The sequence below is a fragment of the Dryobates pubescens genome, chromosome 18 (assembly GCF_014839835.1).
Source record: "Dryobates pubescens isolate bDryPub1 chromosome 18, bDryPub1.pri, whole genome shotgun sequence".
NCBI classification, from domain to species: Eukaryota; Metazoa; Chordata; class Aves; order Piciformes; family Picidae; genus Dryobates; species Dryobates pubescens.
In genome coordinates, this window is record NC_071629.1 from 19,552,524 (window position 1) to 19,834,215 (window position 281,692).

A 281,692-nucleotide genomic window follows, 5' to 3' on the forward strand; every position below is an offset into this window, starting at 1 on the left:
TGTGTAGACATCTTGGGCCATGGTTTAGTGGGCATGGTGGTGGTGGGTTGATGGTTGGACTTAAGGAGGTCTTCTCCAACCTTAATGATTCTATGATTCTGCTGCTGCATCCCTGGTGTCAAGTTCTCGCTCTCTCTTGCCTCCTGGACACCGATGGGGGTCCGTGCCACATGCCAGACATCTCTATTTGCCTGCAGCCCTCAGCCTTTGGGATAAGCATTTCTGAGGTGCTGACATCACCCAGGGAGCTCTGGCAGAGCCCAGGAGCGTCAGCTCTTCAATCCACCCCTCTGAGCTGTGCTACCAGGATTTCCTTTATTGCCTTCCTCCTCGAGAAGGGAAGGCCTTGCTGAGAGCTGGAGGGCAGATGTCTCTGTGAGTGGTAGCTTGAGAGGGAGCTACACATCCTCTGGAGGTACAAATATAATCCTCATCCTGGAGAGTCCAAAGGGCTTCTGCCAGAGCTTCGGTGCCTTTTCATCCTCTGCAGAGCACGTCAAGGAGCAGCACAGGAGGGAAACAAACCCAGGAAATATGGGAGGCACATGTGCACATCTGATTCACCCAGCTCCTTCTGATAAACAAAGCAGGGGCCTGTTCTCTCTGCCCCAGTAATAAATCTCCCTGGTTTACTGTTTTCGTGATGTCAAACTTCTAAGAGTTTTCCCCTGACTTGCAAATGGAACTTAAATCACCTTGGGTAAGCTCTGCAGGCCCTAATCTTATCTATCAAAATCCTGGTGCTAATAACTTGACAGAAAGTCTTAAAGGGCTTCCCAGTTTGCATGAACAAAGCTAATCAGTGCTGTGAACTCTCTACCTGTAGGTACTTTGCATGCCAAAATAGATGGTGATCCTCAAGTGCTGTCTATGGGCTTGCAGCACCTCGGCAGAGCAAATGATGCATCCTGCTCTTATCATCATCATCATAAAGTGATAGAATGGAAGGGATCTTATAGATTATCCAGTTCCAACCCTCCTGCCATGGGCAGGGACACCTCCCATGAGACCAGGTTGCTCAGGGCTGTGTCCACTCTGGCCTTCAACACCTCCAGGGAGGGGGCAGCCACAACCTCCCTGAGCAACCTGTGCCAGTGTCTCACCACCCTCGCTCTCAAGAATTTCTTCCTAATCTCCAGTCCCAATATCCCCACTTCCAGCTCAAAGCCATTGCCTTCATCCCATCCCTCCCCAGGTCTCCTGTAGCCCCCTTCTGGGCTTCTGTAACCCCTTCTGGGGTGCTTGGTGCCATGGTTTAGTTGTTTGGGTGGGTTGGATTGGTTGATGGGTTGGACGCAATGATCTTGAAGGTCTCTTCCAACCTGGTCTGGTCTGGTCTGGTCTGGTCTATTCTATTCTATTCTGGTACTGGAAGGCTGCTCTAAGGTCTCCCTGGAACCTTCCCTTCTCCAGACTGAACAGCCCCAACTCTCCCAGTCTGTCCGCACAGGGGAACTGCTCCAGCCCTCTGATCATCTTCATGGCCTTCTCCGGGCACTCTCTAGCAGTTCAATGTCCTTCTGGTGCTGGGGGCACCAGAACTGCATCAGCAGTGCTCCAGGGGTGGTCTCATGGGAGAAGAGCAGAGGGGGAGAAGCACCTCCCCCATCCTGGTGGTCACACTGAGTTTGAAGGCTGCAGAGCAGATTGAATTCTCTGACCCATTATCAGGGTGAACTTGGGAGTGTGTTGCCCAATACAAAAACACAACGGGTGTAAGGAGCATGAACAAGGCACTGGAGACAAGCTGATGGCTGGGCATCACACATCACATGAACATGCCACATACTCCAAGCTCCACATATATTCCTTCCTCTACAAAGGGTCCTTCAGAAGGTTTGCATAGATATATGAGCAACAAGACCATGTACACACTGTATCAATGCCTACAGCTATCTGAGAGGTGGGTGTCAGGATGAAGGTGCCAGGCTTTTTTGTGGTGCCCAGTGATAAGACAAGGAAGTTCCACCTCAACATTAGGAGGCACTTCTTTGCTGTAAGGGTGCTGGAGCCCTGGAGTAGGCTGTGCAGAGAGGTTGTGGAGTCTCTGTGGAGACTTTCAGACCCACCTGGATGCATTCCTGTATGATGTCCCCTTGGTGACCCTGCTCTGTCAGGGGGGATGGACTGGATGATCTCTCAAAGTCCCTTCCAACCTCTAACACTGTGTGATTCTGTCTCTCCCAACTCAAACCATTCAATGATGTGTCCCTCAATTCAGGATCACCTACAAAGAGAGGCAAGACTCCTAGCAAAGGTTCCATTTCGGGTAGGACATGAACCATCAGTGACCATGACATGGTGTTTGTATGACTGTGAAAAGACAGGGAGCCATTCTGACTCCTGTTAAACTGCAGGCTTAGACAGGGAAAAGCAGCTTCCCATGAGGAATGTTTCCATATGCCAGTTAATAAGCTTTGAGTATTTCACCCATTAAGCTGAGTGAACATCCCCTTACTCATCTGCAAGGGGGTCAGTAACACAGCCAATTGAAAAACAGGTCTGCTCCCTCTGCTCCAACTTCCTGAAAGGAGGTTGGAGGGAGGTAGGGGTTGGTCTCTTCTCCCTAGCATCAGTGATAGATTAAGAATGGCCTCAAGCTGTGGCAGGGGAAGGTTTAGGTTGCATCTCAGGGAAAAAAAGTGTGTCCTGCAAGAGTGGTCAGGCATTGGAACAGGCTGCCCAGGGAGGTGGTGGAATCACCATCCCTGGAGGACATGGCACTGTGGGGCATGGTATAATGACCCTGATGTCACCAGGCTGATGGTTGGACTTGATTTTAAAGGTCTTTTCCAACCAAAACAATTCTATGATAAGACCTTCAAGATCATCAAGTCAAACCACAATAATTTTATAACGTGATTTGGAATGGAAGAGACATCAAAGATCACCTAGATCCAACCTCCCTGCCATGGGCAGGAACACCTTCCACTAGAGCAGGTTGCTCAAGGTCTCATCCAACCTAGCTTTGAACTCCTCCAGGGAGGAGGTAAGGAGAAAGTTCCTCCCAGAGAGAGTTGTTAGCCATTAGGATGTGCTGCCCAGGGAGGTGGTGGAGTCACCGTCTCTGGAGGCGTTCAAGAGGGGATTGGATGTGGCTCTTGATGCCATGGTCCAGTAGTCATGAGGTGTTGGGTGACAGGTTGGATTTGATGATCTCTGAGGTCTTTTCCAACCTTATTGATTCTATGATTCTAACATGACCAAGGCCTTCAGCTTGTATAGAGGACTTGCAAGCAAAGTCACAGCCAAACTTCCCATAAACCATTATGAAGACTGAAAGCTCTCAGCTGGGTCAAACTGAGGTGTCTCTGTGTGCAAGCAGTGAAGGTGCAATGAACAAGGCAAAGGAAAGGAGGCAGGCAGAGTTGTGCAGTTTTATTGGAACAAACCCCAGTGTTGATACTTGTAATAAAGTCTACAAGCCACTAAATGCATGTACACTTGTAAGAAGACAGAGCTAGCTGTAAAGAAGGTGCAGGAGACTATGTACAATCAGAGTTAAGTTAAAAAAAAAAACCCCAAACCACACCAACCCAAAAATAATTTCACATTTTACATAGATTTACTTGACAGTCCTATGCTTTCCTGGTATATAAATGGTAACTAAGAGAGGTAACCAAAAAAAAATATATATCATGAAACAGGTCACAAGGGAATTCAGCTGGAGGTCTGTGTAATGCACTCAGTGTGCACATGGGACTAGTTGACAGAATCTTCCTTTGGCCCAAGGCAAATTCTAGATGGTAATTTGACATTGGACTCAAGACACTTGATGAGGAGTCTGATGTAAGCATTTTGCCTGTGGGGCCATTTCCCTCCATGAAGAGCTGTGGTTTTCACCCTGCCGTCTGCTCCTCGGCGGCGTTTCCTCCTGTACAAGTCACACAGGGTGGTTTCCAAGAGATGGCCAAAGTCAGCAAACAGCAAGGGAGATATGTTCAAAAGACACTTTGAAGCTTTTCAGTCCACTTTCACAACACTGTAAATCTTACTTACAAACCAGAAGCAGGCAAAAAATCCAATAGTCCCTAAAAGGAGGAAGGGAAAAAAAAATTGGTTAGTTTATCCCCTAGCTTGCTCTGAGAGGAAAAAAAACCTAACAAGTACCTCCCAGCAGGACAGAATCTAACACTGTAATCCAGCTAACTATCCTAGAAGAACAGCAGCACTTGTTCAATTTAACAACATACATTCATCCCTAGGCTAAGTTATTGATTTAGATCAAAAGATGACTTTTAGGACCAGGCTGCTTGATGTACATTTGAAGCACTGAAGGTGATGCTGCTATCACCACTTGCAGGCACACAGCACCATCTCAGAAATGGCCTTGTGGAGGCACACAAAGTCAACACCTACCTGAGGTTTTTAGCTCTACAATAGTTCACAGCCACCTATGAATTATGACACCAAACAAGGCCTTTAAGAAAAAAAAAAAACATCACCTGGCCTGGTTTTCTGTTCACCATGCTCTATTTATACTCCAGAATAGGGAACTTCTTACTCTGTATGGTCCTCTGTTACTTCCTTTTGTTTAAAGCAGTGCTCTGAGTGCTGTAGCAGTTGGGAGCAAGCATCAGATGGAATTAGCAGTGAGAAACCAAACCACATGATACAGCTTCCTGAAAGGAGGCTGGAGTGGCATCAGAACAAGAGGAAATGGCCTGAAACTGTGGCAGGAGAGGGTTAGATTGGGTATCAGGAAATCTGTCTTTGCTGCAAGAGTGGTCATGGACTGGAACAGGCTGCCCAGGGAGGTGGTGGAGTCCCCCATCCCTGGAGGTGCTCAAGAAACCTGTGGCCGTGGCACTTTGGGCCATGGCGGTGTTAGGTTGATGATCTTACAGGTCTTTTCCAAACAAAACAATTCTTTGAGTCTCTGATTCTATAATCTGGTGTAATAGGCCACTCCAGACCACAAGAACATACACTAGTTTGTGCAACTAAGTTCATGAACAAAAGAAATCCAAAGGCTATTAATGACAGAGACAACATTGCAAGTGCTAACAAGCCCTTAAGCCACAGCTGATGGGAGGCTGGGAAAAATTATCAGCACATGCTTGCCCCATTAGAAGAACTTTCTTGACCAAAGGGGTTCTCAAAGACTGGCACAGGCTGCCCAGGGAGAAGGTTGAATCCCCATCCCTGAAGGTGTTTCAAAGAGGCAGAGATGTGGTGCTGAGGGACATGGTTTAGCACCAGGCTTGATAGGAGTTAGATAAAGGTTGGACCCAATCTTAAAGGTCTTTTACAACCAAATGATTGTGATTCAATGATCAGCTTCAACTTTTCACTGTGACTAATTTACTGAGAGGTTCTTCATTAAGCACTTGTCTTATCTTTATTCGATGCATTTCTATCTTTCAGACCACATCTACATATTTGATCAGTGAGGACCTGTCTTTACTTATCATCATGTTCTGTTACCATGCATATTTGCACCTAAAGGCTTTTTGACAGCCTGCTATCATATTCCAAAGACTACCCTTGCCCTCCAAGTCTGCAGTTACCATCCCCCAAAACAGTAGGAGATGGCAGATTTACTGCTGTTGATAGGAGATCAGCCACCAACCACAGAAGGAATTTCATTCCCCTGTAGGTTGGACATGGCTGAGCCTTTGCAGTTTATGGTCAATTCTCACTCCTTCCTCCTGTGTCCAACACTCCAGTATCAGCATTGTTACTCTAAACCTTATTCTCATGGCTTCCCCCCCCCCACCCCAATAATGGTTCTCAGCATCTGCTTTCTGGTTGTTTTTATAACACAGCCCACTCTGAGCCTTTCATGGCTTTGAAAGCCACATTTCTTCCAAATGTTTAAACAGATGAAGTATCTTACAAACCCATCTGCTGTTCTACAACAAAATTGCAAGATCATAACAAAAATGTGTAACTTTAACACAAGGAGGAGATTTTTCCCAGTCTCGTGAGCATGCCCTAGCTTCGCATGGGAAGGCACCCTAAATGCACAGTGTTTCCCTCCAACCCTTGTCTCTGACTCTTTCTGATACACCAGCTTCCTAGAAAATGTGGCCTCATTCACAGAAGAGCCTGAAGGCTTCACACTGTGAACAAGCAGTTCATCTCTGAACAGATTTTTCACAGGTCTCAGTGACATTGATTTTCAACTTCTCTCCTTAAAAAAAAACCCCACCAACCCAGAAGTCTGTTTGGCAACTCAAAGACCAAGCACCCCCTGCTCCTTTTTCAGACTACAGCACACATTTTCCCAGTGTAATGGAACTGGGGCAAGACTGTTCCCTAACACATGCAGTAATGTTTCTCAGACACCAGATTTGAACCATGAACTCAGAAGCACAGGAGAAAAAGGCTTGACTTATCACCAAGGCCCAGCCTTCCACATTCAGAACTTTCTCAGCTGTTACTTCCACATTGTATTGTACTCTCTTCTCCCCTCCCAGGAACAAGCATATCCTACAAATTCCAGTTGTGGAGAGCTCTATAGGTAGGAAACTTCCCAAAGGGCAAACTAAGGACCCTAGAAGCACTTGTATGCACTATACTTGACACTCAAAGATCTGAAGAGCTGGCAGAATCACAACCAGGTTGAAAAGCTACCTCAAGGATCCATCCACCTACAGATTTAGAAGTCAGATGAATCATCAAAGCCTTTTTAGTACTCTCATCTGTGGCTGTACTTATTATGGTTTAAGTAACACAGGCCAAACACTCAGACTAGGGACTTCCAAAAGCTCAGTTGCATTACAAAAATCACAGAATGGTTTGGGTTGGAAAGGACCTTAAAGCTCATCTAGTTCCAACCCCCTGACCGGGGAAGGGACACCTTCCACTAGACCAGGCTGCCCAAGGCCCCATCCAATCTGGCTTTGAACACCTCCTGGGAGGGAGCATCCACAATCTCCCTGGGCAACCTGTTCCAGTGTCTAAAGAATTTCTTTCCAGTATCAGTATCAACAGACAAATGTTAGTTAAGGGAACTTTATTTACAAGCTGCTTTACCTACAGGATAGCTTATGCTGCTGCAGCAAAAAGCTCAATTCCTTTGGAAGAACAGAAGCAGTACAATGCCTGATGCCACTGAAATCTATAGTGGTTTTTTTTTTCCCCACTTTGGACCCAAGCATGTTTGTGATTCCATGAACCACAGAGGTGTCCACAAAAGGCAAATCATTCTAAAAGCTTCCAAATTACTACACAGGAGTAAATATCCCAACTCAGAAAAGGATCTGCCCATGAAGAGTAACTCTGAACAAGTTTGGTTTGTCTGAAATTTCCAGCTGGAATATGCTTTCTACACTTCAGCCCCTTTCACAAGCTTGCCACTTGTTGCAAATTGTAGCACTTCACAGAGGAAAAACCAGCAGCATGCTTTAAGCCAGTGCTGACCAGTGTAGCAGGTTCTCATCTGGAAATGTTGTATCTTAAATCCTTTGAGTATCCCTATCTTAAATTACAGCTAAATGCATCATCAGTTTCCTACAGCTGTAGCTGTGCCCAGTCAAACTGTCATTGCTCCTTGTACTAGTTACAACACAACCCTCACCATCTCAGGTAGCATGGCTTGAAATGCATACTCAGCTCCTCATTCTTCAGCTAGCTCTGAGCAGATCTTGCAGCAAAATTAGAATCATCCTTTAATTCAAATGCATCCCTCATTAGAACAGGAGGATTGGTTAGGTAAGCTGTGGGTAAGACCACCCAAGGATACTGGTTATATTTGTTTCTTTCACAACACATTCAAACTGAAACCAGACCTTCAGCTCCCTTGAAACTGAGATATCAATGAACACAACCTGGCAGAAGACAGGTAATCAAAAGGTGGAGATGGTTTTTAATCTGTTGAAGATTTCCAACAGGTTTAAGCTACCACAACCCCCCCCAAATCTCCAAACAAGTAAGTGAAAAACCTCCACTAGTTGAAGGAGTTGCAATCTCTGAAGTTATTTTCTGATTGGTCTAAACTGCCTTCCACTGTAAGGATTTTACAGCTTTCACATGCAGATCTCTACCAAATCACACAACAAACAGATATCAAGCCAGACACCAATTCCTCCAGCCAACCTCTAAAACCTGGGCTTTTTGCATCCACTAACACAAATAAGTTTTGTGGCTGATTTTTACATTAGCCAATCCTAACCACTCCTCAGCTTAAATTAAATGAAAAAGCATCTAAGTGACATAAACTTACTTTTGCAGACCTTTCTTTTTTCCCCAAGTGAGTGATCTTCCCATTTGAAGATTCTGCCCTCCTAAAGAGCCCCTATTAGTCTAGAGAACCAATGTCACCACAGTGTACTGCAGCCCAAATGATCACCCTAGGGAGGAGGTGCATTTTTGTGGCAGCTATTTAAAATGAAAGACCCCAGTTGTGAAGATGTCTCAAAGTCATTTCTCTAGCCAGAAAGCAAAATATGTCCAGCATGCTCATTGGTACTTACTAGGGAGACAGGAACACCTCAGCTGGTTTTTAATCCTAGAACGGTCTGGGTTGGAAGGGAACTCCAAAGGTCATTGGGTCCAACCCTCTCCGCACTCAGCAGGGACATCCTCTACTGCATCAGGCTGCACAGAGCCCTGCCAACCCTCACCTTGAATATCTCCAGGGATGGGACCCTACCATCCATCAGTACCCCTAGGTCACTCTCTGCCTGGAGAGTGGCCAGGCAGAGAGGGACCTGGGGGTACTGGTTGATGGCTGGCTGAACATGAGCCTGCAGTGTGCCCAGGTGGCCAAGGAGGCCAATGGCATCCTGGCCTGCATCAGGAACAGTGTGGCAAGCAGGAGCAGGGAGGCCATTCTGCCCCTGTACACTGCACTGGTTAGGCCGCATTTCAAGCACTGTGTCCAGTTCTGGGCCCCTCAGTTTAGGAAGGATGTTGAGATGCTGGAAGGTGTCCAGAGAAGGGCAACAAAGCTGGGGAGGGGTTTGGAACACAAGCCCTACGAGGAGAGACTGAGGGAGCTGGGGTTGCTTAGCCTGGAGGAAAGGAGACTCAGGGGTGACCTTCTTGCTCTCTACAGCTCCCTGAAGGGAGGTTGTAGACAGGCAGAGGTTGATCTCTTCTCCCAGGCAAGCAGCACCAGAACAAGAGGACACAGTCTCAAGCTGCACCAAGGGAGGTTTAGGCTGGAGGTTAGGAAGAAGTTCTACACAGAGAGAGAGTGATTGCCCATCGTAATGGGCTGCCTGAGGAGGTGGTGGAGTCACCATCCCTGGAGGTGTTTAGGAAGAGACTTGATAGGGTGCTTGGATGCATGATTTAGTTGATTGGGTGGGTTGAATTAGTGGATAGGTTGGACACGATGATCTTGAAGGTCTCTTCCAACCTGGTTTATTCTATTCTAACCACCTCTCTAGGCAACCTGTCCCAGTGTTCCACCACCCTCATGGTTACAAAAAAAACAACCCCTAACACCAAATCTAAATCTGCTCTTCTCTAATTTGAGGCCATTGCCCCTCATCCTATCAGTACAGGCCTTTGTCCTCCAGTTTCCAGCCTGTTGGATACTCTGGTCTGCTATCTGCTACCACTCAGCAACAGTTCTCTCAGACACAGAAAGATCTTGGGTACAGAAAGCTAGCATCTAACTGGCTAAGGGAAAGTTACCAGTAAACTAGCTGGAATTCAAAATGAAACCCAAGGATTACCGCCCAGAAGAATGGCAAAACACATTAAGCAGACTGTCCTGCTCTGTTCATTCCTTCTAGCTTTTATTGTTTAATGAAGAAAAGAGAATTCCAAGCACGAAGTGATTGTAAGAAAGCAAACAGAAAAGCACTCTGCACTTGGCTGATACTTCTTCTGTACCTTAAAAGCTCTCTGTATCATACTGGTTTCAATCACCGCACAGTGGTGGGCGCTTCAGAATCTCGGATTCTAAACACAATCTACCCAGAAGATCAAAACTCAATTTTGAACGTGGCATTAACTCACAAGTGAAAATGATGTTCAAAAATAGAGGTCACTGGCAAGCAACATGCTTTGCCTATGCTCAGCATTCCCTCATCTCCTAGCATAAAATGCATGTAATCACGTCGCTATCCCCCCCCAATCCCGGTCGACCACACTTATTATTTCCTCCCAAGATTAGTCGCACTTTGTCCATTAAAATAGAATTCCCTCCTTTGGCTGTGCACATTAATTGTTAGATTTCACCACTCAGATTATGTCCTGCCCCTTCTTGCCCTACAAGCACTGCAGTTCCTATTTCCTTATTCATTATGATCTCTTTTGCACCGCGCACAGGAACACAACACGCTGCCGCACAGGAGGCGTTCAGGCTGCCCTTTCTATTTCTGACACAGGTGCTGAGACCCAATAGGCAAGAGGAGAAGAAAAACAACCCAAAATACCTAGAGCTAACTAAAGTGGAACAGACCAAGGGCCCATTCTGGGAGGGAGGTGGGGGGTTGGTCTCGTTTTCCTAATGCAAGGTGATAGAACAAGAGGAAATGGCCTGAAATTGTGCCAGGGGAGGGTAAGGTTGGAGGTTAGGAAAAATGCCTTTGCTGCAAAAGTGGTCAGGGATTGGCACAGGCTGCCCAGGGAAGTGGTGGAGTCACCACCCCTGGAGGTGTTAAAGCAATGTATGGATGTGGCACTTTGGGACATGGTTTAGTGGCCATGGTGGGTTGATGGTTGGACTCTGTGATCTTAGAGGTCTTTTCCAGCCAAAGCAACACTATAATCCTATGATTCCATATGAAAACCTTGAGTCCTGTGTCCAGTTCTGGCCCCCCCAGTTTAGGAATGATGTTGAGTTGCTGGAAGGTGTCCAGAAAAGGGCAATAAAGCTGGGGAGGGGTTTGGAGCACAGCCCTGTGAGGAGGGGCTGAGGGAGCTGGGGTTGCTTAGCCTGGAGAGGAGGCGGCTCAGGGGAGACCTTCTTGCTGTCTACAACTACCTGAAGGGAGGTTGTAGCCAGGTGGGGGTTGGTCTCTTCTCCCAGGCAACCAGCACCAGAACAAGAAGACACAGTCTCAACTTGTGCCAGGGGAGGTTTAGGCTGGATGTTAGGAAGAAGTTCTTCATAGAAACAGATTGGCCATTGGAATGGGCTGCCCAGATTGGTGGTGGAGTCACCATCAGTGGAGGTGTTTAGGAAGAGACTGGATGGGGTGCTTGCTGCCATGGTTTAGTTGATTAGATGGTGTTGGGTGATAGGTTGGACTCAATCTCAAAGATCTTTTCCAGCCTGGTTAATTCTACTCTATATGAAAACTGTGAGTAGAGTTATGGTAGCAAACTCCCTCACCTCCATAAACTTCTCACCTTTATTTCCCAAAGCAAGTGCTATTAAGGAGCATTTCACTTAGCAAAGCTTCAACTTCAGTCAGCTTACATTTCAGGCAAAGATAAAATGAATAAAACAATAAAAATCTAAACTCAATATGGGAAGGAAATTGATCCCAGAATTTGACATGAGGAAGGATTTTTTTTAGACACACTGCCTCTACTTGTTATACCCATCCCCTTTCAGTGACTAATTGTCCTATTAAATGCCATTAAACCCAAACCTAAAGGAGCAGAAGCATCATGACTGCAGCTCCATGTGAGAAAACCAAAAGGGACTCTGCAACTGCAACAGCAGCCCAGTGTTTTTAATTGTATTTTTGGGGCCTCACCGGTCTCCACATCAAGAACTTCAGCATCAGCACATCTGAAGCTTTTAAGGCCATTTCAGCAGCTGCCATGACCATTTCAATTATCATTTTATATATGAAAGGGCTATTTTTAATTCAACCAATTTGCATCTCCTAAGTGAAATTGGCAGGAGGGAAACTAACCTATGCTAAAAACCCCAGACACATTATCATATTGCTTTAGTTTAAAAGCAATTAAAACACTTTAGACTACAGTTTGGCCTCTTTTTTGGGTAATATAGAGAGATATTATAGAGGACATCTGCAGCTTGTCTGTTTCACCAGGATTTAAGCAGGGGTTTAATTGGCAATATGCCTATGTTTGCCTTCTAATAATTAAAGATTAGAAGCAAATCCTCCTTTTTCCCCCCCCCCTGCTTCTTTTCAAAACTTCCCCCCCCTCCCCTTTCTTTTGAAGAGATACAGGTCTAAGTAACAAGCAACAACACCAATCTAGCACTAAGTGCCAGTTAATGTTTTTACAGCAGGATTACTTTGTTCAAACACATACAGTAGTTGTCTTCAGTGTTTTATTAGGAACAGGGCTTTTATTTTACCTCCTCTCAGCCAGTATTGGAGGCAATAAAGATAAAAGAGGTCTTGCTCAGTACTGAACTGACAAACCTGAAGTCTGATGCTGAGACTTAGCTTCATTACTTGCTCCAGCTAGTCTTTTTCTAATTGCATCAAGGGAGTTAAGTGATGCATTTCCTAAAGCCAACACAAAGTAATGACAGCAGGTTTCAATCATCAGGCAGAAGATGGCAAGAAGTAACAAACCTGAACCATCAAGGCATCCAGAGAGAGGTCCTCCACTACAAATCTTAGGAGTGAATGTAAAGGTTGGGTTTGCATACAAACCCATGGACACTTTCTCTAGTTCTACCACTGCACTACTTCACAATGCTAAGCAGAGACACAAAAGAGATCTGACTCCATGTGCTGGAACTACATACACACAAAAGCAGCAGTATGATGAACATCTATATAATGCTCCTGGCTATTTTTGAAGGCCAGCACTCCTCAAAGAGCTTCTAATTTCATCTAGCACATGGTAGACCTGGTATAGATTTCACATCCAATCAAGTTTGAAGTTAGTTTGATGCAAGTGGTTATGAACATTAGAGTAATTCTGTAGAAGGCATTTAGGCTGCATGAATAACAGAAGAGAAGTTGGACTGCTAAAAAAAGGAGAGACATGGTTCCAATAGGTTCCTTCAGCTAAAGTACATTCCTGTCGTTAAGAAGTGGTAAGAGCAAGGAAGACCACCTCTAACACTCTAGAACTCCCCATTTTCAACATTTATTTTTCCTCCCAGAACAGAATAAACCAGGTTGGAAGAGACCTTCAAGATCATCATGTCCACCCTATTATCCAATCCACCTAATCAACTAAACCATGGCACAAGCACCCTATCAAGTCTACTCCTGAACACCTCCAATGATGGTGACTCCACCACCTCCCCGGGCAGCCCATTCCAATGGGCAATCACTCTCCCAGCACCAACTTGCTAATAGAGAAAGCTGAAAACACCTTTTATTGTCCAATTGTGAAGCATAAAATCTCTAAATGGAGAGCTTCTAGAACCAATTATGAAATCCAGAATATAACTAAGCATCCCTGACCAAGTGAACAAGAATGGCACTTTGAATGTACAATGGTTGGAATAGAATAGAATAAACCAGGTTGGAAAAGACCTTCAAGATCATTGTGTCCAACCTATCATCCAATACTCACTTGATATAATATGCAATGAAGGAAAATTAATTTTACTATTGATGAATGCAATTTCAATTAGGAAAATGTAATCTCAGAGGAAAAAAAAAAGACCTTTAAAAATATCTTCCTGTGATGCATGGTGTCACAAACCATAAAGCTACCTAGAGAGTAAGAAGTTGTATTAATGTTTTGCACAGCCTACCTTTCACCTACTGTTTCTCATTTCACTGAGCTCGTTTCAAGTTTGAGCAATGGACTTACCTGTGAAAAGGAAAAAAATCAAGACCATGATCATTGTGTAACCAAAGTACAAAATGGTGCTAGCAGTTCCTGTTATCTGGAGTTTGGAGAAGAAGTAGTGAACTGCATAGATGAAGAGATAAACGGCTGTAAAGCTGCTTGTCAAGAACGATCGCCACCACCAGTGATAATCCTGAAAGAAAGAAAACAAACAGTTGAGTGAGACATCACAGGGAAGGCAGAACACAAGCAAGTTGGTTAGAAAACATCACTTGTCTTATGAAATACATTTAACTAGTCAAAGTTTCTCTCAACAGAAGAAGGTTCCACCTAGCACACAGCTGCTTCTTTCCCAGTCATCTGCGGTGCTTCCACTATCAACATGAAATTAATGCAAGATCAAGGCTGTTCATTTTTGGTTAACTGCTGCAAACAGTGGAGTTTGAAGCAAAAGGTGTATTTCAGAAGAGGTATTTCACTATCTGAAGGGGACAGACCTCAGGAAGCCTGGGAGGGAGTGTTTAGAAAGGCCTTTAGGGATAGGACAAGGGGCAATGGTTTGAAACTGGAGCAGGGCAGATTTAGGTTAGCCATTAGGAGGAAGTTCTTTAAAATGAGGGTGGTGAAATGCTGGAACAGGTTGCCCAGGGATGTGGTTGAAGTTGCTGGTGCCCTGAGCAACATGATCTAGCAGGAGATGCCCCTGCTTACTGCAGGGAGGGTTGGACAAGGTGACTTCCAATGGTCCCTTCCAACCCAGTTCATACTGAGATCCTTGCCATGTGCTGACAGTAAAATCCATTCCCAACGTCCAGCACATCACAGTACACGTAAATACCTCAACTCTAACACCTAGCTACCTACATCAAAACTGTACTTCTTACCTCTGCACACAGATGGAAGTAGCACAGCAAAACTGTAGCCTCAGAACACGTAATCAGAAGAATTATAAAAACCAGGAACAGGAAACCAAACATGTAGTACATCTGATGAGACCTACAACAAAAGAAAAATCAGTCTTAATTTTTGGTTACAGCTCTGAGTCAGTTTATAGTTGTACCTAGCTAGATGTGAAGTTAATAACAAAATTCAAAGCAATACAGTAAAATCCACACCATTGAAGTAAATATGACTAGACCACTACTGGCTGACTCATGAAAAGATTGTTTTCTTTGTCTGAATGTACTTTGTGAACAAAACCACTGCTTTACAGAGCGATGCTCCAAGTCCCCAGTCGTGTTTCCCTTGAAATGAGCCTGAAATCAGCTTTCACAGATAACAGTGATGGGCATTTCCCAGAAGCATTTATCACTTCAGGCATGGATGGTGCCACATCCAGCTGGTGGACAGTCACTAGTGGTGTGCCCCAAGGATCAGTGCTGGGCCCCATGCTCTTTAACATCTTTATTGATGATCTGGATGAGGGCATTGAGTCCATCAGCAGTAAATTTGCTGACAACACCATGCTGGGGGCAGGAGTTGATCTGCTGGAGGGTAGAGAGGCTTTGCAGAGAAGGAAGCAGATGTCATACTTCAATTCCTTCTTTTCAGGTGTTAATTAGAACTAGTTTAATCATTTCTAAGCAGAATAAATATGCAGATTCTGGAAATTCCACAAGAGCTTGCAGGAATTGCTTTACTCCTCATATTCCTTGTTTTGGGATGTTAAAAGCCAACTCCGTTGTTTATTCTCAAACCAGAGTAAATACAATGGAAAAACTCCAAGGGATACTCACCAAATGCTATTCAGAATGAAAAAAAGCTGAATAAAAATACATCCAAAGGGCAAGATGCCACCCATGATGATACCAGGCAAGGGCTTGGTGAAAAAGGACTGCTCTGGAATTTGGCGTGGAATCTGGTTTGTACGAACCGGATGCTCAATAGGCTGCGAACCAAACGAAGCGGAGTTGTCACATCAGAAATAAAGCTGCTTTTCCCTAAGAGCAGCATCTAAAGATTGGGTAGACAGAACTTTGTTTTCATCCATAAATCACCACTAGTTACCAAACCAAGAAAATGACACCTAGAAGCATAGAATCAACAAGGTTGGAAAAGCCCTCAGAGATCATCGAGTCCAACCTGTCACCCAACACCTCATGACAAACTAAACCATGGCTCCAAGTGCCACATCCAATCCCTTTTTGAACACCTCCAGGGATGGGGACTCCACCACCTCCCTGGGCAGCACATTCCAATGTGCAGTTACTCTTTCTGGGAAGAACTTTCTCCTCACCTCCAACCAGCTTGAGACTGGCCTCTTATTCTGGTGCTGCTTGCCTGGGAGAAGAGAACAACCCCTTCCTTGCTACAACCTCCTTTCAGGTAGCTGTGGAGAGCAATAAGGTCTCCCCTGAGCCTCCTCTTCTGCAGGCTAAACCACCCCAGCTCCCTCAGCCTCTCCTCACAGGGCTGTGCTGAAGACCTCTCCCCAGCCTAGTTGCCCTTCTCTGGACATGTTCCAAGTGTCTCAATGTCCCTCTTAAATTGAGGAGACCAGAACTGGACACAGGACTCAAGGTGTGGCCTAACCAGTGCCGAGTTGATACCCAGCACCAGGAAAGAAATACACAAAACATATTGCAGCTACTGGTCAGTAAGCAAAAGGAAAGACATCTCTTCAATCCTTAATCAAAACACCATCATCTTAGCTGTCTGGCATTATCTCCAACTACTGAAGTACCACTTCAAAAATTAAGCTGCTGAGGTATTACTGAAGTACAAAATGCAAATAAGGCTGCCAAGAGCACTACAAAAATCTGATTCTAATGAATGGACAGCACAAATTCCAAAAGGTTTAGCCTGACATCACAAACATATAAAAAGCTGAGTGTAGGTTTAGACTGAATCTTAGGAAGTGCTTTCAGAATAGACTGCCCAGGAGCTTGTGGATACCTCCTCCCTGGGGATGTTCAAGGCCAGGCTAGATGAAGCCTTGAGCAGCCAAGTCTAGTTAAGAGGTGTCCTTGATCATGGCAGGGAGGTTGGAGGAGGTATCTCTGAGGTCCCTTCCAACCTGAGCCATTCTATGAAAAGCATGACAAAATGAAACATTTCAGAGTCACAGGGCTAGAGACATTTTAATGCTGGATCAAGGCTTCTATGGCTCAACTGCAGAAGCCAGGCTTATTCCACAACTGTACTCCAAGAGCCCTACCTTCTCTTTGAAGCCGAAATATGCACCAACAAAGGTTAGGGGAACTGAAATTCCAAACCACATTGCTAGGATAGCAACCAAAGTGCCAAAAGGAATGGCAGCTGAAGATCCTTTCACCCACAGAATGAGATTCATAATGAAGAAGTCAGCAAAGACAATCCTGAAAAAAAGGAAAACAAATATCAGAAAAGATATTGAAATATTCAGTATAAACATCAGGTAATACCGAAACCAAACCATACAATCATAGAATTGTTAGGGTTGGAAGGGACCTCAAGGATCAGCCAGTTCCAACCCCCTGCCTTGGGCAGGGACACCTCACACTTCAGCAGGTTGCTCACAGCCACATCCAGCCTGGCCTTAAAATCCTCCAGGCTTCCACCATGTCCCTGGGCAACCTGTGCCTGTCTCTCACCACCCTCATGGGGAGCAACTTCTTCCTAACATCCAATCTGAATCTACAGCACAGCAGTCATGGCTGCAAAAGCCTTCAGGGATGAGGCTTCCACCACCCTCCTGGGCAACCTGTGCCAGTCTCTCACCACCCTCATAGGGAAAAACTTCTTCCTAACATCCCATCTGAATCTACCCATTTCTAATTTTGCTCCATTCCCCCCAGTCCTATCACTCCCTGACACCCTCAGAAGTCCCTCCCCGACACCCTCAGAAGTCCCTCCCCAGCTTTCTTGGAGCCCCCTTCAGATCCTGGAAGGCCACAGTTAGGTCTCCTGGGAGCCTTCTCCTCTCCAGACTGAACATCCCCAACCCCCTCAGTCTGTCCTCATAGCAGAGCAGCTCCAGCCCTCTGCTCATCCTCGTGGCCCTTCCAGCATATCCAGATCCTACCTGTAATAGGGGCTCCAGAACTGGACCACTTAAGCCTCCATCAGAAAAATGAAGCCTTTTAATTCCCTTACAGTCCTAGTTACTTGCAGCAATAATGCAATGTTGCAAGCATTTTTACAACTAGTGCCTATAATGCAACTCTCTATGGCAAAGCCATTATTTGAAATTGACTCTGCACATAAAAAATGATTCAAGTGTAAAAAAATCCATACAAGGAATGCTTTCCTATTATTACCAGTCATTTAAATTCCTTTATTTAGGTCCTTTCTAACTAGTTAATTCTATCTGGAAAAAAAAACCCACAGTGACAGCAACCCCCACTGCTTAGGAAACCAAGTATCACCCTCACAAATGTACTGCTGCAGCATGTGTCTCAGCAACATGCTAGCAGAAGGGTGGACTAAAGAGGGCTCTTCCCTACAACAGGAATCTCTGTATTAACATTATATGCATTCACACAGCTAAGGAGCCCACATCATCTGAGAATTGAAATGAAGACTTAGATATCACCTCTCTCTGGACCTGATCTTCCCTCCCCAGTGAAGTGCATCTGCCTCATTTTGTAAACATCATGAGAAAACACCTCCAAGATGAGGTTGGACCAGATGATCCTTGGGGTCCCTTCTAGCCTCTAACATTCTGTGATAGAATGCCAGGCTGGAAGGGACCCCAAAAGAACACTGAATCGAACCCCCTGCCAGAGCATCATCACCTCGAGCAGATCACACAGCAAAGCATCCAGGTGGGTTTGGAGTATCTCCAAAGAGGGAGACTCCCTAAACCCCTGGGCAGCCTGTTTCAGTGTTCCATCTATGACTCTGTGATAAGCCATACAATGAAGATTTCAAACCCATCCCACTCAGAAAGCAAAGCAAAACATACTGCAAAGGAACCCCACAGAAGCGCCTTCCTGAATTTCCAGTATTCATGAATTCAGAGCTGTATCACAGCATTCAGCCTCAGGAAGGGCCCCTTCACAGTCCACCATCATCTGGGTTTTGTTAAAGAAGTGTTTCTGAGGCAGAATTTAAACTGCCCTGGAGTGAACACATATCCCTCACTGCATTTGATTTCAAAAGGCAGGAGGGAGGATTAGAGCCACAGACAGGCTCCTTCTTCCCTAGGAGAGGCTCCACATTTGCCAAAACTGTTTGGGGGAAGAGCCTTGTAAAATAAGCACACCCAAGCAACCCCTGGTGGAAACATTTGCTGAATGAAAAAAACAAAAACCCAACCCCCAAATCCATTTTGTAAGCCTTGCTAATCTTTATCATCTGCCCACACTCCTAACACAGGCACCACTTACCCCCTCCAAAGTCAGGAAAAAAAACCACCCCGCTGCTAATGTAAACTCCTATCAGTCTACCAAGGCTACAACAGCCTGAGGCTGTTTATGATTTTATGCAAATTCACTGAACACAGCATAATCAAGACATCTGCTCCTCTCCTCCCATCCCCACTCATTTTCTTTCCTCTGTGAAACTTAATTTATCTAGGAGTTTAAATGATCAGCACAGTATTCCTTGCACCAATAAACGTTTCCTCCTCTCTCCAGAAAATAGCTAAATGACAGCAGGGAGACTTAGAGCACATTTTGGTTAAAAATAAGATCCCCCTCATAGAAATTACTACACAGCTGTTATCAAATGCATTGCATTTCATCAAATGAAATGCTACTCTACTCAAACCCCCCTGGAAAAAAAAAGAAGCGAAGCCAATTCTGGGCTTTTCTTTGGACAGAGATACCTTACACAATTATTTGTAACCTTTTCCTCAGCTTCTGCCAAAGACATTTGTAAAAGGGTAACTTCGTGTATCCAAAATTGCAACCAAGAAATACAGAAGGCCTGCAGAAGAAATGAGTTTCTGTTCCCTTTCTTCTCTCATCTAATTCTCACAGAAGGTCTTGAGAGCAATGAGAAAAAGGAAAGGCAGGAGAGCTATCAGCCTTCCCAAGAATGACAGTTTTGGCCTTAGCATGATACAGAGCATAGAATCACAGAATGGTTTGGGTTGGAAAGGACCCTAAGGATTGTCTAGTTCCAACCCCCTGCCATGGGCAGGGACACCTCCCGCTAGACCATGCTGCTTCAAGGCCTCATCCAACCTGGCCTTAACACCTCCAGGGAGGGCACATCCACAACCTTCCTGGGTAACCTATTCCAGCACCTCACCACCCTCACTCTCAAGAATTTCTTCCAAATCCCAGGTCTCAATCTCCCCTCTTGCAGCTCAAAGCTACTGCCCCTCATCCTGTCACAAGTCCCTCCCTCCAGCTCTCCTGTAGCCCCCTCAGCTACTGCAAGGCTGTTCTAAGGTCTCCCTGGAGCCCTCTCTTCTCCAGGCTGAACAATAAAGAAATAATCACACAATAAATAAAATCATCACACAAACAAGCACCACAATTTATTTTCACCCATCCCACATTCATTTATACTTAAGAATAAAGGAAAGAACAAGGACAAACAATACTAACCCAGGGCAAAGCAGAGCTGTAAGCAAAACATTTGTCTTCCACTTCTCGCCTCTAAAAGCTGAGGGGAAAAGTAAAAACAGTTTCAAGTTCAGAACTCCTGCAAGAAGCAGATCTGTTGTCTGAGACAGCAGCTCCAGTCTGAGGTTTATATTAAGTCAAGTCTGTATTTAAGCTGCTGTGTCCCATTACACAAATGCACATACTCACTCTTGTACATTCGAGCAGACACGTAACCAGCTGGGGTTCCCAGTAGGACCCACAGTACAACTGCACAGGTCATCAAAGCACCACGGTTGGCAGGAGAGAGAAAACCAAGGCAAGCTAGGACTAAAAAGGGGAAAAAAAAAGGTTTAGTCATTTGTGGACAGGTGTCAAAATTCCCCTGTAACACACATGGCACTGTACAGGTTTATCCTTTTCATTATCAGGTATTTAAATGAAGGCTACATGCCTAAGTTCTCCTATATCCCCCTCACATCACCATACCCCTAATGCCTCTGTTTCAGTCATAAAGCATTAGAGGCTGAGGGAGCTGGGGTTGCTTAACCTGGAGAAGAGGAGGCTCAGGGCAGACCTTCTTGCTCTCTACAACTACCTGAAGGGAGGCTGTAGCCAGGTGGGGGTTGGTCTCTTCTCCCAGGCAACCAACACCAGAACAAGAGGACACAGTCTCAAGCTGTGCCACGAGAGGTTCAGACTGGATATTAGGAAGAAATTCCTAGAAAGAGTGATTGGCCACTGGAATGTGCTGCCCAGGGAAGTGGTGGAGTCACCATCACTGGAGGTGTTTAGGAAGAGACTGGATGGGGTGCTTGGTGCCATGGTTTAGTTGATTAGATGGCGTTGTGTGATAGGTTGGACTTGATCTCAAATGTCACTTCCAACCTGGTTAATTCTATTCTATTCTACTTCCACCTCAGCTTTTGAACAGACAGATCCTTGTAATCAAAAGGCTGAAAAATAAAATGCCAGACAGATGAACAGTGACTCTGAACCATATTTCAGCTTGAAAAGTCTGCTCCTCCTCTAAGCATCCATGCTCAATACTTGTGCATGCTAAGTAACAAGGGAGCTTTAAGATGCATCATGAAAGACATCTGAGAGCAGCAGCTCTGCAGAAGCCAAAAGCTTTGACAGAGCTAAGGGCTGGGTTTTTGTTGTTGTTGGGAGGGGAAGCTGCTGGGGGTCTCTTTCAGGTTTTGGTGGCTTTTTTATTTGGTTTTGTGTTTTCATTTTTTTATATAAAGCTAGAAGATCTCTGAGGTATGGAGACACTTGCTTGAAGTTCCACAAAAGGCTCTCAGTGACCATTATGAACAACACTCGTGTCAAGAATACATCATCTTGAAAATAAGCCTCTTGAAAAGCTGCCTGTGTCTAAATTAATGGTAGAATCACAGAACAGGTAGAGGCCAGCCCGGAAATAGTCTCAGAAAAGAAGTTTGCCTGTGATCTCTAGTGGGAAGTTTTTGTTTTCAACCAGATTTCCCCCTCCCTTTCAATTTCTTTCTGTACTCCATGAGTTGCACGGGAAACTGGCAGTTAGCAAGCTGCAGAGTCCCAATCAATACTGCAAGACAAGTCCAACAAGAAGATTCTATTAATCTTGCAGCATCATGTAATGAATGGGGGGGGGGGGGGGAACAGCTGCTCTATGAAAGACCACAAAAATCTGAATACAACTTGGAGATCCTAATTGGAACCTTTCTTTTGTACTAAATATCAGTATGCACCCCACTTCTACTCTAGAGGAAGAAAAGGAATGCTCATATGCTTTATAGGGATCACATAATAAACCACCAGTTTGTGCCAGGTTACATCATCACAGGCATATATAGCTATTTATGGTAGGCTCTCCTAGTATCCCTCTGTTGTGTCAGTGTTATTTCATTGGCATGCATTCTTGCTCTCAATTCTGCATGGCTGCAGGCTGCGGTGTCAAACCTATTAGAAAGTGTCCTGAGAACATTAAAAGCTTTGATTATGTGTCTTTGAACTTGCATTATTGGGTCCTTAGATAACTTACACCATGACAAACTGGGTTTGTTTTGTTTTATAAAGCAGCTTGTAACCAGGAGGCTTCATTGCTGCAATCATGAAGGATCTGAATTAGCCCAGGACATTTTGAATGACATTGATTAACAAAAGCATTATGAAACTATCCAGGTTGTTATGAAACAGAAGGAATATTTTCTTTAAGGAAGGACTTCAAGTTCCAAGACATTTGTTTGATGACATCTTTCTTCCACTGTTACAGCCCAAACACATCACCTCAATAGAAGTTTACTTACATAAAGTAATAAATGTCATAATGAATATTTGTGTTCCTTGGCCCAAAAAGACAGACAGTAACATTCCCTTCCTTGGAGGTCTGAACACATCTCCATGAACCAGCTTCCAGCCAAATTCCTCTTGGGCATCTTCCTGTATAAAATAGGCAAGGTCTTTAGCAAAGATACATAACACAGTAGTGAATTAACACACACATAAAAAGATGCAAAATACATATTTAAAGTTTAATTAATTTCCAATTTAGATCCAAAGTGAGACTAATTGCATGTGATTCATCACTCATTGATTTTGTAACCACCCCTAATGGTTCAGTGAAAGAAAAAGGCAGGGTTTATCAAGAAAACCCTCATCTCAGAGCAAGGAAACAACAAAATGTAATTAGCCAAACCATGTAACATCAGTCTAAGTTTAAAACTAAAAGCACAGCAGTTAATTTAACTTGGATTATAGTATTTCATTCTAGTTCAAGCATTTCTCCTTTTTGCTTCCATTACAAAGCCTATCAGTCTCAATGACAATAGTGAGAAGAGGGAAATGCTCCCTGCATTCCAGAAGAAGATCATCTGCTCCTTAGAATCACTAGGAGCAAGTACCTAAACTTCCCCTGGTGCAGCTTGAGGCCATTACTTCTTGTCCTGTCATTAGTTACTTAGCAGAAGAGGCCAACACCAGTCTCACTCCCACCTCCCTTCAGGTAGCTGTATAGAGCAGTGAGGTCTCCCCTCAGTCTCCTCCTCTTCAGGCTAAACAACCCCAGCTCCCTCAGCTGCTCTTCACCAGCCCTGTTCTCCAGACTTTTCCCCAGCTTCCTTGCCCTTCTCTAGACCTGCTCCAGGACCTCAATGTTCTTCTTGGAAGAAGAGCCCCACAACTGAACTCAGTATTCAAGGTGTGGCCTCACCAGTGCTGAGCACAGGCAGACAATCACTGCCCTGCTCCTGCTGGCCACAACATTTCTGATACAGTCTAGGAAGCTGTTGGCCTTCTTGGCCACCAATGTACAAAGAACTCAGCAATATTTTATACTGCTAGCTTTTACTGTTTAAAAGTTGAGGAGAAGAACTGTACAACTAATCCATGTAGGAAACTACATTTTATAGTTACAAAAAAACCCCAAACTTTTGAATCCTGGCCAATATGCTAAAAACAAGTATGTCAGAGTAATGTTTAAGTGCAGTAATCCTCACCTCATCCATTGTTTTAGCCTAGTTCTCAAAATATTTGACAAAGATTTAAGGCCTTTACACTCAAGTGGTCAGGATCAAAAAGACTTTTAAAAAGGAGGAGCAGAGTTTTACCTCTCACCCTTGAAAAGATATTGAAGTGAGTTCATTTTGGGGATCTTTTCTTAGTCAAAAGACCCTGTAAGTAATAGAATGCTTTCTAAACACTTTACTCATGTGCATCTCACCAAAAGCCAGTGAACCTTTAATGCATCATAATCATTGGCTTGGGCATTGATCTCTTTTCAAGCAGAATCCCCCAGCACTCCCTAAGTGTGAGATGCTGGCTTGTTTCACTGCAGCTTCTCAGCCCAGGTCCTCTTTTGCACACGTATTTCACACCTTATTAAATCAGCTCCCTGAACTGCAACAGATCTTTAAGTCACTTACAACTGGCAAGAACATTAAAAAAAAACAACCCAAAAGTGTGGGGTTTTTTTTTGAAAGTCACACCTATCCCTGCTGTTATCCATAAAAAAACAACACACACAAATCAAGCTCCCACAAGTCTTGCTCTTTATCACATTAAGAATGACCAGCTAATAAAGACAACACAGCACAAGATACTGAACGTAATTTAATTGCGAGATCAAACAGGGAGCTTCACAAAAACAATCAGTTAAAGGATGGGGAGAAAAAAACCAAACCCACATTCTTCCACTTTAATTACTCTCTGGATTTGCACTACCAAAAGATTAAAATATCAAACCCACAAAAGAAGAACAAAAGTACTTTCAGATGTTTTAGTTTCAATGGGAAACATTTCTGTGGATTTCAAGATACTGCTTTATCAAGATAGAAAGCGACAACAGTGGAAATGCAAACCTTTGTAGTATCTGACATTTCCCATCTTTGGCTTGCAGATACCACTTATGCCAATAAAAAAAGAGTAATTTATTCTCTCAGCCTTTCACTCAGGGTCAACTGGTCAAGTCTCCAGCTCACAACCAGTTATATTCTCTTCCACCAAGACAGCGGACACTGGTGACCTGCCCCTTTCCCACTTCAGGAGTATATCCATAGGATGGCTTAGGTTGGAAAGGACCTTAGAAATCATCTACTCCAACCTCCCTGCTGCGGGCAGGGCCATCTCTCAAATGAATTTGGTTGCTCAAGGCTTCATTCAACCTGGCCTGGAACACCTCCAGGGAGAAAGCATCCACGACCTCCCTGAGCAACCTGTTCTGAGTCTCACCACCCTCATACTGAAGAGCTTCTTCCTAAGATCCAGTCGAAACCTACTCTGCCTCAGCCTCAAACCATTCCCCCTTGTCCTGTTTCTAGACACCCTTATGAGAAGTCCCTCTCCAGCCTTCCTGTAGGATACCTTCAGGAATTGGAAAGCAGCTCCAAGGTTCCCCCCAGAGTCTCCTCTTCCCTAGGCTAACAACCCCAGCTCCCTCAGCCTATCCTCACAGCAGAGGTGCTCCAGCCCTCAGATCATCTTTGTGGTCCTCCAGTACTCCAACAGTTTCCTGTCCTTCTTATGCTGGGGACATGAGAACTGCACACAGCATTCAAGGTGAGGTCTCACAAGAGCAAAGGGGAAGACTCACCTCTCTTGACCTGCTGGCCACACTCCTCTTTATGCAGCCCAGACACAATTTGCTTTCCAGGCTGCATGAGGGCACTGCTGGCTCATGGCGAGCTTCTCAATCAACACCCCCCAAGTTTTTTACTCCAGGGCTACTCTCAACCCACTCTGCACCCAGCCTGGATTTGTGCCTGGGATTGGCCTGACCCTGATGCACTTTGACTGGTTGAATCTCATGCAGTTTGCCACTTCTCAAAGCTGTCAAGATCCTTCTGGATGGCACCCCTGCCCTCAAGAGAGGGCAGCACACCAGCTCTCTAAAGAAACCCACAGCAGGTTCAGTCCCTCCATTAACAATGATCAGCAGAACTACTACATATTTAAAACAAACCAACCGACCATGCACACACACACATAATTTACACACACCAAGCAGCTCCAGCACAGCTTAGGAATCAGCTGTGTTGCACAGGAACTGCTAACTGGAGACAAAGTATGTGATTCTACCACACTTTCTAGCTACAGACAAAAGGCAACATCACATTGTGTTGATCAGAACCTCTCCCATAGCATTCAGCAAGACAGCTACTGATCCCCACACTAATTTCACTCCATTATTGGCTGTTAGTTTAACTTTTGCTCCTTCCTGCACTAATCACCTGATGTAGGTTGGGGGTTTTTTTAGTGTGTCACACTGCATCATACTTCTCATGAAATTCAGACCACACACCTTCCAAACTTCACAAGCCACTTATTAGCACACTCACTTCCTGGACAAGCTCTCCTACAAACTACTTAAAAAGAAATAATCTCTTCAGGATTGGAAAAATCACAGCAACTCAGCATCATAGGGCAGCTTCATTGCAATGGGGACATTATCTGGATGCAGCAGTTTCAAGCCTGATCTTCTGAAGAAGGAAAAAACCCCACAGGTATCAATAACAAGAACTGTTCTCTTCACAAGTTCAGACTATTAAAAAAAAGCATTTTTAGACAGAATATATGCCCAAATGGGTAGGAAAGTGTTTGCTCTTGTGCTACAAATGTCTCTACAAGAGATCCAAGCACAGATCCTGTGCTAAGGCCACACAGCATGACTTAAAACAGGGCCACACTGACAAAGAATCTCACATATAATCTCAGGTTGCCAGAGTCACCCCATTGCTCAATGGCTGGTGCTGGAAGAAAGCTCTGGAAGTCATCTTGTCCAACCTCCCACCTAAAGCAGGGTAACCAGAACTATGTCCAGGGGACTTCTGAGTATCTCCAAGGATGGAAAGTCCATAAATACATTGGGTGGTTAGGTCAGTGTCATACCACCAGCTACACATTCAGACTGACTCCATAACACAACCATAGGACTCAGGAGCAATGGCCACATCCTGATGGTGAACCAGTGCCAGAACACTTTCCAATATCTGCACTGTGTTTGTGGCTTCTGGGAGGCTGTCAAACTATTTATTAGAAGGAAGAGGCTTTCCTTGGTTGAGACCTTGGAAGAACCAGACTCACATTTCAAATAGGAGTTTGGTCACTACCAAAAAGTTTCTATGAACCACTCCACAGACTTTTAAAACCTGAAGTCTGTCCTTGCATACAAGCAGCTCATCAAATGAGGCTAGAAAAGTAAGACTGTCACATGTATCCAAGGATTCCTGCTGTTACAAAAGCTGAAATAGCAAGAAAGCTGTTTTTAACCCCCAGCTATACTAGCATGTATCAAAATCCTGGCAGTTCTCCATGTCTTCAGACTGTATGCAGTATTAATTGATAGCCATCACTATCACCAGGAACAAAAACCATGTGCCCATGTAAAAGCTGTGTTATCTTACTCACAGAAGAGTCAATCTGGTTGTATCTTGCAATGTCTTTATGAAGAGTCCTCAGAATGATCATGGCCACCATGCCAGATAAGAAGAGAACAATTACGAGGGAATTCATTATGCTGTAGGCAAAGAAAAATTCAGGCTTTCAATTCACTTAGTCAGGTTTCAGGAGGTGCACTACAATTCACAGCACATGTACAGCTCAGGTCTGAGGAACAGCCTTAGATACCCACACTTCAGTCATCCAGACTTTTAGCTGCTAACACAACCTGTGTCCTGTTAGCTAGGAAACTTCTCTGACAACAGAGAAGCCCCCAGGTACTTAGCACTGGTGAGACCACAACTGAAGTACTGGGGTCAGTTTTGGGGTCCTCACTCCAAGAAGGACATGAAGGTGCTGGAGGGGGTTCAGAGAAGAGCCATGAAGCTGGTGAAGGGTCTGGAGAACAGACTTGGTGAGGGGAAGCTGAGGCAACTGGGGTTGTTTAGCCTGAAGGAGACCGAGGAGAGATACACTGCACTGGTTAGGCCACACCTTGAGTCCTCTGTCCAGTTCTGGGCCCCTCAGTTTAGGAAAGATGTTGACTTGCTGGAACATGTCCAGAGAAGGGCAACTAAGTTGGTGAGGGGTTTGGAACACAAGCCCTACGAGGAGAGGCTGAGGGAGCTAGGGTTGCTTAGCCTGGAGAAGAGATGGTTCAGGGAAGACCATATTGCTCTCTACAGCTCCCTGAAGGGAGGTTGTAGCCAGGTGGGGGTTGGTCTTCTCTCTTGGACAACCAGCACCAGAACAAGAGGACACAGTCTCAAGCTGGTTGAAAAGGTCTCTTCCAACCTGGTTTATTCTATTCTCATTGCTCTCTACAGCTACCTGAGAGGAGGATGGAGCCAGGTGTGTGTCAGTCTCTTCTCCCTAATAACAGGTAATAGGAGGAGAGGAAATGGCTTCAAGTTGCCTCAGGGGAGGTTTAAGTTGGGCATTAGAAGAAGCTTCTTGACTGGAAGGGTTCTCAAAGCCTGGAATAGGCTCCCTAGGAAGGTGGTTGAAACCTCATTTTCTGGAGGTGTTTCAAAGAGGCAGAGATGTGGTGCTGAGGGCCCTGGTTTAGCATTAGACTTGGCAGAGTTAGAGAATGGTTGGAGTCCATGATCTTAAAAGTCTTTTCCAAGCAAAACCATTCTATGAAACCCTTCTGAATGAGGGGATGCAGTGTAGCTAGTTAACCTCATGAGGACTTACTAGGCTAACATTTGAGTTAGTATTTTCCCACCTGCAGAAGATAAACTGGTGTGTATACCTTCCTGGTTTCTTAGGAGACAGAAGTGGAAAGAATAGCATTTTCTGACAGACTGTTAACTCTCAAGATAGCTGCATATTGGTTTTCCTTATCTTCCTCCTCATGCAGCTCAGAATTTCCCTGATGAAACAGCTACAGCTCTTAAAGCAAACTTTGTTGAGTAGATTTTACATTAACCAACAAAATCCACATCATGCCATTTCATATTTTGTAGAGCCATTTAATCAGATGAGCCCTTTGTGAGCACTTCAGATTGCAAACATGACACTTGAAGAGAAATTACCAACTCACTCAGTACCATTTGCATGGTACAGAGGGAAATAGGAGCTTTTCACACACATCTTGTACTCATAAAAGCCCTTCTTTTTACTGTTAGCAGCTGCTGAGCACCAAACACGTAGTGCACACACATACCTCTCACTTGGCAGTGAGAGAAAGCCAGACAGTAACAAGAACACCACAGAGCAGCACTGTCTCAAAAAATGGAGAGGAAAAAACCCAAAACTTTTACTGAATGGAGATGATAAAGGAAAATGATGGAAGCTGCTTTCCTTTTGGACACCAATGATGCATTCTTTTGCTGTAATGGAATACTACTCACTTGCTCTCAAGAGATGAAAGCCTGATGAAAGTCACTTCACACATGAAAACATGAAAGTTTTGCCTGGAAACTACAAACTTGGCTCGACCTCAGCATTAGTTAAACATCCCTAGCAGCACAAATAATTTTCTTTGTGATCCCTTACAAGGTTAATCACTGAATAAATGCAAACCTTACCTAAACCACTGGATGTTTGTATGTGGCATGGACTCCAAAATGTAGTCCCATCTGGAAGCCCACTTAATATTGTTCTTTTCCTACAAAGAAATTAAAGAGCAATTAATAGAAACAAGTACAAGGTTGCTGCAGTGTAAGGGGGAATAAACACATCAAATGCCTTCCACAAACCTCCTATTCTGCATTAACATTTAAGTCTGGTATCAGTCCTGGATGTTAGGCCTCCCTCTCGCATTAGTTCATCTCTTGAGCCTCTCAAAGATTATCTTGTTTATTGAAATCTTCCATCCATACCTTCAACTGAGGCTTCACTTAGCCTCCTCTTTGTGATTTGGCGTGTAGCTGCCTGCAGCTCCCAAAGGCATGCAGAACAACAGTCATGCCATGACTGCAAGACACTCCCAGCACAGCACACTGATCTTGACACCTCAGCTTTGTTAAACACACTCTTCAATCAGCATTTCTAGCTTTCCCTGGAATTGTTCTCTCATCATCTTGAATGTATTTCACACAGGCTTCCTCACCTCCCCTTCCATAATGCTGGCTGATACAGACTGTTTTCCACTCTGATTCTTTGCAGATAACTTTCATTTCCACATACCCCTGTGAAGCTTTTAAGAACTAAGTCAGAAACTTCCACCTTCAAAGATGCTTCCATTCTCCTGCTTCTCTTCCTCTAAACACTTCATGCAAGAGCTAGAAAATCATCACTTGTTTCTCACCCCCAAGCCTTGTCCTCTACCGCTCATCTCATAGGATGGCACTCCTGCTGTCCTGCTAGCAAATTCTATCACCTGACTTGTTATAGGATAGAATAAACCAGGTTGGAAGAGACCTTTGAGATCAAGCCAACCTATTATCCAACACCATCTAATCAACTAAACCATGGCACCAAGCACCCCATCCAGTCTCCTCTTAAACACCTCCAGTGATGGGGACTCCACCACTTCCCTGGGCAGCACATTCCAATGGCCAATCTCTGTTTCTGTGAAGAATTTCTTCCTAACATCCACCCTAAACCTCCCCAGCACAGCTTGAGACTGTGTCCTCTTGTTCTGGTGCTGCTTGCCTGGGAGAAGAGACCAACCCCACCTGGCTACACCCTCCATTCAGGTAGCTGTAGACAGCAATAAGGTCCCCCATGAGCCTCTTCTCCAGGCTAAGCAATCCCAGCTTCCTCAGCCTCTCCTCATAGGGCTTATAGTCCTCATAGGACTGGCACAAAGTTCTGCTGAACTTCATTTAATCACCAGGTGACAAGTTAGTCTCCAGCTTAGACTTTGTAAGTTCTGACTCACATTCTGGAAGAAGAGCACAGAACAATGAAGGACTGCACCTACACAAGGAGGCTGAAATTGCTCTTTATCAGTCCAATCAGTAGTTGCAGCAGTTCATAGCTAGCTGGGGCAGTTTCAGAAGGGTGTTCTAAAGTTTGCTACTAAAGTAACAAACTGCTCACATGTTTGCATTTTTGTACACTTGTGTACTAAACATTAGAGGCAGGATCATGTACACAGAGCCAAATACCTTGCTCCTATCAGAATCAAAGAGTGGTAGGGGTTGGAAGGCATCTCTGAAGATCATCAAGTCCAACCCCTGTGCAAAAGCAGGGTCACCCAGAACAGGTCACACAGGAAAGCATCCAGGCCACATTTTGAGTGTCTCCAGAGGACTCTACAGCCTCTTTGGGTAGCCTGTTCCAGGGCTCCAACACCCTTGAAGTCAAAAGGTTTTTCCTTACATACAAGTGAAGCCTCCTGTGTTCTAGGTGGTGTACATTGTCTTTTGTCCTATGACTGGGCATCACTGAACAGCCCAGCCTCACCTCCTCCTGACCTCCACCCTTTAGCTACTGATCAGCATTGATAAGATTCCCTCTCAGGCTGCTCTTCTCCAGGCTAAACAGCCCCACATCTCAGCCTCTACTACTAAGACAGATGCCCCAACACCCTCAGCATCTTCATGGCCCTCCATTAGACTCTTTCCAATAGCCCCCTCTGTCTTTTGAGCTAGGGAGTCCAGAACTGGACACAAGACTCCAGATGTGTCCTTACCAGAGCAGAGGGGAAGGAGACCCTCCCTCAAGCTTCTGGCCACACTCTTCTTGTAGCACCCCAGAATGCCACTGGTCCACTTGGCCCCAAGGCACGTTGCTGGCTCATGGTGAACTTCTTGTCCACCAGCACTCCCAGCTCCTTCTCCACAGAGCTGCTTTCCAGCAGGTCACCCCTCACCTGTACTGCTACAGGGGGTTATTCCTCCCTAGGTGCAGAACCTTACACTTGCCCTTCTTGAACTCCATGAAGTTCACCTCTGCCCAGCTCTTTAGCCTGTCCAGGTCTCCCTGAAAGGGAGCACAACCTGACTGGATGCCAGCCACTCCTCCCAGTTTTGGGTTATCAGCACACTTGCTGAGAGTGCACTGCAACTTCATCCAGGATGAAGGATGATACTGAACAAGGCTTTCAATGAATTGAATCAGACATGACAGTTTTCTCACCAGAAGTCTGCTGCCATGTTAGAGAGGACCATAAGCCAGTTACCCACTTGACTGATTTCTGCATTCAGGCTTGACTGAAACTCAAGTTCTCCTGTTTAAAAAGACTTTTCACTGATAAATACTCTTCTTTTATGTCATTTTGAAACTACTGCTGAAAGCACACTAGGCATTACTTCAAATGAAGCAGCTTTGCAGTGCCTGGCCATTGAGATACACTGAGCACCACCTGCTGGAAGCATCCCAACCCCACAGGGCAGCTGCTCCCTTGTTCTGCAGTACAGAGCAGGAGAGGAGTTTGGAGTCCCAGCACCCAGCAGGTCACATGAATAACCACTCAAAGCTGCAATCCTGAGCTGCAATTCATCATCAGGATTCAAACACAATGTTAATTTTACTACATGAATGAGCCTCCTGTCTATTAAGAGAGTCTAAGGAGGACTGGGTGTCTCAAGGGAAAAGGAACAGGATACAGAGCCTTGCACCTCAAGGTCATTGGTTCAAATCAACTTCAATTTGGTAGAGTGAAAACTCTTACCATATGACAGCTGCTCAAATGCCTATACAACTGGTGGTCTCAAGACTGTGAGACTGGGGTCTTACATCAGGAAAACAATGATGCTTTTGGAACAGAGTGAAACCAAGGTACAAGGGTCTGAAGTTAGCTTGCATCAAGTCATTCTCACTCCCATACAAGGCTCCCTGTCCATACTGGGGTAAAGACCCTCATTTCCTCCTGTTTAAGTAGTAACACGCTGAATAAAGCATTAGAGAATCAGCAAACATTAGAGTATTAACTCTGAAAGATAAATGGACACCCACTCAGAAAGCAGCTAGTGAATAAAAGCAATGCAAAGTGAGACAAAACCTGCAATTTCACTACAAAACCACAACTGTACAACATGCTGAAGCCATTGTTTAACACAAAAGCATCTCCAAATAGATTATAAACATTTCTTCCATCTGAGACTCAGTACCCAGACTGAACTCTAAAAACAAAGCATACCTCAAGGACGACAACTCTCACAGCTGTTCAGTCTATTACCTTTCCAGTAGTAATAAACCAATGCAACAAAAGGTCTTTGCTTATTCATGCCAAGTGTCACTTAAACTACAGCACTGTTATTTCTGTGATTCTGTAATGAAGTAGGAACAGGTTTGGGGAAAACCACTTCAACAAGACCATCCTTATGGAATTTATACTTCTTTAACCCAGTTCATGGCTATTAGCAAATCATCCACTAGTTGTGATTTCATTCTTCTGAGAAGTGACCCATTCATGCAACAGATTCATTACTTACTTCGAATGTCACAGAATAGGTGTAGATCAAATTCAGCTTATTGGTGAATTCTCCAGGAATCTCCATAGGTGGACCTTCACAGCTTAAGTTGTTCTCATCTGTATGTTTGTAGCTAAGAAGGGGGGGGGGGAGGAACCCACAATAAAACAGTTAAATAAAGCTGCTAAATAAAACTAAATAAAACTGTTCTACAGGATGAATTTTCACTAACTCTTTTCTAAAGCAGTTAAAACAAGTTTTATTAAGAAACAAAACAACCCACAAAAGGCCAAAACAAACCCAAAAGCCACCAAACCAGGAGAGCTGTAGATATCACTTAATGCTGGACTAGATGAACCTCGAGGTCCTTTCCAACCTGTGTTCTATGAATCACTTTGTACCAACTTCTTTGAAAATCTGCCCTTTCTTTTTTTTTTTTTTCCTGCTGTTTGTTCTTCTGCCAACAGAGGTCAGAGGTCTTAAAATATGTTTTTAGTAAGACTTGTGTTTGTAGCTAAAGATATCAGAAAAATAAAACCATGTATAGAATGAGGTATCATTATTCAAAAACTTCTCTAAGTGCCTTGAAGCCATGCCAGAACTGAATACGAGTTCTCACTTGTAGCAAAAGAAAACACTCCCCAGAAAGTATCCTAGGGATTTGGATTTTGGACACCATCCTGCATTCAGTTAGTATCTGTTCACATTTCTAGGCAGTTGAGAGCATTATAGGCAAAGTTGTTGGCTAAGCCTGTGGGAGACGAGAAGACTGCACACTTCCAAAGGTCATTACCCTGCTCACTTTTCTGCCATGATCAGAGTGAAGTCCTGGTCCTAAGCTAAAATTCTCTTTGATTATCCAAGCTGTGAAGTCTGGAGATTTTGACCTGGTAAGACAGTATTTTTTAACACACAATATCTCTTTTCTGCCAATATACCTCCTTGTCACAACAGACTGCCTTACTGGTGAGGGACTTCACCTCACAGTGTGCTTCTCAGTAAGGCAGGCAGAGAACTTCTTAGCAATCTCTCAGAGGTTCTCACCCTCCCTCAAGTTTCACAGGGAAAAGAGTGTTTATTTTATTTTGGGGGACTTGGGAGTGACTTTTAAAATTATTATTACTACTACTATTATTTCTTTTACACTGGGGCAACAGAAATGACAGTGGGAACCCTTCTATTTTCCACTTCTATACAAATGGTCTAATTTCACCCCTTGTCAGTCTCACGTCCTCTGAAAGCACAGAACAACTCAGACCAGTATTTTACATTCTGAAGTTCAAAAACGCAAACCCTTCTCTGCAGTACTTTAAGCAACACTGCAGCTATAAAAGCACAAAGAACCCTTAAGATTTGCTTGAATCCACCTCCTGTGAACCTCCTCTGACACTGGAAAAACAGCTTCTCACTCACCCCCTCTTGGGCAAGATTTACACAATTTTGATAAACAATTCCACCTTGTGTGTTGTTGTATGAAAAAAAACCCAAATCAAACCATAAGATAATAAAAGCTTTCATGAAAGGCCTGTAGTGTTCCAACCACTAGTCCTCCCCCATCAAGAGAGCTTCAAGGTTGAAGCAAAGCCCCAAGACAAAATTGAGGTTATGTGCAACCTAACTGTGCCCTCTTGTGGCCTGCACCACTAAAGGACAAACTCTCACATGAAAAAAAATAAAGGAGGTTGGTAAAAACCTTATTGCCACCATCTCAGAGCAGATGTAAATGGAAGGAATGAACTTGCATAGCAAGTGTAATTCACTGGAAACACACTATGCCATTGCAACAGAAAAAAAAACCCAAGTCATCTACCACGTGCCTGTGTGACTTGAGAGACTGTGGTAGCATAATTTAAGAACATACTTGATCTCTGTAGAGTTTAGCTATAAAAAGCAACCTACTTGGAAATTTTCTAAGTGGACTGCAGTTTTCAAATATAGGTAAGTTTGAACTGTGCATGAACAAACTGACAAAGTGATCACTTAGGTCTGTTTCTGTTGCAGCTCCTTTCTGGTCAACACAGAAACAAAGAAGCTAATGCTTTAGAAAATAAATTCATCTTCTTAGGGAAATTATCCATTGTTTCTGCTGTTCTGAATAGCAATATTAACTTGATGTTCAACCTACACCTCAGCATCCAAAGCAACAGAGGACACCTGTAACAAATGCTGTACATCCAAAGTAGATTTGGGAGGCAGCGCAGCAATGGTTAGAGGACATGGGAAACTGCCACCCAGCAAAAGTATGTTTCTCAGTGTCTTCAAATATTTAGAAGAAAGTAATGTGCACCCAGATGTGATCAATAAAAACATGAGAAAGCTTTTATTGTTTGTGTCAGGTACTAAGTCTGCATAAGTAGCTTTTCTACCAGGAGAGACTTTGGGGAATGTTTTAAAAGCAAAGTTAAATGACATTAACAGTTGTAGAACTGCTCTTTGTAAATACAGTTCCAACCATGAAGCACAGAATAGCAGGGGTTGGAAGGGACCTTTGGAGGTATCTAGCCCAAACCCTCTGCTAAAGCAAGATCACCTAGATCAGGTTGCCTAGGCTCATGGCCAGACAGGTTTGGAATATCTCCAGAGAAGGAGACTCCACAACCTCTCTGGGCAGCCTGCTCCAGTGCTCCAGCAGCCTCAAGGTAAAGTAGTATTCCTCCATGTTCAGATATACCTGATGAACTACTAAGCCAAAAGCTTTACCAGAATACAGAACAATCAGATCCTCAGAACTTACTGACACCAAGTAACTTTTCTAAGTTTGCAGTACTGTTAGGACTCTCTAATACCAGAACTTGCTTCTTTAATGCACAATTACCTTTGAGGTCTCAGTCTTGCCATTACCAGTCTTGCACCAGGCCAGTTTTCATCCTTCCCACTGTGGTACATGATTGTTATGTCAACGTGGTTGAAGAGGTAGAAAGTATTCTTCTTGTTAAACTCTGACTGCAAAATATCATCAAGAGATTAAGAAACTTCTCCAACAGGAGAGGGCGCAGCAGTCAAGAACTTTTAAGTGAGACTATGGTGTAGTGAAGGAGCAAGAAAGAAGGGCAAATACTTCAACCTTCATTAAACATACCTGCATAAAATATTTATGCCTTTTTCTACATATTAAATTGTATTACAGAACCATAAACCCACATAATAAAGCATCACATCTGTCTTCCTAGGAAAATTGAAATGTATTTGACACCATTCTTCTGTTGGCCACAAAAAGCTGCCAAAGAAAAGTTCCAGGAAGCATTTATTCAAGGTAGAAGTAATTTAGTCACCATTTCTTCCACCCCACACCAGCCCTCCTTGTAGAGAAGCCAGTTACAAAGCTTACAAACCAGGTTTTGCTTATAAAAACCCACACCACAACAAAAACAACTACTCACCTTATGTGCCTTGTCATCCCTAACCTTTCAGGATTTGGAATTGCAAAACACTATATAAAGCTCACATGATCCCAACTGACTTGGATTTTCTTTTCTCCTTCAACACTGTCATTGTTTTAAAACCTTTAATATGAATTAGGGGACCACAATGAGATTGCTAGTTGAGTTTCCAAGTAAAAAAAAAAAAAAAATCCTTTATTTATTGTCTACTATTTTCCAACTGCCATAAAACTTCCATCCCTTACCCACTCCCAGCAAGATCTGAAGGTGTCTTGCACTGAATTTCTCTTCTTTGACTTTGATCAAGAAGCCCATCAGGAGAAGACTACAATCACACCTTTGTCATATTATAATCCCATCTTTGGGTACCTGTTTCCTTCATTTCCAAAGTAGCAGTTGAGGTGACAATGCAGCTCATCAGCTGCAAACAGGAGGATGAACTGTGGCTATGTCACTGCATGGTGACAACCCCTTTCCTACCCTCATTTTTAGAGAGATAATTATGTCTGCTAGAACAGGTATTTGGGTAGATTGCTAACAGGATGACATTCCCCAACTCAGCCCAGAGATTAGAGTCATATCCATGGTGCCACATTCCTCTTTGCCCACATAACAATCATCCCTCTAGAGCTATGCCATGCACCAGAATTCAAGGACTAAAATACACTGAGTATCAGACAAGCTCCACAGGCAGAGCACCCACACCACAGCTAGCACTCACGAGTTGCACAGCACAAGCTCCCTAAGCTCTTGCTAGGAAACTCAATCATGGATGTCTATGCATGAAAGCCTCCCTGGAAGAAAACCCAACCTCTTCACCCAAACCACTGAATGCAGTTACAATAGTTTAGTGTGTACCAGATAACTTCCAACACAAGACACGCCAGAATCAATGTAACATAAAACCAACTTCACATCCAAAGTAATGAAAGTTGAGCATGTAACTGGAACAGGCTGTTCACAGACCATTTCCAATAGTCTAGGGTGCAACCAAGCTGGAAAGTGACTGTAGACAGAGTAAACTGAAGGAGCATGATAAAGCATCACCTCCAGAAGCATGAGAACTGCACTGCATGCAAGCAGTGAGCTATGTGGCCGAGCAGTCATAGCAGAGAGCTCTCTCCTTAGAGGAGTGTGATGCCTCACTCTAGGAAAAAGAAAGCTCCATCACTGTACTAGTTCACTGTGGAACTCCCAGGACGACTGACACATTTCAAACCGTTGTCAGTATCATTCTTTCTCTGTCACAGCTGTGTTTGCCATCTTCCAGCCATCTGGGAAAAACCCTGACACATTTAACTTGTAAACTGTGCTAGACATAACTTTCGCAACTAGAACACAGGACTCATTTCCAGGTCTTTGCTAGAAAGCTTCAATCTGAACTGACAGAAGGTCTTGCATGCAGATAGGACACAAAGAATGAACAGGTACATGGATACACATGAAATTTCAGAACAAAAAAAATCCATTTTCAAGGCTTTTGGACAACATAGCTGTTCTGGAGCTTTATCTGTGTCGGCCAAGAGAGCGACATGAACATTTTTGTGTTGACAATCCTACCAGTGAGATACTGCATGCAGCAGCATTGCTCTTGATCAATACCAATATTCTGAGCATTAACCATGTTTACAGAGGTATCTGCTCCTTCTCAGCAAAGAACAGTGGTAATGAAATTACATCTGCTATGCTGACCAAAAAAAGAGTTCCAGCACTTACATTTATCACACAAGCATCTTTAACTCTGCCATCTGGAGTAACAAAGCATCCTATTGGAAATCCTGGGTTACAGTATTTTTGTCCATCTTCCACATCATAGCACCAGGTTACAGGCATGTTATCAATAATCCTGGACAGAAATCAAAGAACACGTCCTCAGAAAAGGATGCCTCTTATTTCACACTGACATTTAACGTTCATCTGATGCACAGAGGATTCAGCAGTGCCCACAATACACAGAGCAGAGGACAACTATCACACAGAAAGAAGAAAGCAACCACTTGGAACATAGATAATGTTAAAAAAACCCCAGCCCCTAACAACATCAAGGGCATGTCTCAGCTTACCAGTGATGCTGATAATTCAGCTGCATCCCTTTCTTTAAGAAAGCCAGTTTGCTTTTATCAGCACTGTTCGCTGGGTCATAGGATCTCGTACAAACCTTCTTGCATGTTTCTTGCTTTTTAAAAGTGAACTGGTGGAAAAAAAGAACACAGAAAGAGTCATTTTAGTTTTGCTTCCAAAAGAAACATTTCAGCCATTTAGGGTCTTTTGGTTTTTTTAACCCCCCCACCTCTCCAGGTAAAGTTGATTCTCTTGAGCTACCTCACTTCCTTGCTATAAAAGTTTCCAAAGCCAGAATTTCTCAGCCAACAGCTTAAATCTAACTGCCAAGATTAAGAATATCCAGCACCAGCAATACCCATTCACATCACTCAAAAATCTCAATAGCCCAGGTGAAAAAAAAAACCAAGCTACCTTCAGATAAAGCATCAGGGCTAAAATTGCAAAAAATCAGTACAAAAAGGTATTGATTTTTCATTTTACCAGTTGGGGTAATTTCATCATCTGCTAAACCAAACCTTTTAACTACACCCCTTTGGAACATTTCATGTTAATTTTAGCCATGTTTCCCCACGATGACTAAGTTATTAGGTAAAGCTGCCAAAAATGCAACAACTTGCACAAGAGCTAAGCTTCAAGTGCAGACACAACCTAACACGTGCCCACATGTGTCTAGCCAACTTGTATTCTAAGCCAGTTAGGATTTACCTGCTAGTGAGCTAACAAAGGGAATTTTCAGTCCAACAGCACCTCTTTTCAAACAGCACCAAGGCTGAAGTGCTAACCAGTAACAGCATTTTTTAATTACTGCAGCATGCAACCATTCAAACAAGTAATTGTTGTAATACTTCATCTATTCAGGGGGTATCCAGCCCAAATGAACCATCACATTACAGATTTAAAAGCGTCTTGCAGCCAGCAGTAATAAGACTTAAAATTACATTAGCTCAGAGAGGCAAAGACATTTCTAGGAGCACTTTACACAAGGGAGAAGGCATCACCTCCTTAACAGCCCCAGGTCCCTAAAGACTAAGCAGCAGTAGACTTAGAAACTCTGCTGCCTCTTTTTCTCACAGGGATTTGGATTAGCTAGCAACTCTTCACACAAAAACATAGCCCACTTTTCAGTTTCACCAGCAAATCCCAGTCTGGATACTGCCCTTGAACAGTAGAGAGCTTTTAAGCATTAAGAGCCAGCATTTGATCTTTACTGCTATTAAGTTTTCCCAAGTTGATTATACGGCTTTTCAGAGATGCTGCATTTGTTCATTGCTGAAGGAGGGCATGGGGCAGAAAAATATTACATACCTAATCTAATAAAGTACTCTCATACATTTATTTTACCAAAGACTTCAAGTGAGATGCATCAACAATGCCAAATTTGCATTTAGGCCACAGATGTTAGGCATGTGCAAACAGGGAAGAGCTGGAAGTGAGCCCCAACCTTATTTCCCCTTCCACCCCTCTAGAAGTTGCCTAACAGTACCAACCAAGATATGAAACAGTTCCTTAAATGCCAGTTTACAACCTCAAATATTACAAAAAAATATTAATTTCAGATGGAATCCTAGAACAGTTTGGGTTGGAAAGGACCTTCAAAGGTCATCCAGTCCAGCCCCACTGCAGTGAGTGGGGACTTCCCCCACTAGACCAGGTTGCTCAGAGCCTTGTAGAGCTTGACCTTGAATATCTCCAGGGATGGGGCCACCACCATCTCCCTAGGCAACCTGTTCCAGTGCTCCACCACACTCATGGGGCAGATCTTGTTCCTAACAATCAATCTGACTCTACTCACACTCAGATGTTAAAGAACTGCTTAAGAGTTTCTGGACATCTCTATCACAGAGGAGCAGGCAAGACGACTGATTACTGGCTCAGCTTCCTAACTTTCATCAGCCACACTAAAGATACCTTTGGTACCCTAAAAGGATTTTGGTTTTATTACATAAACACTATAAAGCTTATATTTAAAAGAAATAAATTACACAGTTATCACATTTCCAACTATGTCTATAGATTACAGCCACCAGGCTAACGGCTATCAAATTGAAACTGGGTCAACTTCAAAGGACAAAATAACCTTATACGGAGATGATGCTATTCTCTCCCCAAACAGCACTTGTCCAAGATTTTCTGATGGCCTTTTCTCTTCAGTATCTTGACAGAAGTCAAAACTGGGGAAAAAAAATGTGGAAAAGATCAGTTCTGATTTTTAATTGACACATAACTGTAAGTACCAGCCTAAGACAATTTCTTATGTCTATAATGTGGCAGCTTTCACATTTCCTTTGGCCAGCTACCATGAGTAAAAACTCGAGTGCTTTTGTAAACACAGTATAGAAACAACACCATTTTGATGTCAGTTTCAAGCAAAATAACCACAGCTGAAGAAAACCCTAACAAAAAGAATGGTGATTACCTCAAGCATCTTTTTCAAATGGCAATGGAAACAAGCAACAGTGTCAATAAGGAAAAAAGCAACAATGTCTCTTAGGAAAAAAAGAGATTATGCTACAGAGTGTCCATTTCTCTTGACAATGTTACAGAAAAACAACTACATTTGCTTCTTAAAGGAGTCTTTACAAATAGACTCTAACATGAAACAGGCTCCAAAGAAGGGAAGTGCTTTTAATATTAACGTGCCACACTGCCAAATGCCATTCACTAATTCTTTTCAACAACACAGAGCTGGAAACAGCTGAATAGGGGCAAGAGAATGTAATCATTCTCTATTTCATTTCTATTTAAAAATGGTTAGTAGTAAATTAACTGAGAAAAATTATGTTAAAAAATATTAAAACTCACTTATCTTTAGTGAAAGAGCACCTGCTCTTGGTAAGTGGTTCTAAATTCATTGACTTCTATATAATTGAATGTAAAGACACTGAGGGCTTTCCAACCTGGTCTCTTGGTTTGCTGCACAGGATAAGACATGTTCTACCTGCAGTCTCTTTTCTCTGTGCCCAACAGCAAGACTGCAAATCATACTGTGTATGGTTGCTTTGTAGCAATTATCTGCAAAAGCAGGTAATAGTTTTCACAGATAATCAAAACAAAAACACACACACAACAACCAAGAACCAACTACACAGCTCGGTGCTAAAAGGAAAACTAACAATGACTCTTCTTCCAATCTATTTTAGTTGCCAGGAACGAGGAACACAAAGCTCCTGACCTCCTAGATTTGCCTAGCAGAAAGAACTTTCAAACATATCAAAAAGTCAACACTCAATGGAGTACTCAGCCTGAAAAAATGCACCCATCAGAAATCCAGCAGTCTTGTTTTAAACAAAAACAGAAGAAGGTCAGGAGGCGCAGGTGTGGCCTCCATTCCTTCCACCCCCTTGTACTTCATTGCTGCCAATGAGCACTGGGTCTACTCTTCCACCTCTACACCCAAGCTGCTGCTCCCGAGCAAGACTTGCACTGTTATCAGGAGTTGCATCACTGCACTGAAAACAGCAAAGAGGATTTCCAAACGCTTCTGGGAGCCTGCTGCCATGTACTTACGCATCATACTCGTACGGCAGAACCGATTCAACCGAGTCCAGTCTGTTCACGAAGAGCTCAATCAGTGACTGAAACACGGAAAAGGCAAGAGAAAAAAAAAAAGAATAAACAAACAAACTGGAGGCTTGCAGAAACAAACGACACGAAACGCATCGCCACCTGGCTAGAGCTGTACAAGTTTCGGAGCTCACTATCCCACGGTGGAGTTACCACAGACTTGTGACAGGCCCCGACCGCCGCGGCGGCGCTGGGCCACGCCACGGCCGCCTTCCCCCAGCCGCTCCGCATCCGCGGGAGGCTGCGGCGAGGAACGAAGCACCAGCGACGGTTTCTCCGACGCTGATTGGAAAGTTGGGCAGGGAAAGGGGAGATTTAGTGGTTGCCTCCCGAAGCAAAGGATGCCGCCTGAGGGAGAACGCCCGGGGCCCGCAGGCAGCGGGGCCGGGGATACTCGGCGGTCCCGTTCCCCCCACCCGCTCCCGTCGCCGCGGAAACCCCAAGCGGGACAAGCCCTAGCGAAGGGAGGACTGCCCGTGCTGGGCCCTTCCGTAAGGGCTCTCACCTTGCAGCCCTCGCTTTCTTCGCCCTCCTCACAGAAGCTGACAGGCGCTAAGCCAGGCAGATAGAAGGCGGCGCAGAGAGGTGCCACCAGCAGGAGTCCGGCCGCCAGCAGCCTCATCTTCTAGCTTCAAGGGGCGAAGGCACCATCAGCCGAAGCTGCAGCCCGAGCTCCCCCAACCAGCGCCTTGCAGAGGCGGCCCCAGCTGAGGCGAAGGCCGGTAACGACGGCGTCACGATCGCGTCGGGGCCGCGGCGCCTGCGCAGTGAGGAGACGAGGCCCTGGGCGCCATCTTGAGGCAGGGCAGCGTGAGGCGCGGCGGCTGCCGTTGGCTCCGCTCCCCTGGGCGGGCTGCCGCCTCCCTCTCGGAGGGCAGGAGGCTTCTTGCTTTGGGCTTCCGTTTTTGTCTTGTACGCTCACCTCCGTCCTTTCCCTCAAAGTCCTCCTGCGGTGACTCGTGCCAGAGCTGCTTTTCAGGCTGTGGCCCGCAGTATAGCAGAAAAAGAATCGCAGAATGGTTTGGGTTGGAAGGGACCTTAAAGATCATCTACTTACAACCCCCCTGTAGGGACACAGCCCCATCTAACCTGGCCTTTGGCACGTTCAGGGAAGTAGTATGCACAACTTCTCTGGGCAACCTGGTCCAGTGCTTCACCACCCTCGCAGTAAAGAATATCTTAGAATCATAGAATCAACCAGGTTGGAAAAGACCACAGAGATCCTCAAGTCCAACCTCATACCCAACACCTCCTGACAACTAAACCATGGCTCCAAGTGCCACATCCAACCCTTTTCTGAACACCGCCAGGGACGGTGACTCCACCACCTCCCTGGGCAGCACATTCCAAAGGCAAATCACTCTTTCTGGGAAGAACTTTCTCCTCACCTCCAGCCTAAACTTCCAAATATCCAGTCTAAATCTCTCCCAGTTTAAAACCATTACCTCTCATCACTACACTACCAGCTCAGAAACCAGAGGTGGAAATCCAGGATATTGCAATCTTTATCTGCTGTAAAAGTATAGATGTTTGGGTTCGCCTCGGAGCAATGCTTTCTGGACCAGATGGAAGCAAGCAAAGACGTTTATTAGGTTATACAGCAAAGTTATACAGTCTATCAGAAGGCTCTTGTGTCACATCTCAATTGGTCATTTTCTACTGGCATACGTGTAATTAAGGCATACAATAGGTCAAAATAACAAAACAATATGTTAACACATCCAACCAAATTCTGCAAAGCTTCTCTCTTTCAATTACAAGGTGTTTACATTACTCTCAAAGACAAAACACAGCTTTCTCTAACTCGAGCAAAGGCAAATCTTCATAGCCTTCCAAAGCTATCTGAAAACAACCCTCTTCCCACAGTCTGCAACCCTGCAATTTTTCATAATTACATTTTTGATGTCTGGTTCAGCAGCTTGTGATGCTTGCAGCCAGCATCAGTGGGATGTGCACCAGGTCACGATGTCCCACGGCTCCTTGCTACAGCGCAGCCACAGTGGTGCCAAAAACGTGATGCCAAGCTCCAGGCTCACTCATTCATGTGGCAATGGCAGGAGCAGCACTTGGGGACAGCTGCAAAACCTGCCTAAGAAGCAGAGTAAGTACAAGTGATGGCCACAAGCCAGGCTCTGTGCTACCATGGTACTCACTGCTGTCTAAGACATTGCGCTAACGGCATGGTTGTCGATACCAGGCAGATGTCACCTTCATCTTCCTCTTTGTATTTCCCACCTAGGCATGCTGTTGCCACTCTGGTTTCCAACCTGTGGCAGTACATTTGCATTACCCCTGCAAAACCTCCACATCAATTTTACTCAACTCATAAATCAGTGGTGAGTTACCCTTACCATAGGACAGCACCAGGCAAAAGGAGAAAGAATGAAGAATGCATAATAATTGCTTGTGTCTTTGCAACTGAGCCCGAAGAAGTTGGGCCTTTTCAGACAGGCCCAGCTATGTTTTCAGCACCTGTGAATCCACCATGTGTTATTAAAATGACAGGGCCCACACTTAGACCTCAAACAGGTGCTTAAGGAAAAGCACTTAGGGAGTTCAAGTTTAGAAATGGTTAACAGAGTCAGTGCCAGAAACAATTACTTTGTGCTGCTCTCATCCACACGGGTCTGAGTTTTACAGAGGGGAAATGCTGAATTTCTAGAAATACCTATCAACTGACAGCTGCCTAGAAAATTCCTCTTTGTCATGGAAGTATTAAACTCTTCTGTTATTAGTTTTTGACGACATATCTGGAGGGAATTACATTCCCCTTTTTATTCATTCAGTGAGTCTTATGTGATCAGATTATTTCTGTATTCGTAAGTCCTCATCCCCCAGCTCTCCTGAACCCTTTATCCAGTTTAAACCCAAAGTATGATGAACTTGGTAAAAGGCCAACACAGTTGATGAAAATACACAGCATGGTGCAAGGGAGCTCCAAAGTACTGTCCTCTCTGGGAACAGCAGTATAAATTCAACTACACTGTTACAACAGCAGAGGATTCACTCAAGATTGTGGCATTTTTGGTGAAAGCTACCAAAGCTAATCATAAAATATTACCCTCAGGGAATATTGTCCATCTCTCCCATCTAGTGGGCTCATGTTTATGATTATCAATGAAAAGGCATTTCCTATGCTGTGATAATGCAAGGGCAAGTGTGTCTACACTAGTTAGGTAACAATGGTTGGCTGAGCAAAGGTTGGTAGAGTTTGGGGGTTTCTCTTTGCCCAGTTAGCCAATCTAAGCCTGTTTCCTGTTCTGTAGGGGACAGATCTCTTATTTCTATCTTAATTTCCTATTAGAAAATTCAAAGGTGTTCAAAAATGAGGTGTTCAAGAGGGGACTGGATGTGGCACTTGGTGCCATGGTGGTCATGAGGTCTTGGGTGACAGGCTGGACTTGATGGTCTTTGAGGTCTCTTCCAACCTTACTGATTCTATTCTATGAAAGTTGTCTGATTATTTGCAAAAGAAACTGTCACAGCTCTTCACTTTTGGACTTCCTACTAAATGTTCCCTACAGATTTGGGGTTTTTCTACAACAAAGAAGAAGAAAAGAAAAGGAATAAAAAAGGAGAGGGAAGCAAAATGATGTAGCCTCTAATCCTCTAAGAAAATTATCTGTCTCACTGAACTTGAAGCATGACCATGCATAAACTATGCAGGGGGATACAATACAATACTGTTCCAGTTTGCAATGTAGATGGACCTAAGGTTTTGATGAGAAGCCCAATGATGATACCTTGTAGGACAAAGGACAGAAGAACTTGGCTTTAATGCAATTACAGCAGTTACATTCAAATGCTGTTTCAAATGTAACTATGCTGATGCCAATCCCATCCAGTTACATGTACAGTGCCTGCTAGCAGAACATTAATAAGGTTAAATGAAGCCTTGAGTTACCAATGAAATGTTTTTCAAAATATTTGAGAAGAGAGAGGCTTTAGTTTGCATTTGCTTATCTTGCCAACTGGGAGGCAGGCAGCAAATGCACTGCTGTAGGTCATAGAAGTGAACAGAGAGTTCATGCAGGGATGGAGACTATTTTTAGCTTTTTTTTTTTTTTTTTTTTTTTTTTCAGGACCAACAGTTTGCTTTCACCCAGGGAGGCTTAAAATCTGCTGTTTTGAAAGAAGAATTTGAACCTTTCTTTTTCTTGTGATAACTGAATGCCTATCTATCGACGCCACTCTTCAGCAGCTGTGTTGTTACCGTGTGCTGTGCCCTCCCACTTTGTTACCCAAGGTCATCTTTCCCTTTTCCCATGCACAGTAACAGCACCCAGAAGCTCTCAGCACCCATGCTGGAAAGGTGACCCTCTTTAAGTACATACTACAGTCTAGAGAAGTGTCTGAGAGCTACCATCTTTTGTATTCTCAACAGATCTACAAGGTAGTTGGAAGCAATGTTGTCTTCTGCTTTCTCTTAACACAAAGAACAGTTAAATATCAGAGAAAACTGAACAACTGAAGATGGAGTCTGATGTTCTTTTATCAGCATGTGACAGTTATGGAGCTCTGTGACTGCAACTGGGCAGTACCAGTGAGGCCTATAAACCTTGTGGCACCTCTCAGAAATAGAGGTCCGTTGAATACCACAAGGGAGAACAGAAGTCACAGAGCTTAGCAGTGCCCATCCTGTGCATTAAGTAAGTGGATAAGGCAATATTCTGCTGGACCATCTTACTTTTCTCCTATGACAACACAGACTAGGAAACTACACAACTGTTTCTGCTTGCTCCAGACCCACCCATTCCCCCATTACCCTCCATGCCACTGGTACAAACAGCAGTGTGGGAGTCAGAAGAGCAGTAGGTACAGGTGGGAAAGGCAGCACTTCTTTCCTTTTATCTCCCAGCAGGTTTGTTGTAGAGCCCTGATAGGCCTAGGGGCTTCTCAATGAAGGCATGTCATGGTGTCTGTAAGGAGAGAGATTGGTATGTACAAGCAAGAGCCTGAATTGGTACTAAGCACCACTGCCTGCTGTACAGCATGGATACCCTTGAAAAGCTCTTGGAAAAACCATCTTACCTGCCACAGCTGATGCAGGTCAGAACAGGAATATGAAATGGCTCTGGGGACCAGCTCCTCAGCCCTGGGAGACATCCCTCAGCATTACAGATCCCCAGGAACGTGCAGGCACTGGCCGCTGGCATCCTGTTACTCAAACCCGGGGGATTTGCTTGGGGTTCTAAGTCCTTTGGTTAATCCTAGTGGGGCTTCAATGTGGGAACCAAGTGTATTAAATAATTTACCTCTGATACAGCTTGGCACTGCTCCCTCATTGCACGAGGGTGAGTTAGGAGCTATATGGAATCCTAAAGCATTCAAGGAACCTGCAATTCCTTAGCTTTTACATCTTGAAGAAATTAAGGGTCCCTCTTCAAGGAGAAGGAACGGGTGTTACCTACAAGTCCTGGCTGCCAGTTTTCAGTGACCAAGTTCACTGAGATTTCAGAAAAGGTAATACAGAATATACAGACAATTTCCCCTTTGGTTTTGTCACTTAGTTTTTAAGAAGGTTAACAGAAAGATCGATTTTTGTTTTTAAGTTAAAGGACCGCGTGATGATTAGGGCGGGTGACTCTAGAATAGGTCTTGCTGACTGATTAATTCTGGTTTAGATAATCCACAAACTCAAATCATGGTCATTTAAGCCTATTTTTTGTATGCGCAGACTTAAGTCAGTAGAAGAAAATAGAACAACTGAACTGCAGGTAAAAAAATTGGCTTAGTTGACCAGTGTAAAACTTTGTCTAATCAACACCACATTGCATTTTAAGCTACTCTTATTTCAGCTCGCTCTAAGTCTCCTAGGACGGCGCACTGACGCGCAGACGTATAATTAAACTAACTAAAAATACCTTTCAGACTGTTTTAGCTGAGCAGGGTTAACCTCCCGCAGAGACAGAGGCACAAACTCGACCCTGTTGTGAGTGATCTTGCTTCCAAAGCCCTGACTTCTCCCGCTCAGCAGCGGGCCGAGGCGCTGGCAGCGCAGGAGCCGGCAGACAAAGAGCGGAGCGCTGCCCGCGGGGACTCCTCCGTCCCAGCCGGTAGGATCAAGCCGCGCTCGCACCTTATCGCTGCCCACGCCCGCCCGGGGGGTGCACACCCCATCGCCGGGCAGCACAGGGTGCTCCGCGTCGCGCAGCCCTCCAGCCTCACTACGGGAGGGACGAATCGCCTATCCCCACGGCCAGGACTCCGCGGCGGCCCCAGAGGACCCCAGAACCGCGGCGGGCTGTGGCCTCCCCCTGCCGGGCTCGCCGTCGCCTGCATCCGGGGCTCCAGCCGGCTGGTGACGTCAGCGCTATAAAGGACGGTAGCGCCTTTGTTCGCTCTCATTGCGCAGTTGCAGTGCGGGCTTAGCCGAGGTGAGTGGTGCTGGGCGAGCGGAGCGGGCCCGGGGGGTCTGGGAAGGGGGAGTAGCGGGGCCCTGCACGGGCCGGAGCGGGCTGCGGGCGGTGGCGGCGGCGACGTGAGGGGCTCGGCCTAGGGGCGGGGGAGCTGCCTTCCGCACGCTTGGCGCTGCGGGCCCCAGGCGAGGCGCGGCGGAGCCAGGCCTGCCTCCTTGTCCGCTTTGGCCCTGTGCGAGGTGGAGGGAGCGGTGCGGCTGTGGCGAGGCGAGAGCAGGGGTCGCAACCGCGTGGAGCGCGGCGGCCGCCATTTTAGGTGAGGGGTTTCTCTTAGAGGTCCTGGTGCGTGGGCCTCCGCATCCCCGAGGGGGATCGAAGGGAAGGGAGGGCAGCGGCCGCGCCCGGAGGCCCGTGCGGAGTCCTTAAAACGGGGTTGAGGTGCGTGGTCGGGTTACGGCTGAGGCGGCCGTTTAGCGCCGGAGGGAGAGAAGAGCGCCTGCCAAAGGTGGCCGCCATTTTGTGGAGGTGTCTGGAGACGGCGGAGGGTCTGACGCCCCCCCATCTCCGCTTTGCTCGTTCCCTCGCCTGCGCGTCCGCGAAGCTGAAAGGAGGCGGCCATCGGCACGCCGCGGGCACTTAAGGGGTACCGGGCCCTCGCCATTCTCGGTCTTCCCGAGGGCCGCTTTGTCCTTGCTGTCCCCGTGTGCTGGGGAAGGCGCGCACGGCCTCCGCACGCTATTGCGGGCTTCCCGCCACTGGGCCGGAGGCGTGCGGGTAACGTTTGTCCGCTGGCGCCAGGCGCTGTGCCAGGCCCTCGGAGCTGTTGCTTCGTCTGGGGCTCTGTTTTCTTCAGGTCCTCCCGTCTGGCGTTGGCTGTGGCCCGTCAGCGAGGTATGTGTTCAGGTGGCCGCTCGGTGTAGGCCAGGACTTCGGTGGAACTTACTTGAAACAATGAGTTCAGTTGGGAATGTTGGCCCAGTTCGGCTTCAAGTTCGTGATTCTAATATTGATTTCGACGTATTAGGTAGTTTCTTGAAACGTCTGTGGCAGGATTTGGAGGGAGGGAGTGCTAGCATTACCATTGAAGGCAAAAAGACTAACCCTGCCAGGCTTTCCACGTTCGGCAGTGCTGCTTGATGTTAAGAATTCTCATCAGTGCTTTCTCCTACTTCTAATCTGTTAAAAATTGTAGCGTTTGAAGAAGAAACTGAAGACAGCTCATAGTTGCTTCAGTCAAAGAACAAAGCAAAGCTCTTCATACCTCAATTTTCTTGAGTAAGATGTTAAAGAAAGTTGCTTGTCCTTTTGAGGAAAGAACTAATTTGTGTTCCATAAGGTGGTGTGGAAGCCATTGTTGCAGTCTGGTGTGGTGTTAATAGCAACCTTATGCTTTTAACAGGCCATTTGCAGAGTCAAAATGGTTGAAGCAGACCGTCCCGGGAAGCTCTTCATTGGAGGCCTGAACACAGAGACAAATGAAAAAGCTCTTGAGGCTGTATTTGGCAAATATGGACGCATCGTGGAAGGTAAAAAGAAACACAATTCTGTTTTTAAGATACTAAAATTAAGCACCAGTAAAGCTGTGATGACTTTTTTTGGCATTGATCGTCTGACATGATAGTGCTTTCATGTCCTCTAAGAAGTTCTGAGCTTAAAAGGTGAAACAAAGGTTAAACGTTGTTGCCTAATTACAGGAAAGGCTAACATGGCTTTTTTCCCTCCCCCCCTCCAGTCCTTTTGATGAAAGATCGTGAAACCAACAAGTCCAGAGGATTTGCCTTTGTCACATTTGAGAGTCCAGCAGATGCAAAAGATGCTGCCAGAGATATGAATGGAAAGGTAGGAATTGAAGGCAAAATACGTGCTGCTGTTGCTAGTGACCAGCAGTACTGATCTTTTGTGTAAATTAAGCAGTGATAAAAACTGGGAAGAGAAGGGGTTAGAAAATCCTGGAGACCAATCATAATGTGGCAAGATTTCTTCATGAAGCTGGAATCGCTTTCTCCTGATAATGGATCTGACAGTAGAAAGTGAAGTCTGGCTGTGAATCAGTTACACTCCCCATTTTTGTTTTTCAGTTGGTGATGGAGGGCTTTTTATTAGCCAGCTCTTTGTTCTTTCATGTCTCCTGTGATGTTTTTGTTTTAGCGTACTTGAATGCAGGACTGTGGAAGTGGCACTTGGGGGAAGTGACTTACCTGAAAAACTATTAATGGTTCCCTTAATATGGGTTTATTGTGACCTCCCTACTGTACTGGAGTGTTGATGAGCTTAACTGGTAATCTGTAGACAACCTCCTGTATATGCTAGTTGCATCATCAATCTACTTGGCATGTATGAGGAGCATCTTGCTAGTTAATGTGAAAGGGCTTTGCATTTAGCAGGCAATTGAATTTGCTTGTTTACAGCCTATCATACAATGGTAGGAGTTAAAGAGCAAATAATGCATATGTGATGTTTTGAAAAGGAAGAGCTTAGGGATTTGGAGCAGAAGTTGAGAAATGACAGGATAGTTTGTCAGACACCTTAGGCTATTGTGACTTGTGTGTTCTGGCATGTTTTGGAAAAGCTAGATGCCAAGTTTGCAACTTCATGGTTAACAGCTGCTTATCTTTGTAGAGGTGCTGTCTCTTCATGCAGTGGGAGCAGTTGTTGCGGTGCACTCAGATTTCAGACTCTGGTCTTTTGTGCATAATTGGAGTGCTTGCGTGAAGGTCATGCTGTGTTGGCCTTCAAAGCAGTCTCTGAGATGTTATTCAAGTAAAGTGAAGAAGCTTCTACTAACAGGAATATTTAATTAACTGGGGATTGTGGTAGGTGTTAGTATAAGGTATTGAAAGAAATGTCAGTCCTTGCAGTCAGTAAGTAAAATGTAAATATTTGCACTTTGGGATAAGAAAATGAGCTTGTGGTAGTGTTTACAGTGAACACAGTCAAACTTCCTTGGTTGTTACTGCAGGCTTTTTGCTGTATGTTTAGTTTCTGGGAGCTTCAGGACACCCTTATGACAACTGGTATTACTTCTTTGGAGACTTGCTTCCTTTTTAAACAAGTTAATAGATGTTGTCAGGGCAGAGAGTGACAAGTTAGTGTCCTTTCTGTACCAGCCTAAACATCCTTAAAGGAATTCCTTTTATTTTATTTCTCCATTGGGTAGTTTCCTACAGTTCTGAAGACTTGTTTACTGCAGGTTTTAAACGTGGATGTCCTCTGAAGTAGTCACTACACTGAAACTTAACAATGAATTGTCAGGCCGAAAGGAGTGCAGTCACAAATCCTGTGCTGTTGTGGAGTGCAGCTTTCAAAATGAAAATCCTTCTGAAAGTAATCACCAGCTGTTCTGAATCTTGAATGTTGTGGCATGTGTTAAGTCGCATTGGAAGCATTTGGGAAAGTAATGCTTAGTGAAGTAGCTAAATGAGAGTGAATGTGGCTGAGGTAATGTCTACATCTTCTGGAATGCACCATCTGCAGCACTGTCAAATGCTCTACAGTATGACCTTGTGGATCATCCTAGTTTCCCTTCAACACTGCCTTCATCTGCTTTGAAATGTGAGCAGCAAATAGCATATGAAAAGAACATCTTCACTTGAAACTTGGTCTACAGTGACCTTTTTGTCATAAAACTTTGGCTGCTCCTCTGTATAGTTCCAGTTCTGAACTGGTCTATCCATGATCTGACCATGGATATGAAAGATGTGGAAGAAGTTCATGAGGTAGTCTCTTGTCCTCATCTTCAGAAAGCTTTCTGAACAATACCTCAAAGACTCTGCCTTCTAAATCTGTGAGGAGGAAGCCATGTCTGAGGCAGACTGGGAAGAGATCACGGTTGGAGCTTTTCTGTCCATGTGCAAATGATGGATTTCAGAGTCCTCAGGAGAATTTCAGGCAATTAAGCAGCAGCAGAAACACTCTGCCAGCAATAGTTGGAGCAGTCTGAAAGGAGTTAGCTGATCTATCAAGCCAGGGTGAAGAGCTCTGCATCACCAGAGTGTTACTGCTCCTGTCACTCCAGAGGAATTCTGAGTAACAGCCAGTAGAGGAAGCTGACAGATTTGTCAGGAGCAAATTTCCATTTGATTTTTGGCTCTGCAGATGTTCATGAAAGCGTATCTGGTATTCTGCCCATTCTGGGTATGGGGAATGAAGGGGGTTAATTTATATTTAATTCTAAAATGGGACAAGCATAGGCTAGTCTAAGCTTGCTTGTTGAAGATGAGTTTCAATCCTGCAGAAAGAGGTCAGGACATAATGAGTTTAGAAGTGGAGGTGGAGTTTTCCACTTAAATTGTTTTCTCTGTGGAATTGGATCAAGGCTAGCGTGTCTGAGCAGCACAGAAGAAATGGTGCAGAAGTCATTCATCACAGCAAATTCCTAGCCTTTAAGAAACACCTTTTTATGTGGTGGTCAAGCCTACATCCCGATGTCATGAAGTGCACATGCTTACTTGGACCCAAGTGTGAATACCCTAAGTCTGTAACGGTCATTCTCTGCAGTAAGCTGTTCTCATGAACTATAACTTTAAGTCCTGAGGACAAAATGGATAATTAAAGAGGCTATTGACTTCAGCAGGAAACATCAGGACAAGCCAAAGACTTCCAGTGCGTAGACCTGCCAAGCCAGCTGGACTGTGTTATGAGAGATGTTGGAAGCAAATCTTACAATCCAAACAGTCTAAACTGTACTCTGCTCTGCAGAAGGTTGTCTTCCCCTAAGCAGAAAGTGTTTCCAATTCTTCTGGTGAAGAAGTGATAAAATCCCTAGAAGCTCAGCCTGATAAGAGATTATCTTCAGTCTTTGAATACATTTGGCAAAAGGATGCCCACTTGATGTGCCGTCAAAGAACAGAGGAATGGTGGAGTTACTGCAACATGAACAATAACATGATCCATTGGAGAGGAAAGCCATATATGATGTTAGGCTACAGCTTCATGCAACTTTAACACTTTCTTGGAAATACTTCTGCCCCACTTTAAAAGCTTCCCAAATTTTGTCCATCTTTTTCTGTTGGAATGTGGAACAGTTTGCAGGCCACTTCTGGAATTCTGTTTGGTTACAGTTCCCTGGCTTACTTCACAGATCTGTAGAGATTGTTCATTCAACAAACAAGGTTTTATGATTGCCAATCTATTATTATACCTAAATGACTTGGATCTTAAATTACTTTCTTGCTTTTTAGCACCAAGGTGACTTCACTTTTATGGTGCCCATATCATACTAAAATGCTATTGTGACACTCTAAATCAAGGTTATAAACACCAATTAATGAGTGTTCATGTTGATAGCTGGTCATTTGGCTTCATTGGAGAAAAAACAATTCCTTACTCTGAGATGGCTTGTGTGAGTTTTATCTGCTCATTGAGAGGAGACCTTGCTTGAGTCAAGAACCTATAAGAAAATCCCCTCTGCATTGAAATAGGACAAACTTTAAGAAAGTATTTTCTAATTCATAAAAAAAATTAACTTTCCTGGATGGAATGAAAAGCCTTTTGGACCTTAGGCATAGTTTTCTAAAGCTGCTTGCATAGTTTCCAAAAGAACTATCTTTTGCCTGGGTAAGATGCAGAAGGAAATGGGAGAAATTACAAGCAAACTTGTCTTTCCTACATGAAGGACTTGGACCTAGCATCCAGGTTTTCAGAACCCATGCTAGCAGAAGGGGATGGTGTTTGATTTTTGAAACTTGAAACAAACTCTTACCTGCTGTGAGGTTGAGGACAGCAGAGGTCATGATGGTAAAGCTGAAGGCTGAGGCTTCAAGCCCAGTGTTCCAGTTTTGAGAAGGATGTCTGAGATGAGCCATCATTATGGCAAAATAATGTGATCCAAACTGACATTCCAGTGATTAGAAATACTGATGCTTACCCCTGGAATGTTGCAGCTTACCATGCCAAAAGGCTTTTTGAGGAACCTAACGCAAGTAAAAGTTTTCACCAAGTCAAAGCCAAGACCAATATGATTTTGCTAGTACTGTTTTTTTTCCCTCACAATGGATCAAGTTGGACCTGTGTGTACACCTGGAGGTTTTAAAAACAATAGTTGCATCTACATAGGCTGACAATACATGTGCTACGCAAGTGGTTGATGTCAGGGCTAGATTTCAGTGTAGAAGCATTCATACCTCAGTAAGAAGCTCAGCTGTTCAGAATAAGACATTTTCAGCAGTCATATTCTTGTTTACTTACTGCAGCAATGAACTGCAGTAACACTTCCTGCCTGTATAATCCATTAGTTGTCATAGAGTTAAATATTTAACTGCTAAAAGAGGCAAATAAACCATATTTGCCAGGATGGATGTGCAGTAACCTAACTTCAGCAGAGTGTGTGATCTTAGCTCTGCTGTAATTGCCAAATGTGTGGTGTTTGAAAGATTATACAGAAATTTGATTAACTCAGTTGAGTTAGTGAATATATTTTGCTACCTGCTCATATTTGAGATTACAATAGGTGGCTGCAGAGTTCCTGTTAACTGCAGGTCTGAATTCTAGAAAAGGCTTCCACTTCTTTCCACACCAAAAAAACCTGACACCCCGCAAAACAAAACCAAAAACCCCAAACCACAAAGTACCTCCACTCTGGAAGAGCAAATAGAGTTAACTTTTGAAAGCCCAGCATGAAATGGTAGAAAAGAGGGGTGAATTATACTGTCTGCTTTGTAGATGCTGACATTACTTCTAAATACTTCTGTGACCATCGTTTTATCAGGACATCAAGAAAATGTACTAAACGGCCTCCCCATTGCCAGAAATCCCAACTGAAGCTAAGATAACCTTCAGCTTAATCCTGTGTAACTACTGGTGCAGTCCTAGTTTGGTACAAAAGTCCCTGGCAATTGCAAATGAATTGGAGATCATAAATCATGTTTCATTTACAGAATAAATGACATGGGGCTGCCGTAATCATTGGACCCTTGTGTTTTCACTCAAAAGTGCTTTCTGATGCTGCTCTATTTTTTTTAAAATTTTTTTTTTTTACCCCCCATCAATACCACAAGAATGAAGTGCTGTAGAAATTAGGGCCAACGTGCTGCTGAGTACATGGGGACTAATGCTGAAGACTGAAATCGGTTCTAGAATTGCTCTAACTTTATAAAATGGAAGCCCCGTAATAGTGAAGCAAGAGGGGCTTAATTTAAGAAATACAAACGTGACTGAGCAGTAAGTAAAGCAGCTTCTTCTTTAGTCATTAGATGGGAAAGCAATTAAAGTGGAACAAGCAACCAAGCCATCCTTTGAAAGTGGTGGTAGGCGTGGGCCGCCACCCCCTCCACGAAGCAGAGGTCCTCCCAGGGGCCTTAGAGGTGGAAGAGGCGGAAGTGGCGCGAGAGGACCACCTTCAAGAGGGAGTCACTTGGGTATGTATTTACCTCTCATTATATACTTGGACAACATACAAGACAATCCCATTGGAAGATGACAATAATCCTACTGGAAAAAAAAAAAGTCAAACTGCTGAATAGTGCACTCCTTGTTCTTTATAAAAATGGTGAAATGTGATCTCGGCAGGCTAGTCAAATGTTTGATTAGGCAAGTACACCTTAAGAAAAAAAACCTTTGAAATAACGAAGATTCCCTTCTACAACTAACACTCCACTTGACTTTTGGCTATGAAAGAAAAGCAAAACTCCTGCCCTGCACATGAGAAAGGAAGCTTTCCGCTATTCAAGTTGAAAAAGTGATTCTCTTCCACCAGGGAAAGGGAACCGCCTGCATTCTTACTAGTAAGAGGTCTAAAAGTCTAGGACTGATTCTTAGAGATCATAGTGAGGGTTAGGGAAGCTAAGCCTTGTTTGTTGTAAAATAGTAGTGTGGTGTTGATGCTTTCTAAAGGGGAAGGATAGTACCTTACTTGATACTGGATGATCCTTAATATACAGCTATTTAGTCAGATGCTTTTCAGTATCAAAAGAAAACTGCAGAAGGAGCAAGCAGCACCTGAGGTGTAAAAGTAATACAGAAAAAGCTCAGGAAATACAGAAAACTCCTGTCTTGAAGAGTCTGTGAAGTAGGTACCACAGACTCTGTAATGTCTCTGTGCCCTCTCTATGTGAGATCTTCTCTAGTACATCTTCCCAGGTGGCTCTTGTCTTCTGAGAACAGGAACTTGGTGAGAATTAAACTATGCCTGATTACAGATAGCAGCTGTTTTTCTCCCTTGTGTCACATCCTGTGGCTTTTGGATAAGTTCTAGAAGACAGTTTTTGACAGGAATTCAGGCTGTGGAAAGTTAACTTGGTGAGGTCTCAATACTGCCAGTAGCATCTAGTAGTGGCTGAAGCACCAGAGAAGACGTTAGAGCTCTAATTTAGGGGTTTACTGTTTGATTGCATAGTGGTAATAACAGCATGTAGGTTATTGCAGTTCAGGCTTTAGGGGCATACAGGTGAGTACCTCAGAAATAACAAGTTGGTTTATTGCTTATCCTCTAGGGTCTTCTCGAGGGCCACTTCCCATGAAGAGAGGTCCACCTCCACGAAGTGGAGGCCCTCCACCTAAAAGATCTGCACCTTCAGGACCAGTGCGTAGCAGTAGTATGGGAGGAAGAGGTAAGGACTTCTGAATGATCTTGCTGCTTAGCTGTAGCACCTTAGTCTGTCTTCAGGAGCTGTTGCAAAGCACTGGTTGTAACTTAAATCCGCTGTGGAATAGTGTATTGGGTTTTTTTAAAGGTGGTTCTCTTCATACCAGTATCATTTTGTAGCTGTATGGAAGACTTTGGTGTGATACTACAAATGTGTTCCTTCTAGAGCTGCTCTGAAAGAATGCAAGCAGAAATGTATTGTAGATGTAGGCTACAGAGATACTTCTAAATGGCTTTAAACAGTTTTCTGCTACCTGCCTCGGAGTCTGTGTGGCTAATGCTGATTAAAACTTGGAACTGTTTCTCTGAAGCTCCTGTGTCACGTGGAAGAGACAGCTACGGCGGTCCTCCGCGCAGGGAACCAATGCCATCGCGGCGAGATGTCTACATGTCTCCAAGAGATGATGGCTATAGCTCTAAAGATGGGTAAATACTTCTGCTAGTTTGACTATTTATGTTGGTCAGAGAAGGATTTTGATCTCTGGTATTCTGAGATGCCACACAACTAATCTCAGGTGGTGTTCTTGTAGTTACTCAAGCAGAGACTACCCCAGCTCCAGGGATACACGGGACTATGCACCACCCCCCCGAGACTATGCCTATCGTGACTATGGTCATTCCAGCTCACGTGATGAATACCCTTCGAGGGGATACAGGTACCTACTGTTGGATTTTTTTTCTCCCTGTCATTTTACTTCTGCTGTGGCCTCACTGACTGGTACTAAGTCTTAGTAGTCTTTCCTCCTATAGCGATCGTGATGGATACGGTGGTGGACGTGACAGAGACTACTCGGATCATCCAAGTGGAGGCTCCTACAGAGATTCCTATGACAGTTATGGTAAGAATCCATTTTGAGGATCATGTAGTAATTGGTACAGGTGTCACAAAACTGACTTTTACTAGGTTGCTCATGTTTTAGGGGGAAGTGGTGTACTTTTTTTTTCCCCTACAGTGGAAGTGCAATTGGTTATCATTTGATCATCTTGTTAAGTAAGCTATAAGCTAAAGAAGCAAAGTCTACAGTTCAGGATTGCAGCTGTCTCTGGAAAATGTGGCTGAGTTTCTTCTCTAAAAATAACAAGCTGTTCTGGAATACCCAGTAAAGAGCCTGCCTGAATAAACACCGTCTTCATCCCTTCAGAGTCTTTAAATCCACTCACTGCCTGATATGCAATCCCCACTTTAAATACCATTAGTGTGACAGATTATATTAAGAACACCTCAGTGCATACGAAAGAGTAGCAATAACCATTTAAATACAGCAATTCTGTAAATTCAGATTGAAATTGTTATATATAACTTATGGTGTTGCCATATTACCTGACCATTGACCCTGCAGGTAACTCACGTAGTGCTCCACCTGCACGAGGGCCCCCTCCATCTTATGGTGGAAGCAGTCGATATGACGATTACGGCAGCACACGAGATGGATATGGAAGCCGAGAAAGTTACTCAAGCAGCAGAAGTGATGTCTACTCAAGTGGCCGTGATCGTGTCGGAAGACAAGACAGGGGTCTGCCCCCGTCCATGGAAAGGGGCTATCCACCTCCTCGGGATTCTTACAGTAGTTCAAGCCGCGGAGCACCCAGAGGTGGTGGCCGTGGCGGAAGCAGATCCGATAGAGGTGGAGGCAGAAGCAGATACTAAAAACTCTTAAACTTTTGGACCAAGACAGATTACTTCTCAAAAAAAACCACCCCACAAACCCTGACAAGTGGAAGTTGTTCTGTTCTATCTTTACTACCCGAGGACTACTAAAAGGAAAAGTTGTTTTTACCTTTTTTTTTATTGTTGCCTGTTTAAGTTTTTCCCCTCCATGACTCTTATGCTCTTGTGAGGAAAAGTTAAACCAATGTTAGTTTCATTTCAAAATTGTTAACATTTCTTTTCAAAAAGCAGATGTTAAATGTATAAAAGTTGAGCTGTGTACTAGTGTTGTAACTTTCAAAGTAAAGTTTCCCTGAAATGCCACACTTCCCATCTGATTTTCCTCATGAATGGGACAAGCAGTTTTTTTTTAAGATCTTCCCACACAACATCCAACCATCTTAACATGGAGATGGATTGTTCTACATGTTCAGCATCTCATTCTTGAGCAGAGTATTGCTTGTTATGTGGAGGGTGGTGGGGCTATTCCACACGCAGTTGAGTTGTGCCTAGAATGTGAAGTCGCAGTGTTCCCAGTACAAAATGCCTTCAGATCCTTGTGTAAAGAGAAAATAGAGGATATCGTTCACTTAACCTGAAAAAAGCAAGTGGATAATACTATTTTCTGCCTTTCTGCTGTTACATGGGGAGTTTGAAAAGATCTCCCATCCAAGTAAATCCATGTACATGTAAGTCAGCTCCAGAATACTGTAAAAAAAACCCCAATAAAAACAAAAATAATGACCAATTCCATCAAAGAAGCTGCAAAACGATGCTTACTCATACTGTTTCAAATTTTTGCAACTCTGTAGTGTTTCACTTTTAAAGGAACATCTTTGATTCCAAAGGAGAAAATAAGATAAGCAAAGAAGTCTTTCTCTCCAACTTCTCAAAGGCTTATGGCTTCATAAAAACAAGTGAATCTTTCAGCATTCCACAGCTGATTTAAAGCATCAAATGCCTGTGAAACAGCAAAGATGGTAAGCAAAGCAAACTAGTTTTTCAGTCTAAGTCAAAATTGAACCAAGTTGTCTTCCTCTAGTACAGTAAGACAAGCTGCACGTCATGGCAATGGAAGTGCTGTCTAGATTAAAAATAAAAGGAAAAAGAAATGCTCCAACCCATTAGAACAACTCCAAATTCAACATTGCTTCTTGGATAAAAAGCATTTATGGCACCAATTGTGTTGAACCTAAAGGCAATGCAGCTCTCTGTAGCCAGATTATTGGAAAGTAGGGTTGGGAGGGGGTATTTTGTGCCCAGTATCTTTTGAGTGAAGATGCTTGGAGGCTGCCAGTGCTGTATTTTAACAAATTAGAGCCTTGTGAAAGCAGGAATTGGTTTAGGTTGAGACTTATCAGCTCGGCTGTTGGGAGTCTGAAGCAAGCCATTGCAGAGTTGACGTTTAGTTGGATGCCTGACTCGGTTTAGTTTGACACTGCATTACAGGGATGTCTGGTACATGTGGCAAAACCTGTGGCAAGTTGTTATGACTCGGGTAAAGCCATGAAGTTCAAAAGATGCTCTTGAATATAATAGACCTGAAGACCTCCAACTAAAAAAAAACCCAAACCAACCCAAAAACCACAAACCCAAAAGCTTTGTACTACTCTGTAGTTCTCAGTAAATTTTGTCGTTCAACTTGAGGATTTAACATGGCAGTGCACCATTGAAAAGGAATGAGAATCCATAAGCCATGCAACCTGTCACTAAGCCATTCCAGTCCATTCCAAGCCAGTGAATCCTTCACCACTTAAAAGAGAAGTAGTAAAACTTGCAACAGAATAATCTGCAAACCTAAACTTGTGACTTTTTTGTTTTAAATGGGCGGGGGGGGCAAGCACTTTAGGTTTAATTGGGGCTGCAAAATGTGCTTTTCTCAATTTGTTTTATCTTCTCTTGGTTGCAGGGTGATAACTTCTGGAGGATACTGAAGTAATGCTGGTTCATCTCTGCTGATGATGGAGATGAGTGGTGCCTGTACCAGTACTTAAGGTAAATAACTGGTGTAGTAGCTGGAAGGAAGATTGGTGATGGTTCTGTGTTGGATAGATTTGGATGGGCATTATTCATGGTAAAATACTACTTTCAGCTTCTTGTGTGAGTTTTGGAGGAGGAGGTTTAAGTAGGCTTTTAAAACCTAGCAGGTTAGAAAGGATAACGAGAGACTTCTCTGTAGGATTTGATCCAGTCTGGGTATGGCTGAACATGAAATATGATTACACTTTAAATCAGTCTAGGGATTCTTAGAAGACCAAACCATAAAAATCTGGAATGATAAATGTCAGTGCAGACATCTAATCAATCCTGTTAAGTGTACAAAACGTGCATTTTAATGATTGTACTAGGCATAATCTTTGATTCCTAATTAATCTGGATTAAATTACTGATTCCAGGCATCTCGTAGAATGCTTTCCAACTTCATAGTCAGCTGTGTTTCATGACTTTGAAGCCTGCTCTATTAAAACGATGTTTCAAAGAGATGTGGGCACAGCTGTCATCAGACTTCATGTGGAAGAGTGACTGTCTCCTGATTCCCTGTTAACTCACCAGGAAAAAAGTGGTAGTGGCTGTCAAGCTAATACAGCATTCAAAAAGAATGTTTTCTACTCAAAAAAAGGAAGTAACTTCCATTGTGTGTAAAGCCTGTTAAAGCCTAGTATGGTGTGAAGGATAGGGGTTGGTGACTTTTCCCAAGGAAGTGTTTGTGTGAGAATCCTGTGTGCTTTTAATGTAATGTTTAAATTAGTTTTCAAAACTACTCTGCAAGAATGTGCTTTGCTGTTGAATGCTGCTTTTGAGAGCAAGCTTTAGTGGAAAGGAAGAGTTCCAGTTGCTAAAGTGTTAGTCCATAGAATGGTTTAGATTGGAAGGAGCTCTCAAGCATCATCTAGCTCCAACCCTCCTGCCATGAGCAAGGACACCTCCCACTAGACCAGGCTGCTCAAGGCTTCATCCAGCCTGGCCTTGAACACCTCCAGGGAGGAGACATCCACAGCCTCCCAGGCCAACCTGTGCCAGTGTCTTACCACCCTCACTGGAAAGAATTTCTTCCTCATCTAAATTTAAAACAACTTCTTACTAGTCTACATCTCTTCTCTTCCAGTTCAAAGCTGTTGCCCCTGTCACTAGAAGCTCTTGTAAAAAGCCCAGACTACTGGACTGTATTTCAGATAAATGCAGAAGCATCATTAGTATGTCTGAGTCAAATGAAGCATGCAGTTAACATAAAAGCTGCTGGCTGACCAAGTTTTCTCTGTTGATAAAATTTCAACCAATAAAAAGCCTTGCTTTCCTTATCTTCCCATTCCTCTTAAACATGACTGTTGAAATACTTGAATTTGAAATCCTGCTGGAAAGGACATTGTTTGAACTCTCTTTAAAGATAAACTATTTTTTTTTTCCATTCAAAAAGTCACTCATGTCAGTAGTATGGCAGCAAAGTGGATTTAGGGGAATCTGTCTGAAAGTAAGTTCTCCCTCACTCTCCCACCAGCTTGGGGAAAAAGGAGTCAAATTTTCAATTCATGGTTTGAGGCTGGTGGGAACAGGCTTCCCAGGGAAGTGGTGGAGTCACCATCTCTGGAGGTGTTCAAAACATGTGTGCACGTGCCACTTTGGGACATGACTTAATGGCCATAGTGGTGTTAGGGCAACAGTTGGACCTCATGATCCTAGAGGTGTTCTCCAACCTTAATGATTGCATTCTGTGAGTCCTCTAATAATAAAAGAGATGGAATGCTGTCTTTAATGTGCTAGATGATTTCAACAGGTCTTGCTAATCATCCTGTTAGTTGTATCAGAATACTTCCAACTGTTTTCATGTGTGTGTGCTTCAGCTCTATATTAGCTGGGAAGCTGAAGGTGAATTGCCCTTGGCAATTAAAAACACTTCCCTCCTTAGGAAAAGTGCATTTTTTTTTTCTCAGTTCACTAGATGTCTTTTGTGGCTTAATGGTGGTACAGGATCATGTTGAAATCATTACAGATACTAAAGATAGAGCACATCAGATGACTAAAGATGAAGCACACTTTCCCAGCTGACCCTGCAGTTTAAAAACATTCCTAAATTCTTAACAGCCATGGTGCTAATGTTAGTTCAGGGAGCAGAAAACAGAACTTGAACTCATGGCAGGCATAGTAATTCTATGTTTGTGAAAAAAGGGGAATGTCATTCTACTCATTCAGCAAGCTGTTCACCACCTCTTGATCACTACTTTTCTTTAGCTTAAAGCACAGCATTGTTGACCACTGTGGATACCACTTTACTACTGGAATCAGATGGTCAAGAATCAGTGGCATTTTGTGACAGGCAGAGTTTGGGAGTGTCCACAGGAATTGCAGAGGCTTAGTGCTTGCTCTGGAGACAGTGTTGTATCAGAAGTGTGCATTAATGCAATTAGTCCTCAGTTCTGGCTAATGTATGTTGTTAATTGCTGATGTATTTTCATCCTGTTGGGACAAATTGAATGTAATGCAAATAGAATCATAGAACCTTTTAAGATACCTGAGTCCAACCATCAAGCTAATAGAACAGAATCATTAAGGTTGAAAAGATCTACCTCTAAAATCAAGTCCAACCATCAACCCCACACCACCATGGCTGTTAAACTGTGTCCCAAAGTGCCCTGTCCACAGGTTTCTTGAACATCTCCAGGAAAGGCAATTCCACCACCTCCCTGGGCAGCCTGTTGCAATGCCTGACCAAACACGTGCATTGTGGGTACGAAAACAGCTCACAGGCTGCCAGCTGTTTTGTCTCATGTTTTCTGGGCTGACTTTTACTTCTTTTTGCAGGTAATGCTGACTAGAAGGCGGCAGTGCAGCAGTGGATATGCGTTGGAGAATCAAAGGACAGCAAAAGACAACTGATAACAGCTTGGCTTTTGTGTTGGTGTTACCCACTCTTGGTTTTAGAGGGTTGTGTTACCATTCAGGAGTTGCCTTTGAAAGTAGCACTACTAACCTCTTGGATAGAAATTCTCAGGTGGAAGTCAGTTGCTGTCTGCCATAGGTAGTATCTTCCAAGAGCCCAGAGTGAGCTTTGTTTGAGTCAGTAGACATGGCATCAGTGGATCTGCAGCAGAAGAATCATTGGGGGCTGCCCTTTACATAAGGTGTTTCCTTTTATGTGTGTGTGGGGGGAAAAGAGCAAGTTGTTTAAATGTGAGATGTAGTCCTCTAAAATACAGAGAACTCAATTGTTTCAAATTCTTTGCCAAGAAACCATGAAAAGTTTTACTCTGTTGTTATATTAACAGTGTTATAATTGCCCAGGCTGCCTGGGTGAGAGAAAGGAAGTGTGGATGTACTGAGATGATACTTAGGCTAGATCCCCAGAACCGCTAGTGGTGTTGTATGTACTAGCTCCAGACAGCACTGCATCTCTTGGTGCAAGATACTTCCTTCAAACCTTTGCCTTGGTTTTGATGCATTTTTATCTTGCATGTGCCAACGTGTGTGATAGGAATCCTCAGGCACCAGTTTTTCTTGTAGAAAATGTAACTTCAGATTCATTGAAGTACCTAAAGCTGATGTGGCTAATAAATTTCTACTGCTTTCCATGGTAGGCATAAATTGATCTTGGCTTAAAGAGCACTTAAGAAGCTAAAGAAGATACAACTTGCATACCTTGGCTAGGGATTTAAAACTACCTTTACATTTTGGGCTGAGAATGTCACTTCTAACTTCAGTTACAGACTGCAGATGGTAGGAGTCAGCCTGCTTGTATGTGGCAGATGGGTAGAACTGCAGTATTTCCTTAGACTAATAAATTTTACTGTTAAACAAGCATTCTGAGTTTTGTTGTTCTGTTTTGGCTTTTTATTTAAATGATTATTGAATTAAATTTCTGCTCAAGAGACACGTGCCTGGTGGAAAGGATGCCCAGTGTTGGGTATTACTGGAGGTTTATTGCTTTGAAGTGGGCTCAGAGTGCATCTTGTGCAGAAGGAACAATAGGCTGTACTGTTAAGAGACTCTTGTTAACAAGGCTGGTTAGAGGCCTCAAGCACAAGCCCCATGAAGAGAGGCTGAGGGAGCTGGGATTGTTTAGCCTGGAGAAGAGGAGGCTCAGGGGTGACCTCATTGCTCTCTACAGCTACCTGAAAGGTGGTTGTAGCCAGGAAGGGGTTGGTCTCTTCTCTCTAGCAACCAGCACCAGAAAAAGGGGACAGAGTCTCAAGCTGCACCAGGGGAAGTTTAGGCTGGAGGTGAGGAGAAAATTCTTCACTGAGAGAGTAATTCGTCATTGGAATGGGCTGCCTGCCCAGGGAGGTGGTGGAGTCCCCATCCCTGGAGGGGTTCAGGAGGGGACTGGATGTGGCACTCGGTGCCATGGTCTAGTCATGAGGTCTGTGGTGACAGGTTGGACTCGATGATCTTTGAGGTCTCTTCCAACCTTAGTGATACTGTGACTCCTTTTTCAGCAGTACTTTAGAGTTTGGGTACTGTGGTTTAGGCTGAACTAAAATGTAACGTCAACATAGGAACTATCAGAAAAAGGCATACCTGCCTAATGATGAAAAATGATAAATGGTGCTAAATTATGGGATTGCACCCCCAATGCAGATTAGCTTATGCAGTGACTCAGACTTTGTCACTTAAAGCCATTAGTTTCCATGTAGATCTTGGAGCAGAAAACCACTCCAGGGTTGCCCTTGGTGTTGGGTGTTTTCCTTCTGTGCTGAAAAAAGAGCAAGTTACATACAAGTGATAGGCTTTGAGGAGAGCCACTTCAGAATGATTTCTGAATATCAGGGTGCTGTTCTTACCTGCTGCTGTGACCATGCTGGTAGGGATGTATGTGCCAGCAGAGTCACTGGGTGTGGACCACCCCCCACCTTTTCTATTTTTCAAACAATCCTATGCTCTGCAGTCCTCAGTGGTGCAAATCAGGCTGTGAGGAAGAGGGTCTTTGTAACTTGAGAATGAAGGTTGGCTCTTCAAGAGATGAGTGACGGTTCTCATTTGTCCCTGTCAGGAAATCAAGTTAGAAATGTTGACCAAACACCAGAAGCTATTCCTTGCTTAGTAGCTGCACCATCATTGCCTGGGTGCACCACAGAATTACTTCCAGTGTAGGGGTGAGTGAACAAGCTGACACATATTTAGATGGGCTCCTTCTGAAGGATGTAAGGTTGGCCTTGAGGTAGCAAGTCAGAAATGCCTTACATTTGGGGGCTTGCTGAATATGCAAAGTCTGCTTGTCTTTCAAGAAAGTGGGAAGTGTTTTCCTTCAGTTGTAGTTGAAACCAGGAACATCTGCTTGGCTGCAACGAGCTGCAGATGAAGTAGTCCTGAAACTAACTCTGCCTATCCACAAAAAAATGATTTGCTGTAGAGGAGAAGCTGAACACCCTGCTGTGTTTGGGGTCGTAATGCTGAGTGTAATGGAGCAGGGGTGCAGTTCTCCCAGTGTTGTAATCTTGCTCTTGCCGTCACAAACCACTATGTTGTGATGAGATGGCTGAGGTGGATGTTTTCCATGTGCAGATGTTTGTCCCCAGTACCTAGATCCGTGGACAGTTTCAGCTGGAAGAGATCTTTTGGGTCATCAAGTCCGTTTGTTAACCCAGCACTGCCAGGTCACCACTAAACCACATCCCTCAGCACCACCTCGAGCATAAGGAGCTGTCCTGCCTACTGCAGACATGCCATGGAGGTAAGCACTGCAAATACTCCTACAAAATATTAGTGCTCTTGAGAGCTGAAAAACAACCCCCTTAAAATTCTTTGTCACTGGTCATAAATTTGAAACATTCTGCACACAGATGGTTGTAGATGTGCTTCACCAGCTGGCAGTGAGTTCTGTGATGCAGCTTCAACCAGCTCTTGCTCACGTTGGCTGCAGCTATGTGTTGCTTGTATTTGTGCACAACTCATCCCTACATCCTTGTAAAGATCCAAAGTCTTAAAACCTTAGGTAGATCCCAGTTTCCAAGACCTTGGACAGTGGAGATGCAAAACCATGGATGCCTTTGTCCTCTTGCTGTTCTGTGGCTCTTTAAATGATTAGCCTAAGCAGCTTGAGAGTGCTGATGTCCTGAAAACAGTTGTTTCAAGTAGCAGGGTTAGGAGTTGGCTCAGAATATTGTCACCAGGAAATTCTGCTCTTCAGGATAATTTGTTCTTGGTGTCCTGATGCCAAATTCTTTGGCACAGTGAACAGAATTACTTCATTTCCATCTGTTCTGGTGAAAGGCTAAAAAAGAAGAAAAATGGCAAGATGGTTGGGTGTTTCTAAATGGATGTGATCAATGGTGATGGTTAATCTGTCACCCCAGAGCAGGGTGAAACACTGGTACTACTCCATGCACTGGATGCTGGTACTCCATGCATTGGATCCTGACAGTGCTAGTGTCCCCATCATAAGGACACTGCTGGAGCGAGTCCAGAGGAGAGCCAGAAAGATGATCCAAGGGCTGGAGCACCTCTGCTGTGAGGATAGGCTGAGGGAGCTGGGCTTGTTCAGCTTGGAGAAGAGAAGGCTCCAGGGGGACCTTAGAGCTGCCTTTTAACACCTGAAGAGATGCTTCAGGAAGGCTGGAGAGGGACTTTTCCTGAGGGTGTCTAGAGACAGGACAAGGGGGAACAGTTTGAAGCTGAAGGGAGAGCAGCTTTAGACTGGATCTTGGGAAGATGTTCTTCAGCACAAGGGTGGTGAGACTCTGGAATAGACTGCCCAGGGAGGCTGGGGATGTCTCTTTCCTAGGGGTGTTTAAGGCCAGGTTGGATGAGGCCTTGAGCAGCCAAGTCTAGTTGAGAGATGTCCCTCCCCATGGCAGGGATGTTGGAGGAGATGATCTCTCAGGTCCCTTCCAACCCAAACCATTCTATGGTTTTAATAGAAGTCACATAGCTGGGGAGTTTCTTAGCTTTAGAGGCCTTAAGTTTGGTACCTTTTCAAAGTCATCCAGATGTTTGTTTTGAGAGATGATCAGAATTAGAATTAACCAGGTTGGAAAAGACCTTTGAGATTGAGTCCAACCTATCATCCAACACTACCTAATCAACTAAACCATGGCACCAAGTGCCCCATCCAGTCTCTTCCTAAACACGTCCAGTGATGGTGACTCTACCACCTCCCTGGGCAGCCCATTCCAATGGGCAATCACTCTCTCTGTGAAGAACTTCTTCCTAACATCCAGCCTGAACCTCCCCTGGCACAGCTTGAGACTGTGTCCTCTTGTTCTGGTGCTGGTTGCCTGGGAGAAGAGACCAACCCCCACCTGGCTACAACCTCCCTTCAGGGAGTTGGAGAGAGCAAGAAGGTCTCCCCTGAGCCTCCTCTTCTCCAGGCTAAGCAACCCCAGCTCCCTCAGCCTCTCCTCACAGGGCTTGTGCTACAACCTAAACCTCTCCTGCCATGATTTCAGGCCATTTCTTCTCATTCTATCACCTGGTAGCGAGAAGACCCCAACTCTCACCTCACTCCAGCCTCCTTTCAGGTAGCTGCAGAGAGCAATGAGGTTGCCTCCTCAGCCTAAACAGTTCCCTCAGCTGCTCCTCACCAGCCCTGTTGTCCAGACCCTTCCCCAGCTTCCTTGCCCTTCTCTGGGCACGCTCCAGCAACTCAAATGTGTCGTTCAAGATCTGCTTTTGCCGTTGCTCTTTAACGGAGCGCTTGAACCTCAGTCTATCCCAAATACAAGTTTCTTACCTTGGAGTGACGGTACTTGTGGTTCTTAAGGTTTGGGGAGGTTTTGTGCTGAGCCAAAACAGAAAAAAAAAAAAAAAAAGTTAGTTTCACACTTGAGCTGTGCAAGCAGCAGTCGAAGCAGGAAGATGTAATCACGGATGTGGGTTCCAGCAGGCTGCTGCTGCTGCCCAGGAGAACGGCGCTGGTGGTGGCACCGCTCTCCGCGATGAATCCAGAGGAACAAACTGTAACCTGGCTGATTTCGTTAGGAGTTTTAAACTCCCCAAAGAAAATAGTGGAGGATCCAGGAGAGTTCCTGAAAACCTCTCTGAAGGATGGAACTGTGCTTTGTAAGCTCATTAATCGCCTTCTTCCGGGATCTGCAGAGAAGGTAACTCTCTTGAGATGTGTTTTGCTAGCCTGAGAAGGAGCACTGCTGAGTAAGATGCTTCTCTGGTGGTTTCAGGGTATGGTTTGCTTTGGTAAGAGGAGCAAGGGGCATCAGAGAGGGAAGTGGTGTACCTTTCAGTTGCTGCTATCTCTAACAGCAAAGCATGGCTGTTGCTTTAGTTCTTTTGAGTTGGTATCCAGAACAAAACCCTGCAAGGTCCCAGCTGGCCAAGCTGCACATCAGTCAGCAGCAGGAAACCCTGGGCTTAGCAGAGATCGCAGTATCTTGGTTTTGAATAGAAGGATGTGCAGTTTGGCTGTATTTACCCAAACATCATCAGTTACAACTGTAAAAACATTCACTCCAGGGCTCTTACTGGGAAATAACTTTGTTAGTCAGGAAATGCACTAGAGAAGCAGATTAGATTAGGAATAAATAATAAACCTTGTGTCAGGGCCACTTTGAGCTGCCCCAAGGCCAGCAGATGCATTGGTACTGAAGCCATTTAAGCCATGCAAGCACCTCCCTGTTACAGTTTTTAGACTGTGAGAAGTAACTGCAGGAGAGAAAAAAAGGGGAAGGAGTGCAATGAGAGATAGGAAATGGCACCAGAGAAGAGAAGCTGTTTCATTAAAAACACCAAAGCCAGGTCCTCCAGCCTGTAAAACAGGAGCACAAAAAAAAAAAATCACTTTTGCTAGCTCCTTATCTTTTGCTTCCTCATGCTAACTGGGGGCACTGTGTTCTTAAAGGCCATCACTTTCCCTCTGTCACTTGGGGCACTGTCATATGTTGACATTCAAAACAAGATGCCGACCATCTCGCTGTGTGCATCACTTCCTCCAGTGGCTCTTTCTTCCTGCCTCAACAGCTTGCCTGCCACCCCCACCCGCCCCCTTCAGAAGCTTCCCTAATTCAGTATAAAACGCACATGTCAATATTCAGGCAGGCCTTCTGAGCAGAGGCTACACAGGAGGGAAGGCAATGATCTCAGTGCTGCTTCTTTCTTCAGTATTGCCTGGAGCCTAAAAATGAAGCTGCTTGCATCAGTAACATCCAAGAGTTCTTGAAAGGCTGTGCAGCCCTCAAAGTGGAGGTAAGTCAACTTGGATCCTTCCTTTATGTTGTCATAACATGCTTGTTTAATCAGGCTTCTGAAAGGAGGCCAGATACCAGAGGGATGAAATGGGTACTCATTCCTCATCTTTGGTATTCATGGCATAAATTAGAGCTTGGGGAATTTAATAATTCTGTCTGGAGAATTTGGGAGCAGAATGAATTGACTGTGAGCTTAACAGTCTGTGAGCTTCACAGATGCCTTCTCATCAAAACAAGCCAGCCCAGATGGTCAGGTAGAAAAGGTTCTGAGAGAAACTAAATGTTTAGGTACAAATGGTTCTGAGACAGACCTAAATGGTCAGGTAGAAAGGGTTCTGGGACAGACCTAAAATGGTCAGGTGGAAATGGTTCTGAGAGAAGCCTAAATGGTCAGGTAGAAAGGGTTCTGGGACAGACCTAAATGGTCAGGTGGAAAGAGTTCTGAGACAGACCTAAAATGGTCAGGTGGAAGTGGTTCTGAGAGAAGCCTAAATGGTCAGGTGGAAATGGTTCTGAGAGAAGCCCAAATGGTCAGGTGGAAAGGGTTCTGGGACAGACCTAAATGGTCAGGTGGAAAGGGTTCTGGGACAGACCTAAATGGTCAGGTGGAAAGGGTTCTGAGAAGAGCCTAAATGGTCAGGTAGAAAGGGTTCTGAGAGGAGCCTAAATGGTCAGGTGGAAAGGGTTCTGGGACAGACCTAAAATGGTCAGGTGGAAAGGGTTCTGGGACAGACCTAAAATGGTCAGGTGGAAAGGGTTCTGAGAGAAGCCTAAATGGTCAGGTACAAAGAGTTCTGAGACAGACCTAAATGGTCAGGTGGAAATGGTTCTGAGAAGAGCCTAAATGGTCAGGTAGAAAGGGTTCTGGGACAGACCAAAATGGTCAGGTGGAAAGGGTTCTGGGACAGACCCAAATGGTCAGGTGGAAAGGGTTCTGGGACAGACCCAAATGGTCAGGTGGAAAGGGTTCTGGGACAGACCCAAATGGTCAGCTGCAGCAACAACAGTAGGTCTGTCTAAACAAAGTTCAAGCACCCTGGACCTGTTTTTCATTATTAGAAGGGACTGCAGATTTTAGCCTTGCTTTGATATGAAGGTGAAATATTCTTAATACTGCAGAATTTTTCATCCCCTCCCAACTGTTGTGTGAGATTCTGCCAAACACATTGCATTACATTGATCCTTGCACATAAACCCAATCCTAATAAAGACAAAAAAGGAGTACCTTGTCGGTGGCTATTCCTGATCCTACCTCCATACTGATTCTTATGCTTAAGCACAGCTCAGATTTGTAGGATCAGAGTCACTGATCTTGCAGATGATGATCTGCTCACCTCAAGAGTTCAGCTAATTTTGCCATCATGTTTTTTTGCTAAGTGCCCAAGGATTTAAAATGTAAAGACTTTTGTTTCTCACCAGTTCCTACAGAACCTGTAGCTAAGAGCTGTCACTGTCTCATCTGAAAGATGCTGAATGCTACAGAAAGAAATATACATTCTGTAGACAAATCCTGCCAGAAGCAGGGACAGCATCCTTGGGCATCACACAGAACAGTCATGCAGCACAGTGAGAAAAGTCCAACTCATGGTAGCTCAGTTCCTGTGCTTTGCTTTGGAAGGTCTAACCAAGCAAAGAGCCTTTCTCTTCAGAGGTTTTTTAGCAAAGCAGAGTGAAAGTTTGCTCATTCCAGAACTGTTTGAGCAGCCTGTGGTTTCCCAGTAATGCTTTTCTCAGAGCCTGCTGCAGCAGCCCAGTTTGAAGAGCAGAGATCAATGGAATCACTGCAGGCCTGTCACAGCAGAAATCAGTTGTTGCCAGTCTTCTGGGACTGACCTTGTGATTGTCTCCATTTTTCAGGGAGTTTATTTTCCTGCTTGGAAACTAATCACAATGGCTGTGGTGGGAAATACTAACAAATAGAAATCTCACACAGCTGAAAGATAAGACCAAGGAACAGTCCTCAACTGTTGTGCTTTAACATCTCATAGTTTTGAAAGCCAGTTCCTGTAATATTTTAGTCATGCTCCACCATTTTCAGATGCTGGGACCTAGCAAGGTTGTGTCCAGTTAAGGATGCTGCTCTGGTCCTCCCTGTGCCTTTTCTTCCTTGGTTTTAATTAAACAAAAGATTTTTTGTACTTCTTTTTCATTCCAATTTATAACCCTGGAATACTCTGACCTTTCAGTAGTTTCTCCAGTGCTCACGTGGTTGCCCTGGTCTTGGTTGCTGTGAAAGGAGACCTCAGAAGCTGAATAAAAGCTGAAAGCTCTCCAGGTTACCTTTTGAAGCAAAATGAAAATGATTTCTTTCTCTGTTTTCCAATATATGAAGCCATATTACAAGACCAACTGAAGACAGGAACTTGGCTTCTTCCTGGCTCCCCTCTGTAGCCTCAGGCAGAGGAATGCTCAAGGTAGGACAGCTGAGGTGGTGGGCCAGACATGGCACGAGTAAGCTCATGCTGCCCTCTGGCTCTTCTCCTTCTGTAGTGCCAGCTTTTCTGAGTGCTCTGCAGGCAAAGCCAGAGGACACATGAAAAACTTCTGCCATCTGTTCCTTCTCAATGCTGCCCTGTCTGGACCCTCTAAGCAGCATTACCTCTGGACCCTCTAAACAGCATTACCTCTAGGTGGTCACAGTATCACCAAGGCTGGAAGAGACCTCCCTCATGTCTGATGTTGTTTGCCTCGGGAAGGACCACTACCTCTCAGAGGGGGTTCCTCTGCAGCACATTTATTCTGAAAGCAGGCTTGGAGCATCAGAACAGGCAGGGAACCTTCTGGTTCCAAGATCTGTTGGCAAGGAAGTTGCAATGATCCAGTGTTATGTCTAAGGAGGATGAGCACAGGGTAGAAAATCTGTTCTGCTGCAGTAACCTAGCTGGAGAAAGGAGAAACATCATGAAAGCTCTTGGCTTAATGATTTCTAATTCCCTGATTTGTCACCCTGCTGCTTATCCAGACCTTGGATTTGACAAAAAATTCCTAATGGTTCTGTCAAATTCTGCTCTTCTCCAAGTGCCACAGAGAACTCTGCTTGTTTAGGTATGAAGAAATACCCTGAGACTGGATCTGAGGCCAGTTCTCTTTGAGACTGATGAGGGCAGAGACTCTGTTCCTGTTGCAGATGTGAGCTAAAGAGGACATTCTGAAGAAATTCAGAGCTCACAACTTCTGCTCTGGATACTGACTTGTACAAAAGGGCATCATCATAGGGTCCAGAGAAGGGCAATGAAGCTGGTAAAGGGTCTGGAGAACAGGGCTGATGAGGAGCAGCTGAGGGAACTGGGGGTGTTTAATCTGGAGAAGACGCTGAGGGGAGACCTTGTGGTTCTCTACAACTCAATGAAAAGAGGCTGGACCCAGATGGGGGCTGGTCTCTTCTCCCTTGTAACAAGTGATAGGATGAGAGGAAACATCACATTGCATCAGGAGAGGTTTAGGTTGGACATTAGAAGAACCTTTTCCACTGAAAGGGTGCTGAAAGCTGGAATGGGCTCTCCAGGGAGGTGGTTAAAGCCCCATCCCTGGACATGCTGAAAAGAGGCAGAGATGGTGTTGAGAGACATGGTTTAGCACCAGCCTTGGTAGAGTTAGAGAGCTGTAGGACTTGATGATCTCAAGGGTCTTTTCCAATTAAAATGATTCCTTGATTTTATGAATCTCAAGCATGAAAAACTTCAGCCATGACACTAGCATCCCGTGGCTTCATTGCACACTGTCAAAGCAGCGGTTACCTTCATACTGTGCCTCCAGCTGGTTGTCTTAAGACATTTGTACAGCTGCCCTTTGGTGCTGAATACATCACTGGGCATTGCTAGTGTGCTGGGAAGGGGATCAGTGTGGAAGACTGGGCTTCCAACAGCTTCTGGTTGAAACCCAAGTCCCATCTTCCACTGAATGGATAGTGCTTGCCAATCCCTTCCAGTGGGAGGGCATGCAAAGTGGTTACTCCTGCAGAGCTACACACACGTCCTTGCCTCCTACCCTTCTTTGTTGTCCTGGTAACTCAGTCTTAGGAAGTGGAAGAAAGACACAGCAAGGCACCTTCTGTTTTACAGGAACAGTGAAGCATTTGGGCATAGTGGAAGGGAGGGAGAAGGATACTCTGACCTTCTTGCTTTGAGGTGGCTTCGTTAGGTTGGCAACAGCTTTTCAGGCTGGTGGTGTAAGCTGGAAGAGTCTGTCTCATTGCAGGATATAAATAATCAGACTCATCTTTAGCTGCAATCATTTGCTGCTTCAAATATTTAAGTCCTTAAAAAAGCAGACTTGCATGGGAATCAACATCATCTAACTAGACAAATAGCTGTGGTGAGGTGAAACAATGAGACGTGGCCCTAAAACTTCCGGCTGCTTTTCTCTGCTAGAAGTTGATCCAAGTCATAAGAATGTCTGTCAGACCAGCCCTGCTGAGACAGACTGCTAGGCAGAGGACCCGGGCACCTCTTTGGACCTTAAGTGTTCTTGGAGGATTCTTTGGTGGTTTGGACTGATGAACAGCACAGATAACCTGATTGTGCTTCACTTACACTGTGGCTTCAACCTCTGAGCTCTGCATATGACCCCAAATCTGGCCAAGTGAGTAAGTACTGCTCAGGCAGCAACAGCTGGATGGAGAGGAGAAGGCAAGACTGAGGGCCAGGTGGAGTCTAGTGCAGAATACACAGGGGAAAGAACATGAGAAAACAGAGAAATCAGGCAGAAAGCTCCTGGCTGAGCTTGCTCTGGAGGGCACAAATGGGCTCTGTTAGTGTTTTTGCTCTTGACACCACTGTCAAGCATCATTTACTGCTGAAGAAGCACAAGACCTTCATGCAGCAGCAGCGTTTTATTGCTAATATGACCACAAAGCTTCTGGCCAAGGGCTGGATTTTGTGAATGAGGAACAGTATCTGAAAGGCAAATCAATAGCTGGGTTATTGAGACTCTTGAACGTGTCCAGAGAAGGGCAACGAGGCTGGGGAGAGGCCTCGAGCACAAGCCCTACGAGGAGAGGCTGAGGGAGCTGGGGTTGCTTAGCCTGGAGAAGAGGAGGCTCAGGGGAGACCTTCTTGCTTTCTACAACTCCCTGAAGGGAGATTGGAGCCAGAAGGGGGTTGGTCTCTTCTCCCAAGAAACCAGCACCAGAACAAGAGGACACAGTCTCAAGCTGTGCCAGGGGAAGTTTAGGCTGAAGGTGAGGAGAAAGTTCTTCCCAGAGAGAGTTGTTAGGCACTGGAATGTGCTGCCCAGGAAGGTGGTGGAGTCCCCATCCCTGGAGGTGTTCAAGAGGGGATTGGATGTGGCACTTGGTGCCATGGTCTAGTAGTCATGAGGTCTGTGGTGACAGGTTGGACTTGATGATCTTTGAGGTCTTTTCCAACTTTATTGACTCTATGATTAAATCTGACTGTCTAGAACAATCATAGAGCATGTGGTGTGTCACTGCCATCGTGGGCTGGACTGACACCACCTCTGTAGCTGGGGGTGCTTGCAACCTTCACTAAGCTGTGTCTGGGCTGAGGGTATGTTTCACTCAAACATAACAAAAAGATTCTTCACTTTGAAGGTGCAGGAGCACTAGACCAGCATACCCAGAGTGGCTGTGGAGCCTTTGCCTTTGACACTTTCAAAACCCAGCTGGACATGTTCCTGTGCAACTTTTAGCTGGGGGGTTGGACTTAGATGGTCTCTGGAAGTGCCTTCCAACTCCCACCATTCTGGGATTAGCAGATGAAAAATCATCACTCCCTTTGCTCTCCATCCACGTGCTCTAAAATCCACCCTTCACTGCTTTGGCTTTGCTCCAAAGCATCACTACCTTTCCTAGCTGTGTAATGTCATAAATGAGAGCTCCTGCCCAGGACCATCCAGCACAAATGCTGGGGAATGGGCATAAGTTGATTCAGAGTGACCTACTGTCCCAGTGACCTCTGGCTCACAGGTGTGTGGGATCTCCTTGACACCCCTGTGTCCCTGCATGGGGTTGGGATCTACAACTGGGATTCACCCTGGGAGCAAGTGGAATGCTTCCATCCCTTGCCCCTCACTACAAGAAGGGCATTGAAGTGCTAGGGCAGGTCCAGAGAGGGCAATGAAACTGGTGAAGGGTCTGGAGAACAGGGCTGGCGAGGAGCAGCGTGGGGAACTGGGGGTGTTTAGTTTGGAGGAGGCTGAGGGGAGACCTGACTGCTCTCTACAACTCCCTGAAAAGAGGCTGGAGTGAGGTGGGGGTTTGTCTGTTCAACCAAATAACAAGAGCTAGAACAAGAGGAAACAGTCTCAGGTTGCACCAGGGGAGGTTTAGGTTGGATCTTAGGAAAAAAGGCTTTCTTGCAAGAGTGGTCTTGCATTGGAACAGGCTGTCCAGGGAGCTGGTGCAGTCACCACCTCTGGAGCTGTTAAAACAAATACATGGACATGGCACTCTGGGGCATGCTTTAATGGCCATGGTGGTGTTGGGTTGATGGTTGGACTTGACAATCTTAGAGATGGGTCTTTTCAACCCTAATGATTCTATTCTCTTCTACATTCTGCTCTGTTCTGTGGTTCTCCTCACCCTGCAGCCCGCTGCCTTGCCAGGGTGTTTGGGGATGGTCATGCTCTGCAGCAGTGTTCCCTAGGCAGATGTGCAGAGGCAGCACCAGCTCGGTACTTGCAGTGGTGAGGCTGTGCTGAGATCTCTCTGCCTCATCTATAACCCTTTCTGGGGCTCTTCTCCATGGGGCAGAAGTGCTGCTACTGCCATTTCATTAGTCTGGATTTTTTTTTTTCTTTTCCTACACTTTCCTCCTCATTTTTCCTGTTCTTTTTCCTTATTTCCTCCCCCCCCCCTTTTTCTTCTCATTTCCTTTTCTCCTTTCCTCTTACCCCTCATTCCTATTTTCCCCTTTCCCTCCCCTTTCCTTCTCTGATTTCTTTTGCCCTTCACCTCCCCACTTTCCCCTCCCTTTTCAATTCTCTACCCTTATTTACTTTCCCTACACACTGTTCCCCCCCCCAACTTTTTCCTCCCCACATATTTACTTCTTCCCTTTCCCTTCGCACTTTCATCCCTTCTCATCCTTGGCCTTTCTTCCCTTTCCCCTTTGTTATCCCTTCCCCCTTTTCTCCTCCTCTCCATCCCGGAGCCGCTCGGCGTCTCCCGGCCGCGGCCGACGGAGGGAGCAGCTGCCTCAGGGCTCCTCCGCGTCCCGCAGCGAGCGGCGGCGGGGCGGAGCGGGGCGGCGGCACCGCCTGTCACTTCCTTCCCCTTCTCTTCCCCTTCCCTTCCCCGCGCCGCGATCCGGCTCCGGGTCAGAGCCGCAGCGGCCGCCCCGCGGACCGCAGCACCACCGGCCGCCGCTGCCGCCATGCCCCGGGGCTGCGCGACCCCCAGCCCGCCGCCGTGAGTACCGACCGCGCCGGCACCGCCGTGTCCCCAAGCCCGGCCTAGCCGGCGGCCCCATCCTCCGGCAGCCTCGCCGGTGCCACCGGCTGTCCCTGACCGCTTCTCGGAGGTGTCGCTGGGCAGCCCCCACGGGCAGCTCTCCCGGATGTCACCCCCCATCGGGTGTCACTGCCACCGGGCAGCTCTCCCTGCTGTCATTCCCCATCGGGTGTCACCCCCATCGGGTAGCTCTCACTAGTGTCACCCTTACCGGGTGTCACTGCCACCGGGCAGCTCTGCCTGCTGTCACTCCCCATCGGGTGTCACTGCCACCGGGCAGCTCTGCCTGCTGTCACTCCCCATCGGGTGTCACTGCCACCGGGCAACTCTCAATAGTGTCACCCGCATTGGGTGTCACCCCCATCGGGTGTCACTGCCACCGGGCAGCTCTCCCTGCTGTCGCTCCCCATCGGGTGTCACCCCTATCGGGCAACTCTCGCTGGTATCACCCGCCTCGGGTGTCATCCGCACCGGTCGGCTCTCCCAGGTGTCACCCCCAGCGGGCAGCGCTCACGGGTGTTACACCACCGGGCATCTCCCGTGGGTGTCCCGCTGATGTTGGCAGAGGTGAATCACGGCTCATAGCTGCCCACGAACCAGCACGGTTTGGAGGCTGGCAGCGGGACCGAAGATGAGAGTCTGGGGCTGGCTGTGCTGCGGGCAGCGGAGGGCTGGCTCCGTGGCTGGAAAACCGCTCCCCAGCCACCAGCCTCTGGTCTCCATCTCCCCGGTTTTGGCATCCATCGCCGGCAGAGTCTCTCTGCAACTCCTGGAGGCAGAGGGCAGCCTGGCCGGGAGCAGCTGGGCTTGGCAAGCGGCCGGAACGCCGTCGCTGTGGGCAGTTGGAGCAGCCGTGGGACCGTCTGGCTCCAGAGCCCTTGTCCTCGGGTTGGGATGAAGGGTCACGGTCGCACCGAGCTCTGCGCTTTGCCCTCAGCTTGACATGTGCCAGGATTTTGCCTGCCCGTGGGAATGGCTTGTGGGGATAGCACAGGTTAGGCTCACAACACAACCAAGCTTCCCCTAACTTTTCAGCACCTCCCATCCTGGTCCTGGGATTTTGGGTGCTGATAACTTGCTTGGCTCTTCCTCCTTCCTCTGAAGCTGGGTGCTCTTCTGGTCTTCTGCAAGCCCCAGGCCCTCCTTATTCTGTCTCTCTGAAGGCTGGTGGGGCAGCAGTGCAGGTTTTCTCTCTCCTGGTGTGATGCCCGAGGGGGCAGCCAGAGTGTTTCACCAAGGGGAGCTGCTGTCTGCAGTTCTGGAAGTCAGAAAAGCGTGTGGATGGAGATCCTAAGGTGACAGCCGTAGATTTTAGTGAGGTTTTACAAATGTCCACCAGGTCTACCATGAGCTAAAAGCTAAAAAGCCTTTCCCCCTCTATTTGTCTTCTAGCCTTAAAGCTTGCCTTTTTAGTTAGGAGTGGAATTGTGGATGGATCCTGCTGGAAAAAGTAATTTGTAGCTCGTAGCTTTTTCCTCATGATGAATTTCTCCTGGAATGAGCTGCAGAGTGTATTTACATTACAGTAGCTGATCCAGAAGAGTTTCCCACATAGTCATCATCCCACAGTAGCTATTCCAGACAATTTCTTCATGAAGAAAAGTCCTGGAAGTTGCTGCTTGCTTTTGTGCAAGAATTTTTGGCCCATCCTATCCACCACCGTTTTCCTCTGGGCTTTGCCAGTCTGATGGCTCTGAGCTTTACAGCATTGTTGTGTGCCTGAAGGATCTGGGATGGATTTGACTACTTTGGTCCTTTAAAGGCAAAACAAAAAGACAAACCAAGAAGCTGCTTTTCGTTGAAGGCAGGACTTGTTTTTCTGGACTTACTGATGTGGAAGAGAAAGGGGATGACTGAGAAAATGACACACCAGAGAGATGCACTCAGACACCCCAGCCTCCCTGTTTACTTTCCACTCCTGCTTGGTGGGAGGAGGAGGAGGGTGAAGGAGCATTGCTATAACCTTGCATCCTCCAACAGCTGCCAACGGGGTCAGCGCACACCCAGGCTCTCCGTTACCATCTCCCTTTCCACAGAGATGCTAACATCGCTGCTCGGGGCTGGAGGCTGTGCTCAGGTAGCACTGGAAGCAGCTGTGAGGCAGGAAAACTAGTTCAGGCACCAGCTGGCAGAGGGGATGGGGTCTGTGCGATCCAGAGGAGCAAACCTGAACCACTGTGAGCAATAAACCCGCTCGGAAGCAGCCCAAGGTAGGGGGGGGCACGTCCCCACAACTGTTGTGACTGATTCTGATATTCATAATGATAGCAGGCTGCTTCCCCTCTGGGTTCAGTTGCTTTAGGGTGAAACCTTTCTCCCAGTGTTGAGTTGCTGAGTCCATTTGTAAACACATTCTTAACAAAGAGCAGGCTTTGTGCTGCCCAGGGTGGACTTTGTTGCTGCGCTGATGTCTCTGTTGGGAGGAAGCGATGCTGTGAGCAGCCAGGGCTGCAGCAGAGGCCAGGCCCCTTCCTATCTGAAATATGCCAAATGTTCTCAGTGTGGAAAGTAAGGAAGGGCTGGCTTAAAGGGCAGTGCTACCCTAAAGGTAGTTAAGGCTCATGTACTTATTTAGCAGGATACACTAAGCAGATGTTTGTTCTATTCCCCTCAGTCCTGCCAGGTAATGATCGGACTAGAGGGAATGGAGCAAAACTAGAAATGGGTGGATTCAGATTGGATGTCAGGAAGAAATTCTTCCCCATGAGGGTGGTGAGACACTGGAACAGGTTGGTAGAAGCCTTATCCCTGGAGGTTTTTAGGGCCAGGCTGGATGTGGCTGTGAGCAACCTGATCCAGTGTGAGGTGTCCCTGCCCATGGCAGGAGGGTTGGAGCTGGATGATCTTTGGGGTCCCTTCCAACCCTAACAATTCTATGATTCTATGGCAGGCACCATCCACTGACAAACACCTCCGATGCACCAAATTAGTACACTGGAGGTGTTTGTGAGTAGATGCTGCCTGCCAAGACAGCTTGAAAACCATCTTTCCTGTTCACTGGGATTTGCAGATCAATGGTCTCCATTGGTGTATCTGGGGGTTGGCAGGTGGTGCCTTGGTGGTATGCCAGTGATGAGAAGAGCCTTCTCTATCCTCCTTCTCTATGCCTCCAAAAGTCTTTGACACTGGTGCATGTTAGCCCCCAGCCCAGTTCTGGGCCCCTCAGTTTAGGAAAGATGTTGAGTTGCTGGAAGGTGTCCAGAGAAGGGCAACAAAGCTGGGGAGGGGTCTGGAGCACAGCCCTGTGAGGAGAGGCTGAGGGAGCTGGGATTGCTTAGCCTGGAGAAGAGGAGGCTCAGGGGAGACCTTCTTGCTGTCTACAACTACCTGAAGGGAGGTTGTAGCCAGGTGGGGGTTGGTCTCTTCTCCCAGGCAACCAGCACCAGAACAAGAGGACACAGTCTCAAGCTGCACCAGGAGAGGTTTAGGCTGGATGTGAGGAAGAAATTCTTCCCAGAAAGAGAGACTGGCCATTGGAATGTGCTGCCCAGGGAGGTGGTGGAGGCACCATCACTGCAGGTGTTTACGAAGAGACTGGATGAGGCACTTAGTGCCATAGTTTAGTTGATTAGATGGTGTTGGATGAGATATTGGACTTGATGATCTGAAAGGTCTTTTCCAACCTGGTCTATCCTATTCTATCCTATCCTATCCTATCCTATCCTATCCTATCCTATCCTATCCTATCCTATCCTATCCTATCCTATCGCTTCTTTTTGCTTCATTCCTCTGGGTATTTAACAGTGTGTATGGACTTGAGGGCATTTCTCAGCGATGAGGTTAGATTCCTTAGAGATCTCCAGTCTCAGGGATTGCAGTGTTTTGGAAACTCTGGCCCTCATTCCTCTGCTGGTGATTTCTGAAGGGCTGGGTGTAGAAAATCCAGCCTACCAGTTGTATAAAACCCCCAAGCCCTTGCTAGCTGTGCGTATCTGTTCTCTCGTCGGGGCTTGGCAACACCAAATTCTAGGGAGTGGAATTTTTGCCCATAAATGAACTGATTTTTGGCTTCCCCCTAAAGGAAGATCTGAAGGTATTGTGTGTGCCATATTGCAGGAGCAGAAAATCCTGCCTGTTTGTTTCCTCTGCTGTGAAGGAACCCGTGTTGTGTACGACGTGCGTAGCTATGCACAGCCTCGATCTCTCCGGCTTTCGAGCACAAAAATAGCAGCAAAATCCTTCCTCCCCTCAAGGCAAGCAGTAACCTTCGCTGTGGTTTTCAGGAGTCCCTGCTCTGCAGACAGCACTGCTTGCTTCCTTCCCTGTCCCCAGCCTTATGCTCCAAGTGCTGCCGGGTCCTCCTGCCCTTCCCACGCCGCCTGCGACTGTCGCCCCGGGAATCCGCTCGCTGTAAAGGAAATGGGATTTGTCAGCCCTGAATAAACACCCTTCCCCTGCAGAGACACACAGCCTGCTTTGAATCCTTCCTATCACCCTCTACATGGGCTGCTCAGATGGCTGCACCAAGATGTTTCAGGCTCAACTGACCACATTCTTCGCTTGCAGGTGTTTGAGCCGCAGGATTTGTACACCGGAGAACACTTCTCCAAGGTCCTGAGTACATTAACAGCTCTAAATAAAGCTACTGAAGGTAAGAGAAAAAGGACTCATTGTTTTTTTCTATTGTCTTATCCAGCTCTCTTTTGTTTGTGTTTCCCCTCCCCCAGTTCTTTTCTCTCTTTTTGGGTAGTTTCTAGCTTATTGTAGTTTCTGGAGGCTTGGCAGGCTGTGCTGCCAGCCCCGATGCCTGCCGCTGGGACAGTGGGATCAACACTTCACGCTTCTGCCAACTCCAGCTTTCAGTGCAGCACTTCAGAGGTGCTGTAGGCACTTTCTGCAGAGCTGGGTTTATCACTTTCCACTGAGGGACCTCTTCTCAGTTTTGACAGCATTAAGGGATCTCAAATTAGGTCATGGCAAAGGAGCCTCAGTGTAAATGAGCGTGCCCCTCCCCACATGCAAAACAGCAGGTTTTGAAGAGTGTGTTTCAAAGCTGAGGAGGAAACCAGATCCATCTGTGTAATATCTTTACTGCACATCAGGACAAACATTGCTGCCAGCTGCTCAAGTCAGTTCTATTGATGTTTCACTCTGTCCTCTCCCTGGGGCTGCGGAATAGGCTCCCGGGTTTGGGAAGCAAGCTGATGACTTGTCCAGCCTCCTTGGGTGCAGGAGCAGGCTGCTGAAGCAAAGCTAATCAGATCCTCTTGTTTCCATCTCAAATGCATAGTTGCTCCCCACTGGCTTTAAACTGATCTGCAGTCACATAGGCTGTGAAAGGAAAAAGGGAGGACAAGGACAGATGGGTGAGAGGAGCCAGGGTCTCTTCTGAGGGGGTGAGGATCAGGTCCCTGTAGAGCTGGAAAAGGTTTATGGGATGGAAAGTGTTCCTGGCCCTCTATCATACAAGTGGATTTGCACAGAGTCCTGCACACCCACCAAACACCAGCACTAGGAGAAGAGTTCAGTTTCCCTGTTGTAGACTGTGTTTTAGGCAATTAAAAGGATCCTGGACCTGGAGAAAGGATCCTGGACAAAGGAGAAAATTGCAAACCCCAGGCTCATGGTTTTCCTTTTCATGGGAAGGTTTTTCTGTTGCCTTACTGTGATCTCCCTAGATTTGCTTTGCTCTGGTTTCTCTCAGGTTTGCTTCTCCTTCAGCTGAGTTTTTGCCTTTGAGTTGTCTTCTGCTGGAAGAGAAGCTGCTCAGGTGTTCAGTGAAGCTGCCTCATTGCCAGGACTTGAACACTCTCCTCCTCTGTCCCCATGCAAGATTTTATCAACTCATGTATTTAAAATGCATACATGCTGTGTTTATATGAACTGTTGTATAAATGCTCACCCATATCTTCTACAAACAGCAACATCTCTGCAAGCAGGCTGCAGAGGGACTGCTGTGATAAGACAGAGGGCAATGGTTTGAAATTAAAGGAGATTTGGATTGGATGTGAGGAAAAAGTTCTTTACCATGAGGGTGGTGGAGCACTGGAACAGGTTGCCCAGGGAGGTGGTTGAGGCCCCATCCCTCGAGATATTCAACATGGGGCTCAACAAGGCTCTGGGTGACTGCAGGGGTGTGGGACTAGGTGACCTTTAGAGGTCCCTTCCAACCCAGACCATTCTGTGATAATATATGTGATAATATGCTGCTGTGTGATGTGTAATAATTCATGTGTAATGTGTAACAACAGTATATCTGTGTACATAGCCTGGAGAAGAGGAGGCTCAGGGGAGACCTTCTTGCTCTCTCCAACTCCCTGAAGGGAGGTTGTAGCCAGGTGGGGGTTGGTCTCTTCTCCCAGGCAACCAGCACCAGAACAAGAGGACACAGTCTCAAGCTGCACCAGGGGAGGTTCAGGCTGGATGTTAGGAAGAAGTTCTTCATAGAAAGAGAGACTGGCCATTGGGATGTGCTGCCCAGGGAGGTGGTGGAGTCACCATCCCTGGATGTGTTTAGGAAGAGCCTGGATGGGGTGCTTGGTGCCATGGTTTAGTTGATTAGATAGTGTTGGATGACAGGTTGGACTCGATGATCTCAGAGGTCTCTTCCAACCTGCTCTGCTCTATTCTATTCTATTCTACATGTCTCTGTGTGTGTAAAATGCTGTGTAGAAATTCAGGTCCTGAGATGGCCTTTCTGCTGCCAGCACTCAGCTCTGCCACCGACTCTCTCCCTAGAAACCAGTGAGGGGTAATTCAGCCTCAGCACATCCCTTTGCAGCTCCATTCAGTGACAGCACCCAGGGACCTCCTGTAGAATCAAAGAATGGTGGGGGTTGGAAGACCTCTGGAGATCATCTGGTCTGGAGATCAGCCTGCTGCTAAAGCCAGGTCACCCAGATCAGGTTGCACAGGTTCATGTCCAGGTCAGGTTTTAAAAGTCTGTGGAGGAGACTCCACAACCTCTGGGCAGCCTGCTCCAGGGCTCCAGCAGCCTCCCAGTCAAAAAGTTTTTTCTTATGTTCAAGCAAAACCTCTTGTGTTCCAGTTTGTGCCCCTTGCCCTTCATCCTGTCACTGGGCAGCATTGAACAGAGCCCAGCTCCATCTTCCTGACCTCTACTCAGAGATTCCCTCTGAGTCTGCTCTTCTGTAGGCTGAAGAGCCCCAGGTTTCTCAGCCTCCCCTCCTCACAGAGATGCTCCAGTCCCCTCAGCATCTTTGTGGCCCTTTGTTGGACTCTGCCCAATTGTTCTCTGTCTCACTCTTAAAATGGGGAGCCCAGATCTGGACACAGTACTCCAGCTGTGGCCTAACTAGAGCAGAGTAGAGGAGGAGGAGAGCCTCCTGCACCTCAGAATACCATTGGCCTTTTTGGCCACAAGGTGACTCATGGGCAGCTTGTCCACCAGCACTCCCAGCTCCTTCTCCACAGAGCAGCTTCCCAGCAGGTCACCCCTCACCTGTACTGCTGCAGGGGGTTGTTTCTCCCTAAGTGCAGGACCTTACACTTGCCCTTTGTGAGCTCCATGAGGTTCACCTCTGCCTAGCTCTGCAGCCTGTCCAGGTCCTGCTGAACGGCAGCACAACCTGACTGGGTGCCAGCCACTCCTGCCAGTTCTGTGTCATCAGCAAACTGGCTGAGTGCACTCCACCCCTGCATCCAGGTCATTGATGAAGGTGCTGAACAAGCAGTCCTGACCCCTGGTCAACATCACAAGCCACAGGCCTCCAACTGGGCTCTGCATCTTCAATTACAACCCTTTGTGCTCTGTCCTTCCAGCCAGTTCTGAATCCACCTTGCTGTCCACTCATCTCACCCACACTTCCTGAGCTTGCCTATCAGGATGTTATGGGAGACAGTGTCAAAAGCCTTGCTGAAGCTGAGGTAGACAGCATCCATTGCTCTCCCCTCATCTACCCAGCTGGTCACACCACCACAGCTCTCACAGTGCAGTATGATGGAGTAGTGGAACACTGGCACAGGTTGCCCAGGGAGGTGGTTGAGGCCCCATCCCTGGAGATATTCAAGATGAGGCTGGACAGGGCTCTGGGCAACCTGATCTAGTTAAGGATGCCCATGCTGACTGTGGGGGTGGTTGGACTGGATGACCTTTGGAGGTCCCTTCCAACCCAAACCATTCTATGATCTAAAATGCCAGAGCAGCCTTTGCAAGTACTGTCATTGTGGTGGGCTTTAGCTTCATTATTCTGAAAGCAAAACGAGTCAGAAACTTCCCTGCCTCTATGCTTGCCCATTGCTGGACCAGAGGGGTGTGATGGGGTGTATGCCAATAGGGTGGTGAGGCCACAGTGCTCTTGTCACAGCAGCAGTTACCTTCTTTACAGTCCCACCTCTGTTCTTGCAGCCACCAATGTCCTGGCTCACCTATGAAGTCATTGTGGGGAGGCTCAGGACAGGGACTTTGCTGGGGAGAAGTTCTTATCACATGTTACCAGTGGGGCTGTGTGGAAGCTGGGATGCTCTTGCTTTCATGGCAAACAGCTGTCTGAACATATGCTTCCTCTGGTTCAATGTTCAAAAGCACAGTGCCTGCAACAGAATTAGCTGCTCAGGCAGAGGGCACCCTTGGGAAAAGTGCAGGGTAAAACAAATACATGGCTAAAATGTTTGCTTTTTGGTGGCTTGGCCAAGTTCCTGTGAAGCAAGAGCCTGTGTCCTACAAACTGCCACTGCAGATGGTCTGGTTTGTCCATTTTGCCAGAGGCCAAGGGCTGAATGGAGCATCAGGACAAGCCTGGTACCAGCTAGTGCGGTGCCAAGGCTTTGGCATGCCTGCACATCCTGACACCCTCAATGCTGCTGCATCCCAACACCCTGGTTGGAGGCAGGGGGAAGTAGGTGACAGCTATGGAAACACCGTGGGAATGTGTTTGGGAGCATCCATCTGAAGTCCACATCCTTGTGTCTTTGTGGATGGAGTTAGGCAAATAACTTGGAGGCTTTGTTTGTAGTGGATCGACTCGGAGTGCAGCAGCTGTCCCTCAGGGAACAGCAACAGAGAGCTTGGTGCTTTTGTCTGGAGGAGAGGGCAGGGGAGGAAAACCAGCTGTGCTGGATCAGGCAAGGCTCATCTGCCAAAAATAGTGCAGGAATGTGAGCAGAAACCCCAGCTATTTTAACCAGAGCTTAAGCAACATATGGCAGCAGTGTTCCATGCTGGACCAGGCATAAAATAGGACGCTGCCATGATGCAATCTAAATGATATGCTTCCCTGCCAAACTGTCAAAGTCAGTTTTACATTTGTTTCTAGGTTGCTGCAGATATTTATAAAAGGCTTGGGGAGATTGGGAGGGGCAGGGAGAGGCATAAAATCTCCAGTCCCCAAGTCGTTTCCGTGGGGCTGCTGCTGCTGGCCGCGGTCAGCGCAGGAGCCTGGGCTGGCGGTTTGCGCCCTCCCTGTGTAGCAGGAATCGGGAGGAGAACATCTCCCGTGGCAGCTGGCCACCTCTGCTGGCCTGGGACTCTGCTGGGAGCAGCTCAAGTATCAGGATGCTTTCAGAGTCAAAAAACAACCCCAGCACCCTGTGGTTGCAGAGTGGGTTTGCCTTGCAGCGAGAGAGAGAGAGAGGTTTTTGCAGCGCAGGGAGCTGGGAGTCCACCGCGCGGTCATCGGGCAGTTGTGTAACGAGCAGGGGGCAAGAGAGCAAACTGACCCACGGGCGGCACCTGAGGCTGCCAGGGAGTGTTGTGCTTCACTGGAGCATGGGCCAGGGGGTGGGTATGGTGTGGTTGGGGTCCTGCAAGGCAGCAGTGCCTGGAAGTTGTAGCCCCAGAGCCTCTCCATTGTGCAAGGTGCTGGGGAAAGGGAGCAGACTTGTTTTGTCGGAGAGGTGGTGCTGCTTCAAGCTCAGCCGAAGGATGAGGTGTTTCCCTATTGAAACAAAAATCCTCTGGGGAGAATCAAAAGCCCAGCTGAGTTCCTGTAACTCCCACCAAACTTCCCCTTTGGAATGATTTTTCCATGCTGGAGGAGGATGGGGGACCGGCAGCCTCAGAGGTTGTGTTCTGCAGCTCCTGCGCAGGCTCGGCGGCTCGAGCCCTCTCTCCTCTTGGCAGTGTTTTCAAGGAAGAGCTCCAGACTTGATCCAGGGCACCTGCACACCCAGCAAAGTGATGCCTGCAGACCACAGGCTGCTCTGCTCTGCTCTGTCCTCCTTTTGAGGTCTGCAGGCATGCTGGGGCTGCTTAGTCTGGAGAAGAGAAGACTGAGAGGGAGTGTTACTATTGTCTGTAAACCTGTGACGGGTGGGTGTCAGGAAGAAGGGGCCAGGCTCTTTTCACTGGTGTCCTGTGATAGACAGGGGGCAATGGGCACAAACTGGAACACATAAGGAGAGACTTCATTGCTGTGAGGGTGTGGAGCCCTGGAGCAGGCTGCCCAGAGAGGTTGTGGAGTCTCCTTTGCTAGAGACTTTCAAGACCCTCCTGGATGTCTTCCTGTGGGACCTGCCCGAGGTGATTCTGTTCTGGCAAGGGGGTTGGACTTGATCTCCAGTGGTTCCTTCCGATCCCTACCGTTCTGTGATTCTCTGTGAGGTCCACACTGCAGGCTCTGGGGTACAGAAGTGAGGTTATATCTGAAAAGAAGCTAGAAGACATCTCAGAAGCACTTCCCAGTTCCCTGAACTGATAATGTCTGTCATCGCTTCACTGGAGCACCAGGGCACATGGAAAGGAGGGGATCTGGGTGTTGTCCCACAGTATGATGTGAGGTACCACAGAGCAGAGAAATGCTGGGAATTGCTGACTGGCTTGCATCCCATGTTCTTACCACTCTGCAGCATCCAAGCAGGATTCTGGTGCTGAGCTCTGCCAGGGCTGCTGGTGGTGATGAGGGCGCTGACTCCAGGGCACTGGCGATCGGGAAACTTTTTACCCTCTGGCAAGGTTTTTGGTGTCAATACAGAACAAATCACTAATTGTGAAGACCAGATGTGTCACAGAATCACAGAAACATTCAGGTTGGAAAAGACCCTCAGGATCACCAAGTCCAACCCAGAACCCTACTCTACAAGGTTCACCCCTAAACCATATCCCCAAGCACCACATCCAAATCACCTTGATACACATCCAGGGTTGGTGACTCAACCACCTCCCTGGGCAGCACATTCCAATGCCTGGCCACTCTTGCTGGGAAAAGCTTCTTTCTAATGTCCAGTCTGAACCTTCCCAGTCACAGCTTGAGGCCATTCCCTCTTGTTCTATCCCTGGAGCTGCTCTGCTGTGAGGACAGACTGAGGAAGTTGGGGCTGTTCAGTCTGGAAAAGAGAAGGCTCTGAGGAGACCTAATTGTGGCCTCCTAGTGTCTGAAGGGGGCTCCAAGAAAGCTGGGGAGGGACTTTTGAGGGTGTCAGGGAGTGATAGGACTGGGGGGAATGGAGCAAAATTAGCAATGGGTAGATTGAGATTGGATGTTAGGAAGAAGTTGTTCCCCATGAGGGTGGTGAGAGACTGGCACAGGTTGCCCAGGGAGGTGGTGGAAGCCTCCTGCCTGGAGTTGTTTGGGGCCAGGCTGGATGTGGCTGTGAGCAACCTGCTGTAGTGTGAGGTGTCCCTGGCCATGGCAGGGGGGTTGGAACTGGCTGAGCCTTGAGGTCCCTTCCAACACTGACAATTCTATGGTTCCAATTACCTGTGAGCAGAGACCAGCACCAGCCTCTCTACAATGTCCTTTCAGGTAGTTGTAGAGAGCAATGAGATGTTAAAGCATTGTTTCCAGCATCGGGCAGGTGCTGGCAGGAACAAGCCCAGAGACTAGTTTGCAAAGTGGTGGTCTTCAAGGCTGTGAAGGAGGCAGCTCCAAGAGCTGCTGGGAGGGCCTGAGTCTTGCTGTGGGCTGTCTGTCTCCCGGGAGTGACACTCCTTGCTTCCTCGGCATCGTCTGAATCCCTCTCTCACATGGCAATGGCAGCGGTCCACAAACAGCAATCAGAACTGTGCCTAGCCTCTTTCAGCTGGATGATGAACCCAGGAGGACTTCTCTAAACAGAGGAGTGATTGTGTTGACCAGCTGGTCAGCATTCTTCCCCACTCAGCCAGGAAGCCCACGCTGCAGCTGCAGAGGTGACCTAAGAGCCCTCACTTGTCAGCTCAGCTTTGACACACCTTCAACAGAGCTGACTTGGATCCTAGAAAGATTCCCAGTTGGGCAGCACTGGGCTGAGTATTATTCTGGTTTGCTACAGTTTTAAGGAGGACTTAAGAAAAACAATTACTGCAATTGGTTGTGTGGGGGCAGAGCTGGCATAAGCTGGGGGTGCCTCAGGATGCAATTCAACTTCTTCCATCATGGAAGGGTTAATCCAAACCAGCAGAATCCTCCTCAGTGTTGAGGCCAGCATCCTGGTCTCTATCAGAAGTTGTGTGGCTAGCAGGACCAGGGCAGTGATTGTCCTCTGTACTAAGCACTGGAGAGGCCACATCTTGACTACTGGGTTCAGTTTCGGGGCCCTCACTCTAAGGATGTTGAGGTGCTGGAGTGTGTCCAGAGCAGGGCAACCAAGCTGGGGAAGGGTCTGGAGAACAGGGCTGGGGAGGAGCAGCTGAGGGAGCTGGGGGTGTTAAGTGTGGAGAAGAGGAGGCTGAGGGGAGACCTCATTGCTCTCTACAGCTCCCAGAAAGGAGGTTGATGGGAGATGAGGGTTGGTCTCTTCTCTCTAGTATCAAGTGATAGAACAAGAAGAAATGGCCTCAAGTTACACCAGGGAAGGTTTAGGTTGGATATCAGGAAAAATGTCTTTCCTATAAGAGCGGCCAGGCTTTGGAACAGGCTGCTCAGAGGAGTGGTGGAGTCACCGTCCCTGGAAATGTTCAGAAAATGTGTGGAAATAGCACTGTGGGACATGCTTCAGTGGTCATGGTGGTGTTGGGTTGATGCTTGGACCTGATGATCTACCACACCTTGAGTACTGTGTCTAGTTCTGGGCCCCTCAGTTTAAGAAGGACACTGAGACTCTTGAACGTGTCCAGAGAAGGGCAACGAGGCTGGGGAGGGGTCTGGAGCACAGCCCTGTGAGGAGAGGCTGAGGGAGCTGGGGTTGCTTAGCCTGGAGAAGAGGAGGCTCAGGGGAGACCTTCTTGCTCTCTCCAACTCCCTGAAGGGAGGTTGTAGCCAGGTGGGGGTTGGTCTCATCTCCCAGACAACCAGCACTAGAACAAGAGGACACAGTCTCAAGCTGCACCAGGGGAGGTTTAGGCTGGAGGTGAGGAGAAAGTTCTTCCCAGAGAGAGTTGTTAGCCATTGGGATGTGCTGCCCAGGGAGGTGGTGGAGTCCCCATCCCTGGAGGTGTTCAAGAGGGGATTGGACATGGCACTTGGAGCCCTGGTTTAGTAGTCATGAGGTGTTGGGTGCCAGGTTGGACTTGATGGTCTTTGAGGTCTTTTCCAACCTTATTGATTCCATGATTCTCTGATCTTGGAGTTCTTTTCCAGCCTTAATGATTCTCTAAGGTTACCCACACTGGAGATGCAGTGCACTTGCTGTCCTGCTCTGGTAGCTGCCCTTTCAGATGCTGGGCCCTGTGCTTGTTTTGTTTCTCAGCTCTGCTCTTTGCTTGGCTGTGTTACAGAGGGGGTGGAGGGCAGCTGGGTCAAACTCAGACGTTGTTTTTGCTTCCCCAGACCAGCCAGCACCAGGGCCATGTTCACGTCTCTCGTCTCTTAGCTCTGCAGCTGGAGGACCCCACACCGACTCCAACAGCACAGCTTCCCAGTCCACGAGGGTGCTGAGGAGGCAATCCAAGCCTGTGGTATCTTGAGTTAACTTCTCACCAAGGGTTTGATGGCTGGGGAGGGGCAGAGGGGTATGGGTGTGTGACAGTTTTGGGCTGTTAATGCGGGTGGGTTAAACCGTCACAGGGTGCTACCCCTGTGTTCAAGCACACCAGGGGGACCTGCTCTTCCCTGATCTCCATCACAGCTTTGCTGCCCTGGCTGGAGAAGGTCTGGTGGTTTCTCCCAAGTGCCAGTGCTCCTCTGGGTGACCTGAGGAGAGCAGCTCTCATCTGCCTGTCTGTCATGCTGCGAGGCTAAACCAATGCTTGGGAGGGACCTTGTAGTCCTCGGGCAGGAGTGCTTACATAAAACCAAGGCAGGAGTGCTTGTTATGAAGAGCAATGCAGAAAAACCAGCTGTCACAACAAAGAACAATGGCTTGTCCCAGTGACTTCTGCTGTTTTGGACTATTTACTGCTGTTTTTCCATGGTATTTTCTTTTCTTCTCCTCCCCCTCCAGGAGATGACCGAGAATGGCAGTCATCAGCTGGTGGTAAAGGCCAGGTTCAACTTTAAGCAGACCAACGAGGATGAGCTCTCTGTTAACAAAGGAGACATTATTTATGTCACCAGAGTTGAAGAAGGGGGCTGGTGGGAAGGGACCTTGAATGGAAAAACAGGCTGGTTCCCAAGCAACTACGTCAGAGAAATCAAACCCACCGGTAAGCAAACGGCTTGCGAGGGCTGAGGGGATGGAGGAGCGTGGCGTGGAGCCTCCCCCGGTGCCTTTGGGGAATTGCTGCTATATTTGCTAAGGACTGTTTGTGTCCTTAAAGCAGCAGGGCTAGTGGGAGGAGGCAGGAGGCCAACAAGGCAAGCCCTAGTCTCTTGCACAAGTTGTTGGAGAGCTGCTTCTCCCTCTGCCCCAGCACAACTGTGCCTCTCTGTTGCTCCCCCAGGAGCACAGCAGTGGGGACATGGCTGGAGGAGGAGGCCAGAGATGGCTGTGTGGGTCCCCTTGGTCCTGGGGAGCTGCCAGGTTGTTCCAGTGTCTGAGCACAGAACTGGGTTTTTGTTAGACACCTCAGTCAGGCAGTGCATTTCCCTCTGCCCCTGCCCTGTCTGGCAGTGCCGGAATGAGCGCTCGCGGTGAGGAACCAACAAAACCTGGTTGCCCAGGGAGGTGCTTGTGGCCCCTTCCCTGGAGATAGTCAAGGTGAGGCTCAACGAGGCCCTGGGCAGCCTGCTCTAGTTGGTGCTGTGCCTGCTGTCTGTGGGGAGGTCGGACTGGATGACCTTTGGAGGTCCCTTCCAGCTTGGACCTGTCTGTGATCCGTTCTGTGGCCACAGGGAAGGCTGCCCTGGCTTTGTCCACAGTGATGGCTGATTTCACAGGGTACATTTCCCCCCAAAGATGCATCTTCTGCTGTGATACTGGGAAAGGAAGAGGGAGGGGATGACCCATCTGAGGGCATCTTGTTGAGCTTTGTCTTGAGCGTCCTGAGCATTTTCTGTGACGTGATTCTCGCCAGCTGCGGGGTGGTGATGACATGAAGCATGCCCCTGGCTAGCTGCCTTGTGGTGCTGCATACCCATCCAAGCAGCTCAGCCCAGCATGCTTCTGAGGCCATGGTGTGACAGCAAATTTGATTTGGTTTTGTTTGTTGGGGTGTTTTTTTTTTACAAAATCCAACTTCTGATTGGATTGCCTCAAGGGCTTGCCCTAGACACAGGCCTGTTGTGTGCTTGGTGCTGCTTTTATGGCTCAGGATCAGCTGTGGCCTCCAGCACTGGGAGACATCAATGGTGGTCTGCAAAGCGTACAAGCCCTGCTAGACAGCCTTGCAAGCAAAGCATGCAAAGGAAGGATAATAAATGAGGTTCAACAAGACCAAGTGCAAGGTCCTGCAGCTGGGTCGAGGCAATCCCAAGCACTGATACAGGCTGGGCAGGGACTGGCTTGAGAGCAGGAGAGGACTTGGGGGTGCTAGTGGATGAGAAGCTCAACAGGAGCCAGCAGGGAGCACTTGCAGCCCAGAGAGCCAAGCAGTGCCTGGGCTGCAGCAAGAGAAGCAGAGCCAGCAGGGCAGGGAGGGGATTCTCCCCCTCTACTCTGCTTGGGTGAGACCACAGCTGGAGCTCTGTGTCCAGTTCTGGAGCCCCTAGTACAGGAAGGATCTGGAGGTGCTGGAAGGTGTCCAGAGAAGGGCCAGGAGGATGAGCAGAGGGCTGGAGCTGCTCTGCCATGAGGACAGACTGAGGGAGTTGAGGCTGTTCAGTCTGGAGAAGAGAAGGATCCAAGGAGACCTTATTGTGGCCTTCCAGAATCTGCAGGGGGCTTCAAGAAAGCTGGGGAGGGACTTTTGAGGGTGTCAGGGAGTGATAGGACTGGGGGGAATGAAAAAAAAACCTAGAAATGGGGAGATTCAGCCTGGGTCTTAGGAAGGAGTTGTTGCCTATGAGGGTGGTGAGAGCCTGGCACAGGTTGCCCAGGGAGGTGGTGGAAGCCTCCTGCCTGGAGGTGTTTGCAGCCAGGCTGGATGTGGCTGTGAACAACCTGCTGTAGTGTGAGGTGTCCCTGGCCATGGCAGGGGGTTTGGAACTGACTGATCCTTGAGGTCCCTTCCAACCCTGACAATTCTGTGATTCTGTAAGGAGTGCTGAGAATGGGGCCAGTTTGTATTTAATTCTAACTGAAACAGTCCCTGTTAGGCTAGCTCATCTCCCACTGTTTCCCTCGAGGAACTGATGTCTGAGCTGGAGCAGGATGTTGCAGCAGGGATTGAAGGCTTGTCTGGCACAACCCAGGAATCACTAATTAAGTCAGTGAGTGGAGAAGAAAAATCCTTTAAAAGAGAGAGAGCAAACCTCAGTCCTGTGGGGAAAATCAGACAGGAGCTGCATGAGCTAGCAGCACCTCAGTGAAGTGAAGGCTGAGGTTCCCATTGATGCTGATGGAGGAGCCCAGCAGATTTTGTGTGTGTGTCTGCTTTTCCCTCCAGATCTTCCCTCCAGCACCCATTTCATATGGGAGGAGGAGGGTTCATTCCCCTGGTGTCTGCTCTCTCAGGACATGTGGTATTGCAAGTGATGGATTTGCAGGGCCCCTCACCTAACCCTCTCCTGCCCCAGGATGGCTGGGGGCTGTAGTCTGGGGGGAAGCTCTTGCTGCAAGCCAGCAGGAGCTGCTTTCCCAGGCTTGTCACTCGAAATGGAGTTGTTTTTCTGCACTGTCTGTGCCACCACTGTGTCCTGAATGTGCCCTTTGGATGGAAATAACTCCCTGCATGGAGCACAGCTCCTCCAAGTCTCTAAATGAGGCACAGAGCTCCTGGCTGAAAGTGACAGGAAACTCTACAAGGGCAATAATTAGACAATACATCAAGCTGTGCTTTCCAGGGGCTACGTTTATCAATTGCAGGCTTCTCCCCTGCTGTTGGTGTGAAAGTAATTGCCTCCAGGGAACAACTGCAGGCAGATAAGAGAGCTGGGATGGGCTGCTCCACATGGCACAGAGGTGCTTTGGCACCAGGTGAGCAGACATGGCCAGGGCCAGTGGTACAGCCATGTGCAGCCAATATGTCCCAGTCTGGAAGGGTAATGGTCCCATTCTGAAGGGGTAATGGTGCTGGAAGAGCTAGCAAAGTCCCAGTCTGAAGGGGTAATGGTGCTGGAAGAGCTAGGAAGGTCCCATTCTGAAGGGGTAATGGTGCTGGAAGAGCTAGCAAAGTCCCAGTCTGAAGGGGTAATGGTGTTGGAAGAGCTCGGAAGGTCCCATTCTGAAGGGGTAATGGTGTTGGAAGAGCTAGGAAGGTCCCATTCTGAAGGGGTAATGGTGCTGGAAGAGCTAGCAAAGTCCCAGTCTGAAGGGGTAATGGTGTTGGAAGAGCTAGGAAGGTCCCATTCTGAAGGGGTAATGGTGCTGGAAGAGCTAGCAAAGTCCCAGTCTGAAGGGGTAATGGTGTTGGAAGAGCTAGGAAGGTCCCATTCTGAAGGGGTAATGGTGCTGGAAGAGCTAGCAAGGTCCCTGTCTGAAGGGGTAATGGTGCTGGCAGAGCTGGGAAGGTCCCATTCTGAAGGGGTAATGGTGCTGGAAGAGCTAGCAAAGTCCCAGTCTGAAGGGGTAATGGTGTTGGAAGAGCTAGGAAGGTCCCATTCTGAAGGGGTAATGGTGCTGGAAGAGCTAGCAAAGTCCCAGTCTGAAGGGGTAATGGTGTTGGAAGAGCTAGGAAGGTCCCATTCTGAAGGGGTAATGGTGTTGGAAGAGCTAGGAAGGTCCCATTCTGAAGGGGTAATGGTGCTGGAAGAGCTAGCAAAGTCCCAGTCTGAAGGGGTAATGGTGTTGGAAGAGCTAGGAAGGTCCCATTCTGAAGGGGTAATGGTGCTGGAAGAGCTAGCAAAGTCCCAGTCTGAAGGGGTAATGGTGTTGGAAGAGCTAGGAAGGTCCCATTCTGAAGGGGTAATGGTGCTGGAAGAGCTAGCAAGGTCCCTGTCTGAAGGGGTAATGGTGCTGGCAGAGCTGGGAAGGTCCCATTCTGAAGGGGTAATGGTGCTGGAAGAGCTAGCAAAGTCCCAGTCTGAAGGGGTAATGGTGTTGGAAGAGCTAGGAAGGTCCCATTCTGAAGGGGTAATGGTGCTGGAAGAGCTAGCAAAGTCCCAGTCTGAAGGGGTAATGGTGCTGGAAGAGCTAGGAAGGTCCCATTCTGAAGGGGTAATGGTGCTGGAAGAGCTAGCAAGGTCCCAATCTAAAGGGGTAATGGTGTTGGAAGAGCTAACAAAGCCTTGCTACTGGCAGGGAATGGGCTCTCTAAGGAAGGAAAATGGAGCAGGGATTTGTGTGTCTGTGTGTGCACGTGGGTACTGTGCTGGAGGCATCCTCAGGGATGTAGCCAATGGAGAAGAAGATGAGGGTTCTCTTGCAGCTTGGTGGAAGCTTTTTGTTTGAAGCTGCCTTCATTCACAGAAGGAAGACAGGCAGAGAAGTTATCACAAATGACTGTGGGGATCAAGGTTCAGCACATTGATTGGTGTTGGCTTCATGTGAATCACTGGAGTGAAACACAGTACCCAGCATTTGTGAAACCCACGTTCTGTGGGCCAGGTGAAGCCAAGCTGTAGCTCCAAACAATGCCAGACACAGGGCTGCTGCCAGGACTTCAGAGCAAACCTGTAAGTTAGCTGGCAGAGGCTGTGTGGTGCTTCTGGTGTGACTTGCTGAGCTGCCTCCTTTGTCATGCACACCTTTGGTTTGCTCCTGGGTTTTCTGAGGCAGGCAAACAAACCCTGCAGTTGAATAGAATAGGAATAGAATGGAAATAGGAATAGAATAGAATAGAATAGAATAGAATAGAATAGAATAGAATAGAATAGAATAGAATAGAATAGAATAATTAACCAGGTTGGAAAAGACCTTCGAGATCATCGAGTCTAACCTATCACCCAACACCATCTGATCAACTAAATCATGGCACCAAGCACCCCATCCAGTCTCCTCTTAAACTCCTCCAGGGATGGTGCCTCCACCACCTCCCTGGGCAGCACATTCCAATGGCCAAATCTCTTTCTGTGAAGAACTTCCTCCTAACATCCAGCCTAAACCTCCCCTGGCGCAGCTTGAGACTGTGTCCTCTTGTTCTGGTGCTGGTTGCCTGGGAGAAGAGACCAACCCCCACCTGGCTACAACCTCCCTTCAGGGAGTTGTAGACAGCAATAAGGGTCTCCCCTGAGCCTCCTCAGCCTTGATGTTTGGTGTTTGAGAGGGATAAATTCTGTGTTTGGTGGCTGTGATGTGCTGGTGACTTCTCCTGCTTGGAGTAATGAGAGAGCTGTGCACTGTAATTTACTGATGTCTTTTCTTGTGCAGATAAACCACTCTCCCCCAAAGCATTAAAAGGACTTGAAAGCACTCAGCTGACAAAGAATTATTACCCTGTGGTAAGTTTGAAAGTGCTGATCATACATTTTAATAAGTGGCATATTATTCATCTTCTGGACTGGCTCCTTCCCCTAGAAATCATTGAAGCAATTTGTAACAATTGGGGATGTGACTCTCTATTTAAATGCAGCTGTTGCTGTTTCCTTGATTCAAGACACTAAACCACAAGTGGAAGCTGCTGCAAGATGTCAGAAAGAGAGACTCAAAGCAGACAAGTGAGATAACAGAGCAGAGGTGGCAGCTTGGGCATCAGCGTTAGGGAGTGAGGCAGAATGTCTCTGGTCCAGGCCTTGCCACCGACTGGTGAGCCTGTTGATAAAGATGGGGAGATAGTGTCACAGTGTGAAGGCAGCCAAATTAGGACTGATCCATGCTCCCTTTCTTGGGGTTGGCTGGAGATGTCACACTCCAAGCTGCTTGCCCTGTGCCTCTGCCAGCAGCTGCAGCCCTCGTAGAAAGGGCAGCTCACAGTCTGGCTTGTTAACTGGGCTAGGCTTCAGAGCAGCTCAGGCTGCCAGGTTATGAACTGCAGCTGCAGAAGGGCTGGAGAAACATCATCTCCTCTGCCATCTTGCTGTCAGAGCAGTGAGGTCTGGCAAGGCAGGGCAGATACCTTCTACCAGGCTAGAGTGAAGCCTGCGGTGTAGGAGAGTTAAATGCCTGCATGTGAACGTCCCTGGCTCTCAGTGCTGGAGGTGAAACGTGCTCGTCAGCATGTCTAAATATATTTCAAGCAAAGCAAAGCAAAGCAGAAACAGTTTGTCCAGGGAGCTGGGAACCACCTCCACTGTCTCCAAACCTCATCCACACTGAGAAACCTGAGTGCTAAGCGGGAGCGTGGAGGCAGTGGGTTTGCCCACCCTTGCTTCTGGAGATGCTGAGGGCGGATTAGCAGGACCAAACGCAGCTCAGCACATCCTTGAAGCGGGCAAGTGAGCTGTGCCCTGGCTTGAGCTGCTGCAGGAGGAGCCATCCTTGGCCAGGCAGCTGTTGCATTTACTTGCTGCCTGCCTTGGTGCAAGCGGTGCTGCTGGGGCGCGTGCAGGCATGGTTTGTCTGCACCCCTCGGCAGCCGGTTGTGCATGCAGGGTTAGGCATCAGCCTCTCCAGGGGTCAAATGCTGAACTCAGGTCCAAACTGACATTGTCTTCATGCTTTGCCAGAGAAGAAGGAGCAGCCCTTAACAGCAGCTTGCTGGGCTGTGGTGGGTTGAAACTTCCCTCTAATGCTGGATTTGCCAGCCCAGCCCAGCTGGAAGCAAATGGAAGCAAGCAAAACTACAACCTGCAGTAGGATGCAATGAGTATGTGCAAAAGACACAGGGCTGACAATATTGACAGGGATTTACAGTTGATAAGCAGCACAAGAACCACCCCCTGGCCCAAAACCAAGGGAGCTGCTAAGAGCTTCTCCACTCCCTGCCCCTCCTCCTTACCCACCTGGACACAAAGGGACTAGAGAAAAGAGCTGAGAGTTATTGTGTTAGGATACTCAGCCAAAACAAAGAGCACAGCCAAGGTCAAGCAGAAGCAAGTTAGTGTCTCCCACAGTGAGGAGACCAAGAGAGGAAGATAGTTTTACATTACCAGCCTCATGTTTGTTATCTGTCCAGTGGGATTGGTAAGAACTTAGCATTATTTCCCTTTTTACACCCATTTACTTGCATCCTACCACTTTCTGTTCAAGATCTGTGGAACACTTTCGAGGTGCAGCCTAAAACTACCACACCAGGCCTCCCCCCAGCCCGGGTTGTGAAGCCAAGTCCTCAAACTTGGCCCTTCCCAGGGCTTTCCTGAGCAGTGTGGGTTCTGCATTTCCATATGTGATTTCTGGAGTTAAAACAGACCTCCCTGCTTTTCCACCCTTGGCAGCTGATGTCGTGTTCCTTTGACTAGTCACTGGTACAAAGATCTACTCAGTGCTCTGTCTCTCACCCTAGGTGTTGCAAAATATTCTGGAAACAGAACGAGATTATGCGAAGGAACTACAGTCACTTCTGGGAACTTACTTAAGACCCCTCCAGTCTTATGATAAGTAAGATATAAGGGCATCTGAGGTGGAGAGAACCCTGTAAAATCCACCCCCCTCCCATTATTGTCCTGCTTTTAGGGCCTGTCACTGCTCTTCTTGTAAAGCCTCCCAGCTTCTCTGTGCAGTGGAGAAGCAGCCCACGCTGGGCAGTAGGTTTCTGCTCTGTCCTCTTCCTTGGCGCTGGGCTGCGTTGGAGCTGGGCCTTTCCATCTGCTGGAGGGCTGGCTGTCACAACCCACCTGCAAGCTCCTGTGTGGCTGTCCCAGCATGTGTTTATCTCCCAGCAGTATGCCTTGCATGGCTTCTCCCCTTGTCATTTGCCTTGTTGTGACTCCTCGGCCCCGAGTGGCGTCTGCCGGTCATCTCTTCATTTCACGCGTGGCAGCGACCTGTTCTGCATTGCCTCTCGCTAAGGCCAAGCTACAGCTGAGCCAGAAGTGACTCCTCTGTTCTCTCCATCTGTGCAGCCATCAGCATTAAGGTGCTCAGGAGGGAGCATGCTGCCATCCCTTGCAACCTGAGCAACACCATGGCCCACTGGGGGACACCGTCAGGGCTTAACCTGTGGAAACAAGCTGATGTGGTTTCCATCCATGCCGGGCAGCGTGGTGCTGAGGCCATCCTGTCCTTACCCAGGCAGTGCCAGGCAGCACACTGGTGCCCATCAGCAGATTCTTTTCAAGAGTTTTCACCCTGCATTAAAGCCCCAGTACAGTCAACTTCACCTCCTGCTTCCAGCTTCAGCTTCACAGTCATCTCTTCCAAACGGTGCTATCTCGGAGCCCGTGTCCATGCAGCTGCTTCTGGGGCCAGGATCCCTCCAGCTGAGCAGGCTGTGGGAGGACTGGGCAGCCCCAAGGCATCACAGGCAGAGGGCAGATGTTTAGACATTGTCCAGTCCAGAGAGATGGGAGAGTGGTGTCATGGGGCCTTTGTACTTAAATACAATCATAACGGTTGGAAAAGACCTCTAAAAGCATGAAGCTTAACCATCAACCCAACAGCACCATGACCCCTAAAGCCTGCCCCAAAGTGCCATGGCCACACCTTTCCTGAACAGCTCCAGGGATGGGGACTCCACCACCTCCTTGGGCAGCCTGTGCCAATGCCTGACCACTCTTGCAGGAAGGATGTTTTTCCTGATCTCCCATCCAAAAATCTCTCCTCCCTTCCCCAGATCTTCGTGTGGGATATATGACAATATCTCATGCTCTCAGCATTGTAGGTGGCAAATGGCTTAAGATGGGGGTGGTACAAGAGTGGAGCTCTGAAGGTGACAGAAGCAGACGTGGTAGCTTTGCCTAGGCAAAAATCCAACCTCAGCCAAGAAACAAAGCAACCCTTACCCAAGAGGCCACTCTGTGTGACCCTCCTCCCAGAGGGAAACCTACAGCCTGAATCCCTGAAGACAAAGCTGTCTCAGTCTGTGCACACACCTCCCTCCCCACCCCTGGATGAAATCCCATCTGTCTGTGTCTGTTAGACAGCTAAACATCTTGAGGAGATCAGTGTGATTAAAATCCAATTAAGGTAATCCTTGGCAGCAGACATCTTCTCCAGGAGCTGTGCTCTGTAGCTTTGTGTTTTCCCACGTCTGATGGGTGTTTCTGGGGAAAGAGAAGCTCCTGGGTCTTTGTGGAAGGCCCACTTACAAGTATCCCAGGGATGCTCCTGAGGGCAACATCTCTTTGGTGCTGATTGGTGGTTTGACTCTCTCTAGGCTCAGTGCTGGGGACATCGCCTCGCTGCTGGGGAACGTGGAAGAGATCTCTGCATTTCAGCAAACCCTGAACCAAGCCTTGGAAGAAGTTGCAAAGTAAGCTCCTGCTGTAGCAGCTGAGTTTGTTAAGTTATTAGACTACAGCTAAAAGTAAGAGAAAGGCACGTTCATGAATGTTCCTCCTGGCTGCCGTCTTAGGCTTGTTAAATATAGAAGGCAAATAACAGGATTGAAGAGAGGCAGCAGGTAGTGCTTTGGCTGGAGGGGAAGGTAGAATGAATTCTGACATTTTTTACTGCTAAGGTGTCTGCTGAATGAGAGTGTCACTAGGCCTGACATGAAAATGTACCTAGCCCAAAGCTGCAGACACGGCCAGGGTGGGAAATCTGGAAGGCATGAAGGTGGGGAAGTTATTAGAGGTGATGATTTCCCATAGCTGGCAGCACTAGCCCAGCCTCTTCTTTGGAAGGGCTGCAGAGAGATGGGGAGGAGACTCAATATTGGCAATCTATTCAGATTCTGGCTTCCCTTCCACCTCAGCATGAGGAGGAACTTCTTATGGCAGCAGTGGAGGAGGCTGCCCAGAGAGGTTGTGGAGTCTCCTTCTCTGGGGACTTTCAAAACCCGCCTGGATGTGTTCCTGTGTGACCTGCCCCAGGTGATCCTGCTTTGGCAGGGAGATGGGACTCCATGATCTCCAGAGGTCCCTTCCAACCCCTACCATTCTGTGATTCCATGTTCTCTGTCCCATTCATTGACAGCCCAGACAGTGGGAGCACTCCTGCACTGCACCCAGTTGGTCCCACCTTGCATTGCCCTTGTTCTTTCTAGCACATCCTCATCAGCTGCAGTGGAGCTACAGCATCCCAGCTGCAGCTCTTCTGGTGGCACAGGATAGACTGGGTCACACCTTGCCCCAGACTGATAAGGAAGGGGCTGTGATACTGTCTGCACCATGGAAACCCAAACCCATCAGCCCCCTCCTTATTCCTCCTCCCCAAGAGGCCAGTGTGGGTGTTTTACTCAGCCCTGCGGTGCTGCAGTGACCTGGGGATGTCCCTGTGCAGCTGGTAGCTGCTGGGCAGCGACCTGAGAGTGCCCCAGCTGCAGGGTGCAGATCAGGAAGCTTAATGTTGTGGCTGGTGTGTTGGTGTCTGCAGGCTGCCTGAGAACCAGCAGCGTGTGGGAGGCTGCTTCATGAACCTGATGCCCCAGTTCCGCTCCCTGTACCTGACCTACTGTGCCAACCACCCCTCGGCCGTCAGCGTCCTCACACAGCACAGGTGAGTGGTGCTGGGCATCCAGGCTGAAACCCTTCCTCTGAGAAGCTGCTCACACGAGTAGTGTTTGGTCCAGAATGGCTTTTGACCAGTTGCAGGTTGGTAGTAGGGCAAGAGGAGAACGTGGGATCCTGCTGCTGGGGTTTTGGGCTCTTCAGCATAGCCTCTCAGCTCCAGCATGGAGACAGCTCCTGGCATTCAGAGCTGGTCTCACAGGTCCTGTCTACATGTACAGGGCTTCTACCTTGGGCAATCTCAGCCCTTGCAGAAGCATCTCCTGTTGCTGAAGGACCAGGTGTAGGGCTGGAACGATGCTGAGGGGACTGAAGCATCTCTCTCATTAGGAAAGACTGAGAGAACTGGGGCTTTCTAGTCTGGAAGAAAGCAGGCACTTAAAGGCTGGGTGTCAGGAGGATGGGACCAGGCTTTTTCCAGAGGTGCCCAGTGACAGGACAAGGGGTAACAGGCACACACTTGAGCATAAGAAGTTCCATCTAAACATTATTGCTGTCTACAACTGCCTGAAGGGAGGTTGTAGCCAGGAGGGGGTTGGTCTCCTCTCCCAGGCAAGCAGCACCAGAACAAGAGGACACAGTCTCAAACTGTGCCAGGGGAAGTTTAGGCTCAAGGTGAGGAGAAAGTTCTTCCCAGAGAGAGCTGTTAGGCACTGGAATGTGCTGCCCAGGGAGGTGGTGGAGTCATCGCCCCTGGAGGTGTTCAAGAGGGGATTGGACATGGCACTTGGAGCCATGGCTTAGTAGTCATGAGGTCTTGGGTGACAGGTTGGACTTGATGTCTGAGGTCTTTTCCTACCTTTTTGATTCTATGATTCTATGAGGAGGAACTTCTTTACTTTGAGGGTGGTGGAGCCCTGGAGCAGGCTGCCCAGAGAGGTGGTGGAGTCTCCATCTCTGGAGACTTTCAAAACACATCTGGACATGTTCCTGTGTTACCTTCTCTAGGTGACCCTGCCTTGGCAGGGGGGATGGACTCAGTGGTCTCTAGAGGTCCCTTCCAACCCCTACCATTCTGTGATTCTGTAACCAGAGGCTGTTTCAGACCCACTGCTGAGCTGCTCACACGCTTGCAGCTGTGTGATAGTACCATGGTGTGGGGCACAGCACTGCAAAAGGAGGGTGCCTATCAAGGCATCGGTTTATTATGGTGTGGTCCCTTGGGTGCTCTGTGGGACTTTTGATGTGGAGTTTTGCAGGTTTGTGCTGCAGTGTGGACTGGCCACATCAGAGCTCCTACAACAGGCAGCATTTGGAATCTGCTGGTGTTAAGATCAAGCCTACAAGAGAGATGGGAGCAACCTTTTTAGCGTGGTCTGTTGGGAAAAGATGAGGGAAAGATGGTTTGAAGCTGAAAGAGATTTAGACTAGATAGAAGGAAGAAATGTTTTACACTGAGGGTGCTGACACCCTGGCCCAGGTTGCCCAGAGAAGTGGTAGAAGCCCTATCCCTTGGAACACTCCAGGTGAGGTTGGATGGGTCTGGTTGAGGAGGGTCCCTACTTACAGCAGAGAGGGTGGGACTAAATGACCCGACCCAACCCATTCTGTGATTAACTGAGCTGCTATTCAGCCAGGTGGTTGATCTGCAGGGCTGATGGTAGACTGCAGCAGTAACATCTTTCTTCAACACTCCCCTAGGCATTTGAATTTGTATAATGTCATGCTGAAGAGCGTGGCAAGCCAAACACAACTGTTTAGCCGCCCCTGAAACAGCTGAGCTGTCCTCCCTGCAGTGATGGGAAAGGCAGGACCCTGCCCATACTGTCAAGCCTTCCCCTTCTGTCGTGGGAACTCCCAATGTATTTCCTTACCTGCTGAAACCCGGCTTTAATTCAGCCTGAGGACAGGCCTGGCTCCAGTAAATGACTCATTCATGTGGTTCCTCAGTCTGACCCCTTTTCTTCAATCAGTCCAAGAGGCAGCTTTGGCAGAAGTGCTGACACACACAAGCCATGTTTACCTGAGCAGGATACGTGCCCACACCTGCGTCACAGCTCCCAGCAGGGTCCCAGTGCCTTGCTGCAGCATCCTCCAGCACAGCGCCAGCCTCTGCGGTCCGTGCCTGGCTGGCAGATGCCTGGCCCCCTGCCACCTTGCTGTGCCAGGAGACCAGCTGCCAGCACTGATGTACCCTAGAGGCTGTGCACACCGACACCAGCTCCCACTCAGCTTCCTCCCCTGTGTCCCTGGAGAGCAGAGTCTTGCATGGCTGGAAGCTTACAGCCCCCTGCTGGGTTTCCATTGGGGAGGGGGTGGGAGGGGGGTTCTGGGAGGGGACCCTTGAGTCCTGTCCATCAGGAGAAATGTGGGAGGCAGCAAAACACAGCCCTCAGCAGCGGTGACCTCCTTCTTCTTCTTCTTGTCTCTTTGTAGTGATGAGCTGGAAAAGTTCATGGAGAGCCAGGGTGCAGCCAACCCAGGCATCCTCATCTTAACCACGAGCCTCAGCAAACCCTTCCTGAGGCTGGACAAATATGTGACACTGCTGCAGGAGCTGGAGCGGCACATGGAGGTAGGTGGGGGGGGAAGCAGGCTGCACCCCTTGCTTTCCCCACCCTGAGCTGCAGGAGGCACCCTCTGCCCCTTGGCAGTTGGGCACCACATTGCTGAAAGTACTTCACCACCACCCCCAGCCCCTCAGGGAGATGTGCCACCTCCTGGGACGTTGTTTACCTCGTAGATTAAAAGAGGGGAAAGCAGTGGAGGAGTCTGGGGGATGTTGTGGGAAGGCATTGCCTACTCCCTGCTCCAGCCCTTCCTCAAAAAGGGTCCATTTCCAGCACCAGGGAAAGGCAGAGCACAGGGTCAAGCCACAGCTGGTATTTATTTGCACAGCAGCTAATAAATCAGTGTTTTTCTTTCAGGAGATTCCTACCCCTTGCTGCTCGCTCCTGCAGCTTGCAGGGACATCCCCACCCTTTGCCCAGGGCTTTGTGCTGCTGGGTGGAGGCAGAACCACGCAAGCAGGCACAGATCTGCTGCAGACAGACATGGATCTGGTGCAGACAGGCACAGATCAAGCACAGACAGGTGCGGATCTGGTACAGACAGGTGCAGATCTGGTGCAGACAGGCATAGATCTGGTGCAGACAGGCACAGACAGGTGTGGATCTGGTACAGACAGGTGCAGATCTGGTACAGACAGGTGCAGATCTGGTGCAGACAGGCACAGACAGATGTGGATCTGGTACAGACAGGTGCAGATCTGGTACAGACAGACATGGATCTGCCACAGGCAGACAGGGATCTGGTATGAACAGGCACAGATCTGGCACAGACAGACATGGGTCTGGCACAGGCATAGACACAGGGGTGGAGGAGCAAGTGCCTGGGAGCAGGGAAAGCAGTGAAGGGGGTGGGCTGAGGCTTCCTCAGTGAGTGACAGATCTGCTTGAGACGTTTTTGGCCCCAGGAGCTGTAGAGATCTGTCTCTGGAGCTCTGCTACTCGCCTGCACTCCAGCCACAGGGGTGCAGACCTCAGGAGTGGTGCAGGGTGGGTGAAGAAAACAGAACAACCTATTTTTAGCTGAGTTTGCTTTTTCTCTCTTCCAGTAATAATTTCCAGTTAATTGCTCAGCACACAGCCACGATCATCCAAATCACATCCCAGCCACAGGATCACAATCTCTGTGCTTGAGCCAGAGGTGCTGCTGCATAGGAGAGGGCTTCAGAGCCTGCACTGCAGGCACACTGCAGACCTGTCCTGTCCCTCTCAGAGCAGGCTTAGCTGAGCTGCAGGGGTGAGCTGAGCTGGGCTGCAGCCCCTGTGCCTGTGCAGAGACAGTGTGCTCCTTGCAGGATGCTGGGGTGTGGTGGTGTGTGTCGGCAGTGAACGTGGGGACACACACATCAGCCCTTTCTCTTGGCTCCTCAGCTGAGCGTGGGGGGTTTGTTACATGAATCAGTAGGGCTGAGGTTTCAGCTGTGATGCTGTGGGAAGAGAGTGGATGTATGCACTGCAGAATCCTAGAACAGAGTCATAGAATCATTAAGGTTGGAAAAGACTTCTAAGATCATCAGGTTCAGCCTTCTACCCGACACCTGCACGACCACTAGATCGTGTCCCAAAGTGTCACATCTACTCATTTCTTGAACACCTCCAAGGATGGGGACTCCACCACCTCCCTGGGCAGCCTGGTCCAATGCCTGACCACTCTTGCAGGAAAGAAATTCTCCTTCAGCTCCAACCTAAACCTCCCCTGTTGCAGCTTGAGGCCATTTCTTCTTGCCCTGTTGTTAGTTACTTGAGAGAAGAGGCCAACACCCACCTCACTACACCCTTCTTTCAGGTAGCTGTAGAGAGCAATACAGCTGTGTGCAGGGTGGGTGTGTGCAGTACAGATGTGTGTAAGGTTAGTGTGTGCAGTACAGATGTGTGCAGTACAGCTGTGTGCACGTTGGGTGTGTGCAATACAGATGTGTGCAGTACAGCTGTGTGCAGGGTGTGTGTGTGCAGTACAGCTGTGTGCAGGGGGTGTGCAATACAGATGTGTGCAGTACAGCTGTGTGTAGGGGGTGTGTGCAGTACAGATGTGTGCAGTACAGCTGTGTGCAGGGTGGGTGCAATACAGATGTGTGCAGTACAGCTGTGCGTAGGGGGTGTGTGCAGTACAGCTGTGTGCAGTACAGCTGTGTGCAGGGTGGGTGCGTGCAATACAGATGTGTTCAGTACAGTTGTGTGCAGTACAGCTGTGTGCAGGGTGGGTGCGTGCAATACAGATGTATTCAGTTCCCTGGTGTGGCTCAGTTGGTAGCACATAAGACCTTTAATGGGAAAGGTCGTGAGTTCAAGCCTGCAGTGAGCACTAGTGTCCTCCCTACTCTAGTCATGAGGTCTGTGGTGACAGGTTGGACTCGATGATCTTTGAGGTCTCTTCCAACCTTAGTGATACTGAATACTGAATATTCTACGATTCTGAGGTTGTGTGCAGTACAGCTGTGTGCAGGCTGTGTGTGTGCAGTACAGCTGTGTGTAGTACAGCTGTGTGCAGGGGGTGTGTGTGCAGTACAGCTGTGTGCAGTACAGCTGTGTGCAGGGTGTGTGTAGTACAGCTGTGTGCAGGGTGTGTGTGTGCAGTACAGCTGTGTGCAGGGTGGGTGCGTGCAATACAGCTGTGTGCAGTACAGCTGTGCGTAGGGGGTGTGTGCAGTACAGCTGTGTGCAGGGTGGGTGTGTGCAGTACAGATGTGTGCATTACAGCTGTGTGCAGGGTGGGTGTGTGCATTACAGCTGTGTGCAGGGTGGGTGTGTGCAGTACAGCTGTGCGTAGGGGGTGTGTGCAGTACAGCTGTGTGCAGGGTGGGTGTGTGCAGTACAGATGTGTGCATTACAGCTGTGTGCAGGGTGGGTGTGTGCATTACAGCTGTGTGCAGGGTGGGTGTGTGCAGTACAGCTGTGCGTAGGGGGTGTGTGCAGTACAGCTGTGTGCAGGGTGGGTGTGTGCAGTACAGATGTGTGCATTACAGCTGTGTGCAGGGTGGGTGTGTGCATTACAGCTGTGTGCAGGGTGGGTGTGTGCAGTACAGCTGTGCGTAGGGGGTGTGTGCAGTACAGCTGTGTGTAGTACAGCTGTGTGCAGTACAGATGTGTGCAGTACAGCTGTGTGCAGGGTGAGTGTGTGTAGTACAGCTGTGTGTAGTACAGCTGTGTGCAGTACAGATGTGTGCAGTACAGCTGTGTGCAGGGTGAGTGTGTGCAGTACAGCTGTGTGTAGTACAGCTGTGTGCAGTACAGATGTGTGCAGTACAGCTGTGTGCAGGGTGGGTTTGTGCTGTGGTGTTCCCTGCAGTGCTGCCCAGCAGGGTATGTTCAGGGCAGCCTTCACCCAGGAATCAGAGGTGAATGATTGCAGGCAGCTTCTGCCAGCCTCAGGCACAGCTCCATCACCACCTAGACACCTTCAGAGAAGGGGCAGCAGTCTGCTTTTCCCTCCCTGGGCCCTCTGCTTAGCCATGGCCTTCCCTTAAACCCAGAGCTTCTTGCTGCTGCCACGAAGCTGCCCCCTTGGTGGGGCAACGGTTGGGATATTTTCCATGCCAGTGGAAATTTCACTTCTGAAGGTGAAACCAGAAATCTACCCTGCACCTCTCTGCCTGTTGTGTTTGATGTTATTTGCAAGCTGGGTTGGTTCCAAGTAAAATCAAACCTGCTTTTGCTCTGGCCCCGTCACACCCCTTAAATTGTTACCAATGAATCGCAGAGCTGCTCTAAGCTGTGGGTGGTGAGAAAGGTAGCTGGAGGGGGGGGTGGGGGTGGTTTGCCCCTCTCCTGCACCCTCAGCCCTGCATCCCCCAGCACCCTGGCAGCCCTGGGTGTGCTGGGGCAGTGGGTGCTGCCCTGGGTGGCTGCTGGTGGCTGAAGGATTTGTCTCTCTCTTCACCAGGAGGCGCATGCGGATCACGAAGAGGTTCTGAAAGCCGTCACATCCTTCAAGTCCCTCGTGGTAGGTGGCAGCTCTTAAAATAGAGCACTCCATTTCAGGGCTGCATTTCACCAAGCATGAGTCAAGCCTGACATTTGTCTCCTCATGGAATGGAAAAGATGGTTCTAAAAAACAAACCAAAACAAAAAAACCCCCAAACCCCTTAATTTCAAGTTTCAGGCCTCGGGCTGCCCCCTTTGCTCTGTGGTTCAGCAATTGCTTGCTGGCTCCAGGCTCCTAGCAGCTGAGATGGAGAGTCTCCAACTTTCTCCTCCACTGCAGAAGGCCATGCCTGGCTAGTTGTGGTGGTGGGGTCCCTCTCATCTCCTTTTTGCCTCCATACCCTGATCATTTGCAACCTGACGCTCTCCCACCCTTTGCTCACTGAGAGGAGATGTGGAAGGTTAACCTGAGTGTCTGACTCAGCTGCTGGTGGCAGCAGGAAGATCCCTTCCCAGCCCATTGAGTAACTCTTGGTTTAGCTGAGGTTTACTCCACGTGCATCAGGAGGCTTTGACCATGGTGCAGGTGATTTCACAGTATCACAGTGCATTAGAGGTTGGAAGGGACCTCCAGAGATCATCAAGTCCAACTCCACTGCCAGAGCAGCATCACTTAGGGTGGAATGCATCCAGGTGGGTTTTGAAAGGCTCCAGAGAAGGAGACTCCACAACCTCTCTGGGCAGCCTGTTCAGTGCTGTCACCCTCACTGTAAAGAAGTTTCTCCTCATGCTGAGGTAGAATCTTCTCTGTTCAATTTTGTATTCGTTGTTCCTTGTCTTATTACTGGGCACCACCAAAAAGAGCTTGGCCCCCTCCACTTGACCCCCACCCCTCAGATATTGATAGACATTGATCAGATCCCCTCTCAGCCTTCTCTTCTCCAGACTAAACAGCCCCAGGGATCTGAGTCTCTCTTCAGAGGGGAGATGCTCAAGTTCCCTAATCATCCTCATGGCTCTCCATTGGATTCCCTCCAGCAGGTCTCTGTCTCTCTTAAACTGGAGAGACTTTGTAGCTGTGGGGGCTCCAGAGAAGGGATGAGTCAGAGATAATAAACCAGTTTCTGTGAGCTGTGTTACCTACCCCCCTCAGAGTCCTGCTGCCCCGAGGTGAACAAAAGTGGGAAAAGCCTTCCCACGTGCACAGAGGTTTTACCCACCAAAGCTTTGTTCAGTTACTAACCAAGCTGTAGTCTCTTCTTGCTTTGTAGCCACTGAAAACCTTTCACTACAACCACTCCAGATGTGGTCCAACTTCCTTCCTTAGCACAAGCAGATGCAAGTTTCTGATGCAGATAAAAGATGGGGAGGAGAAAGTTCATAGAAAACAGGAAAGGGCCATCGTGTTACACTTACTTAGAAACTCAGCTCCCTTTCCATCCCTTCTGGTTGGTGACAGGGGAATAATTCAGTCAAATTGGCAGGTGTCAGTAACCTTTAGGAACACTCCTAAGTGATGGACAGTGTTACTTGAAATCTGTACTGGGGTGCTGAGTAGTTTAACGTAGTTATGATTCATCCGAGGAGGTTCAGTGCCGGTTTGAGGTTAGATAGGGCAGAGATGCCCTCTGGTAGGACCAGGGAGGTTGCTGTGCAGGGGCAAGGAGGCACCGTGGAGCCATCCTGATCTGCAGTGGTGCCTCTGCTCAGGCTGTGAGGGATTCCTTGTGGGTTTGCATCCCAGCAAGTTTGTGTTTGAACACCCAGGGGGACATGGAAGCACTTGACAGCTGCAAAACCAAAGGAAGCCCTCTCAAAATGATGTGTTTTCAGACTAGACCCACAGCAGCTGCTCTCTTTGAAGATCTGGAGAGTCAAGGAGTTTGTGTGAAAATGAGCTGGAAAGGAGGGAAATCACTGTCAGAAGCAGGGGTGTGGAATGAAAACTCAGCCTGGCTGTGCAGCAATTTTCCCTGTTGGCAGAGGGGTCAGATGAAGCCAAGTTGTGCGTGGATTTGCAGGGCTGCCTGCCTTCAGTCAGCATTGTCCTCTGCCTGCTGAGAGCTGCTGAAGGACTGGCTGCTCCAAGGAGCTCCAGCAGTCCCCAGCTGCTGAGCACTGGTGCAGCCTTTTCAGTGATGGCACCTTCGAAAGCTCTGCTGCACTGCTGAAACACTGCACCGAGTCCTGCTCTTGGGGTTGCAGGTTTTGCTTAGAAAATCCCCACCCATCTGATTCTTGGGAGCTTTGTGTTGCTCCACCTGCAACTCTCTGCTGCTTGGGCAGAATGGGCAAAGCCTCTCTAAGCAGCAGCAAGCTCAGAGATGTTTCACTCTGTGGCTGCCTTGGGTTGGAAGATGTGACCCTGTACTCTCAGAGGCAGGACTAATTTGGAAGGGAAAGTTTGCTCAGCTTGCAGTTTCTTTGACATTTTAATGTATTCATTACTTCATAAATCAATGGAGTGTGATTTATCTATTTATTTAAAGCTGACTTTGTGTACTAGAGCCAAAGGAAGCTTTCCTCACCCCTTGATGGGACCAGCCCTGAGCCCACGTGGCTGTGGGAGCATTGCTGGTGAAATCCTCTCAGAATAGAATGGAATAGAATGGAATAGAATAGAATAGAATAGAATAGACCAGACCAGGTTGGAAGAGACCTTTGAGATCATCAAGTTCAACCTATCATCCAATATCATCTAATCAACTAAACCATGGAGGTAGTTGGGGTGCTGTCCCTGGAGGAGTTTAAGAGCAGGCTGGACGAGGCTCTGGCCAGCCTGATCTAGTGTGAGGTGTCCCTGCCCATGGCAGGGGGTTGGAACTAGATGATCCTTGTGGTCCCTTCCAACCCTGACTGATACTATACTACTATGAACAAAGCTGGGGAGGGGTCTGGAGCACAGCCCTGTGAGGAGAGGCTGAGGGAGCTGGGGTTGCTTAGCCTGGAGAAGAGGAGGCCCTGAGCCCTTCTTGCTCTCTACAACTACCTGAAGGGAGGTTGTAGCCAGGTGGGGGTTGGTCTCTTCTCCCAGGCACCCAGCTACAGAACAAGAGGACACAGTCTCAAGCTGTGCCAGGGTTTAGGCTTGAGGTGAGGAGAAAGTTCTTCCCAGAGAGAGTTGTTGGCCATTGGAATGTGCTGCCCAGGGAGGTGGTGGAGTCCCCATCCCTGGAGGTGTTCAAGAGGGGATTGGATGTGGCACTTGGTGCCATGGTTAGGTGTCAGGAGGTGTTGGGTGACAGGTTGGACTTGATGATCTCTGAGGTCTTTTCCAACCTTATTGATTCTATGAGGTTCCCATTGGCCCAGCTCTCCAGCCTGTCCAGATCTCTGCTTGACTGTTTCATGGCACCAAGCACCCCATCCAGTCTCCTCCTAAACACCTCCAGTGATGGTGACTCCACCACCCCCCTGGGCAGCACATTCCAATGGCCAATCTCTCTTTCTGTGAAGAACTTCTTCCTAACATCCAACCTAAACCTCCCCTGGCACAGCTTGAGACTGTGTCCTCTTGTTCTGGTGCTGCTTGCCTGGGAGAAGAGACCAGCCTCCACCTGTCTACAACCTCCCTTCAGGGGTAGTTGTAGAGAGCAATAAGGTCTGCCCTGAGCCTCCTCTTCTCCAGGCTTCATTGGGGTGGTTTGGCTTTGCTCCTGCCCTTTGGCTAACACAGTGCCCTTGCTGTAATTCCCAGTCACAATGCCAGGAGCTGAGGAAGAGGAAACAGCTGGAGCTGCAGATCCTTTCTGAATCCATCCAGCGCTGGGAAGGAGAGGACATAAAAACATTGGGCAACGTCATCTACATGTCCCAGGTTATGGTGCAGTGTGGGGGGAGCGAGGTGAGTGCCATGGTCCTTCTCCTGGCTCAAGACAATGTGTCCAAACAGCCCCTTGCTCGTGGGATCAGGGGTGCCAGGCAGCAGCTGCCCCGCCGCCAGGCTGGCAAAGCGCTGACGAATCCTGCTGATAAATAGTTCCACCTGGAGAGGAGCTGAGGGATGGGGCTGTGCATGTCTTTGGAGTCCCTGGGAACTTGGCTTCAGGCCTTTGGTGGCACATTTTTCAAGGAAAAGAAGCCTCTCAGTGTTGTGTAGCACACTCATTTCCCTCTTGTTCCCCTGTGCCGTACTGTGAGACATGAGAGCTTCGCACAGCCGAGTGGCTGCCATCACAGACAGTCAGTCCCAGCAGCAGGCCAGGGCTTGTTTCGGTGTCCCCCTGGGCTTTCTGTAACCAGGCAGCTCAGAGAGGCCCCCCAGACAAGCTACCCCTCTCTGGGATCCAGTTTCTCTTGCAAGGGAGGTGTGGACAGGCATGGGCTGAGCCCCAGCCACTGCAGGCTATTTAAACACCCCAGGAGGGCAGGGGTGTGTGGTCCCTGCACACCGAGCAAGGCCAACCAAGGGTGAGTCACCCTGGGCATGTCCCAGCAGCCTCCAAGGTCAGTTGCCCATAGAGATCCAGCCATGGTGGCAACCTGGCCAAAGGCTGCTGTTAGGAAAACTGTGGGCACGCAGACAGAGGCCTCAGGAAAACATGGAGGCCCTGGCTGCAGAGAGTGCTGGTGCCTGGCACTTGAACCTGTCAGGTGTGAACAGGTGAATGATGCTCTGCATGGTGGCTGAGCACGAGGAGGAAGTCTCAAGAGTAAGGGTATATGAAGGGGAGAACAGAGCCAGGATCTGCTGAGCTGGAGAAGGAAGTCTCAAGAGTAAGGGAATGTGAAGGGGAGAACAGAGCCAGGCTATCCCATCCCCTGCTGGAGGGGCAGCAGGTGCAGACTGCACAGGAAGCAGAGGACCTAGGAGTTGGGGGGGCGGAAATGGAGGCTAGTCCCTCCTGACCTCCCTCATCTTCCTGGTTGCCCATACCCAGCAGGTATGGGGCTCTAGAAGCAGAGGGCTGGGTGAATGAGGATGGAGATGGAAGGTTTGGGGCTGTGATTCCAGCTGCAACAGGTTGAGTTTGCTGGAGGAAGGTGCTTGTGATGCATTGCCGAGTGGACTAACCTACATTCCTCCCCCTGCAGGAGAAAGAGGAGCGCTATTTCTTGTTGTTCTCAAACGTTTTGCTGATGCTGTCTGCAAGCCCACGGATGAGTGGGTTCATCTATCAGGTAGGCATGCTGAATTTGAAGTTCAGGGCAGCTTGGAAGTGTTAAAAAAGAAACCAACACAAAAGGAAATCAGATAGCTCTTAGCAAATTCAAATCCCCCTCCTTCCTTAAACCTCTCTGTTGTGATGCGAATGGCCCCGGCTGGGGACTAGGGTTTGGGTTTACCTTGGGTGCCAGGACTCCTAGTGCCTCTGTCCTGCCAACTGACTCAACAGTAAGTGTGAATGCTGTGAAATTAGAAACCACCACCCAAAAGCCTGTCCTCAGTGCAGTTGTCAGCAGTGGGGGGTGTGTGGCTAAGGTGTCCAGACCCAGCTGCAGGGTTTTGCCCCACACAAACAGCCAGCTGCTTCTCACTCTTCAGCCACCTCTGGAAGATCATGGATTCACAGAATGGTTTGAGTTGGAAGGGACCTTCAGGATCAGCTGGTTTCAAGCCTTCTGCCACGGGCAGGGACACCTCCCACCAGCCCAGGTTGCTCAAGGCCTTGTCCAGCCTGGCCTTGAATGCCCCTGGACAGGGGGCATCCACAACATCTCTGGGCAACTTGTTTCAGTGTCTCATCATCTTCAGTGTAAAGAATTCCTTCCTAATCTCCAGTCTCAATCTCCCTTCTTCCAGCTCATAAGCCATTGCCCTCATCCTGTCACTCCCAGCCACTGTCAAAAGTCCCTCCCCAGCTCTCCTGTAGTCCCCTTCAGGAACTGGAAGGCTGCTCTAAGGTCTCCCCAGAGCCTTCCCTTCTGCAGGCTGAACAGCCCCAACTCCCTCAGCCTGTCCCAACAGGGGAGGTTCTCCAACCCACTGATCATCTTTGTGGCCTCCTCTGGACCCACTCCAACAGTTTGATCTTCTTGTGTTGGGGGTCCCAGAACTGGGTGCAGTTCTCTAGGTGGGGTCTCCCAAGAGCAGAGTGGAGGTTCGCCTCCCTTGTCCTGCTGGTCACAATGCTTTTAATATAGTCCACTGTTAACAGCCCCAAATTTCCACTCCATGGGACACCCCAAAGCTTGCATGTCTTCAGCTTTACCATTTGCAATGAAAATGGGAAATGAATAGACATGGAAGAAAACCAAAAATGGGCAGATTCAGATTGGATGTGAGGAAGAAGTTGTTCCCCATGAGGGTGTGAGACACTGGCACAGGTTGCCCAGGGAGGTGGTGGAAGCCTCATCCCTGGAAGATTTGTAGCCAGGCTGGATGTGGCTCTGAGCAGCCTGCTGTAGTGTGAGGTGTCCCTGCCCATGGCAGGGGGGTTGGAACTGGCTGATGCTTGAGGTCCCTTCCAACCCTGACAATTCTATGGTTCTGTGACTTGAATGGCTGCAGTCAGGCTGTTGGGAGCTTGGCTTTTCTTCAGCTGCTTGAAACCCTCAGGAGCCTCCAGGCAAAGCATGTTGATGTGACATTTGTCAGAGCAGGGGAGATGGGAAAGGTTTAGGATGAATTTGGCTGGGGTTTTCCATTTTACCTTCCAGTGGGGGTAAGGTGAGCAGGCAGCTCAGCATGCAGAGCAGAGGCACAGGGGGGAGGCTTTCAGAAGAAAAGACAGGGGAAGTTGATTCTTCTGGCTGGGCTGTAAGAAAGGTTAGCATCTAGTGAAGGGATAAAGGGTGGCAGATGAGCTGGGAATGACTCAGTTGTCATGGGAGCCTCCTCTCCAGGGCTTGACCTAGTTGTGCAGAGAGGTCTGGATCCATACATCAAAGGAGACGCTTCCTGCAGTCTGAAGCCTGCACAAATTAGTTTTTAATGACGGCTCCCAAAGGGAAAGGCATCAGCAGAAACAAGCAGGGCAGCACCTGCTGGGAAGCAGATGCAGACACTGAGTGCCCCTGGGTTGTTCTCCTAGGGAAAGCTGCCTTTGACGGGAATGACGCTGACGAAGCTGGAGGATGCCGAAGGGAGCGAGCACATGTTTGAAATCGCAGGTCAGTGCGGCCCCTGCCTGCCGCCAGCCTTCCAGTCCCAGCAGCAGCTGCCGCTGGAGGTGCTGCCCTCTTCCTTCCCTCAACCACCGCACTTCTGTTTTGCTCCTTTGCTGTGCGTTGTCTGAGTTCCTGAGCATCTCGCTCCTAGTTCAGGCAACCTACTCCCAGTGCCCTTGGGCTCTGGCTCTGCTGCTGGGCTGCTTTCAGAGATCACAGTGTTGTGTGTGGGACAAATCTGCTGCCAGGGCTAGTTGTGGCCCCAGTAGCACTGCTCTGTGCCATGCATGCCCTGTCTGCTTCCAGGGTTCATCCTGTGCAGCTGTGAGTGCCTCCTTTGTTGACAGATTAATGCCTCTGATCATCCAGTGGCTTTCCTCATGTTCCTCCCAGTTTTCCTCTTGTAGCTATACAAAGTTGTGCCATGCTCAGTGCCTTGGCTGCAGTGCAGCTGTTTGTGCTGTACTTGGTGTCAGGGTCACAGCGTGTTGGGGGTTGGAAGGGACCTCTGGAGATTGAGTCCAATCCTCCTGCCAGAGCAGGCTGACCTAGAGCAGGTTGCACAAGACAAGATCCAGGCTGGTGTCCTGTTCATCACACAGATGTTATGTTTGCTTACTTTTAACCTTAAACAATTCCTCACACATTCATCTTGCCAGTTCCCTTAGCTTTTCTGTGCAGCTCCAGCACTGGCTGGCACTGGGTGCCCAGAGCAGGATGAGCAGTGGCATCTTTGCCCTGACCTTTCTGCAGCCACTGGACTTTGCAAACCGAGTTGCTTCTTGCTGCTGTGCTGAACTCACTCTGTGCTTCTTCCTGGCTCTCCACTGCTTGCTGAAGATGGTTGTTTAACCCTTTCCTGCAGGGAACATGATGGAGAGGATCACTGTGTCCTGCAGCACTAGCCAGGACTTGCACGAGTGGCTTGACCACTTGCAAAGGCTGACCAAGGGGACGTGCAACACCGTGTCCAAAACACAGTCCTGGAGTGTTCACTCGGTAAGCAGCTCCCCTCCCCAGCCTCTTGGCTGCCCAGGGCCCCTCAGCACTGCCTGACCTCTCTGGTTTGGCAGTGCACCTTGCTGCAGAGGTGATGTGTGCAGCTGTGAGACGCATCCTGCACTTCTGTTTGTAACCACGCCGTGCCTCTACCCTTTTACATGTATCTTGCCCTACTTTTGTTGCAACCTAGATGTCTCAAAGGAGTTCATAGTGGACTCTTGTGTGTGTCCCCCCAACCTCTGTTTCTCTGCATTGGTGGCTAACAGTCTTCATTTGCTTCTCATCTACTTCCTCAGACATTTAGTTCAGCTGGACAGATCCGTGGGCCTCTGGAACCCCCCAAAATCCTTAAGCCCTGGAGCTTGAGCTGCCTCCGTCCTGCTCCTCCGCTCAGACCCTCGGCAGCACTGAGCTACAAAGAGGTAATTGTCCCTCTGTGCCTGCAGAGGACCCTGGTGTCATGGCAATCTCCAGTGCTTGAGTGCAGGGGTCTCAGCCCAGAGTCAGAAACTTAGCTCTACTTAGTCAGAAGCTTGGGTTTGGCCCTTAGTTCGTGGGGGTGTTGGGAGAGCAAGTTTTGCTCTGGTCCCACAGATGCTGGTCTCTGTGGCTGGCTTTGTGCTGCAAGTGAAGCAGGACATGTGTGTTTGCAGGCCCTTCAGCTGCTGGCTATCACTGGTCCCACAACAGAGTCCCACTGAGTACTCTCCTTCAGCTGTGCCATGGTGGAGCTGCCTCCCTGCCTCCTCCTGCGTTGGTCTGAGCCATAGATGGGTGCTGGGCTCCTTGCCAGGATATGTTCCAGCTCTAGCCAGAGCAGTGGCCCAGTGTTGCCCAGGCTGGTGCTGCAGGGTGGGGGTTGCACCAAGAGGAAGAGGAAGAAGAGCTGTGGACCCTGTGTTTGGGTGGCTGGAGCAGGGCTCCCTGCAGGAGCTGTGGGGCTCAACCCTCCTTTACCACCCGCACAAGTGTTTCACAGCCCCCTGCCCTGCTGAGAGGAGCAGCCCAAGGGGTGGCCTCCACCACAGAAACCCCAAGCCTGGGAGGCAGGAGGTGGTGTGGCCAAACCCAAAATACAACCCAGCTCTGAGTGTCACCCCCCTCTTGCTGCAACTGCAGTTCTCTCCTTACCTGCCTCACATTAAACTTCTGGGATTACTCACCAGCAGCTTGGGTAACGTTCCCCTGAATGAGCACTCCAGTTCTGAGTCAGCCACCCTTCTTGGTACAGCAGCCCTGGGAGCATCACCACTCAGGCTCCCAGCAGGGATGGGGACAGGGAGGGGCACATGGACCTCTCTAGCCCTGCCAGTGCTCAAGGATGGAGAGCACAGCAGCCAGGGAGGCTCTGAGTCTGCTGCTCCAGGTAGAGATTTAAAGATTCTGGGTAGTCTCCTGACATTTTGGTAGGTTTACTTCTTAACACATTTCAGCTTGGGAATGAAAATGTCCAAAAGCCAGCCAAGCAAACTGGAAATGACTCTTGATCTTTGCATGGTCCAGATCCCTGATGTAGACTAAACTGCTTTGTGCTTGCATGGTGTTGCAATGTAGGAAGAGGCTTGGAGTACAGGGGAGATTTTTCTGTGTGGAAGTGCCAGAGTGGTAGATAAGGCAGGACAAACTCCCAGACTGAGTTACCATTAATAGAATCACAGAGAATCCTTTCTGTTGGAAAAGAACTTCAAGATCATTGAGTCCAAGCATTCTCTAACTCTACCAAGGCTGGGGCTAAACCACGTCCCTCAGCACCGCTTCTCTGCCTCTCTGAAACACCTCCAGGGATGGCCATTCAACTACCTCCCTGGGCAGCCTGTGCCACGCTTTCAGAGCCCTTTCAGGGAAGAAGTTTCTTCTAATGTCCAAGCTAAGCCTCTCTTGAGGCCATTTCCTCCCATCCTATCACTTGTTACTAGAGAGACCAACACTCACCTCACTCCACGCTCCCTTCAGGAGGTTTCCCCTCAGCCTCCTCCTCTCCAGACTAAACACTCCCAGTTCCCTCAGCTGCTCCTCACCAGCCCTGTTCTCAAGAGCCTTCAACAGCTTTGTTGCCCTTGTCTGGACCTGCTCCAGCACCTGAATGTCCTTCTTGGAGTGAGGAGCCCAAAACTGAACCCAGTACTCAAGGTGTGGCCTCACCAGTGCCAGGTCCAGGGGGGCAGTCACTGCCCTGCTCCTGCTGGCCACTCTGTTGCTGATCCAGCAGGATGCTCTTGGCCTTCTTGGCCACCTGGGCATGCCCTGGCTCCTCTTTCATATGTAAGGCTGCTGAGGACTGGTGGTGTGGGATGCACAAACCCTGTGTGGCACATGGTGCACGTGGTGACCTGACCACCAGCCTGTGACTTCAGTTCCATTATGGGCCCAAGCAGACCTGCATCTGCCTCGACCCTGCCTCTGGCGTGTCCAAACACAAAGCAGAACTCTTCTCTTACTGTACTTCTTTTTAATCATCATTTTAAAGTAGGACACAAAATAAACTAAGCTAAGAGCTCAGTGCAAGACACCTTCCTATAATGGAGACAGAAAGAAGGAGCACAAATGTCAAAGGTTGATGGCAGGGAAGGGGAGTTTGGGGGAGTTTGATGAGGAGATCAGAGGGTTTCAGACATCCAGGGTTACTTCAGTTGGCTTCTGGCAGTGCAGGACGGGATGGCAGAGACTCGTGCATTTCCTCAGACCTAGCTGTGCTCAGGAAACCCCAGACCCTGCCTCATACCACACAGCTCTCTTGTTATTTCCATTGAAATTGGGTCATTTTCCCTCTTTCTGTTTCCAGTAATCATTTGCAATGACAGAGCAGGTGCTGTGGGTAAAGTGGTGTGGCCAGAGTCAGGTTAGCAAAGTGGAAAAAGGTTGGCAGATGATTTACTTATGCTGCTTTTGTATTGTTGTTGCTTTAATTCTTTTGGCAAGTGGCCTGCTGTGCATCAGGTCAAGGCTTTAGGACATCAGCATGCAGGACTTTGTTGGCCAGACCTGGGAAGAGCCACGTGGCTCCCTGTGCCAAGCATCTGAGAGGCAGATCCTGCTGGGGGGTGTACAGGTTGCTCCCTGTCCTGCCAGGGGAGCAGGGGTCTCATACAATCACAGAACATTAGGGGTTGGAAGGGACCTCCAGAGATTCACTGAGTCCAGCCCCCCTGCCAAAGCAGGATCACCTAGGGCAAGTCACACAGGAACACATCCAGGAAGGTCTTGAAAGCCTCCAGAGAAGGAGACTCCACAACCTCTCTGGGCAGCCTGCTCCAGGGCTCCTGCACCTTCACAGCAAAGAAGGTTTTCTTCACGTTGAGATGGAACTTCCTGTGCTCAGTTTGTGCCCATTGCCCCTTGCCCTATCACAGGACACCACTGAAAAGAGCCTGGCCCCTTCTTCTTGCTCCCCACCCTTCAGCTATTTGTAAACATTGCTAAGATCCCCTCTCAACCTTCTCTTCTCCAGGCTGAACAGCCCCAGGGCTCTCAGCCTTCCCTCATCAGACAGACAGTCTAGTCCCCTCATCATCCTCATAGCTCTCCATTGGAGTCTCTCCAGTATCTCCCTGTCTGAACTGGGGAGCCCAGAACTGGACACAGTTCTGAGTCACAGAATCACAGGATCACCAAGGTTGGAAGAGACCTCAAAGGTCTTCAAGTCCAACCTGTCACCACAGACCTCATGACCTCCATCTTCACTGAGATGCTGCTGTGCTGATGCCTGACACTGTCAGATCGCCAGTGAGGATGGCAAGGCCCCTCAGAGAGGGTCCCCTTAAAGACAACATAGTCCTGTGGGCTTGTCACCAGGGTGGGCAGAGCATCCCATCATCCCAGCTGGGTCAGGCTGAGGACCACAAGGCTGGTGTTGAGCACAGGACCCAGCTGCTTCCCAGAGCTCAGATGGGAGTTGGGCATGCAGGGATACCAAGGGCTGCTGCATTTTTCAGTGCCATTCTCTTTGACAACCAACATCTCCAGACACCTGCCACTAACCAAGGAGGCCTGCTCTCTATTTTGATGTGTTCAGAGTGCATTAATGCCCACTGCCCCTGCCTTTCACATGTAATTTGTTTCAGTTTTGCATGACACCGTGGCTCCTTTGCATGTTGGTAGTGCTCTAAAGCCAGCAGGGAGGGTGCAACCACATTAATCACAAGACTAACCATTACATGTGTTTCAGTATTGTGGATTTAATGGACTTGGTCAATAAAATCATCAGTCTCTCACACTCATCTTCTCTTTCTTTGCATATTCATTGTAGAGGATGTCTTATATCTTAAAGGTAAGGGTAGATCCATCTCTTTGGCTTATTGTGGCAAAGACTGCTTGATCCTCTTCATGCTTCTCCTGCTTGCATGGTCCTAATTCTGCCTGACAGCATCAGTAAGGTATGGTGAGAGTCAGAAGTGACTGGCAAATGTATTTTGAGGTAACTCTCAAGCAGGATTTCGTTTTATGGGCCTTAACCTCCCTGGCATGCTGCTTCTCCTGCTTAAAATCCATCTTGCATGTAACCTACTAATACACTAAATTCTCTCCAGAGCAGCAAGACTTTTGCAGCTGAGTGAGGGAGATACAAATCTTGTGCTTCTGGCTTGTGGAGTCATAGCAAGCACTAACTTTGTGTGTGTTTGTGTTCTCTGTGCGTGTGTGGATTTATACTCTCCAAACATGTTGTGTGCACATGGAAGCAGTGCCATTTGCCAGCTGTTTTGTACCAGGAAACAAAGCAAGCCAAGGAAATGAACAGCCTTTGAGGGCTTGCTAACAACGACCTCCAGAGCTGGAAAGCAGACTCCAAAGGCTGTGGATGTTTGACTTCTTTGGCTGAAGGAGCTTTGCTTTGTCGAACTTGCTAGGGGAGCTTGTCGTGGCCCACCCCTGCAGGTGCAATTCCCCTTGCTGGTGCAGGGAGCAGTGGGGCCACCACTAGCACGTGGGCAAGGCCCCAAACCATCCTTTTCCCCCCAACTGTGTCCCTGTCTGCTTTGTGGTTCTCTGATGTGTTGTGTGTCACCCTGGAGAGCCGATTTCAGCTGTGCCGCTCTGCCGCTTGAGCTGCCTTTGGTCCTGGTTAAACACAGGAGTTTGTTTCTCTGTAGGATTCCAGCAAAAGTCCCAAAACAATGAAGAAGTTTCTTCCCAAAAGGAAAACTGAGAGGAAAGCATCTGATGAAGAGTTTGTTATTCGGAAAAGTGAGTGTGGCCTTCTCTTCTTTGGGGAGCGGTCTCCACAGCGCTTGCACAACAGGCTGTGCTCCTGCTGCTGGGGGTCACAGGATGCTCACAGTATCACAGTCTCACAGTATAACCAAGGTTGGAAGAGACCCCAAGGATCATCGAGTCCAACCTGTCCCAACAGACCCCACAACTAGACCATGGCACCAAGTGCCACATCCAATCTCCCCTTGAACACCTCCAGGGACGGCGACTCCACCACCTCCCTGGGCAGCACATTCCAATGACGAACGACTCGCTCAGTGAAGAACTGTTTCCTCACCTCGAGTCTAAACCTCCCCTGGCACAGCTTGAGACTGTGTCCCCTTGTTCTGGTGCTGGTTGCCTGGGAGAAGAGACCAACCCCTTCCTGTCTGCAACCACCTTTCAGGTAGTTGTAGAGGGCAATGAGGTCACCTCTGATCCTCCTCTTCTCCAGGCTAAACAATCCCAGCTCCCTCAGTCTCTCCTCACAGGGCTGTGCTCAAGGCCTCTCCCCAGCCTTGTTGCCCTTCTCTGGACACCTTCAAGTGTCTCAATGTCCTTCTTAAACTGAGGGGCCCAGAACTGGACACAGTACTCAAGGTGTGGCCTAACCAATGCAGAGTACAGGGGCACAATGACCTCCCTGCTCCTGCTGGCCACACTATTCCTAATACAGGCCAGGATGCCATTGGCCTTCTTGGCCACCTGGGCACACTACTGGCTCATGTTTAGGCGGGTGTCAATCATCACCCCCAGGTCCCTCTCTGTTTGGCAGCTCTCAGCCACTCTGACCCCAGCCTGTAGCTCTGCATGGGGTTGCCGTGGCCAAAGTGCAGCACCTAGAATCAATGAGGTTGGAAAAGACCTCAAAGACCCTCAAGTCCAACCTGTCACCCAACACCTCATGGCTAACTAAACCATGGCTTCAAGTGCCACATCCAAGCCCTTTTTGAACACCTCCAGGGATGGGGACTCCACCACCCAACCCAGTGGCAGGCTTCTGGAAGCACACCAGTCCTCAGCTTCTGAGGGATCCCTTTCCCACTTATGGCTTCTAGAATTGCTGCCACCCTCCTTGTGCTTGCTAGCAGCAGGTCATGGGTCATGGCTGGTCATCTTCAGGGCACAAAGCCAAGGAGCTACTTCCAAGCTGTTAAAAGCTGGAGTAAAACTGCACATCAGCAGTCAGCCAAATCTGTCTGAGAGCTGGGGCAGACCCTTACTTGGCCATGCCAGCAGGTCCTGAAACAGTTTCCATGGGGGATCAGGGGGGAAGATAAAAAAGGCCCTAACCCTGCTGGGGTGTTCACCTGCAAGTTGGGATGTCCTGACAGTTCCCTGAAGTCCACTTGTGCCAGTTCTTGGAGGTTTTACATGAGAGGCCCTGGTCACCCAGCAGTCCTCTGCCTTCAGAGGACAGCACTGAGCTAAGGCTGGACACGAAGACTTCAGGTTTCCAGACCCTGCTCTGATGTGGCTGTACCAGACCCTTCCTGCAGGGCTGCTCTGCCAACCCATCTTCTGGTGCTGCCTGCACCCAAAGCCAAGCATCACCCCCTTAGTTTTGCTGAGATGAGCAGCTGGAAGTGTGGTTTCATGCTGGGTGGTCGTGGTGCTGAAAGGGCAGAGAATGATAAGGACCTCAGAAAGGAATTAAGCAAAGTCCCAGGGACAATGACAGCCAAGACACTTCACCTAAGGGTCTTGGGAGCAAAAGTTGGGAGAGATGAAGCCAGAGCTGTTGGCCTGCAATGTTTTCCTGCAGGTACTGCTGCACTGGAAGAAGATGCTCAGATCCTGAAGGTGATTGAAGCGTACTGCACCGGCGCAGGCTTCCAGCAAGCTCTCAGCTCAGGTGGGAACACACAACCTGATTATTTAATTCTTCCTCTGCCTGCAACACTGATAAACCCCTCTGGGAAAAACCAGCTGGTTGCATCATGCAGCAACCAGACTCATGCTGGGAAACTGTGTGGTATTCAATCTTCAAGATAAGGGAGCTTCATCTACCTAGCGGTTTAGTTGTGCCATTGTTTTTCTTCTAAACACGGAGGATGAGGGGCAGGTAGGGGAGGGCAGATGAGACAACAGCTATTTCACAGCACTTGTTAGGAATTAAGCAAGCCTAAGTCAGTGCCTGTGGCTGTCAGCACTGAAAACCTGATGGTAATCTCAGCTTGCAGAGAGCTTTAGAAAGGAAGCATGAATATTATCTCTCAATCAGCTGCAGGGGTGAAGAACGAGCTGCTTCAGAAGAACCTAGCTAATGCCTTCAGCTCTGGAAATAAAACTATTGTTTACTGGTGAGCTGTCAAATGAAGGCACTGAGCTATCAAATCATGGTCCATTTCAAAAAGGGAGGGGCATGTTCCTTCTGAGGGCTCTTGACCCCACTAGGATGTTTTCATTTGTACGTCATGATGGAGCTTTAGCTGCAGCGAGCGCCCTTGGAAGCCTTCCACTTGCTGCTCCAGCTCCAGCTTGGTGTTAGGTGTAAGCCTGAGTTCAAGCATGGTAGATCCTGGGAGGCTACTCAAATCCCTGCATCCCAAGCCTGCTCCAGGCTTGCAGAGGAGCAGGGAGAACAGAGTCACAGAGTGTATCTGTTTGGAAGAGACCTCCAAGATCACCCAGTCCAACCCTCGACCCAGCTCTGAAGGGTCAACACTAAACCATCTCCCTAAGCTCCCTAAGCTGCTTGAGCACCCCCAGGGATGGTGACTGCACCACTGCCCTGGGCAGACCATTCCAATGTTGGAGAAGCCTCTCTGTGGAGAAATATTTCCTGTTATCCAGCCTGAACCCCCTGTGCTGCAGCTTGAAACCATTTCATCTGGTCCTGCCACTTGTCGTGGAGGAGAAGAGGCTGGCCCCCTCTTCTCTCCAACCTCCCTTGAGGGAGCAGTAGGGAGCAAGGGCTGTGTTTGCCATGCTGTCTGTGGGCATCAGGGAAACTCCATTGTTCCTTCCTGATCAGTGATTCTTGCACACAGGCTCCCGTAAAGACTCCATCCCCCAAGTCCTCCTTCCTGAGGAAGAGAAAATCATCATAGAGGAAACAAGAAGCAATGGCCAGACAGTCACAGAGGAAAAGTAAGTGTGGCTGCTGGGCTCCTGCACATCCCCTCCTTGCTTATTCACAGAGTCATGGAGTAGGTTTGGTTGGAAAAGACCTCTGAGGTCACTGGCTCCAACCACCAACTCACCACCACAACCATGGCCATTAAACCCTGTCCCCCAGTGCCATGGCCACAGGTTTTTTGAGCACCTCCAGGGATGGGGACTCCACCACATCCCTGGGCAGCCTGTGCCAATCCCTGACCACTCTTGCAGGATATTCTTCCTAATACCCAACCTAAACCTCCCCTGGTGCAACCTGAGGCCATTTCCTCTTGTTCTATCACCTGATACTAGGTAGAAGAGAGCAACCCCCACCTCACTCCAACCTCCTTTTCAGGCACTTGTAGAGCCATGAGTTCTCCTCTCAGCCTCCTCTTCTCCAGACCTAACCCCCCCAGTTCCCTCAGCTGCTCCTGCCCAGCCCTGTTCTCCAGACCCTTCCCCAGCTTCGCTGTCATTCTCTGGACACACTCCAGCACCTCAATGTCTGTCTTGGAGTGAAGGGCCCAAAACTGAAGCCAGTGTTCGAGGAAGGACACTAAAAATCAATGCCCTCTCCTTCTGCAGAGGAGCAGGGCTGGTGTCACTGACTGCTGCCTTAGTCCTGGTGGGAGCCACTGGACTATTTCACTTGGCTATTTTGTCCCTTTCTAAGAAGCAAGCTGCCTTGGCAGCTGCTGTGTGCTGGAGCTCCTCTGGTGTGCTGGGATCCAGAAGCCAGTTTCTTGATCCCAGAGCTTATCTGGATGGAGTTAATGGGGTCAGGGAGGACAGAACCAAACAAGTGGCTGTTGTTTTTTTTTAACTGCTGACATAGTGAGCTGCTGCCCCCCCTGGGGACCCTGCCTGTCACCCTGTCTGTGAGCGCTCCCAGCTAGCCGCGTAGGGTCAGCGTCTGGGTGACTGCACCGATCTGCTCCTTTCCTCACCCAGGCACTGCATTCCTTCCATGCTTGACTTTTTGGTAGCATAACCTCAAGGAACTGAGGTCATTTTACAAAAGCTCATAGAATGCTTTTGGTTAGAAAAGACCTTTAAGATCATCCAGTCCAGCCATTCTCTTAACTCTGCCGAGTCTGGTGCGAAACCAGGTCCCTCAGCAGCACAGCTCTGCCTCTTTGAAACACCTCCAGGGTTAGAGATTCAGCCTGTGCAGCCTGTGCCAACGTTTGAGAACCCTTTCAGGGAAGAATTTTCTCCTAATATACATCCTGAGCCTCCCCTGCTGCAACTTGAGGCCATCATCCTATCACTTGTTTCTAAGGAGAAGAGACCAGCCCCCACCTCACTCCAACCTTCTTTCAGGGAGCTGTAGAGAGCCAGGTCTCTCCTCAGCCTCCTCTTCTCCAGATTAAACAACCCCTGTTCTCTTAGCTGCTCCCCTCCAGACTCTTTGTTGCCCTTTTCTGGAACCCCTCCAGCCCCTCTATGTGCTTCTTGGAGTGAGTGGCCCAAAATTGAATCTGGGACTCAAGGTGTGGCCTCACCACAGCAGAGTCCAGGGGATGCAATCACTGCCCTGATCCTGCTGGACACACTGCTGCTGATGCAGGCCAGGGTAATGTTGGCCACCTGGGCACACACTGGCTCAGGGCTTTGCAGTTTTAAAAGCATTGTTAATTATTGCAGCAGTGTAAACAAGGAAGCCAAAGCCCCAGAATTTTGTTGATAACTTGAAGCTGGCAGAGAATGGAATAGAATGGAATAGGACAGACTAGACTAGACTAGACTAGAATTAACCAGGTTGGAAAAGACCTCAAAGATCATCAAGTCCAACCTATCACCCAACACCATCTGATCAACTAAACCATGGCACCAAGTGCCTCATCCAGGCTCTTTTTAAACACCTCCAGTGATGGTGACTCCACCACCTCCCAATGGCCAGTCTGTCTTTCTATGAAGAACTTCTTCCTAACATCCAGCCTAAACCTCCCCTGGTGCAGCTTGAGACTGTGTCCTCTTGTTCTGGTGCTGGCTGCCTGGGAGAAGTGCCCCCACCTGGCTACAGCCTCCTTTCAGGTAGTTGTAGAGAGCAAGAAGGTCTCCCCTGAGCCTCCTCTTCTCCAGGCTAAGCAACCCCAGCTCCCTCAGCCTCTCCTCACAGGACTGTGCTCCAGACCCCTCCCCAGCCTCGTTGCCCTTCCCTGGACACATCCAAGTGTCTCAATGTCCTTCTTAAACTGAGGGGCCCAGAACTGGACACAGTACTCAGGGTGTGGCCTAAGAGCAGGACTTTCTTCTTGAGTTTTGAGGCAAGTGCCTCGTAGCTACTCCTGGGCTGTGTTTCCAGAGTCCCCTCCCAGGCAGGAGTGATAGCAGCAGCTTGATGCTTGCAAAGCAGAAGCTGGAAGCACCTTCCCCATCAGCACTTTGCTCACCAGAGCTCCCATGCTGTGGCTGTTTTGCTGCACTCCAGCTCTTGTGATCTGAGTTTCTTTGCCTTTCTCTTTGCAGGAGCCTCGTTGACACGGTTTATGCACTGAAAGATGAAGTCAAAGAACTGAAGCAGGTAATTGGAGTGGGATTGCTTGTGCTGGGAGCTGAGCAAAAGCCAACCAGGCTGCACTGGGTTGTTGTTTTCAACTCATCATGCTTAGCCAAAGTCTTTTGCTGCTGCTGGTGCTGTCCTGTGGCTTCCTGAATCAGCTTTCTCCTGGTTTAGCTTCCTGGACCAGCTCACCACACAGTCCCTTGAGCAGCAGAGCAAGCAGGAGAGGAGGAGTAGTGGTCTTTGTAGTAACATAAATCTTGCCCCCTACTCTAAAAGCTCTTTTAGCTTGAGCATTCATCTTTTAGGGGTCTGGTGATACCAGTTCTTGTAGACTCAGAGGAAATGTGTCCTTCCTCCAGCCCCAAGCCTGGAGGTGGGAGAGACCACCCTGGGAGAACAGGGTCCTCCAACCTAGGTTAAAATGAAGTTTCCAGGGCGTGTGCTTCTGCCTGCTTAGAGTGACTGGGACTTTGATGCAGGCCTGTAAGGTAGTAAGAGTCTGTCTAAGTGGATCAGACCATGACTAACCCATGTTGTTCATCCTCACCAGCCAGCACTGACCTGTCAAAGGTTCCTGGTGTTTCATCACCCCTGAGGCACCAGGCAGCCAGGCATGTGGGGGTGCACAGAATCACCGAATGGTTTAGGCTGGAAGAGACCTCAAAGATCACCTAGTTCCAGCCCCACCTTCTACTAGACCAGGTTGCTCAAGGCCTCATCCAGCCTGGTCTTGAACACCTCCAGGGAGGGGGCATGCCCAGCCTCCCCAGGCAGCCTGTTGCAGCGTCTCACCAGCCTCACTGTCAAGAATTTCTTCCTGATCTCCAGTCTCAGTCTCTCCTCCTCCAGCTCAAAGCCATTGCCCCTCGTCCTGTCACTACAAACCCTTGTAAAGAGCCCCTCCCCAGCTTTCTTGTAGGTAGTAAGAGACTTCCTGAGTGGCTCAGACCATGAGTAACCCATGTTGTTCATCCTCACAAGCCAGCAGTGACCTGTCAAAGGTCCCTGGTGTTTCATCACCCCTGAGGCGCCGGGCAGCCAGGCGTCTGGAGGTGCATCACTGCCTTCAGTACGCAGACAAGAGCTGCATCTTCACCCCTTTATTTTAACTCTTGCAGGAGAACAAAAGGATGAAGCAGTGTTTGGAGGAAGAGCTTAAATCCAGGAAGGACTTGGAGAAGCTGGTTAGAAGGCTGCTGAAGCAGACAGACGAGTGCAGCAGGGAGGACACGGGGCGCAAGTCGTCCCTGATCGCCTGAATTCGGGGAGCAGCTGCTGGCAGTGGTGTGTGACCTCAGGTGTTCTTTCTTTTGGGGGGCGGGGGGGGAAGCCTCTTCTTGCTCCTTATTTTGTTGGTTTGGGGAATTTGATTACCAAAACAAACAAACAAACAAACAAAAAAATCATAGGGAAAGGAAAAAACCACAACAAAACCACAAAGAGAAGTTCTCCTTCCACCCACCAAGGAAATAAACCAGGAACAATCGATCAGAGCTAAACCCGTAAGCAAGCGGTCCATGGTTCACAATTCATCTGCAGCAACTAATACCTCATCCTACCTGCTACTGGGAGCAAAGCAAACACAAGCTCTGCTGCTGGCTTGGCCACTCACAGGAGGGTTTGGCAGCAGTTCCCTAGAGGAAGCTTTGAGCACTTTGGAATGCTTTCCTTCTTTTCAAAAGCACCAGTACCTATTTATTGACCGAAAACATTTACTGAGCTGGCAGTGAGCAGGCACCAAAAAGCACCAAGCTCCTCTGGTTTTTCAGATAATCACAACTGGGGGAAGCTGCTTCCCCACCCCTTCCCTTCTTTCCTTCCTTTCTCTCCCTTCTTTCCTTCCCTTCTTCCCTTCCTTCCCTTCTTTCCTTTCCTTCCCTTTCCTCCCTTCCTTCCCTCCCCTCCCTTCCTTCTCTTCCTTCCCTTCTTCCCTTCTTTCCTTCCCTTCCTTCCCTTCCTTCCCATCTTTCCTTCCCTTTCCTTCCCTTCCTTCCTTCCCTTCTTCCCTTCCTTCCCTTCTTCCCTTCTTTCCTTCCCTTCCTTCCCTTCTTTCCCATCTTTCCTTCCTTCCTTTCCTTCCCTTCCTTCCTTCCCTTCCTTCCCTTCTTTCCTTTCCTTCCCCTCCTTCCCTTCCTTCCCTCCTTTCCCATCTTTCCTTCCTTCCTTTCCTTCCCTTCTTTCCTTTCCTTCCTTCCCTTCTTTCCTTCCCTTCCTTCCCTTCTTTCTTTCCCTTCCTTCCCTTCTTTCTTTCCCTTCCTTCCCTTCTTCCCTCCCTTCCTTCTCTTCTTCTCTCCTTTGCCTCTCTCCCTCCTTCCCTCCCTCCTTCCCTCCCTCCCTCCCCTCCCTTCTCCCCTCTCTCCTTCCCTCCCTGTTAGTTGACTGTAGCTAACTAGAGCCCAGCAATACTGTGGTTCCCGTGTGGCCTTGATACTGATTAAAATGTGCAATTACCACGGAGATGGTTTGAACTCCTTGGGGAAGTCAGATGTGGAGCAGCTGTCAGAGCACAATGGGAAGGTATGTTGCACAGTACTGCCTCCTAACAGCTCCTGATCGGCACAACCGGTGACTGCTCTTCTGCCCCACCCCAGGCCCTTTTCCATCCCTTTTCCTCTGCATGACCTCAGCCTCCTGCCCCTTGCTTTGTTTCCACATCGAGTGTGCAGGTATCCTATGAGTTGATAGCTTTGCTGAGCTTCCCCTTGCAGGATGTGCTTCTCTCTGTATGAAATGCAAGCACTGCTTGACAACAACAACAACAAGCCCCCAGATGTGCTGTTTCCCTGCTCCCTTCTGCCCACCTTAGGCTCTCCAAAGCTCCTTCCTAAAGGCCACTTCTCCCTCCCCCCCACCCCCCTATTGCCCCAAAGGGGCTTTTGGCTAGGAACAAGGAACTTTCTCTTGGGATAGGAAAGGGATTTATGTTAATGCTTTGACAAAAGCTGGAATGCTCCTGGGGCAAGGATGTGCAGCACACTTCCAGAGCCCTGCACAGCTCCTCAAAGCCAGCACACAGGCAACATGCATAGGTATCAGCTGTCTTCATCTTACTTGGTGGTAGACCCTAGTTTAGGACTGATGTTCTCCTTCCTTCCTTAGCAGCATTATAAAAGTAACCTTCTGGGGTGTTTTTTTTAAAGTTAATGATAAGGCTTACATATATCACAGGGCAGCATGGTCCCAGGGTGTGCAGAGGCAGCCACAGCTCATGACAGTCAGCACCATGATGCTGGTCCTGAAGGACACAAGAGGCAATAATTACAGCTTCCCTCCTCGCCATTAACCTTTAGCCACAAGCATAGCAAACGGTGTCTGGGGAGAGCTCCAAAACCATCACAAGGAGTGTGAAGGAGAAACCTTCTGCTTAAATGTCAGCCCTTTCTAAGGACAGCCCAGAGGTCTTTTGGTTGTGTGGCTCTGGCTACGTTTGCCACCCCCAGGGCACCCCAGCTGGCTTGGCAGCTCCCCACATCCCCACGCAGGCACGCAGCTGAGCGCTTGGGCTCGGCGCTCGAGCCCTGCTGTGCTGGTTCCTGGCTTTCCAGCATAACGACCTCTGGCTGCACCCTGAGCTGGGGAGGCTGTGCCCAGGCGCCCCCCTGCACTGCCTGGTGCTGCTGCCTGCCCAGAGCTGGGCTGGGGCCTGGGGCTGCTGCCGTGCGAGGAAGCAGGCCAAGGGCCGTTCGCATCGCGAGGAGAGGGTCTCCTCGCTGCCCCCTGCCCTGGGTTGGGTCGAGCCCACGCCGTGTACATAACGCACGCTTGTGAGACGTCAGGGGAGGGGTGGAGGGCACGCTGGGACAGTCTGGGGCAAGAGCTAGAAGCCAAAAATGACAAGAAAACAAACTCAAAAACACAAGGAAAAGAAGCCATGCCGGCTGGACAGCGACGTTTCCACGTTGACTTCTGTTTACAGCGCTGTGTAAATAGGTTCCAGCGAGTCTGTCTTGTAGGAGGATGTTGTTGTCAGCTGCCTTCCAGTTTCTCTGTGTCATGTAGGTTTATTTACTGTAACTACTTATGCAAGGTCAACTTTTTCTAACATGTTTTTATTTTGAAGGGTTTTTTAATGGACATTTTGGACAAATAAAGAAGGATGCAAAAAAGGTTCTGTGCCTCTGAGCTCTCGCTGCTGCTGCTGCTGCTGCTGCTGCTGCTGCTGCCTTTGTTTCCACCACTGAAGCCAAGCCACTGCCTGCTCTGGGGCAGCCCTGCTTCCCTCAAAATCATACACTCAGTCAGGGTTGGAAGGGAGCACAAGGATCATCCAGTTCCAACCCCCCTGCCATGGGCAGGGACACCCCACACTAGATCAGGCTGGCCAGAGCCTCATCCAGCCTGGGCTTAAACACCTCCAGGGACGGGGCCCCAACCACCTCCCTGGACAACCCATTCCAGGGCTTCACCACTCTCATGGGGGAAGAACTTCCTCCTCACCTGCAGCCTGAATCTCCCCACCTCCAGCTTCATTTCATTCCCCCTAGTCCTATCACTACCTGAGATCCTGAGCAGTCCCTCCCCAGCCTTCTTGTAGCCCCCTTCAGATACTGGAAGGCCACAATGAGGTCACCTCAGAGCCTTCTCTTCTCCAGACTGAACAGCCTCAACTCCTTCAGTCTGTCCTCATAGGAGAGGAGCTCCAGCCCTCTGCTCATCCTTGTGGCCCTTCTCTGGACACCTTCCAGCACGTCTCAGAATCACCAAGGTTGGAAGAGACCTCAAAGATCATCAAGTCCAACCTGTCACCACAGACCTCATGCCTAAACCCCTCTTGCAATAGGGGCTCCAGAACTGGAGGCAGTACTCCAGGTGTGGTCTCAGCAGAGCTGAGCAGAGGGGGAGAATCCCCTCCCTGGCCCTGCTGGCCACACTTCTCTTGCTGCAGCCCAGGATCTGGTTGGCTTTCCGGGCTGCAAGTGCACCCTGAGAGCTCCTGTTGAGCTTCTCCTCCCCCAGCACCCCCAAGTCTCTCTCCTCAGGGCTGCTTTCCAGCCAGTCCCTGCCCAGCCTGGATTTGTGCCTGGCATTGCCTCAGCCTAGCTGCAGGACCCTGCACTTGGTCTTGTTGAAGCTCCTGAGGTTGGCTTGTGCCCACCTCTCCAGCCTGTCCAGGTCCCTCTGGATGGATCCCTTCCCTCCAGCTGTCTGCTGTACCACACAGCTTGGTGCCATCAGCAAACCTGCTGAGGGTGCACTCAGTGCCACTGTCCATGGCACCCACAGAGATGTTGAACAAGCCTGGTCCCAGGACTGACCCCTGAGGGACTGTGCTTGTCACTGGCCTCCACTGGGCCATGGACCCATGGACAGCCACTCTCTGGGTAATGACCATTTGCTGATGGTACCAAGCTGGGAGGAGTGGCTGACACCCAGGCAGGCTCTGCTGCCATTCAGCCAGACCCTGGACAGGCTGCAGAGCTGGGCAGAGGGAACCTCATGGAGTTCATAGAATCAGCCAGGTTGGAAAAGACCTCAGAGATCATCAAGTCCAACCTATTACCTAACACCCAACACCTCCTGACAACTAAACCTATTACCTAACACCCAATACCTCCTGACAGCTAAACCATGGCTCCAAGTGCCACATCCAATCCCTTTTTGAACACCTCCAGGGATGGGGACTCCACCACCTCCCTGGGCAGCACATCCCAGTGACCAATTACTCTTTCTGGGAAGAACTTTCTCCTCCTTCAACAAGGGCAAAGGTAGAGTCCTGCACCTGGGGAGGAACAACCTCCTGCACCAGGACAGGGGAGGGGTTGACCTGCTGGAAAGCTGCTCCATGGAGAAGGGCCTTGGAGTTCTGGTGGACAATAAATTATCCATGGGGCAGCAATGTGCTCTTGAGGCCAAGAAGGCAAATGGTATCCTGGGGTACATTATGAAGAGTGTGACCAGAGGGAGGTTCTCCTCCCTCTCTGCCCTGGTGAGACCACATCTGGAGTATTGTGTCCAGTTCTAGGCTCTCCAGGAGGGACAGGGATCTACTAGAGAGTGTCCAATGGAAGCTGTGAGGATGTTGGTGGGTCTGATGAGGAAAGGCTGAGAGACCTGGGGCTGTTTAGCCTGGAGAAGAACATCCTTGAGAGGGGATCTTAGTGATGTTTACAAATACCTGAAGGGTGAGTGTCAGGAAGAAGGGGCCAGGCTCTTTTCAGTGGAGCCCTGTGATAGGTCAAGGGGCAATGGACACAAACTGGAACACAGGAAATTCCACCTCAGCACGAGGAAAAACTTCTTTGCTTTGAGGGTGCTGGGGCAGGCTGCCCAGAGAGGTTGGGGAGTCTCTGCTGAGGACTTTGCAAACCCATCTGGATGTGTTCCTGTGTGCCCTGCCCTGTGTGCTTCTGCTTTGCAGGGGAGTTGGACTTGGTGCTCTGGAGCTCTCCTCCTTGCAAGCTCTACCAGTCCATGATCCACCCCTCTGCCCCCCAGCTGCTGGGGGGCATGCTGGTGTGAACAGGGATGCTGGCACTACCACCCACACCTGCAGCAGGGAGGGGGCCTGTGTCCAGGGCCAGGAGCTGCCATTCCATCCCTGCAAGCCCTGCTTTTGCACTCAGCTACTCTGCCTTAGGGAGAAGTAGCTGCTCCTCAGTGCAGCAGTGGGTTAGTGGGGCTGGCTGACTTCCTGCCTCTGAGATCAGGGGTTTTTGTCATGTGTTGTGTGTTTTTGGTGGGTTTTGTTGTGTGTGTTGTTTTTTTCCCTGGAGGTTAGGTGTGGTGACAGGATTTCCTTTGGTCTACTGCTTGGACAAGAGCTCTCCTGCAGATGGTATTTTTAACTCTTTGGTAGAGACATGCTGCACTCTCAGCCCATAGTGAAGCAGGAGGACCAAGAGCAAGAGGGCTGGAGCCTCCTCTCCCTCCCCAACACAGCCACTGCAGTGGGAACAACAAGTGAATCACAGAATCATAGAATCAACCAGGTTGGAAAAGACCTCAGAGATCATCAAGTCCAACCTGTCACCCAACACCTCCTAACAACTAAACCATGGCACCAAGTGCCACATCCAATCCCCTCTTGAACACCTCCAGGGATGGGGACTCCACCACCTCCCTGGGCAGCACATTCCAATGGCCAATCTCTTTTGCTGGGAAGAACTTTCTCCTCACCTCCAGCCTAAACCTCCCCTGGTGCAGCTTGAGACTGTGTCCTCTTGTTCTGGGGCTGGTTGCCTGGGAGAAGAGACCAACCCCCACCTGGCTACAACCTCCCTTCAGGGAGTTGGAGAGAGCAAGAAGGTCTCCCCTGAGCCTCCTCTTCTGCAGGCTAAGCAACCCCAGCTCCCTCAGCCTCTCCTCACAGGGCTGTGCTCCAGACCCCTCCCCAGCCTCATTGCCCTTCTCTGGACACCTTCAAGAGTCTCAATGTCCTTCTTAAACTGAGGGGCCCAGAACTGGACACAGGACTCAAGATGAAACACTGACCTGGGGCACCTCGTGGGGCTTCAAACCTCATGAAGGCTTCAAACTTCAAAGGGGCACTTTGGTTCTGCAGAGGCAGAGCAGGGTTGCATCCAGACCCAAGTACCCCAGAGTGTGAGCTGAGCAGAAAGGAGGTTGTAGCCAGGTGGGGGTTGGTCTCTTCTCCCAGGCAATCAGCACCAGAACAAGAGGACACAGTCTCAAGTTGTGCCAGGGGAGGTTTAGATTGGATGTTAGGAAGAGATTCTTCCTAGAAAGAGTGATTGGCCATTGGGATGTGCTGCCCAGGGAGGTGGTGGAGTCCCATCCCTGGAGGTGTTTAGGAAGAGCCTGCATGAGGCACTTGGTGCCATGGTTTAGTTGATCAGATGGTGTTGGGTGATAGGTTGGACTTGATGGTCTTGAAGGTCTCTTCCAACCTGGTTAATTCTGTGTTTTGTGACACAAGTGACCCCAAACCTGAATGAGGGGGGAGAAGTCAGTGGGTTTGGCCTTCTAGAAGAGATGGAGACTCTGCCAATGAGGAGCCTGTGCTGACCAGGGGAAAGGGCTGACACCAAGCAAGGGATGCAGAGGTAAGGCTGGGAAAGGGGAAAAACCCAACCCAGCTGAAAGCAGTGCACAGAGATGCTGGGACAGGCTTCTCACCTGGGTGGCCACCATGCAACACCCACACAGCTTGTGCACAGCCATCCTCAGGCTCCTGCTGCCCAGGAGCTGCCAGGGAAGGGAAGGGAAGGGAAGGGAAGGGAAGGGAAGGGAAGGGAAGGGAAGGGAAGGGAAGGGAAGGGAAGGGAAGGGAAGGGAAGGAAGGGAAGGGAAGGGAAGGGAAGGGAAGGGAAGGGAAGGGAAGGGAAGGGAAGGGAAGGGAAGGGAAGGGAAGGGAAGGGAAGGGAAGGGAAGGGAAGGGAAGGGAAGGGAAGGGAAGGGAAGGGAAGGGAAGGGAAGGGAAGGGAAGGGAAGGGAAGGGAATCACAGAATCACAGACCCCTCCCCAGCTTTATTGCCCTTCTCTGGACACCTTCCAGCAACTCAACATCTTTCCTAACCTGAGGATCCCAGAACTGGACACAGGACTCAAGGTGTATCCTAAGCAGTGCTGAGCACAGGGCACAATGACCTCCCTGCTCCTGCTGGCCACACTGTTCCTGCTACAGGCCAGGATACCATTGGCCTTCTTGGCCCCCTGGGCACATTCTCTGATGAACTCAGGCAGGTTTGGAGAGCAGGCAACAAATAAGATTTCATTATAGTCAAATGCTGCTGGCTCTGAGCCCTCATCTGCTGGCTTTGGGAGCATGCCAGGGCTGTCAGAAGCTGTGCAGTCTGCCCTGGCTGTCCCAGCAGTGCTGCAACTCAGGCACAATGTTAGGACCAGCCCTGCAGTCTCCAGCCAGCCATACCCTGAGGACTGCCCAAGTCTGAAAGCTCTGCCACCTTTAGACCTGTTGGCTTCCAGAAGTATTTCCAAACCTTTGCAGTCTCACAAAAGTGACCTCTATAACCAAACCCTCCAGGCTTGCCACCTTTGGCACCTTGAGATCATGGAACCATGGAATGTTAGGGGTTGGAAGGCACCTCCAGAGATCATCCAGTCCAACCCCCCCTGCCAGAGCAGGGGCACCTAGGGCAGGTCACACAGGAACACATCCAGGTGGGTTTGCAAAGTCTTCAGCAGAGACTCCACAGCCTGCTCCAGGGCTGCAGCACCCTCACAGTAAAGAAGTTTCTCCTCATGTTGAGGTGGAACCTCCTGTGTTCCAGCTTAAACCTGTCCCATGCCCTGTTACTTGGCACCACTGCAAAGAGCCTGGCCCATTCCTGACACCCACCCCTCAGGTATTTGTAGCCATTAATGTTCCCCTCTGAGCCTTCTCTTCTCCAGATTAAAGATGCTCCTCCTGGTGCTCTGCTATGGCTCAGCTCCCCTTCACTGTGAGCCAGCTGAAGAAGAGGCTCAGGGAGACCCCAGTGTGCAGTGCTGTCCAGGTGCCCCCTGCCCAAGAGGGTGTCCTGCCCCTCTGCAGCGTCCTGCCCTCCTGCAGCTCCAGGAAACATGCTGCTGGGGGCACATGCTCACAGGGGACAGCCAGAAGATGCTGTGCACATGCACCTTGGAGAGGCTGGGAAGCAGCAGCTGGTCCTGCTTTCCTGCTCCTCCTTGGGTAGGAGAGGAGGCAGGTCCAAATTTGATGGTGGTGACCAACACCCCTTCCACAGGGGAGCGAAATGGGCCATGGGCAGAGGGTGCTCTACCTTCAGAGTCATAGAATCAATCAGGTTGGAAAAGACCTCAGAAATCATCAAGTCCAACCTGTTACCTAATACCCAACACCTCCTGACAACTAAACCATGGCTCCAAGTGCCACATCCAAGCCTTTTTTGAACACCTTCAGGGACAGGGCTTCCACCACCTCCCTGGGCAGCACATTCCAGTGGCCAATCTCTCTTTCTGGGAAGAATTTTCTCCTCACCTCCAGCCTAAGCTTTCCCTGGCACAGTTTGAGTGTGTGTCCTCTTGTTCTGCCACTGGGAGAGGTGGGAGGAGGACTGTCTGGTGAGCAGATGCAGGTCACCAAGGGCAGAGCTCTCCTGGTACCCTGTGTGCAGCCTGGTGTGCAGCCAGCCGTCCCTGCCCTTGGCCACCAGTCACCCATCTGATAGGGGGTGACTGTCACCAAGCATGAGCCTGGGCAGGGCAGTGCCACCCTAAGCAAGGAGCCTGGGCAAGTTTCACAGCTGGGCATGGGTGTTAAAAAAGGCTTCTGAGGATGAAAGCCGACGGTTAGGGTGGCAACCATGCATCAGCAGCCGCTGGCACGGAAGGCCAGCGAGGGCTGGTGCCTGCAGAGGAGCCACTCCTGAGCCTTTGAGTGGTTTTTCTGTTGGTGATCTGTAAGCAGATGGGTACAGGAGATAGGCACAAGCTTGGCTCCACGGGGCACCCTCAGCTGGGCAGGAAGAAACCTTGGTGGGAAGGTTTGCTGCTAAAGAGAGCCCTGGTGGGCATGGCGGACCCAGGCACGTACCCAACCCTGGGCAAGGGCAGGGGGAGGGGTTGGGGGAAAGCAACCCAAAGTGCAAACACCAGCTTTGGACTGTGTTCCATGTGTGTTCTTGTGGCCCCTTGGCCCTCACCAGTAACCCTCATTAATAAATAACAAAATATACAACTCAAGAAACAGGGAAAGCCACCGAGGCAGGGGGACATAAATAGGGGGAAACAGGGAGAGGCGCTTGGGTCGACGAAGCCGGGCTGGACCCCCCTCCTTTGGGGCAGCCCCCCTCCTCACTACAGCTTGAAGAGGCCAAAGTAGGTGCTGCCATGGTTGTAGACCACCCTTCCTGAGTCTGTCACACTGGCAAAGACCATGTCCCCTTCCCGCAGCCTGAAGACGCCTCCCACCCGGACGGACTGGAGGTCGCAGTGGGGGTTGGAGGTGTTGTGCGTGTCCTGGCCTCTCAGCAGGAGCCTCTTCTCTTCCAGGGGCAGGTACAAATAAATGTAGAGAGTGAAGGGTGCCGAGGTGGCTGCTTTGGTGCAGAAGGTGACTTGGGAGTAGATGTAGTAGAGCCCTGCTTCCTTCACCTGCAGCTTGCCCTCCTGGTAGGCTATCAGGTCGTTGGCCGCGGGGCCGTACATCGTCGTCATCCACTGGAGCTCTGGAAGGGGACAGAAGGCATTAGGAGGATGACAAGAGGACACAGTCTCAAGCTGCAGCAGGGGAGGCTTGGGCTGGATGCTAGGAAGAAATTCCTCCCAGAAAGAGAGATTGGCTGAAGTCACTGTGAGTGAAAGCTCATCTGAGTGGTGCTGAGAGGTGTCTGTGTGTGTGTGCAATCCCTGCAGGAACACAGACTGCTTAGCCTTTATGCTAAATCCTAAGGATGGAAGAGATGTGGCTTTCTTTTTTTCCACTATTCCTTAGCTGTGCATTAACTTAACACAAAGGAGCACCATGAGCTTTTTGCCTTCTTTTCCTGGCAGCTCTATGCAGCTGCTCAAGGGAATTTGACCTTTGAGATCCTAGAGGTTGGGATTGGGCAGGGTGAATCCTTAGCTGGGGTTTGTGGCTCTGTTTACACCAGGCATCTGTGCTGGACACAGTCTCAAGCTGTGCCAGGGGAGGTTTAGGATGGATGTTAGGAGGAAATACTTCACAGCAAGAGAGATTGGCCATTGGGATGTGCTGCCTAGGGAGGTGGTGGAGGTGTTTAAAAGCAGCCTGGATGAGGCACTCGGTGCCATGGTTGAGTTGATCAGATGGTGTTGGGTGATAGGTTGGACTTGGTGATCTCAGAGGTCTTTTCCAAGCTGGTTAATTCTGTATTCTATATTGGGCATTCTTCACAATGAGGGTAGGAAAATATCACAACAGGTTGTGGTGGAGGTCCCATCCCTGGAGGCACTCAAGGTCAGGCTTGATGGGGCCCTGAGCAGCCTGATCTAGTTGGAGACGTCCCTGCTGAGTGCAGGGGGGTTGGATAAGATGACCTTTGAGGTCACCCTCCCAAGGCATTCTGATTCTACAATTGTATGATCTGGGAGAAGGAGACATCCTGCTTGGCAGGCTGATTTTGGGGGGGACACCCCACAGGCATTTGACATCCCAGCCTTTATCTGCTGAGGGGTGCAGGGCTGGGTTCTGCCTGCCCCTGGACACCTTCCCATGCTCAGGGGAGCAGGATCCCCTTCCATGAGGCCAGGACATGTTTATCCTGTGTTTCTGGTCACTGATCTTGACACCTTTGAATTGATTACACAAGCAGAGGAGCACTTTTGCTTCCTGCACCCAGCCAAGTGGAAATGCTAAGGGTGGAGGAGTGCACGCAGTTTTCACCACAAGCCAAACATCCTTGTGTCCACCCCTGCAGGGGTGCTGTCTCCACAGCTTTTGGTGTCACAGGCTCCACTCCAAGCTCTCAGACTGTCAAACCATGCAGCTCCTATCTTCAGAGGCACCCAGCCCAGGGCATAAACTTTCCTCTAAAGTCCCTCCTCCACCTGGCCCCTGCAGAAGGTAAGACTTCACCAAGGAAGCCTAAAATCCTATGCTCCACACTTCAGTCCCTGACAGGGTGCAGAGCTGAGAGGGTCTTGCATGGCAAGTGCTACCTCCCAGCACGGGGAGCATTGCTCACATGGACAATGGGACCCTGCTTTGGCAAGAGGGTTGGACTCAGTGATCTCTGGAGGTCCCTTCCAACCTTTACTGTACTGTAATACTGTGGCTTGCTGTTGGGGCACTCCTGGTGCCATTGAAGTAGCTCCTGCTGGAACTGGTGCAGACAAGTCAATACTGAGCCCAGGAAGCTATGGCCATAGGGGCCCCGAGGTCAGCTATGACCTTCAGGAAGGACTTTGGACCTGCACCTTCCCCAGCATAGAGAGAGACCTGTGAGAACATCATGGGATGAGGGCCCCAGCTCCTCAATGAGTAATGGGTTTGACTGTCTCAGCCTTCAGTCCCAGTCCCCACAGCAGGGCAGCATGAGGTGGTCCTGGGGTGGGCATGCAGCCCCCTGGTACATGGCCGTGCACCCCCCAGGAACATTTCACCTGCTCTGCGGAGCAGAGCTGCAGGCAGCCTGCTCTGGAGCCTCAGCAAATGCCTCAGCAGGAGCTCTCAAATGCAGCAGTGAGTTTCTCACTTCTTTGATCTTATCTCACCCTGAGCTTTCCACAGGCAGCCTGAGCTCTGGGTGAAAGGTTGCATCACAGATGGAAAGAGCAGTTGCTGGCTGCTGGCAGTCACTCCAGAGTTAAAGCAAACAGGCTCAGGTTGTGAAATCCTGGCCAGATTGAGAGGCTGACCCTGCAAGCTCTTGCTTGTCTTGGGAAATTCTTGCTCTTGAAGGATGTCCCTTAGCTAAGGCCACGCTGGGGGATGGAGCCACGAGAGCAGCCACAGCCTATGCAGAGGGAGGCACAACTGCAGAGGGACTTGGGCTTTTCTCAGACCCAAAGTGGGATGGCATGAATGAGTGCAGCCTGCCTAAAGCAGTTGGCAGCCACCTGTGTTGTGACTGTAAAGCCATCAGGCAAGCCACTTTGCTACCAGGACCACTACAGGTGAGAAGATGATGAGACACAATGTGCCAGCAGAGCGCTCCTGCAGAAGCCACCTTGGCAAGACACGGCCAGGAGGGCAGAAGCTCTCTGCTCTGTTGCTTGGGTTCCTTAATTAGGAGGAGAAACAGGTCTCTGCTCATAAAAGCCACTGCAAAGGTGAAACCATTGCTGCATTTCTAGGAAGGCATGCAGGCTTAGAGACACAGAGTCACAGAGTCACAGAATCATGCAGCCACAGAATGGTTTCGATTGGAAAAGACCTTTCAGATCATTGAGTCCAACCATTCCCTAACTCTCCCAAGCCTGCTGCTAAACCATGGCCCTCAGCACCACATCTCTGCCTCTTCAAAACACCTCCAGGCTTGGGGATTCAACCACCTCTCTGGGCAGCCTGTGCCAGTGTCTGAGAACCCTTTTGATCAATAAGTTTCTTTTCATATCCAGCCTGAATCTCCCCTGATGCCACTTGAGGACATTTTCTTGTTACTAAGGAGAAGAGACCAGCTCCCACCTCAATGCAGCCTCCTTTCAGGGAGCTGTAGAGAGCCAGAAGGTCTCACCTCAACCACTTCTTCTCCAGTTCTCTCAGCTGCTCCTCCCCAGCCCTGTTCTCCAGACCCTTCCCCAGCTTCATTGCCCTTCTCTGGACACACTCCAGCACCTCAATGTCCTTCTTGTAGTGAGGGTTCCAAAACTGACCCCAGTGCCTCACCAGTGTGGCCTCACCAGTGCTGAGTCCAGGGGGACAACCACTGCCCTGCTCCTGCTGGTCCCTCTATTGCTGATCCAGGCCAGGATTCTGGTGGCCTTCTTGGCCACCTGGGAACACCCTGGCTCAGCTTGGGATGCATGTGACACAGGTGCACATGGTGATGTGGCAACCAGGAGGTTTGCTGTGCTCTGAGGACATGGTTTCATGCTGGAGCTGTAGTGTCCCTGTCCCTGACCTTCCAGAGCCACAGGACACATGGCAGGGTCCAGCTGGGGATGAGCTCTGCCCTGCCCCACCAGCTCCCTGGCCAAGGCAGCGCCACGTGGGTCTGTCTTACCTGAGGCTGCCTTGTTCCTTGTCACACCTGCCAGATGGGCTGCAACTGGTTGCCTCTTCTCCTCTGCAACATGGAAAGCTCAGTGTTATGGATGCCTTGGGATCCACTGTCCCCAGCCCAGTCACCACATCTCTCCTGCAGGCACCACAGCACCTACCGCCCTTGATATGTCTCTGTGGGCCCAACCTAGCTCGGAGATGCAGTCTCCAAAGTGCCCCCAGCTCTAAGAGAGGCAGGAGCTGGCCTCTGCCCTTCCAAGACACCCAGCTGCCTTCAGGGAGGAGTGTCTGAGGGATACACCCAGGGAGCAGATGGTGCTAGCTTGGCCACCATGAGAACAGGACACGGATGTGCTCACAGCTTACCTGCCGCAGAAGTCTCGTTCTTGTGTGTCAGATGGGGGTGGTCATGGCCTGCAAAGTAGAAAGGCCATAGATTCACTTTGGCATTCATTTCCATCAGGCTCAGGCCACGTGGCAGGCAAAGCCTCCTCCCCTTCCAAAAGAGCCATACCCCCTTTCTGCCATCCCCACCCCATGCACGGTCCTACCCCCATGGGAATACTCCATACCCCAACCCCTGCCTCTGAGCCATGCCCTGGGGGACAAGTGGGCTGTTGGAGGGTGAAGGAAACTCCTCTCCAAGCCAAGCTTCTCCTCCCCACCCCCAGCAAGTCAGTGGTGGCCCTGAGAAACTCACCTCTCTGCATTTCAAACTTGGGCTGCCCCTTGCTGGGTTCCCTGTCCTGAAACAAACCCAAAACATACATGTTAGGGTTTGGGGTTTTTCAAGAGGTATTTCAGAATCAATACTTTGGAAAGCTTCTGTACAATGGATGCTCTGGTCACAGCTTGGCTTGGTGCTTTCTGGCCCCAAGAGCCCTGCCAGCTCTCAGCAGGTGGTACTCAAATCCCCAGCTCTGGGCTGAGCTGCTGCTTGTAGCAGGGGGACAGCAAGGTTGATGATCTGAGGGTTTATGCAATGAAGATGGGGTGATGGGGAAAGTTTCTTAAGACAAAACAAACCCAAAAGAAACACACAAACCCCAAACCTCTCTCTCTCTCTCTCTCATCTAAACCCATGTTGGAGGTGCTGCCCAGCAAGCTGGGCACATCCCTGCCCCTACAAGGGAGGAGTTTCAGGACTGGAGGTGCAGATGCCCAGGGAGGTGGTGGAGTCCCCATCCCTGGAGGTGTTCAAGAGGGGATTGGACGTGGCACTTGGTGCCATGGTTTAGTCATGAGGTCTGTGGTGACAGGTTGGACTCGATGGTCATTGAGGTCTCTTCCAACTTTGGTGATTCTGTGATGTGGTGCTGAGGGACCCAGTTTAGCACCAGACTTGGGAGTGCTGGGTTAATGGTTGGATGTGATGAGCTTAAAAGTCCTTTCCAGCCTAACCAGTTCTATGATTCTGTGACTACTAAGCAGGTTCCATCTCAGACGCAGTTTTGAGTTGGGTATTGATGAAAACCTGGAGGTTTAGCTGAGGCATTTGATATCACTGGGCACTGACAATGAGGAAGGAATGTCCCTGTCCTGCCTGCCCTGGCCAGCACAATCCTTCCCAAAGAACAAACTCAAGGGCAGAGCAGGCTGAGAGCATCTCATCTCGGGCTGGGCAGCTCTCAGCAGCTCCAGGAGGACATATTGCAGTGCAGGTTGGTTCTTCTGCACCCAAACAAGAAAGGCTGCTTGCACTGGCTGGAGGTGCCTTTTGTGAGCTCGTGGAGTGGCATTTGCACAGCAGCTTCCTCCTCCTCACTAGCTGCCAGGAGCTGTGGCCGTCTGGCCCAAGCCTGGCACCATCATCAACAACTGGGCAAAATGAGAAGCAGAAGTGCTCCCAGGGGCAGGTGGCCACAAATAGCTTGCAGCAAGGTGCTAGACAGCAGAAAATCCAGGCCTTTGAGACCAGGATCAGAGTGCAGAGTCAGGATGCCTGCAGTTCCATCCCTCCCACTGCAAAGCCTGAGCATCCCTCGGCGCGCTGCAGCTCGCCATGCTCTGGCCAAAACTGGTTTGAGAAATACAAATGGATGAGAAAGCTGGGGAGGGACTTTCTACAAGGGTTTGTAGGGCTAGGATGAAGGGCAATGGATCTGAGCTGGAAGAGGGGAGATTGAGACTGGAGATGAGTGAGGGTGGGGAGACACTGGAAAGGTTGCCCAGGAAGGTTGTGGATGTCCCCTCCCTGGAGGTGTTCAAGGGCAGGCTGGATGAGACCTTGAGCAACCTGGGGTAGTGGGAGGTGTCCCTGCCCATGGCAGGGGGGTTGGAACTGGATGATCTTTAAGGTCCCTTCCAACCCAACCCATTCTGTGATTCTGTGATTCATCAATGTTATCAACACACATAAAAACAGAGTGCAAAAAGGATGTGGTGTAAGGACAGGTGCTCTGCAGCCCCAAGGTTAAAAGGCAGCCATGGTTTTAAAGACAAGCTTGGGTGAAGCTGTGTGAGTGCCTGGGAACCCCCCCATACACCCTCAGTGGGGGGTTTATCCATCTAACAACATCCTACCTTGCACTGGAGGTCCTGGAAGCCCTTTAAAATCTTTTCACAGTCCAACAACGTTGACTTCTGCCCTTCTGCTGTCTGACATTTCTGTATCCTCCTCAGGAAGATGTAATCTTCATTCAGGTTCAACACCTCTTCCATCTGCCAGAGAGAAGAGAGGGTGAAAAGGCTGTTAGAGGGAAACCTGCAGTGGCTGGCAACAGAGCTGTGATGGATTTCTGCCTGGCATAAATTGCAGCCTGGAAAGCTCAGGGTTGGTTGGTTAGCATCAGGGGGAGGCAGGCAGGCAGGCAGGCAGGCAGGCACACTGGCACACTGAGGGGACCAAAGCCTTCCCACCATGTGCCCAGCATAGCATCTGCATCTGCAGGGACCTGCATCCATGGGGCTGACCCTGGTAAGTGAGAGGATTGCTCAGTATCTCTTCCTGAAGGGCAGCAAGGGTTGGGGAAGGGTCTGGAGAACAGGGCTGGTGAGGAGCAGCTGAGGCAACTGGGGTTGTTCAGGCTGGAGGAGGCTGAAGGGAGACCTCATTGCTCTCTGCAACTCCCTGGAAGGAGGTACGAGCCAGGTGGGAGTTGGTTTCCTCTCCCAAGTTACTAGCAATAAGAGGAGAGGAAATGGCCTCAGGGTGCACCAGAGGAGGTTTAGGTTGGATATTGGAAGAAACCTCTTCCCTGGAAGTGTTCTCAAACCTTGGAACAGACTACTCAGAGAGGTGGTGGAGTCCCCATCCCTGGAGGTGCTCCAAAAAACATGTGGCCATGGCACTTTGGGCCATGGTTTGGTAGGCATGGTGGTGTTGGCTTGATGGTTGCACTTGATGATCTTAGAGGTCTTTTCCAACAGAAATGACTCCATTTTCTGTCACCTTGGTAATGAATTTCAGTTCCCCACTCTGCTTTTTCCAAAAGGCAGGTGGCAAACCTCCACCTTCCTGCACTTGGGCACCAGCCCAGGGGAGCCGTCCCAGCGGTCTCAGCAGGCAGCTGGGATGCTCGCTCAGCCCTGTGCTCTCCTGCCTATGCAGGAGGACTTTTTGGTGTTTTGTGGACTAGTTGATTGCCTAAAAAAGAGCTGCCACGAGACCAAAATGACTTGTGGGGTCAGGGCTGAATTCTGCCAAGAGCTTCAGCTTTAAAGGGGGGGAAAAAAAACCCATCAGCAAAGCAGGAAAGTTCCCCAAAGCCAACCAACCACACACTCCAACCATCCAACCAACCAACCAACCCACCAACCAACCAACCAACCCACCAACCAACCAACCTAAAACCTGGTTGATTGATTTATTTATTTTAATGACACCTTTTCTGGAAGGCACAAAAATAACCTAACATTTGGCTGGCCAGCCAGCAGAAATGCATCCAGACAAGAGGACACACAGCCCGGCAGAGCGCTCAGAGCAGGCAGCCCTGGCAAGTGGAGGATCGTGTCTGAAGGCCTGCTGTGAACTCTGAAGGCAACTAACATCCTTCTGCCACCCATGGCTCCACTTCAGATGCCTCTGACCCTCTGTCACAGCCCTGTGCAGTCATGTTTGCTCTGCTGGTGAGCCTCTACTCACCCCTTCACCCCAGGCTGCAGCCTCCATGCAGCAAAGTGCTCTTCTTTAATGGAACAAGACTAGAAGTGGGTAGATTCAGATGGGATGTTAGGAAGAAGTTGTTCCCCATGAGGGTGGTGAGAGACTGGAGATCCTCTCCTATGAGCACAGACTGAGGGAGTTGGGGCTGTTCAGTCTGGAGAAGAGAAGGCTCCAAGGAGACTTAACTGTGGCCTTCCAGTATCTGAAGGGGGCTTCAAGAAAGCTGGGGAAGGACTTTTGAGGGTGTCAGGGAGTGATAGGACTGGGGGTCATAGAGCAAAACTAGAAATGGGGAGATTGAGACTGGATGTTAGGAAGAAGTTGTTCCCCAGGAGGGTGGTGAGAGACTGGTACAGGTTGCCCAGGGAGGTGGTGGAAGCCTCCTGCCTGGAGGTGTTTGCAGCCAGGCTGGATGTGGCTGTGAGCAACCTGCTGTAGTGTGAGGTGTCCCTGGCCATGGCAGGGGGGTTGGAACTGGCTGATCCTTGAGATCCCTTCCAACCCTAACCATTCTATCATTCTATGTTAAGCCCCCTCAGGATTGCTCTCCACTAGAAGACCAGAAGTCATCCACTTCAATTTCTGTTGAAGTTCTATGAAGCTCTGAACCCTTTAACAGGGTTAAAAATCAGCAACGAGGATCTTATCAGTGGATCTGGTAGTAAGGAGAACTCATTCTGGGGGTTTGGGCACATTTCTTCAGCTGCTTATCTTTTCTGGTCTGGAGGAGTGTACCTTTAGATGTGTGATGGAGCAGTGCAGCTGCAGTCATGCAAACCCCAAACCCAGCTTTTCAGTTTCTAATTATTTTTCTTTGGTAAGTGTTGTCCCAGGTGTGGGGCTGGGGCTCTGCAGAAAAGGCAAAGCACTGAGATTCACTCTTTTCTGCCCTGATCAGAAAGTTGGGATCTGAAGGCAGATGTTGGTAAAATTCATGGAATCAATAAGGTTGGAAAAGACCTCAGAGATCATCAAGTCCAGCCTGTCACCCAACACCTCATGACTACTAAACCATGGCACCAAGTGCCACATCCAGTCCCCTCTTGAACACCTCCAGGGATGGGGACTCCACCACCTCCCTGGGCAGCACATCCCAATGGCTAACAACTCTCTCTGGGAAGAACTTTCTCCTCACCTCCAGCCTAAACTTCCCCTGGCACAGCTTGAGACTGTGTCCTCTAGTGGCGCTGCTTGCCTGGGAGAAGAGACCAACCCCCATGCTGGCTACAACCTCCCTTCAGGGAGTTGTAGAGAGTTGTTAATGAAGGGAACAGATCTCTTCCTCAGTGTACACCTTAGTGCCCAGTTAAAGCAGAGATGGAAACATGAGTGCAATAAGTGCCACTCTTGCATCCAGCCAGTGGCCAGTACCATCACCCAGGGCAGGTTCAGGTTGGATATCTGGAAGATGCCTTTCCTGCAAGGGTTGGATATAAGGAAGATGCCTTTCCGGCAAGGGTTGGATATCAGGAAGATTCCTTTCCTGCAAGGGTTGGATATCTGGAAGATGCCTTTCCTGCAAGGGTTGGATATAAGGAAGATGCCTTTCCTGCAAGGGTTGGATATCTGGAAGATGCCTTTCCTGCAAGGGTTGGATATCTGGAAGATGCCTTTCCTGCAAGGGTTGGATATCAGGAAGATTCCTTTCCTGCAAGGGTTGGATATAAGGAAGATGCCTTTCCTGCAAGGGTTGGATATCAAGAAGATTCCTTTCCTGCAAGGGTTGGATATAAGGAAGATGCCTTTCCTGCAAGGGTTGGATATCGGGAAGATGCCTTTCCTGCAAGAGCTGGAACAGGCTGCCCAGGGAGGTGGTGGAGTCTCCATCTCTGGAGATGCTCAGGAAGCATGTGGACATGGCAGTTTAGGACATGGTTTCATGGCCATGGTGGCCTTAGGTTGCTGGTTGGACTTGATGATTTTGGGGGGGGGTCTTTCCCAACCCAACTCATTCCATGGTTCTATGCCTCATCCTTTCGGGGAGCACGCCTCGTCCCGGCCAAAGGCAAAGAGCTTTTCATCAGCCCACCTCATTCCTCCCCTTACCTTATCCATCTTCATGTGGAGATACAAGCAGAAGAGCGTTGTGCCAATGGTCTGTGCCAGCATGCAGACAGCGAGGAAGGCCATGAACAGCTTCATGGTGCCGGGCGAGGCGGTGCCGCCCGGCCGGGGCGTCGCAGGGCTGTAGGCTTCGTTCATCCTCTGTGCCACGGCGCTGGGGCTCCTTCGAGCGCGCTGCTCGCCAGCAGCATGAGAACTGCTCTCTGAGCAGCTCCTCCTGTGAAGGGGATGCAGGTTGCAGCAGCCTCCACTTCCTGGAAAAAAACCCTCTTCGTAGTGGGGAGGTTTGTTCACTGCTGGCTCCCACAACGACAACAAAAAGAGGTTGCTTAGGGCTTTCTTCTCCGGCGCACTTCCAGGCTTTTTTCCTACCCTCCTACCAGAAGCAAGAGAAGTTCTGATTCCATAGATTCATTTTTGCCTTTGAAACACTCCAGACTATGCCCTGGTGGTTTGGTTGAGGGTTGGTTGTTGTTTTTATCCCCCTCCCCTTGCTGCAGATGAAAGTTTCATGGCAAGATGCCTTCAAAGAACCGAAGGCCATGGACGCTGCGGGCTGCCAGGGGTTAGGAAGTACTCGGAAAGTTGGTTTTGCTCTCAAAAGGGGAAGAAAGTTTGGTGCTTTTTTCTTCTTCTCTGTTTTCCTTCATGGGTCTCAAGCTGCACCAGGGGAAGTTCAGGCTTGAGGTGAGGAGAAAGTTCTTCACAGAAAGGGTAATTGGCCATTGGGATGTGCTGCCCAGGGAGGCGGTGGAGTCCCTGTCCCTGGAGGTGTTCAGGAAAGGCTTGGATGTGGCACTTGGAGCCATGGTTTAGTTGTCAGGAGGTGTTGGGTGTTAGGTAATAGGTTGGAGTTGAGGAGCTCTGAGGTCTTTTTCAATCTGGTTGATTCTGTGATTCTGTGATTTTTGCAGGCAAGACACCTGGCTGAAGCAAGCAGGCTGTGCCTTCCCTTGTGCTCCCCTGTGGGTGAAGTCTCTGCCTGGGTGGTTTTCACACAGGTTCACAGGATGCTGCCTTACTTCACCAAGTTACTTCATTCTGCCTTTGTGGCACTGGTTAGGCCACACCTTGAGTCTTGTGTCCAGTTCTGCCCCCCCCTAGTTTAAGAAGTACATTGAGACACTTGAATGTGTCCAGAGAAGGGCAATGTGGCTGGGAAGGGGTTTGGAGCACAGCCCTGTGAGGAGAGGCTGAGGGAGCTGGGGTTGTTTAGCCTGGAGAAGAGGAGGCTCAGGGGAGACCTTCTTGCTGTCTACAGCTACCTGAAGGGAGGTTGTAGCCAGGTGGGGGTTGGTCTCTTCTCCCAGGCAACCAGCACCAGAACAAGAGGACACAGTCTCAAGCTGCACCAGGGGAAGCTTAGAATGGAGGTGAGGAGAAAGTTCTTCCCAGAAAGAGCAATTGGCCATTGGAATGTGCTGCCCAGGGAGGTGGTGGAGTCATCATCACTGCAGGTGTTCAAAAAAGGCTTGGATGTGGCACTTGAAGCCATGGTTCAGTTGTCATGAGGTCTGTGGTGACAGGTTGGACTTGATGATCTCTGAGATCTTTTCCAACCTTACTGATTCTATGGTTCTGTAAGTGTCCTTACCTGGCTGATCAGTCTTCTCGAGACTCAGCTCTTCCTCCTCTTCAATATCCTCTCCCTCCATGGCCTCAGAGGCAGCCTTCCCTTCATTCTGCAACTGAATTGCCAGAGTGTTACAATAACTCAGCTCCCCTCTAGCATGTCCCAGTCCCAGCTCCTACACAGGACTCCTCTGTACCCAGCAGTAAGGCCAGGTTAGTACAAAGGCTAACAGACAAGCAGCTCACCCAGCAACACATGAGCTGCTGAGCCAGAGCTGTGAGGGAATCACAGGATGTCAGGGGTTGGAAGGGACCTCCAAAGATCCTCAATCCAACCCCCCTGCCAGAGCAGGACCATAGAATCCAGCACAGGTCACACAGGAACGCATCCAGATGGGTCTCAAAAGTCTCCAGAGAAGGAGACTCCACAACCTCTCTGGGAGGCTGCTTCTGTGCTCTGTGACCCTCACAGTGAAGAAGTTGCTCCTCATGCTGAGGTGGAACCTCCTGTGCTGTGTTTTAGATGTAGTTTTGATGAGCCTGGAGAAACCACCACCTCTCTGGGCACTGCAGCCTTAGTGTGGGCACAGCCTTCATGCTCCTTGACAGGCAGTGAGAATATGGATGGTGATGCTTGGCCACCACTTTGGACAGATAAGTTTTAAGCAGCTTTCTTGGTACCCTAGTGAGGTGCTCCTGTTGCATCCAAGGGCTCAAGCCACCTCACAGCCTGTCCCTGCTCACCCAGGTTGCTTATATCACAGAAGAGTTTGGGTTGGAACGGGCCTTTCAATGTCACCTAGTCCAACACCTCTCCAGTGAGCAGGGACATCTTTCACCAGATCAGGTTTCTCAGAGCCCCTGTACAACCTGACCTGGAGTGTTTCCAGGGATGGGGCATCTACCACCTCCCTGGGCAACCTGGGCCAGGGTCTCACCACTCTCTAGTGCAAAAAAATTCTTCCTTCTCCCCAGTTTAAACCTCTCTCTTTTGGCTTAACCCATCACCCTTTGTCCTGTCACAACAAGTTCTGCTCAAATGTCTGCCCCCACCTTTCTGCATGGCCTCTTTTAAGTGCTGAAAGAGCCTTCTCTTCTCCAGGCTGAACAGCCCCAGTACTCTATATATCTAAACAGCCAGGCATAAAAAGGGCTACTGGAGATGCTGGGCACCATCTGCTGACCTCCCAGCATCACTGCCATGCAACTTGGGGCAACTTCTCTGTCCCCCCGCCATGCCCCTACGCCCCTCAACCTGGCAGCTGGGAGAAGAGGTCCTATCCCCAAGTTCTTCAGGCAGCTGGCACCTCTGTGGCCATGCATCACCAATACAATAATTTAGGGTGGGTGCAGAGGGGTGACAGAATCACAAAATCATGGTGGTTGGAAAAGTCCTTTGAGATCCCTGAGTCCAACCATTCTCTAGCTCTAGCAAGGCTGGTGCTAAACTGTGGCCCTCAGCCTCCTCCTCCCAGCCATGTCCTTACTGCCTGTAACAGGGGACAGAGCTCCTTTTCTCCACCCAAAGAGGATAAACCTGGGGTTCTGTTGGGGTGCAGGGGCTGTGAGGAGGGCAGGGGCACCAGTTTGAAGCCAGTGCTGAAGTCTTCACATGAAGTTGTTTTGAAAGCAGCATGCTGAAGGTGGTGTTCTTATCAGATGTGTATGCAGCAAATCGGGGGTTGGGTCCTGACAGAAGCAGTGGGGTGCTGGGCAGGGCACTGATCACCAGCCACTCCAGCAGAGGAGGGTACACAGCACCCTGCCAGGGCTGCTGGGAGTGTGGCAGGATGAGGTCCAGACTCTGCTTCTGCGATCTACCCACTCTCTGCATCCTGTCCTATGTGGTTAGGGTGCTGCGAGCTGCAAATGCAGAAGCTGGCAACAAAGCACAAACATCTCTGCAGCCAAGTCAGAGCTTCACCTCAGCAGGTCACTGTTCCTAAATATAGCACCCAAATCACAGGTGTGGGATGGCACCAGGGTCTTCGTGGGCAGCAATTCAGCAGCTGAGGCTGCCTGCGTGAGCGGCAGGGCTGGGCTGGATGATCTCCACAGGTCCCTTCCCACCTCTACTATTCTGTGATCCTGTGGGCAGAGGAGAGCCCAGGGCTGAGGCCCTGGTGGGTACTTTGGAGCCATGTTATCCCTCACTGCACTAGGACTGTCACATCTCTGAGGCAAAAAGTGCTTTGGGAGGGAGCTGCCAGCTCTGGAGTCACTTTTGCCTCCTGTGGCATGAGCGCTGCCCTCATACCCTCCAAGGCTGCATTGCTGCCCAGCTCACCAGGGATTCCCAGACCCCCTCCCCCAGGAGCATCCTCTTGGCAGCAGCCAGGTGACCCAAACTGTGCTGGAGGCACGTCATGTTGGGTTGCAAGAGGGGGGCCCCTTGGTATTGCTGGGCTTCAGACCTGATCCCTTAGAGAATCAAACAATCAATGAATGGTGGGGGTTGGAAGGGACCTCTGGAGGTCACCTGGTTCGACCTCTCTGCTAAGGCAGGGTCACCCAGAGCAGCTGGCTCAGGATCACAATGTCCAGGCAGGTTTAGAAAGCCTCCAGAGAAGGAGACTCCACAGCCTCTCTGGGCAGCCTGCTCCAGGGCTCCAGCACCCTCAAAGTGAAAAGTTTCTCCTTAAGATCAGGTGAAGCCTCTTGTGCTCAAGTGTGTGCCCATTGCCTCTTACCCTATCACTGGGCAGCACTGAAAAGAGCCCAGCCCCATCCTCTTAACCTCTACCCTTTAGATATTGATCAGCATTGATAAACCCCAGGTCTCTCAGCCTCTCCTTGTCACAGAGATGCTCCGGTCCCCTCAGCATCTTCTTAGGCTCCATTGGACTCTCTCCAGCGGTTCCTTCTCTCTCCTGAATTGGAGAGCCCAGAACTGGGCACAATACAGCCGGTGTGGCCTGAGCAGGGCAGGGCAGAGGGGACAGAGAGCACAGCCTTGGGTCACCGCCAAGCCACTGCTTTTCTTTGATTTTATCTTAAAATTGGCGTTACCTTTGGAAAGGTCAGGCCTGGGCCCCTCACAGAGCTCTGCCTGACACCCAGCTCCTGCACACCACACCTGCCATGGCCACAAAGCCAGGGTGGCCATCCCCGAGGGCACTCCCGACAGCCGAAAGGCATGAGGCCGTGGTGGGGAGCAGTGCTCACTGCCCAAAGCTCTCACCAGCATTTTCCAGGGCTCTTTAGAGTTTCCTCTGAATTGAACACTGACTTTTTTTCTTTTTTTGGGGGGGGGGAAGTCTCCACACGTGAAACAAAGGCACCTGAAGAGTCATCACTCAGTGCTTTCCCCGAATCCTGAGAGCAGCCAACGAGCTGTGAAACCGCAGCAGAGAGCAGCGGGCAAGGCTTGCTCACCTGTTCCTGAGAGCCCTGGCTGCCCCTGGCACACACAATCTTTTCAGAGCATTTTCTGGAGAGCCACCAGTCGCTGCTGAAATGACAAGCAGCTGGAGGTAATGCTGGGAACTATCAGCCCGTCGCCACCCCCAGTGCCTGCACCTTGCGGGGGAGCCTTGGAGGGGCTGCCAGCTTTGCTGAGGAGGATGGGGAAAGGCTCTGGTTTTGGGTACCCAGCTCAAAGCTGACTGGGGAGTGGAGCATCTCTCTTACAAGGAGAGGCTGAGACACCTGGGGTTGCATAGCCTGGAGAAGAGCAGCCTGAGAGAGGATTTTCTCAATGCTGATCAATAGCTAAAGGCTGGAGGTCGAGAGGATGGGGCTGGGCTCCTTTCAGTGGTGCCCAGTGACAGGACAAGGGGCAGGGGGCACAAACTACAACACAGGAGGTTTCATTTGAACTTCAGAAGAAAGTTCTTTGCTGTGAGGGTGTTGGGGCCCCGGAGCAGGTTGTCCAGAGAGGTTGTGGAGTCTCCTTCTCTAAAGAGATTCCAAACCCAGCTGGAGGGGTTCCTATGCAAAGTGCTCTGCGTGACCCTACTTTGACGGGGGGGGGGGTTGGACTAGATGATCTCCAGAGGTCCCTTCCAACCCTTACCACTCTGTGATTGTGTGAAAGCATCTCTGGAGAGCTGGCACAGCTCGTGCTGCAAACCAGGAAACAGAGTCGTTAATCACCAGCACCCTGTTGGGAGAAACTGGGCGGAAAGTATGACAGTGAGGACCCTGGCAGAGCTTTGTCAGTGGGGAGGGCAGGCTGGCAGCTCCCTGTCAAGGAAACCATTGCCCCACGTCAGCAATCCAGCCCCTCGCTGCCACAGCTGATGGGGAGCAAGCCCTTGTGAGGCAGCTCTTCCACCCTGCACCACCCAGCCCAGCTTCTTTCAGCCTGTAGAAGACGAGGCTCAGGGGAGACCTGATTGCTCTGGCCAGCCTGATCTAGTGTGGGGTGTCCCTGCCCACGGCAGGGGGGTTGGAAACAGATGAGCCTTGTAGTCCCTTCCAACCCTGACTGATTCTATGAGTCTGTTGCCATCTACTGCTACCTGAAGGGAGGTTGTAGCCAGGTGGGGGTTGGTTTCTTCTCCCAGGCAAGCAGCACCAGAACAAGAGGACACAGTCTCAAGCTGTGCAGGGGAAGGTTTAGGCTTGACCTTAGAAAGAAGTTCTTCCCAGAAAGAGAGACTGGCTGTTGGGATGGGCTGCCCAGGGAGGTGGTGGGGTCAGTGTCCTTGGAGGTGCTCAGGAAAAGCCTGGATGAGGCACTCAGTGCCATGGTCTGGTTGATTAGTTAGGGTTGGGTGATCAGTTGGACTTGGTGATCTTGGAGTTCTCTTCCAACCTGGCTGATTCTGTGATTCTGGTTTGAGCCAGCAGTTTATGCCAATAGTGCCAGGACAGAGGTGCTGACTGAGCTCTGGGGAAGGCCACCTGTCACTTTTGAGGCTCAGAGCCGGGCAGCCCAGGAGGACAGAGCTGGTGCAGGATGTGTGGTGGTGTTGCCTCCTTGGGACAGGCTCTGTTACCACCTCACTGCTTCACATGGATGGTAGGGACTGGGGAGAAAGGCTCAAAATACCCCAAAATTCACATTATCCCATGCCAGGGCCAAGAAGCATCATGGTTACATTCGACTGCTGTGCTGTAGATTCAGATTGGATGTTAGGAAGAAGTTGCTCCCCATGAGGGTGGTGAGAGCCTGGCACAGGTTGCCCAGGGAGGTGGTGGAAGCCTCATCTCTGGAGGATTTTAAGGCCAGGCTGGATGTGGCTGTGAGCAACCTGCTGTAGTGTGAGGTGTCCCTGCCCATGGCAGGGGGTGTTGGAGCTGGCTGATCCTTGAGGTCCCTTCCAACCCTGACAATTCTGTGGTTCTGTGAAACCTGCTGGAGGTAACCATCCCCATCCATTTGTGAAAGCCGACTGGGCAGGGCTCCTCCGGGCAGCTAAGCCCCGGGGTGAGAGGATGGGAAAATGTGATCCATCGCTTGCATTCCTCTTGACCTCGTCGTGGTATTTCCGCTGATGAGCAGCAAACTGTCTCCGCTTCTGCTCAGCGCTCAAGAGGCTTTGTTTACTGCAACAAAATATCCGGTCGCCTGTCCCCTGGGGGCTGGGAGCCTTTCTGGAGGCAGCGAGGTGAAAGCTGCTGAGAAGAGAGTGATTTTTTGGGGGGGAGGTGGGGTGCGTGTGTGTGTGTGTGTGTGTGTTGTTTTTTGGGGTGCCCACTGCGGTTTCGTGACTAGCTCTTTCAGGTGAGCTGCTCCCCCCCCGCCCCGACTTTGCTCTTTGCAACTAAGAAAAGCACTGCAGCACTCAGAGCAATGCATGCAAGAAAAAAACCAACCCAACCCACCCCAAACCTTTGTTCTGAGTCACAAAAGGATTTTGCCTGCCGTGCCGTGGGAGGCATGCAGGAGGGCGAACCTAGGAGAGAAACCTAAACGAAGTCCTTTCAGCACAAGGCCCTGAGCAGAAGTGAAATGTGAGCTTTTCCACCGTTTGGCTTTGTCACTTCTTGAGATTTCCCCCCCCCCCCCCCCCCCCCCCCCCCCCCCCCGCCCTTCTCCTTGCATCCTCTGAGCTGTTGTGTCTCCAGGACAACCCTGCCACCAAGGGAGGAAGAGAGGACAGACACGGCCGGAACACCGCAGAAAGCATCACCAGCATCCGGAGAAGGAAAGGTTGTGTTGCAGTTTCCACTCATTTCTTACCTTGGTACGAAGGAGAGAAAGCTCTTGGGAGCCCAGAGCTGCAAGAAGCAGCCTGAGGGATGGATGAAAAGGTGTCAGTATTTATGGTGGGCAATGTCTCTCTGTGTAGGAAGAGCAGAGCAGAAGGTGGTAGCCATCGTGGCCATAATGGTGGGTTGCCATCTCGTTGTTCGCCCTAAGGGCCCTCAGCCATGGAGACATCCATGTGGGTGTCAGCTTGTGTCCAGCTATGGGCTTCCCAGTTCAAGAAGGGCAAGGAACTACTGCAGAGAGCCCAGCACAAGCCCTCAGCCATGGAGACATCCATGTGGATGTCAGCATGTGTCCAACTATGGGCTTCCCAGTTCAAGAAGGGCAAGGAACTACTGGAGAGAGCCCAGCACAGGCCCTCAGCCATGGAGACATCCATGTGGATGTCAGCTGGTGTCCAGTTATGGGCTTCCCAGTTCAAGAAGGGCAAGGAACTACTGGAGAGAGCCCAGCACAGGCCCTCAGCCATGGCCCTCAGCCTAATGGCCCTCAGCCATGGAGACATCCATGTGGATGTCAGCTTGTGTCCAGCTATGGGCTTCCCAGTTCAAGAAGGGCAAGGAACTGCCAGAGAGAGCCCAGCACAGAGCCACTAAGACGTTGAGGGGACTGGAACATCTGCCTTATGAGGAGAAGCTGAGACCTGGGGATGTTTAGCCTGGAGGAGACTGAGAGGGGGATCAGTATCTAAAGACTGTCAGGAGGGTGAAGCCAGACTCTTCTCAGTGGTATCACAGTATCACTGTATAACTAAGGTTGGAAGAGACCCCAGGGATCATCAAGTCCAACCTGTCCCAACAGACCTCACAACTAGACCAGTGTCCAGTGGCAGGACACAAACCAGAACACAAGAAGTTCCATCTAAACATGAGGAAAAACTTCTTCACTGTGAGGGTGCTGGAGGCCTGGAGCAGGCTGCTCAGAGAGGTTGTGGAGTCTCCTTCTCTGGAGACTTTCAAAACCCAGTTGGATGTGTTCCTGTGTGGCCTGCCCTGGGTGATCCTGCTCTGAGGACCATCACACACTGCCCCACCTTCCTTCTGTCCCTCCTCATCTCCCCATCCTGCTCTGCCACCCTTGGGCATACCCTGAGACAGGCTTGCCCAAGGGGGTGGAGGTGGGTGGAGAGCAGGGAAAGGTGGAGAAACAAGCCCCAGTGACCATTCCCAGAGGATGGACGACCCTGAAGGGCTCTTGTGCCACATCTGGGTGATGCCAGCCCTGCTGTGCTGAGCCTCAGCAAGCACCCAGCCTCTAAACTGCTGATGCTAAGCCTTGCAGAAGCTGTGAAACCACAAGTGACACTAGCAACTTCTTGCTGTGATGGCTGCACCTACTTCTTGCCTCCTAATAATAGAGTCTGGCACAGGGAGCCGCATGGGTCCTGCCAACCAGGACCCTGCTACCTGAGTCACGGCAGAAGGGTGCTGGGTCTGCCCCTCTCTGTCCCCCTGCACTCAGCTGAGCTCCCATGTGGGGTCTGTGACCACCAAAGCTGCAGTGGAACACTCCAGGGGGGTTTGAGCTGCGGGAGGAGAGAGAAGGAGTGGGGAAAAGCAAAACCTCTCGTGGGAGGCTGTGGGGCTGCCGACGCCGGCGGCTGCCTCCCACGCCGCCGTGGCATGGGGTGGGTGGGGAAGGACCCAGCACAGCCTTTGCATCACCCTTCTACCCCAGCCTGCCCCACTGGGGCTGGACTGCACCTTCTGCATCCATGAGGGACTCATGGAGACAATGAAAGTCTCAGGAGGAGAGAGGGGAGGATGTTCCATTCATAGAGCTATAGAACCACAGAACCACAGAACCATAGAACCATAGACCCATGGAACCATGGAAACACAGAACCACAGAACCATGGAGTCACAGAACCATGGAATCAGAACAATAGACCCATGGAATCATAGAACTATAGAACCACAGAGCCATGGAACCATGGAACCATGGAAACAGAACCACAGAACCATGGAGTCATAGGCCCATGGAATCATAGAACCATAGAACCATAGACCCATTGACCCATGGAACCATGGAAACACAGAACCACAGACCCATGGAGTCATAGAACCATGGAATCAGAACAATAGACCCATGGAGTCATAGAACTATAGAACCATAGACCCATAGAACCATGGAACCATGGAAACACAGAACCACAGACCCATGGAACCACAGAACCATGGCACCAGAACCATAAAAACATAGGACCATAGACCCATGAAACCAGAACCATGGAAACACAGAACCATAGAACCATGGAGTCATAGAACCATGGAGTCATAGAACCATGGAATCAGAACAATAGACCCATGGAATCATAGAACCATAGAACCATAGACCCCTGGAACCATAGACTCATGGAACCAGAACCATGGAAACACAGAACCACAGAACCATGGAATCATAGAACCATGGAACAATAGAACCATGGAAACACAGAATCATAGAATCATAGAACCATGGAACCATAGAACCATGGAACCACAGAACCATGGAACCACAGAATCATGGAACCATAGAGCCATGGAACCATAGAACCATGGAACCACAGAACCATGGAACCACAGAATCATAGAACCCTAGAACCATAGAACCATGGAATCATGGAACCACAGAATCAGGGAACCATAGAACCATAGAATCATGGAACCATAGAATCAGGGAACCACAGAATCATGGAACCATAGAACCATAGAATCATAGAACCATAGAACCATAGAATCATGGAACCATAAAACCATGGAATCATGGAACCATAGAACCATAGAACCATAGAATCATGGAACCATAGAACCACAGAATCATGGAACCATAGAATCATAGAACCACAGAATCAGGGAACCATAGAACCATAGAATCATGGAACCATAGAACCACAGAATCATGGAACCATAGAACCATTGAATCATAGAATCATGGAACCACAGAATCATGGAACCATAGAACCATAGAATCATAGAACCATAGAACCATAGAATCATGGAACCATAAAACCATGGAATCATGGAACCATAGAACCATAGAACCATAGAATCATGGAACCATAGAACCACAGAATCATGGAACCATAGAATCATAGAACCACAGAATCAGGGAACCATAGAACCATAGAATCATGGAACCATAGAACCATAGAATCATGGAACCATAGAACCATTGAATCATAGAATCATGGAACCACAGAATCATGGAACCATAGAACCATAGAATCATGGAACCATAAAACCATGGAATCATGGAACCATAGAACCATAGAACCATAGAATCATGGAACCATAGAACCACAGAATCATGGAACCATAGAATCATAGAACCACAGAATCAGGGAACCATAGAACCATAGAATCATGGAACCATAGAACCACAGAATCATGGAACCATAGAACCATTGAATCATAGAATCATGGAACCACAGAATCATGGAACCACAGAATCATAGAACCATGGAAATATAGATCCATAGAATAGTTTGGGTTGGAAGAGACCTCAAAGATCATCCCTACCTATGGGCAGGGACACCTCCCACTAGCCCAGGTTGCTCAAGGCCACATCTAACTTGGCTTTGAACAGCTCCAGGAAGGGGGCATCCACAACCTCCCTGGGCAACCTGTTCCAGTGCCTCACCACCCTCCCTGTAGAGAAGTTCTTGCTAATATCCAATCTAAATCTACCCTCCATACTGTGCTGCAGTCAGCTCCAAGTCCTTGAGGGACTCCATGGGACCTAACAGTGTTACCAGCAGCAAGACCTGCTCAGCACTGCCATGCTGGTGACATTCAAAGGAAACAACCCATGCAGAAGTGAAAACAGAAGACATCCATCCCTGCTGCCATGGAAACCATCCTGCCAGCATGGGAAGCTACCTCCTGCACTAAATCCTGGCCACCGAGGCTGCTCCCTTTTCCCAGCACTGCAAAGCAAAGGAGATGCAGCTGCAGAGACCAAGGAAAACACCCATCCAGAAGCAGAAGGCTTCTGGCACCCCAGCCCCAGCTCACAGCTTACTGAGTCCAGGCCTGAGCAGTGGAGAAGCTGCTGTGAGAGGTGGGAGTCCTGAAACACTCCAGCAGCTCCTTTTACCTTTGGCTTTCCTGGGCAGCAGTCCTGGTGTGCACCACACATGCAGAACCTCCACAGCTGGAGCTGGCTGGTGGGCCAGCACCTCACACAGCTGGGAGCACCACAGCCTCAGCCCCAAACTCTCTCCTACCTCCTCACCAGCGGTCCCAGTGGCTCAACCTTTTAAACCTTTTAAGCCTTTTCCTTTCCAGAGAAGCTCTTTGTAAGCCCAGGCAGGGGAGGACATTTGTCCCACTATTTCTCCCATTTATGACACCAAGTTGGGAGCAGATGTTGATCTGTTAGAGGATAGAAGGGCTCTGCAGAGGGACCTTGCCAGGCTGGACGGATGGGCAGAGTCCAACAGGATGGCACTGAACAAGTCCAAGTGCTGGGTGCTGCACTTCAGTCACAGCAACCCCATGCAGAGCTACAGGCTGGGGTCAGAGTGGCTGAGAGCTGCCAAACAGAGAGGGACCTGGGGTTACTGGTTGACAGCAGCTGAACATGAGCCAGCAGTGTGCCCAGGCAGCCAAGAAGGCCAAGGGCATCCTGGCCTGCATCAGGAACAGTGTGGCCAGCAGGAGCAGGGAAGTCATTGTGCCCCTGTGCTCAGCACTGGTTAGGGCACACCTTGAGTCCTGTGTCCAGTTCTGGGCTCCTCAGTTTAGGAAAGATGTTGAGATGCTCCTCAGGTCAAGAAGGACATTGAGAGACTTGAAGGTGTCCAGAGAAGGGCAACGAGGCTGGGGAGGGGGCTGGAGCACAGCCCTGTGAGGAGAGGCTGAGGGAGCTGGGGTTGCTTAGCCTGGAGAAAAGGAGGCTCAGAGGTGACTTCATTGCCCTCTACAACTCCCTGAATGGAGGTTGTAGCCAGGTGGGGGTTGGTCTCTTCCTCCAGGCAAGCAGCACCAGAACAAGAGGACACAGTCTCAAGCTGCACCAGGGGAGGTTTAGGCTGGAGGTGATCTTCCCAGAGAGAGTTGTTATCCATTGGAATGTGCTGCCCAGGGAGGTGGTGGAGTCCCCATCCCTGGAGGTGTTCAAGAGGGGCTTGGATGTGGCACTTGGAGCCATGGTTTAGCTGTCAGGAGGTGTGAGGTAATAGGTTGGAGCTGATGAGCTCTGAGGTCTTTTCCAAGCTGTTTGATTCTGTGATTTCCCCTCACTCCCCTGGATGAGTCACCAACCCCCAGAGGCTTTCGTTCCCTCCTTAGCAGAAAAGCAACCTGCCTTCTGGAGTGGAAAACTCTTTGCCCTAAACCCTCCCTGCACACCTGGAGGGAACTATTACACAGAGGTGATGCAGCCAGGGAGCCCTGCACCCCGAAATGGCCATTTGCTGCAAAACACAGCGAAGAAACAAAAACCCCAGATGGGAAAACACCCAAATGGCAGTAACCAGAGGGAGAGAAAACAGGATAATTTCCCCTCCAGCACTCAGGGAGGGGAAGATGAACGTGCAGCTGTCAAGAAATGATGAGCCACGTTGCTGAGCCACAAGAAACTCTGCCCACGTCGCAGTGGGGTGCTGCCAGCCCTCAGAGAGGGAGCTGGGGAAACCCTCCTGGCAGCAGGGCAGAGTGCTTTGAGAGGAAGGAAAGCAAAGCCAGAATGCATCCCAGCTGGTTCCACCAGCACCAGCCTCCCCAGGGCTCACCTCAGGCCAGCAGCCAGCCGGCATCCGGAACCTGTTGGACCTGGGTGTATAGGTGGAGAGATCTGGTGGGTATACAGGTGGAAAGAGGTTGGGAGAGACCTCAAAGATCATCAAGTCCAACCTGTCACCACAGACCTCATGACTAAACCATAGCACCAAGTGCCACATCCAATCCCCTCTTGAACACCTCCAGGGACAGGGACTCCACCACCTCCCTGGGCAGTACATCCCAATGGCTAACAACTCTCTCTGGGAAGAACTTTCTCCTCACCTCCAACCTAAACTTCCCCTGGCACAGCTTGAGACTGTGTCCTCTTGTTCTGGTGCTGCTTGCCTGGGAGAAGAGACCAACCCCCACCTGGCTACAACCTCCCTTCAGGGAGTTGGAGAGAGCAAGAAGGTCTCCCCTGAGCCTCCTCTTCTGCAGGCTAAGCAACCCCAGCTCCCTCAGCCTCTCCTCACAGGGCTGTGCTCCAGACCCCTCCCCAGCCTCGTTGCCCTTCTCTGGACACCTTCAAGTCTCTCAATGTCCTTCTTGACCTGAGGAGCATCTCAACATCTTTCCTAAACTGAGGAGCCCAGAACTGGACACAGGACTCAAGGTGTGCCCTAACCAGTGCTGAGTACAGGGCACAATGACCTCCCTGCTCCTGCTGGCCACACTATTCCTGATGCAGGCCCACAGCCCCATTCAATCCCCAGTCTCCCCAAGGCCCCATTCAATTCCTAGGCTGCAATACATTTCCTGAGGAGCAGGAACTCTTCCTGGCTTCCTGAGCAGTGAATTCCCCTTCCTTCTCCAAGAGCTGAGCTGCGTTCCTGCAGCCGACAATTCCTTAGTGCAGCAGCGAGGCTCAGAGCTGCTGCACACACAACCCCCTCCCACCTTTACTCACTGCCCTCCCTGGACCACGAAGGTCTGTGGCAGTGCCACATGCTGCAGAGAGAGTTCCTAAGTGACTGCCTGGATTTGGTGCAGGAGGCTGAATCCCCTCCAGTTCCCTCCTGCAGCGTGTGAAACAGCAGTAAGAACGTGCAGGTCGGGGGTGGCTGTCAGGATCTTTGAGAAGGGGACTCAAAGGCAAGAACATCAGTGGAACTGAAAGTAGGTTCACACCACAGTGCCCACCCATGCAAAACTCCAGCAGACCACAAAGCCAACCTTCTTCTAATGTTTACCGGGTTCCATTTCCGAGCACTGACTGCGAGCATCCTCAGAAGGGTTCAGTGGTAGAGATGACCTCTTGCTCTGCTGCTGCCCCCAAAACCACTGAGCTGCTCAGGGAGGGGAGAAGCACACGGCTCAGGGCTCGAAGAACGAGCCCCAGGCTTCACATGACCCTGCAGAGGTGTCAGTACCAACACAGAGCTCTTGTGTTGCCCTTGAGCTGAGCTCAATGGGAGAAGATGCCGAGCAAGTTTCCTTCCCTGCATGGCAAGGATGGATGGACATCTCCCAGGAGGATGGTGCTTGAGGTTCACTGTGCCTGCAAGGACTCAAATGGAAGGCCCATAGCTGATTAACAGCACACAATGGGCATCTCTTGGATCCAACCATAGCATCATAGAATGATAGAACTGCCGGGGTTGGAAGGGACCTCAAGGCTCAGCCAGTTCCAACCCCCCTGCCATGGCCAGGGACACCTCACACTACAGCAGGTTGCTCACAGCCACATCCAGCCTGGCTGCAAACACCTCCAGGCAGGAGGCTTCCACCACCTCCCTGGGCAACCTGTGCCAGGCTCTCACCACCCTCCTGGGCAACAACTTCTTCCTAACATCCAATCTCAATCTCCCCATTGCTAGTTTTGCTCCATCCCCCCCAGTCCTATCACTCCCTGACACCCTCAAAAGTCCCTCCCCAGCTTTTTTGTAGCCCCCTTCAGATACTGGAAGGCCACAAGAAGGTCTCCTTGGAGCCTTCTCCTCTCCAGACTGAACAGCCCCAGCTCCCTCAGTCTGTCCTGAACTTCTATCCTGAAGGGATTGGCACAGGCTGCCCAGGGAGGTGGTGGAGTCACCATCCCTGGAGGTGTTCAAGATATGTGTGGGCATGGACCTTTGGGGCATGGTTTATTGGGAATGGTGGTGTTGGGTTGGACTTGATGAATCTTAGAGGTCTTTTCCAACCTTAAGGATTCTATAATGTGATGCAGACCAAAACCCCAAGGATCTCTGGCCTGATTCTGACTTTGATACTAATGAAGAGGGATACACATTTCCCCACAGGCAGCAGTGCGTCAGGAGGTGAAGCTGCCTCAGTCCTGCCCTTGCCTCCCACTTTGGCTCTGTCAACAAGAGCAGGAGTGTTGCACATCTCTCCAGGCACAACCAAAGGGGTAAAATGAGTGCCTGATGTCAACCTGGCTCAGTCTGAGCAGCTCTGGGGTTGTGTTCTGAATCTTTCTGAGCTCTCTTTGAAAGGAGGGAGAGAAATCTGTGATGAAATCACCACATATGTAGGGGAGCATCTGCCAGAGGAGCAGCTTCACTTTGCTGTGTCAAACAGAGTACTTCTGTTGGGGTGCTGTGTGGGGACATATTCTTCAGAGACAAGGCTGTTATTAAAGTGGATTTTGGCTGCATTTAAGCAATTAAATGAGTCAAGTCATTCTAAGCATTGGCAGGATTCTCAAAGCTGTTAGCTGGCTCTTGCTGTGTGTTCTGGAGGCTGCCTCAGCTGACAGCTAAGGCTGTGATGGATGAATATGCAGGAGTAGGTTTGGGTAAACCCTGCAGCAGAGGAGCTGTCAGTGACCAAAAGGGGTTGGATGTGAAACTGAGAACCCTTCTCACCAGACTGGGTTTGGATTTTGGTTTGTTTCTGTCCTTCTGTTCTCTTCAATGTCTTTAGCAATGATCTGGATGAGGGCATTGAGGCACCCCCAGTAGGCTTCACAGAATCACAGAATCACCAAGCTTGGGAGAGACCTCAAAGATCATCAAGTCCAACCTGTCACCCAATACCTCATGACTAAACCATGGCTTCAAGTGCCACATCCAATCCCCTCTTGAACCCCTCCAGGGATGGTGACTCCACCACCTCCCTGGGCAGCAAATTCCAGTGGCTAACAACTCTCTCTGGAAAGAACTTTCTCCTCACCTCCAGCCTAAACTTCCCCTGGCACAGCTTGAGACTGTGTCCTCTTGTTCTGGTGCTGGGAGAAGAGACCAACCCCCTCCTGGCTGCAACCTCCCTTCAGGGAGTTGTAGAGAGCAAGAAGGTCTCCCCTGAGTCTCTTCTCCTCCAGGCTAAGCAACCCCAGCTCCCTCAGCCTCTCCTCACAGGGCTGTGCTCCAGACCCCTCCCCAGCCTCATTGCCCTTCTCTGGACACCTTCCAGCAACTCAACCTCTTTCCTAAACTGAGGAGCCCAGAACTGGCCACAGGACTCAAGGAATGTGCTGCCCAGGGAGGTGGTGGAGTCACCATCACTGGAGGTGTTTAGGAAGAGACTGGATGGGGTGCTTGGTGCCATGGTTTAGTTGATCAGATGGTGTTGGGTGGTAGGTTGGACTTGATGATCGTGAAGGTCTTTCCCAACCTGGTTAATTCTACTCTATTCTATTCTATTCTAGTCTAGTCTATTCTATTCTATCCCATCCCATCCCATCCTATCCCATCCTATCCTATCCTATCCTATCCTATCCTATCCTATCCTATCCTATCCTATCCTATCCTATCCTATCCTATCCTTATAGTCAGTATACAGTCAGTACAGTCAGTATCACTAAGGTTGGAAGAGACCTCAAAGATCATCGAGTCCAACCTGTCACCACAGTATCCTACCCTACCCTACCCTACCCTACCCTACCCTACCCTACCCTACCCTACCCTACCCTATTATTTTCATTGGATTTCATTGTAGATTGTAGTTTTGCCTGTGAATACAGCTTTCATTTGCCTCCAGCTGAGCTGGTCTGCCAAAGTTAGCGTTGGGGGGTGGAATTTTCACCCCAGCACAGACACCACCAGGCAAAGCATCCAAATCACCCAGGGCAGGTGTTGGGCAATTGTTCCACGCTCTGCTGGCAAACACAGAGGTCAATGAGAGGGTGTTTGGATCCTGCCTGGAGCAGAGTGGAGCCACCCCCTACCCCCCCTGCTCCAGCCCTCCTGCTCTGGGTAAGTCACTCACCTTTGGGCTATGCAGAAGCCTTGGCTGGTGACGTCCCAGCAAAGTCTCTTTGCTAGTCGGGCGCAAAGTGACTCCTGGCTGCTGGTTGCACACTTACCAACCAATGGGCAGCCCTAGGCAGGGGAGAAAGAATGCCCTGATGCTAATCCTTTGTTAAAACATGGCACAAATCCAGCAGCAACAAACAATGTGTGCCAGGTGGCCCTGGGCTGCTATCACACATCTCAAGGGGCGTAGCTCTGCGACAGCCTCACTAAAGCCAGGAGACTGGCCTTCACATCTCCTTATTCTGCTTTAAACACCACCTCCCACCCCTCCCCTTTATCCCTCATGGAGTCCAGCTGGAGCTGCACATCATTATTAATTAGCCTTTGTGGTTCACCTTTTCCTCCCTCTGGAGTGATTTGAGTACAGCGCCCAGATTGCACACCACGTTCCTCAGCCTGGGGAGCTGCACGTGGCAACTTCTGCTAACTATCATGGGTCCAGAGCACAGCTTGAGACTTGGGAAAGCTTCCTTAGGTGCCAAGAATTAGTAGGAGCAGTCCCCCCTGCCCTCCTGAGAAGCTGCCTTTCCTGCCTTACACCACACAGCTCTACAGCCTCCACAAACCCAGAGCTCCTGGCTTCCAGGGGCACAACCAGACCCAGCCAGAGGTGAGGGCTTCTCTGTGGGTCCAAGTAGCTGAATGGGGTCCACAAAGCTTTGAGCAAAACAACCTTTCAAGGCTTTCCTGGCAACAGACCTCTACAGCTCAAGAAAGGGTTGAATCTTCTGCAAGGCCAAAGCATTGCTCTGTGGTTTCATGTAGCTGAAGGGGGCTATAAGAAAGCTGGGGAGGGACTTTTGGCAAGGGTGTGTAGTGACACGATGAGGGGCAATGGCTTTGAGCTGGAAGAGGGGAGATTGAGACTGGAGATTAGGAAGAAATGCTTGACAGTAAGGCTGGTGAGACACTGGTACAGGTTGCCCAGGGAGGCTGTGGATGTCTCCTCCCTGGGGGGCAGGTTGGATGAAGCCTTGAGCAAGCTGGGCTGGTGGGAGGTATCCCTGCCCATGGGAGTGTGTTGGAACTTGATGATCTTCAAGGTGCCTTCCAACCCAAAGCATTCTATAAGTCTGTGATTGCCTCTTGGTTCATCTCCAAGCCTATGAACACAGGCTAGCAGATGTGGGGATGCTTCTCCACAGCCAGTGGAGTCACTTGCAGCCTTCACAGAATCACAGAATCACCAAGGTTGGAAGAGACCTCAGAGATCATCAAGTCCAACCTGTCACCACAGACCTCATGACCAAACCATGGCACCAAGTGCCACATCCAGTCCCCTCTTGAACACCTCCAGGGATGGGGACTCCACCACCTCCCTGGGCAGCCTTCCAGGCATAAGGAGACAGTGCAGGAGTATTTTAAGCTATGGTCAGTTCCCACAGATGCCCACTGGGTGCTGGGTACATTCAGGTTCCTTCCATCCGCTCTATTTCTCCCTTTGGCAGAGGGATGTAGCCAAAGTGACACTTCTCTGGTTACTGTACAGTGCTGGGAGCTGACCTGGGTGAGTCACAGCACTGAGGAGAGAAGCTCTGTAGTCATCTGCATGACCAGCAGGTCAAGGGAAGTGATTCTGCCCCTCTGCTCTGTTCTGCTCTAGTGAGACCTCACCTGGAGCACTGTGCCAGGTCTGCAGCCCTCAATGAAGAAAGGATGTGGACTTGATGGGGAGGATCCAGAGGAAGCCATGAAGGTGCTCAGAGGGCTGGAGAGCCTCCCCTATGGGGACAGGCTGAGGGAGTTGTAGCTGTTGGGTCTGGAGAAGAGAAGCCTCCAGGGAGACCTTCAAGCAATCTTCCAGTAGCTGAAGGGAGCTACAGGAGAGCTGGGGAGAGAGTTTTTACCAGGGCTTGTAGTGACAGGGTGAGGGGCAGTGGGTTGAAACAGGTAGAGCAGATTTAGAATGGGCATTAGGAACAAGTTCTTTACTGTGAGGGTGGTGGAGCACTGGGACAGTTTACCCAGGGAGGTGGTGAAGGCCCCATCCCTGGAGACATTCAAGGTCAGGCTTGATGGGGATCTGAGCAAGCTGATCTAGCTGGGGATGTCCCTGCTGACTGCAGGGAGGGATCGGACTACACTGGAGGTCCCTTCCAACCCAAGCCATTTTATAGCTCTACAGTTCTAACTGTGGGACCTAGCTGTTACTGCATCCCTATCTCAGGTGGGATGGTAGCAAGCAGGGGATGAAATGCTGCTGTGTGTCAGCATGAAATTGTCTCACAACATTCATCTAGCCCTGTGCTGTACCTGCTCTTTGCCACACAGAGAAAGAGGGATGAGGGAAACACAAGTTTTGCTCTGCTCCCACCCAAATCAAGAGCCTGCAGAGCCCAGGCTGGGACAGTGGGAGGAGATGAAGGTCCAGAGTTGAGGATGAAAGCTGGGGAAGAAGCCACCTTTCAGGGCACTGAGGGCTTCGTGGGAGCAGCCTTGCTCATGGGAAGTGCTGCACCCAGCTTAACCACCGCTGAGAAACCAGGCAGCAGCAGTGGTGGGACCCAGCAGCGTGGGGCTGAGAGCTCAGCTGGCTTCATGGGGGCCTCTCCTTGGGCTGTGCCTTGGGCAGCACCACACTTGAGCTGGCTCCCAGCCGCTCCTGGGGTCAGCCAGCTCTGTTATGGCTCCAACCAGCCAAAAGCATCCTGTGAGCTGGCCTGGCGAGCCCCACGGCCCCGTGCTGCAGCCCAGCTGCTGCCTTCCAACCCCTTGGTCACCTCTGCACCTCCTCAGCAAAGCAATTGTCATCTGTCTGCTGCAGCCACAGCCAGGGGTTTCTCACAGAGCAATGCTGCTGGTGTGGTCACACACAGCTCTGTGGCACCCTGTGTGACACTGAAATGGGGACAGCAGCCTCCTCCCACCCACCCAGGCAACAAAACCACTGCTCTGCACCAGTTTTCTGCTGAGATCCTCCAAGGGTAAGAGTATGTGGTAACTCAGAAGGGAGTAGCAAGGTCTCAGAGGATCAGCAGCTAAGTGGGTTAGAGCCTTGAGTCCAAAGCATGCAGGGTTTTAAACCAGACAGCAGAGGAGAACAGGGCTGATGGCTCCTAGATTGCAGCACACCGTTTTCACTCTCCCCAAGAAATTGCCTCTTCCCAGATCACTTGGATTTGCCTTAATTTCACACAATTAGAGAATCATTTAGGCTGGAAAAGGTCTTCAAGCTCATTGAGGCCAACCATTAACCCTGTGCTCCCGAGTCCACCACTAAGCCAATATCCCCAAGCACCACATCTACACAGCTTTTGAACACCTCCAGGGATGCTGACTCCACCACCTCCCTGGGCAGCCTGTGCCAGTGCCTGAGCACTCCTGGAGTGACATTTTGTTTCCTAATGCCCAGCCTAAACCTCCCCTGGTGCCCCTCGTAGGGCTTGTGCTTGGAAGGTGTCCAGAGAAGGGCAACAAAGCTGGGGAGGGATCTGGAGCACAGCCCTGTGAGGAGAGGCTGAGGGAGCTGGGGTTGCTTAGCCTGCAGAAGAGGAGGCTCAGGGGAGACCTTCTTGTTCTCTCCAACTCCCTGAAGGGAGGTTGTAGCCAGGTGGGGGTTGGTCTCTTCTCCCAGGCAACCAGCACCAGAACAAGAGGACACAGTCTCAAGCTGTGCCGGGGGAGGTTTGGGCTAGGTGTTAGGAAGAAATTCTTCATAGAAAGAGAGATTGGCCACTGGAATGTGCTGCCCAGGGAGGTGGTGGAGTCCCCATCCCTGGAGGTGTTCAAGAGGGGATTGGATGTGGCACTTGGTGCCATGGTTTAGTCAGGAGGTCTGTGGTGACAGGTTGGACTTGGTGATCTTTGAGGTCTCTCCCAACCTTGGTGATTCTGTGATTCTCTGACTCAGTTCAGCCAGCTGCAGACTGACCACTGCTGGTATGCTCTGGACAGGTCTCAGCCTGGCTGTGGGACTCTGAGCCCCTCACCAGGAGCAGGTCTGTCCTGCTTGGCAGACACTGTCAGAAAAGAAGCTGAAAAACCACAAGAGAGTTCAAAAACCTCAGTGCTGAGCAAATGTTTACTGAGGGCTGCTGCATGCCACATGGGTACATGAGGTGTGCCTTACTCACCTGTGATGGGACAGCTCAGCACCTGAACAAGAATAAAAGCAACAAGAGGCTGGGGTCCCTTCTCTGAAAGGGAGGATACATGTCCTCCCTTAGGTGAGGACCACCAGCTAGACTCATTCCCCCAGCTGAGGTCTGTGGTGCCAGGTTGGACTTGGTGATCTTTGAGGTCCCTTCCAACCTTGGTGATTCTGTGATTCTGTGATATGTTGCTGTTAGCATCACCACCAGTTGGTGCTCCCCTGGGCTGTGGCTGGAGACCCTGGGCTCTGCCCAGCCCCCCACCAAAGCACTGCCACCTCTAGCTTGAGTGCATACAGGACAACTTTTTTGCTTCTTAGTTAGGAATAATGAGGCACTTAGAATAGAATAGAATAAACCAGGTTGGAAGAGGCTTTCAAGATCATTGTATCCAACCTATCATCCAACACCACCTAATCAACTAAACCATGGCACCAAGCACCCTATCAAGTCTCCTCCTGAACACCTCCAGGGATGGGGACTCCACCACCTCCCTGGGCAGCACATCCCAATGGCCAGTCTCTCTTTCTATGAAGAACTTCTTCCTAACACCCAGCCTAAACCTCCCCTGGCACAGCTTGAGACTGTGTCCTCTTGTTCAGGTGCTGGTTGCCTGGAGGAAGAGACCAACCCCCACCTGGCTACAACCTCCCTGCAGGGAGTTGTAGACAGCAAGAAGGTCTCCCCTGAGCCTCCTCTTCTGCAGGCTAAGCAACCCCAGCTCCCTCAGCCTCTCCTCACAGGGCTGTGCTCCAGACCCCTCCCCAGCTTTGTTGCCCTTCCCTGGACACCTTCCAGCACCTCAACATCTTTCCTAAACTGAGGAGCCCAGAACTGGACACAGGACTCAAGGTGTGGCCTAACCAGTGCTGAGCACAGGGCACAATGACTTCCCTGCTCCTGCTGGCCACACTGTTCCTGATGCAGGCCAGGATGCCATTGGCCCTCCTGGCTGCCTGGGCACACTGCTGGCTCATGTTCAGCCAGCTGTCAACCAGCACCCCCAGGTCCCTCTCTGCCTGGCTGCTCTCAGCCACTCTGCCCCCAGCCTGTAGCACTGCCTGGGGTTGCTGTGGCCAATGTGCAGCACCTGGCACTTGGATGTGTTCAATCTCAAGCCCTTGGCCTCTGCCCATCTGCCCAGCCTGGCGAGGTCCCACGGTTTAGTTGAACAGATGGTGTTGGGTGATAGGTTGGACTCGATGACCTCCAAGGTCTTTTCCAACCTGGTTCATTCTGTATTCTATTCTCTCTTCTGTATAAGATAAATGCAAACACATCTCTGGGATGGTTCAGAATTAGGCTGACCTCCAGTGAAAAACTGGGCTGGTGGGGAAGAGAGGCAGTGAACACCCAGAAGAGGCCAGAGAAGCTCTGGGACACTCACCCAGCAGCATTCCTGACCCTTTGCTGTTGTTGTTGTTGTTGGGTGGTGGTTGGGTTGGGTGTTTTTTTTTGGGGGGGGGGTGTTGTTTTTTTAACCTTTAGATGTTTTTTTGCCTTAACAGCACAAGAGCCTCTCTTGTTTATCATTGCAGTCTGGGACTATTTTTAACAGGACTAATGAGTGACTAAAGCAGGGTGGAGTAGCTGAGGCAGCTACGCTGCTCCCAAGCCACCCACAAGGTTTATCTGACCATCAGAGGAGGAGCTGGGCCAGAGCCATCCTGCTTAAGAAGGCAGAGCAAGAGGCCTGTAAACACAAGAGGTGGCTGAGTCCTGGGACAAGCATGGTGATGAAATGTCCATCAGTTCCTGTGGCTCAAGAGAAAACCAGACCCAGGCTCCTCACAAGGCAGGCATGGCTGACACCTGGGTGTTCTTCTCTGCCCTGATCTCTGAGCAGGGCTTACAGAGCAGATAGCTTATGTCCCATCTGCCCATCAGAAGAAGACAGGAGAAAAAACATCAGTGAAAAGAATTTATTCCAGGACTTGAGCTTTGGAAATGGTACCTAGAGGGGTTTGGAGCACAGCCCTGTGAGGAGAGGCTGAGGGAACTGGGGTTGCTTAGCCTGGAGAAGAGGAGGCTCAGGGGAGACCTTCTTGCTCTCTACAACTACCTGAAGGGAGGTTGTAGCCAGGTGGGGGTTGGTCTCTTCTCCCAGGCAACCAGCACCAGAACAAGAGGACACAGAAAGAGAGATTGGCCACTGGGATGTGCTGCCCAGGGAGGTGGTGGGGTTACCATCACTGGAGGTGTTTAGGAAGAGCCTGGATGAGGCACTTGGTGCCATGGTTTAGTTGGTTAGATGGTGTTGGGTGATAGGTTGGACTTGATGATCTTTGAGATCTTTCCCAGCCTGGTTAATTCTATTCTATTCTATTCTATTCTATTCTATCCTATCCTATCCTATCCTATCCTATCCTATCCTATCCTATATGGGGGGCAAACAGTGGTTTCCTTCAGGGTCTGTAAGTGACCAGAAAATCATAGAGTGGTTTTGGTTGGAAAAGACCTCAGAGATCATCCAGTCCAACCATTCTCTAACTCTGCCAAGGCTGGTGCTAAACCAGGTCCCTCAGCACCACATCTGAGCCTCTCTGAAACACCTTCAGGGAATGGGGAGTGAACCACCTCCCTGGGCAGCCTGTGCCAGGCTTTGAGAACCCTTTCAGGGAAGAAGTTTCTGCTGATATAAAATGTAACAGCCTAGGTTTGTCCTATGGAGTGGTCTCTGCAGAGGTGTGCTCTCAGGGAGCTGGAACCTGTATCAGAACAAGAGGACACAGTCTCAAGCTGCACCAGGGGAGGTTTAGGATGGATGTTAGGAAGAAATTCTTCCCAGAAGGAGAGATTGGCCATTGGAATGTGCTGCCCAGGGAGGTGGTGGAGTCACCATCACTGGAGGTGTTTAGGAAGAGCCTGGATGAGGCACTTGGTTGATTAGATGGTGTTGGATGATGGGTTGGACTCGATGATCCCAAAGGTCTTTCCCAACCTGGTTAATACTGCATTCTGTATTCTGAAAGGGGTACATCCCTCATCCCTCCTCCTCCCATCACCAGCATGATTGCTGCCTTCAGAGGAGGAACTGGAAACAGCCGTGGGCAGTACCAGATGGCAGCTGCCGAACGCAGGCAGGGGCTGCCAAGCGCTGCCGAGCAGAGCAGCAAACACACTGCAAGGCGATGATGAAGGCACCAGCAGCAGGGCAAGAAACCCTCCACCCTGACCAGAAACAGTATTGTGGAGGAGCAGGTTTCTGTTGAGGGTGCCAGGGAGTGATAGGACTGGGGGGGGATGGAGCAAAACTAGAAGTGAGGAGATTGAGATTGGATGTTAGGAAGAAGTTGTTCCCCAGGAGGCTGGCGACAGCCTGGCACAGGAAGCCTCCTGCCTGGAGGTGTTTGCAGCCAGGCTGGATGTGGCTGTGAGCAACCTGCTGTAGTGTGAAGTGTCCCTGGCCATGGCAGGGGGGTTGGAACTGGCTGAGCCTTGAGGTCCCTTCCAACCCTAACAATTCTATGAATCTAACATGGAGATACCAAATGAAGCTGCGAAGCTGCAGCACTGAATTCATGCTCACTGCACCCCTGCACACACCACTCATCACCTGTGCCTCTCATCACTTGTGCTTCTTCTCCAGAGATGCTGACTGAATAGATTAGAGATTAAAAGATACAAGGTTAAGATTAAAAGTGCTAAGATTAAAGGATTTGAAAGTGCTGGGAGTCCTTTCAAGGGACCTAGAGAAGCCCTAAGTAGAGAGCATTTCTGCCCAACAAACCTACTGTCAGGTTTAACACCACAGATAACTAGAACTTGTTTACTAAACAAGGAACAAAGAAAAGGAGATGGTTTTCCATTTCCATTGTATTCTTCCAAGGAAGAGAAACAACCCAAAAGCACAGAACAAACTCCACTTCATGTCTTCCTGATTCACAGTTGCAAATAATAAAAGTTCACAGCAAGAACTTTCTCCTTCAGAGTCGAGTGGGACATCATCCAGCTGCTAAAAGTACAAGTCTTGTCTTCTGTCATGGATCTGAATGCCTGCAAGACAAGAGGAGGAGCAGGGCAGTCAAACAGCATGGCCACACAATCCACTCAGTCTCTGCAGGTGATGTGCAAACAAATATTGCACCTTGGGGGCTGATGCAAGAAGGCCCTTGCCAGGCTCACCAGGATGACCCATCCATAACTCCCCCAAACCATTGGTGTAATGGGTTGAAATTTTCTCCCCCAACATTAACTTTGCCAGCTCAGCCCAGCTGGAAGCAAATGGAAGCTGTGTTTACAAGCAAAACTACACTCTACAAGGGGATGCAATGAAGAGGTGCAAAATATACAGGACTGACAATAGGGACAGGGATTTACAATTGATAAACAGCACAGGAGACCTCCTGGTCAGAGATTTCTGCCCCTGTGCTCAGCACTGGTTAGGCCACACCTTGAGTCTTGTGTCCAGTTCTGGGCCCCTCAGTTTAGGAAAGATGTTGAGATGCTGGAAGGTGTCCAGAGAAGGGCAACAAAGCTGGGGAGGGGTCTGGAGCACAGCCCTGTGAGGAGAGGCTGAGGGAGCTGGGGTTGCTTAGCCTGGAGAAGAGGAGGCTCAGGGGAGACCTTACTGCTGTCTACAACTACCTGAAGGGAGGTTGTAGCCAGGTGGGGGTTGGTCTCTTCTGCCAGGCAAGCAGCACCTGAACAAGAGGACACAGTCTCAAGCTGTGCCAGGGGAGGTTCAGGCTGGATGTTAGGAAGAAGTTCTTCCCAGCAAGAGAGATTGGCCATTGGAATGTGCTGCCCAGGGAGGTGGTGGAGTCACCATCACTGGAGGTGTTTAGGAAGAGCCTGGATGAGGCACTTGGTGCCATGGTTTAGTTGATTAGATGGTGTTGGGTGATAGGTTGGACTGGATGATCTTGAAGGTCTTTTCCAACCTGGTTAATCCTATTCTATTCTATTCTATTCTATTCTATTCTATTCTATTCTATTCTATTCTATTCTATTCTATTCTATTCTATTCTATTCCATTCCATTCCATTCCATTCCATTCCATTCCATTCCTTCCATTCCATTCCATTCCATTCCATTCCATTCCATTCCATTCCATTCCATTCCATTCCATTCCATTCCATTCCATTCCATTCCATTCCCCTTCCTTGTACAAAAGGGAGAAAGGAGCAGAGAAGTTAATACCAAAACAATGAAGCCAAGGTCAAGCAGAAATAAGTTAGTATCTCTCCAGAGTGAAGAAGTGAGGAGAGAAGAAAAGTTGTTTTGGTACAACCAATCTTATAGAATCATTAAATTATTAGAGTTGGAAGGGACCTCAAGGCTCAGCCAGTTCCAACCCCCCTGCCATGGCCAGGGACACCTCACACTACAGCAGGTTGCTCACAGCCACATCCAGCCTGGCTGCAAACACCTCCAGGCAGGAGGCTTCCACCACCTCCCTGGGCAACCTGTGCCAGGCTCTCACCACCCTCCTGGGGAACAACTTCTTCCTAACATCCAATCTCAATCTCCCCACTTCTAGTTTTGCTCCATCCCCCCCAGTCCTATCACTCCCTGACACCCTCAAAAGTCCCTCCCCAGCTTTCTTGGAGCCCCCTTCAGATACTGAAAGGCCACAAGAAGGTCTCCTCGGAGCCTTCTGTTCTCCAGACTGAACAGCCCCAACTCCCTCAGTCTGCCCTCACAGCAGAGCAGCTCCAGCCCTCTGCTCATCCTCGTGGCCCTTCCCTGGACACCTTCCAGCACCTCCAGATCCTGCCTGTACTAGGGGCTCCCTATGGTAGATATGTCTCCAGTGGGATTGTTTAGCAGTATCTTTGTATCTTTTCACACCCAGTGGTGATTTCTTTACATTTTCCTACTTTTCTGTTCAAGATCAGTGAAATATTTTAAAGGCATAGCCTGCAACTACCACAACTGCACATCAAAGCACCCCCAGCAGGGTAGGATGCTGGCTCAAGAGACAGCTGAGAAGGTGGAAGGTTGAGTACCTTGGGCATAAAGTCTCAGCAGTGAGGTGAGTTTGCTGGTGAAACCACAGCAGTGTGAGCACACAGGTTCACCAGGAGCCTCACTCAGCATGAAGCTGGGTGCTTGAGATGCAAAGGAATCACAGAATTAACCAGGTTGGATAAGACCTTCAAGATCATCAAGTCCAACTTATCACCCAGCACCATCTGATCAACTAAACCATGGCACCAGGTGCCCCATTCAGTCTCTTTTTAAACACCTCCAGTGATGGGGACTCCACCACCTCCCTGGGCAGCACATCCCAATGGCCTATCTCTATTTCTGTGAAGAATTTCATCCAGATCAAACCTCCTCTGGTGCAGCTTGAGACTGTGTCCTCTTGTTCTGGTGCTGGCTGCCTGGGAGAAGAGACCAACCTGGCCTGTCTTCCTAACATCTGAAGCTTGGGACAGCCAGTGCAAAATAGGTGTTAGTAAGTGGCAGGCTGATGGTACCACCACAAAAGCTCTCCTAGATGGGGTTAGAAAATGAACTCTCTCATTTGACTACAAAGTTTTCCTTCTTCTCTGTGGGAGGTGGTGTGTAGATCTTGGGGGAAAAGCAAGCTTTGGAAATACAGTCTGGAAGGAGCCAAGGAAGAATACTTAATTCTTTGTGCAGAAGCAAGGCAGCTGTCACAGGATCACAGGATGTTAGGGGTTGGAAGTGACCCAAAGAGATCATAGAGTCCAACCCCCCTGCCAGAGGGGGAATCTAGCTCAGGACACAGAGGAATGCAACCAGATGGGGCTTGAAAGTCTCCAGAGGAGGAGACTCCACAACCTCTCTGGGCAGCCTGCTCCAGGGCTCTGTGACCCTCCCAGTGAAGAAGTTCCTCCTCATATTGAGGTGGAACCTCCTGTGCTGGAGTTTCCATCCATTGCCCCTTGTCCTATCCCAGGGTGCAACTGAGCAGAGCCTGTCCCCTCCCTCCTGCCCCCCAGCCCTCAGATATTGATAGACATTTATGATATCCCCTCTCAGTCTTCTCTTCTGCAGACTAAAGAGCCCCAGGTCCCTCAGCCTCTCCTCGCCAGGCAGCGCTCCAGTCCCCTAATCATCCTGGTAGCCCTCCGCTGGCCCCCCCTCCAGCAGATCCCTGTCCTTCATAGGTGAGCATCAGTTTGCTCCAAACCTGCTGATTTCATCACTCACCTGCACTGGTCTGGCTTACAGTGGGATTTTCTGAGCCTTGGTAAGAGCTTGCTTTCCTCTCTTGAAAAGAAAAGAGTGAAACACTGAAGTCGAGCAGAAATTCAACAGAGAGCTAAAAGCAGGCAGCAGTTCCTAAAGGAACCTTGTGCTTTTGCAGCCCAGCCTATGGCACAGGTGCTGGGGAGCTCTGTGCTGCCTGGCACAGCAACAGACACTTCCACAAATATAAATATCAGCTGTTCTTAACCATGACACAGCGCAGGGAGAAGGAGACTCAACAGATAGAGCCAAGAAACAGGGACTCCCACAGCCAGACTAGATGCACACAACCCAGGGCCTTGCCAAAGACTCACAGGGAACACAGGCAAGGCATTTCACAGACTCACAGAACTCTTTGGGTTGGAAAAAAACCTCTGAGACCACTGAGTCCAACTGGAGCCAACACCACCAAGGGCATTAAACCATGGCCCCAAGTGCCATGGCCACAGGTTTCTCGAACCCCTCCAGGGATGGGGACTCCACCACCTCCCTGGGCAGCCTGTGCCAGTCCCTGACCACTCTTGCAGCAAAGACATTTTTCCTTATCTCCAACCTAAACCTCTCCTGGCACAATTTCCAGCCATTTCCTCTCATTCTATCACCTGGTACTGGGGAGAAGAGCCCAACCTTCACCTCACTCCAACCTCTCCTTCCAGGGAGCTGTAGAGAGCAATGAGGTCTCCCCTCAGCCTCCTCTTCTCCACACTTAACACCCCCAGCTCCCTCAGCTGCTCCTCCCCAGCCCTGTTCTCCAGACCCTTCCCCAGCTTCCTTGCCTTTCTCTGTGCCATGTCCACACATTTCTTGAACACCTCCAGGGACAGTGACTCCACCACCTCCCTGGGGTGGAGTCTGCTCTTTTTGGGTGGCTTGATAAGCACATGTGCAGTGTCACCCCTGTGGTGTGAAGGGGCTCTCAGAAGGTTCAGACAAGCCCTGCAAACACCCTGAAAGAAAAGGCTGGAACTGGTGAGGGCTGGGCAACATCAAGCTCTTGAAATTCCTTTCTCTATTTTTTTTCCTCCTATTCATGAAATTTTCATCAAACAAAAAACCCACAAACAAAAAGACACCCAAACCAAACCAAACCAAACCAACAAACTCCACTGGGGATGGCTTCCCTACCTCTAGCCCAAGCCTAGTTTCATGAAACATCTCCCCATCTGGAGCTCTGGGTCCAGGTCTGGAGCCCCTAGTACAGAAAGGATCTGGAGGTGCTGGAAGGTGTCCAGAGAAGGGCCACGAGGATGAGCAGAGGGCTGGAGCTGCTCTGCTGTGAGGACAGACTGAGGGAGTTGGGGCTGTTCAGACTGGAGAAGGGAAGGCTGCAAGGAGACCTAATTGTGGCCTTCCAGGATCTGAAGGGGGCTCCAAAAAAGCTGGGGAGGGACTTTTGAGGGTGTCAGGGAGTGATAGGACTGGGGGGGATGGAGCAAAACTAGAAATGGGGAGATTGAGATTGGATGTGAGGAAGAAGTTGTTCCCCAGGAGGGTGGTGAGAGCCTGGCACAGGTTGCCCAGGGAGGTGGTGGAAGCCTCCTGCCTGGAGGTGTTTGCAGCCAGGCTGGATGTGGCTGTGAGCAACCTGCTGTAGTGTGAGGTGTCCCTGGCCATGGCAGGGGGGTTGGAACTGGCTGAGCCTTGAGGTCCCTTCCAAGCCTGACAATTCTATGATTCTATGATTATGGAGGAGTCAGTTCCTCAGGCTCCCAAGCCTTGACAGGCTCACATTGCCCCCTTGGGGGAAAAGGGCACCAAACCTTCTTCCTCAATTGAGTCCTAGAAATCCAGACAAGTGTCTTTAAAGCAGTTAAGCCTATTAGATGCACAAAGTCTGGGGTGGGTGGCTGTGCAGCAGATCCACACAGTCTCAGCTGTTGGACTTGGTGATCCTGAGGGTCTTTTCCTACCTGAATGTTTCTGTGATTCTGTGATCTATAGGTCAGGGTTGGTGTCCCAGCTGAAGACACAGCCACACTCCCTTTTCCATGCACAGCCAGGCATTAAGCACTCCAGCATTAATGAGTCAGCAGCACCCCTACAGCTGGGGTCCTCATCCTGGCATAGCCTTGGTACAGCCTCAGGAGTGTGGGTAAGCCTGCCTGCAGATGTCAGAGGTAGGTTCAGCCCATCTTTTGCCACATCCCTCCTGCTGCAGATCAGAAATGGGGTAAGCAGCAGGTGCTTCACAGCTGGGTGCCTTTCAAAACCTAAGACTTATTCTCATGCCTGGTCCTTTTCATCTCAAAGCTCCAGGTAGGACACAGTGTATTTTTCCAGCAGACTCCCCAAACAATTTCACAACCCTTTTTCTTGGAGACCAGTGCCAAGCTGACTCTCTGGGTTACACCCAGGAGCAGCAATGCAGTGTAACCCAGCAGGGCACCAGGGCTCTGGCCAGTAAGCTTGTCCCAGAGAGCTTCTCTAAGGCAGAAATTACTCACAAGGGAGCAATTTTATCCAGCAGATGTAGACACTGGGGGGGACACAAGCCCCAGGAAATGGACTTCAGTCACCAGGTATCTTTATTCTGTGTGCTAGTAGTACCTGTGATTGGGATTCTTCTCCCTCTGCTCTGCCCTGGGGAGGACTCATCTGGAGTATTGTATCATAGTATCATAGTATCAGTCAGGGTTGGAAGGGACCACAAGCATCATCTAAGTTCCAACCCCCCTGCCATGGGCAGGGACACCCCACACTAGATCAGGCTGGCCAGCCTGGTCTTAAACACCTCCAGGGACGGGGCCTCAACCACCTCCCTGGACAACCCATTCCAGGGCTTCACCACTCTCATGGGGAAGAACTTCCTCCTCACCTCCAGCCTGAATCTCCCCACTCCAGCTTCATTCCATTGTGTTCAGTTCTGGGCTCCCCAGTTCAAAAGGAACAGGGAACTGCTGGAGAGGGTACAGCAAAGGGCTATGGAGCTGATGAGGAGACTGGAACACCTCTTTCATGGCAAAAGGCTGAGGGACCTGGGGCCTTTTAGCCTGGAGAAGAGAAGACTTGGGGGAAAACTTATCAATGCTGATCAATACTTTAAGGATGGCTGCCAGCAGGATGGGGCCAGGCTTTTTGTCAGTGACATAACAAGGGACAACAGGCACAAACTTGAACATAGGAACTTCCATCTAAACACAAGGAGGAACTTCTTTCCTTTGTGGTTGACAGAACATGGGTCCAGGCTGCCCAGAGAGGTTGTGGAACCTCCCCTGGAGTCATTCCAAACCTGCCTGGACAAGCATCTTGTGCAACCTGACCTACATGACCCTGCTCTGGCAGGGGGTTGGACTAGATGATCTCCAGATGTCACTCCCAACCCTTGCCATTCCGTGTTTCTGGGCACCTGTTGATGATAAAGCAGCAACAGTCATCACCTCTGTGTGAACTGCAATAGCTCCGAGAGATCCACTGCAGAGAGCAGCCACAGGCAGGGCAGCAGTGCTTCATGGAGGGACAAGGCAAGGCTGCCCCCACCAGCCCCTTCACTCCATCCAGCTACAGACAGAGGCTGGGGAGGGAGAGAAATCCCTGGGCTTTCTGGTGAGGGCTGAACCTTCCCACCCTGTGTTCAGAGCATCGCTAACACCCTGCGCGGCAGGGCTCAGGGCTCGCACCTGGCCACCCCTTTCTGGTCATCTGGAGGCATCTGGGGCACACCATCCCTGATAACCTACAAGCTAGAGATGCTGACAGCATCGTGGGTGATGTTTATAGGCACTTAAAATACCAGGCTAAGGTAAGGCAGGTGGTAAAACACTGTGCAAGTGGACAGTGGATGCTTTGGAGGAGGCTACACAGCTACCATGGCACACAGCGTGGTTTAATTACTGAGAAAGACTTCTCTGAGCTGAACTGAAGATGGCTCCAACCTGAGAGCCTTAGGAACAGCCTCTTTTCTTACAGGAAGGATCTGGAGATGCTGGAAGGTGTCCAGGGAAGGGCCATGAGGATGAGCAGAGAGCTGGAGCTGCTCTGCTATGAGGACAGACTGAGGGAGTTGGGGCTGTTCAGTCTGGAGAAGAGAAGGCTCTGAGGAGACCTAATTGTGGCCTTCCAGTATCTGAAGGGGGCTCCAAGAAAGCTGGGGAGGGACTTTGGAGGGTGTCAGGGAGTGATAGGACTGGGGGGGATGGAGCAGAACTAGAAATGGGTAGACTCAGATTGGATGTTAGGAAGAAGTTGTTCCCCAGGAGGGTGGTGAGAGCCTGGCACAGGTTGCCCAGGGAGGTGGTGGAAGCCTCATCCCTGGGGGTTAATGCCAGGCTGGATGTGGCTGTGAACAACCTGCTGTAGTGTGAGGTGTCCCTGGCCATGGCAGGGGGGTTGGAACTGGCTGAGCCTTGAGATCCCTTCCAACCCCTACTGATCCTTGAGGTCCCTTCCAACCCTGCCAATTCCACGATTCTCTCCAGGGGATGCCATCAAAGAACGAAGCGATTGGAAGGAAATATTTCCTTACCTCCCCCAGGAGCTGAACTTTGACTTGTATTTTGTAACCTGGCAGGTCCAGTCATACAAGAAGAACTTGAGTGTTGCTTCATGGTGCATTCCTGCATGGCTGTCAGGCACCTTTCCTGTTGCAGGAGGCCGAGAAGGGAACCGTATTTCCTGTCGGGGATGGATTCATCCGCCGCGTGCAGCTCAGGCAAGGCGTGCTGATAGACCGAGCCGGCCAGGCTGGGAGTCCCAAGGGAAGGGAAGGGCCACAAATCTGCAGCTGGGGTCGGCTGGCTCCTCAGAGCTGCTGGCTGGTACTGGCCTGCAGGCCCAGCAGCCGGGAAACTCAGCCCAGAGCTCGGCATGCTGGCCGCGGGAGACGACGGATATGGCTTGGGGCAGTGAGAGGAGAAATTCCACTGCTGAGGAGACATGCTGTCTGCTCAAAAACAGGAAAAGGAACAGCTCAAGTCCCAGCACTTCTCACTTGCCTTTTTCTTCTTCTTTTCTTTCCCAAGGCCAGTTCCAAAGGGAATGCTACCAGACCCCATACTCAGTTTGCAGTACCTACACTTGAGTGATGCTTAGCTTAACCCCCCCCTCAACAAACTCCCACTCGAAGCAGACTAAACCACCAGCAGCAATACTTTCAAGTAACTAGCACACAGGTTTGCTTACAGGCCACCAGCAGAGGCAGGCTTTCGATGCTTGCAAGCCTAGCCAGGTGCATTTTTTTCTCACCCAGATAACAAATTACATTGCCATACACTTCATGCATCTGACAGGAATGAAAGCTCTTGGCTGGAAAATGAGGACCTGGCCCCGCCAACAGGCCCAGGGAGAGCTTGGGAAGCACCCCAGCAGGCACTGAGATTTACCCAGGAAGTCCCAGCTACATAACCCAGGGCTTTTGAAGCAGGATTTTCTTGCTGCTTGCACACAATTCCTGATGGAAGCATGCTGCATCTCTCATTCAAAGAATGTTAGGGGCTGGAAGGGACCTTGAAAGCTCATCTCCTGCCAGAGCAGGGTCACCTAGAGCAGATCACACAGGAACACATCCAGATGGGTTTTGACTATCTCCAGAGAAGGAGACTCCACAACCCCCCTGGGCAGCCTGCTCCAGGGCTCTGTCACCCTCACAGGGAGAAATTGTCTCCTCCTGTTTCCATGGCACTTCCTCTGCCTCAGCTTCCACCACTGTCCCTTGTGCTGCCATTGAGCAGCACCCAGCAGAGCCTGGCTCCAGCCTCTGGGCACTCACCCTGCACAGCTTTATCAACATGAATGAGGTCACCTCTCAGGCTCCTCCTCCCCAAGGCACAGAGCCCTCAGCTCCCTCAGTCTCATCATGAGGAAGATGTTCCACTCCCTTCTTCATTTCTGTGGCTCTGTGCTGGACTCTTTCAAGCAGTTCCCTGAGGTCCTTCCCGAACTGAGGGGCCCAGAACTGGACACAATAGTCCAGATGCAGCCTCAGCAGGGCAGAGCTGAGGGGAATTCCCTACCCCAAGCCAGCCAGCCCTGCTTAACGCCCAGAGAAAGCAGCTCACCATTCTTCAGGACAACAGTCTCCCCCTTGTGCTTTGTGCTCAGGTCTTGTGGGTTCTTGGCGTTGCTTAGAGCTCTGGAAAAGTGTTCATCTACCATGCTGTTAATATCCCCTTGGAAATAGGTGAAAACAACACTCTGAGCCCCCCATTCTGTTTTCACAGGCTCTTTGCTTTTACAAGGCTTTGGGGACAGCTTCCTTGTCTCTTCCATTTTCAACATGCAACAGCCCCTGCCAAAAACCAAAGCAAACAGACAACAGGAGAGAAAAACAGACAAGTCAAAGAAACATTATCCAGGTTCAAGAGCACAGTCAGTGGTGAGCTCCTCTTCCAGAGGTGAGCTAAGAAGATGAGATCCTTCACGTGGCTTCTCTGCTTCTTCCATGCACCTCTTCTTCACAGATTTCCTGAGGATGCATTTCTGATGTGAAAGACTCAAAGTGTAAACCCAAAGGAGAAACCCTGCAGAATTGTGGTGGGATCCCATGTCCCCCAGGCAGACAAACTGAGTCCTGTTTGTCTTATTCATGTTCAAAGCAGGACCTTGTGCTGGTGAGCTCTTAACAGAGCTGCACCCTGCTCGGCGTTAGGAGGGGACACTGCAGCTTGAAAGCAGGGAATGCCTCAAAGAGATGCAGAGTCACAGAATGGACCTGACCTCAGAGATCATCCATTCCAACCCCCCTGCCATGTGCAGGGACACCTCTCAGCTAGACTGGGCTGCAGTTTGAGAACTCCTAGATTATAGAATGCTTTGGGTTAGAAGGGACCTTAAAGATCATTGAGTTCCAGTCTCCCTGCCATGGGCACAGACACCTTCCACCAGCCCAGGTTGCTCAAGGCCTCATCCAAACTGCCCTTGAACACCTCCAGGGGGGGAGGCATCCACAACCTCCCTGGGCAACATGTTCTAGTGCCTCCCCACTCTCTGGACTTCTTAATGTCCAGTCTAACCCTGCTCTCCCTCCTCAGCTTCAAACACTTGTCCTGTCTTCAGACACCCTCGTGAAAAGTCCCTCTCCAGCCTTCCTGTAGGATCCCTTCAGGTATTGGGAGGCAGCTCTAAGGTCCCCCTGGAGTCTTCTCCAGGCTGAACAACCCCAGCTCCCTCAGCCTATCCTCATAGCAGAGGTGTTCCAGCCCTTGCATCATCTTTGTGGCCTTCTCTGGACCCACTCCAACAGCTCCTGCCACTGGCTCTACTGGAAAATAAAATGGCCACATCTATCCACCAGCTGTCATTTCTCACTCTAACTCCATCCATCTTTTATAACTCTGGGCTTAGGACGAGAGGAGAGGTTCGGAGAGGAGAGGTTCGGAGAGGAGAGGAGAGGAGAGGTTCGGAGAGGAGAGGAGAGGAGAGGAGAGGAGAGGAGAGGAGAGGAATTAACCAGGTTGGAAAAGACCTTCAAGATCATCAAGTCCAACTTATCACCCAACACCATCTAATCAACTAAACCATGGCACCAAGTGCCTCATCCAGGCTCCTCCTAAACACCTCCAGTGACTGTGACTGCACCACCTCCCTGGGCAGCACATTCCAGTGGCCAATCTCTCTTGCTGGGAAGAATTTCTTCCTAACATCCAGCCTAAACCTCCCCTGGTGCAGCTTGAGACTGTGTCCTCTTGTTCTGGTGCTGGTTGCCTGGGAGAAGAGACCAACCCCCACCTGGCTACAACCTCCTTTCAGGGAGCTGTAGAGAGCAAGAAGGTCTCCCCTGAGCCTCCTCCTCTCCAGGCTAAGCAACCCCAGCTCCCTCAGCCTCTCCTCACAGGGCTGTGCTCCAGACCCCTCCCCAGCTTTGTTGCCCTTCTCTGGACACCTTCCAGCAACTCAACTGTGCTGAAGGACTGAAGAATTTGGACAAATAGATCAGAGGGGAAGGGTTGAAGTTGAGGTTGAACTGAGCAAAATGCTTTTGTCCAGAACTGGTTTGTGCCTTGTTCATGAACCACATCGACAGAGTGACCAATGATTAAAGAATGAACAATGCTCACAGGGAACTTAGAACAATAACTTTACATAAGGTGAAGTTCAAAGTACCTTGCTGACTGTCAGCACAGATCTCCACGAGGAAAAAGGCTTCTGGGAGCAGGTAGCTGCCTCACCTGTTAGGAAAAAAAACCCAACCCAGAGACACTCAGGTGAAATGATTGGAAATTTGAATCCTGGCAAATTCAAACCAACAAACCAACCCAACACCAAGCAAAAGAACCACCCCACCAAACCCCAACCCAACAAAACCATCCCCAACCCCCTTTTCAGTTTGCACCAACTTACCTAGGGGCGTGGTGGGTCTGCCAGTTGTGCAACACTGCTAAAACACACAACTGCAAGTTATGGATTGAAGGCAGGAATTACTCTAAAGTAGTTTGTAAGAAGTCAGCAGGAGGCTGGAAGACTCCTTTCTGTCCTCCACTGCCAGATATGGTAAGAGCAGGACAAGGGACCTCCCTGCTTGCCCTGGAGAAGTATCATGTTACAGAATATAGAATGAACCAGGTTGGCAAAGACCTCAGAGATCATCAAGTCCAACCTATCACCCAACACCATCTGATCAACTTAACCAAGGCACCAAGTGCCTCAGCCAGTCTCCTCTTCAACACCTCCAGGGATGGTGACTCCACCACCTCCCTGGGCAGCACATCCCAATGGCCAATCTCTCTTGCTGGGAAGAACTTCTTCCTAACATCCAGCCTGAACCTCCCCTGGCACAGCTTGAGACTGTGTCCTCTTGTTCTGGTGCTGGGTGCCTGGGAGAAGAGACCAACCCCCACCTGGCTACAACCTCCCTTCAGGGAGTTGTAGAGAGCAAGAAGGTCTCCCCTGAGCCTCCTCTTCTGCAGGCTAAGCAACCCCAGCTCCCTCAGCCTCTCCTCCCAGGGCTGTGCTCCAGACCCCTCCCCAGCTTTGTTGCTCTTCTCTGGACACATCTGAGCATTTGTGGCATTTTTGGCTGCAGGGGAGGTGGTCCTACAGCCAGAGCTAGCTCATCTGTTGTGCTGTAAGCAGAAGCAGATTTAGCAGTGCTCAGGCTGTGAATGCAGTAGGGGGTGCCTGCTGGTTCTGTTCAGCTCTCCAGCCTCACTGTCAGCTCATCACAGCCCGAAGCAGAACTGATTTAATACATTTTAATCAATGTCTATCAATATCTGAGGGCTGGGGGTCAGAAGGGAGGGGACAGGCTCTGCTCACTTGCACCCTGGGGTAGGACAAGGGGCAGAGGATGGAAACTCCAGCACAGGAGGTTCCACCTCAACATGAGGAGAAAATTCTTCACTGTGAGGCTCACAGAGCCCTGGAGCAGGCTGCCCTGAGGGGTTGTGGGGTCTCCTCCTTTGGAGGCTTTCAAGCCCCATCTGGATGTGTTCCTGTGTGACCTGTGCTGGATTCTCTGGTCCTGCTCTGGCAGGGGGGTTGGACTCAACGATCTCTTTGGGTCCCTTCCAACCCCTGACATCCTGTGAGCCCGTGCCTGCTGTTTCTATCCAGTTCTCCAGCCTCACTGTCAGCTCATCACAGCCTGCAGCAGCAGTGGTTCGCCTCAGGAGCAAAGAGAAGGTTGGTATTTCTCAGAGGGCAGGGAAACCTGTGGCCAACATCCAGCTGCATCATGCAAAACCTCGTGATTCATTAGATTTGTGTTCCCATCCAACTCACCCTGCAACAAACACTGTTGCTTAACCTATTCCAACACATTTATCTGATTTCTTCTCCACTCATACCACCCCCCACCCCTCAGAAGCTTCCTAATCAACACTGCACTCATCTGTGTCTCTCAAAGGCTATTCTGAAGTACCTGCAAATGGTCTCTCAAAGGTGAGAAGCCTCTCCAGGCTGCAAAGCCCAAGTGTTCAGACACAAAGAAACAGGAGGCTTAAGGTAATCCACCCATAATCCATCCTCCTTGTAATCTTAATCCTTCATCTAGAAACTTGTCCACGTTTGCAATTGGCTTCTATGTCTAGGTTTGCTTGCCAGCTCTGCCTCCCCCATATGTTCTGCTCAGTCCTCCCCTTCCTCAGGAGCCCCTAGTCCTAGTCCTCTGTCATCTACATCAAGTTCTAGATTTCCTCTGTCCTCATTTTAGGTTTTTTATTGCTTTTCCTTTCTTGCATCCTTCCTCCAGCTCCAACCCCCAGTCTGCTGGAAACACAGTGGCAAGGATGGGACCAAGCACAGGTTGGGCAGCAGTTAGGAAAGGCAAGGAACAATCATCTGATTTAGAAGACAACCCTTCAGGACTTTAAACCTGGCCAAATATTCCCAAACCCAGGAAACTTAAACCAAAAAGAAAACCCCAAAGAAACCCAAAGCCTTCCTCCTGATGCATGGGCCCCTTCCCAAAGCCCAGGAGGCCAGCAGGAACTGGCACAACCCAGCCAAGCAACTGGAAGCACTTCAAGCACAAAGAGGAGACACTGGTTTTCCCAATCTTGTTTTAGACAGCAACCCACTCTTTAGGTTAAGAAACCTGCTGGTTGCTCAGCCAGAGGCCAACCCTTGCCATGGAAAATTCCAGCCCAAGTGGTGAAGAAAGCTTGGCAAATTCCTCATGGCCTGAGAAAGGACAACATCAGGCCACCTCAACAGCAAAAGCTTGCTGCACTGCTCTGCCACTGCACACCAAGGTACAATTTACATTAGCTCTGGCCCCAAAGGTGTGTTTTTCCTGTTCCTCACTCCTTGCAAGCCACTCACCACCTCTCTCTACCACTTCATCAACATGCTTCACTTGCTTGAGACATTAATTGCAAGCTCCTTTAGCACTGTTTATTGCTCTGTTAGGCTTCTGTGACCTGTGACCACTGCTAGAAAAAGAATAGCTTTTTATTAAAGGAAAGAACACTCACTGATCTGTTTTTATCTCACTTCCCTCAAAAACCTCCTGTACTTTCCAACAGGCAGCCAAAAGAAGGCTGGATGCAACCTAGGCTGCATCTCAGCCCTCTCTGTGAGCCATATGCATGTGGGGAATCTGATGTCCCAAGAATCAGGACATCGATTTGGAGCACTGTGGCCTTCATTACCTGAACTTCCCATTCTGTCATCTTCCTGCAGGAAGTCTTCAAAACAAAACAGAGCAGAAATCCTTCCCATTTGTGTCTGCCATGAACTGTGGTCAGGACGGGGTCAAGGGTTGGACTGGATGATCTTTGAGGTCTCTTCCAACCAGATCTCTTCTGTGATAGACTCAGCTCACCTCAGACTGCTCTTGGGATGGATTAACTCTGGCAAAATAACTCCAGGAATTGTCTAAGCTGTTGGCTCTTCAGGTGGGCAAGGATGCATAATCACCACAGGCTTAAGAGACTCCTTTATCATACACTCAGCTCACCTCAGACTGCTCTCAGAATGGCTTAACTATAGCAAGATAACTCCAGGAATTGTCTAAGTCTATGAGCTAACCTTGGCTCTTCAGGTGGGCAAGGATGCATGGTCACCACAGGCTTAAGGGACACCTTTATCATAGACTCAGCTCACCTCAGACTGCTCTCAGAATGGGTTAACTCTGGCACAATAACTCCAGGAATTGTCTAAGGTGTTGGCTCTTCGGGTGGGCAAGAATGCATAATCACCACAGGCTTAAGAGACACAGCTGCTGACTGCTCCCCATCCTTGCTGGCAGTGCTAATTCCCCAGCACAGGAGCACCAGGCAGGGAAACCTCTGTTCTCCGTTCCACACAGCTCGAAGCAGTTTGACAAACAGCTTCCAAAGAGCAACCAATAAAAACTCCACTTCCCAAGTCCTAAGCAGTAATCTAAGAAAGCAAGGTGCTCTCCTCCACCAGGTAGCTTTCAACTAAAGGAACATTTCAGAAAGGCAGTGAAGAGACATTGAGATGAGCACTGAGCTCTACCTTAGCTCGCTGTCCGGAGCGGTGTCACCCCAGGAAGCTTTTCCAGGTGCAGGCTGGCCATGCTGTCTGTCCCCCAGCGGTTTGGGATCCTTCCCTGGGCAGGCTATGTGCACTCTGGAGTGACTGCAGGAGACAGGCACTGCTGATGAACTCCCTGCATGCTTTCTAGCCTCTAGCTGCCAGTGAACTAGGCGTTTCCTTCAGCCTATCTCCTAAGAATGCATGAAATGCACTCCAACGAGTCAACCAGGTTAGGAGGTTTCAGGAATGAGGAAAATAGGATCCCAAGAAAGGGTTGTTGGTTTGTTTTTAGGGCTTTTTTCCCCTTCATGTCAATGTGTACACAATAAAGAAGACAGTGTCTGGCCTTCAGAAGAGTTTAATGTTAAGAGGATAAACAAGCTATGGCAGAGAGGCAAACTTGGCTAGGGTCAGAAAGGAGTTTCCTCTGCCAGGTCCTAGCACAGCAGGCATTAGGTGTGTGACTGCAAACATCTGCCTCCATCCCAGAGAAGCTGAGTAACACATTTTCACTCTCTTCTTCACTGGATCTCTTTAAATGGCTACAGAAAGCTTCAGGAAATCACGGAATCATAGGATGTTAGGGGTTGGAAGAGACCTCTGGAGACCAATCAAGTCCAACCACCCCTGCTGAACCAGGGTCACCCAGGGCAGGTCACACAGGAACACACCCAGGTGGGTTTTGAAAGTCTCCAGGGAAGGAGACTCCACAGCCTCTCTGGGCAGCCTGCTCCAGGGCTCTGTCACCTTCACAGTAAAGAAGTTTCTCCTCACATTGAGGTGGAACCTCCTGTGCTCCAGCTCGTACCCATTGTTCCTTGTCCTATCACTGGGCACCACCAAAAAGAGCCTGGCACCTTCATCCTCACACCCACCCCTCAGATAGTTACAGACATTGATCAGATCCCCTCTCAGCCTTCTCTTCTCCAGACTAAACAGCCCCAGGGCTCTCAGTCTTTCCTCACAGCAGAGATGCTCAAGTCTCCCATTCATCCTCGTGGCTCTCCGTTGGACTCTCTCCAGCAGCTCTCTGTCTCTCTTGAACTGGGGAGCCCCAAACTGGACACAGTATTGCAGGTGTGGTCTCCCCAGGGCAGAGCAGAGGGAAGGAGAACCTCCCTAGCCCTGCTGGACACACTTTTCTTAATGCACCTCAGGAAACCATTGGCCCTGTTTTCCACAAGGGCACATTGCTGTCTCATGGCTAATTTGCTGCCCACTCCAAGGTCTTTCCAAATGGAGCTGCTTTCCAACAGGACAACCCCTAGCTCGTACTGGTGCCTGGTGCTCTTCCTCCCTGGGTGCAGGACTCTGCCCTTGCCCTTATGGAACCTGATGGTAAAATCTTGCTCTGCAAGGGCAGTTTGCAGGGCTGCTTTGTTTGCCAAAATGACCAAACTGCAGCCACCCCAGAAGCTCTGAATCGGTGTCAAGAGTCAGCTAGGGGAGGAACCAGTCACCAAGCTGGTGATGTTGTCTCTTGAGCAGCAGCTTGAGAGTTTGTTTACTCACCCAGAAAGCAGGAGAGCACAACCCAGGGCCCTCTGTCTAAATAGGCAGGAACCTGCCCTCTCCCATTTCCCAGAACAATTTAAGTACCAGGCTGCAAGGTTTCCCAGGACGTTGCTCAGTCTTCTGTTGACACAGGCTTTGCATAAACACCTTTGTATTGGGAGACAGACTGGAATCCAGGCTATCAGGAGGGCAGCTGCCCTCAACAGCTCACTTATTCTTTAATCCCCTCCTCTAAGCTGAGTTGTCTTCTGCTAATGCCTTTTTGAGACCTCATTCAAGAATTAAAGTGCCTGGAAGGCTGTTAGCATCAGTTTGAAGTGCCTAGGTGAACACCTCTGGGGTCCCCTTCTTAAGAAGGGCACAGGGCTGTTGGAATCCAGAGGAGGACCACAAAGTTGATTCAAGAGCTGGAGCACTTCTGCCATGAGGGTAAGCTGAGAGAGCTGGCAGGGGTGTTCAGCCTGGAAAAGAGAAGGCTCTGGGGGGACCTTAGATCTGCCTTCAAACACCTGAAGGTAGCCTACAGGAAGGCTGGAGAGGGACTTTTCATGAGGGTGTCTAGAGACAGGACAAGGTGGTTTGAAGCTGAGGCAGAGCAGGGTTAGACTGGATCTTAGGAAGAAGGTCTTCAGTCCAAGGGTGATGAGATTCTGGAACAGGCTGCCCTGGGAGGTTGTGGATGGCTCCTCCCTTGGGGGTGTTCAAGGCCAGGCTGGATGAGCCTTGAGCAGCAGAGTCCAGTTGAGAAGCATCCCTGTCCATGGCAGAGAAGTTGGAGTAGATGAGCTCTAAGGCCCCTTCCAACCTAAGCCATTCTGTGACTCTATGATCTGTGGGGGTAGAAACAGGACTATCATCCTTGCTCCTTTGTGACACTGGAACTGAAACAACTGATTTCCAGTGGCTTCTTAGTTATTCAAAGTGTCAAGACTGGAATGGAAAGGAAAATGAAAAAGAAAACACTTTCTGAGACTAAAAAGTGCAATTCTGCTTGTCCTTAGCAGACAGAACACCTCCCCCACTCACACTTGTAACTATGATGACTGCAGTAGTTCTCTGCCTCCTTTTATCTTCATGCAGGTTCATCCATGAGCACACTCAAGCAGAGGGAGGTGCCAGACAAATCCCACTAAGAGAGAACCAACACCATGTCCAGCTGTGACCACTCACAGTTCTACTGACAGGATTCTGCTGCAGTTACAGCTATGGAATTATTCCAGTTGGAATAGACTTCCAGGATCCTTAAGTCCAACTCTCAAACTATGACCACCTTGGCCATTAGACCACGTCCCAAAGTGCCATGCCCACCACTTCCCTGACTGCACCTTGAGTCCTGTGTCCAGGTCTGGGCCCATCAGTTTAAGAAGGACATTGAGACTCTTGAAAGTGTCCAGAGAAGGAGAACAAAGCTGGGGAGAGGCCTTGAGCACAGCCCTGTGAGGAGAGGCTGAAGGAGCTGGGGTTGTTTAGCCTGGAGAAGAGGAGGCTCAGGGGAGACCTTCTTGCTGTCTACAACTCCCTGCAGGGAGGTTGTAGCCAGGAGGGGGTTGGTCTCTTCTCCCAGGCACCCAGCACCAGAACAAGAGGACACAGTCTCAAGCTGTGCCAGGGTTAGGAGGTAAGGAGAAAGTTCTTCCCAGAGAGAGTTGTTAGCCATTGGAATGTGCTGCCCAGGGAGGTGGTGGAGTCCCCATCCCTGGAGGTGTTCAAGAGGGGATTGGACATGGCACTTGGTCTAGTAGTTATGAGGTCTTGGGTGACAAGTTGGACTTGATGATCCTTGGAGTCTTTTCCAACCTTAATGATTCTATGATTTCCTCTTGCTCTATCTAGTTGGAAAGCTCTGGCATCTTCACACAGCTGCTTTACACATTGAAGCCTTTGGGTACCAAATGCACTGGCATCTTTGACCAAGGAAGGGGAAAAAACCCCAAACAAAAACCCCAACCCCAACCCATTCTCTCAAAACTAATCAGGAAAGACTTTTGGTCATGAGTTTGTTTATCAAACAAGGTAGAGTAAAACACAACCCCTTTAAGAAACAAAATGCAGAGAACCATAGCATTAATAAGGTTGGAAAAGAGCTCAGAGATCAAGTCCAACCTGTCACCCAGCACCTCCTGACTAACTAAACCACGGCTTCAAGTGCCACATCCAAGCCTTTTTTGAACACCTCCAGGGTTGGGGACTCCAACACCTCCCTGGGCAGCACATTCCAGTGGCAAATTACACCTTTTGGGAAGAACTTTCTCCTCACCTCCAGCCTAAACCTCCCCTGGCACAGCTTGAGACTGTGTCCTCTTGTTCTGGTGCTGGTTGCCTGGGAGATGAGATCAACCCCCTCCTGGCTACAACCTCCCTTCAGGGAGTTGGAGAGAGCAAGAAGGTCTCCCCTGAGCCTCCTCTTCTCCAGGCTAAGCAACCCCAGCTCCCTCAGCCTCTCCTCACAGGGCTGTGCTCCAGACCCCTCCCCAGCCTCGTTGCCCTTCTCTGGACACGTTCAAGTGTTTCAATGTCCTTCTTAAATTGAGGGCCCAGAACTGGACACAGGACTCAAGGTGTGGCCTAACCAGTGCAGTGTACAGGGGCAGAATGACCTCCCTGTTCCTGCTGGCCACACTGGTTCTGATGCAGCCAAGAGATGGGATTCTCAGCTGCTGTCCCAGGCCTGGGTGGTGGCTTTTCTCATGGACAAATGGAAAAACTCTCAACTCACCTTCTCCAAAGGGGGAGTGGGGAAATAACCTGTCAGAAAAATTCAGTGTCACCTCACTGTATCACACCATGAGCAAAAGATTTTTACCAATCTCTATGCATTTATTAGTCCAGAACTTTCAGAGCACCCTGACAGTAAAGACTTGGCTGCTGAGCACTGAAAACAAAGACCCCCAACCCAACCCAACACACCAGTCCAATCACACCAAGCTACACAAGGTACACCCATTCTGGTGTCATCCTGCAGTGGGTTTCCTCCAAAGCCAGAAATGAATCAGAAGCATTTAGAAGTCAATTGAAACAGAATCCCTAGGAAGGTGGTAATGAATTAATTGTTGTGGTGGGGGTTTTAATTCCCTCTTGATACATTTGATTAGCTTACACCGCTGCAAGGATTTAGCTTTGCTGGCCAGTCCCCATTGGAGTGGGGAAAAAAAAACTACCCATTGAATGACAAACAGAACATCTGAAAGGCAAGTTTGGGTTTCCATGAAGCATCCCAATGCCTTCTAAGTTTTCTTTCAACGCAGCAGTTTGTCAGTTGGAACTGGATTAAGCTTGACTGAAGAGTATCTAGGCCTTGCTTCAGCTAAAATGCACTGCCTTTCAGGCAGGAATGATTGAAGTGAGTTGCAATCCCTCTACAAATTCAATTTAAAACTGGAAAAAAAAAAGGAGTTAAGAAGTCATCAGGAGGCACAGAGAAACACTTTGATGCAAAATGAAATCTCAATCTCCCTGTACAGCCACATGTGGACATTCGAGGACCTGCTACACATTCGCTTCTTGTTCCTGTTTTGTTTGCTTTTCTTTTGGGGGCTTTTTGCTTCTCCAGATGTCTGCCTTGGCAATGCTCCTCACACCACGTGCCCCCTGATTTGTGTCGTAGAATTGTGGGGGTTGGAAGGGACCTCAAGGATCAGACAGTTCCAACCTCCCCCCCGCCTCACACTGCAGCAGGCTGCTCACAGCCACATTCAGCCTGGATGCAAAAACCTCCAGGGATGAGGCTTCCACCACCTCCCTGGGCAACCTGTGCCAGGCTCTCACCACCCTCATGGGGAACAACTTCTTCCTAACATCCAATCTGAATCTACTCATTGCTAGGTTTTTTTCCTATTCCCCCCAGTCCTGTCACTCCCTGACAGTCTAAAAAGTCCCTCCCCAGCTTTCTTGTAGGCTCCCTTCAGATACTGGAAGGCCACAATTAGGTCTCCTCTGAGCCTTCTCTTCTCCAGACTGACCAGCCTCAACTCTCTCAAATCTGTCCTCATAGCAGAGCAGCTCCAGCCCTCTGCTCATCCTCCTGGCCCTTCTCTGGACACCTTCCAGCACCTCCAGATCCCTCCTGTAATAAGGGCTCCAGAACTGGCCAGAGTGCTCCAGGTGAGGTCTCAGCAGAGCAGATGAACACTTGGAACGTCTGACACTTGCCTCGCCAGCAAACCACTACAAACCAGCAAACTGCTGCTGTACCTTGAGGTTAAGCAACTGCATGAGGTGGTTAAGAAAGTGATTATCCGGGCTGAATTGTGCTGAAGCAGCAGTTAGTTAAATGCCCTTTCCCCTGCTGATACGTTGAAGTGGTTTCACTGCCATTTTTTTACCCCATGCTGCATAGAGGAAACAGCTTTCTCCAGTTGAAAACTGAGCTATGGGGATTATCCACAAACTCTTCCAACCTGCTGCTAGGTATTTTTTCTTGCAATAGAGAGAGGGAAGGGGCCTGCTTTTGCTTCAGGTGAATCCCTCCCCCAAACCTAGGCATGGAGGAACACACGTGGTACACAGGAAGGCTGGGATGGAACCAAAGGGGGGAAAAACCCATCAGAAACTGAGCAAGCAGGTTGGTTTTGTGACTTCTCATGAGCAAAGCCAAGTCATTTCAAAGTGCTTTTAATGAAGCAACCAAGTGCAGTGAAAATTGCTGTGGGCTTTTAACTTCTTTAACCCGTTTCTTTACGACGCTGCTCGGTCAGAAGGAAACGCAGGTTTAAACAGCAAGGGAGCCTGCTCACCTTCCTCTTAGTCAAAAGGGGGTATTGAACACCACTGCCCTTTACTCCCAAGAGTTTCACACTGATACTTCCAAACAGCAACTTTCAACTTTGCTAAATTCATTTGATGGTTCAGGTTAATAGATGTCAAACCAAAACTGGCGTCGACCTTACAAAAGCAAACAAGAATACTTCGGTCTCAGCGCGGAGCTGCTGAGAGGAAAGTCCCAGCTGCTTTTGAACTTCACCACAGGCTCCTCTCAGTGCCTCCAGAACTCAACCAAGAGTTTATAAAAATAGATTTATTGGTTTTTTGGTTTGTTTTTTTCTTTTACATTTTGCTGGGGAAGGAGGAGAGGTAGAGAAAAGGAGAAGGCTCAGTTTGAGTGCAATGCCACACTCCAGCACACCGGGTTTGCAGGGAAAACCAGCTTTTATTTGCCTCAGGATCCTGGCAAACAGGAGAGCCAGGAAAGCATTTGGTCTCAGCCTTTGACAGTGCTCTGCTTCAGTGGGAAGTCCAGAAGGAAGAGGTTGAAAGGACTAAACATCAGCTCTGACTCTTGACGCGAGCCCATCAGCTTTGCACATCGACTGGAGAGAGGAAGGTTACTGCACATGATTCTTTATTCTTTTCCAAAGTCCTTTTTCCCCCCCTCCCCAAACATTAGCCTTATTTTTCCCCCATCTTGAGACCATGATAAGGCTTCATAGAACTGTACAATATTTATACACTTGCCCATGGTTTCCCCAGATCAGTTGCAATTCCACTGTCAAACTGTGTGAAGTGTTCTATGCCTTAGGCTCTCTCGAAAGGAAAAGCTAACAGAACACAGTAAGTTTATCAGAGCTAAAGCCTGGAGTCTAGAAGCTGGAAGGGGGAAAAAAAAGGAAGAGCACAACACCCACCACACTAAATGACACTCTCCATATGCAAACACCTCCAACCCTCAAAGGTCTGTAGTGCCTATCAGCAATAAAAATAACCAAGGCAGAACCAACACAGCTCAGGAGATGTAATCTGAACGCACCGCTGCGTGCAGCCACGAACCAGGCAGCGCTTCAGATGCCCTGGACTGCTCCACCAGCTGCAACATGCAACTCACACACTTGTAAAGATGAGCAAATGGTCTGCCCTAGCTGGAGGGAGTTGCAGCTCTTCTGTGGGATGCCACTCCAAACTGGCAGTTCCTCACAGCAGCTTGGAATGAGCTCCCAGACTTCTGACACCCAGAATCCAAGTGGCACCTCTGTCACAAGAAGAGGTCACCCATGCCCACAGCGGTGAGGGTTAACTCAAGGTGTTCTGGTTGGCAGAGCTACCCAGGCAGATCTCAAAACCAAAACAACACACCAACCCCAACAACACACAAACCCAACTCAAGAGTACCACACACACCTCTGGACAAAACAGCTAAAGTCATCTCAGAGCACACAGGTTGCAAAATACCAATCTTGAGAGTATTCTGAACACTTCAGGATGGACAGACAAGGATCAGCATCTATGGGTTCTTGCAATCCAATATGAATTAAAAACATTCACAAGATCCTCCTTCACAAATGTGCACCAGGAATTATCCGTATCAGCAGTGTGCCAGGAATTGAGCAGCAACATTTTAGGCCTTCAGGGCCTGAATCCACATTCTTCTATCCTTTAGGCACCCCAACAATGGGATTCTGAGTTCATGGCTATGCCCAAAAGAGGTCCCTCACAAGTTCTTTTGGAAAGCCTGTCACAGATTAAAATGCCTCAAGGCAGAATGTCTTCTAAATCCTTGCTTTTGGAAACGTTTCCAAGAGGCCTTAATATTTACTTCTTCTATTAAAACAAAAAAACCAACCCCAAAGATTACTTGTGAGCATATTTTCAAGTGCCCTGATTTTTTTCTGTGCCCACCAAATGTAGTTCAAGTTGCCAAAAGCCTTTAAATTGTATGAAATATGGGAGGTCCTCCCCACTTAGAAGAGCAAGTAAGGCTAACCTAAAAGGCTGCAGAGAACTCACTCATCATTCTCAACAAAGTTAAATGAAAACTTTCATGCTAACACTACACTAAAGCAAAAAACTAAACAAAGCCAACCCATCAATCAAACCCCTGCTTGGTCTACCTACAGCATACAGACCATGAGAGCTTAGGATCAGCCTGCTTCCCTTATGGCCTAGAACATGTGTGCTCGTGCACTGCTGCTCTCCTTGACATTAATTCCAGCCTCAACAGATCTAAAGAGGGAAAGAAAAATGGTGACTTATGAAATGCTGTGACTTACTAACCCATCTTCCCTCACTTTGCCTTATCATGGCTCTGGCAATGTTGTTTGCTTTCCACCTTGTGGCTTGGTACTGCTCTCAGCATTTGCTACTCAACACACAGCAACGTATCCAACGCGTTCAGCCCTGTAGGTACCACAGCATCTGTTCCATAACATAAACCTAAAGTACTCAGGCCCAGAGTAATTGTTAAGGATGAGATACTGAGTTCCAAGAAGCACAGGAAAATGAACAGCAAAAATTCACAAATCTTTTGTAATAGCTTTGCATTAAGTTACATACAGTCAACATCAACTGAAGGCTTGGAAGGCATTTCACACTTACAGAATGGAGCACGGACAAGCATAGCTAGAACAGAAGAAGCCTGATGAGTTTTTACTGCATTCTTGGCAACTTGAGTTACTTTACCTGAACAGCCCAATTAATACAGACTTTTAGAACCTCATTAAATACTGCTTTTAATGAAAACTTCAAAGCACACAGTGGATGAAACTCTACTATGCAGATTTTCATGTGAATAGTGTCGGCAGTCACCCTAAAGCAAGGGGATCGACTCAACTTAAACATCACCCTCAAACTCCATGCTTCCATCAAGCATTAAAGCTGTTATGTGTCTGCTTCACCATCACTGCCTGCAAGGCTGCTGTCTGTAGATGGAGCACCATCTTCGTTAATGCCCTCACCATTATTCTCCCTCTTATGGGCTTCAGCATTTCCATCCTCCTTAGATGTGCTGTTCCCTTTTGAGGGCTGTCCGCCTTCAGGCAGCTTCACACTGCTTGTTGTGGAATCAGAATCAGACGCAGTTTGCTGCTCCTTTGCATCAGGATCCTCTAGAAATGACCCCCACACCTTCAGCCTTTCTTCCCTTTCTCTTGCAGTCTCCTCCACCTGTTAAAGATTGTGCACATCATTACAAAGTCAGGCTTGCATTCAGATAAAATGACACATTTGTACTGCAGACGTAGCTCAAGAGTCAACAGGCCCTGCTGACTCTGCCTGCATGAATGGTCTCTACAGCCAGTGGCTAATCCTCTAAGCTGACATCTCCAACATCACAGAATATCAGAAGGGACCTCCAGAGATCCAGTGCCAAAAGCAGGATCACCCAGGGTAGTCCACACAGGAATGCATTCAGATGGGTCTTGAAAGTCTCCAGGGAAGGAGACCCCACAACCTCTCTGGGCAGCCTCTTCCAGTGCCCCATCACCCTCACTGAGCTTTCTCCTCATGTTGAGGTGAAACCTTCTATGTTCAATTTTGTCTCCATTGTTCCTTGTCTTATTACTGTGCACCACCCAAAAGAGCTTGGCCCCCTTCCACTTGACACCCACCCCTCAGGCATTGATAGACATTGATCAGATCCCCTCTCAGCCTTCTCTTCTCCAGACTAAACAGCCCCAGGGCTCTCAGTCTCTCTTCACAGGAGAGATGTTCAAGTCCCCTAATCATCCTCATGGCTCTCTGTTGGACTCTCTCCAGCAGACCCCTGTCTCTCTTGAACTGGGGAGCCTAAAACTGGACACAGAAGCATTTTTAACTTCAAAGAGGTCCTTTACATTTTTCTTGAGTAATGAAAGGTCATTTTTTGGAGACATTCCAGCAGTTTCTGAGGAGGGGTGAGCAGGGAAAGGGGATGAGAACAGCAGGCTCTTCACAAATCAAAACAGATGTGCAGTTTGGAAGGAAGATTATGTGAAGTATTAAAAGAGGCCCAGGGCAGGTTACCTGGTAATCTGTCACACCATCCCACGTTTCAGCACTGAGCTGCCTGCCACCAAACCACCTCCCATTTAGGGTCAGCTTGCAGACATCAGCTTCTGTTGGCTCTTTGAAGGACACCGAAGCCACGCCGTCGGGGTGGCGCTGCGGGAGAGACAACGGCAGCACTCAGCTAAACAGCATCTCATACGGTCAATACGGCTGGAAAAGACCTCAGAGATCATCAACTCCAACCCAGCACCCAACACCTCATCATAACTAAACCATGGCTCCAAGTGCCACATCCAATCCCCTCTTGAACACCTCCAGGGATGGGGACTCCACCACCTCCCTGGGCAGCACATTCCAATGACGAACGACTCGCTCAGTGAAGAACTTTCTCCTCACCTCCAGCCTAAACTTCCCCTGGCACAGCTTGAGACTGTGTCCTCTTGTTCTGGTGCTGCTTGCCTGGGAGAAGAGACCAACCCCCTCCTGGCTACAACCTCCCTTCAGGGAGTTGTAGACAGCAAGAAGGTCTCCCCTGAGCCTCCTCTTCTCCAGGCTAAGCAACCCCAGCTCCCTCAGCCTCTCCTCACAGGGCTGTGCTCCAGACCCCTCCCCAGCTTTGTTGCCCTTCTCTGGACACCTTCCAGCATCTCAACATCTTTCCTAAACTGAGAGGCCCAGAACTGGACACAGGACTCAAGGTGTGGCCTAACCAGTGCTGAGCACAGGGCACAATGACTTCCCTGGTCCTGCTGGCCACACTATTTCTGATGCAGGCCAGGATGCCATAGGCCTTCTTGGCCACCTGGGCACACTGCTGGCTCATGTTCAGCTGGCTGTCAACCAGTATCCTCAGGTCCCTTTCTGCCTGTACATCTTTTGGACTGTGTTACAAAAACAATCACCCTGACCACAGATAATGGTGTCTGAAAAATTCAATGTGCAGGTTTAGCCATGTTGTTACACTGGTAGACAGAACAGGATTTCAGCTACTGAGGCCACAAGTTAATATATTTACAAGTCAATATATTCACAAACTTACAAACTCGTGACATGTACCCAACTGGCTGGGAAGAGTCAGGTTTGCTCAAGTAGATGGGTGCTTAGAAATCAATTTCCAAACCCAGCTGACTTTGAGATGCTGAAAGATTAGGTCACTTCTCATACAATGGTTTGGCTTAGAGGGGATCTTAAAGATCATCCAGCTCCAAAGGCCAGGGACACCTTCCACTAGTCCAGGCTGCTCGAGGCCTCAGCCAGCTCATCCTTGAACACCTCCAGGGAGGGGGCAATCATGACCTCACTGGGCAGCCTGTTCCAGTGTTTCACCACCCTCACTCTTAAGAATTTCTTCCTAATCATCATGGAATAAATAAGGTTGGAAAAGACCTCAAAGATCATCAAGTCCAACCTGCCACCCAACACCTCATGACTACTAAACCACGGCACCAAGTGCCACGTCCAGGGACCAATACCCAGTCTTGAACATCTCCAGGGACTAATATCCAGTCTAAACCTGCCCTCTTGAACACCTCCAGGGACTAATATCCAGCCTAAACCTGCCCTCAGGTTTCAATCCATTCCCTCTTGCCCTAGCACTACAAGGTAGTAGGTGCCCCTCAGGTGCTGGAAGGCTGCTTTAAGGTCTCCCTGGAGCCATCTCTTCTCGTTGAGCAGCCCAACGACATGAACACCAACCCAAGTAAATGCTCCAGTCCTGTTTGAAGAAACCTAAACATTTGGCACATTTACACATTACATCACTTCTACTAACTCAACATGGAAAAAAACCCAAACCATACTTACATCAAATATGAGAACCTTCTTTACTTGACCAAACTTTTCACACTCCGTCCGCAGATCTTCTCTGATCTCATTTAGCACCAAGGGATCCTCCTGCCAAGCAATCACGCAGGTCACATTAAACAGAAGCTCTTCATTCTCTCTTAGCTTTGTTTTTTGCTCAGCCATCAAAGGAATGCATCTGCCAATCTATTAAAAGCTCCTAAATTCAGTGTTGTTACACTGCATTTGCAAAGCCACTTGGGAGTTGGCAGACAGCCCTTATTTGACTTCCATAGATGCTGCTTATTAATAAGGTTATTTTCTGCTGGTTTCTCTATCCTAAGACAGTTACTCTCTTGCCACCCCAACAAGGGGTATTGTTAGCCCTGTGAGGAGGACCTCGAGTCCTGTATCCAGTTCTGGGCCCCTCAGTTTAAGAAGGACATTGAGACACTTGAAGGTGTCCAGAGAAGGGCAACAAGGCTGGGGAGAGGCCTTGAGCACAGCCCTGTGAGGAGAGGCTGAGGGAGCTGGGGTTGCTTAGCCTGGAGAAGAGGAGGCTCAGGGGAGACCTTCTTGCTGTCTACAACTAACTGAAGGGAGGTTGTAGCCAGGTGGGGGTTGGTCTCTTCTCCCAGGCACCCAGCACCAGAACAAGAGGACACAGTCTCAAACTGCACCAGGGGAGGTTTAGGCTGGATGTTAGGAAGTTGTTCTTTATAGAAAGAGTTATTGGCCATTGGAATGTGCTGCTCAGAGAGGTGGTGGAGTCACCATCACTGGAGGTGTTTAGGAAGAGACTGGATGGGGTGCTTGGTGCCATGGTTTAGTTGATTAGATGGTGTTGGGTGATAGGTTGGACTAGATGATCTCAAAGGTCTCTTCCAACCTGGTTAATTCTATTCTATTCTATTTTATTCTACACAGTGATGATCAGAGGGCTGCAGCACCTACCCTATGGGGACAGGCTGAGAGAGTTAGGGCTGTTCAGCCCGGAGAAGAGAAGGCTCCAGGGAGACCTTAGAGCAGGCTTCCAGTACCTGAAGGTGGCTACAGGAAAGCTAGGGAGGGACTTTTGGCAAGGGCTTGTAGCGATAGGAGCTGAAAGGGGAGAGATTGAGACTGGAGATAAGGAAGAAATTCTTTAGAGGGAGGGTGGGGAGACACTGGAAAGGTTGCCCAGGGGGGTCATGGGTGCCCCCTCCCAGGAGGTGTTCAAGGCCAGGCTGGATGGGGCTTTGAGCAACCTGGGCTAGTGGGAGGTGTCCCTGCCCATGGCAGGGGGCTGTAACTAGATGATCTGGAAGGTCCCCTCCAATGCAAACCATTCTCTGATTCCATGAAGAAGACTACTTTGCAAAAGCACATTCTTACCAAAATTCCTTCCTGCTTTTTAGAAATAAATTAATTTCACATGGATGCTTGGCAGAGAAAAAAGCAACCAACCACCCACAAACCCCCCCCAACCATCCCCCCAAAGAAACACATAAAACAGAAGACCCCCAACCAACCAAAACCACAGTAAAAACCAACACAAGACACCCAAATAAAAAACCTCCCAAAGAAAAAGCAACACCCTCCCCCCCCTCAAAACACACACAAAACCCATTCCTAACAGTAAGTTTGGCTTTCTTCATTTGTGCTGAGAATTTTGCTAAAATCCTTATGGCACAAAGGTCAGACCATGCTGAGGGGCATGGCTCAGTGGTGGACCTGGCAGTGCTGTGCTATTGGTAGGACTTGGTGGTAGAATAGAATAAGAATAAGAAGAATAGAATAGAATCAACATGGTTGGAAAAGACCTCAAAGATCAGCAAGTCCAACCTGTCACCCAAGACCTCATGACTACTAGACGATGGCACCATGTGCCATGTCCAATCCCCTCTTGACCACCAAATCCCCCTCTTCAACACCTTTCTTTCCAGGCTCTTTCATCCTGGCCAGTATCAGGAACAGTGTGGCCAGCAGGAGCAGGGAAGTCTTTCTGCCCTGTACTCAGCACTGGTTAGGCCACACCTTGAGTCCTGTGTCCAGTTCTGGGCTCCTCAATTTCGGAAAGATGTTGAGATGCTGGAAGGTGTCCAGAGAAAGGCAACAAGGTTGGGGAGGGGTTTGGAGCACAGCCCTGTGAGGAGCAGCTCAGGGAACTGGGGTTGTTTAGCCTGGAAAAGAAGAGTCTCAGGGGAGACCTTATTGCTGTCTAGGAGGCTCAGGGGAGACCTTATTGCTGTCTACAACTACCCAAAGGGTAGTATGCTTGGTCTCTTCTCCCAGGCAAACTGTGACACAACAAGAGGACACAGTCTCAAGCTGGTTTGGGCTGGATGTTAGGAAGAAATTCTTCTCAGAAAGAGAGATTGGCCATTGGGATGTGCTGCCCAGGGAGGTAGTGGAATCACCATCCCTGGAGGTGCTCAAAAAAGGATTGGATGTAGCACTTGGTGCCATGGTTTAGTCAGTCAGGAGGTGTTGGGTGACAGGTTGGACTTGATGATCTCTGAGGTCTTTTCCAACCTTATTGCTTCTATGAATCTGCCAGGTTTCAAATGTCCCACCATTTAATCTGAGTTGCCTCTTGCTCATTTTTCTAACAGGTGTGGCAACTTCCTACCTCAAAGTCCTTTGGGTGGAACATATTCCTGATAATAACGATGCGCTCATGCCGCATCCGAGTTGCTCCATCTTTCTTCTCAGGCCTCCAATCCAGCTGTCTAATGAAATGAAGCAACAGTAAGAAGATATTGCTGCGCCTCTCTTCAGTTTCTACAAGCATTTGTTGGGGAGAAAAATCATTAATGGGGCATCTCTTGCAAGGCATCCAACCAAAACATGCATTTTGAGACAGAGCTAAGTCATTCGCCTGAGAAGACGCAGCAGTTTTACCACTTCTGAGGGACTTAAATGCTCAGAGGGAATACAAATTGGTTTGGAAAAAAAAAACCACCCCAAAACATTCTCTTCAACACTGAAAAAAATAAATACAATCTTCAAAGTTTTAATTCCTGCCTAACAGCAGCTCAGACACAAGGAAGCTGTTGCTGCCAAACAGAGTAACAATGGCGGCGTTTCACCGTTTCCCCCCTAATTCCTCTTCTGACAGACAAGAGGATCCCCTGCTCCCTGGGATAAATGTAACTGGGTTTATCTAAAGCATGGCAATAGATAAGGCACTCAGCTAGAGACATGTCTCAGCACAGTTTTAAAGGCTGGACACTCTATATGCTGTGAACTCTGCTGGAGAGCAGCCAGGCAGGAAGGCACCTGGGGGTACTGGTTGACAGCAGCAAGCCAGCAGTGTGCCCAGGTGGCCAAGAAGGCCAATGGCATCCTGGCCTGCATCAGGAACAGTGTGGCCAGCAGGAGCAGGGAAGTCATTCTGCCCTGTACTCAGCACTGGTTAGGGCACACCTTGAGTCCTGTGTCCAGTTCTGGGCTGCTCAATTTAAGAAGGACATTGAGACACTTGCATGTGGGAACAAAGCTGGGGAGGGGTCTGAAGCACAGCCCTGTGAGGAGAGGCTGAGGGAGCTGGGGTTGCTTAGCCTGGAGAAGAGGAGGCTCAGGGGAGACCTTCTTGCTCTCTACAACTACCTGAAGGGAGGTTGGAGCCAGGTGGGGGCTAGTCTCCTCTCCCAGGCACCCAGCAGCAGAACAAGAGGACACAGTCTCAAGCTGTGCCAGGGGAAGTTTAGGCTGGATGTTAGGACAAAGTTCTTCCCAGAGAGAGGTGTTAGCCATTGGAATGTGCTGCCCAGGGAGGTGGTGGAGTCACCATACTGGAGGTGTTTAAGAAGAGACTGGATGAGGCACTTGGTGCCATGGTTTAGTTGCATTAGGCAGTGTTGGATGATAGGTTGGACTCTATGATCTCAAAGGTCTTTTCCAACATGGTTAATTCTATTCTAGTCTATAGAGATGTCTGGGGGAACCTACAGAGATATTTTAGCCCCGATGGAAGTTAGCATCTCTTAGCCTTGGCAGCTTGTAAAGGATGGTACCAACATATGGACTGCCAGAGTGTTATTACCTTACAAAGGCAAGCCTAGATAATGTGATAGGATTTGTACATTCACACACTGAGCAAAGAGTCTTTTCTCTCCCCAGAGCTGCATCTGAAAGATCTCAGTTCCCTCTGTATTACTTTAATGAGCCCATCACAACAACAAGTTCAGCATGTCAACATTTTATCTAGCTGTCCTCTCCAAGTGGGTATCATTCAACCTATTTCAGCATCAAATACTACTTCAGTTTTGCCTAACTCTTAGCATGGCATCTAAAAGCAATCAGAGCTTTCCTAACAGCACTTAAGAGTTCAAGCAAGAGTTTACTGAAGTAAAACAATACAAACTTCTGCTGTTGAGATAACTTCTTCTTGTAGTCTTTACATTTCTTCTTCTTTTTGCTTGCATCATACTCCCCCTTCAGCTGAAACTTTGCAACTTCAACATGCAATTTATAGCCTCTGATTTCTGCCTCGTCCAGAAGTCTCAGTGCAAGGGGAACTGATTCTCTCTATTTGAGGATAAAACAGAGGGCAAGCTTTAAAACACATGGCACAGGCAAATTGTTCCAGTAACACTTCAATTAAGACTACTGTGCTAAGCACCAGTTCCCTGACACTGAAAACCACAGTGCTGTCTCTTTCAATGCCTGTTTTGTCACAATCCAGTCTTTCTTCAGCACTGCCACAGCAGATCAGTGCTCCCCCCAAACCAACTGCATACATTTCACTCACATGAGCCACAGAAACTCATCTGCAAAGGCCATGCAAGCTGATCAACTCAAAAAGGAGAATAAAGAAATGTCAGGAAGCTGATTTGCTCCCAAGCTGGTATCACTTTTGCAAGGGCAAGAGATGTTCAGGCTCTCCAGCAATTTGTAATGTTTTCCTCGATGTCCTTCAGAGTGGAGACTCTCTTGACTCCTGTGCACTGAACAGCCCTAACCACTAAAACTGCAGAAGTAGCCCAGACTACAAGGCAGATGTTTACTACTGCCTGGTGCTTCTTGCAGAATTAAAGCAGGTTGCTTTAATTGGCAAGTACTAACATGCCAAAGGATTCACTACTGAAACATGTGAAGGACTGCAGCCTAAGTTTGTACAGGCTAAGAGAATAGTATCAGTCTGGAGAAGAGAAGGCTCCAAGGAGACCTAATTGTGGCCTTCCAGTATCTGAAGGGGGCTCCAAGAAAGCTGGGGAGAGACTTTTTAGGCTGTCAGGGAGTGATGGGACTGGGGGGAATAGAAAAAAAAACTAGCAATGGGTAGATTGAGATTGGATGTTAGGAAGAAGTTGTTGCCCATGAGGGTGGTGAGAGACTGGCACAGGTTGCCCAGGGAGGTGGTGGAAGCCTCATCTCTGGAGGTTTTTGCAGCCAGGCTGGATGTGGCTGTGAGCAACCTGCTGTACTGTGAGGTGTCCCTGCCCATGGCAGGGCAGGGGGGGAACTGGATGATCCTGGAGGTCCTTTCCAACCCTAACAATTCCATGAGTCTATGATTGGAAGCGACCTTTTAAGGTCTTATAGTCCAATCCCCCTGCAGTCAGCAGGGACAATCCCAACCAGATCAGATTGCTTGGAGCCCCATCAAACCTGACCTTGAATGTCTTCAGGGCTTGGGCCTTCACCACCTTCTTGGGCAACCTGTTCATAGCCAAGAACTTCTTCCTAATGTCCAAGGACCTTCTCAAAGTCCCTTAAGATTCTCCTCATGCTAAGGCAAGACTAGGTTAAAAGGTGCAAAGAAATGACAGCATTTTACACCAAGCACAGAGGCAGCACAACACCCACAGAAAGCTTTTTATTTCCATTTTGCTGGGTGCATATCCTTCAAGTGAAGGAAACTTAAGACAAACAATACAACTCCTTTGCAAAGCCCAAATGGGAACAGATCCAGTGCAAAACCCTAGCAATAGAGAATGCAAGAACAGGTCTGCAGCTAACCAGTTCTCAATGAAAAGGCTTAAACAGAGGAGTGCTGTATGCTCCTTGCTCTCTCACAAGCTATGTATTTTTGGCCACATGATGATATATTTTGTAAGCAAAATGGGAAGAGGATCCCCATTTCACCCCATAATCACTGGCAACCATGACAGGACATGTTCAGCAGGTGTAAGGGACATTTCAAGGGGGAGAGTGGGGCTGAGTAAGAGGAAATGAATGAGGCACACCAGCAAGTAACCAGATCTTTCTGCAATACATTTTTACAACAGACACCTACATTTTAAGTTATACTTTAGATAACTGATACATTTTTTGAGTATGATTGTGATATAGTTGCCCCAAGTATCATGAAGAGGAAGGAAAAGACTGCATTTCAGGGCACCACTGACCTTCAGGTAGCAACAGAGGCCATCCCCTTTAAGATTTCCTTCCTTGTCTTTGTACAGTTTGATTTTGTGCTCTTCTGTTTGAGGGTCTCGCATGATGATGCCACACTTGGACATGACTTGCACAAACTCATCCTTTGTGATGTCTGGAGGCAAACCTGCAAAATAAATGCAAACAGAAGGCTTGGCTATGTTCAGATTCATTTTCTTGGGTTTTTTTTTTTTGTAAACCTCATCAGAACAAACCCTCCCCCCAGCAGTGTTTCTTCACATGAAAGGTATCAAAGTCCAGGATGCAATGGTGCATACATTGTAGGAAACCACTACCCCCACCTGGGATCAGTGTTTTCAGTATTACCTTTCAAGCATTGCTGCTTCTCAGGATTTCAAAAATCCTTTCCACTTTTTAAAAGGTGGAACATACAGCAACATCTCTGTGCCCCCCAACATGCAGACCTAAAACTTTAGTGCCACACAGGATATGTACACTGTAGTGGACACAATGGCTTAAGGTGACAGCATCTGTTCTGCCCAAGTTTTTGGTTCCACTGCACCTCTAGTGATTCAAGACTAAAATAGCCTCAACCTACAAACAGAAAACTGTTTTCTCTACCCCAAAAACACCCTACTGATAAAGCATGGAGTTCTGAGAGTTTGAGCTGTGAATTGAGGACAAGGAAACCAACTAAATTCTGTGCCTGTTCCATGATAGTTTGGCCTGGATGGGTATCTTTGAAGACTCAAGGGTGTGCATTTCTGTGGCTGCTCAGAACCACCAAATGTACCTTTGTGTTTGCCACAGAAGGATTGCACCCCAACAGCCAAAACAGGTAGAGAAACCATAGAATGGTTTGGGGTGAAAGGACCTTAAAGATCATCTAGTTTCAACCCCCCTGCCCCATCATGGGAAGGGACACCTTCCACTAGACCAGGCTGCCCAAGGCCTTAATGAACATGAACACCATAAATAAATACCATAATAAATGCAGAGTTTCATTTGAGCTTTTCCATGACTTGCTTATTCTATTCCCAGCTCTGTTTTGTCTTTAGACCTTACTGTTTCCTCCTCCTTCCCCAATCATTTAATTATGTATTCATAAAATCAAATCAAACTTCAAAGATTAAAATATTAAATGATTCATACAGTCCATGCACTGTCTTGTTATAAACTTGGTCTCATCATCCTGCTGAGTAGAACAGAGTAGAACAGGTTGGAAGAGACCTTTGAGATCATCAAGTCCAACCTATCACCCAACACCATCAACTAAATCATGGCACCAAGCACCCCATCAAGTCTCTTCCTAAACACCTCCAGTCATGGTGACTCCACCACCTCCCTGGGCAGCACATTCCAATGGCAAATAACTCTTTCTATGAAGAGCTTCTTCCTAACATCCAGCCTGAACCTCTCCTGGTGCAGTTTGAGACTGTGTCCTCTTGTTCTGGTGCTGGTTGCCTGGGAGAAGAGACCAACCCTCACCTGGCTACAACCTCCCTTCAGGGAGTTGTAGAGAGCAATGAGGTTTTCCCTGAGCCACCTCTTCTCCAGGTTAAGCAACCCCAGCTCCCTCAGCCTCTCCTGACAGCTCACAGAAAGTGTTTTTCTGGGCTGTAGCTTACTTTAGAAAGCCCACAGGAGTGACTTGGCTTCGACAGCTCAGAGAATGTCACATTTAAAAGACAAAAGCATGGAAGATGTCTCTTCTATCACTTTCCCACATCTGCAATTTAAAGGTCACAAAGGCATTAAGCAGTCAGGAGCACAACATTAAGTGGCTTGCACATGGCAAGCTGAATAGATGACAGTAAGACACACAGGAGTCTCTCTTAACCATTTTTAGTTGAAAGGAGATAAATAACCACTATTACTTACCAGTCACATAAACATTTGTGTTTCTGTCTTCTTCAACATGAAACCATCCTAAAACCAAGAGTTTTAATTCAGTTATGCCAGTATGTTAAACATGGGAGCATACACTCATGTTCACATTCCATCAGACTGCTAACAATTCTTGCTTGCTCAGGGGAAAAGCTCTGAACATGCCTTAATTTGCCTTCTTTTTTTCCCTCCACCTTAGGATGCTACTTATGAAGTACCACCCAATAAAAACCAAACCACATTCTGGAAGCTTGCAAGCAATCCACATCTTTGCTGCACATGCTAACCCTGCCCAATGGCCAGTTTCCACTCAGCACTAGACAGGCTGCAGCCTACAGGGAGGGGAAAGCCCTCTGTCACTTACCTGGCTCAAGCTTCCGCTTTTCAGACTTTTGTTTTGGGTCTGTTTGTTGTGGTCCTTTCTCATTTGCTGATGGCTGGGTGCCAGAGGTCTTAGAACTTACTGGTGGCTTACTTTCAGTTGCTGTGCCAGAAGCAGATGAACTGTTTGTATCATCTGCATTGAAGCCATAGTTGGCCTGATAAGTTGCCAGGAAGTCTTCTGTTATCTGAAAAGGAATGAGGAAAATGAAGCCAAAGTTCCAAAGAAGCACAAATTCAGGTTTGCAATTTCACATTAGTTAGAGGATGCTCATTCTCCAATCTGGCAAGACAGAACACAACAGCACTTTAAAAGTGTTTTAAAGTCATCTTTGTCAAGCCCTGTGCACAAGAACAATCTGTTTGGGAACGACCTGAACCACTCTAACCTATGAATTCCACACAGCACATGAAGCTTTTATACATTTCACATGTTCTGCCTTTTTTCCCCCCAAGCAAAGCTTTCTGCTCCCCATGCAAACTGGACTTGATGAAGGATGGCAACCAAGCACTCCTGCACATGTTGTTGAAGAGAGAACTGCAACACTGAAGGAAAGCCAACAACTTATCCACAGATGATGAATGACTGACATTTGGAGGCATCTGCCCTTTGACAGAGGCATTTTCAGAGCTGACATGGATCTGTGTTGACAGGCAATAAATAAAGCACTTAGATAGAGACATGTCTCAAGACAGTTTAAAATGCTGTACTCTCTATATCCTACTAATAGGTAAATAATCAGCTTTGCTCTTTTCTAGAGAGAGAGAGAGAGCCTGCACTTGGATAAAATGTTAAGATTGGCTCATGTCTTATCTTTCAGAGACCAAAACAACTTACACCCAGCACTTCCAGCCAGATAAATGTTAATACTAGCCACTAGCAATAACATGCAAAGAGAAACTACATCATAGCTGGTTTTGCACTCTGAATTTATTTGTTCCCTAACCTGAGCCTTAACCTTTGAAAGCCTTACCTCTTGACCTGTCCTGCACTTGCTTCATCTGTACTCATGTAGTGGTTTGGGAGTTGGGTCACAACTCAAAAGGGAGCAAAATTGAACCTCATGAAGCTATTTTAAGAGAGTGGCTGTCAGTGACAACAGTGCTGTCTTCCTACACTCCCCAGTGAGCTGAAGCTCCAGGTTTTAACTCTTTCAGTTTTTTGTCATGCCAAGTCAAAACTGCAGAACTGACAGTAACAGCCCTGTCAGAATCATGTGAGATGCTGTGGAGCTCCTTAGAAAACATAAAAGCTCAGCATGACACAGCTCCTACACTAAGCAAGATTTGCAGCACACCTTGAGCAGGAATGCAAGTGGCTGCTCCTAAAAAGGTGACATAACCTCCAGAGGAAAGTAGAATGCTACCACCTTTAGTGAAGCAAGGAAGACTCCTGTGTTCTGCCACTAGCAATCTCAGGAAGTTCTTGATTTCACACTTGATGAAATCCAGAAAAATTAAGCAGCTCTTAAACTTCCTGGTAAACACCAGTATTTGTTTTAATCAGAGAACCTATTGATTAGTGACTAAACCTGCACCAATCAGCCACCTTCTTGCAGCAGTATTATTTTTTCAACTTTAGGGTAAACCACATTCTCCTGTGAAGGTAAATTTATTCTTAGCAAATTAGCTTGTCAAATATTGCCAGTCTGTATCAATGACCTTCCCTCCCTCCCCCATAATATGCTAGCACCATATATACAACTACTTCAATTTAAAATGCATTTCTTGCAAGCATAAAGGAATTTATACTTATGTCATCCCATGCCTGCTCACAGAGCTTCTTGCTTGGGGCTTCAATCCCATTCTGGTGGAGAACATCACAGAAGGAGATCAGTTCTATCTCCATGCCCACACACTTGTACAGCCTGGGGCAATTAACCTTATGGGAAAAGAAATACAATACTGCAGGGCTTGCTTGCATGCAATTAACTACTGGTGCCACTGACATGGAAAGGAATAGATTAACCAAAAGAAGAACAGATACTCTAGGCTTCCAGAAGACATTCAAGGTCTGGTTTTTTTTACCCCCAGCAAGTCAGGTTGGACTTGATGATCTCTGAGGTCTCTTCCAACCTTGGTGATTCTGTGAAGTCATGAAGGCAGGCAGATGAATTCAACAAGCAGTTTTGTGCTGTGTCTGAGAAGGACTACAAGAATCTGGTATCCATCAATATACTAGCATTGAGAGCAAAAGCATTAAATAACACATGAAGCTGCAAACACTTCATTCAAGATGGTCCTGCTCACTGTGGGAGGCTTGGACCTAGATGACCTTTAAAGGTCTCTTCCAATCCAAACCTGCAAATGTTTAACTGCCTCCAGTTTTTTGTGAGGAATGCTGACAGTTAACAGCATTCTGCACTGCTTTGAAGTATGTTTTGGTAGAAGCTCAGCAGACACTGAGCAGAAGAGCAAGTGCAAAACAGTCTATAGATGATCATTACTTCAGACCAGTTGGAATGTTTGAATCCTTTGTCAGAGAACAGAGATGAAGAATTTCAGTACTGCTCATGGAATGACAACTTCTGCCTCTTTCAGTCTCTTAAAAGTGTCTTCCTAAAACATTCTGTTCAGTAACCACCTGCAAAAGGAAGTAACTTGGTACCCAGTATGACTCTAGCTCGGTGCTCTATGACTTGAAGCGCTTCACAAGGATTCTTTACCGACTTCTACTACACATCATATTGATTATTGACCTTTGCTGCTCCTATATCAACTGTCCAACCCTGAATATTGTCTACCCTCCAAGGCAGAAATCTGAGATAAGAAAGGCATTTAGGAAAGACCAGTGCTCCCAAGAAGAGATAAACTTACAAGATGAAGTGAGAAAGATGGGCAGGATCCCACCCCTGAAGATGGGAAGAAGGAAAAAACCCTTTAAAAAGAAGTCACTGTGCTTACTGGATACAGCAGTCCACAGGCAGCCAGGGCTACTCAGTTCTTCACTGCTCCATTCAAGAGCCTGGATTGCTCACATGCTTTCACCCCTCCTTAAGCCATCTGCTGCACAGGCACTTTACTAGGTTTATACACACATAAACCTGGCACTGCAAGCCTCATTCTCAGATTCTCTGAACTGCAATGAATTCAGAGTCACAAGGAAGAACTAGCTTACCAACTACATGCTGCAAAATGTCTTAACACTTCTAAATTAAGTAACTGCCCTCATTCAGTGTTAAACAGCCACAAAACTACTGCTTCCCTTGCAGACTGGCTCAAGACATTGAATGCCTGCTCTCACCTTGAGGGATCCTGCTGTTACTGCCAGTTAAGTTCTACTACTGAACAAAAAAACCACAGGAATATTAAAAACTGAAACACATTCCCATTCTGTGGAAACACATTTCATTCTCAAGTGCATTTCCAAGACCTAAGGAGAGGGAACAAAGTATCTTTACACATGCCCAGGGAGGTGGTGGAGTCACTATCCCTGGAGGTGTTCAAGAGGGGACTGGACATGGCACTTGGAGCCATGGTTTAGTAGTCATGAGGTGGTGGGTGACAGGTTGGACTTGATGATCCTTGAGGTCTTTTCCAACCTTATTGATTCTATGTACCTTTTTCAGAGAAGAACAGAATGGGGATATAGTGCTCCATTTCACCCAGCCCTCTTAACAGACTAGTTCACTTTGCTGCACACAGAGAGAAAAGTCACCACAGCTAAGCTGAACATGTCAAGGTCCTGATTTAAGAACTACAAACATGATTCTGAATTACTGGGCCAAAGCAATCTACAAGTCACAATGAAGTGCTGGGGCAGGTCCACAAGGCAGCAATGCTGGTGAAGGGGCTGGAGAACCAGTCTTGTGAGGAGCAGCTGAGGGACCTGGGGTAAAAGGAGGCTGAGGGGAGACTTTCTCACTCTCTGCAACTCCCTGAAAGGAGGCTGGAGGCAGGTGGGTGTTGGTCTCCCACATAACAAGACAAGATGAAACGGCCTCAAGTTACACGAAGGGAGGTTTAGGTTGGATGTGAGGAGAAACTTCTTGACTGAAGTGATTCTCAAAGACTGGAACAGGTTCTTCAGGGAAGCAGTTGAATCTCCATCCCTGGAGCTGTTTCAAAGAGGCAGAGATGAGGGGCACGGTTTAGCAGCAGCCTTGGGAGAGTTACTGAATGGTTGAACTCAGTGAGCTTTTCCAACCAAAACGGTTCTGATTCTCCAACCTCCAGATTCACAGCCTGAGAGAAAAGCCAACCTACAGCTCTTCACAATGAAAGAGCAGAAAGCAGCGGTAAGGTAACAGATGGAGAGAACGCCTGCTGCCATAGTTGTACCTCTAAGAAGAGTGTCTTAATACCACGGAAACTATGCAACAGACATCTGTCTAGCTGAATCCAGACACGGGAGACACCTCCGTGGTAAAGAGAGCCAGCATCAACTGTTCTACATTCCCGCCCTTCCGCAAGGAAACTTCGGCGTGCCCCGAGTGCGGGGCTGTCCCACGGCGGTGTGCGGGCAGCGGGGCAGCCTCCCGTCCAGAGGGCCGCTGCCGGGCCCGCAGGCCGCTGCTCACAGCGAGAAGGTGGCGAGGAAGCAGCGAGCGGCCCGGCCGCCCCCGGCAGCACCCACCTTAGGGAACCAGGCCTTCTTCTCCCGGTCCCATTCGTAAGCGGCTCCATCGGCCGGGTCCACATAGGTGAAGGGGTCAGCCTCTCCTTCGCCCTTGGGCTCGGCGTCGTACTGCTGCTGAAGCTGCAGCTGCCGGTAGAACTCCTCGTTCCCGTCCTCACCGCTCATCCTGGCCCCCGTTCGGCGGGCCTCGGGGGGGGGGAAGGAAACACCCACACCGGGCCTAACCAGCCGCGCCGCTGCCGCCGCCCGAGGCGCGCGCTCGCCCCGCCCCGTTCTCAGCAGCGGGGCTGGGGAGCGCGCGGGCACGCGCAGCCAGGAGCGGCGGGAGCGCGCGCAGCCCTCCGCCTCACGCCGCTACGGACCCTTCCAGAGCCCCGCGGCGCGCAGGAGCGGAAGTGACCCCATCAGCCCGCGGAAGGGGGTTTCCTCCCTCCCGCCCCTATGCGCCCCGCAGCCAGTCAGCCGCGGGCTGGCTGATCACGTGGGGAGCCGCGGAGCCAATGGGAAGGAAGAAGGGAGAGAGCCCTTCCCGGAGAGAGTGGGGCGCCTGGGGTGGCGTTTGCCCCTCCGCCTCTGGGCGGGCTGAGGCCTGCGGTGGTGGCGCCGGAGCCTCAGGCTGGAGGGATTCTGTCGGGGCTCTGAGACAAAGGCCGTGGCTCTGCTCTCGGCTCCACAGCGGCCTTACCGCTGTCCTTTAGCCTGCAGCTCTGTATCACCACGGCCATGAGGACCTAGGCTTGAGGTCCCTTGTGCGCCTGCCGTGGGCGGGGAGCTGTGTCTACAAGGGCCTTGCATAATAAAAAGTGTGTTTGGGGGCGGGGTGAAGCACTGAAAGTACTTCCTCCTGCAGTGCTGTTCCCTATTGTGTATGGGACAACACTAAACAGAGTTCCGGGGCTCTTCAACATGGAGAAAAGCAGACTTAGAGGGGATCTTCTCAATGCTGGGCAATAGCTAAAGGGTGGAGGAGCTAAAGGGTGGGCTCTTAGCAGTGGTACCCAGTGATGGGAGAAGGGGCAACGGCTACAAACTAGAGCACAGGAGGTTTCACTTGAGCAAAAACTATCTTAAGGGTACCAGAGCCGTGGAACAGGCTGCTGAGAGAGGTGGTGCAGTCTCCTCTAGAGACTTTAAACATCTGGATATTGTGATCTTGTGCAACATGCTGTGGGTGACCCTGCTTTATCAGGGGGTTGGACTAGATTATATCCAGAGATACATAGGATCAATAAGGTTGGAAAAGACCTCAAGGATCGTCAACCTGTCACCCAATGCCTCATGACTACTAAACCATGGCACCAAGTGCCACATCAAATCCCCTCTTGAGCACCTCCGGGGGTGGGGACTCCACCACCTCCCTGGGCAGCACATTGCAATGGCTAACAACTCTCTCAGTGAAGAACTTTCTCCTCACCTCCAGCCTAAACTTTCCCTGGCACAGCTTGAGACTGTGTCCTCTTGTTCTGGTGCTGCTTGCCTGGGAGAAGAGACCAACCCCCACCTGGCTACAACCTCCCTTCAGGGACCTGTAGACAGCAAGAAGGTCTCCCCTGAGCCTCCTCTTCTCCAGGCTAAACAATCCCAGCTCCCTCAGTCTCTCCTCCCAGGGCTACCTTTCAACCCTCACCATTCTATGAACAGTCAAATTGCTGCAGTTGCTTGCAGTGCTGTGCAGGTAGTTGGCCATCATTTGTCACTGACACCAAAACCATGTTTCCATCTTTACTAGAAGCAAAGACAAAAAGACCTAGGTGTCGTGAAAATAGCATGCTACCTGTGATAAAAAAATCACACTGGTTCTTTCTTGTCCCATGGCACGAGTTTCTGGTGCAAGTGGTTTGACCAATAAAGCCTCCCAGAGAGAAGGAGCTATGGTTGATCTGTGGCCACTTAGTTCCTTTAAATACCATCTTGTTACTCGAACCTGTTCGTTTAAAAGACCTTCATTCATTGCCATCTAGTGGTTGTCCCGGTCTCATCCGGATAGCATTACCACAACCCCAAGCTGAATTGCTACTGGAGTTTAAGAGTCTTGTTTATTTAGAGAGTGAAGCAGCACACTGTTTAGGTCTTGCCTTGCAAAATTTAAGCTAGACCTAATTTAATACCCCCGGTATTAAATACTGCTGCATGTGTTTTAAATGGAATTTTAGCTGAACAGCCCCATCAAAGCTTGTAGCTGCCCATGGCAAAGCAATCTTGCCACCCAGAAATGGAAATGATGTTCAGTACTGAAGTTCCCTGGAAATTGGTATGCCAGGAATGAATATATCATAGTCTTATAGAATGGGTTGGGTTGGAAAGGTCCTTCAAGATCATCTCATTATAACCCACCTGCCATGGGCAGGGACACCTCCAGCCCAGCTTGCTTGAGGCCCCATCGAACACCTCCAGGGAGGGGATATCCACAGCCTCCCTGGGCAACCTGTGCCAATGTCTCAACACCCTCACTGAAAGAATTTCTTCCTAATCTCCAGTCTCAGTCTCCCCTCTTCCAGCTCAAATCCATTGCCCCTCATCCTGTCACTACAAGCCCTCGTAAAAATTCTCTCCCCAGCTTTTTTGTAGTTCCCTTCAGGTACTGGAAGGCTGTTCCAAGATCTCTCTGGAGCCTTCTCTTCTGCAGGCTGAACAGCCCCAACTCTCTCAGCCTGTCCCCACAGTGCTTCAGCACTCTTCATGGCCCTCCTCGGGGCCTGCTCCAACAGTTTGATGCCTTTCTTGTGTTGTTCCTGTTGTAAAGACTGGAATGATAATAAAATCAAAGACACAATTCTGAGCTTGTGAAGCTCTTGTAGGCAGAGGCCAACATCAGCTAAGTGCCTGGTCAACAGACTGTCAGCTGAATTAGCTGTGGATATAAATATAGACTTCTAATAACCTTTGTCTGTTACAGAGACAACATCCAGCCTAGTTAATAGCATCTTTCATGCTTCAAGAATTTTCTCTTGGCAGGACTATTCCAAGAGTTGTCCAAGGACTGGTTTATGATTGCTTATAAACTGAGAGCTGGAGAGGCACTTGTTTGGGCTCTCAAGTAGAGATCGAATTTTCGTGAGGAGCACGAGAGGGTGCACAGAGACTGTGCCTCCTCGTAAAAAACTGCAGTGGGAGACATGTTTGGAAGAATCATAGCCTTAAACATTGTAAAAGCAATAAAAATGTCAGTCTTGCACTGCTTGTTTTATTTTGACAGAGGTTTGTACATTCATAGCACGAGCAAACGTGGCGAAGTCTCTGCCTGGCGGGACACATTTCCCTTGTCTGCAGCTCTGCCTACAGCAAGTCACTGGGGCACTGTGCTGGGGAGTAGGAGATCCAAATTTAGGTTCCAGTGAGGTGAAGTGAGAGCAGGCTTGCGTGCAGAGGGGGTGGTAAATCTGCTGGGCACACTTCAAGGTAGCTGTGAGGACAAACCACCCCAAATTCCCCTCACACACCGACCGCATGCGTGACGGCGGCTATCGCGGCACAGATTCTTCCCCTGCCACCGCCATCTGTTCTGTTCCTCAGCACAGGGAGCTAGCTCAGGGAGCTGATTCAGCTGGGAACTCATCATTTGGGGGGATCAAGACAGATTTCCCCTCAATCACAGCCTTGAAATGACAGAATTCATGGCTGCACAAAAGCACGGCTGCAAGCTGCATGTGGTGGGGATGGTGGGAAGAAAGCTCGGCTCAGTCTAAGCTGTCAAGAAATGGCATTTAAACCCTGACAATAATGTCTCAAAGTAAATATTAAGAGAGGAGGCATTAGCATGATAATTTGGTATCTGTGCCTCACTCCTCTGAGTGATGAAAGACAAGCTGATTGTTGGCCTAGAGATGCCACCTACGAAAGTATTGAAGTCTCGGGGTGTGTTAAGTGGCATTTTGCCGTCTGTCAGAGAGGAACCAGCAATTCACCAGCTAATGATGAAGCAGAGAGTGAACACTCTTTTCTCAAGATGCTTTTTTATTCCAAAGCAAGGAGGCAGGAGCTGGTGGTTAAGTACTGAGAGGGCTTTCATAGAATCGTAGAATCAATAAGGTTGGAAAAGACCTCAGAGATCATCAAGTCCAACCTGTCACCCAGCACCTCATGACTATTAAACCATGGCACCAAGTGTCATGTCCGTTTCTGAACACCTTCAGGGACAGGGACTCCACCCCCTCCCTGAGCAGCACATTCCAATGGCTAACAACTCTCTCTGGGAAGAACTTTCTCCTCACCTCCAGCCTAAACTTCCCCTGGCACAGCTTGAGACTGTGTCCTCTTGTTCTGGTGCTGCTTGCACGGGAGAAGAGACCAACCCCCACCTGGCTACAACCTCCCTTCAGGGAGTTGGAGAGAGCAATGAGGTCTCCCCTGAGCCTCCTCTTCTCCAGGCTAAGCAACCCCAGCTCCCTCAGCCTCTCCTCACAGGGCTGTGCTCCAGACCTTTCCCTAGCCTCATTGCCCTTCTCTGGACACGTTCAAGTCAGCTTGCCTGTTAAGAATGGTTCGTTTTGTAACAGGCATTTTGATGAATTACTTCCCTTTTCCATAAAGGGAGCATGTGTGCCTTTCCTGTGGTGAAAAGCCTACTTCAGTGGCAGCTCACAGCTGTATTTTGCAAATGTCTTCTCCTAGGACAACTCTCTGCTTGGAGGTCTCCTCAGAGACCTCTCCCCAGCTTTGCTGCCCTTCTCTGGACATGCTCAAGTATCTCAGTAACCTTCTTAAATTGAGGGGCCCAGAACTGGACACAGTACTCAAGTACTTCCATGGAGCCTGCAGTGGTTAGAGACCAGGGCAGATGAAGAGAAACCTTGCTGTGTGTGGAAGCTGACAGGACCAGACCCAGATGTGTTAATTAAACTTCCCGTGCCCTTTGCTATGCTGACAAAGGAACGTCCCTAGAACTCTCCCCCTTGCTCTGAGGGGACCATCTGTGGCAGAGCCCATAACTAAACATCCATTAGAGCCTGGTGTGCCATGGGTACAATAAAAAGAAGAACCCATTTGAAAATCAGTGGTTATAGCCTTGCAGCTTGTAACATGAGGAGCGCAGTAAAATAAGGCCAGGCCTGATGGGATTCAAATGGGGGCTGTCGTTAAACTGGTTTAAGAGGGTGACAGAGGTTGTGCTCCAATGCCCTTGGGATTTATAGTTTGGTTTTATTTTTCTGGTTAGGGCAGTCAGGAGGGAGACTGCCCCTCAAATAGATTTTCTTGTGTCTTCTGATGAACTGACAGTGCATGGATGGATGGGATTCTACCCATGTGTTGTTACGGGCTCCGTCTCGCCGAAGGGGTGTTGGATACCTTCCAGGGTCAGTTAAAATTTACACTCCTGTGACTGACAGCACTGTGTTGTTTCATTTATGGGGTTGCAGCCTCTCCTCTCTGCTTTAATCCACAAAGTCTTTTTTGATATAGAGTCCCTTGGTTTTAACAATGGAAAATTATAGAATGGTTGGAAAGGACCTTCAAGATCATCTAATTCCACTAGGAGGGACACTTTTCACTAGACCAGGCTGCTCAGGGCCCCATCCAACCTGCCCTTGAACACTTCCAGGGAGGGGATATCCACAACCTCCCTGGGCAACCTGTGCCAGTCTCCCCACCCTCACTCTCAGGAATTTCTTCCTCATCTCCAGTCTCAATCTCCCCTCTTCCAGCTCAAAGCCATTGTCACTCATCCTCTCACTCCCAGCCCTTGTAAAAGGTCCCTCCCCAGCTTTCCTGTAGTCCCTTTCAGGTACTGGATAGTTGCTCTAAGGTCTCCCTGGAGCCTTCTCTTCTTCAGGCTGAACAACCCCAACTCTCTCAGCCTGTCCTCATAGGGGAGGTGCTGCAGCCCTCTGGTCATCTTCATGGCCTCCTTGGGACCTGCTCAAATTGTTCCATGTCCTCATTGTGTTGGGGGCACCAGAACTGGACACAGTGCTCCAGGGGGGCTGTGTGTCTCACCAGAGCAGAGGGGGAGAATCACCTTATTCATCCTGCTGGTTACACTTCTTTTCATGCAGCCCAGCACACAGCCACCTTCTGGGCTGCCAGTGACCATTGCCAGCTCATGTTGAGGTTTTCATCACCTGACAGCCCCAAATCTGTTGTGTTTTCTATCACCAGCCTCCACAGAAGAAAATTTTGGTACAGGAGCTTGTAGGACTTGCCTCCCCTCTTTCCTGATGGGAAGACAGTCCCTGCCAGCAGTGCTGCTGAATTTTTTAGGGCTGCCCAGGCTGCCCATGGTAGGCTCTCCTTGACTTGCCTCTGCATGCAGAGTCATACAATCACTGAATCTGAGCTTAGAAGGCCTTTCCCATGAAGACTGTCTATCCTAATGTTAAAAAGGGGTACTACTTGAATGACTTGAAGAACAGAAAGTTGGTGCAATGGAAAAATCCATCTGCCCCAGCATGCTTGAAAAGGGGCAGCCCACTTAGATATGACTACATACACTACAGCAGGAGTGGATCTGTGGAGGGGAATGATTAATCTTGACCCTGCTCCGTGCTGTGCAGTTTTGGGGGCTTTACTTCAACCTCTAGTCTGATTCCATGGACTAGGTGCACAGTTTCAGCTGAGAGAAATCCAGGCTGTGCACTTAAGACAAAGACAGTGAAGCAGGAGGGGACTTCTGAGCAGTTTGCTTCAAAAGTGCACAATAAATCCAAACTCAGAGTATCAACACAGACCCACCCCAGGTTCTGGGTGTTAAATCACTGTAAACAATAAAGAACTCTGCACTGTTGGGGTGTGTTACCTGTGGGTCACGAAGAGTTTTACAAGTGTGGTTAAAGATGGTGATAGGTTTTTAAAAGAGCTGGTCACCTGCTGGTTCCCTTGAACCTCTTAGGAACTAGGAAGGGCATCTCTTCACGTAGCACTCAGCTCCTTCCCAGAGTCTCAAAGTCAGTCAGTGGCAGAGCAAAGGCTAGCATGGAGCTGGCCCACAATGTTTTGTCTTTTTGTAGCACACCACTCTACAACCCTCAGCTTGCTTTCATTCCAGCCTGCTTTCTGATGTGTGCACCACATTCTTAACATGTGGGACAAGAAAAGAAATAGATCCAATATTTGCCTGGTTGATCCTATTGGGAAGATGGTGTCACTGGCTTGCTGCAGCTGCAGGCACACGAGAGAAGGAGCTCTCAGTCGCAGGTCGAGGAACAAGTCACCAAGAACAAAACAACCCTCAGCAACTCTGCTCTCTCCTGCCCTCCTTAGTCCAGGAATTCCACCTAGGGATCTGTGTCGGTGCTTGGGCACAGGAGCAGGCCCACTGAGCTTGGAAAGTTCAGATGTTGCAGCTTCTGTGATTTCTTCATGTGTGCTTGAAATAACGAGGGACCTCCTGAGGAAGAACCTTCCAGAGCCGGGGTGAGGCGCGGCTCCTCTTCCCAGGATCCCAGCAGCAGCCACACGATCGCAGAGGCTCGCTTTTTCTCTCCCTCCTCGCAGCTGGATTTAAACACTTTCCTCTTCTTTTGTGATGCTGTAATCTGTCAGCAGAGTGACGCTGATTTCTGAGCCGTGGGTGCTGCCGGTGACCGAGAGGGCTCTGGTGGGGGTGCCGCTGCGGGGAGCACCGGGAGGCTTGGAGCGGAGCATTGCCGTGCAGCACGAGACCTGCTTCTTGAAATGCTGCCTGAAGCTTTTGCTCAGCCAGTACAGAGCGAAAGGATTGACGCAGGAGTTGCTGAAGGCCAAGGCACGGGAGAAGATGGTGGCTATCAGGTGGAAGGTGGAAGCGTCTACAGAGGCGTGGTAGGTGAAGGAGCGGTACAGGTAGAGGATGTGGTTCGGCAGCCAGCAGAGGGCAAACAAAGCAACAAGCACCAGCACTGTTTTTGCAACTCTCTTGCGGGATTCGATCTGCAAGAGAACGATGCACACCTGGTGTTAACAGCAAGTAGTAACCTCTGCTTATCTAGCTGCTGGTCACAGAAACATTCAGGCTGGAAGAGACCCTCAGGATCATCAAGTCCAACCCAGAACCCTGCTCTGCAAGGCTCACCCCTAAACCGTAGCCCCAAGCACCACATCCAAACACAGCCAGGCTTGGGGACTCCACCACCTCCCTGGGCAGCCTGTTAGTGCCTGACCATTCTTGCTGTGAAAAATGTTTCCTGATGTCCAGTCTGAACCTGCTCAGTTGCAGCTCGAGGCCATTCCCTCTTGTTCTGTCACTAATTACCTGTGAGAAGAGACCAGCACCAGCCTCTCTGCAATGTCCTTCCAGGTAGTTGTAGAGAGCAATAAGCTCTCCCCTCAGCCTCCTGTTTTTCAAACTAACCATCCCCAGCTCCTTCAATTACTCTTCATCAGATTTACTCTCCAGGCTCTTCCCCAGCCTTGTTGCCCTCCTCTGCACTGGCTCCAGCACCTCCACATCTCTCTTGTATTAAGGTGGCCAAAACTGGACACAATACTCAATAGAAAGTTCTTCTCTGCCACTTCCAAAGGTGGTAGAATGTTTCTAGTCTCTGTTTAACATCAGGGCTAATCATGTCTACAACTACCTGAAGCGAGGTTGTAGCCAGGTGGGGATTGGTCTCTTCTCCCAGGCAACCAGCCCCAGAACAAGAGGACACAGTGTCAAGCTGCACCAGGGGAAGTTTAGGCTGGAGGTGAGGAGAAAGTTCTTCCCAGAGAGAGTTGTTAGTCATTGGAATGTGCTGCCCAGGGAGGTGGTGGAGTCCCCATCCCTGGAGGTGTTCAAGAGGGGATTGGATGTGGCACTTGGAGCTATGGTTTAGTAGTCATGAGGTCTTGGGTGTTAAGTTGGACTTGATGATCTTTGAGGTCTCTTCCAACCTTATTGATTCCATGAGTCTATGTGGCCTCACCATTGGGGTCTGCAACTCTAAATGCAGTAGTAACCACAAAAAAAAGTAAAATGGAAAATAAAACCCCAAACCAAACAAATCAAAATGGAAACAAAACAAAACACAACACAACCCCCCTGAGAAATCAACAGGAAAAAATCAATCTATTTCATAACTTTTTGAACCATGTAGTTCCAGTGCAGAGCACATTCCCCTTCCCATCATGTGCCATCCAGACTGGGCTTGGGAAGTACAACAGTTAATGTGTCAGCTCACATGGATGAGGTCTCAGTGTTGACAATTCAATGCTTTATCTCCTGAGTTGCGTAGGGTCATAACAAAACAAAGCAAACCCTCTCTGGGACTGCAGCATGCAGGCTCACAACAGTTAATGAGTCATGAGAACGTGCTTAAGTGCACAGCTGAATTTATAGAGCTCTTTGCTCTAGTACAGAATGCTTTTGGTTGGATAGGACCTTTAAGATCGTTGAATCCAACCATTCTCTAACTCTGCCATGGCTGGTGCTAAACCATGGCCCTCAGGCCTCTGCCTCTTTCAAACATCTCCAGCAATAGTGACTCCATCAGCGCCCTGGGCAGCCTGTTCCAGTTTTGAGAACCTTTTCAGGGAAGGGATTACTTCTAATTTCCAACATAAACTTTCCCTGAGGGCATTTACTCTTGTCCTGTCTCTTGTTACTTGGGAGAAGAGACCAACCCCAGCCTGGCTCCAGCCTCTTTTCAGGGAGTTGTAGAGAGCCAGAATCTTAGAATAGAATAGAATAGAATAGAATAGAATAGAATAGAATAGACCAGACCAGGTTGGAAGAGACCTTCAAGATCATCATGTCCAACCTATCATCCAACACCACCCAATCAACTAAACCATGCAACCAAGAATCCTGTCTTTCCTCATCCTCTTCTTCACACTAAACACCCCCAGTTCCTTTGGCTGCTCCTCACCAGCCCTGTTCTACAGACCCTTCCCCAGCTTCATTGCCCTTCTCCACACCTGCTCCAGCACCTCAATATCCTTCTTGTAGTGAAGGTCCAAAACTGAATCCAGGACTCAAGGTGTGTCCTCACCAGTGCTGAGTCCAGGATGGCAATCACTGCCCTGCTTCTGCAGGTCACCCTGTTGCTGACCTAGGCCTGGATGCTGTTGGCCTTCTTGGCCACCTGGGCACACCCTGGCTCATGTTCAGCTGGTTGTCAGCCAACACCCCCAGGTCTTTCTCTGCTGGGCAGTTTCCAGCCACTCTGTCCCAGGCCTGTAGTGTTCATGGGGTTGTTGTGACCCAAGTGCAAGGCCTAGCACTTGGCCTCATTCATAGAATCATAGTATCAGTCAGGGTTGGAAGGGACCACAAGGATCATCCAGTTCCAACCCCGCTGCCGTGGGCAGGGACACCCCACACTAGATCAGCCTGGCCAGAGCCTCATCCAGCCTGGGCTTAAACACCTCCAGGGATGGGGCCTCAACCTCCTCCCTGGACAACCCATTCCAGGGCTCCACCACTCTCATGGGGAAGAACTTCCTCCTCACCTCCAGCCTGAATCTCCCCACCTCCAGCTTCATTCCATTCCCCCTAGTCCTATCACTGCCTGAGAGCCTGAGCAGTCCCTCCCCAGTCTTCTTGTAGCCCCTTTCAGATACTGGAAGGCCACAATGAGGTCACCTCAGAGCCTTCTCTTCTCCAGACTGAAAAGCCCCAACTCCTTCAGTCTGTCCTCACAGGAGAGGTGCTCCAGCCCTCTGCTCATCCTCCTGGCCCTTCTCTGGACACCTTCCAGCACCTCCAGATCCCTCTTGTAATAGGGGCTCCAGAACTGGAGGCAGTACTCCAGGTGGGGTCTCAGCAGAACTGAGTAGAGGGGGAGAATCACCTCCCTTGCCCTGCTGGCCACATTTCTCTTGCTGCAGCCCAGGATCTGATTGGCTTTCTGGGCTGCAAGTGAACCTTGAGAGCTCCTGTTGAGCTTCACTGAATTTCATATAACTGCCCTTGGCCCATTGATCCAACTTGTCCAGATCCCTCTGTGGAGCCTTCCCACCCTCCAGCAGATTAGCACTCCCTCCCAGCTTGCTGTCATCCGCTTTATCAGCTGAAGGTTTTGCACTCAAGGGTTTAGACTTAATCATCAGAAGAGGTTTTGGGAAGCTGGGCATTTTAGTGCTTGCTCATGGCTTACCTGCTTACGAGCATGACCATGTTCTTCTGCTGGCATGTTGGCAGTACTCTTGTACAAAGTTCTGGCAATAAGAAAATAGTAGACAGAAATGACAGCTAAGGGTACAACATAGAACACCAAGAAGCAAACCAGGGAGTGAGCTTCCTGCAGGATCTTCTCAGAGACAGGATAGGGAGCGCACGCCTCAAAAGTTACATTTTTGTCAGGGTTGCTGAAGGAGTAGAGATCTGAGAAAACAGCCTCTGGGATAGCCAGTATCATGGAGACAATCCAAACACAGCCAGCTTTACAGCAGGTCTTCAGCAGAGCATCAGAAGTCTGCAGTTCCAAGGGCTTAACGATGGCTCTGTACCTGAAAACCCAACCAACATCTCTGTCAGGATAAGCACAGAAAGAACGCAAGCACTGTCAAGGCAAACTTCCTGAGCTCTCACTGGACTAAGGCTGCTGGAGTCATCTTCAAAATGAAGATAAATTCCAGATCTTTGTAATGAAGAAGTGTGAAAATCAATTTTAAGCATGCATTTTAATGGCCTTGGCATTAAAGCCTGCCTAGGTAAAGATTACTTCAGCTCTTTGGGTTAGGATCAGTAAGGGCAATCATCTCTCATGATTTTATGGCACTGCCAAGAAAGGTGGATGGGGGAATTGGCATGCAAAGCTAGTAAAGGCATGAGGCAGGTTGACTGTTTTGTAAACACAGGAAGCCAAGCACACCCACCCCTCCCTTATAGGATGTTAAAATCCTAGCTGAGTGCAGTGATCTGCCTGATCTGACTTATGGGAGTGACTCAAAATTAAGGCAGTGGAACATCTCCCTTCTGAGGAAAGGCTGAGGGAGCTGGGGGCTCTCTAGCTTGGAGAAGAAGAGCCTGGGGGGGTGACCTCATTCATGTTTATAAAGATGTGAAGGGCAGTGTTGGGAGGACAGACCCAGGCCCTGCTCAGGGATGTCAAATGACAGGACAAGGAGCAGTGGGTGCAAGCTGGAGCACGAGAGGTTCCATGTGAACATAAAGGAAAGCTGTTTCACTGTGAGGGTGACAGAGCCCTGGAGCAGACTGCCCAGAGAGGTTATAGAATCTCCTCTAAAGGCATTCAAAACCCACCTGGATGTGTTCCTGTGTGACCTACTCTAGGTGATCCTGCTATGGCAGAATAGAACAGAATAGAATAGAATAGAATAGAATAGAATAGAATAGAATAGAATAGAATAGAATAGAATAGAATAGAATAGAATTAACCAGGTTGGAAAAGATCCTTGAGATCATCAAGTCCAACCTATCACCCAACACCATCTAATAACTAAACCATGGCACTCAGTGCCTCATCCAGGCTCTTTTTAAACACTTTCAGGGATGGTGACTCCACCTCCCTGGGCAGCACATTCCAATGGCTAACAACTCTCTCTGGGAAGAACTTTCTCCTCACCTCCAGCTTAAACCTCCCCTGGCACAGCTTGAGACCATGTCCTCTTGTTCTGGTGCTGCTTGCCTGGAAGAAGAGACCAACCCCCACCTGGCTACAACCTCCCTTCAGGTAGCTGTAGAGAGCAAGAAGGTCTGCCCTGAGCCTCCTCTTCTGCAGGCTAAGCAACCCCAGCTCCCTCAGCCTCTCCTCACAGGGCTGTGCTCCAGACCCCTCCCCAGCCTTGTTGCCCTTCTCTGGATACGTTCAAGTGTCTCAATGTCCTTCTTAAACTGAGGGGCCCAGAACTGGACACGGGACTCAAGGTGTGGCCTAAGCAGTGCAGAGTACAGGGCACAATGACTTCCCTGCTCCTGCTGGCCACACTGTTCTTGACCTTGGAGCTATCGTGGAACAGTTCAGTGAAAACAGCAGCTGAGTATTTAACAGTGGTTGAAAATTAAAGCACCAAACCCTAAACAAAAAAAAGCCACCAAGACAAAAAAAGAAGGCAAACCAAAAAGCAAAATGTTAGGAGTGATTAGGAAATCAGTGGAGAGCAAAAGAGGCTATAGTGCAGTTATCTGTGCCTCAGGTTCAGCTTTTGAACACCATGTGCTGCCCTGGCTTGAAAAGAGCCCCTGTATAGGGATGGAATATAGCAGGAGTAGTTTGGAGAGGTGGATAGGGATCACTGTCTCTTCTGGCACCAGAGCCAGGGCCAGCAAATGAAGCCACATGCAAAGGCAAACCAAAGGAGCTGTTTATGCCACAGGCAGTGAAAGTTATTGCTAAACAAGTCCCACAAGAGGCTGAACAAGGATCTGGAAGAGAATTCCACTGAAATGGTTAAACAGACAGAACCCACACCTGCCCAGGAGGTCATCTGAAAGCTTAGGGTGCTGGCTAGTGGTGTTCATTCTTCCTGTGTATCTCTTCTTGTATCTTTCCTTGTCCTTATTCTACCACTGCTGGAGGCTGGTGTTGGCCTTGCTGTGACCCAGTGTGGCCATTCCTGTGCTGGCTGATTTGCATTGATACTTTTTTGGAGTACAGTTGTGGTGGCATTGCTTAAATTCTGGATGTGGGAGCCTCCTGCTGTTACACTCAATCCACAACTGCTGGCATACAAGGTGAAAATCCTTTTGTCTCTTAATGCTGAAACTCAGGCTGGGGACTTTCTGCTCCTTGACATGCTCATGCTGCTTGAGCTGACATCTCATCTTAGTGTGGGTTTTGTTTTTTTCATTCAGAGAAGCAGCATATGGAGCACTGGCTGTTCAGCAGCTCCTGACAGCAGCCAGATGGGAGCACTGATCCCTACTAACAGTGCTGCTGTTGTAACCTGAGTTTCATTTCAGGACCCCTGGGCTAAGATATCCCTGGAAAAGATGTAAGAACTGTAGGAGAAAACAGGCAAATAGTGTCATGTTACACTAAATACCTACCAAGCTGAAAACTGCTCTGGTATTGCAGTAACCATCAAATCATGAGAGTCATTTGTTTGTCCCCCAGGCTCCATTAAATCATAAGAGTCATTCATTTGCCCCCCAGTCTCCATTAAATCATGAGAGTCATTCATTTGCCCCCCAGTCTCCATTAAATCATAGAATCATAGAATCATTAGGGCTGGAAGGGACCTCAAGGATCAGCCAGTTCCCCCCTGCCATGGCCAGGGACACCTCACACTACAGCAGGTTGCTCACAGCCACCTCCAGCCTGGCTGCAAACACCTCCAGGCAGGAGGCTTCCACCACCTCCCTGGGCAACCTGTGCCAGTCTCTCACCACCCTCCTGGGGAAGAACTTCTTCCTCACATCATTCATTTGTCCCCCAGCCTGCCCTGCCCTGTGTTTTCTTTTGGCTTTTTACCCCCAGGCCAATCTTTTACCTGCTAGGATTTTAGAGCCTCGCCAAGTGCATAGCACAAAGGATTTCCACCACTCAGTTCAGTTTTATTTTGCATCTTCCCTGACTTCTTTGGAGCACCACTAGATAGCACCAAGCTACTGTCTTTGCCCTGCTTTAAGCAATTTCCCTTTTCTGTGCAGTGGAGGAAAAAAAAAAAAGCCCCAAAAGACAACCACCCAACTGTGCTGTACCTCAGGCTAATAAAAGGTCAAAAGCCTTCAAGAGTCTTTCTCACACCACTCAATTAAAAAGGCCTGCTCTAATTTTTCTAGCACACATTCTAAACTTAAATGGGGGAGTGGATGGCTTGTTGGTTTGGTTTGGTTTCCTTTAGCCTATTATAATGTCTTTAGCCAGTTAATATTGTGCAAAATGATAAATCTCTCCTCTTTCACTCGTTTTCAGCTTCCACCTGCAACACCTCCTGGCCAACCAGTCACACCAGACCCACCTGTCAGCACTGAGAACAGTCAGGGTGAACACTGAGACTCCAACTGAGGTTAACTGGATGAAAGAGAGCAGCTTGCACCCAATCCTTCCGAAGAGCCACGTATCCACGATGTAGCGTGTTGCATCGACAGGCACACAAGTCACCAGCAGCAGCAGGTCTCCAAATGCCAGGCTGGTGATGAAGATGTTGGGAACTGTCTGCATGGATTTGATCTTGAAAAAGACCATGATGAGGATAGCATTTCCAAGGAGCCCCACTGCAATGATCACAGCATAGGTGATGTAAATGGTGCACAGGATCTCTAATCCTGGGAAGGAGTCTTCGGTCCATGTCTCGCTCGAGGTTTCGTTCTCAGGGACTGATGTCAGGTCTGTAGCGTTTGCAGTTGCACACAAAGTCTCATTAGCTGAGTGCAAGGATACTTGAGGCATTTCTTTAACTCTTTCTCCTCCCCAGGCTGGACTTAAACTGCTCAAAACAATGGCTTGTGATTTGGCTTGCAGCATAGTAGTGAGGGCATGAGAAAGGTGAAGGCTTGTGCCTGAAATTCAGATTCCCGTTGCACATGAGCTACTGTTATCCCCTCTTGGGTCTCAAAACATGCCTGGAAGAAATGCACACAGATCTTCTTCTGAACTGTGTAGGAGGTGGAGAAATTTTTTATTGGCTTTTCAGCTGGTGGAGCAGAGAGGGAGGAGGGAAAAGAAAAAAGAGGAGAGGAGTTTCTTTAAAGATGTTATCTGAAATGGTGGTGGTTTTTTTCTTGGAGGTGTCTGGCAAGTAAATGCTGCATTGTAATTGCTGTGGCATTAGGGTTTGATAACTGCTTAGCTAATGTTTATTAATACTTTGCAAAATAGTCTAGGAAAGGAGTCACAGAATGGTGGGGGAAGGAAGGGGCCTCTGGAGATCATGGAGTCCAACCCCCCCTGCCAAAGCAGGACCACCCAGGGTGGGTCACACAGGATCACATCCAGGTGGGTTTTGAAAGTCTCCAGAGAAGGAGACTCCACACCCTCTCTGGGCAGCCTGCTCCAAGGCTCCAGCATCTTCACAGTAAAGAAGTTTTTCCTCATGTTGAGGTGGAACTCGCTGTGTTCCAGTTTGTGCCCTTTGCCCTTTGTCCTATCCCAGAACACTACTGAAAAGAGCCTGGCCTCTTCTCAGAGAAGAGAAGAGAAGAGAAGAGAAGAGAAGAGAAGAGAAGAGAAGAGAAGAGAAGAGAAGAGAAGAGAAGAGAAGAGAAGAGAAGAGAAGAGAAGAGAAGAGAGGAGAGGAGAGGAGAGGAGAGGAGAGGAGAAGAGAAGAGAAGAGAAGAGAAGAGAAGAGAAGAGAAGAGAAGAGAAGAGAAGAGAAGAGAAGAGAAGAGAAGAGAAGAGAAGAGAAGAGAAGAGAAGAGAAGAGAAGAGAAGAGAAGAGAAGAGAAGAGAAGAGAAGAGAAGAGAGAAGAGAAGAGGAGAAAAGAAGAGAAGAAGAGAAAAGAATAAACCAGGTTGGAGGAGACCTTTGAGAGCATCGAGTCCAACCTATCATCCAACACCATCTAATCAACTAAACCATGGCATCAAGAACCCCATCCAGTCTCCTCTTAAACTCCTCCAGTGATGGTGACTCCACCACCTCCCTGGGCAGCCCATTCCAATGGGCAATCACTCTCTCTATGAAGAATTTCTTCCTAACATCCAGTCTAAACCTCCCCTGGCACAGCTTGAGACTGTGTCCTCTTGTTCTGGTGGTAAAGCTATGGCCAGGTGGAAGGAGGAGTCACTGAAACAAAGAGGTTGCATGGATTAAAAATTCCAATTGCTTTTTCTGGTAGTGCTTTTAGAGGAGTTCTTGTCATGATCAGCTGTGATATCTCCTTTTATGCAGGCACAGTATGTAGGTTGCTCACAGATTTAGGTGCCTTTGAGGATGCCTGATTATGCTGTCCACCCACACCAGCCTAGTGCTGTGCATCATATTTATCACAGAGGCCAACAACTGTGGCAGATTGTGACAGCTTAATGTCAGATAGTTACATAAACTGTTTAGGTTTCCTGCACAGGAGAAGCAGAGTATCACTAAACACTGGCAACTAATTCCTCTCCACCAATGAATGAGACATTGGTGGTGTAACTGCAACTGGCATTAAGCTGGAAGAAATTGGTGACTTCCTGCATAGAAGTAGAGTATCACTAAACACTGGCAACTAATTCCTCTCCACCAATGCATGAGACATTGGTGGTGTAACTGCAACTGGAATTAAGCTGGAAGAAATTGGTGGCTTGCAAGCCACATAGAGGTTGGCTGATGCACCAAAGTTCAGCTAACAGCACAGATCCCAACTTCTGCTCTACTCTGCCCTGGTGAGGCCACATCTGGAATATTGTGTCCAGTTCTGGGCCCCTCAGTTCAAGAAAGACCCCAGGGAACTGCTTGGAAGAGTCCAGCACAAAGATGCTGCAGGCAGTGGAACGTCTCCCTGGGAGGACAGGCTGAGGGAGTTGGGGCTTGGAGCCTGAGGGCTGCCCTCATTCCTGTTGATAAAGATGTGCAGGGCAGTGTCAGGAGGATGGAGCCAGGCTCTGCTCAGGGATGTCCAGTGACAGGACAAGGGGCAGTGGGTGCAAGCTGGAGCAGAGGAGGTGCCATGGGAACAAATAAAATTTGCCACTGTGAGGGTGCCAGATCCCTGGAGCAGGCTGCCCAGAGAGGTTTTGGAGCCTCCTTCTCAGGAGGTATTCTAAACCTGCCTGGCTGAGTACCTGTGTGACCTACTTTAGGTGATCCTGCTCTGGCAGGGAGGTTGGACTGGATGATCTTTCAAGGTCCTTTCTAACCCCTAATGTTCTGTGATTCTGTGATTCTTCCAGTCCCAGAGCTTTCAGAGCCATCCAAAAAGTTGGGGCTGATGAGAGGAAACCTGAGGCCTGCTTTATTCTGTCACTCCATCATTTTGTATGGTGGGATAAATGCCCTGAATACCCTTGTGTAAGTGATAATCCAGAGGACTCTTGAGCTAGGAGATGCTCCCAGCAGCTGGTCTGGGAGCTGATTCAGGTATGAAGGGAAAGTGACAGACTTCTAACCTATATTTAAACCTCTGAAGGACACCAACATGTGCCACAGATGAAAGCAACCCCAGAAAGTGGCAAGGGCTTAAAGTGGTTTACTCCTGGTACTTCATGAGCTGTTTAGTGCTGTGTGGGACCTGAATTCATACATCTGAACCTCAATGCTCAGTTTGTGTTTGCTTCACACTTCAGAAGCCCGCATTACTTGGAAAGTCAGACACATTTCCCTGTGTTCTCTCTAAGAGGGCACAGCCTAAGCCAGCTCACAGCAGCATGGAATCCCAGCTGGTTGTCTGTTTCTGACTGAGAGGTGGTATTTTTCCCAGCTTTCTGTCTCCTTAGGGGACTCATAGAATCATTAAGGTTGGAAAAGACCTCTGGGATCAAGTCCCACCACCAATCCAACACCACCATGGCCATTAAACCATGTCCCAGTGTGCCATGGCCACAGGTTTCTTGAACACCTCCAGGGCTGGGGACTCCACCACCTCCCTGGGCAGCCTGTGCCAATCCCTGACCACTCCTGCAGCAAAGAAAAAATTCCTCATATCCAACCTAAACCTCCCCTGGTGCAACTTGAGGTCATTTCCTCTTGTTCTATCACTTGTTTCTTGGGAGAAGGGACTGACACCCACCTGGCTCTAACCTCCTTTCAGGGAACTGTAGAAAGTGGGAAGGTCTTCCCTCAGCCTCCTTTTCTCCAGCCTCAACAACCCCAGTTCCCTCAGCTGCTTCTCACCAGCCCTGTTCTCTAGACCCTTCACCAGCTCTGTTGCCTTCCTCAATCTGGCAGAAGGAAGCTCTGTTTTTCACAACTCCTCTTGCAGTCCCTGCATTATGGCAGGTTTTACACAGCCTGCCAGTTGCCCTCTCTATGTAGCAGGAGACACAGTCTTAATCAATCATTATGAGGTGAAAATTCACACTAAATAACATTCTGGAGACCAAACAAAAGCCTGAAGGACAGCTAGTGAACATCAAATAGAGAACTGATTTGTGGTGGCAGCATTGCAGCGCTTCTGTTCATCAGTTTTGTCAGCTCTTCATTAGTGGCCTGGGCAGAAACCAGGCAGGAGAAAACTGATCACATTTTCCACACAGATTCCAATGGCTTTCAGTTGTGCAAATCCAGGTGAAGAGGAAGAGAAAACAAGTCCAAAGTGGTATTTTAGAACCCTGTCTCCAGTACCTGAAGGGGCCTACAAGAAGGATGGAGAGAGACTATTTGCCAAGGCCTGTAGTGATAGCACAAGGGGCAATGGCTTCAAACTAAAGTAGATTCAGAATGGATGCTAGACTAGACTAGACTAGACTAGACTTGAATAGACTAGAATAGAATTAACCAGGTTGGAAAAGACCTTTGAGATCATCAAGTCCAACCTATCACCCAACACCCTCTGATCAACTAAACCATGGCACTCAGTGCCTCATCCAGGCTCTTCCTAAACACCTCCAGTGATGGGGACTCCACCACCTCCCTGGGCAGCACATCCCAATGGCCAATCTCTCTTGCTGGGAAGAACTTCTTCCTAACATCCAGCCTGAACCTCCCCTGGCACAGCTTGAGACTGTGTCCTCTTGTTCTGGTGCTGCTTGCCTGGGAGAAGAGACCAACCCCCACCTGGCTACAACCTCCCTTCAGGGAGTTGGAGAGAGCAAGAAGGTCTCCCCTGAGCCTCCTCTTCTCCAGGCTAAGCAACCCCAGCTCCCTCAGCCTCTCCTCCCAGGGCTGTGCTCCAGACCCCTCCCCAGCTTTGTTGCCCTTCTCTGGACACCTTCCAGCAACTCAACATCTTTCCTAAACTGAGTGGCCCAGAACTGGACACACGACTCAAGGCCAGTTAAGAACAAGTTCTGCACCATGAGGGTGGTGGAACAGTGGAACAGGTTGCCCAGGGAGGTGACTGGGGCCTCATCCCTGGAGATATTCAAGGTGAGGCTTGGGAGAGCTGTGGGCAGCCTGATCTAGTTGAGGATGCCCCTGCTGACTGCAGAGGGGGTTGGACTGGCTGATCTTTGGAGGTGCCTTCCAACTCAGACAATTCTATGATACTATGATTCTTCTGGCATGAAGAGGAAAGCCATGTCAGTAATTCTGGCTATTCTTTCAAGCACCAGGTTGCACAGAAGCTTAATATTCTTTTTGAACTTCACACTGGGGGGAAAAAAAAACAACCAACCCAACAGTAAAATACTTTTTTCTATCATTTAGCTGTGCTTTTAATGCAAATGTTCTGTTTTAATGCAGTGTGACTGCTGACTTCAGTCAGCTCCATGTGCTGTGTAGTGTCACCCACTCAGGAAAAAATCTTTTGAAGAACCATTTGTTCTGCTCCAAGCTGGAATCTGGAGAAGACAGCCAAAAATCACAGAATCACAGAATTTCAGGGGCTGGAAGGCACCTCCAGAGCTCATCCAGTCCAACCCCCCTGCCAGAGCAGGAGCGCCTACAGCAGGTCACACAGGAACACAGCCAGGTGGGGGTTGAATATCTCCAGAGAAGGAGACTCCACAACCCCCCCTGGGCAGCCTGTTCCAATGTTCTGTCACCCTCACAGGGAAAAAATTCTTCCTCATGCTTCCATGGAACTTTCTATGCCTCAAATTCCACCACTGCCCCTTGTGCTGTCATTGGGCAGCACCCAGCAGAGCCTGGCTCCAGCCTCTGGGCACTCACCCTGCACAGCTTTACAAGCATTAATGAGGTCATCCTTAGTCTCCTCTTCCCCAAGATCCCGAGGTCCCAGGGGGCCAAGAAGGCCAATGGCATCCTGGCCTGCATCAGGAACAGTGTGGCCAGCAGCAGCAGGGAAGTCATTGTGCCCTGTGCTCAGCACTGGTTAGGCCACACATAGAATACATAGAATAAACCAGGTTGGAAGAGATCTTCAAGATCATCGAGTCCAACCCATCAACCAATCCAACCCACCTAAACAGCTAACCCATGGCACCAAGCACACCTTGAGTCCTGTGTCCAGTTCTGGGCTCCTCAGTTTAGGAAAGATGTTGAGATGCTGGAAGGTGTCCAGAGAAGGGCAACAAAGCTGGGGAGGGGTCTGGAGCACAGCCCTGGGAGGAGAGGCTGAGGGAGCTGGGGTTGCTTAGCCTGGAGAAGAGGAGGCTCAGGGGAGACCTTCTTGCTCTCTCCAACTCCTTGAAGGGAGGTTGTAGCCAGGTGGGGGTTGGTCTCTTCTCCCAGGCAACCAGTACCAGAACAAGAGGACACAGTCTCAAGCTGTGCCAGGGGAAGTTTAGGCTGGATGTTAGGAAGAAGTTCTTCATAGAAAGAGTAATTGGCCATTGGAATGTTCTGCCCAGGGAGGTGGTGGAGTCACCATCACTAAAAGGAGCCTGGATGAGGCACCTGGTGCCATGGTTTAGTTGATCAGATGGTGTTGGGTATTCATTTGGGCTCAATGATCTCAAAGGTCTTTTCCAACCTGGTTAATTCTCTGTTCTGTAAATGCCTTTTTTTTTGTTGCTCTTGTTGGTAGAAATTCACGGATGGGTTGGAAGGGACCTCAAAGGTCATCTTGTCCAACCCCCCAGCAGTGAGCAAGGACACCTCCAAACATGTGAAAATGCTTTGTAGCCAGAGTGCTAGGAGCACCAAACTGGCACACACTGAGCTACAGCTACATTATCCAGCCTGGGCTTTTAAAGTGAGTTTTAACTCACTTTCTTAGCTTATTATTTGAATCATTTCTGCATGGAACCACTTCAGTTGTCTTCATTCTCTTTTTATGTCTCAAACCCATGCTTTGATTGCTCTCCTAGCAATTTTGCCATCTGTTTATTGCTGGCTGAGGCATCTTTCCTTCTCTTCCCTGAGCACACTCATGTCTTTGTTCTTCTAGTGTAAACAGCAGAGAGATACCCAACAGCTTGGCTATTCCAACCCTGAATTCTGGTAGACTCTGGTGTGGCATCCTCTCTTATAAAAGGCTCCTCTCAGATGAAGTTCTCATCTACAGAACACAGTCTCAAGCTGCACCAGGGGAAGTTTAGGCTGGAGGTGAGGAGAAAGTTCTTCCCAGAGAGAGTTATTAGCCATTGGGATGTGCTGCCCAGGGAGGTGGTGGAGTCCCCATCCCTGGAGGTGTTCAAGAGGGGATTGGATGTGGCACTTGGTGCCATTGTCTAGTAGTCATGAGGTGTTGGGTGACAGGTTGGACTTGATGGTCTTTGAGGTCTTTTCCAACCTTACTGATTCTATCCAATGAGCCTGAAGTAGTTGTCCCCCTGTGCTTAGCACTGGTGAGGACACACCTTCAGTACTGGGTTAAGTTTTGGAGCCCTCACTCCAAGGACATTGAGGAGCTGGAGCAGGCCCAGAGAAGGGTAACAAAGCTGGTGAAGGGTCTAGAGAACAGGGCTGGTGAGGAGCAGTTGAGGGAGCTGGGGTTGTTTAGTCTGGAGCAGAGGAGGCTCAAGGGAGACCTCATTGCTCTCTACAAGTGCCTGAAAGGAGGTTGGAGTGAGATGGGGGTTGGTCCCTTCTCTCTAGTAACAAGTGATAGGATGAGAGGAATTGGCCTCAAGTTGTGCTAGGGGAGGTTTAGGTTGGACATTAGAAGAAATCTCTTCCCTGAAAGGCTTCTCAAACACTGGAAGAGACTCCCCAGAGAGGTGGTGGAATCCCCATCCCTGAAGTGTCTGAAAGAGGCCCCTTGTGCTGTCATTGGGCATCACTGAGGAGAGCAACCAGCCCCAGAACAAGGGGACACAGTCTCAAGCTGTGCCAGGGGAAGTTTAGGCTGGAGGTGAGGAGAAAGTTCTTCATGGAGAGAGTTGTTAGCCATTGGGATGTGCTACCCAGGGAGGTGGTGGAGTCCCTGTCCCTGGCGGTGTTCAAGAGGGGACTGGACGTGGCACTTGGTGCCATGGTCTAGTCATGAGCTCTGTGGAGACAGGTTGGACTTGATGATCTTTGAGGTCTCTTCCAACCTTAGTGATACTGTGATACTGTGAGCCTGGCTCCATCCTCTGGGCACTCACCCTGCACATCTTTATAGACATGAATAAGGTCACCCCTTAGGCTTCTCTCCAAGCTAAAGAGCTGATGCCATAAAAGAGAGAAAAAACCCCAAAGCCCTGAAATGTATCCTTGATTTCTTCTTTTGTTTTCTTCTGTGACAGGAACCATCAGGCAATGAAATAATACCAGCAAGCAGAATTCTTCTGGGGGCCTCTCTTGAAACTCCCAATGACACATTTGATGTGCAGCCATTAAGGTGCCATTACATGCTAAATACTTCGTGATGGGTAAAAGCTGAGAGCATTGTGCACTGAGACTTGACAGCCCTCTTGTGCAACAGGCAGTTGTCTTCCCAGTGTTTTGATTTTTAATCTCAAACCTCTCTCTCTCTCTTTCTTCCCCCCACCCTCTCCCCCTTCCCTTTCTTTCATTGTCTCAGTAATAACTGCCTGCTAAGTTTAGAAGTAATTACACCTCTTGGGCAGGAATATTGCTAACCTGCAATGCCAGCCTCAGTCATAAACTGCCAGAAGGAAACTTCAGCTCTGCTGGCATCTAACTGCCACCCTAGGCAATATTTCCCTGTCTACAGTTAGCCCATATCTGGGGCTCAGCTCCAGCAGTCGCTCTGTCACCTGGGGACTGCTCCCCAGCAGAGAGAGGGGACTTGGGGAAAGAAGACCCACAGGTTGAAATGGAAAGGGATTTCATGAGACAGCCAAACTGGTGCCAAGAGGGGAAGAGTTCTAACTAGAACAGCAGAAGTGCAGCAGTCGCAGCATTGAGTGTTGATCCTGAGGAGAAAGGGAGAGAGAAGGGAGAGAGAAGGAAGGGAGGAGGAGAGAGGGAGAGAGAAGGGAGGGAGGGAGAGAGAAGGGAGGGAGGGAGAGAGAAGGGAGGGAGGGAGAGAGAGGGATGGGAGGGAGAGAGAGGGAAGGGAGGGAGAGAGAAGGGAGGGAGGGAGAGAGAAGGGAGGGAGGGAGAGAGAAGGGAGGGAGGGAGAGAGAAGGGAGAGAGGGAGAGAGAAGGGAGAGAGAAGGAAGGGAGAAGGGAGGGAGAGAGAAGGAAGGGAGGAGGGAAGGGAGAAAGCAAGAAAAGCCCAAGCAGAAAGATCTAACAGGAGAGTCCTCTCTTCTCAACAAACTTCCCCCTTTATCCCAAGTGTGATGCTCATGGTCTGGGATCTCACCTGGAGCCAGCTCAGCTCAGCTGTCCTGGCTGACTCAGCTGCTGTTTGCCTGCAGCCCATGGCTGGCTGGGATCCTGTCCCAGCAAAGCCAGGACCCCATGGCTGGCAAAGCACTGTACGTAGGTTGAGCTAGAAGGCAGCTTTAGCTTTAGTCTCCAGGGAGCCTCAGGGAAGCTGCCTAGCCCTTGGATCTGCATCTGAGGCTATGATATGAAAGGTGGTGGAGTTTAGTGCCTGTCTCAATAGCAGCATGGGAGTGGGGAGTCACCACAGCTGCTGCTGCTGCTGCTGCTGCTGCTGCTGTGATTTTACAACTATTTGTTATTTCTTTGGCATCCTCTAACCTATTGTTAACAACTCACTGAGATCTGACATCAAACAGTTGTCTTCATAAATAGGCTTTCAGAAACCCTTCTGTCAGTGACTTAAAATAGAGCACACATCTCCCGGTGTGTGCACTGCTAAAAATACACAACCTAGGAGTACATGAGAATGACTTCAAAAATCAAAGCAGCTTCCAGGCTGCTGCTTTCTCAGAGAACAAGCAAAGTCAACTGATGGGTGGAGTTATTGAACCTCCTGAGGTTCAACAAGGCCAAGTGAAAGGTCCTGCACTTGTGCCAGGGCAATCCTCATTATCAGTCTAGGCTGGGGGATGATGAGATTGAGAGCAGCCCTGCAGAAAAGGTCTTGAGAGTGGTGGTGGGTGAGAAGCTGGACGTGAGTCAGCAATGGGCACCTGTAGCCCAGAGGCAGCCTGGGCTGCATTGAAAGAAGCGTGGCCAGCAGATAGAGAGAGGGGATCCTGTCCCTCTGCTCTGCTCTGGGGAGACCTCACCTGCAGTGCTCTGGAATCCTCAGCCCAGGAAGGATATGGACCTGCTGGAGTGGGTCCAGAGGAGGGCCACAAAGATGATCAGAAGGCTGGAGCACCACTTCTGTGAAGGCAAGCTGAGGGAGCTGGGGTTGTTCAACCTGGAGAAAAGAAGGGTCTTGGGAGACCTTAGACCTGCATTTCAGTATCTGATGGGGACCTACAGGAAGGCTGGGGAGGGAGTGTTTGGAAGGGCTGGGAGTGACAGGATGAGGGACAATGGTTTGAAGCTAGAGCAGGGTAGATTTAGGCTGGACATAAGGAGGAAGTTCTTCACAGTGAGAGTGGTGAAATACTGGAAGAGGCTGCCCAGAGATGTGGTGGAGGCCCCATCCCTGGAGACAATCAAGGTCAAACTTGGTGGGGCTCTGAGCAGCCTGATCTAGTTGGAGATGTCCCAGCTGACTTCAGGGAGAGCTGGACAAAATGATCTCTGAAGATGCCTTCCAACCCAAGTGATTCTGTGCTTCTGTGACAGAACCACAGGCAGGGGGACGCATCGGTGCCAGTAAGGAGCTGCTGTCACGTTCAAGCTGGAGCTGAGGAAGCTGCTCCCATCACTCACAATGATTGGGATGTGAAGCACGAGCAGAGCAGTTCTTTATTAGACTTGGTGCATGTCCTCTCCCTGTGACAGCCTTCAACATGCAATTCAGTGACAGAATGACAGCTCAGGCATGTCGGAGAAGAGCAAATGTGACAGTGCTGGCATGGGAGATATTATCTCAGCCCAGTGAAGATCACAGAATCACAGGATCACCAAGGTTGGAAGAGACCTCAAAGATCATCAAGTCCAACCTGGCACCACAGACCTCATGACTAGAGCATGGCACCAAGTGCCACATCCACTCCCCTCTTGAACACCTCCAGGGATGGTGAGTCCACCACCTCCCTGGGCAGCACATTCCAGCTTTAATCCAAACCTCTGCTGCTCCTAAGCATTTAATAATATTTTGAGGGGACTGAGCAAAATCTTTTATCAGGAAGCATAGAATGGGAAGGGCCCTTCAAGATCATCTAGTTCCAAACCCCCTGCCATGGGCAGGGACACCTCCCACTAGCCCAGGTTGCTCAGAGCCTCATCCATCCTGCTCTTAAACACTTCCAGGTATGAAGCATCCACAACTTCTCCCTGGGCAACCTATTCCAGTGTCTCACCACCCTCATTGTAAAGAACTGCTCCCTAATGTCCAACCTAAGTCTACCCTGCTGTAGTTTCAACCATTGTCCCTCATCCTGTCACTACAAGCCCTTGTGAAGAGTCCCTTCCCAGCTTGGGGAAGGTCGTGAGTTCAAGCCTGCAGTGGGCACTAGTGTCCTCCCTACTCTAGTCATGAGGTCTGTGGTGACAGGTTGGACTCGATGATCTTTTAGGTCTCTTCCAACCTTAGTGATACTGAATACTGAATACTTTCCTGTAGCTTGCTTCAGGTATTGGAAGGCTGCTTTAAGGTTTCCCCAGAGCCTTTTCCAGGCTGCACAGCCCTAACCCTCTCAGTCTCTCCACACAGGGAAGGTTCTTCAGCCCTCTGATCATCCTTGTGGCCTCTTCTGGACCCTGCCCAACAGATCCACGTAATAGAGAACCTGGCAGACAAGGCCAGCCTCATATTGTTCTCACATTGATCCCCTTTTGGTGCCTTTTTGTTTTAAAGTAATAGTTGAAAGGACTTTTAACAGATCTTTCAGTCCATCTCTTGCTCCAAGGCACAGTCACCTTACACCAGGTCTGGCAGATGTTTGTCTTCTCACTGTGAGTGTTTCATAAGACCTGCAGTGATAGCAATCCCATGTGCTCTCTAGACCACTTATGCCCTGAAATTAGAAACTATTAGCTAATGTCTAGTCTGAAAGCAAGCCTAGTTGCCTACCAAGTGTGTGGAGAAAGAATTACAGCATGAGGGAGAACACAGAGGGTCAAAACAGGGCGGTTGGAAAGGCCAGAGGGTCAGACTGTCCATCTGCCCAGACTTATCCATATCATAGCAGAGACAAATTGGTGTAAAAAGGGACTCAGGGTAGGATTAAAGGTCCAGTCCCTCCAGAGACCTCTGCAACCTCCTTTCTTTCCCTGACAATACCCTTAAGGGGCATGCAGCAGCCAGGTTAGGGGTGCAAGGGGAGTCAGGCACAGCCTAAGCACACAGCACCGCGGCACAGCCTGTGCAGCTTCTCACTGCAAAGCAGGGAAGCCTTGTATTCAGCAGCAGACAGATAGATAGATACAGAATTAACCAGGTTGGAAAAGACCTTCTAGATCATTGAATACAACCTATCACCCAACACCATCTCATCAACTAAACCATGGCACCAAGTGCCTCATCCAGGCTCTTCCTAAACACCTCCAGGGATGGTGACTCCACCACCTCCCTGGGCAGCACATTCCAGTGGCCAATCTCTCTTGCTGGGAAGAATTTCTTCCTAACACCCAGCCCAAACCTCCCCTGGTGCAGCTTGAGACTGTGTCCTCTTGTTCAGATCCTGGAGCAAGTTGTTTGCTAATGGAAATTAAGAACACAAGTGGAGGATGATAGTTCGAGTGTTCAGCAGAGCCATAGAACTGTTGAGGTTAGAAGAGACCTTTGAGATCATCAAGTCCAAACCCTCACCTAGAGCTCACAGTCCCACCACTGCTGCTAAGCCACTGCCACTAAACCATGTCCCTCAGCACCACATCCATGCACTTTTAAGATACCTCCAGGGATGATTAAATGCCACCACCTCCCTGGGCAGCCTGTGCCAGTGCCTGAGAACTCTTTCTGCAAAGATATCTTTCCTAATGTCCAGCATGAACCTCCCCTGGCACAATTTCAGCCATTTCCTCTCATTCTATCACCTGACTGTCAGAGAGAAGAGACCAACCCCCATCTCACTGCAACTTCCTTTCAGGGACTTGTAGAGAGCAATGAGGTCTCCTCTCAGCCTTCTCTTCTCCAGACTAAACAACCCCAGTTTCATCAGCTCCTCCTCACAGGACCTGTGTTCAAGGCCCTTCCCCAGCACTCTTGCTCTTCTTTGGACACCTTCCAGTGCTTCAACGTCCTTCTTGTTGTGAGGGGCCCAGAGAAGGGCAACAAAGCTGGGGAGGGGTCTGGAGCACAGCCCTGTGAGGAGAGGCTGAGGGAGCTGGGGTTGCTTAGCCTGGAGAAGAGGAGGCTCAGGGGAGACCTTCTTGCTCTCTACAACTACCTGAAGGGAGGTTGTAGCCAGGTGGGGGTTGGTCTCTTCTCCCAGGCAAGCAGCACCAGAACAAGAGGACACAGTCTCAAGCTGTGCCAGGGGAGGTTTAGGCTGGATGTTAGGAAGAAATTCTACACAGAGAGAGTGGTTGCCTGTTGGAATGGGCTGCCTGGGGAGGTGGTGGAGTCACCATCATTGGAGGTGTTTAGGAGGAGACTTGATAGGGGGCTTGGTGCCATGGTTTAATTGATTAGGTGGTGTTGGGTGATAGGTTGGACTTGATGATCTCAAAGGTATCTTCCAACCTGGTTAATTCAATTCAATTCAATTCAATTCAATTCAATTCTATTCTATTCTATTCTATTCTATTCTATCCTACCCTATCCTATCCTATCCTATCCTATCCTATCCTATCCTATCCTATCCTATCCTATCCTATCCTATTCTACTCTAAAACTGAACCCAGTCCTTAAGCTGTGGCCTCACCAGTTCACATACTGAACTGTATTTTCTATCAAGTTTCTTCCTCTTTGAAAGCCACTTCAAGTTACAACCAGGTGGGTGTGAGGTGGAACTTGTCTGCGTGCTTTCAAAGGCAGAGTCTCTCCCAGAAAGCCAAGGAACTGAAGGTGATCTGTCTGATTTGCAGCAGGCTGGCTGGAGCTACTCTACCCTGAAATATTCATCTCTCTTTTTTTTCCCCCCCATTAATTGCTGTGTGGGAGCTAGAGAATGAAAGAGCCTTTTGTATTTGCTCTCATGCACACCAGCTCTGAGACATCACTCCATTGTGTTCTTTCACTTCTCTGTCATCAGCACAAGTTAGTATTTTACCATATCATCAATCACCAGCAAAATCTGTGCTCAGATGATCCAAAGGCCTTCAAAACTGAAACTAGGGTTTGACTGAGCAGGCAAGTTCCTGATGCAAACACAGCTGGGGAAGAAAGCCCCACTTCAGTAGGAGAAAAACTGAAATCTCTCTTGTGATGTGATGGAATTGAGTTTACTTCCTGCTGGATTCACAGCAAAAGGTTTCTAAAGGGCAAAATTCCTACCTGCCACTTCCAAGGGTGGTAGAAAGTTTCTAGTCTCTGTTTAACATCAGGGCTAATCATGTCTACAGCTACCTGAAGGGAGGCTGGAGCCAGGAGGGGGTTGGTCTCTTCTCCCAGGCAACCAGAGGACACAGTCTCAAGCTGTGCCAGGGGAAGTTTAGGCTGGAGGTGAGGAGAAAGTTCTTCCCAGAGAGAGTTGTTAGCCATTGGGATGTGCTGCCCAGGGAGGTGGTGGAGTCCCCATCCCTGGAGTTGTTCAAGAGGGGATTGGATGTGGCACTTGAAGCCATGGTTTAGTAGTCATGAGGTGTTGGGTGACAGGTTGGAGCTGATGATCCTTGAGGTCTTTTCAACCTTATTGATTCTGTGGAAACCCAGTAGGACCAAATCCTTCTGTGGTCAGTACTGCCACCCCAGTGAAGCCTGGAGTTGCATCATAGAATCATGGAATCATAGAATGGGTTTGGGTTGGAAGGGACCCCCAAAGGTCATCTAGTCCAAGCCCCCTGCAGTGAGCAGGGACATCCTCCACTAGGTCAGGTTGCTCTGAGCCCTGTTGAGCCTCACCTTGAACATCTCCAGGAGTGAAGCCTCAACTACCTCCCTGGGCAACCTCTTCCAGTGTTCCACCACCCTCCTGGTAAAGAACTTGTTCCTAACATCCAATCTAAATCTCCTCTTCTCTGATTTCACTGCAGGCCTTTGTAAACAGTCCCTCTCCAGCATTCTTGTGCCCCCCTTCAGGTACTGGCAGGCTGCTATTAGGTATCCTCAGAGCCTTCTCTTCTCCAGGCTGAACAGCCCAGGTCTCTCAGCCTGTCCTCATAGGAGAAGTGCTCCATCCTTCTGCTCATATTCCTCCTCTGGACACACTCCATCAGGTCCATGTCCTTCCTGTGCTGAGGGCTCCAGAGCTGCCCTAGCTGTGTAATTGTGTACAGAGTGGTAGTTGCACATCAGAAGTAATCATTCATGTCTATGTTTATTGCTACATGCCACAAGAGAGGACCATCATTAGACAACCAGGAGAGAGCAAATCCAGCATCAGTGGAAGAATCTTGCATTCTGTGGGTAGTGCAGCCCTGGATCCATGGGCAGTATTCTTCTTGAGCAAGGCAGTTTGGTCTCACCTTTGTCTGGAGGCACTGCACTGGGGTTGAAATAAACTTCAGCTAGGGAAAAGAATTAGGGGAAAAGGTTCCTTTAGAAGGAATTTTGTGTCATACATATTTAGAAAGCAACCTGTCTATGTAGACCTCTCTGCTTTAGCATCTCTGGGGAAACAAGGGACACCCAACATGTTTCCAAACCCAAGCAGGAATGCTTGGTGCTGAGCTCAGAATTCCTGGGTAGGCATTTCTTTTTCAGGATATGAGTCTGCAACAACCATCCTCCACCTTGGAAGGCAACACCTCCTGCTGGGACTCTCCTAGATTAGACAGGCTCACCAGCAGGTCCTGTTCATCCTTCTGTAATCCCTAAAACCACAGAATTGCCAGGGTTGGAAGGGACCTCAAGGATCAGCCAGTTCCAACCCCCTGCCATGGGCAGGGACACCTCACACTACAGCAGGTTGCTCACAGCCACGTCCTTAAAAACCTCCAGGGATGAGGCTTCTACCACCTCCCTGTTCCAGACTCTCACCACCCTCATGGGGAACAACTTCTTCCTAACTTCCAATCTCAATCTACCCACTTCTAGTTTTGCTCCATTCCCCCCCAGGCCTGTCACTACCCAATATCCTAAAAACTCCCTCCCCAGCTTTCTTGTAGCCCCCTGGAAGGCCACAATAAGGTCTCCCCAGAGCCTTCTCTTCTCCAGACTGAATAACCCCAAGTCTCTCAGTCTGTCTCCATAACAGAGCAGCTCCAGCCTTCTGATCACCCTCATGGCCTTCTCTGGCTCTTTTGGGAGCATGCAATAGTCTGTAGTGCCCCCTAACCAGAGGTAGGTCCTGTGACAATGGCAGCCCTTGCTGGAATGTCTCTTAGGTGCCTAAGGGGGAAGCTGATCAGAGATTTCTCTTCTTTTTGGAGAGGAGCCATACCAGGACCTCAAGGGCTTTGTTATTTTCCTTAGTGCAGCAAATCCACCTGTAGTGTAGCCATTACCCCAAGCTGGTGTAGCCAAAACACTGAGGGCTTTCCTGTTTATCTCCAGTGGCTGGCACAGCACAGTCACAGCATAGAACCTACTGCATTCTAGTCTCTGTCTTACCAATCCTGAAGTTTACATCCAGAGAAGTCCTGGGAAGGAAGTCTGAACCATTGACAGCTGGAGTTGTTCCATTAGAATTTAGATTCCACAAAGCCTGGGATGGTGACTTGGGCTTTAAGTGCCTTGGTGTAGATCCAGCAGTCACACCTGAGCCACTCCAGTCTGAAATTAGGGAGTGGAAGGCACAGGAGTAAAATTGTGTGTCACATCTCAGAGATGAATGTCACATCTCAGAGATGAATATCACATCTCAGACTACTACAGACCAAGGAGAAAGGTCTGTGCTTGCTTCTTGCAGCCTCCTGGTACATGACCTGAAGCCATGGGTCCCCACAGCACAATTCCTGCTGCCAGTTTTCCCACTGGCTCTGCCACACTTGTGCAGGTGGGGCTGGATGCCAACCATCCCTGACAGGAGGCTGAAGCTGGGTGGGGGGCAGCACCTTCTGCCAAATAACAAATCCTAGAACAAGGGAAATGGCCTCAAGTTGCACCAGGGGAGGTTTAGGTTGGACATGAGAAGCAACTTCTTGCTTGGAAGGGTTCTCAAAGCCTGGCACAGGCTGCCCAGGGAGGTGGCTGGCTGAACCCCCATCCCTGGAGGGGTTTCAAAGAGGCAGAGCTGCGGTGCTGAGGGCCAGGGTTTAGCACCAGACTTCATGAAGTCAGCTGATGATTGGGCTCCATGCTCTTAAAAGTCCTTGGCAGCCACAAAGACTTTGTGGTTCTATCAGAGGGCACCAGCCTTGGTAGAGCTAGAGAACAGTTGGACTTCATGAAGACTGGAAGGCCACCAAAAGCATAGCTCCCATCAAGGGAACACTGAATGACAGAAGAGAAGAGAGTTAGAGACCAGGCTGAAATCTTCTGTGGGGTTTACTGCATGCTGTCACCACATCAGCTGGTAGTGGAACAGGGTGGAAGCCTATTCAAGAGCAATTCTCCAGTGCAACACAGAAAAGCTGTTGAAGGGAGCCTCCTTTTGTAAACCAGAGTAGATGAGACACCAGTAGCAGGCACAGAGGCTTGTGAGTCAAGCTCAACAAAAGCCCCCCAGGCTTACCAGAAGAATTACTCAGCCGAAATCTTCCCCAGCAGAAGTGGACTCGGCACTGCTTCACTACTTCGTCCTTCAGCAGGCAGTGAAACACAAAGATAAAGAACCCTAAAGAAGTCAGAAATTCACAGGTTTTCAGGTGGATTCTCCCAGCTCCTGCCCCTTTGCTAAACTGCTGGTGTGCCACCCAGTCACCAGGACGTTGTGTGTGGTGGTTCCTGAGCCAGCGCTGTGTTGGCACTGAGCCTTTTGAGCATATGAAAGGGGAATGAGAAGAGATTTCTGCAGTCTGGGTGTAAGAAGAATTTGCAAGTCACTGCAGATTCTCTCAACTCTTTTTATGCCCAGATGAGAATCACAGAATCATAGAATGGTCCAGGCTGGAAGGGACCTCTGAAGGTCATCCAGTCTGACCCTGCAGTCAGCAGGGACATCCCCAACTAGATCAGGTTGCCCAGGGCCTCATTGAGCCTCACCTTGAATATTTCCAGGGAAGAAGCCTCAACCACCCCTCTGGGCAACCTGTTCCAGTGTTCCACCACCCTCATAGTGAAGAACTGCTTCCTGACATCCAATCTAAATCTGCTCTTCTGTACTTTGAAGCCGTTGCACTCATCCTGTCACTGCAGCCCTTTGCACACAGCCTCTCTCCATCCCTCCTGTAGTCCCTTCAGGTACTGGAAGGCTGCTCTAAGGTCTCCCCAGAGCCTCCTCTTCTCCAGGCTGAACACCCCCAGCTCCTGTACTCAGCACTGGTTAGGCCACACCTTGAGTCCTGTGTCCAGTTCTGGGCCCCTCAATTTAAGAAGGATGTGTCCAGGATGTGACACTTGAACGTGTCCAGAGAAGGGCAACGAGGCTGGGGAAGGGTCTGGAGCCCAGTCCTGTGAGGAGAGGCTGAGGGAGCTGGGGTTGTTTAGCCTGCAGAAGAGGAGGCTCAGGGGAGACCTTCTTGTTCCCTACAACTACCTGAAGGGAGGTTGTAGCCAGGAGGGGGTTGGTCTCTTCTCCCAGGCAAGCAGCACCAGAGCAAGAGGACACCGTCTCAAGCTGTGCCAGGGGAGGTTTAGGCTGGAGGTGAGGAGAAAGTTCTTCCCAGAGAGAGTTGTTAGCCATTGGGATGTGCTGCCCAGGGAGGTGGTGGAGTCCCCATCCCTGGAGGTGTTCAAGAGGGGACTGGATGTGGCACTTGGTGCCATGGTTTAGTAGTCATGAGGTGCTGGGTGCCAGGTTGGACTTGATGATCTCTGAGGTCTTTTCCAACCTTATTGATCCTATGATTCTACGATTCCCTCAGCCTGTCCTCGTAGCAGAGCTGCTCCAACCCTCTTTTCATTTTTGTGGCCCTCCTCTGGACCTGCTCCATCAGGTCCATGTCCTTCCTATACTGAGGGCTCCAGACCTGCACACAGTACTCCAGGTGAGGTCTCCCCAGAGCAGAGCAAAGTGGCAGAATCACCTCTCTGGATCTGCTGGCAGCGCTGCTTTGGGTGCAGCAGGAGGCCTGTGCCAGCTCCTGAAGAGACTGATTTATTGAGACTCGTGTTTCAAAGGCATGAATTCATATCTTTCATAGCATATCTATTACAGCAGTGCTCTCTAACCAACATTATCCCACTGCAGTGGAGCTTGCCTGTTAAAACAGCTACCACAGCAGCTACAGGAGCAGCCCTCTTCCCCCATGCTTCCCCCATTGCAAGCTGTTACAAACTGACTTCTCTTCCACAGCCCTCAGCTGTTGTATTTATAGCCCAACTCCATTGAGAAATTACCTTGCAAGGTGTTAAAAATGCTGAAGAGATACAGGAAAAATATCCTCACTGCTCCCCAGGCAAAGAAGACAAAGCCCCAAGTTAAGCCCAAAAGGAACATCAAACTGAAAGCACTTTTGAGGTCTTGGAGAAAACCTCGTTTCCAGAAGCTGGATCTCCTCTGTGTCCTCGATTTCATGGAGTGGATTTGAAGGAGAACAGTGATAAACATGGCAGTATTTGTCACAAATATAAAGAAGACATAGGCCACCACAGAGATGTAGAACACCAGGTTCTCCTGAATCCAGCAGCTGCAAGAAAGGGAGGGATGCATTCAGCAAGGACTGGCAGAAGCCCTCCCTGCCCTCCAGCCTGGTCCCCTGATGTGAGAGTTACTCCCTGTAGTAGCCATACATCCAAAATCATTCACAGGATGGTTGTGGGTTGGAAGGGACCTTAAAGATCATCCAGTTCCAACCCCCCTGCCGTGGGCAGGGACACCTCCCACCAGGTTGCTCAAGGCCTCATCCAACCTGGCCATCAACACCTCCAGGGAGGGGGCATCCACAGCCTCCCTGGGCAACCTGTCCCAGTGTCTCACCACCCTCACATGATTCAGTGAACCAGAACAACTAAGAGGAGAGGGAAGAAAAGCAGGAAAGAATGGGCTGCCCAGGGAGGTGGTGGAGTCCCCATCCCTGGAGGTGTTCAAGAGGGGATTGGACGTGGCACTTGGTGCCATGGTCTAGCAGTCCTGAGGTCTTGGGTGACAGGTTGGTTTTGATGAGCCTTGAGGTCTTTTCCAACCTTGTGGATTCTATGATCCTGTTGACTTCTGGTTATTTCTTGTGTCCCTAAATACCCTGGTGACCATCAGAAAGCTTCAGGTACTTACAAATTGCCAAATGGGTGGCTCTCAGAACGCGATCCGTTGCCATAGGAGTCCTTATTTATGATGAGCACGAGAGTGACTACCATGGCTGGCACTCCTAGTGTGGGAGAGGGAAATTCAGGTTTAAAAGCAAAAAGGTGGCAAGAGGTCAGATAAGCTCTGAGGGGTCATTACAGCAGACACCTACATCTCTAGGCCCAAACTCTACCCCTAAAGCCCCTCCTCAGATGAGTGCAATTAACTGTGAGGCAGAACTGGTTTCATCTCCTTGTTTATGTAAACTGCACATTAGTGGGCACAGAACTAATCTGTGTTTGCAAAACGTTTGTGAGTGTTCAAACATCTCCAGAAGGGATCCAATCTGGTGTTACAACCCAACTGAGTGTTACAATACCCAAAAAAAACCACCACCCCAAGAGTGTCAAAAGAGAAGCAGACCACAGCTTCTTGTGTTCTGGTAGAGACAGACACCTTCCAGACAGCATTTTAGCAGTCTTCCTTTCCCCTTTCCCAGATTTCCTTCAGTTCTGTTGAGAACAGCTGCCACCAACACCACCAGGCTGTCTCTGAGGTCTGCACACTATTCAAAAGTCAAAAGGAAAACCCCTCTTTCAAACAGCACCTGGTGGTGACCCAAGAAATTCAGACCAAATTCTGCTCTGGGTCAGTGCCCCTGATGCTTCTGGGTCCTTTGGGTTAGCTTTCTCCCAGACAAGTTGCAGGATAGGATAGGATAGGATAGGATAGGATAGGATAGGATAGGGTAGGGTAGGGTAGGGTAGGGTAGGGTAGGGTAGGGTAGGGTAGGGTAGGGTAGGGTAGGGTAGAATAGAATTAACCAGGTTGGAAAAGACTTTCGAGATCATCGAGTCCAACCTATCACCCAACACCATCTGATCAACTAAACCATGGCACCAAGCACCCCATCAAGTCTCCTCCTAAACGCCTCCAGGGATGGTGACTCCACCACCTCCCTGGGCAGCACATTTCCTCCTCACCTCCAGCCTAAACCTCCCCTGGTGCAGTTTGAGACTGTGTCCTCTTGTTCTGGTTCTGGGTGCCTGGGAGAAGAGACCAACCCCCACCTGGCTACAACCTCCCTTCAGGGAGTTGTAGAGAGCAAGAAGGTCTCCCCTGAGCCTCCTCTTCTCCAGGCTCAGCAACCCCAGCTCCCTCAGCCTCTCCTCACAGGGCTGTGCTCCAGACCCCTCCCCAGCTTTGTTGCCCTTCTCTGGACACCTTCCAGCATCTCAACATCTTTCCCAAACTGAGGAGCCCAGAACTGGACACAGGACTCATGGTGTGGCCTAAGCAGTGCTGAGCACAGGGCACAATGACTTCCCTGCTCCTGCTGGCCACACTCTTCCTGATGCAGGCCAGGATGCCATTGAGCTTCTTGGCCACCTGGGCACACTGCAGGCTCATGTTCAGCTACTGTCAACCAGTATCCCCAGGTTCCTCTCTGCTTGGCTGCTCTCCAGCCACTCTGACCCCAGCCTGTAGCACTGCATGGGGTTGTTGTGGCCAATGTGTAGAACCTGGCACTTGGATGTGTTCAGTCTCGTGCCCTTGGACTCTGCCCATCTGTCCAGCCTGGCAAGGTCCCTCTGCAGAGCCCTCCCACCCTCTAACAGATCAACTCCTGCCCCCAGCTTGGAGGAAAGGTGAAGTCTCAGTGAAGTCCTCAGGAGAACTATGAATGGAAGTCAAATCCAACTCCAGAGGGGAATCATGCATAGGATGGCAAGTAAGGACAGAAGGCCTGGAGAAGGAGATCAAAATCGCCTCTGAGCATTACCAATGCTTGGGTGAAGGCTGTGGGCAGCTCATGCTTCCTCAGGCACACACTGATGTGAGGTACCATGACAAAGCATTCCTGCAAAGAGCAGGAGGGCTGGGGAAAGCAGCTCCTTACACCCACTTTTGCCTTTTCTTGCACTGCTTGCCTTGCTCTCTGCAGGGACCAGCAGGCACTTGCTGCTAATGCCTCCCTGGGCAAAAGAAACTTCAAGCTGAACCTGCCTGGGGGAAGAGATCCTCACAGCTCAGCACCACACTTCTAGCAGCTCAGTGTCCTGTCTTACTCTTGCAGATATACCTGCCTTCAAGAGGTTAACAGGCACAGAAGTGGAGAAGAAGTTTGCTTCCTTACCCCAGCCAGCAATGCAGCATTTCAGGATGTACTTTGGGACATAAACATTGAACACTTTGATGAAAGCCAGGTAAAAGTGGACAGACTCCAGGCACATCCATGTGAAAGCTGCCAGAAGGGAATAGTGGAGGAGCACAGCCACGGTGATGCAAAGGCCTGGCTGGTCAAATGAGGACAGCCAGGAGTTGGTGAGGAAGAGCATGTTGAGCATCAGCAGTGCAGCACAAAGGTTGAGCAGGATCTTGGAAGGATTGTCTCTCCTCAGCTTCCTAAAACAAAGAGGGAAGTCCACAAGGTCGTGACTGCACTCACAAAGGCAAAGCAGCACAGATGTGGAGCTGTCCTGTCATAGACTGCCTTCTTGGGGTCTAAGTTGTGTCTACATTTAGTGCTTGATACCACAGCTCTGGTGTGCTTTTGAAGCAGATCTCCCAGGCTGACAAAGAACAGCTTCCATAGACAGAGACCTGCTGGGGCTTTCCACACTTGATGGAGGAGAGACAGGCTGCGGGTCATCTTTTTCCTGCTGCATCAAATATTACTGGCATTGCAGTGTTGTTGGGTTACCCAAGCACTCACAGTTCCCTCAGGCTGTGGCCCCATCATGCCAGGAGCTGCTGGCACCTACAGTATAAAATGGAACCTGTCCAGAAGGACAAAACACAAGACCAAGAGAAGAGAGAAGTTTCCCTGTTGTACTGTTGCTATCATCCAAGGTATAGTCCTTATCCAGGGCGTGTTGCAGATTGGTGGCATGATGTTGTACCTGTGTCCATGGGCAGAATCACAGCATGGTGAGGATTGGAAGGGACCTCCAGAGATCTAGTTTAACCCCCATTGATACAGCAGGGTCACCCACTGCAGGTTGCAGAGGATCACAATGTCTAGGAGGGTTTGGAATCTCTCCCAGAGAAGGAGACTCCACAACCTCTCTGGGCAGCCTGCTTCAGGCCTCCAGCACCCTCAAAGTCAAGAATTTTCTCCTTAAGTCCAAATGAAACCTCCTGTGTTCCAGTTTGTATCCATTTCCCCTTGTCCTATCACTGGGCACCACAGAAAAAAACCCCAGCCCCATTCTCATGACCTCCCCCCTTCAGAAATTGATAGCACTTGTAAGATCCCCTCTCAGTCCTCTCCAGGCTGAGCAGCCTCAGGTGTCTCGGCCTCTCCTCCCCACAGAGATGATTCAGTCCCCTCAGCATCTTCATGAGTCTCTCCCCACTGCCCCTCTTGAACTGGGGGAGACTTCACCTTCAGAACTGGTCACAATACACCAAGGCAGACTAGAGGGAAAGGAGGACCCCTCTCAGTGTGCTGGCCACACTCTGCTTAGTGCACCCCAGGATACCATTTGCCTTCTTGGCCACGAGGGCACATTGCTGCCTCATGGTGAACTTCCTGTCCATTAACACTCCCAGATCCTTCTCCGTGGAGCTGCTTGCCAGCAGCTCACCCTCCACTTGTACTGGTGCAGGAGGTTGTTCCTTTCCAGGTGCAGGACTCTACATTTGCCCCTGCTGACCCTCATGAGGTTGCCTCTGCCCAGCTCTGCAGCCTGCCCAGGTCCGGCTGAACAGCCGCACAGCCTGGCCGGGTGTCAGCCACTCCTCCCAGTTTAGTGTCATCAGCAAACTGGCTGAGGGACCACTCTGTCCCTGCATCCAGGCTGCTGAGAGAAACTGAAGTGTCTGGGCAGCTCAGCCTGTGCTTGCAGTTCAGCATGGTTATCTGAACCCCTCTTCTTTCAGCAGGGTCACGGGTGGGAACTGCCAGCTCTCACTCCTCCCTCCGACGCGCCACAGCATCAGGTGTTGCCAACCACCCTGATGGCTGCTGCAGATTCACTGGTGCTAAAGCATCAAAAGTGGTAAAAGAAAAAGGCTCAGACTTACTCCAGGGTCAGATATGTCACCAGGGTGATGCCCAAGAACAGGGAAGAAACACCACATCCTGCATAGCTCAGCAGCGTTAGCACACGGTCCTGTGTCGTATCTATCTCTGCCCGAGACAAGTCCTGTGTTACAAGGTAAGAATCACAGTTGTTTGCCAGAACTGATAAGGGAAAATTGCTTCCCCACACTTTCACACTGATTAAAAGATCAGTTTCTGTCCTGCTGCTCTCAGGGGGTTTCCATTCACGGTCATTTGCTTCTTATCGTAGGGTCCTACAGAATGTCTGAAGTACTAAGCCCAGCAGTATTCAAACGACTCAGTGATAGGTTGTGTACTCCAGAAACCACAGATCCAGCAAGGATTCCAAGAGCTTGCCAAAATTTCCACTGGGAGCTTGCTTTGCTCTGTTTGGTTTCAATGGCAGCTGCTACACTGCCCAAGCCTGCTAAATCCTAGAGTCGCACAATGGCTTGGGTTGGGAGGGACCTTAAAGATCATCCAATTCCAACCCCCTGCCATGGGCAGGGACACCTCCCACTAGACCAGACTGCTTAAGGCCATGTCCAGACTGGCTTTGAACACTCCCAGGCATTCACAACCTCCCTGGGCAACCTGTTCCAGTGTCTCACCACCCTCTCTGGAAAGAACTTCCTAATAGAATAGAATAAACCAGGTTGGAAGGGACCTTTGACATCATCAAGTCCTACCTATCATCCAACACTATCTAATCAACTAAACCATGGCACCAAGCACCCCATCCAGTCTCTTCCCATCCAGTCCTCTTCCATCTCCTCCAGTGATGGTGACACTCTAAATCTGCTCTCCTCAACCTTCACTTCATTTGCCCTCATCCTTTCACTACAAGTCCCTCCCCAGCTTTCTTGTAGATGCCCTTCAGGTACTGGAAGGCTCCCTGCAGCATTCTCTTCCTCAGACTAAACAGCCCCAGGTCTCTCAGCCATTCCTTATCAGGCAGTGCTCCAGTCCCTTCATCATCCTCATAGCAACCACTGGCCTCTCTCCAGTAGTTTCCTGTCTTTCTCAAACTGGGGAGCCCAGAACTGGACACAATACTCCCGATTTGGCCTTACCAGGGGGGAGTAGATGAGAAGTGGAACCTCCCTTGACCTGCTGGCCATGCTCTTCTTAATGCACCCCAGGATCCCATTGACCTTCTTGGCCACAAGGGCACATTGCTCCCATGGTTAACTTACTGCCCACCAGGACTTCCTTCTCCATGGAGCTGCTTTCCATCAAGTCAAGCCCTCACCTCCCCAGGTGCAGGACTCTACACTTGCCCTTGTTGACCCTCATGAGGGTTCCCCTTTGCCCAGCTCAGCAGCCTGCCCAGGTCTCACTGAATGGCAGCACAGTCTGATGGTGTATCAGCCACTCCTCCCATGTTTGGTATCATTAGCAACAAAAAAGAAGTGCAAACTTATGTCAGTAGCATGAATTTGCCTTGAAGGAAATGACATTCTGTTAGAACTTCTCTTTATTGCTGGTTTTGGCAAAGGTGCAGGCACCTAACAGGTTGCCTAGATAATGAATCCTCCCATCTCTCCCCCCAAAACTAGCTCTGACTTTGTTTAGTGCCACAGGACTTCTTGGGAGATGATTCATTGAGTGCTTACCAGCAGGACTCCAAAGTGGGTGAGATGGTTGCAAAAACAGATTGTGTAATCCCTATCTGTAGATTCCATTTCACACCCTGATGTATTCCAACCACCCAGTCCATCTGTGTAAGAGAGTGGGGGGGGGGGGGGGGGGGGTAGAAAAAAGGGATTTGGAAGCAGAGTTAGTCATGCTCAGACATTTATAGCTCTGCAGCATGCCCAATGTGCAGATATGAGCCAGAGTTAGTACAGATTGCAGGGTCACTTAGCAGCACACAAGTGAGATTTCACACAGGAACACATCTTACTTGCTTCACAGCCTCAAAAACTTGGATGAAAGCAATTTGGTGGAATGAAGAAATATTTCAAGTCATTTACATGCCTGCACACAGGAAAAGCAGGAAGGTAAAGTGAAGTGCACTGGAGTAGATGAGGCTGTAGGGTGTGGAAAGGCAGAAGGCAAGAAATAGTCATAGGATCATAGAATTGTTAGGGTTGGAAGGGGCCTCAAGGCTCAGCCAGTTCCAACCCCCCTGCCATGGCCAGGGACACCTCACACTACAGCAGGTTGCTCACAGCCACAGCCAGCCTGGATGCAAAAACCTCCAGGCAGGAGGCTTCCACCACCTCCCTGGGCAACCTCTCCCAGTCTCTCACCACCCTCCTGGGGAACAACTTCTTCCTAACATCCAAGCTCAATCTACCCATTTCTAGCTTTTCTCCATCCCCCCCAGTCCTATCACTCCCTGACACCCTCAAAAGTCCCTCCCCAGCTTTCTTGGAGCCCCCTTCAGATACTGGAAGGCCACAAGAAGGTCTCCTCAGAGCCTTCTCTTCTCCAGACTGCACAACCCCAACTCCCTCAGTCTGTCCTCATAGCAGAGCAGCTCCAGCCCTCTGCTCATCCTCGTGGCCTTTCTCTGGACACCTCCAGATCCCTATTGTAATATTCTCAGGGCAGAGGCAGAGTGTTCATGGACAAAACCAGGCCTTCCCTGGTAAGGTCAAGCTTGATGCAGCTTTGAGCAACCTGATCTAGTTGGGAATGTCCCTGGTTACAGCAGGGGGATTGGACTAAATGACCTTTAAAGCTGCCTTCCGACCCAACGCATTCTATGAGTCTAAGAGAAAGTTTATGGTCCTATTTCTGTGGCCTGTAGGACATATTTAGAAGCTAATTTTGAAAGCTATATATATTCTAACAGAAATAACTGCAGAGAGAAATAAAGAAGCCACTCCCATTTGTTCTGAGTTAACCCATAACACACTTCTCCTTCTGTGACTGGTGACCATCTGAGCCACATTCAAGGCTTGACCACAGCAAGGCCCTCGCTGTCTTGCCTGATGTAACTGTGAGAAGTCAGAGCATCACAGAATCACAGGATCATAAAGGTTGGAAAAGACCTCTCAAATCAGAGTCCAAACAGCAGCCTAACACCACCATGGCCATTAAACCATGGCCCAAGGTGCCGTGCCCACACATTTCCTGAGCACCTCCAGGGATGGGGACTCCACCACCTCCCTGGGCAGCCTGTGCCAATCCCTGACCACTCCTGCAGCAAAGACATTTTTCCTAATCATAGAATCAATAAGGCTGGAAAAGACCTCAGAGATCATCAACTCCAACCTATTACCAATCACTCTCTCTGTGTAAAACTTCCTCCTAACCTCCAGGCTAAACCTCCCCTGGTGCAGCCTGAGACTGTGTCCTCTTGTTCTGGTGCTGGCTGCCTGGGAGAAGAGACCAACATCCACCTGTCTACAACCTCCCTTCAGGTAGTTGTAGAGAGCAATAAGGTCACCCCTGAGTGTCCTCTTCTCCAGGCTAAGCAACCCCAGATCCCTCAGTCTCTCCTCATAGGGCTTGTGTTCCAAGCCCCTCCTTGTGTTCCAAGCCCCCCCGGAGGTGTTCAGGAGGAGACTTGATAGGGTGCTTGGTTGCATGGTTTAGTTGATTAGGTGGTGTTGGATGATAGGTTGGACGCGATGATCTTGAAGGTCTCTTCCAACCTGGTCTATTCTATTCTATTCCATTCCATTCCATTCCATTCCATTCCATTCCATTCCATTCCATTCCATTCTAATACCTAACACCTCCTGACAATAAAACCATGGCTCCAAGTGCCACATCCAAGCCTTTTGTGAACACCTCCAGGGACAGGGACTCCACCACCTCCCTGGGCAGCACATCCCAATGGCCAATTACTCTTTCTGAGAAGAATTTTCTCCTCACCTCAAGCCTAAACTTTCCCCTGCACAGCTTGAGACTGTGTCCTCTTGTTCTGGTGCTGCTTGCCTGGGAGAAGAGATCAACCCTCTCCTGGCTACAACCTCCCTTCAGGTAATCTCCAACCGAAACCTCCCCTGATGAACTTCAATAGATGACCTAGAATAACAGCCTGACATTTCACACAACATCCCCCCAAACAAACAGACAACTAAACAAATAACCCTCCTAATTCTCAACAAAAGATAAACCTTAATTTGCTATCATTTCATCTCCAACCTCACCCTCCCCTGGCACACTTTCAGGCCACATTCTCTCATTCCATCGCTTGCTACTAGGCAGAAGAGCCCAACCCCCACCTCACTCCCACCTGCTTTCAGGCATTTGTAGAAAGCAAGAAGGGCCTTCCCTGACATTTCAGTGCATTTCTGCTGGGTTTTTTTCCCCTGAGCCTCAGTGTTCCCTCCAGTGCACTGCTGGACACTGAGTTTAACACCCGTGGCTGAGGCGTGAAAGGAAACCAGCAGCACAGACCCAGCAGGACAGCCTCAGAGTTTCAAGCTGCAGTGGTGAGGAGCTCTGTGAGGCTGGGGACAGCAGAAGAGTGGCAGCTCTGTAAATAAAGAGCACTTACTGTTCTTCTGGAAGTCCCAAAAGACGCAGTGCACTGCTGCATTACCCTGAAAGCAGAGAAGGAGGAGGCTGTGACATTTATTTAGGATGTCTGTAAGCTGCCTGAGCTCGCACATGGGGCAGCCTGCCCAGAGTCAGGTTCATAACTAAGGCCCTTGGACTGGATTTCCTCTGTACTGAGCACACTCTGAGCTCTCTGATTATTTGCCTGGTGGTGCTGCAGGGAATCTGTAGGTCACTGGAGGTGCCAGCAGTCCAGCTGCTCAGCGGGAACCAGGTGGGCTCTCGTCCATCTCATCCATGGCACTGAAAACCAGCAGAGGGTCCCAGCTGTTGCCTTCACCTTTACCAAGGGAAATCTTGGGAGTCAGTGATTTCCTCACTTTTCCTATTCTTTCTGTTCCTTGCATTGTCTTTTGGAGCAGCAGAAAACCTGACAAGTTGACCAGTTTAGACTGATTTCTATGTCTGATCTCATTAGCTTCGTGTGGCATCTGAGATGTCACAGTGAATCACAGAACCATAGATGCACAGAATCAATCAGGTTGGAAAAGACTTCCAGGATCATCAAGTCCAGCTGTCAACAACACCACCATGGCCATTAAACCATGTCCCCAAGTGCCATGTCCACAGGTTTCTGAACACTTCCAGGGACAGGGAGTCCACCACCTCCCTGGGCAGCCTGTGCCAATCCCTGACCAGTCCTGCAGCAAAGACATTTGTCCTAATCATAGAAGCATAGAATCAACCAGGTTGGAAAAGACCTCAGAGATCATCAAGTCCAACCTATTATCTAATACCTAACACCTCCTGACAACTAAACCATGGCAGCAAGCACCCTATCAAGTCTCCTCTTGAACACCTCCAGTGATGGTGACTCCACCACCTCCCTGGGCAGCACATTCCAGTGGGCAATCACTCTCTCTGTGTAGAATTTCTTCCTCACCTCCAGCCTAAACCTCCCCTGGTGCAGCTTGAGACTGTGTCCTCTTGTTCTGGTGCTGCTTGCCTGGGAGAAGAGACCAACCCCTTCCTGGCTACAACCTCCCTTCAGGTAATCTCCAACCGAAACCTCCCCTGATGAACTTCAAAAGATGACCTAGAATAACAACCTGACATTTTACACACCATCCCCCCAAACAAACAAACAAACAAACATCTAAACAAATAAACCCCCCCTAATTCTCAACAAAAGATAAACCTTAATTTGTTTTCATGTCAGTGTTTTCACTCTCTCTGAAACCAGGCAGAGAGGACACCTAAGAGAAAACAAAGCTTGCCTGCGTGTTGCAAACAGCTAGGCAGACCTAAGCAGGCATTCCATGCAAAGTTTTACCTTGAGGATATCCTATTTTATTACTCCTAATGCTGCAGCAAACTCTCCCAAGGCACAGGGTAATTTCTTTGCCATTACTATTAATGAAGTTTAATCAAAGCACAGAGCTTCCAGGAAGCCCCCCTAATGGAGAAGCTGCCGTGACGTGGGCTCCGGAGGCCGGCAAATATGATTAGGCAGAAAGCCAGAGCTGTAGGTTAGGAGGAGAGCTCATTAAATATTTAATTAGGGTATTTTTAAAAGCTTGAGGGGGTGAAAAAAAAACCCCATGTCTGAGAGGTGTGCCAGATGGCCTGGTGGAGAAAAATAAATTGATGGAAGAGAGAAGGTGTCTAGATGAAATTTCTGGGTATCTATTATTGGGTGGCAGAGCAGAATGGAAAGAGCATAGTGTGATAAGAGCAGCATTTTCAAGCTCTCATTAACCTGGACTTTAATCAAGTTCATCTGATTGAATAAATCTGCTCTGCTCTGCCCTGTGTTTACAATATATGTGTGTGGAGAGTGGACCATAAACAGCTGCAGCACACAAGAAGTTAAGGTGGGCTGGTGCAGTTCATATGGGCAGACAGAAGGGGGTTGGGTTGGAAGGCACCTCCAAAGGTCATCCACTCCAACCTCCCTGCAGTCAGCAGGGGCATCCCCAACTAGATCAGGCTGTCCAGAGTCCTATCCAGCCTCACCTTGATTATCTCCAGGGATGGATCCCCAATCACCCCCCTGGGCAACCTGCTCCAGTGTTCCACCACCCTCATAGTAAAGAACTTGTTCCTAACATCCAATCTAAATCTGCTCTTCTCTAGTTTGAAGCCATTGCTTCTCATCCTGTCACTGCAGGCCTTTGCAAACAGTCTCTCTCCATCCCTCTGGTAGCTCCCTTCAGGTACTGGCAGCCTGCTGTTAGATCTCCCCAGAGCCTTTTCTTCTCCAGGCTGAACACTCCCAGCTCCCTCAGCCTGTCCTTGTAGCAGAGGTTCTTCAACCCCCTGATCATTTTCGTGGCCCTCATCTGGACCTGCTCCAGCAGGTCCATGGTTGACAGCCAGGCTGTGCCCAGCTGTCAAGAAAGACAGCAGCATTCTGGCCAGGATCAGCAGTGGCGTGGCCAGCAGGCCTGGATCAGCAATAGTGGGACCAGCAGGAGCAGGGATGTGATTGTCCTCCTGTACTCAGCACTGGTGAGGCCACACTTTGAGTCATGGGTTCAGTTTTGGGCCCTCATTCCAGGAAGGACATTGAGCTGCTGCAGCATGCCCAGAGAAGGGCAACAAAGCTGCTGAGGGGACACGGTTTAGTGGGCATGGTGGTTGAACTGGAGGATCTTAACAAAAACAAGTCTCTGATTCTAAGGAAAGAATGAGAACATCCCTGGCTGCTAAGCATGGGTTTAGGGAAGAGTCAGAAGCTTTGCTAACCTGTAGATATTAAAGACCCAGACCAGTGTGCTTGGTCAGGGCTGTGGTTGATCTAGCAGGGAGCAGCCAGGCAGCAAAATGGTTTCAACTGCTTTGTCACATTGCCAGCTTACTGGAAGGGCAAGTGAAACAGGCTGTGCTTCACCACACCTGTGATGAAAGGAACACATCCTACCTCAATTTGGTCTATGTGCTGAAGGGTAATGGTCACAGGCTCGTTGAGGTTCTGCACTGATGCATTTTCAATGCTGGCACTCACAACGTAGGTATTCAGCCTCTCCTTGGTCAAACTCTCATCCTGCAGTGGAGAAACACATGTGAGGAAAAACCAAAACTGCAAGCTCTCCCCTTCTTCCACTTCTCCAAGCTGTATCTCTTGGAAGTGGTGATGAGCTAAACACCATTTGGGATGCCTGATGTAAATGAGGCACTTGCTGCTTCATTAGGAGATGTGGGTAGCTGCAAATTCAGCGGCAGACTCCACAGCAGCTGAGTGGAGTTTCACATGCATCAGCTGGCTTTAGAAAGCTGTCCAATCACTCCAGCACATCAAAACATCCAGGTGGACTTCATTAAGCTCATTAGACAGGAGGCATGATTGGGAATGCTGCTGTGTGAAGCTGGTTGTGTGCCCCAGCATTGCAGATGAAGTCTCCCTTCTCGAACTGCTCACTCAGCTCCTGAGGTGAGAAAATGAAGCAAGGACTGGAGTAGTCCTAAATGCTGCATGCCACTGCTGCTGTTCTTTTAAGGGAGACACACAGCTTGAAATAGTCTTCTTCATATTTGGCAAGTGCTGTGCATGTTCCTTCAGCAAGAACTTACTAGCAGAGGAAGGTTAGAATCATAGAATCATTGAGGTTGGAAAAGACCTCTAAGATCATCATTCTGCCCAACACCTCCATGGCCATGTCCTAAAGTGCCACATCTACATGTTTTCTGAACACCTCCAGGGGTGCTGACTCCACCCTGGGCAGCCTCTTCCAATGGCCCCCATTAGGGTATGGGCTTGTCCTACAGGAGTATTGGAATAACAACAGCTACAGAGAATGGATCAAAAGTCTAAGGTCTAGAGACACCTCTCAGAGCACCTTCACTGCAGGGAAGGGTTTGCTGCCTGGGTGCATTTTCCCTGCACATCTCCTAGTTCTCCACCAGTCTGATGCTAATTGTGCCCAAAACAGCTGCTGCCTGTTGAGATGCTGCTTTTGTAGGCACCAAGAGCAGCTGAACCAACCTCTGCTGTTAGAGTTTGTGAGGAGTTGTAGTTACCACAAAGAGTGGGGTTGTGCCAAAAAACTTAAACTGGATCTTTGAATGCTTGTCTGGGTCAGAGGGCTCCATCTCCAGGTATTTCTTCAGTGATTTTGGCAAAAACACAGAGGCCAAGGCCTTTTCAAAAGGGTCTTCTTGAACATTGATCTGCAGGAGAGACAGATAGAATAGAATAGAATTAACCAGGTTGGAAAAGACCTTTGGGATCATCAAGTCCATCCTATCATCCAACACCATCTAATCAACTAAACCATGGCACCAAGCACCCAATCCAGTCTCTTCTTAAACACCTCCAGTGATGGTGACTCCACCACCTCCCTGGGCAGCACTTTCCAAAAGGCAATCTCTCTTTCTATGAAGAACTTCTTCCTAACATCCAGCCTAAACCTCCCCTGGCACAGCTTGAGACTGTGTCCTCTTGTTAAGGTGCTGGTTGCCTGGGACAAGAGACCAACCCTCACGTGGCTACAACCTCCCTTCAGGGAGTTGTAGAGAGCAAGAAGGTCTCCCCTGAGCCTCCTCTTCTCCAGGCTAAGCAACCCCAGCTCCCTCAGCCTCTCCTCACAGGGCTGTGCTCCAGACCCCTCCCCAGCTTTGTTGCCCTTCTCTGGACACCTTCCAGCATCTCAACATCTTTCCTAAACTGAGGAGCCCAGAACTGGACACAGGACTCAAGGTGTGGCCTAACCAGTGCTGAGCACAGGGCACAATGACCTCCTTGCTCCTGCTGGCCACAGTGTTCCTGATGCAGGCCAGGATGCCATTGGCCTTCTTGGCCACCTGGGCACACTGCTGACGTGATCAGAGGACTGGAAGAGCTGCCGTGTGAGGAAAAGCTGACAGAAGTGGGTTTGCTTAGCCTGGAGAAGAGAGGGCTTAGGAGAGACCTTATCACCATGGACCAGTACATAAAGGCTGGCTACCAGGAGGATGGAGACTCCCTTTGTACAAGGGGTCCCATGGAACAGGCAAGAGGTGATGGGGACAGAGGGTGCTGGGGACAAAGGGTGCTGGGGACAATCCCATTGGACTCCAGAAGAAAATGTTTCCCCATGAGACCATTCAGACACTGAAATCATCTCCCAGGGGAAGCAGTGGGTTGATCTACACTGGACAATTTGAAGACTCAGCTGGACAGGGTGCTGGGCCAGCTCACTTCAGCTTCACTATCACCTAGAAAGGTCAGACCAGATGATCCCTGAGGTCCCTTCCAACCTGGCATCGTGTGACTCTGTGATGTACTCAGAGCTGCCTTCCTCAGGTCAAACACACAACAGCACAAAACAGCAGGAGGATTATCTGGTTGAGTGGCCCCTGAGGTGCCACTTTGCTCTCACCTTGAGACCCACACCTCTCTCATAGGATGTAACACCAAAGGCCAGTCCTCCAAACGCACTGGGGTCTGGACGGGTCACCAGCAAAGCCAAGGAGGTGGTTATGACTGACGTGTTTCTTTCCATGTAGGTCACCTTATAGCCTATCTCCTCAGTTGTCTTGAGGATACTTTACCAAGAGCAAGGGAAAAACAAACAAAAAAACCAAAGAAGATACATCTCTTGAAATGTTCTCCTGGCTTCAGTCATAATGGACCTAGGAGGCAATCAGCTAGAAACTCCTGCTGTGGTTTATGGTCACAAGGAGCAATCACTAGAGCAGAATGGATGCACTGTGGGGTAGATGGCATTTTGTCTGGCTAAGGGTCAGATGGCAGCCAGCAGGTGAATTGTCATGTCTCAGGAGGCTGAAAGCATGGCAGGTGGAAGATAGCCTCCTGTGGGGACAGCACAAGTCGGATCTGGGAAGACCTGAAGCAAAATTCACACCCAGTCAAATCCTGCATTTCAGGGAATCCTGGGATCGTTGAATGGAGGCTCAGAAGGGATCTCCAAAGGTCATCTACTCCAACCCCCCCCATCTGCATTCACCTTGTACAAATTGCTCTTGAGGTGGCTGGAGAGCACCACAATGAATCTCTACTACTGAGAACCACGAGCATGATTAGGATCCAAGTAAAGAAACTGCTGACTCCTGCGGTGAGAGTTTAATAGACTGAATCATGGAACTGTTAGGGTTGGAAGGGACCTCAAGGATCAGCCAGTTCCAACCCCCTGCCATGGCCAGCGACACCTCACACTACAGCAGGTTGCTCACAGCCACATCCAGCCTGGCTGCAAACACCTCCAGGCAGGAGGCTTCCACCACCTCCCTGGGCAACCTGTGCCAGTCTCTCACCACCCTCCTGGGGAACAACTTCTTCCTAACATCCAATCTCAATCTACCCATTTCTAGTTCTGCTCCATTCCCCCCAGTCCTATCACTCCCTGACACCCTCGAAAGTCCCTCCCCAGCTTTCTTGGAGCCCCCTTCAGATACTGGAAGGCCACAAGAAGGTCTCCTCAGAGCCTTCTCTTCTCCAGGCTGCACAGCCCCAACTCCCTCAGTCTGTCCTCACAGCAGAGCAGCTCCAGCCCTCTGCTCATCCTCTGGCCCTTCTCTGGACACCTTCCAGCACCTCCTGTACCTAGGGGCTCCAGAACTGGACACAGAACTCCAGGTGGGGTCTCAGCAGAGTGGATCAATCACTCCAGGCTGCCATTGCACCACTTCTGGCCTCACTTACCCGTTGGTCATTTTCCTAATGTTCTGTTCTTCTATTTCTCTTAGCAAAATGTAGTTAACTATGGACAGTGTGTTCTCTGCAAGTGTCACGCTCATGTCTGCAAGCCTTAAGACATCAGAAATGATACTTTCAATGATTTTTAATTCTTCCAGCTGCAGTGTTGCATTTGGCAAGAGGTACAAAATGTGCTGCACAACGTCCTGGGCATTCTCTGGGGGAAAAAAGAAGAGAGAAGAGAAAGTGCAGATGATTCGTGTGGCACAGCTGCGTGTCGAGCTGTCCAGCTGCGTGTCTCTGTGTTAAAGCAAGGAGTCAGTCTGCTTCCCCTTGCTTTCCATATGGTCACTGTGCTGCTGACCTCCCTAGAAATAAGTGATGGACCAAGGGGAAATGGCCTGAAACTGTGCCAGGGGAGGGTTAGGTTGGAGAGTAGGAAAAATGCCTTGCCTTTGCTGCAAGGTGTTGAGCTGCTGGAAGGTGTCCAGAGAAGGGCAACAAAGCTGGGGAGGGGTCTGGAGCACAGCCCTGTGAGGAGAGGCTGAGGGAGCTGGGGTTGCTTAGCCTGGAGAAGAGGAGGCTCAGGGGAGACCTTCTTGCTCTCTCCAACTCCCTGAAGGGAGGTTGTAGCCAGGTGGGGGTTGGTCTCTTCTCCCAGGCAAGCAGCACCAGAACAAGAGGACACAGTCTCAAGCTGTGCCAGGGGAGGTTTAGGCTGGATGTTAGGAAGTTCTTCATAGAAAGAGTAATTGGCCATTGGAATGTGCTGCCCAGGGAGGTGGTGGAGTCACCATCACTGGAGGTGTTTAGGAAGAGACTGGATGGGGTGCTTGGTGCCATGGTTTAGTTGATTAGGTGGTGTTGGGTGATAGGTTGGAATTGATGATCTCAAAGATCTCTTCCAACCTGGTTGATTCTATTCTATTCTAGTCTAGTCTAGTCCATTCCATTTCATTCCATTCCACTCCACTCCACTCCATTCCATGTGAAGTATCTGGTGCCTTACCTTCTGTTACCACGACATCATGGAGGCCTATAATATTGTTTGGAAGTTCTTCCAGCAATTTACATTCAGTCACATTTGGTTTCTTCCAGAAAGCTATCTCGAGGTCAATATTAATTGCACTGAGAAAGGAAAAAGGTATCAGCTCTTACAAGAGGGAAAAAAAGACATCAGAAGTGAAGTTCCTCAGATTTCCCATTGAAGCAGCTCAGAATGGAATTAGTTAGGGCCATGCCCAGAGAGTGGTGGTGAATGGTGCCACAGCCAGCTGGCAGTCAGGCACCAGTGGTGTGCCCCAGGGATCAGTGCTGGGTCCCATCCTGTTCAATATCTTCATTGATGATCTGGAGGAGGGCATTGAGTCCATCAGCAGTGAGTTTGCAGATGACACCAAGCTGGGGGCAGGAGTTGATCTGTTAGAGGGTAGAAGGGTTCTGCAGAGGGACCTTGCCAGGCTGGACAGATGGGCAGAGGCCAAGGGCAGGAGATTGAACACATCCAAGTGCCAGGTGCTGCACATTGGCCACAGCAACCCCAGGCAGTGCTACAGGCTGGGGTCAGAGTGGCTGGAGAGCAGCCAGGCAGAGAGGGACCTGGGGGTGCTGATTGATGGTAGGCTGAACATGAGCCTGCAGTGTGCCTAGGTGGCCAAGAAGGAATACAAAGGCAACAAAGCTGGGGAGGGGTTTGGAGCACAGCCCTGTGAGAAGAGGCTGAGGGAGCTGGGGTTGCTTAGCCTGGAGAAGAGAAGGCTCAGGGGAGACCTTCTTGCTCTCTACAACTGCCTTAAAGGAGGCTGTAGCCAGGTGGGGGTTGGTCTCTTCTCCCAGGCAAGCAGCACCAGAACAAGAGGACACAGTCTCAAGCGTGCCAGGGGAGGTTTAGGCTGGAGGTTAGGAAGAAATTCTTCCCAGCAAGAGAGATTGGCCATTGGGATGTGCTGCCCAGGGAGGTGGTGGAGTCTCCATCCCTGGCAGTGTTTAATAAGAGTCTGGCTGAGGCACTTGGTGCCATGGTTTAGTTGATTAGATGGAGTTGGGTGATGGCTTGGACTCAATGATCTCGAAGGTCTTTTCCAACCTGGTTAATTCTATTCTGTTCTAAGCCCAGTTTTGAAAACTGACTTGCAGAGTGGGAGCAGGGCCCAAATGCCACAGCAGTCTGAAATGAAGCTGGAGGTGCTGGAGGGAGGAGACCCAGGCATGGATGGCACAAAGCATTAGGCTGCATCTGTTTCCCCTCCCTGCTCAAGCAGCAAGTCAGCTGCTCACTATGCTGGCTTGCACCTGCTGCAGCTGGTGGAAGTGATCATGGGATCATAGAATTGTTTCAGTTGGGAAAGTCCTCCAAGATCATCAAGTCCAACCATCAACCCAACACCACCATGCCCACTAAACCATGACCCCAGGTGCCATGGCTACACATGTTCAGGGATGGTGACTCCACCACCTCCCTGGACAGCCTGTTCCAGTGCCTGACCACTCTTGCAGCAAGGACATTTTCCCTAATATCCAACCTAAACCTCCCCTGGTGCAATTTCAGGCCATTTCCTCTTGTTATATCACTTATTACTTGGTTGAACAGGCCACAAATCACCTCACTCCAAACTGCTTTCACAGTTGCAGAGAGCCAGAAGCTTTCCCTTCATCCTCCTCCAGGCTCAACACCCCCAGTTCCCTCAGCTGCTCCTCCCCAGCCCTGTTCTCCACATCCTTCCCCCGCTTTGTTGCCTTTCTCTGGGCACCCTCCAGCAGCTCCTTGTCGTGGCAGTGCTGTGTGCCATGACAGGCTACCATCTGCTTTCCCATCAGACAAAGCCTGGCACTGCCTCCTCTTTGCTGTGCAGGAACCAGCCCGAGATGCTCTCATCACTCACCAGCTCCTCCGAGCAGACTGCAGAGGGTTCTTCCTGCAGCTGACCTCTGCTTTGGCAGCAGGACTGGTTAGTGGCCAGGAATAATTCCCCTTGTAGGTGGTGTGAGAAAAGCTTTCTGGACAATCCATTAGGGCTGAGGAAGAAATCCACAACAGCTCTTTTAAAAGATTTAACAGTCAAAAAGAAGGAACACACACACACCCTCCCTGACACCCCAGGACCCAGCTGCTCTCTGGACCTCCTTTCCTGGTGGGAATGAGCTGCCATTTGCAGACTGGATAGGAGGATTTAACAAGGGTAGTGGTTGCAAGAAAATATTTTGCTTCACTGTTTTATCTGTGTTTTTTTTCCCCTTCAACCTGTCTCTTTAGCTTGACAAAGGCAGAACCCAGGTAAAGTATCAGCTGCCCAGCATCACCAACTGCATTTAATGCCAGTGGCTCCCACAGGCTTCTCTAATCCCTGTGAAAGTGCTTCCACACTGCCCTTCATTATCCCATCAGTGGCTTTCCTCCAGCCATGGAGTTTCATGGCCTGCAGCTGATCTTTTTTGAAGTCTTTGGCATGAAGAGTGGGTTTGGCTTGCAGGTACAGCCTGGTCACTCTTATCTCTGGCTTCCTTCTGTGTTTGAAGGAGCAGCAGGGATCGTACCCAAACCAAACAGAGAGATGATTTGCCATTCGAGGCTGGGTCCAGCATGCAGATCATAGAATCATGGAACTGTCAGGGTTGAAGGGACCTCAAGGATCAGCCAGTTCCAACCCCCCTGCCATGGCCAGGGACACCTCACACTACAGCAGGTTGCTCACAGCCACATCCAGCCTGGCTGCAAACACCTCCAGGCAGGAGGCTTCCACCACCTCCCTGGGCAACCTTTGCCAGGCTCTCACCACCCTCCTGGGGAACAACTTCTTCCTCACATCCAATCTGAATCTCCCCATTGCTAGTTTTGCTCCATCCCCCCCAGTCCTATCACTCCCTGACACCCTCAAAAGTCCCTCCCCAGCTTTCTTGGAGCCCCCTTCAGATCCTGGAAGGCCACAAGAAGGTCTCCTGGGAGCCTACTCTTCCACAGGCTGAACAGCCCCAACTCCCTCAGTCTGTCCTCACAGCAGAGCAGCTCCAGCCCTCTGCTCATCCTTGTGGCCCTTCCCTGGACACCTTCCAGCACCTCCAGCACTTGGACTAGTTGAATGCCATCCTGTTGGCCTCTGCCCATCTGTCCAGCCTGTCAAGATCCCTCTGCAGAGCTCTCCTACCCTCTAACAGATCAACTCCTGCCCCCAACTGGGTGCCACCTGCAAATTTACTGATGATGGACTCAATCCCCTCCTCCAGATCATCAAGAAAGATATTGTATATGGCAGGGGAGGGGAGCAGGGAGGGAGAACCTATTAGTAAGCCCCTGGTTTTGTCTAGGGGGTTTCTTGTGCTGTCTACACATTGTAAATATTGTATGTTTGGTACACATTCATTGCATCCCATATTGCTAGGCTTTTAGTGTGCTTGTAAACAGAGCTTCATCTGCTTTCCAACTGAGCTGGTCTGGCAATGTTATTCTGGGGGGCAACTTCAAGCACCACACTTTGCCTTCATTGCAGAGGTGCTCAGACCTGCCCTGGCACCAGGATTCAAGTTCTGCCTTACCTCTGCTTGTCTGGAAGCCCAAGTTTTAGATCTTGCTGTCATTGCAGGATGTCCTACAGCTTGCCCAGCAGGTGAGGTGAGCCTGCCTGCTTGGTAAGGATGTTTGCTCTCCTAATCTCTCTACAGAGCTCAAATTTGATGGAAGCCTTGCAGCGGAATTACCAAGCATGGGGTTGCCAAAGAGGCTTTAAGGAGGTGTTACCTATTGGCTTGACAGCCACATCCTCAGGTTTCACATGCAAGGACAGTGGTCCCTCTTTGTAAGTGCCACTCAGCAACTCTTTGATCTTCAGACTCAGCATTTCTTGGATCTCAAGTGATGCTGCCTTTATAATGGCCTTACAGATGTATCTGCAGGTACAGCACACCAACAAGGCTACCATGTTAGTCACACTGCAGAGCTGCAAGGGGCTCCAGCATTAATCACAGAGCTGCTTTGGTGGAATGACACCTTTAAGCTCATCAGGTCCAACCATCAACCCAAGACCACCATGACCATTAAACCATGTCCCAGAGTGCCATGGCCACAGGTTTCTTCAACACCTCCAGGGATGGGGACTCCACCACCTCCCTGGGCAGCCTGCTCCAATGCCTGACCACTCTGGCAGCAAAGTCTGATATCCAATATCCTAATATCCAACCTAACCCTCCCCTGGTGCAACTTGAGGACATTTCCTCTCCTTCTATCACCTGATACTAGGGAGAAGAGACAAACTCTCACCTTGCTCCAACCTCCTTTCATGGAGCTGTAGAGAGCAATGAGGTCTCCCCTCAGCCTCCTCTTCTCCACACTAAACACTCCCAGTTCCTCAGCTGCTCCTCCCCAGCCCTGTTCTTCAGACCCTTCCCCAGCTTCATTGCCCTTCTCTGGACACCCTCCAGCACCTCAGTGTCCTTCCTGGAATGAGGAGGCCAAAACTGAACCCAGTATTCAAGGTGTGGCCTCACCAGTGCTGAGTACAGGAGGACAATCACATCCCTGCTCCTGCTGGCCACGCCACTGCTGATCCTGGCCAGAATGCTGCTGTCTTTCTTGACAGCTGGGCACACTGCTGGCACTGTCCACTCACTGTTCTGGCCCCAGTGAAGGGCACTGCTCACAGCCAGCTTTTGCAGGGCAGCACACACCTCCCAGCTTGCCATGGCTGCACTTTGAGCCTCCCAGGACATGGGGTATAAGAGGGCAACCCTGGATGCTCAAATACACTTCCTCAAGGCAAGCATTTCTGGAGCTCTGACTCCAGGGGTGCTTTTGTTTCACACAACTCAAAGTTCCACAGACTAAAACAGCCAGGGAGGGGCTTCATTCCTCCTGAAGCTGAAAGCAGTATGAAGCAGTTCACAGGAATGGGTCTTACCTCTGTGGCATCTGCTTTACCTTCACCTTCAGTTCACGTAGAAGAGCACAAAGAAAGAGTTAGAAGCTGCTCAGAATCAAGTTGGATTTTAAGGAAAGCAAACAGCAGAATCTCAGTGTGCTCACTAAAACAGCTTTCAATGTTCTTGTGACCTGGCTTTCTGGAGCAGCCTTTCTTTCCCAGAGCATCAGGACAAAGCAGAACATCACAGTGCAGTGATGCTGCTCTCTGATGCAGAGAGCAGAGTGGATCTAGACCTGATGCTGCTCACTGAGTGTGTCCATCAGAAGGCTGCTGCAAAGCAGGCTGCTTGCAGACCCTGCTGGACACATCCATCAGTCACAGAATCACAGAATTGCCTAGAGTGGAAAAGACCTTTAAGAGCATCAGGCCCAATCATTAGCCTAACAAGTCCTGGACTAAGCCATGTCCCTCAGCACTGTGTCTACAAAACTCTTAAATACCACCAGGGATGAGGACTCCACCACTGCCCTGGACAGCCTCTTACAATGCCTGAGGAACCCTTAAGTAAATTCATTCTTCCTAATATCCAACCTGAACTTCCCTTGGTGCAACTTGAGGCCATTCCTTCTTGTCCTATCACTTGTTACTTGGTTGAACAGACCACCCCCCACTTCTCTACAACCTCCTTTCAAGGAGTTGTAGAGAGTGAGAAGGTTTCCACTCAGCCTCCTCTTCTCCAGATTAAACACCCCCAGCTCCCTCAGCTGCACCTCCCCAGCCCTGTTCTCCTGACCCTTCATCAACTTTGTTGCCCTTCTCTGGACACTCTCCAGCCCCTCAATGCCCTTCTTGTAGAGAGGGGCCCAAATCAGAACCTAAGACTCTGTATTGTCTCTGCAGAGAGGAGAAAAGTCAGGGTTTGAATCAGAAAACACCAAATTACATACATGAGCCCTCTTGTTGGCACTGATCTGTGAATAATTACCCCTGCAAGCAAAAGAGAATAGAATTACTTCAGAGGAAGCATATAAATATAACATGCCCCATTCTGCTACCACCTAAAAAACACAAATCCATCTTGTGCCCATGGTGAGCCAGACCTTGCAACAGCACACCCATCTTGAATTCAGCACAAGTGCGTCTAGGTAAATCACAGCCACCAGGCCCAAGTGCTGTACACAGCATCACAGGATGCCAGGGGCTGGAAGGGACCCAAAGAGATCATTGAGTCCAACCTCCCTGCCAGAGCAGGGCCATAGAATCCAGCACAGGTCACAGAGGAACACATCCAGATGGGGCTGGAAAGGCTCCAGAGAAGGAGACTCCACAACTGTAATACCATAGGATCATAGAATCAACAGGGTTGGAAAAGACCTCAAAGATCATCAAGTCCAACCTGTCACTCAACACCTCATGACTACTAGACAATGGCACCAAGTGCCACATCCAATCCCCTCTTGAACACCTCCAGGGATGGTGACTCCACCACCTCCCTGGGCAGCACATTCCAATGACGAACGACTCGCTCAGTGAAGAACTTTCTCCTCACCTCCAGCCTAAACTTCCCCTGGCACAGCTGGAGACTGTGTCCTCTTGTTCTGGTGCTTCTTGCCTGGGAGAAGAGACCAACCCCCTCCTGGCTACAACCTCCCTTCAGGGAGTTGTAGAGAGCAAGAAGGTCTCCCCTGAGCCTCCTCTTCTGCAGGCTAAGCAACCCCAGCTCCCTCAGTTTCTCCTCATAGGGCTGTGTTCCAAACCCCTCCCCAGCTTTGTTGCCCTTCTCTGGACACCTCCCAGCCAGTCAACAATCCCAGCTCCCTCAGCCTCATTAGGCACTTTCATTAGGCACTGCCACTCAAGAGCCAGTGTGTACCTACTGACATGCATTAGACAGCCCCCAGGGGTCTGTGATCCTCACTCTGTTGATGGATGTGACCCCTAAACTCCTTCACACTCACCTGCAACCTCTCAAACAGGGCTTCAGCAGTGCTGAGCAGCCCTGCAGGTACCAGTGCTCTGCCCTACTTCCCATCTCCTGCCTGCAGCAATTTCTCTACCTTTGGGATTGGCAGGATGGCATCAAATCTACATCAGCCCACCTGGCTCCTCACTCACACACTGCAGAGGCAGCAAAGCTTTCATCTGAGCCACCACAAATGCCCAAAGAGGAGGTCTCAAGACCGGCTGCAGCTCCTTGCCTTGCATTAGGCACACTATATATCTTCAGGTGAATGAGCCCAGCAAACCAAATGTGGGTGTTCCACACTCTCCCAGCTGTGCAGACCTTGGGGCTTGGTTTACAGCTTTGTCACAGGACTGGTCAGTTGTAAAATGAGTGTCTGGACCCTGGCTGCTAAGGAGAGAGGGGCAAGGTGACATCACCACGCAGCCAGAGGCTTACCTGACTTTAAAGTTTGTCACCACAAATTCTTCTCCAGTGAAGATGGCTCTGAACTGGAAATAAAGCAACACCACCATTATTAACCTGCTTTGTGGCTGCTAGCTCTAGGGCTGCTTGCAACAGGAGAGCTGCCACCAAAATCCCAAATCCTGCTGAAAATGGCTGGAAATCATTTCATTTGGCAATGTGTCAAGCCCTTCCCCTTCCCTCAGGGTTTAGCCTGGCCCTAGTAAAGGTGATCCTGGAATCCCACTGCATTGTTTCATGGATCCTCATGGCTGTCTTGTCCCACTGGTTTGCTTTCTCTCCCAGCTGTCCTCGTCATAGAATCATAGAATCAATAAGGTTGGAAAAGACCTCAGAGATCATCAAGTCCAACCTGTCACCCAACACCTCATGACAGCTAAACCATGGCTCCAAGTGCCGCATCCAATCCCCTCTTGAACACCTCCAGGGATGGGGAACTCCACCACCCCCCTGAGCAGCACATTCCAGTGGCTAACAACTCTCCTTGTGAAGTACTTTCTCCTCACCTCCAGCCTAAACCTCCCCTGGCACAGCTGCAGACTGTGTCCTCTTGTTCTGGTGCTGCTTGCCTGGGAGAAGAGACCAACCCCCACCTGGCTACAACCTCCCTTCAGGGAGTTGTAGAGAGCAAGAAGGTCTCCCCTGAGCCTCCTCTTCTCCAGGCTAAACAACCCCAGCTCCCTCAGCCTCTCCTCACAGGGCTGTGCTCCAGACCCCTCCCCAGCTTTGTTGCCCTTCTCTGGACACCTTCAAGTGTCTCAATGTCCTTCTTAAACTGAGGGGCCCAGAACTGGACACAGGACTCAAGGTGTGCTGAGCACAGGGGCACAATGACTTCCCTGCTCCTGCTGGCCACACTATTCCTGATGCAGGCTAGAAATACATTAAGAAGGAGGAAAGAAAGCTACTCACCCAGTGTTCCAGAAGCTTCCTTGCATCATAGAGATCAGGAGCTCTCACAGTTTTGTAGAACAGAGAGAAGTTCATGTCAACATTAAAGAAGAGGACTGTGAGAAGAGAAGGGAAGTGAGATGCATCCTGCAGCTGGCACAGAAGGTGCCTTCACCCCTTCCCACCTCCTCGCCCCTCTGGTGAACCGTGCTCCCCATTCCCATGGGCATCAAGGATCTTTGGGGAATCCCCAGTGCCCCAGTCTGGATAACTGATGCACTGCTAGAAATGTTCTTAGAGAGCAAAAAAAGGCTCAAACACATGGTCAGGCTGCCACAGCTTGGCAAACTAGTTGGGGTTCAGGCCTGTGGGTGCTCTAACTTGGCTTTCACTGCCTGCTGAGGATGCACGGGAAGAGGGTCACAGCATCACAGGATGTTAGGGGTTGGAAGGGACCTCTGAGGATCATCCAGTCCAACCCCCCTGCCAGAGCAGGAGCAGAGAATCCAGCACAGGTCACACAGGAACACATCCAGACAGGGCTGGAAAGGCTCCAGAGAAGGAGACTCCACAACCGCTCTGGGCAGCCTGCTCCAGGGCTCTGGGACCCTCACAGTGAAGAAGTTCCTCCTCATGTTGAGGTGGAACCTCCTGTACTGGAGTTTCTATCCATTGCCCCTTGTCCTGTCACAGGGTGCAAGTGAGCAGAGCCTGTCCCTCCTTCTTGACCCTTAGATATTTATAGACATTTATTAGATCCCCTCTCAGTCTTCTCCAGACTAAACAGTCCCAGGGCTCTCAGCCTCTCCTCACAGGGCACATGCTCCAGTCCCTCCAGCATCCTTGTAGCCCTCCCTTGGACTTTCTCCAGCAGATCCCTATCCCTCTTGAACTTGGGAGACCAGAACTGGATGCAATATTCTAGATGAGGTCTCACCAGGACAGAGCAGAGAGGGAGGAGAACCTCCCTGGCTCTGCTGGCCACACTCCTCTGAATGCCCCCCAGGATTCCATTGGCCTTCTTGGCCAGCAGGGCACATTGCTGTCCCATGCAGAACTTGCTGTCCACCAGGGCTCCCAGGTCCTTCTCTGCAGGAGAAGCAGATGGGAGGACCTGCTGACATACAAGAGCTTGCTAAGCAGCAAGAGCTTAAACATGTGACTGAATATGAAGTTGCCAGGTGTGTGGTGCCAGTCAGTGGCAGTGATGCTCATGTCAGCACTTCAAATGCCCTCATTTAGCACTTACCTGGCACAGGACCATTTGCACTGCTGGCTGGAGGTGCAGAGGGCAGTGTGGGAGTCCTTGTGGCCGATGCCTCACTCAAGCCTGCTGAAAAGAACATGAGAAGCTCTGAGAACCCACAGGGGCAAGAGTGTAAGGAAGAGCAGGAGAGAGGTGTGAGTCTTTCAGCAAAGGCCAGCATGCTGTTCCACAGACCTCTGCAAGGGGAAGGCAAGGGAGGGGGAGGAAACACTACACCTGCACATAGCTTCTTTTATTTCCCTAAAGGTATAGCTGCAGGGTGGCAAGGGAGAAAAAAAAGGATTTGCAGAGCTGAGGTGACAAGGAAGACTGGGCTTCATGCAGCACAATCTTTCTTTCATTGCTTGAGTTGAAAGCAGTTATCTCTCTGTTCCCTTCTTGCTCGTGTGACCTGTGCCAGCCTTCAGCAGAGGACATCTGTCAGACACTGAGTGCTGGGCAGATGGGCAGAGTCCAGCAGCATGAGATTGAACACATCCAAGTGCCAGGTGCTGCACCTTGGTCACAACAACCCCATGCAGGGCTACAGGTTGGGGACAGAGAGGCTGGAGAGCAGCCAGGCAGAGAGGGACCTGGGGTGCTGGTTGACAGTAGGCTGAACAAGAGCCAGAAGTGTGCCCAGGTGGCCAAGAAGGCCAATGGCATCCTGGCCTGCATCAGGAACAGTGTGGCCAGCAGGAGCAGGGAGGTCATTCTGCCCCTGTACACTGCACTGGTTAGGCCACATCTTGAGTCCTGTGTCCAGTTCTGGGCTCCTCAGTTTAGGAAAGATGTTGAGATGCTGGAAGGTGTCCAGAGAAGGGCAACAAAGCTGGGGAGGGGTCTGGAGCACAGCCCTGTGAGGAGAGGCTGAAGGAGCTGGGGTTGCTTAGCCTGCAGAAGAGGAGGCTCAGGGGAGACCTTCTTGCTCTCTACAGCTACCTGAAGGGAGGTTGTAGCTAGGTGGGGGTTGGTCTCTTCTCCCAGGCAAGCAGCACCAGAACAAGAGGACACAGTCTCAAGCTGTGCCAGGAGAGATTTATGCTGGATGTTAGGAAGAAATTCTTCCCAGAAAGAGAGATTGGCCATTGGAATGTGCTGCCTGGGGAGGTGGTGGAGTCACCATCACTGGAGGTGTTTAGGAAGGGCCTGGATGAGGCACTTGGTGCCATGGTTTAGTTGATTAGGTGGGGTTGGGTGATAGGTTGGACTTGATGATGTTGCAGGTCTTTTCCAACCTGGTTAATTCTGTATTCTGTAAGGGGTTAACATGCAGCAATGCCCAGGAGATGCAGATCCATGTTCATGGTCTCTGCTTGAAGGAAGGATTCCCATTAGAACTGTCAGGCACCCTGCCTGTTGTTTTCAAAGCCAGGAATTGCAAGAATCCCTTCTGTAGCTAATCTTCCTGGAAGTGAATCACCTTGTCACATCAGATACCAGTTCTTGCATTTCTCAGGCAGTCTGCCACATCGCCAGGCAGACAGGGGACAAAAGGGGAGGTGGTTGTCACATGGACCACGGCAAAGGGCAGTGAACCCAATCACCCTGTGAGATTGCAGGGCTGGGTGATGAAAGAAGGGCAGGATCCCAACATCACAGGACCACAGGATGCTAGGGGTTGGAAGGGACCTCTGAGGATCATCGAGTCCAACCCCCGTGCCAGAGCAGGAGCAGAGAATCCAGCACAGGTCACACAGGAACACATCCAGATGGGGCTGGAAAGGCTCCAGAGGAGGAGACTCCACAACCTCTCTGGTGAACTTGTTCCAGGGCTCTGTGATCCTCACAGTGAAGAAGTTCCTCCTCATATTGAGGTGGAACCTCCTGTGCTGCAGTTTCTATCCGTTGCCCCTCATCCTATCCCAGGGTGCAAGTGGGCAGAGCCTGTCCCCTGCCTCCTGACCCCCAGCCCTCAGATATTGAGAGACATTTATTAGATCCCCTCTCAGTCTTCTCTTCTCCAGACTGAACAGCCCCAGGGCTCTCAGCTACCACTTCCTAGCAGTGCTGGTAATCTGTGGTTTGTTCTTCACTCACATGACTGCCAGAGACTCGATGTCCTAGTCTGAAGTGAGATAAACCTCCCGTGTGAGTACAAAGCCAAACCTCTGTGAATCAGGAGTGCGGTCGGAAACAAGCAGGATCAGGCCATGCTTCACGGACCATGGTTTACTCTGGTGGAGTGCAAAGGGAGGAGAATCACTCATGCTTGAACTCTAACAGCCCATCTCTGACCTGTGCAAACCAATGGCCATGCATCACGGAATGGTTTCAGTTGGAACAGGCAGAACAAGAGGACACAGTCTCAAGCTGCGCCAGGGGAGGCTTGGGCTGGGTGTCAGGAAGAAGTTCTTCCCAGCAAGAGAGATTGGCCTTTGGAATGTGCTGCCCAGGGAGGTGGTGGAGTCACCATCACTGGAGGTGTTTAGGAAGAGCCTGGATGAGGCACTTGGTGCCATGGTTTAGTTGATCAGGTGGTGTTGGGTGATAGGTTGGACTCGATGATCTCAAAGGTCTTTTCCAACCTGGTTAATTCTATTCTATTCCATTCCATTCCATTCCATTCCATTCCATTCCATTCCATTCCATTCCTTCTATTCTATTCTATTCTATCCTATCCTTATTCCATTCTATCCCCACACCACAAACCACCCTGAGACTACAAAGAGCAAAGAAGCAGAACACCTGCACAGAAGCAAGAGGTTCCAGCACCCCCAGCGACTTCAATCCCACATCTTAAAGGTCTAGTGAAAACCTCTGTGCCCCCCTCTGATGTGAAGCTGCAGGGATGAGCTCTGGGAGCCCCAGTAAGCCCTGGGTTTCAAACTGGTAGAAAATGAGTGTCTTGATATAAGCTTCTTCCAAGAAGTGCTGTCATAGAGGCTGTGTGATGAGAAACTCCCCCGTGTCTCTGCCAGTGCTGGGCATGCATCCTGTCACTGGAATAAAGTCATTTTGTTTCTTTCTTTACAGCAGCACAGAATGACAGGGGTTGGAAGAGACCTCTGGAGGTAGAATCACAGAATTGTCAGGGTTGGAAGGGAGCTCAGGAATCATCCAGTTCCAACCCCCCTGCCATGGGCAGGGACACCTCACGCTACAGCAGGTTGCTCACAGCCACAGCCAGCCTGGCTGCAAACACCTCCAGGCAGGAGGCTTCCACCACCTCCCTGGGCAACCTGTGCCAGGCTCTCACCACCCTCCTGGGGAACAACTTCTTCCTAACATCCAATCTCAATCTACCCATTGCTAGTTTTGTTCCATCCCCCCAGTCCTGTCACTCCCTGACACCCTCCAAAGTCCCTCCCCAGCTTTTTTGGAGCCCCCTTCAGATACTGAAAGGCCACAAGAAGGTCTCTTGGGAGCCTTCTCCTCTCCAGCCTGCACAACCCCAACTCCCTCAGTCTGTCCTCACAGCAGAGCAGCTCCAGCCCTCTGCTCATCCTCGTGGCCCTTCTCTGGACACCTTCCAGCACCTCCAGATCCTTCCTGGCACAGAGGCTCCAGAACTGGACCCAGAGCTCCAGCTGTGGTCTCAGCAGAGTGGAGCAGAGGGGCAGAATCCCCTCCCTGGCCCTGCTGGCTCTGCTTCTCTTGCTGCAGCCCAGGCTGTGGTTGGCTCTCTGGGCTGCAAGTGCTCACTGCTGGCTCCTGTTGAGCTTCTCCTCCCCCAGCACCCCCAGGTCCTTTTCTTGAGGGCTGCTCTCAAGCCAGTCCCTGCCCAGCCTATATCAGTGCCTGGGATTGCCCGACCTTGTACTTGGTCTTGTTGAACCTCATGAGGTTGTCATGGGCTCAGCTCTCCAGCCTGTCCAGGTCCCTCTGGATGGATCCCTTCCCTCCAGCTGTCTGCTGCACCACACAGCTTGGTGTCATCAGCAGACCTGCTGAGGGTGCACTCAATGTCACAAATAAACCCACCAGTTTATCCTCACATGTGAAGGATCATTCCCAGCAGGCAAGTGTGGGACTAGCCACCTGCACCATCTAACTGGAATTGCTCTCATTAACGTGTGGCTCACACCAGTCACCACATGAGGGCCCAGGCATGATGGCAGAGGAGCTCTGAAGCTAGACAAACATTGTCCCACTGACATTTCAAAGGTCCTGGTTGTGAATTTGGGGTTGATCATTTAGTAGGTAGCTTGTTGGGCATCCTGTAAACACAGAGAGCTTCCGATGGAAGAGGAACAAGAATGAGATCCCCCCCAAGGAGTGAGCTGTGAGCCATACCTTTGGATGTTCCTAGCAGCAATTTTCAGCTAGGGCATATTCAGCCCTCTCCCAGATTATTGAAAATTAAGGAGAAAACCAGAAAGCAGCTCGTGGGTGAGGGAGGGGGAGGCAGAGCTGAAGGCTGTGAGTCAGGGAGAGGATGAGAACACACACTCTGACTGCTGAGCTTTCAGCAAAGGCACAGCTGAGCTGGAAAAATAAAGGATCATCCTCAAGAACGCTGGAGAAAAACAAAGGAAAAGGCAAGGACAGGCTCCACTCCTATGAGCAAGCAAAGCCAGTGAGAGGGGCCAACAGAGGGCTGTGAGTATGGTAAGGGACTGGAGCACTGCCCTGTGAGGAGAGGCTGAGAGCCCTGGGGGTGGTTAGTCTGGAGAGGAGAAGGCTGAGAGAGATTTATCTATCAATATCTGAGGGCTGGGGGTCAGGAGGCAGGGGACAGGCTCTGCTCTGTTGCACCCTGGGATAGGACAAGGGGCATCCAGTCCTGGTCTCCCCAGTTCAAGAGGGACAAAGAAAGGCCAAGGGAGGGCTCCAAGGATGCTGAAGGGACTGGAACATGTGCCCTGTGAGGAGAGGATGAGAGCCCTGGGGCTGTTTAGTCTGGAGAAGAGAAGAATGAGAGGGGATCTAATAAATGTCTATAAATATCTAAGGGCTGGGGGTCAAGAGGGGGACACAGGCTCTGCTCACTTGCACCCTGGGATAGGACAAGGGGCAATGGATAGAAACTCCAGCACAGGAGGTTCCACCTCAACATGAGGAGGAACTTCACTGTGAGAGTCCCAGAGCCCTGGAGCAGGCTGCCCAGAGAGGTTGTGGAGTCTCCTTCTCTGGAGACTTTCAAGACCCACCTGGATGTGTTCCTGTGTGACCTGTGCTGGATTCTCTGCTCCTGCTCTGGCAGGGGGGTTGGATTGGATGATCTTTGGAGGTCCCTTCCAACCCCTAACACCCTGTGATGTTGTGAACCTGTGATCGTTCTCTCATGTATAAAAAAATCAGCACAGCTTCTCAGGGCTGCTTCCTGCTACACAGAATTGTCTGGGTTGGAAGGCACCTCAAGGATCATTGGGTCCCTGCCCTGGGCAGGGACACCTCACACTAGATGATGTGTATGAGAAGTCTCACTGCCTGGATGAGCCCTGACTTCCCCAAAACCACGTAGGGCTCCCCAAACAGAGCAGGTTGCTCAACTTCCCTGCACAAGTGCAGAAGCTGTCTGCTGCCATGGAGAGCCAAGTGATGCAGGGGTCAGTAAACACTGTCCAGAAACAAGAGAAGCAAACCTTGCAGCCTAGCCATTGTCACAGGGTGTAAGTAACCACCAGAGGCAAGACATCAGCACTGAAATGGGACTTCCCTGGGACGCTTCGTTGGATTGCAGCACTCTGGCACAGCTCTTTCGTAGAGGTTCATGGAGCCACAGAATGGTTCTGGTTGGAAAAGACCTTTAAGATCAATGAGTCCAAGCATTCTCTAACTCAACCAAGGCTGGTGCTAAGCCATGGCCCTCAGCACCACATCTCTGCCTCTTTGAAACACCTCCAGGGATGGGGATTCCACCCCCTCCATGTGCAGCCTGTGCCAGTGTCTGAGAACCCTTCCAGTGAGGAAGTTTCTTCTCATATCCAACCTAAACCTCCCCTGGCACAACCTGAAGCCTTTCCTTCTTGCCCTGTTGTTAGTTACTTGAGAGAAGAGCCTGACACCCACCTCACTCCCACTTCCTCTCAGGGTTTTGTAGAGGGTGAGAAGGTCTCACTGTGAGAGAACACAGTCTCAAGCTGCACCAGGGGAGCTTTAGGCTGGATGTTAGGAAGAAGTTCTTCCCAGCAAGAGAGATTGGCCATTGGAATGTGCTGCCCAGGGAGGTGGTGGAGTCACCATCCCTGGAGGTGTTTAGGAAGAGCCTGGCTGAGGCACTTGGTGCCATGGTTTAGTTGATCAGATGGTGTTGGGTGATAGGTTGGACTTGATGATCTCAAAGGTCTTTCCCAACCTGGTTAATTCTAAATTCTCCCCTCCTAAACACCCCCAGTTCCCTCAGCTGCTCCTTACCTTGCTCCTTCAGACCCTTCCCCAGCTTCACTGTCCTTATCTGGACCTGCTCCAGCACCTCAATGTCCTTCTTGGAGTGAGGGACCCAAAACTGAACCCAGTTCTCAAGGCATGGCCTCACCAGTGCTGAGTCCAGGGTGACAATCACAGCTCTGGTCCTGCTGGTCACACTATTGCTGATCCAGGTCTGGATGCTGGTGGCCTTCTTGGCACCTGGGCACACCCTGGCTCATGTTCACCCAGCTGTTCATCAGTCCCCCCCCCAGGTCTTTCTCTGCTGGCCAGTTTCCAGCAGTCATGGGGTTGTTGTGACACAAGTGCAGGACCCAGCACTTGGCCTTGTTGAATTTCAGACACTTGGCCTTAACTCCTCAATCCAGCCTGGGCAGGACAGGCTCCAGATGTCTTCTCACAACCTCAATATGTATGATTCCATAGGAACAATTCATATGAACCTCACCCAAGTGCAGCTTCCTTGCCTGGCAGACAGGACATAAGCCTCACTGTTATCCCCACCTAGAGTATGTCAGCATCTGTCTGTGCAATAGCTGATGAATTTCAGCTAATTAAAGGACTGAGGAGATTTCCAGTGGAAGCAAAGCTCTTACCAAGATCTGACACAGGACAGATTCTCAAACATGATTAAACTTCATTATAATCACCTCTAGAACAAGGACTTCACAAACAGTCATCTTTGGTATCGCTCCTGGGAAAATGTCAGGCTCCGGTAATCCTTCTTGCAGGGTGGAACACGGTGTGCATGGCACTGTGTGCAAGAGTAGCTCCACTGCCTGTTGGTTCATCCCTTGTGGGACATGCTGCTTACTGATAACCTTGCAGTACTTGGGCTCATGTTTTCCAGCCTGAATGTTCAGTTCAGGCTGCACTGGAGAAGCCTAATGGGGCTGTGAGCAACCTGCTCTAGTGGGAGGTGTCCCTGGCCATGGCAGGGGGGGTGGAACTGGCTGATCCTTGAGATCCCTTCCAACCCTAACAATTCTATGATTCTAAGCTCCTTTCCAACCCAAAATCATTCTGTGATTCTATGAACTAGAAAGAACTACCTGGTTCTTGGGGACTGCTTTAGAGGGGAAAATGCTCAGGCCATTTAAGGGCTCTCTACAACTCCCTGAAGGGAGGTTGTAGCCAGGTGGGGGTTGGTCTCTTCTCCCAGGCAAGCAGCACCAGAACAAGAGGACACAGTCTCAAGCTGCACCAGGGGATTTCTTCCTAACCTCCAGCCTAAACCTTCCCTGGCACAGCTTGAGACTGTGTCCTCTTGTTCTGGTGCTGCTTGCCTGGGAGAAGAGACCAACCCCCACCTGGCTACAACCTCCCTTCAGGGAGTTG

General features: G+C 49.5%; 8 protein-coding genes and 1 non-coding gene across 13 annotated transcripts; 3 read left to right on the top strand and 6 right to left on the bottom strand.

Moving 5' to 3' along the window:
• Nucleotides 1-3,363: 3,363 nt before the first annotated feature.
• Nucleotides 3,364-42,519, bottom strand: LOC104303618 (transmembrane 9 superfamily member 2). Its single transcript, XM_009904273.2, has 17 exons — nucleotides 42,308-42,519; nucleotides 41,746-41,813; nucleotides 40,316-40,409; nucleotides 38,238-38,365; nucleotides 37,891-38,020; nucleotides 35,610-35,737; nucleotides 32,816-32,927; nucleotides 29,018-29,097; nucleotides 26,952-27,060; nucleotides 22,358-22,490; nucleotides 20,274-20,393; nucleotides 20,067-20,124; nucleotides 16,745-16,904; nucleotides 15,324-15,475; nucleotides 14,472-14,583; nucleotides 13,609-13,780; nucleotides 3,364-4,031 (listed from the first exon to the last, which is right to left on the bottom strand). Exons 1-17 carry the CDS (start codon nucleotides 42,422-42,424, stop codon nucleotides 3,964-3,966), a joined length of 1,941 nt encoding a protein of 646 aa, XP_009902575.1. The 5' UTR covers nucleotides 42,425-42,519; the 3' UTR covers nucleotides 3,364-3,963.
• Nucleotides 42,515-60,406, top strand: RBMX (RNA binding motif protein X-linked). 5 transcript variants are annotated; one of them, XM_054169767.1, is made up of 10 exons: nucleotides 42,515-42,519; nucleotides 49,561-49,687; nucleotides 49,894-50,000; nucleotides 55,345-55,516; nucleotides 56,591-56,707; nucleotides 57,054-57,168; nucleotides 57,273-57,398; nucleotides 57,478-57,581; nucleotides 58,083-59,370; nucleotides 60,300-60,406. In XM_054169767.1, the coding sequence occupies exons 2-9, from the start codon at nucleotides 49,579-49,581 to the stop codon at nucleotides 58,388-58,390; spliced, it is 1,158 nt and encodes a 385-aa protein (XP_054025742.1). In that variant the 5' UTR covers nucleotides 42,515-42,519; nucleotides 49,561-49,578; the 3' UTR covers nucleotides 58,391-59,370; nucleotides 60,300-60,406. The 5 variants fall into 5 exon arrangements, with proteins under 5 accessions (XP_054025742.1, XP_054025743.1, XP_054025739.1 ...); XM_054169768.1 differs by lacking the exon at nucleotides 42,515-42,519 and adding an exon at nucleotides 48,088-48,179 and having other exon boundaries at nucleotides 57,493-57,581; XM_054169764.1 differs by lacking the exon at nucleotides 42,515-42,519 and adding an exon at nucleotides 48,089-48,179.
• LOC128898126 (small nucleolar RNA SNORD61) lies at nucleotides 49,741-49,814 on the top strand. Its single transcript, XR_008462720.1, has one exon. It is a non-coding gene; the product is annotated as a small nucleolar RNA SNORD61 (small nucleolar RNA).
• A 7,830-nt stretch (nucleotides 60,407-68,236) lies between the features above and the next one.
• Nucleotides 68,237-128,126, top strand: ARHGEF6 (Rac/Cdc42 guanine nucleotide exchange factor 6). The gene is made up of 22 exons (XM_009904268.2): nucleotides 68,237-68,421; nucleotides 69,434-69,517; nucleotides 81,437-81,521; nucleotides 90,517-90,644; nucleotides 91,130-91,331; nucleotides 96,473-96,543; nucleotides 98,484-98,578; nucleotides 100,296-100,391; nucleotides 101,456-101,578; nucleotides 103,966-104,104; nucleotides 107,977-108,036; nucleotides 111,655-111,801; nucleotides 112,992-113,078; nucleotides 114,932-115,010; nucleotides 115,873-116,006; nucleotides 116,306-116,431; nucleotides 120,256-120,276; nucleotides 121,097-121,190; nucleotides 122,962-123,051; nucleotides 124,190-124,289; nucleotides 126,771-126,825; nucleotides 127,926-128,126. Exons 1-22 carry the CDS (start codon nucleotides 68,257-68,259, stop codon nucleotides 128,064-128,066), a joined length of 2,322 nt encoding a protein of 773 aa, XP_009902570.2. The 5' UTR covers nucleotides 68,237-68,256; the 3' UTR covers nucleotides 128,067-128,126.
• A 9,401-nt stretch (nucleotides 128,127-137,527) lies between these two features.
• Nucleotides 137,528-147,663, bottom strand: CD40LG (CD40 ligand). The gene is made up of 6 exons (XM_009904267.2): nucleotides 147,508-147,663; nucleotides 143,880-144,017; nucleotides 142,057-142,102; nucleotides 141,723-141,770; nucleotides 141,358-141,420; nucleotides 137,528-137,898 (listed from the first exon to the last, which is right to left on the bottom strand). The coding sequence occupies exons 1-6, from the start codon at nucleotides 147,661-147,663 to the stop codon at nucleotides 137,528-137,530; spliced, it is 822 nt and encodes a 273-aa protein (XP_009902569.1).
• Nucleotides 147,664-173,161: 25,498 nt separating this feature from the next.
• VGLL1 (vestigial like family member 1) lies at nucleotides 173,162-182,632 on the bottom strand. The gene is made up of 4 exons (XM_054169625.1): nucleotides 182,407-182,632; nucleotides 180,876-181,292; nucleotides 176,375-176,434; nucleotides 173,162-173,245 (listed from the first exon to the last, which is right to left on the bottom strand). The coding sequence occupies exons 1-4, from the start codon at nucleotides 182,624-182,626 to the stop codon at nucleotides 173,205-173,207; spliced, it is 738 nt and encodes a 245-aa protein (XP_054025600.1). The 5' UTR covers nucleotides 182,627-182,632; the 3' UTR covers nucleotides 173,162-173,204.
• A 14,705-nt stretch (nucleotides 182,633-197,337) lies between these two features.
• Nucleotides 197,338-213,839, bottom strand: HTATSF1 (HIV-1 Tat specific factor 1). Its single transcript, XM_009904306.2, has 9 exons — nucleotides 213,450-213,839; nucleotides 208,857-209,061; nucleotides 208,487-208,534; nucleotides 206,617-206,771; nucleotides 204,630-204,793; nucleotides 202,893-202,992; nucleotides 200,303-200,392; nucleotides 198,515-198,652; nucleotides 197,338-197,677 (listed from the first exon to the last, which is right to left on the bottom strand). The coding sequence occupies exons 1-9, from the start codon at nucleotides 213,615-213,617 to the stop codon at nucleotides 197,393-197,395; spliced, it is 1,353 nt and encodes a 450-aa protein (XP_009902608.2). The 5' UTR covers nucleotides 213,618-213,839; the 3' UTR covers nucleotides 197,338-197,392.
• Nucleotides 213,840-220,756: 6,917 nt separating this feature from the next.
• Nucleotides 220,757-228,847, bottom strand: BRS3 (bombesin receptor subtype 3). The gene is made up of 3 exons (XM_009904265.2): nucleotides 228,213-228,847; nucleotides 224,444-224,795; nucleotides 220,757-221,297 (listed from the first exon to the last, which is right to left on the bottom strand). Exons 1-3 carry the CDS (start codon nucleotides 228,716-228,718, stop codon nucleotides 220,890-220,892), a joined length of 1,266 nt encoding a protein of 421 aa, XP_009902567.2. The 5' UTR covers nucleotides 228,719-228,847; the 3' UTR covers nucleotides 220,757-220,889.
• Nucleotides 228,848-245,575: 16,728 nt separating this feature from the next.
• ADGRG4 (adhesion G protein-coupled receptor G4) lies at nucleotides 245,576-266,635 on the bottom strand. Its single transcript, XM_054169472.1, has 13 exons — nucleotides 266,508-266,635; nucleotides 264,635-264,753; nucleotides 263,632-263,842; nucleotides 262,349-262,514; nucleotides 259,912-260,034; nucleotides 256,987-257,032; nucleotides 254,144-254,247; nucleotides 252,509-252,630; nucleotides 250,617-250,885; nucleotides 248,468-248,561; nucleotides 247,594-247,883; nucleotides 245,828-245,929; nucleotides 245,576-245,586 (listed from the first exon to the last, which is right to left on the bottom strand). Exons 1-13 carry the CDS (start codon nucleotides 266,633-266,635, stop codon nucleotides 245,576-245,578), a joined length of 1,785 nt encoding a protein of 594 aa, XP_054025447.1.
• Nucleotides 266,636-281,692: the final 15,057 nt, after the last annotated feature.

Coding starts and splice junctions, on each gene's coding strand:
- RBMX (XM_054169767.1), top strand. CDS start 49,579: ATGGTTGAAGCAGACCGTCCCGGGAAGCTCTTCATTGGAGGCCTGAAC. Junction 56,708..57,053: donor CAGTAGTATGGGAGGAAGAG/GTAAGGACTTCT, acceptor GTTTCTCTGAAG/CTCCTGTGTCACGTGGAAGA. Junction 57,169..57,272: donor GGCTATAGCTCTAAAGATGG/GTAAATACTTCT, acceptor GTGTTCTTGTAG/TTACTCAAGCAGAGACTACC.
- BRS3 (XM_009904265.2), bottom strand. CDS start 228,718: ATGCTGCAAGCCAAATCACAAGCCATTGTTTTGAGCAGTTTAAGTCCA. Junction 224,796..228,212: donor ACTGTTCTCAGTGCTGACAG/GTGGGTCTGGTG, acceptor TTGGGTTTTCAG/GTACAGAGCCATCGTTAAGC. Junction 221,298..224,443: donor ATGGTCATGCTCGTAAGCAG/GTAAGCCATGAG, acceptor GTTCTCTTGCAG/ATCGAATCCCGCAAGAGAGT.
- CD40LG (XM_009904267.2), bottom strand. CDS start 147,663: ATGAACGAAGCCTACAGCCCTGCGACGCCCCGGCCGGGCGGCACCGCC. Junction 141,421..141,722: donor GAACGAGACTTCTGCGGCAG/GTAAGCTGTGAG, acceptor TCCATGTTGCAG/AGGAGAAGAGGCAACCAGTT. Junction 137,899..141,357: donor AAGGAACAAGGCAGCCTCAG/GTAAGACAGACC, acceptor GTCCCCTTCCAG/AGCTCCAGTGGATGACGACG.
- VGLL1 (XM_054169625.1), bottom strand. CDS start 182,626: ATGTTGAAAATGGAAGAGACAAGGAAGCTGTCCCCAAAGCCTTGTAAA. Junction 181,293..182,406: donor GACTGTTGTCCTGAAGAATG/GTGAGCTGCTTT, acceptor GTTTTTGAGCAG/ACAGCATGTCTCCTCAGCAG. Junction 173,246..176,374: donor TGTAAGCCAGACCAGTGCAG/GTGAGTGATGAA, acceptor CTTGTCTTGCAG/GCATTCAGATCCATGACAGA.
- ADGRG4 (XM_054169472.1), bottom strand. CDS start 266,635: ATGGATTGTCCAGAAAGCTTTTCTCACACCACCTACAAGGGGAATTAT. Junction 262,515..263,631: donor ATTAGGAAAATGACCAACGG/GTAAGTGAGGCC, acceptor CTCTTGGTAAAG/TATCCTCAAGACAACTGAGG. Junction 245,930..247,593: donor CATTTTTAACACCTTGCAAG/GTAATTTCTCAA, acceptor TGACTTCTTTAG/GGTTCTTTATCTTTGTGTTT.
- ARHGEF6 (XM_009904268.2), top strand. CDS start 68,257: ATGAATCCAGAGGAACAAACTGTAACCTGGCTGATTTCGTTAGGAGTT. Junction 116,007..116,305: donor AGTCCTGGAGTGTTCACTCG/GTAAGCAGCTCC, acceptor CTACTTCCTCAG/ACATTTAGTTCAGCTGGACA. Junction 124,290..126,770: donor CAGACAGTCACAGAGGAAAA/GTAAGTGTGGCT, acceptor TTCTCTTTGCAG/GAGCCTCGTTGACACGGTTT.
- HTATSF1 (XM_009904306.2), bottom strand. CDS start 213,617: ATGAGCGGTGAGGACGGGAACGAGGAGTTCTACCGGCAGCTGCAGCTT. Junction 206,772..208,486: donor CACAAATGTTTATGTGACTG/GTAAGTAATAGT, acceptor TTTATTTTGCAG/GTTTGCCTCCAGACATCACA. Junction 198,653..200,302: donor AGAAGGTTCTCATATTTGAT/GTAAGTATGGTT, acceptor TCTCTCCCGCAG/CGCCACCCCGACGGCGTGGC.
- LOC104303618 (XM_009904273.2), bottom strand. CDS start 42,424: ATGAGGCTGCTGGCGGCCGGACTCCTGCTGGTGGCACCTCTCTGCGCC. Junction 35,738..37,890: donor AAGATGCTTGTGTGATAAAT/GTAAGTGCTGGA, acceptor GATATTTTGCAG/TCAGAGTTTAACAAGAAGAA. Junction 22,491..26,951: donor ACAACCAGATTGACTCTTCT/GTGAGTAAGATA, acceptor TATTTTATACAG/GAAGATGCCCAAGAGGAATT.